Raw genomic sequence first — 240,474 nt, 5'->3', positions numbered from 1 at the left:
GAACAATTACTTCCCTTGACCTACTGAAAACACACCTACCAATGCACCCCAGTATGCCATTAGCCTTCTTGGCAACAAGGGCACGCTGCTGGCTCATATTCAGTTTATTGTCCACTGTAACCCTCAGGTCCTTTTCTGCAGAGTACCTGCCCAGCCAGTCAGCCCCCATCCTGTACTGGTGCATGAAATTGTTCTGTCCTAAGTACAGGACTTTGCACTTGTCCTTGTTGAACACCATGAGATTTCTCTTGGCCCAATCCTCCAATTTGTCTAGGTCACTCCGAATCCTAGCCCTACCCTCCAGCATATCTACTACTCCCCACAGTTTGGTGTCATCTGCAGACTTGCTGAGGGTGCACTCTATGCCATCTTCCAGACCGTTGATGAAGACAAGGAACAAAACCATCCCCAGGACTGACTCCTGGGGCACTCCACTTGATACTGGCTGCCAACTAGACATCAAGCTACTGACTACTACTCTCTGAGCCCGATGCTCCAGGCAGTTTTCTATCCACCTTACAGTCCATTCATCCAGCCCATACTTCCTTAGCTTGCCTGCAAGAATGTTGTGGGAGTCCATATCAAAAGCCTTGCTAAAATCAAGGTACACCACATCCACAGAGCCAGTCATCTCATCATAGAAGACAATCAGGTCAGTCAGGTATGACTTGCCCCTGGTGAATCCATGCTGACTGTTCCATCCTGCAACAGGATCTTTGTCTAATAAGCTACTGTCCACTGCCTAGACAGAACCGGCTTTGATGTTCAACAGAATTTTGCAAGATCAGGATGAAAACCTAGGCCATTCATAGACTAAAAACATTTCCTATTCTATTTTCACAGGAGATTGTCTAGTGAAAGAGGGTGCTTGTACATGTGACAGTTATCATAATGTATGCATGATGAAAATGTCATGTGTGTGGCTTAATGGTGTCACACATTGCACATGCACTAGTTTTGGGGGTTTTAAATGAGTTTACATCAGGGGTGTCCAACCTTTTTGAATGTGGGGCTGGATCACAAACTTTTTATCATCCAGTGGGCCGGTGAGCCATATTCAAAGACCTCACCTGAAGCAGTATCACATCAGGAAGTGATGTCACATGACCTTTGACACCAATAAAGTTGCAGGAAGTGACAATGAAATGGGCCTGGAAATGTGGTTTAAAATCCAAAATAAAAACATTATAAAAGCAACAATGAAATAATACCAAACACTTGACTAAAATAAACAGTCGCATAATGAAAGAAGCATAATGCAAGTCAACAGATCAAAAGTGGAAAAGATATTAGCCAGAGTGGAAACTAATCAAAGGTGGAGGGCTGTGTCTCAGCAGGAGGCACCCGCACAGCGCTTTGCAGCCTCCGCTGCACACTGCCTTGCAAGGGGCAGGCGGGAGGGGAGGGAGGAGGGAGCAGGGGCTCCTCAGTGCATCTGAGAGGCTGCAAGAGAGACTTGCGGCTCAGCTGGGCATGGCCGCAGCTGCAGCCAGGCACAGAGCGGAGCAGGGTGGGGCGAGCTGCTGCCATGCGCGGGAGCCCCACTCTGGGCTCCTCCTTGTCCTCCTGGCCACAGCCTCCCCGGGATGTGCTGGAAAGGCGCCCTCCGCTCCGCCGCTGCCCACCTTGCTGCCCTGGTGGCTGCGTGTGCCTGCGCGGCCTCCCGTCCCCAGCAGCACGACAAGCGGCCCCCTCGGGACTCGGGGCCTCGCATGCGGGCGACCGGGCCCGGAGAGCCGCAGCGCCCGGGGGGAGACTGGCTGGGGGAGCAGGTGCCGCCTTGCTGTGGGGCAAGACAGGGCAGGGCAGCGGGGCTGGCGAGGAGGCAGGCGTGGGCCAGCAGCGCCAGCAGCCACCGCTTGGCTTCCCGCGCGGGGCCGCTTTGGCAGCACAGGGCACGGGCACGTGTCGAGTCGGGGGGGCAGGAGCACGGGCACTCCCGGACGCGCATCCTCCCCGCCAGTGAATGGCGTGTCCCGGGCCCGCGAGCGGAGCCGCTCCTCCGCCACTCGGCAGCAAAGTTCTCAGTCCTGCGCCTTCCCTGAGCCCGCAGCACTGGCTGCGGCCGCCCGGGCAGACACCAGCTCCTCGGGGCGGGTGGGGCCGCTCAGCAGCCGCAGCCAGCACCACCCCCAGCTGGGGTGGGGTTCGGCCCCACGAGGGACCTGGCCAGGCCAAGCTGCGCTGACGCTGTGCGTGTGGGAACCTTGTCCCTTTCCAAGCCCTTCAGCAGCCATTATGAAGCTGCTGAGGGGCTGGGGGAGGTTTCCCGTCGCAGTACCGCGGGCCACAGAAAATGCTTTGACAGGCCGCATGGCAGCCCGCGGGCTGTATGTTGGACAAGACTGGTCTAGAAGGTGAGGTCAAGAGGGCTATTTAAGAGAGAGGAGGTCCAGGAAGGAGGGGAGACATATTGGGACTTTTACACAGCAACTTGAACCTCTGCAACTCTCTCTCTCTTATGGGATGTGGAAGTGAGTAACTTACCAGAAACTTGACTAGAAAGGTAGCTTACATTAATTTAGAAGCATATTAAATGGCTATCAGGCCGGGTCTGTTTGCTCAGTTATTCTTTTCATATTTCTCTCACTTATACACCTCCCCAAGCCTACCCTCTCTACCTGTTAAAGCAATCCACTACCACTTTGTGGTACTTGCTGGGAAGGGAATGGGCACGCCTTTTTGCTCCCTTTGCTCAGCTGACTAAGGGAGGCTACTTTCTTTGCTTCAGGTTAAAGGAAGCACCCCAAGATGTTGCAGTGGGTCAAGCACCCTCAAGGTCTACAAGGCCTGTGCACCCCAGGGGGCACAGGGCCCAATCAATGACCAGACCCCCGGTGCTGGTGGTTACCCCAGGCTTGTGGGTATGCTCCAGGAAGGGGGTTGGCCAGTCATAGGCGCCCCAGGGGAGACACTCGGAGCTTGGTTTTTGGTCAGGTGCAGTGAGGTGGGTGGCTCAGTGTAGGAGTGTCCCCTACTGGCCTGCCACACATCTTCCCTGCTAAAAGATTGTTGGCTTCTTCTTGATCTTCTCATAAAAAAGCAGCACTTCTGATACATCTACACCTGATATTTTCTGGCATGTCCCAAAATGTTTGTTTCTAGTAGAAGGGGAAAAAACAAGGATGTGAGAGGTTTCTTATTACAAGGGTAGCTTTTGAAGTATCTTAACACTCCCTGGATGTGCAAGGAATACACATTTAAGAAGCTTTACTTTAATTCCAGTTACTGTAGTTATATTCTATCACCCATTAAATTCTTATTCCCATGCCAGTGGACTGACATCCTGTACTTGCGACCCCAGGGGCAGGCAATTATTTCAGGTGGAGGGTCACTTAATGAGTTTTGGTGAGCTGTCGAGGGCCACATGGGTAGCCCTGCCCCTTGACAGTTGCTCTGCACCCTGGTTGCCATCTTGGGCAACCCCTGACCTTTGCCACCCAAAGTCCCTCCCCTTGCCTCCCCAGAAATACTACTTTTAAGAGCTGGAGTTGCCATCTTAGAACCAGAAAAAAAATCATACACTAAATGCCAAACATCTACTATAACATATCTTAATTTTATTATGAAAAATATTTTTGTCATGATTTGTGTTTGTGTACAGAGGATCAGACCCCTCTGGTTATTTGCTCTCTGACTTTAGAACCCATTGCCAGTTTTTCTGATCAAGAGAAATCTCATCCTCTTCTCCTTTTGTAATTATGACTCTGAAAAAAAGCCTCACACTGCTTGCTGCCATGCAGAACACAAAATGAGGACAATCTGCCCCCAAAAGGTTCCAAACTAAACACTAGAAACAAAGAAGACAGGATTGGGCAGGAAACCCAGAGGACAAGTATTGATAATTATTGTTAACAATAAGGCTAGTGACTTGCTTCTCAAAGGGTACCAGCCAAGGACAAATCTGTTTTCAGCAAGTGGAAGGGCCAGTGACTCATTTTGCTGAGCAAGCAGCAAGTCAGTGTCTCTTGAAGTCCCCTAGAGTTACTGGTTCATCACTGTCTTTACTGTCGCACCTTCTCTTAGTATGCCATTCACTTCTTGCTCACTTAAAGTAAGGGGAAGCTGGGATACATTTGGTAGCCATGTTGGTCTGAGACAAAAAGAAATGCAAAACTCTAGAACAGGTGGTTCAGAAATTATACCTTTTATTAGACCAGCTAATAAATCACATTAAACTTCATTTTTGTACAGAGGAAGCTGAAAGTGGAAGTCCATGACAGTGTCTTAGTGAGTTGCTCTTTCATGTTTAGTTAAGGCAGAATTCCTTCCCTGGTGGTGTCAGATGGCAGAAAGGCAGGGAGGTATAGAAGACTTTCAGCATTGCCCAAAGACATCATCTCTCTTTAGGATTCAGTGGGTTTCAGTTTTTTTTCTAACCACCTTCAGCTTTTTTTGCCAGTCTCAGCTATACCCAGTCTCAGCTATACCTTTTTTTGCCAGTCTCAGCTATCCCTATGTGGGGCGCTTGACCCACATGGGGAGCATCAGGATTCTTGAAAGGGCCACGATTCAAAAAAGAAGATAATATGTGAGCAGGGGACGGTTTTGTCCCACAGAGCAATTTAGCAGCATTCAACTTAGAAAGCATTGCATGTTCCTTTAAACAGGAAAACCCCCCATTCAAAACAAATACAAAAATAACCTACCTGATATATTGTAAGCATGATGTATGCAGGATTGTCAGTTAACTTAATGGAGTGTGGAGTTAATCGAAACCTTCTCAACCTAGATCATATGTATCGTGATCACTTGCGAGGATATCGAAGTGGTGATCCCGACTCTCTCTTGCCACGTCTTGATGTTGGAAGAAGATTTCTATCGGGAGGAGTTAAATTTAAACACCACTCGACTTTGGGATCTAGGGTCAATTTCTCCTGTGGCCCCAATATCCCACGCAACCCAGTGTGGAATCAGAAAAAATATATGCCTTAAACTTTGATTATTTTAGTTATAAGATGACATAACCGCTTTGTGGAGAATTGCTGGCTCTGTACAGTAGAACAGATAAGGGCAAGTGTTTGTTCTTTGTAACTCCTCTGCAACTGCTTCGCTCACCGCGGCCTTGAAGGTACCAAAAAGTATGTACAAAGTAGATTTCCAGGTGCAAGAAGGAGGTTTGTGAACTAACCTCGCCTCCCCCATTAGTTCCCATCCTGATTACAACAAAGAAATAATGAAGTAATATTATAGCCGCTTTTCATGCTAATTTCACTATATGATCACGTGAGTTGTAAGCGACTGTTAAAAAGTATATAAGCCTCCTGATTTTGCTCTTGGGGGGGGGGGGGGGGGGGACCCCTTCCAAGTGCTTGGAAAATCCATGTCACTTTGGAACTCCCCCTACAGCTGTAGTTTCTTTTGAATAAAAGCTGCTGACCTGACCCAAAAGTATGCTGCATGTGTTTCCACGACAATTCCTGGTGCCGTGACTCGGATCCAGAACACAGGCTGAGGAAGGAGGACCGCAGGCTGCCCCCCCCGAATCCCGAGGCGCCAAACTTGAGAGGTAAGAGACCTAATTCAAAATCTCTATTGGGGTTTTGGAGGAGGACTGCCTATAGGCTCCCAACTTGGCCGTGGTAACTGGATCTGAACCTTGTTAAAACAGGTCAGTCTGAACCTTACTGCCGGCTAAAATTTTCTGTCTGGTAAAGGATCCCATTTTGTGTCTGGTAACGTATGTTTTATTTAGGGAGAAACTGTTTGAGGCATCTTCATCCAACAGCACATCGGGCTTGTAGTTAATTAACTAAGGCGGTGTGGGGTAGGAGGTCTGGCTGACTGAATAAATGTGCATGTGTGTGTATTTAGAAATATGAGCCACTGACCAGGACTGAGACTACGGTTGGGTTCAGCCGCCCCAATTCTGCCTGACAGGGCAGTTTTGAAAGCAAGGGGGCCCAACTGGAACCTCGTGACCCAGTGGACAGGGTGTCTGAGTGATTTTGTCTTTTCCAAACCACTTGTCCCAGTAGCTTCTGCTGAGAGCAGGAGTGAAAGGATCCCTCTAGTGTTTCCCTCCCCATTTCCATTTTATGAGCCAGTGTCGGGTCAGAAGCCTTTTCTCTGGGCAGTGAAAAACTGCGGGGCAAGGCACTGAGCGGCCCAGACATCCTAAATAAGCCTCTCCTACGTCTCCCTGTGTGACTGAAAATGGGAACAAGTCAGTCTAAACAAGTTCCTGTCCCCTCTAAGGGGACTCGGGCGTACTTTATGTACACACACTATTCTCCCGAGACTTGCAAATACCTGGATAAATGGAACTGGTATACTAGGGATGATCCTGTGAAGCATTTTCCACAGGAAGGAACATTTGATCAGGATAAAATAGTGCACTTGAGAGGGGCGTTAGAGTCCTGCGGATCCAAAACACCACAAAATCAGTGGGACGCGTTCTTTTATTGGTATGATGAAATGTCCAAAAGGCGGACAGAATCTCAAACTAGGAGCCTAAAAGACTCTCAAGAAAAATTAAAACAGCAGTTAAAAGCTGTTCGGGAGAAATTGGCTGCTCCCCCAAATTACACGCCGGCCACCGCTCCGATGTATCCAGCATTGCCCGGGGCGCCCCCATCACCGGAGCCAGCAGAGGATATCCTTGACCTTTGTTCGAACCCTGCTCTCCTGGGACTCCCACATCAGCAACAACCGGTTCAACATCAGGCTGCAGCCCAGGCTAGTGACCCATTAGCTGAAGCTCCTTCAGTAAATCCATCCACGGAGCTTAATAGTCCGGACTCATCCACCATATCTGCCACTCAATCATCACCAGTGTGGCAATTTACTCCTGGGTCACAACCCACCACAGGTGTATTTAGAAGAATGGGAATAGGCATGGAAAGATCTCCCATCAATCTGAGATCCCGAACTGCACAAGTTTACCCCCTAAGACAAATGCCAGGCATTGGCACCGATGGACAAAATATAGTAACTGTGCATGCACCCTGGACTCCAGGTGATCTCTACAATTTAACTCAAAAGTTCCCAAAAATCAGGGAAGACCCAGAAAAATTTCAGGAAGAATTGCAGACTGTTATAAATTGTTATAATCCAACATGGGCTGACATTAATCAGCTCATGCGATCGATTTTGCCCAAGGAAACTATGCTACGTCTGTACGCTGCCTGTACTTGGCCAGATCAAAACCCAGGGATTGGCCAAGACTTTATTAACAAGAGAAATGCTTTGGTTCAGACAGTTCTCACAATTTGCCCAAAAAAGGCACACTGGACCAAAATAAATACCTGTAAACAAAACAAAAATAAACACCCCAGTGACTATTTAGAACGCCTCAAACAGGCATTTGAACTATACTCAGGAATGGATAACCCAGTCGGAAATGCTAAACAAGCAATAGTGGCAGCATTCGTCCAGGGACTTAACCCTAAAATTGCTGAGAAAATTCAAACAGTAATTATTGGCTGGGAAACTAAAGATTTGACCGAAGTCCTTGCTGCGGCTAACCATTTTCATAACAAATTGAAACGGTCTAAAGACAATGCCGAGTTTAAGTTAATGGCCTTACAGATTTCTCAGTTGCAGGGTCCAGGTAGAGGAAGGGGACGAGGACGGGGAAGGGGAGGCCCGGGTAGATTCAGGGGAAGAGATAGATCCTTGAGCCCACAAAACCTAGGCTATGGGAACCAATGTCATTATTGCAAGCAAGAAGGACATTGGAAATCAGAATGCCCCAACCGCCCCGGCCAAGGACCCAGACCCCAGCCCCCACCTCCACTTCCTGTCAATTTTCCCAGTGTTGAATAGGACAGCCTGAGGGACAGTGACATCATTGCTCCTTTGCTTGCTACTGACCAATCTGGTCCATTTGTTGAATGCCTTATTTCTGGTAAACCTGTCTCCTGTCTTGTCGACACAGGAGCGTCCCGCTCCACGCTAAAGGCTGCTGAGTTTCCTTTTCTACCTTATTCTCCTGAAACTGTAAATGCTGTCGGTATAGGCGGACAACCTATCCCACATCCCGTCTCTGAACCTGTCTCCATCTCTATTGGCTCTTTGTCTGAAAATCATGCCTTTCTTCTTAGCCCTTGTGCACCTGTCAACCTTCTCGGTAAGGATTTGTTGTGTAAACTGGGATGCGTGATTTATTGTAGCCCAGATGGTGTTTACCTTGAGGTACCGGAACATAGGGAAACCGAGTTTGTGGCTTTGCTAACCCAGGAGTACTCTGATCCTGACACTTCCTACTTGCAAGAGGAACTGTTGGCACGAGTACCTCCACGGCTGTGGTCCACCCATGCGAATGAAGTGGGGCACATGCTGAGTGCTGAACCAGTGCATATCATCCTGAACCCTGCCAAGCCACTTCCTCGTGTCCCACAGTACCCCATCTCAAAGGAAGCTGAGGAAGGGATCAAGCCTGTCGTTTCCTCACTCCTTGAGCAAGGGATTATTGTCCCAATACGCTCCCCTTTCAACACACCTATCCTACCTGTCAAAAAACCTGATAAAGATACGTATCGCTTTGTGCAAGATCTTCGAGCTGTAAATGCCGCTGTTTTACCCGCTTTCCCCGTGGTCCCTAACCCTGCCACTGTTCTTTCCTGTATCCCTTCAGATGCTACATATTTCACAGTAGTGGATCTTTGTTCTGCTTTTTTCTCTATCCCCGTTCATAAGGATAGCCAGTATCTGTTTGCATTTACTTATCAGGGATTTCAATATACCTGGACAAGACTCCCTCAGGGATATACAGAGTCCCCAACCCTGTTTTCCCAGATCCTAAAAAAAGATTTGGATCCTATCATGTTCAAAGGGGGGTCCACCCTTGTTCAGTACGTTGATGATCTATTGTTAGCCTCACCCACTTCGGAGGCCTGTAAGCAAGATACTTTGACATTCCTCACAGCTTTAGCTCAGAAAGGCCACAAGGCCTCAAAATCTAAATTGCAGCTCTGCAAGTCTAAGGTACATTATTTAGGGCATGATATCTCAGCAGGAGAACGACACCTTTCCCCTAGTAGAGTTGAAGCTATCCTCAACATTCCCAAACCTATGACTAGAAAACAGATGAGGGGATTCTTAGGTGCAACGGGTTATTGTAGACAGTGGATCCTGGGTTATGCTGCTTTCGCAAAACCCTTGCAAGCATTCACTCATGATACCACCCTGGAACCCCTCCCTTGGACTCCTGAAGCCGAACAAGCATTTGTGGCCCTTAAGCCAGCCCTCACTCTTGCTCCCGCTCTTGGACTTCCTAATTATAAGAAACCCTTTACCTTGTTTTGTCATGAACGGGAAGGAATCGCTTTAGGAATACTCACTCAGCTGCATGGTGAAAAGCATCACCCAATTGCATATTACAGCTCTGCCCTTGATCCCGTAGCTGCGGGACTTCCTCCTTGTCTCCGTTCAGTTGCAGCTGCTGCCTTGTTGGTTGAAAAGGCAGATTCTCTAGTTTTGGGACACACTTTAACAGTTGCAGTTCCACATGCTGTGATGGCCCTTCTCCTCAAGGACAAAACTCAGCACATTTCCAATTCCCGTCTTACTAAATAGGAGAAACTTCTACTGTCAGCTGCAAATGTAACCTTAAATCGCTGTTCAATTCTGAATCCTGCGTCACTTCTGCCAATTGCCTCTGATGGTGAGCCTCATGATTGCCTGTCTATCACAACTCAATTGTTAACCCCTCGAACTGACCTCAAGGACATTCCTATCCCGAACTCTGACCTCGTTTTGTTTGTTGATGGTTCCTGTCTTAAAAATGATGCAGGCAAATTAGTTGTGGGATATGCAGTATGCACTCAGTATGCTGTTTTGGAAGCCTATTCTTTACCCCAAGCTTGTTCTGCACAAGTTGCTGAACTCATTGCTTTAACACGTGCTTACATTCTTGCAAAAAATCAAACCACAACCATTTATACTGACTCTAAGTATGCTTTTGGTGTTGTTCATGATCTTGGACAAATCTGGAAACAAAGAGGGTTCCTCACTTCATCAGGGACCCAAATCAGTCATGGTTGTTATGTAAAAGCGCTCTTAAAAGCTGTTCAATTGCCTCTTGCTATTGCTATTGTTAAATGTAAAGCTCATGAGAAACCCTTTGATGATGTCACACAAGGAAATGATCTGGCAGACCGTTCTGCCAGAAACGCGGCCCTTTCTGGCCCACAGGCTCCTAACTCTGTTTTTGCTTGTTTTTCAGCAGACCAGTCTCCTTTGGCTAGCCTTTCAAGTCTGGCCCTTCTTCAAAATCAGGCCCCAAAAAAGAAAATAAATGACTGGCTGCGTGCAGGATGTTCACTGCACCCCGACTCTCTCTGGCGCTCCCCGGACGGCCGCCTGGTGGCGCCTAGAGAGCTTTTACCACATCTTGCTCGTTTAACCCACTCTGTGGCCCATACGAGCAAAGGAGGAATGATTGCTACAGCACAAAGAAATTGGTTTGCCCCAAATTTTCCTTCCATGGCACAACAGTACTGTAGCTCCTGTCCCATCTGCTTAGCTCACAACATTGGGCAACGGATAAAAACGACACCCGCAGCCCATCCCCCTCCATGGGGACCGTTTGTAAATCTGCAAATTGATTTTGTGCAGCTACCTAAGTGCTGTTCTTATGAGTACATTCTTGTTATTACTGATGTGTTCTCTGGATGGGTGGAAGCCTACCCATGCGTACATGCTGATTCCATCACTGTAGCAAAGAAATTGCTCAAAGAATTCATCCCTAGATTTGGATTGCCCCTCACAATAGATAGTGACCGCGGCACCCATTTCACAGGACAGATAGTAAAAAACATCTGCCAAGCACTCAACATACAGCAACACCTACACTGTAGTTATCATCCACAATCAAGTGGTGCTGTAGAACGTAAAAACTCTGATTTAAAAACGCGCATTTCGAAGATTTGTGCTGAAACAGGTCTCAAATGGCCTGATGCACTGCCCATTGCTCTTATGCACATTAGAAACACTGTTAACAGAAAACATGGCCTAACCCCTTATGAAATACTCATGGCACGACCCATGAGGATGCCAGCTACACCACCTGTTGCCCCTCACCAAACAGACCTACAATTAACTGATGAAACTGTACTAAATTATTGCAAGGCATTAATGAAGTATGCCAGGTCTGTTCATTCACAGGTCCAAGAAGCCTTACCTCAACCACCGGATGTTCCCTGTCACAACCTCGAACCAGGGGATTGGATCTACGTAAAGGTCTATCAACGGAAAAACGCACTTCAACCCAGATGGAAAGGACCTTTCCAGGTACTTCTGACCACTAATTCTGCTGTTCGTTGCCAAGGTCACCAAACGTGGACTCACGCCTCGCACTGCAAGAAGGTATCACCTCCATTGGACCCCGAAGCAGCTGTATTCCAACCAAGGTTGGGATCTTTCCCTGAGGCCAAGGACAAAGACCCTCAGAACCTCACTCAGGCAAGTGAGGAGCATCAGGGTGCGAGTGCTAGTAACCTCTCCCCTGAACCCAACACCTCAGCCCAGCCGGATTCATCAGTTGAAGAACGAAGATATCATCTTCGGCCTCGAAGAAAGTGAATGCTCCCATTCGGAAGATCACCACCTCGATCAAGACCAAGAGCCGACATTATCAGTCCTTTAGGTAACTTGAGCCCAGAGGACGAAGAAAGACTTTGGCTGCCATCCTGGGTTTGGCTAGTAGTGTTCTTTTTCTTACTGGTGCTGGTTATGTTTGTTGTTAAGATTCTTTGTCCCTCCTGTATCTAAAAATGGCACTGATATCCTTATATATCACACTTGGGTATCTCAGTATCACCCAAGCGGGGTGGGAGAAAAATTTGTATTTGCACATCTCCTGTACGGTGGCTCAAGCTGGAAATAAAAGTGACTGCTGGATATGCTCTCACAGCCCAGCGCACCTACACAAAGGAATCCCAATGATCGGAGTACCAATATCCCTCCAGCAATGGGGAACAATAAACGGCGGCTTCGTTAGACACTACTCGTTAGCTGCCCATCGGTCCGCTCCTAAAGAATGGAGGGCCACCCCTACTAACTGGATAATCTCCCCAAGAGTAGAGGTGCCTTTCTGTTACAGATTCAACAACACCGGAGCTTATAATAAAGCCACACCTGTAGGACACTACCCTCATTGCCTTACTACTCTAGATTATAGCCCTAGTAGCACCAGTGGAATCCTGTTGGGTAACATACCCTCTCTCAATTGTACAGGATTCATGGTCTACAACTTTTCTAAGGAACCTCATGTTGCTCTCATTGCAAACAGATCGGAATTTTACATTGACTCCAATTTTACTTGTAATATATCTCGGTCCAGCAGGATAGCAGCTAAACGTGGTCCGTCCTATACGATGCATATCAATCGAAAGTGCCGGATATGGCACAACACCTGTCGAGATTTGAGTACCCTTTCTGCCCCAGGCCTTTACTGGCTCTGCAGAAACAGGGCTCATAAAATCTCGCCCTGGAATTGGGTGGGGGCATGCACTCTTGGACGTGTTATCCCTGGTTTTGAAATGCATAGTGCGATATATCTGGAACAAGTAAAAAATTTCAACCATCACATGGAAAGGGCGGTTAACCCCTTAGCTACCAGAAACACAGGATTCCATCGATTTGTGAGAACCTTCATACCGTGGCTTGGAGTAAGAGAATTGGAACTAGCCATAATTAACATTTCAGCCACAATGGAAGCTATGGGAAATGCCACTGCAGATGCAATTCAGGCTCTGCAAGAAGAGATCTCCCAGATCTCACAAGTAACTATACAACACCGCATAGCCCTAGATTACCTATTGGTATCCCAGGGAGGAGTATGTGCCTTAGTAAACTCCACCTGTTGTGTCTATGTCAATCAGGACATGCGAATCGAAACTGACATTCGCAAAATCCGAAATCAGTTAAGGGTCTTACATCAAGTGGCCTCAGAAAATACTGACTGGGGTCTAGAAGAAATGTGGTCTTGGCTAACCTCCTGGCTCCCAGATTTCAGGGCCCTTGGCAAGAAAATCCTGTATGGAATATTGTTTGTCTTGATAGTTCTGATAATGTTTTATGTATTAGTGCAACTGATCCTCTGCTGCGTGAAAGCCAGCAGGAGAAGCTTTAGCAAGGCAAGAAAACCCACAGCAGAGTCTAGAATAATAGTGTTACAAAAGTGTGAGCAGATTGAAAGAAAACATGAAAGGCTGCATGATGAAATAGAGGGGCTCATGAGAATGAAAGTTTAAGGCTAAAGTGAGACTAAATAGTCTCAAAGGGGGGGGGCTGTGGAATCAGAAAAAATATATGCCTTAAACTTTGATTATTTTAGTTATAAGATGACATAACCACTTTGTGGAGAATTGCTGGCTCTGTACAGTAGAACAGATAAGGGCAAGTGTTTGTTCTTTGTAACTCCTCTGCAACTGCTTCGCTCACCGCGGCCTTGAAGGTAGCAAAAAGTATGTACAAAGTAGATTTCCAGGTGCAAGAAGGAGGTTTGTGAACTAACCTCACCTCCCACATTAGTTCCCATCCTGATTACAACAAAGAAATAATGAAGTAATATTATAGCCGCTTTTCATGCTAATTTCACTATATGATCACGTGAGTTGTAAGCGACTGTTAAAAAGTATATAAGCCTCCTGATTTTGCTCTTGGGGGGGGGGACCCCTTCCAAGTGCTTGGAAAATCCATGTCACTTTGGAACTCCCCCTACAGCTGTAGTTTCTTTTGAATAAAAGCTTCTGCTGACCTGACCCAAAAGTATGCTGCGTGTGTTTCCACGACACCAGCTTAGTGCATCTCAGAAAATTTGGTCAGCTATCATTGAACTGAGAATCACAATGAAATTTCTTTTCAATAATTCACTTTTATTTATTAACTTTCTTTTTTTGTGTTTTTGATTCTCTCTTGTCTAGTCAACGCTCGTATTGATGATCATCACAGAGGACTGCCAGCCAGCCTGGTCTGGCTCAGACAAGTCTAGCATCCAGTCTCTTTAGTGCTAATTCATTCTTTCTTATAACTGAAGGAGTAAAATAATTCAATCCAAATGAAGCAAAAAAGAACCTTTCCAGGCTACAGCCTCTTTTTATTCTTCTTGAGACATACAGGTTCAATAAAGGGTGTATTGTCTCTTTAAACAGGCACAATAAGTTGATTATTCTTACAGACAACTATGCCAATTTGCTTGGACACTGACTTGTCGCATCCTCAAACAACAGAAACAAAAGGACAAAACTTTTACTTGGATCTGTAGGTGCTCTGCTGCCCCTCCCGGCTACCCCTTCTCCCCTGGTGTGTAGTTTCTTCGTTAGCACCATGTGCCCGACAGTGCTTTCCCCAGCCAGTGTCTCCCAGCTTACTGTAGATCCTCAGATCTCTTTAGCCAGTTGACTGCTGACTCACAGCCGCTATCACCTTCCAGCCCCATTCTCTTGGGCTCTGAGATGCACGGCTCCCCTCCCTCCTTCTTCCAGGTCCTCTCTGTTCTCCTCCTCCTTCCGGGGCTGCTTTACCTGTACAGAGCAACCCCTCCAGAACCATAGCTCCCGGGGAACTCTTCTTTCCTTTGCTGGCTCCTGCAGGCACTCTGTACGTATCACCATGTTCTCATCTTCTCTATGATGTATATGTACACACCTATGATATTCATCACAAATTTATTTTTAGAAACATTTTAAGGCTCAGAGTTCAGTTGCTCAAATTGAAATGAAATTCAAGAGAAGCTAAGCATTAGGAACCCTCGAGTACCTAAACTACACAAGCACCTCTTATGTAACTATAAATGTATTATATACATGTGCATATTCTCACCACTGCAATGGACTGTGCAAGGAAAAAGTAATTTCTCCAGTAACAAATTACACTGAGTCAGGCCTTGCCTCTGTAGTTCTTTCAGTCAGTTTTTGTTAGTTCAGCATGTCCTTACCAACATCCTCTCTGCACATCAGGTGCATTATTGGAGGAGGAGATTCCAGATGGAATCCCAAAAAATGAACAAAGTCAAATAAGAGGCAGTAAAAATAAAAGACAAGATACAAAGAGACACCCTCAAATAGGAGCTATGACAGAAAAGTAGTGCAAGAAATACATGAAGAATATTTCTTTTTTTAAAGCCCAAGATTTATGATAAGCCAAATTTTTCATAATTCTCCAAGGCAGTCAGGAATTTCTCCCGCAGGATCTCTTCACTACTGTAATTTGGAAGGCCCAAAATGTGGGAGCAGGTATTGGCCATAGGATAGTATTCATCTGCGTCTTCTTTTTGAAGTTTTTCAATATTCAATATCAGGTACTCCATCCCTTCAGCAGGAATTCGATTGGTTCCTGTCAGAAAAACTGCAGAGGGGAAGAGAGGAAAACAGTCAGCAGGATACAGACAGAAAGCTTACTGAGATCACATCACAGGAAGGACTCAGACTAAGTTTAGAGGCACTGATTTATGCTGCTTGTTTGTTCTTGGGTATACCAGCTGGAATACTTTGAATCCTGCTACCTGCTGGCTGTGGGCTTAATCCTACAGCCCAGGGTGGTGTGGACACGTGTAAAATTGAACCATTCCAAGAATGCCACTGATTGGGTATCACTTCCCAACTGTTGTGATTCAGAGGTGTCCGTATGTACACTGCCAAGGGTTCCAAGTAGGACAATCACCTTTCAGGCATTGCAGTGCTGCTGAATCCTCATGGCAGGATGGGAATGAGGCATTGCCTCACAGTGGCAAGTGCCCAGAATTTTCCCATGATTGCTGGATGAGGGAAAACTGAGTCACTTCGCAGTGGGCACTTATTACCACAGAATGGCTCTCAATTCCATACTCAGCCAGTGTGCATTGGCCCATTAATTGTTAAATGTTCCTTGCCCAGAAATAGGGGCACTCCACCCACCTGAGCAATGAGCATTACTAGAGCAGCCAGTTGCTATGTGAGAGTTGGGGTAGGGGCTAGGGGGACTGAGAAATATTGCAGTATGGGATGCCTGGAGGACTGACCAGACACTAGTCAGTCATTTATACACATGCCCTGGGAGTGGGGGCATGGAGGGGGGCGAGGCACTTTAATTACAGCGGATCTTAGAGCCGCTCTAATTGAAGTGACTAGAGCAGTGGTTCCCAACGCAGTGCCCACAGGCACCAAGGCACCTCCTCTCCCCTCCCCCGAGGTTTATTCAGGTGCCTGCATACATTCTCAGGATCAGTAAAAATCAATATTAAAAAAAAAAAAATGCTGTCACTGCTGATTGAACTCAGGCTGTACACAATGGCCCCCAAAATGAGACTGAGCCTGACTGATGCAGTGATGGAGTGGTGCTTACTACTCCCTCCCCCAAGTGTAACACGTAGGGGGTGCACGCAGGTGCACATGCACTCCAAGCGTGGTGGTGTACCCCCTATAAAAAGCACCGCTGAATCTGTGCTGGCAGCATCTGCAGGAACTCCCCAATTGCTGTCACCACACTCCCGCTGCCATGCTCCCACTGCCGCTGTGCCCCCGGCAGCTGCCGGGGGCACAAGTCATTCATGCACTCCCCAAACGAAACTATGCGAATGCACATATCCAGGATTCTAAATTCTAAACTTTAATATTCATATTGGCGCCCCCTACTTTTTCTTTTAAATTTGAATGTGCTCTTGGGCACAAACATTGGGAACTCCTGGCCTAAAGTGTCTCGTGTATCAATGTACCCATTGTGAAAAGTGGCAGGGGCGCTTTAACTAAAGCATGTTAAACAAGCTTTAGTAAAAGCATCCCTGCCACCATTTTATATGCAGGGATGCTAATACATGTGTTACTGGAGTCTGCTGGGGTGCAATAATTACCACGCTCCAGCAGACTCAATTAATCTGCTCTGATGTGCTGTACTTACAGTGTGTAGGAGCAGCCTCACTTCATGTGTATAAGAAGCCCTGGTGTCTGCATATAAAACTGAGCTGGTCCACAGAAAAGTGGATCAAAATAATACCTGATTATCCAGGTATACATTTCAAATGTTCCAAGAGCTTTAAAGTCCTTTAAACTGTTATAGACTGGCTTGTATATCTGGACACTTGCTGTTTAAACTGCATTTCACATGGTGCAAATCTTGCATGGCGTAAGCTGAGTTGCCTTGTTCCAATCAGAGGACCCTGGCCAAGCTGCCGTCTCCTTCCTCCTCCCCGTAGTGACCAACGTTAAAACTTAAATAGCACTAGAGATAGAAATGAATTTAGGGAAACTCATTTTATGCCTATTTTGGAACACGCCCAATGCCATCTGCCATCCCCACCCAGCACTATGGAGACAGGTACTTCGAAACACCTTGCAGAGAGAATTCAGTTACTAGAGCTGATGTAAAAATCATAACTTCAGTCCGGTGAGAAGTTCTGATATTCTGGCATTTGTTTGTGGCACAAACAGGCAACATTTCTCCAGAATGGAAGACCTCATTAACGTCTGAAGTAGGGCTTATCGAAACACTTTGTTGCAACATTTTTTATCAGAATTCAAAGGTTTCCTTTGAATTTGGTTAATATGCATCTCTTTAAACCACTGCAAGTCTAATGAGAGTTGTAGTTCAAATTCCTGGCAACCCCACCCATACAACTGAATAGAATTGAGCACACTATCTCCCATGATGCACCTCTGCTGTTCTGCCAGAGAGAACACACGGTGCATCCTGGGATATGCAGTCCTTCCAGGGATCCTTGCTCATGGAGAACAATGTGGGCAGCAGGCACTTGAACTACAACTCCTATGATACACCTTGGCAGCTGAGGCAAACAGAGGTTGGTATTACGCTGCCCTGAAACAAAACAATTCAATTAATTTTGGAGGAAAAATAAACCCTCAAAGTAGTTCAGTTTCTGCCATGTGTCCAAAATCAAAATATTCTCATATTTTCTTAATAGCTAAAAATGTTGGCAAAACTGATACTGTTCCCATGAGAAATTGAATTTGGTATTGAAAAACTAAAACACCCTAGTTTAAAATATTAGAACAGCTCTATTAATTAGCCACCTAAGTAAGCCAAAGTCAGAGCTGGGAAGAAGACATGTGTCTGGATTGCCAGACCTCTTCTTTGACCACACTCCCAAATGATTTCCAGCAGAAACACCAGGTTACTTCTTAATGTGGAACTAGTTCCACCAGCTGGGAGTCCAGCTTCATAGCAGACTGAAGTTATTGGGCTTGCACTAATAAAGGATAACGTGGACAGTTCTGTTTATTCAGATGAACTAAATACTCTTAAAAGGCAATTGCTGTGAAGCTAATCAAATGCCTTCTACCTCACCTTCATTCTGATTCATGATCCATTACATGCACAGGCTCTAGATTGGTCCGAGACCAAATAAAGCGAGGCTGCATAATATAACCATAACAGTAAGTCAGAAGCCCTGGGGCAACCTCCAAGACAGAGGCCTGGAAGAACAGAACTAAGTTTGCCCCATGGTCCTTTGTGCCTGCTGATACAAGGCAGGGGTGGCTCTGGCATGGAAATGGAGATAGTACAGGCAAAGAAAACGTGAAGGCAGACTTATTTTCCAAATGAAAGAAATCAAAACATGTTTTTTTAAGTACAGAGCTAACTACTCAGAGCACTGCTTAAAATGTCTCTTTTCTTACCAAGAAAATTCTTCTTCGTTTCTTCTGGGAGTTCATGAAAGACAGCCCAAAAATTTTTGATGGTTTGATCGGTCTTTTCATAATTTATATAGTTTGCATTCTGTACAAGAGAATAAAAATAGACTGGCCAGTTAATCCTCCAAGATCTCTTAATTTTTATAAAACAACAATTTACACAGCAAATACATGAATTAATCCTGTGGCTACAGGTTGAGATCTGCTTAGTTTCTTTAAGGTGGAATATGCTTGTTTGTTTTTATGGACTGTGTAATAAACCTGAGCTTCTTATTCAATTCCTGTTTCTCTTTATTCAGACCTTCCCCTGCTGACTTTAAGGAAAATCTTACCTAAGTGAAGAGTAAATGAAATTAAAAAGCTCAGTTCTGATCTCAACAATACAGCTATAAATTCAGAACAACACCCCTTAGCCCAATTCCTATCTATGTGGCATGGAGTACAACCTGGGTTCAAAGGACTACCAAAGTCAAAAGACAGTGTTATACATATCTATTAATTCTTCCAGAAATGGTGCAGCTCTGAAAATGATTGTCCTTGTAAGGTCTAATGACCCTGGTCAAGGGGGTGCTAGGTGCTGTGCATATTTAGTAAGCAAAGGCCCTCCCTCTTGTACTTTCTAGTCTAATTGGGAGTGCCAAAAAATGTGGTATGGACTATATTCTGCAGCATGGCATGCACTTCCTCATCATTTTGTTTCTTTGGCTATAGAGACTGTTAAAATAAGAAAGCACCAAAATCTGACAGGACTTCAAGGAATACCATCAGCCAATTTAGGCGCCAAATGACTTATAGTCACCTTAATCAAAAATGGTTTCAAACTAGTGACCCAAAGTGAAAATCTCTATCTGCCCTCAAGTCAGCTATTTTCTCATTCATGAACCATAAACTCAAAAAAGGAACAAGGCACAGGAAATGTATGTCCAGCCAATTGAGCAGCTACATGTCTGCCTGGCTGAGTTACCTTTTCCAGCAGCTGCCAGTCATATTTGGTATGTCCACAGAAAACGGCCTGGAGTTCAGTGGAAAGAAAGATTCTCCACCCGTTGGCTGGGCAGCCTCTTAAAAATCCATCCATGAAATCCTTAAATGGCTTCTTCACAGATTCATTGAATGTATAATTCACATAGGCATCAACATATTCTTTTCTGCAAAGGTACAGATGCAGTGCAATTGCTTTCTAGCTTTCAGTGAAGCAGTGCGAGAGGTGATTTGAGAGGGAAAATGTATACTATTTAACTCTTCAATCCTGCAAATCCTATGCATGTAACTAGTTATCATGTTGCGTAGGGACAGACATTAAAAAAGCCCAAGCCTGAATTGATTCAATCTTTGCAGGTTAGTCTAATCTTGCTGGGCTAAACCAGTTTGTAACAGTACAGATTTCCCCTCTGGACTGAAGAAATGCAGGCACATGCCTACAGTGGCTAAGGCTGTACAGTGGCATGGCTACAGTGGCAAAGCCTTCCACAGTGCTGAGATAAGGGGGATGTGGCGAGGCCCTGGCAGGATGCTCTGATTAGGGAGGGGTTCCCTGCCCCCAGCTGTTGATAACAGAGCATTGAGTTACACAGCAGGGAGTTACACAGAGAGTTGTTAGCATTTGTCAGCCCATCAAACAAAACAACAGTTCATTAAAGCAACCCTCATTAGTTCAAGCTCTTCTAAAACAACTTTTTCAAAGGAAGAAATGGAGGGACATTACCAGCTACCTGTTAATTTGCTCCAAAAAGCCCTAAGCCAACCCTGTCCCGTCTGCCTTTGTCGTCATCTCCCACAGCATGGACTGTAGCCAGCATGGTGTATGCTAGCTAATGCTGAGAGGTGTCTGTGTAAGGCACAGGGGAGGTTGGAATTCCTGCTTGAGCAGGGAGTAGTGGGGAGGAGAGGGGGGAGCAAGAGGAAGCCAGGCAGACACTGCTGTACCTGCAGTCTCTGCCAGAGTTGCAGCCAGGGAGCAGAAGGGAGGGGCTGGCCCTCCTGGGCTGGAGCAGACAGAAGAGCCCCGCCCAGAGTTGCAAAGGATCTGGGATGCTGGAGGATTCTGATTTAACTTAAAATAGGAAGGGGTCTGGGACAGACATTACATAAACCAGTTTCAGCCAAATCAGTTAAGTCTGATATTACATTCAACCAGGTTTATCTCAAACCGCTTTCAGCCATTTTCAAACTGGTTTATGTGCACTGAAAATCTGTTCTGTTACAGGTTTAAATCAGTTTCTGATCACTTAACCCGGTTTATTTGTAATGTCTGTCCCTAGCCACTGAGTTCAGCAAGATTACTTGTATGTAAGGATGAATGAGAATGACACCTGCAAATGTCCATCAGTTCAACTCCTTACATGAATGCTGTCGCAGGGCACCTCGGTGCCCCTACTCCTAGAGTGGAGAAACTGCCAGGGAGCAAGTGAGCGCGCCCTGGCTTGACATAACGAGCCCAGCTGAGGCTTGCTCAGGTAATGAGCGCAGCTGCGGGTTGCCAGAGCAACTAAGGGGAGCCAGCTGCCTGCAGGGGGCAGGGCCTGGCCCTTATAAAGCCCAGGGCCGAAGCCAGGCTGGCAGTTCTCTGCCAGCAGCCGGAGAGGCAGGAGCTCCCCTGGCCGAAATATGGGAAGGAGCCTAAGTCGCGAGTACAGCTCATGATAGCCCTGGAGGCTTGAGCTATGATGATGAGTTATGGCCATGCGGCTTGCATTTGTGTTACAGCCTAGGGGCTTGTGGTTTTGCGTTGTGTTATTACACCCGGAGGCTTGGGTGAGGCTGTAGGGGTTGGAGGAGGCCTCAATTACTCGCACGCCAGTGCGTGAGCAACTGGCGGCGAGGAGCGCGGCCAGTAGGTCGCGGGCGCAACCCGTAGGTTGCAGACGGGGACCTAGACCCCGGATTGCGTGTGGGGGAACATAGCCCCTGTATAGCGCCAGGGAAGGCGCAGCTCGCACGCCACTGCGCGTGCGGCAGGCAGCCAGGAGCGCGGCCAGTGGGTCGCGGGCGCAACCCGTAGGTTGCGGACGGGGACCGAGACCCCAGATTGCGTGTGGGGGAACATAGTCCCCCGGCCCCAGGAAAGGGGCGGTATTACTGAGTAGCCCAGTGTGGGCACGGCGAGCCCCAGAGAAGGGGGGAGCGCCATACTGAGCAGCCCTAGAGAGCGGGGCCATACTGAGTAGCCTAGTGTGGGCGCGGCGAGCCCCAGAGAAGGGGAACGCCATTGTGTATTATTGAGCAGCCCAGTGCGGGCGTGGCGAGCCCCAGAGAGGGGGAACGCCATTGTGCTTTGTTGAGTAGGCGAGCCCCAGAGAGGGGGAACGCCATTGTGCTTTGTTGAGTAGCCCAGTGTGGGCGCACGGGCATAGCAAGCCTGGGCGCAGGCTAGTGCGGCAATCCCCCTCAGACCAAGGCAGGGCGCTGCGGTTGCCCCTGAGAAGACAGGGAGTAGCAGCGCGGTGAGCCAGAGTCAGGGAGGGTATCCGTGCGGTTGGCCTATAGGGCCGGGGCCCGCTAGAGAGTCCCGGAGCGGAACCACACCGGCAGGGGAGGCCCAGAGTGGGCCAGACGAGAGTCCCAGCAAGAGGCTGGGCATGAGAGAGGGAGCCCAGGGTGGGCCACAGTAGAGAGACAGACCGGACAACATCCTTTACATCTGTGAGGCTTGGGGCGTGGTATTAGGGGCTGGTAGGAGCCACGCATAGCCCATAAGGCTGGGGCGCTTAGGTAGCGCCATTGTACGGGGAGACCCACGAGGGGTCCAGAAGCTGACAGGCCCGAGGAAACACAAGGCAGCCTCCCTATTACATATTCCATCAAGACGTGGCGGGCGAGAATGGAGGGTGCCCTCGGGCCGGAGTAGCACAGTGAGAGGGCCTCAAGGAGATCACGGCCCTCCGCAAGGACTCTGCCGTGACAAATGCATTTAGGAATGATTTCTCATTCCAGCTAATGCCATTAACAACTACAACAGCAACATATATACAACAACATGTATACAATCCCAGGGCCCCAAAGTAAGACATGATAGGTGTCCTGTATCTGGTACAGCATGTGCACATGACTCTCTGGTCCAGGTTCTACTCTAATGTATTTACATTGGTGTCAACCTATGGTAACTGCTTCTGAAATCAACAACATTATTCTGGATAGACACAGCTGTAAAGCAGCGCGGTTCGGTTTCTTTCCACTGATGATGGGAATAGTCTAATTATACGATAGTCCTAGACAGTCAACACACTTTACAAATTATGCACAAAATTTGTAAATAGTGCATTCACAAATTCACAGGTCTCAGACCAGAGGGCTTTGTTAGATCATCTGCATAACACAGGTTGTAAGATTTCACTTGGTTGCCTCTGTATCGTTGCTATCCTTTGCGCACTGTAAAGGTAACAAAGCTTGAACTCTCTCTCTGGTAATGCATATCCCATTTTGCATAATACCCTCACAACACTAAGCTCATGAAAAACAATTTTCTGTGTACCATATACACAGAAATCAGTACAAGTGAGTAAATGTGCACTATATATGGTAGAGCATTCTAACAAGGAAAGAGAAATGTGCAGAAGAGCTACAAGATCTTACCTGTTATGCTTAGTGATGGGAATGTTTGCACCATTTTCTTTAAGTTCAACAGTAACTATAGATTTTCCTTCTTTCTTCATTACCTAGACAAACAAAGCAAATCCTGAATGGTGTGTCACACATACCATTCTTTTCCTGATGCAGGGCTTGAAATTGTAATCACCAATGAACACATACTGAAAGGACCCATTACTTTTGTGGCTAGTTGATGCTTTCATTGGAACTACCTGAGCGAAGGTGGGGCCAGAAGGGAAAATTTGAGCCTTGTTCCACACTTGTATAGAAGGCTACTTCTTGTTGACCCTGTAAATGAGGTCAGAGTGTTTTGTAGCCACGATGGTTCAGGAAACGTGAGAAGCGGGGTAGTTTTTGGAATCTTTTATTGGACGCTGGTCTTCTGACTCATTATAATTTAACAGGTCTCTTCTAACCTCTCTTGTACTCCACATGTAGTAATGATTCTTTCCCTTCTAAATGGCTTTGCTTTCATAGTTTCATAGTAGCTAGGGTCAGGAGGGACCTGAACAGATCATCTAGCCTGACCCCCTGCCACGGGCAGGAATGAATGCTGGGTTCACAGGACCCCAGACAGGTGATCGTCCAACCCTCTCTTGAATATGCCCAAGGTAGGGGCGAGGACCACCTCCCTGGGAAGTTGGTTCCAGATTTTGCCCACCCTAACTGTAAAATATTGCCTTCTGATCTCCAACCTAAACCTATTCTCCATCAGCTTATGACCATTGTTCCTCGTCACCCCAGGTGGTGCTGGGGAGAAAAGAGCTCTGCCTATTTGCTGTTGATCCCCCCTGATGAGCTTCTAGGCAGCCACCAGGTCCCCCCTCAGCCTCCTCTTGCTGAGGCTGAACAGGTTCAGGTCCTTCAGTCTCTCCTCATAGGGCCTGTCCTGCTGCCCTCCCATCAAGCTTTACGTAAGTTGATTCTCTCTCCTTTTGCTTTGAAGTGACTTCTAACAATCTCTCTCTGCTCCTGTTTGCAGCTCTCCTCCATTCCTCTGGGTACCTGTTTTCTTTTGCATGTGTGGAAACAGACATGCCGTTGTTTTGTCTGGTGTTTAACTTAGATTTAATCTGCATGCAGAGCTAAACACCAGCCATTGTTTTATCTCATATTTAGCTCAGACTGTATGCTTTTTTTTGCAGACCTAAGGAAGGGCACTTTGTACCCAAAAGCCTGCCTAACATCTCTCCCAAATGTACAGTTTGATAAAAGATATCACCACAAAACCCCTTGCTTCTCACATTTCCTGAATCATCATAGCTACAACACCACTCCAACCCCACTACAGCATGAAGGGTTTTGAAATTCGTTGCCTGCCATGGGCTGACCTAACGAAGAGTACTTGGTGCCCAACAGCTTGCCTAACTTCTCTCCCAACTATACAGTTGTTCCAATAAAAGAGATCACAAAAGCAACCCTGTGTTTCCTTGCTGTAAATGGTCATTCGCTCTGAGGAGTCAAAGGTGGATAGGTCTCATGTTAACTGCCTTACTCCCATGTGTGGCTTAAGCATTTCTCTTGGGCCACCTACATTTAACCTTTCTAAGACTCACGTGAGTAAATCTACTTCTTTGTCTAAGTGTTTATAGAGTTGGACCTGTAAATAGGAAGACAATGTCTTACTGTGAAATCCAACATCATTTCCTCCAGAATGTCATCATATTCTTCATCCAGCACTTTCTGAAGATTGCTAGCAGACAAGGAACAAGAAACAGACACAATAAAGGTTAGTTCCTGTAGCAGAATGTTTTGGGGAAAGTGTTTTCCTAATCTGGCTGATTAGATGTGTATAAACATATTGCAGTCTTGTTCATATAGTCCCCTTTGTGCCATATGATCTGCGATTGCCCTGCAAGCTTATTCTGCAGTGAGATCCACATAGCAGGCTCCCTGCATGATTACTGACTTCAGTGGCATTTCATGTAGGTACATTTTCACTCAACTCATTGGAGGATAAGTGTTGAGTCGCATGAGATTTTTACTCCAGAATAGTCTCAATTTACTGCCGAGGAAAAGTGGAGTGGACACATGACATACAGCATTTACTTCAGAGGCAATGCATTTTTCTAGTGTAAAGTTAACTTTGAGGAAGTCAAAAGTCACCTGCAAAGGAGTGACTTTGGTGTACATGTTGTGTGTCTGCTACACAAAGCAATTTCTCTTGGAGTTGCTGTTTGCTTAAGGCAAATTGACTTCCCTGCCATTCAGTGGTCAGGTGTTATAATTGCACGTACTTCAGGCAGCTTCAGAGACTGCATTGCAAGTCTGCTCCTTACTACAAAGTAAATGTACTGTGGGGTAAAATCTAGGGGAAATTACTTCAGTGTAAACTTTTAATGTGTCTGCATCCTCCAGACCTTGCGCCCCAACTCTGGGTGCATTGTGTATGTGAATGACTTTAAACAACTGAATAATCCCATGGATGTTACTCATGCGTGAACAGGTGCAAAACCAAGGCCTTCAACTGCTGAATTTATAATGTTTAAGGACAGTGCCTTATGGACCAGTGGGATACTCTTATAAACAAAATAAGCTGCCAAATAAGCTTAAAGGGATCACAGTTGCAGTCATCCATCACAGTCAGAACTAGAAACATATCTTCCGTGAACATCACAATGAGACATTGGTTCAGCATGGGCCTGAGATAAGGAAGGCTATTTACCAAGTTGCTACCAGCACTACTTCATATAACACCAGTCTGAAATCTCCTAGGCAAGGACTAGCCCAACAAAAGCCTTGTTCCTTAGATCTGACATGATCAAAGCATAAGGGAGTGCTGCATTGCTGATCATGCAAGGTGGCCACAGTGAAAACACAGCGGAAGCAGATAACCCATACAGCAGAAAACTATTAGGAGAGGGGAGACATTGTTTCAGGCAGGTCTAACTGATAGTCAAAACTATTCTTTACCTATCCACTTGCAGTGGTGGCAGTCAACATCCCCCTACTCTGCAAATGACTGTTTTGGGGGAAATCCTGACTCCATTTAAGCCAATGGGAGTTTTGCCACTGCCCTCAGTAAAGGCAAGGTTTTCCCCTCAGTCTCCAACCACTAGAGAATTACCCATCTGTCAAGGAGTCACAAGGGGTCACTCTCACCCTTACTGTCCTACCCCAGGGCACAGGAGGCAGTTCCATCAATGGAGCTGGAGGGACCCAACTCCTGTCCAAGTCTCCATCTCTCAGCACATGGGCTCCCAGGCTTGTGCTTGGATGACCTCAATTCAGCAGTGGATGGCTACACCATATCTACAACAGTATATTTACCAGACTCCAGAGCCACATCCCTCAGGCAGGCTGCACTGCTTCAGGTGGCTACATGTGCTGAGTATTTCAGGCTAACTAATTAGTGCTGCTAAGCGATGTTGCAAGATAACCTGCTCTCCCCTAACTAACCTGCCTGTGGCACTGAACAGATGCAGCTACAGTATTTCCAGTCTAGGGAACAAGCTGTTCAGAGCAGCACAGCATGCTTGAGGAGCACTTTGGAGCACAAGAAGTCACTGCTTAGACTGAACCTGGTGGAGTACTGATACCTGCAGAAATTAAATTTGTAATGTTTTACGCCCACATGCAAATGTGTACACAAAAGGACAAATCTGCATTGTGGCTTGCTGTGCAAATTCCTGCTCAATGGATAAACAGGATTCTGATTATGGTTCCAAAACTGTTGGCTCAACTTTTATTTTATAGCCAAAAGCTATGGATATATACATTTTTGTCATACCTCCCTTCTGTGGGGGACAGCTCTCTTAAATCTTCCAGAGTCGGTGGGGTATCCAGCATCTTCTTGTACAGAGCCAATGGGAAAGGAAAGGGAACTTTGTGAAAGTTAAACAGTGCCATTCCAGAGAGGATCCCAATCAGGTAAAAGATGTCTTGGTGTCCTGGTACCTAGATTTTGAAACAAAACAAAAGAAAATGAAGATTTGAAGGACTTTAATATAGTGGGGAGGAGCTTTGGTTTAGAACAGGAGATTGGGTGTGTGGAAACTAGAGTGAAACTCAGTGGTCTGCTACTAAGTCCTTACGCAGCCATCAAGATTCCCTTCTCTTTGGCCAAGCAGGGCATGAGCTGCATAGGCAAAGACTATAAGATCCTATTTAAAACAGGAGCTAGGAATTATTTTTCCTAGGAGTCTGCATGCTGTTGAGACCCTTGCTGGATACTGAGCTTGCCCGGTGCTAACTAGACAATGACTCCAAGGCAAATTGCAGCATTCCTCACTGAAGGGGAAATAAATATTAACAAATGTGATGTGGGCTCAAAGTTATTAGAGGAAAGGCCAGCTATAGGGAATTTTTTTTTGTAAAGTGGTAACAAAGTAGGATCATCTGAACCCATACCTGGCTGGGGAACCAAATCAGACTGGAGTGTTCAAAACGTCTGAATATCTGTGCTTTTGGTTCACATAGCTCCTTGGTAATGATCCGGAAGAACTCTCGAGACAAACCGCCGCCATCTATTCCTGGTTCACCGTGAAACTTCACCTGAATAACCCCAGAAACAGCTACTATAATTTCCACATTTAAACAATAACCTGTTCCGGTTTACACAGTAAATTCTCAGCACTAGACTGTTACCTTGGGCCCAGTTCCTGTGATGAGAACACATTATGGACTAACATAATGAGATTCAGCATGAAGTCGGGGCCTCTTCAGTGTGTCTACCCTAAACCATCATGGAATGGAGTAGATGGAAAAAAGAAAGAGGTACAAATTGCATCACAGTGTTGTCCAGCTGTCATAACTCTCCTACAAGGTTCATAGCATTTGGTGTTTTTCTTAAAGTCCCAGATTCTGGAGTCTCATGAATCTCAGCCTTCATTGCACAAAAAGAAGTAGCTTGCTTTGTGACTTGGAAAGGTCAGTTTGAAAATGTAAACCCTAAAGTCTCCAAAGCCAGGAGGCATATACAAAGACTCTAAAGGTATTATTGTACAAACTTTTCTTCAAGCCAATTTCATGATCAGTCCAAGATGGAACAAAACTCACACTACCTTGAATGGAGCCAGGATGTCACCCCTCTAGCCTGGTGTTTTACACCCACGTGCAAATGACTACCCCAGGGGCAAATCTGCTTTGTGGCTTGCTGTGAAAATTCCTGCTGTATGGATAAGCATAAAACTGTATTTCCAAAGTTGTTGGTCTAGCATCTTTCTGGAGGAGAAGAATGGGTTGGAGACACTGGCCATTCCAGAATGCTAAAGACACATCACCGTAAGTGTCTACAAAGTTAACCTTAAACCTTAATTTATAAATGGTGTGATGCTATCTATTGGAAACCTACAGGTGTTAGCACATTTTAATTTGATGCACTAAATAGTCATCATTTTAAATTGTTCTTTTATATATTATACTGTGCCTTGACCATGTAAGTTGTATTTTTTTACTCTTCTGAACAAAATGTTGTACTCCCAGAATGTGACTTGCTGAATACAGCTAGACTTCCTTCTTGTTGTTATGGGGATAAGAAAAAATTACTTGTTCTTTTGGTAGTGTCAGAGTGATATTTTAGCCATGATGGTACAGACATGATAAAATTGTAAACATCTATATGCTGGCAGAACACTAAGAACCAAGGACTAAACGTAGATATCAGTTTTACGGCCCATTATATCATTAGAGATGAATTAGCAAATCTTACAGAAGACTGATATGGCAGTCACATAAGCCAAAACGTCTAAAAGGATCCAAGGAGATTTCCTCACAGACATCTTTAATACATTCAGGTAGCTTCTCTCCCTACGCTATGCACACCTTTCTGCATTCAGTCCATTGCTCTTGAAGTTACCAATGGTCTTGGATTTTCTGGGATGATCCCAAGTTTCAGGAATACGGTCTGGCATCCCCAGTGATTCCCTGAAGTAGGACTTTCATTTGCAATTTGAAAAACTGGTTCTGGATTAAGACCAGGCAGCACCCTAATCAAAAATAGCATTTACAAACAATTGCACAGACCTCCAAAACACACTCATTGCTGACAGTTTCACAGATGCTAATGGCCAACTGTGTTGTATGGAGGTAGGAGGTGGGGATCCCCTGCTCCTCTCTCCATGCATATAGGCACAGTGCGTCAGGCCCTGGTTATGGGGTAGGGGACAAGGCAGACCTTTTCTAGATCCTGCCTGCAAGAAGACACACTGCCCCCCACACATGCATGCATAAGGCCATGAGCACATGAGCCCATATGCACATGCACATGTGTCCATATACATGCATCTATATGCACACACATGCACAGTTGCATGTCGCATGTGCACACGTGTCTGAACACACGCATGCCCCATGCACAAACATACATCCATATGTATGTGCACATATGCTCACATACATACACACGTGCACACATACACGTGTCCATGTGCACACACGCACACACACGTGCGCGCGCACACACATGTGCATGTGCTCCCCTCCTTGTGTTCACAGCCCTGACCCGTTCATTTTTCATGCAAGTACAAAGAATCCACCAATGAGCTGACCAACGAAGACCTGGGCATCGCATACCCCCACGGTGGATGGTATGTAACGTGATACTACAGGCAGTGAGGAAGATCACAGCCTCCCCATCCAATGAGCGAGGAGTCAAAGCAGAGCTAGATAGCACTTTCCCAGAAAGCAAACCCAGAGACCAGAAGGCTCACACAAGAGGAGTAATCATGTCCCTGTGCTGACAGTGTTTGTCCTTGGCTGGCCTGTTTAATTCAGCCACCATGGATGAAAACTTCCCACAGGGCTGCACCAGCACCAGCAGCTTATGTTTCTACAGTCTGCTGCTTCCTGTTACAATCCCTGTGTACATGTTCTTCCGCCTGTGGACCTGGATGGGCATTAAACTTTTTAGACACAACTAAGGCAGGCAGACAGCCTGAGGGCACTGCCCAGTGGTCTCATTGATCACAGGGCCTCTCTGCAGTAGTTGTGTAGCTTATTTTAGCTGTACACTAATATAATGTTCCATGTAACTGGAATAGTCTCTTCCTCCCTCGCTCTCTCTCATTTGCATGGACCCTGAGGGACCAGATATCCATCCTCAACTCCCTCTGTGCAAAAATGAAGTTTATTTCCTACCTATAGAGACTTTTTACCATCTTTAATTTTCCCTGAGCCAGAAAAAGACATTTTATTTTAGATTCCTTAGTTGGTCTAATAAAAGGTATCATCTCTGAACCAAGAGTTCTATATTTTTGCATCACCCTCCTCCTGGCACTTCACACTCATCTTCTATAGAGGACTTTGTGTATGACTGTTTAATTTCTGTCAGGAAAGATAATTAAGTGCATTTGCCCTTGTCTCTCCAAATCCAGAGGTGCATAGTAATAGTTTAAAAGCATATTACAGTGGGTGTTCATTTTTGCCTTGAATTACTTTATGCACTGAGATATAGTTTAACCAGGTTGTTATAATAAACAGTAATGTGGGCTGCTCTTTAAAGATGGCAGTGTCCATCTTTAGGTGCCTCGCTAGTTTGAGCAGATTTATTCATGGACTGCTTCTGTCACTGTGCTACGAAAATGCAGTTTAATAAATCAAAACAATGTGCAACAGCAAACCTGTCTGTGAGCTTTAGAATTATTAGGATCAGTGCAGCCATGTTTTGAGGGTAGTCATTCATGCACATCCAACACAGCACACCTTTTATTTTAGAGAGAAAAAAAACAAGGTGGGTCATCCATGTCACTCCAGTATGATTGCCCCCTACATTAGCAGGCCTGGCACAACTATTCAGGCAAGAAGTGCCATGAAATAGTAGTTTGGCAGCTGCTCTAATTTATTCCAGCTGGCAGGGGCCTATAACAGCTGACAATAAGGCAACAGGCTCAACCATGCCCTCCAACACCCCTTGCTAGCTTTACACTGATTGAGGAGATGCAGTACTGAGAACAAGTCAGGATTGGGCATCTGACCCACTGATGCGCCCACTGCTTTAGGCAAAAACACAATCCAGATAACTCTAATCTGAGCAGACTTTCCTATCTTTTGATACGCTGCTCAGTGAAGCAACAAAACCATAGGCAGAGTATTGTGGACACTTACTGTTGTAGGGCAGCCGGATCAATACCTTAAGACAGGGGAAAATGGGTGACTGCCGAAAGGAAGTAAATAGGGCAACAAGAGTTCAGGTATTAACCAGTTCTTGGTGAGATGAGTTTGAGACCAGAGACAAGAGCCAGAGTACTCCACCAAGCAGCGCTTCTATAACATGAGTCAAGTGTGTAGCTCCTGATCTGGCAGCAAAGTGTATGTGCACCCCTGAGACAGGGCAGAGCCCCATTACCATTCTTCAGCCATATCTCACTTCAAAAGTAGTGCCTTACTCCTCAATCATCTCCTTGTTCTTCTAGGATACTTGTTTTTTTATCAAGACAGGTGGGACTTAAAACATGTTATTTAGCTACTTAGCTACATACTGTCATGCTCATGCCGTGATGCCAATACACCTCATTTTTGTTGTGCAGGGACCATCTACAAGAAGTAAGACAGCAGTTCAGTCCTTGTAAAAGTCAGCCATTGGCCTATATCCAATTGTGAAGAAGACTTTTTGGCAAAGATTAGTGTTTTGTTCATCACCTGTCATTTCACCTCTAGGCAACCACTGCAGAACCATGAAAGAAGCAACACTTGGTTATCCATTAGCAAATTAGCTAACCAGTCCTATCTTTCAAAGTGATTTCATAATAAAAATAAGTCATTCTGTCTTTTGCTGGCTGCTTTTTGTTATTTGCCCTAAGCCTACATGGAACGTGCTTTTAAGTAGCAGGCACAGTACTTTCTCTCTCCTTTAGAAGTGAAAGGTGTGCATGAAGAATGGTCATTCCTTAAGGATACGATCCTTGAAGCACAAAGCAAGTCCAGTCCCACGTGGAGAAAAGGTAGCAGGTGGTCTGGGGAGCCCTTTTGGCTAAACAGGGAAATCATGGTCCTCTTAAGAAAGAAGAAAGAGGTTTATAAACAATGGAAGCTCCAAGGAGGACTATACAACAATGGCCCACACTTGTAGGGAACAGATTAGAAAGGCAAAAGCAGTAACTGAATTTAAATTAGCAACAGGAATCAAGGACAACAAGAAGTCCTTCTTCAGTTACATAGGGAACAGAAGGAAAACAAATGGGAGTGTGAAGCCATTGCTCAGCAACTCAGAACAGCTGGTTACCAGCACTCAGGAGAAAACTGAACTCCTAAATGATTACTTTGCCTTGGCCTTTCACGGCCAGGTGGAAAATCATGCCAGGGAGAGTACAGAATGAGCAGGGTAGGAATGACCGCCTTCCTGCTATCACCATAGAATTGCTGTGTGAGCAATTAAAAAAATTATGCATATATAAATCAGCAGGACTGGATGAACTTCATCCAAGAGTACTGAAAGAGCTGGCTGAAGTCATCGTGGAACCCCTGGCAAAACTCTGCCAAATCGTGGTGCTCTGGAGAGGTCCCTGAGGGCTGGAAGAGGACCAATGTTGTGTCTATCCACAAGAAGGGGAGGAGGAAGGACCCAGGTAACTATAGGCCAATTAGCCTAACTTCTATCCCAGGGAAAATCCCGGAAAAATTCATCAAGGAGTCTATCTGTGATAAGCTTGCAGAAGGTAGGAGTCTGAATGACAGCCAGCATGGCTTTGTCATGCGCAGGTCTTGCCTTACCAACCTCATCTTCTTTTATGACCAGGTAACTTGCCACCTGGACAAGTTGACATTCTATACCTTGACTTCCAAAAAGCCTTTAATCTGGTATCCCACAGTGTCCTTGCAAGAAAATTGGAGGATTGTGGGCTTAACTCTGAGACAGTCAGGTGGGTAAGAAACTGGGTGCAGGGTAGGACCCAGAGAGTCCTAATGGATGGATCTGTGTCATCCTGGCAAGAAGTAGCCAGAGGTGTCTTGCAGAGGTCAGTGTTTGGTCCAGTACTTTTCAACATCTTTATCAATGATTTGGATGTGGGGTGAAGAGCTCACTGGCCAAGTTCGCGGATCACACTGTGTTATGGGGGAGCGTGGTCATGCTCGAAGATAGGCTACAGATAAAGGTGGACCTAGACAGGCTAGCAAGTCAGGCGGATCGGAACCAAATGAAGTTCAACACTGAGAAATGTAAAGTGCTCCACCTGGGAATGAACAACCCCCTGCACACCTACAGGCTTGGTGGCACCAAACTGACCAGCACCGTGAATGAAAGGGTCCTGGGGGTAATAACAGACCACAATATGAATATGAGCTGGCAGTGTGACGATGTAGCCAGTAGGGCAAATAACATTCTGGCATGCATCAATCGATCCAACTCCATCTTGAGCAAAATTAAGGAAGTGATTCTTCTGCTCTACTCGGCACTGGTAAAAGCACAGCTGGAATACTGTGTCCAGTTCTGGGCACTGCACTTCAACAATGTTGTGGAAAAGCTTGAGAGAGTCCAGAGAAGGGCCACCTGTGTGATCAGTCTTAAAAGGCAAACCATATGAGGAAAGGCTGAGGGATCTGGGACTATTCGATCTGAAAAATAGAAGGCTGAGAGGGGACTTAGTAGCAGCTTACCACTACATTAGGGGAGTACATCAAGGGCTTGGTGAACAATTGTTCACCAGGGCACCCTTAGGGAAAACCAGGAGTAATGGCCACAAACTCCTAGAACACCGTTTCAGGCTCAACATTAGGAAAAACTTCTTCACTGTCAGGGTGTCCAGACTGTGGAATAAGCTCCCTCCAGAGGTGGTGCAATTGCCTACTCTGGAAATCTTCAAGAGGAGACTGGATGATCACCTTGCTAGGGTCCTTGACCCCAGTTATCTTTCCTGCTTGGTGCAAGGGGCTGGACCCAATGATCTTCCAAGGCCACTTCCAGCCTTACAATCTATGAATCTATTAGTCTAGTTTTTGACTGGATTTTAAATGCTGCTGAATTCTGAAAAAAGATTTCATTGTTGGTTGTTAATTATATTGAGGGGCTGAAGCAATCCAGGACAGTACACTCAGAGCTAACCAGATAATAAACCTTAATTTCTTACTTTTAAAGGTTCCCCGTACATTGTAGGCACTCTGATCCTTAGAGTCTGCAAGGTATCATTCACCAGATGTTCTCTTCTAACGTGCAAAACAAATGGATGAGTGGGTCTTGACAAGTGTACCTAAGGGGGAAAAACCCCAAAAGCTGTGTTTTATAAACTTTATTTTTAATAATCTTTTAATATCTTTATTTTTAATAATAAAAAACATGACTTCAGCAGTACCTACCCACTGACAGGCCACCCTGTAAGCCTTAATCTTATCTTTCATGTCAAAGATGCATGGGTACTTTGTCAGCTTCTGTAAAATCATCTGAAATGACAAGATGGATTAGGAGTTTTTAATATGACAAATGTTGACATTAGAAGATACCAGTATCAAGGTAGCTTCCCAAAAGGAACCTTCACAAATGAGGTTTCTTTTTCAATGCTCTCAAATTGTAGTGGTAGTCATTATTATAAAGTACATTAAAATAACCAATTACAGTGGACAGTGAGCATAGGTTGTAAATACGATCACATTAACGTGTTTTTATGGATTTCACCCAGACTAGAAAACATGCAGGATACAACCCAAGTCTTTGAAAAGGGAACCACTTCATAGGTAAGTTCTAAAGCAAATTTGCAAGCACGTCTGGTCTGGAAAGATCTGAATGGTGCCAGATATTCAACAAGGACAAGTGCAAAGTCCTGCGCTTAGGACAAAGCAATCCCATGCACCAATATAGGCTGACTGGCTGGGCAGTCGGTTCTGTAGAAAAGGATCTGGGGGTTACAGTGGACAATAAGATGAATATATGAGCCAGCAGTGTGCCCTTGTAGCAGGCTAGCTGGGCTTAATTAGTAGGAGCATTGCCATCAGATTGAGGGAAGTGATTATTTTTCTGTATTCTGCACTGGTGAGGCCACACCTGGAGTTCTGTGTCCAGTTTTGGGCCCCCACTACAGAAAGGATGTGGACATATTGGAGAGAGCCAGCAGAGGGCAACAAAAATGGTAAGGGGGCTGGGGCACATGACTTCTGAGGAAAGACTGATGGAATTGGGCTTATTTAGTCTAGAGAAGAAAAGACTGAGGGGGGAATTTAATAGCAGCCTTCAACTACCTGAAAGGAGGTTCGAAAGAGGATGGAGCTAGACTGTTCTCAGTGGTGACAGATGACAGAACAAGGAGCAACAGTCTCAAGTTGCAGCAAGGGAAGTTTAGGTTAGATATTAGGAAGAATTTTCTCACTAGGAGGGTAGTAAAACTCTGGAACAGGTTACCCAGAGAGATGGTGGAAGTTCCATCCTTGGAGGTTTTTAAGACCTGGATAGACAAAGCCTTGGCTGGGATAATATTGCTGGACATGGTCCTGCTTTGAGCAGGGGGTTGGACTAGATCAGTGTTTCTCAACCTGTGGGCCCAAAAGCGGGTCACAAGAAAGGGCCATGAAAAAATTTTAAAAATGGATCAACAGACTCTAAAAATGGATTCTCCTTTAAAAGGAGAAAAATGTGGGAACCTGTGGCTTTTCCCTTACAGGCTGGCAGAGTTCTAGACTGCAAGGGGCTGCTTGGGCCCTCCCTGTCCCACACACTGGAGGGCTGGGGCCTGGTGGCAACAGGTCAGGAGTGAGGGGCACTGGGTGAGGACTGGCTATCTATGTTTACAAATGGGTCAACATTACAAAAAGATTGAGAATCACTGGACTAGATGACCTCCTGAGGTCCCTTCCAACTAGGGGTGCACTGATAAAGATTTTCTTGGCCAATACTGATAGCTGATTATTCACCAGGCATATCGGCTGATATCCACTTGATAACTGATTTACAGGAATGCAGCCAGGCAGTGTGGTGAGCAGCTACATGCAGGTAAGTCTGTGGAGGGGAAGGGACATGAGGGGTGCAGACTGAGGCCCCCACGGTGAGGGAGGGAGTGGGGCAGCGGCAGGGATGCTGCCCATTCAGGGCAGTGAATGGGACCCAGAACCAGGGTGGGGAGTGGGACAGGTCTGCGGGCAGCTCATCCAGGGGATCAGCGTACCAGTGCTTAAAAATGGCAGTGGGGTGCTTGAATTAAAGCTTGCCAAATGAACTTTAGTTCAAGTGCTGCTGCCAGCATTTTTAAATGCAGGGACACTTTTAACCAGAGAAGAGCCGACCACAGTGAGAGCAGATGCGGGCTGCTCGCAGCAGGCTCGGGGTGTCTGCCCTGCTGTCTTTGTGCTGGGAGTCTTGTCCTGTCCAAGCATTCTGTCTGCTCGGCAGTAGGAGGCACAACTTGCCACCCCCACTGCTGCTGTGTGAGTAGGGGATGCACGGCTAGTGCAGGGCTCCCAGGGCAAGAGGCAGCAGAGCAGATAGCCCCAAGCCAGTGGGTAGCCTACATCTACTCTGTGCACAAATCTGGGGGGGGACACATGCTCCCCCATGCCTCCCCTGCGGGGCACATGCAGCAGTGCCCCCACTCCCAAGCCCTCTGTGCCCCCTGGATGAGTTGCCCATGGCTCCGTCCCATTTCCAGCCCCAGCTTGCATTTACTGCCATGGCTGGGCAGTGCCCCCAGCCCCTGCCCCACTCCCTCCCTCACCATGGGGCCTTGATCTGCACCCCCCACGCCTCTTCCCTCCCCCATGCTCCTTCCTCTCCACAGAGGTGCCTACAGGGTGCTGCTCTCCATGCTGCATTCCTGGCCACGTGCATGCATGCAGGTGTGTGCAGGCACACGGCGTCCAGGGGCCCTGGCCAGAAGGCATATTATATTTAATGTTGAACATTATCAGCTAAACCAGCCAAACAAAACTGATAATGTTAATTTTCCTTTTATTGATGCTGATCTGATGTGCAACCGATGTACCAGTGCACCTCTACTTCCAACTCTAATTTTCTATGATTCTTTTACAGTGTTTATGCCTATCTGATTATTTCTGAGGTAAGGTACTGGAGAAAGATCCAATCAAGTGTGCTTCCCAAATTGTTTAGAAATAAACAAGGGCCAGTCTGCTGCAACAAGTTACAACATCTTGATCTCTGTGGTTAACCGGTCAAAATCATCTTAAGACTTAATCATCCAAAACAAGGCAGGGATATAAATTACACACCATTATCCTTGTAAAGATAGTGGAGGTCAGACAGCAGTCTATAGAAAGGTCTAGAAACAGACAGTGTTCATATGGATTCCTAATTCCAAATTCTGCCAATTAGGGCATTTGCTACCACTGTGGGTGTATGTTGCTGCTGACTGCAGTTTAATGCCCTGTGACAAAGGGAACTTGTAGACAAAACAGGGGGCCTAAATTGAAGTGGAGGGGTTTAAAAAATACCGCTTCAATTTATGGCTGATTAAACCCCCCTTTCATCCACACACCTTACCTGCCTCTCATCAGGGAGGGGAGGGCAAGCTGCCGGTGGGCGGAGTGGTCCCTGGGCTGAGGGAGGGCAGGATGGGGACTGGTGCTTCCCTCCACAGAAGCGGTACCCCTCGCCCACAGGCATCTGGCTCAGGCAGTCCTGGGGGCACTGCAGCTGTGGAGGGAAGCACCAGGTCCCCGCGCAACTCAGGAAGGCAGGCAGGCAGGCTCCAGGAGGCGGAAAAAAAAAAAAGATCAGGCTCGCTGCTTTTCTTGGGGGAAGCCTGCTTTCCCAGGTCGCTGCCAGGCTGCTTGCAGGGCTTCCTGTAGAGCCATGGAGCCCAGTGCTTCACTCTGTGCCTGTAGGGGCAGCCAACTAAAACTCCTCAAAGGAGTTTTAGTTTGCTGCGCCCCAAGTCATTTAAGGCTGATTATGCTGCCGAATTTCCTACAGTGGCTGGAATTAATGCACAATATGCCACCAAGGTGTGCAAACACCAACACCATTAAAGTGGTGCAAAAGCATTTAGCCCGCTTTAAAGTGTCGTGTGCACACGCCTCTCGTTTTGTCTACCCACGGCCTAAGAACCTGTCTCTGCTCCTAGTAAGTTAATAATGAAAAGGCACCCAGATGTGTCGGTAGGAAGAGGACCATTCTCTGCATGAGCTATCATTTAACTGCTATAACACAGGTAAGAAAGGAAAATATTAAAGGGATGTTGAACACACACCATGTTACAGCTGAATTTTACTATTCGATTTTGTACAACATGCTGCAATATTCCTCCTGCTTCTGCTAACCTGTTAGACAAGCTAGCTCCTACCCAATGTCCCTTGTAGGAATTGGAAGGGGCAGTAACTGTTTCTTGGGGACACCATTGTAGCAGAAAGCCCCCTTTTCCTCTTGCCTGCATTTGCTCTCCCCTCTTTGGATATGTTTCTCTTCTTCTACCTTTTCTGCCTTCCTCTTTCTTTCACTATAAGATAAGGAATTGTGTTTTAAAGTTTGTATGTGTGCATTTTGCATCTCCCCTTGTATTTTGGTATTTTTATCTATTTGTGTGCCATGGCATTACTCTTGTAGCTTATATTTTATACTCCTCACCTTCCAACTAAATGTGTTTAGTTTCAGAAGTAAGTTATAAATTGTAACAATGTTAACAAGGGCAGGAATCAAACTGCTGCTTCTCTGTATCAGGTGGGCCCCTGAAAGAGCGAGTGAATCAGTGATTGAATGTGTAACACAGTAGTAGGTGGCAATTAACACCTAGGGAAACCGCAGACCAACCAACGGAAGAAATCAATAGGAGACAATGTAGCAACCGAGAATTCTCTAAACTTCACTGTACAAGGGCTAGAAGCCCTGGTCTGAGTTAATCAATGCCGGGGACCAACTTTTGGGCTGAATATCTCTAGATTGACCACTCCCAGAGTCCTATTCAAAATTCATCAACGGACTCCTAAACCTGCACGTACATGCGGACGACCCCTGGGGCTGACAGATGCCATCCAGTAGCCACTGAGGGGGAAGTACCACGAGGATCAACGACCCCTGGATTGGGCAAACCTGAAAACTGGGGAGTCACCAAAGTCTGCCACGGACAGATAAAAAGCAGTGAAAAGTGACCCTCAGCGGCACCCTCTTGATCTCCAACTTGACCAGCACCTGACCTATCCAGTCAGAAGGACCAGCCGGCGACCCCCTTTTGGAGGATAACACCACACTGGAAGAAGCTTCAACTGGCCATCGATGGCAGACTCCAGCGCCTGTGGGATAGGTATACCCGACTCTTGTAACTCGGCTACTCTGTGTGTGTGTGTGTGTGTGTGTGGGGGGGGGGGGGGGGGGGACCAGCCCCAAGGTTTATGATCTGACTTCATTACAGTGTTTCAATCCGCCTAATTAACCAGAACTTTAAGGATCCCAAGTTGGACATTTGTAGCCAACACCATGAAGATGCTGGAGGAACCAGTCAGTCTCAAACCCTGGTGAAAACTAAATTGATTTAAGGAGTATTTAGACCAGGACATGTGGCTAGGCCAGCTAAATTATAATCAAGCTAAGCAGATGTTTGGGTCTGAGTGCTGGCAGGTTCAGCATGCCAGCCACACATTCTGCACTACTCTACTCTGCATTTGTTATGGCTCTGCACAGTACTGTCTCTGGCAGCTGTCTTTTCAGATGATTGAGCGCTCTTGTAAAGTCCAGGAGCATGAGTATCATAGTTTTGCTGGACTTCAATAAAAATCAGACTCCTATTTTCACTTGGATATAAACATATTATTTACCATTTCCGTAGACTTTGAAGCAACTAGTCTCCCAAACTCTTCTTCATTCTAATAAAATAGAAATGGATTTTTAATGGTGCTTTTCCTTTTCCAGCTACCCCTTAGCTCTGCAGCAACAGAATGACTTACCTACTACTAACAGAATGAACATGTGAACCAAGGGTATATCATCACACATATGCAGCAGAATGGTTTTTATTATTATTTGTGCATTTAGAAAATATCCCAAAATAGATATTTTGTATTTTAAAAATAATAATCAAATTCAAGGTGTCACAATATAACAAGCAATTAAGCAAGCAAAAAAGAACCTCACACTAGTTTATAAGATGAACAAGCAAAAACTACAACCAAGAGTTATTTAGTGTCTGCTTTGACTCATTTCGATAATGCAGTTTATTACATTTATGACTGGGATTATGTGAGATGGTTGTCTGTACTAATAGTGAATTGCATTTAATAATGCAAGAGGTCCTTTCCACGGCTATTTCTTCTTGAGTCATAATTCCTAATCCAGTGTTTCTAACCAGAGGCGTAACTAGCTGGGTTTGCACCTTAGGCAAACTCCTGCTGGGGAGCAGGGGGGGAGCAAGGGCAGGGGGCATGTGCCACAAGCAAGAGGATGCCAAGCAGGAGGGAGGGACAGGAATTTTACCTGCTCCAGGGGCTCAAAGTCCCTGGTTCTGTGGTGGTATGGTCTGTCTGCCCTGGTTGTTGCTGCTACAGCAGCAGCATGGGATCCCTGCACCTGGCTGTTGCACAGTGCAGGGCTGCTGCTGTTGCCATGGCACGGACTCCCCAGGGGGCTGCCATTCTTAGTGGGAGACCCCCCCCCCCCCCCCCCCACTAAGTTGCTGCTTGGGGCTGGCTGCCTCACTTGCCCACCCCAAGTTACACTACTGTTTGTAAGTGTACAGGTGACCCTGTTGAGCTGCTAGACTTCAGCCATGCATTTGTCCCCCTCACTATGTTTACCTCTCAAAAAACCAATACAATGGAAAGGACTACATATGGTGATTCTTAAGAAAGATTTTATACTTACTAAGAATGCATCAATACACCAATCTTGCTGCCAAATCTCTTTCATTTCGGGTACATAGAAGTTGTTTTCTTGTACTTTGAACCCGGCTTTGCAATTCACCTGCATTAACAGGAATAGCCAGGAGACTATGAGCAAGGATATGTACAAGAGAACCACACAAGCAATGTACAACAGCACTTTTTACAAAGCAACAGAGCTCCAGCATGAGAAGTTTAAGAGTACTATAAATATAAAACCAGACAGCTGAGAATCATAGAAACCTGTATATATTAAACCTAAGAATTCTATGAGGTCAATTCTCAGGGACACTAGATGCCTTTATAGCACTCTGGCAGTCAGCACTGTACCTAGACTCCTGGCAGCACCAGGCAAACTTTTAGTATTGGGCCCCGCTTCCCCAGAGATAATTATAATAGTTGGACAATGGAAAAAAAATGACCATTTTCAGGCCCCTTTTCTGTCTGGGCCCTGTGTGGCTGCCCAGTTCACCCATGCCTGTGTCTGGCCCTGCTGGCAGTGAAGATATGCTTCCATCCACATTAAGTCCATTCTTGCTGCCAAAATGAAAACCAGGCCTAATATATCATGGCATGTCTTGAACTGAGGTAATGAACTTGCTATGTAGATAACCTAAGGGAGAAAAATTCTATCTACACTGGACAATGGGCAAAACAAGGCCTTTTGCTTGAGGGAGCAAATACAAGGAGAGGGCACACATTTATGTTATCAAATACCAAACAGAATATGCCTGAATTAACTATGATAATGGCTGGAATGGGAAACCATTCCATCCTGACTTTGCCTTCCCACTGCCAAGGGATGGAAGAAACTGTGAACAAGTCAGTAAAAAGAGAGATGGAGGAAGAATTAATGGATCTTTTTAAAGCAAATCTAGGCCTTGCCATGGAGGGATTACACAGCAGCACTTATGCTGTGCAGCTGGAGATTTAGAGTGCAGTAATAACCCATGTCCTCCAGCTTCCCCTCTCCCCGAAATCCAATGTCAGACCAACGGAGAGAAAAATTCAGTGGGAATGGGCTGAATGTAATGCTCCCAGTACCAATATGTGCTGGGGCACAAGATGGAGTGAAAGACCACATCCACATGCTCTGCCACAGTCAGTGGCTACTTGGTATGCCCCCTTCTTCTCTTGATCCAACAGAAGCTGCTCCTCACAGGGGCTTTAAAAAGCTTAGTATCTTCTTAGAGGAAATCACTCAGGCACAGGTCAGACATTAGGCTTGAGACATGTAAAGATGGTCAGGGAAGCCCATGGTAATACAATTCCTCTAGCGCTATGCTGCCAAGGGGTTGAAGAGACTCAAGTTGACAGACAAGGGCCTGTGTTCCTGAGTGGATGAATGAGAAGGAAGATGAATATATGCCCACCATTGGCATGGATCTTGTGAGGGAGCATCTTGAGAGGCTGGACCCCCATAAATCAGCTGGTCCAGATTGGTTGCACCTAAGAGTGCTAAAGGAACTGGCAGACATCATAGCACAGGCACTGGTGAGGATATTCGAGAACTCGTGGTGCTCAGGTGAAGTACCTGAAGATTGGAAGAGGGCCAATGTGGTGCTCATCTTCAAGAAAGGGAGGAAAGAAGATCTGGGAAACTACAGGCCAATCAGTTTGACCTCAATCCCTGGGAAGATTTTGGAAAAAATTATCAAAGAAACCATTCTTGACAGGCTTATAGAAGACAGCATTCTGAAGCATAGTCAGCACTGGTCAAGCAAGACCTACCAGCAACAAACCCATCTCATTTCCTTTTATGACCAGGTGATGTATCACCTGTACAAAAGGGAAGAGGTTGATGTCATATATTTGGACTTTAAAAAAGCCTTTGACCTGGTGTCCCATGATGTCCTCATGGGAAAAAAAAAATAAAATCAGGCAACTGCGGCCTCGACTACTCCACAGTCCGATGGCTGGGGAACTGGCTCCGAGGTTGGACCCAGAGGGTAGTAGTTGATGAAACCGAATCAACATGGCACTATTGACTAGGAGGCCTGTGCGAAGCGGCTAGTATTCGCTTCGGATTAGGATTTGGCCAATTCGCTTCGGATTAGGATTTGGCCAATTCAGGGGTCAGTGATTCGAATCACTGTCTCAAATCGATTTGGCTGAATCTGATTCAGAGATTCGGCTGATTCGGCAGTGGCCAAATCTCCGAATTGGATAGGCCCCATTCCCCATCTGCTCTCCCACCCCAATCAATGGCTGCCCTGCCTGGCCCCATCTCCCAGCTCTTTAAAAAAAAAAAAAAAAAAAAAGATCCTACTAACCAGCTGCTGCCAGGCGGGGTGGGGGGGGTTAGCTATGAGCCCACCTGCTCTCCCAGCTCCCCCACCCCGCCATAGCTGCCCTGTCTGCCCCAGCTCCTGGCTCTTTAAAAAAAATTAAAAAGCCCCAAACTCATGGGCTCCTGCCAGGCAGGGGGGCAATCTCCACTGCCCTGTGCTACAGGGAGGATGGGCTCTGCAATGAGCCCCCAGAAGCCCTGATGGCCACTGCAGCAGCAGGTGAGTGGGGGCTTTTTTTTAAAGAACCAAGAATTGGGGCCAGGTCCATGGTCCTCTGCCCCCTCCTCCAGCCCCCTACTTACCAGCACAGAGTCTGGGTCCAGCTCCCTGGGGAAGTGAGCGGGGACTGCCCAAATGGATTCAGACCTTTTAATTGGTCCCTTGATTTGATTTGGATTCGGAGTTTCGGCTGCTGAATCGGGTCGAATCTCCTCTGAATCGAATCAGCACCCAAAGCTTCACACAGCCCTAGTGACTAGTGGTGTCCCCCAAGGCTCCATTCTTGGACCTTGTAACAGGTCGTCCTCCCCAGTGCCGTCTTCCCTGTTAATCTGCGCCTTATGTGGGGTGCCGTTTGAGTCTTCTTTGGAGCTCTTATGTCCCGCCCTCTACTCGCCTGCCATGTCTTGATGGAAATTATTGTTGATGTTCTTGCAAGTGGGAGACTGCCTATTGTATTTTGTATGTTGGGATCTTTCGCCTACACGGTCCTGACCCCTGTATTTCTCTAGCTAGGCCTCCCCGTCCAAAGCCCACCAAACAGAGTTTGACTCTGAGGCTCTAGCCTTTTCCAGTTTTGGGCCTTGTTACAGTTGGGCCCCCTGGTCCTCAGGCTCTCCGTGGCCCTGTCCCACACTGCGCCTCACTGGCGCTCAGGCTCTCCACGGCCCTGTCTTGCACTGCGCCTCAATGGCGCTCGGGCTCTCCACGGCCCTGTCTCGCTCTGCGCCTCACTGGCACCTGGGCCGTTCACAGCCCTGCAAAGTGCTGCACCCTTTCTGGTGCCGGGGTTGGTGTACCCCAAAATGCTGCGCCCCCTCTGGCACCGGGGTCCCCACACTGCCATGGGTCCCCTATGAGGCCTCCTCCATCCCTTAATAGCCTCACCCCAGCCACCGGTGTTAGTCAATAATCAAAAAGGAAAAAATAATAACTGCCACCAGTCAATATGATCAAGCAAAGCAGCAGGGTCAAGTTACATTCGCAGGGTTTGTGCTTCAGCTCCCTACCGTCGGCTACAGTCCTTGTTGTGGTGCGGCTGCCATCTCTCCCCAGCTTTGTAGTTCCTACCTTTAGACCACTCACCCAGCTTCTCTGTGGAGCTCTCGGAGGCACTCCTTCCCCTTCCGCTGCTGTCCCCCTTACTGCCACTCTGCCCCTGGATTTTATAGTCCTGCCTCTTCTGGTCAGCTGACTAGCTGGCCAGGTTCAGCATTTAACCCTTTTCCTTACTAGCACTCCATGCCCAGAAAGTTCTGGCCTTAAAGGGGCAGACCTGCTTTTTGGTGACAGGGTTAGGGTTCCCTGTTACAGACCTGTACTCTTTAATGTCTTCATAAAGGATCTGGACATTGTTGTAAAAAGCAGATTGGCCAAATTCGCTGATAACACCAAATTTTGGGGAAGAGTCTCCGCACTTGAGGATAGGCTGGTGATCCAGGCCGACCTGGGTAGGCTTGCAAGGTGGGTGGATGAAAACCTGATGGCATTCAATATGGAGAAATGCAAGGTGCTCCACATCAGAAATAAAAACCCGCATCACACTTACAGGCTCAGCAGTGCTACGCTTGCTCGCACCCATGACCAAAAGAAACTTGGGGGTCATGACTGACCACAAGATGAACGAGCTACCAGTGCACTACTGCAGCTGGCAAAGCAAACAAAACTCTGGCTTGCATCTACCGATGCATCTTGAGCAAGACCCAGGATGTCATCCTCCCACTGTACTCAGCCTTGGTGAGGCCACAGCTGGAGTACTACGTCCAATTCTGGGCTCCACAATTTAGGAAGGACGTGAAAGAGAAGCTTGAAAGAGTCTAGAGGAGAGCCACGTGCATGATCAGAGGGCAAGAAAGCAGGCCTTATGAAGAGAGGCTGCAAGCTATGGGACTCTTCAGCCTGGAGGACTGCAGGCTCAGGGGTGACCTGGTGGCAGCCTATAAGTACATAAGGGGTGTGCATCAGGATTTGAGGAAACACCTGTTCACCAGAGCACCCAAGGGGATGACAAGGTCCAACAATCACAAACTCCCGCAAAACAGTTTTAGGCTGGACATAAGGAAAAACTTCTTTATTGTCCGAGCCCCCAAGGCCTGTAACAGACTCTCCCCAGAGGTGGTGCAAGCACCTACTCTGGACACATTCAAGAAACATTTGGACATTTATCTAGTTGGAATCCTTTGACCCTAGCTGACTTCATGTCCCTTGAGCAGGGGGCTGGATCCGATGATCTTATGAGGTCCCTTACAGCCTTATTGTCTATGACATCTCTGAAATTCAGACAGCTTATATGTTCCAGAAATATCTCCTAACTTGTCAGAGCTAAAATATTTTCCTACCTGGTAAAGAATCTGTAGGACTCTTGAGGTCATCTCCACCCGTGGCTCATAGGTCAATTCTTTAAATGTTTTGGCTTGAATTGTTAAGTGAGAGAGATTGATTCTACAAAGCCTTTGATATAGGTTCACAAGATCCTTGAAAAAAGGTGTTTCTAGATTTGACCATAAGGATTCTGCAAGAAAAACAGATGTTGAGTTTCTACACCAGTCAGCATGCTAGTACCTCTCCCTTGTTGATGAAGCAGTATTCTATCTGGTTGTCAAATGAAGTGTTTGACTTTAAAAGTATTAAGACTAATGACATCACAGACTTCATAGTAATGCCTTTATCTGTAAGCTGCTCCAGACAGATTATCCCTAGCAAATTCTTTTTTGGATATAGATATCAGAGATGAGATCTTGGCCCCAGTGAAGTGGCTCAATCATTCCTTCACCTCCCAATCCTGAAACCATGGGCGACTGGTGCCTCCTGGCTATGGGGTGGGGGGCACCAGTGGCTGATCGCCAACCACCCTCCCACCCCTACCCATGTCCTCCTTGCACATCGCTTATGTCTGAAACACTCAAGAATTCAAGTGACCCAGTTGCATTCCTTTGAAACCCTACCTAGAACCTGCAGGTCTTTGTGCTGGAGTCTCAGGATGGCTTCTGCTAATAAGCCAAGGAGCTGATTAGATTGGTCATCCTGTCCCCTTAAGAGGACCGGCATAATCAGGTAGACCCTGAGGGCCTCAGGTGAGAGGGAAGAGGAAGGCAGTGATTTCAGCAGTTTTTCAGTTTCTTTTATCACCTGGGAAGAATGAATGAGAGGTTAAAAAGCAGGAGAGCTTTGCTACAATAACCTTTTACTTGCAACACACACACACACACACACACACACACACACACACACACCTTCCTTCATAAGCTGGTCTGGAGATCTGGGTCCAGTCCCTGACTCTGTCACAGAGTTTCTATGTGACCTTGGGAACATCAGTTATGGTCATGCCTCACTACATGTCTGAACAACAACTAGAATTATGGGAGCCAAACTCAGATGGGTTCTCCAGGTACTGCTATAATGAAAATACTAAGTAAAAGAATCTTCCAGTTCTCCTTTCTTCAGAAGTCAACGGCTCTGTAGTGTTCATTCTCTATATGCTTGTCTCATCTGAGGATCTGATAAGAGGAGGAACAACTCTTGGTCCAAATTCTGTCCTGATTTATACTCTGTAATTTGGCAGGAGTCACGAAAGCTGCTCAGCATGTTAAATCTGGGCAATTCTCAACAGTGAGTATTTAGCCTAGGTGAAACTGGAATTCCTGTGCCTGGGTTGGCCCTTCTGCAACAGGATATTTGTCTAATAAGCCACTGTTTCCTGCCTAGACATAACTGGCTTTGATGTTCAACAGAATTTTGCAAGATCAGGATGAAAAACTAGGCCATTCATAGTTCTTAGACTTGAAAGTTCTTTCAGTTCTCACCTAAAAGACCAATGCAGCTTCATACATGTGCTGTGGGGGAATAGAAATTATGTCAAGCAAAGGGGTGTGAAATTCTCAGCACTCAGAGATGGAAAGGACTGAAGTGTGACAGGGATGAAGGGATTACATATGAGAATACTTTTTTAAAAAAGAATTAAAATCATTTCCTGAATTATTTCTTATTCTGTTCTCACAGGACTTTGTCTGGTGAAAAAGATCCAAACTAGTACCCATTTTTGCAGACCTGCATTTCAATTTTTCAGGTCATTCCACTAGATTGATCAGTTTACTTTAGTCAGGGTGCATCTACATGAGACAGTTACTGCAGAGTTGACTAATTAGTAGGCCTGTGAGAGTCAGCAGCGATCTGCTGAAAAGTGGTTTGTATATCCAAATAAGCACCTAACCTCATCACCAGAATTGAAGTCAACTTCCTACAGCTCAAAACACAAAACCTGCCAACTATCTCCAGTACCCCCACAAACTGCACCAGAATCTATCAAAGACAACAAAACCCAACTACCTGTGTGGGCACATTCCTCACCAAAAAAACCACTCTGCCTCCAGTCTCTCAGGCCTGATCCTGAGAGGGAACAAATTACAATGCAAACCACTTTTCAGAGCTGGGCCTATGAACTGCACTTTGTCAGCCTCCTAGGTAGTAGGTACAGAAACTCATGGACTCAATATACACAGTGGAGTTCTGGCACCCTGCGACCAGCCAGACATCTGACACCCCAGGCACCTCTGTACTTTTACCTGTGCTGCTACATTCCCCTTTCCCCCCTGCTCCCACCCCAGCCTGTCCCTCCCCTCCTGACGCCTCCATTTCCATTTTCACTGACCGGCTTTCTTGTCTACATTGCGGGCCAGGCCAGCCTCTGGCTTCTTTACTATTCCTTCCATCCAGGACCAACACTAGGTACTTCCTCAGCCTGACAAAGGGGTTTTCAACCCTAAAGCTAACATCCTGGGCAGCTAAGCTGAGCTCACCGGGAGCCTCACAACTGCACTGCAACCAGCAAGTGTCAGGCCTGTCAAAGAGGTGACAGGTCTGGGCATTCCCCATCCAGGACTTTGTGCGTGCATGCGTGCATTATAGTTTTATAGTTTGTAGGGTCAGAAGGGACCTTGACAGATCATCAAGTCCGACCCCCTGCCATGGCAAGAAAGAGCACTGGGGTCAAACGACCCCAGCGAGGTGTTCATCCATCCTCCTCTTAAAGACCCCCCAGGGTAGGAGCCAGCATCGCTTCTCTTGGAAGTTGGTTCCAGATCCTAGCTGCTCTGACAGTGAAGTAGTGCCTCCTGATGTCTAGTCTAAATCTACCCTCAGCCAGCTTGTGACCGTTATTTCTAGTCACTCCTGGTAGTGCTGGGGGGGACAGGGACTCTGGTTCTGCTACTGGTTCTTCCTCCCCAAGTGCAGCACCTTGCACTTGTCAGTGTTGAAACCCATCCTGTTCTCATCTGCTCACCCCTGTAACTTGTCTAGGTCCAATTGCAGCCTATTCCTCCCTTCTAGTGTACCCACTTCCCCCCACATCTTAGTGTCATCAGCAAATTTGAACAGGGTGCTTTTTACCCCCTCATCCAAGTCACTGATGAAGATGTTGAACAGTGCGGGTCCAAGGACCAAGCCCTGGGGAACCCACTGCCCACATCCCTCCAGGTCGAAAATGACCCGTCCACAACCACTCTCTGGGTGCAGCCCTCCAGCCAGTTAGCGACCCATCTGACTGTGTAGGTGTCGACACCACAGTCCCCTAATTTTTTAATGAGAATGGGGTGAGGGACAGTGTCAAAGGCCTTTCTGAAGTCCAGAAAGACTACATCCACTGCTACCCCTGCGTCTAAGGAGCTGGAGGTTATGGTGCCTCCTACCTGCCTTTCACCAGGGGATCACTGGTCCTGAAGTTTACGGGGCTGCCGCGCTGCCAGCAGTCCCACCAGGCCTCCCTACCCTGGCAGGGTGTAGTTTTAGTGGTCGTGCCCAGGACCTGGGGCCTCCTCCTTCCCCATAGCCCCAATCCCACACCTCCAAATTCATCCTGGCAGGGGAATAAGCTCAGCAGGGACATGTTCTTCCCGTGCTGGCTGGTGATGCAGTTAGTGCCCCCTCCAGCTGAGTGTGGGGCATTATTTGGCTTTTAAAAAATTCAAAAAAGGAAATTGGTACAGACGGAGTGAGAAGGGTGGTGCTCAGGTCGTCTGCAGGTGGAGCTTGGGGAGCCCTAGCAGCGGGAGATTCACCTTTAGGAACACCAGCTGCTCCACCAATGTAGGATCCAGGCAGGTGTGGTGGGGTGTCACAACATCCCCAGCAATGCTGAACACCCTCTCGCTTGGAACACTGGTTGGTGGACAGGACAGGTGTTGCCAGGCAACCGTGGCCAGATCCTGCCACATCTGGCTGTGGTTTGCCCAGTAGGCCAAGGGGTCACAGTCCAGTGGCTCCACATCCTCAGCGAGATAAGTAGCCACAGAAGCCTCGGCACTACCTGCCCAAGGCTGGGGTCTGATGTGTTTGGACCCCAGCATTGAAGCCATGCCCATGGCCCACATTGGCAGTGGCTGGCATGGAGGAGACTGGCTGGTGCTGGTTGTGCTGGCACAGGAAAGTGAATCCTCCTCTTCCACAACCCCTTGCCTCTGCACTTCAGCCTCCCTGACTTTGTTCACCAGCACCTGCGTCCAGTTATCAAGGGTTTTGGGACTGCCAGTACACATGCTCCCCTTCACCCTCGGGTCACACATGCCCGCCATCATGTGGATAGTACTGGACCACAAGGGATCCACCCGTCTTCTGATGCCCTCCTTCAGCCACCTTACCAGTGCCTGCACGTCCTGCCCCAGCCAGGAACATTGATCCCCTGGAACTTCTCCATTTGGTTCCCCAGTTCCCTCACTAGGGCGATCATCTGGCTAAGGATGGCATTGACAGTGCTAAGGGTCTCAGTGGCCTTGAGGAAGGCCTTGAGGACCAGCAAGATTTGGGAGATGATACCCCACTCAGCTCTGTTCAGGGGGGTGCTGATCCCAATCCCCACAAGCAAGGCTATCCATACCTTTGGAGCATCATGTATGTGGAGTTTCACCGAGTCTCCACATCCTGTATGATTCTGTGCTGCGGGATGCTCAGCTCTGCCTGTTTCTCCCGCAGCATCTTGACCCCCTTGATGCTGCGGTGGAAGTAGCCCACCACCTTCCTGCATTTTGAAATCAGTTGGCTTGTAGCAGTACTGGTGGCAGCACCGTCACCGGCAGCCCTGTCCCCCTCCAAGGCATCCCTCACTATTAGGTGCAGCCTGTGTGCCACACAGCGGATGCCAACAAAGTTGGCAACATGGACTGCCTTCACCATATTGGCCCCATTGTCGGTGACCATGAACCCACGGGTGAGCTCAGCTTGCCCAACGAGCCACCCCTGCACCATGTGGTTCATGGCCCCCATGATCTCCCTTACCATGTGGGACTCATCCAGCACCTCGGCTTGCAGTAGAGCCCACCGACGGCCTAACTGAGAGCACCAGTGCCCTGTGAGGGAGAGGTAGGCATGATCTCCACCTCAGCTGCTCCAGATGTCGGAGGTGAAGTCCAAGGCTACCTGCGGCCCTGCCTTGCACAGCTCCTCTCTCAAGTACTCCCTGCATGCCCGATACAGGGAGGGCACCACCACCCTGCTAAAGGTGGTGCGTGCGAGCACTTTGTAAAATGGGGCCAGAAGTGCTACGAACTGCCTGAACCCTGGCTGCTCAACTAAGAAGTTCTCACTGTCACCTTGCACTTCACCTACAGATGTCAGTCCCCTCCACCCCAATCCCCTCACTTCCTCCCACTCTCCCTCCCTCCCTCCCCCCTCCCTCTTCTAATTGTCAAGCAAGCCATCCAAAGCAGGTCCAAAGCAGATCGGAAGTGCTTTGGATAACTCTACTGAGCCCGCACTTCGATCCGGGTGTGCCGCTTCGGGCGTGCCACTTCGGGCGTGCCACTTCGATCCGGGCATGCCAAGATGTATACTGCACAGCCCTGCTACTTAGCTGTGCAGTAAACATCTCGGCATCTACATGTGTGTCCCTATTAGGCTGGAGTAAACTAATTTACTTAGCAGCAGGACGGTACTTGTAAATACAAGTACCATCCTGCTGCAGAGTAAAAAACTCCACAGCAAAACACATGTAGATGCTGCCTGGCTGGTTTGGGCACAAGGGTGCTTTAGTTTAGAGGCTGCCTGCTGGCTAGCCCCACACTGAAGCTCCCTCATGCCCCAGCCAGGCCCTCTGCAGCACATTGAACCAAGGGGGAAGCCCCTTATGGCCCCCTACCAGTCAGGGCTGCTGTGCCTGGGCTCCACATGCTGTGTCTGAACAAATTGTGGAGCTTATTGTTCCCGAGTTAATTTCTCCCAGGCGCATTTTCAGATTGCATGCCCAGGAGCAATTACTTTGGAGCAATAAGCACCACAGTTTATTCAGATGCTATAATTGCAATTGTAGACATGCCCTCAGTTTCATATTTCAATTCCTGTGCCCTTGAGGGCCAAGTTTGAATTAGAAAAAGTATTTAAAGAAGAAAATATCCTATCAATTGAAGTCAGGAGTTGGTAACTTATGGCTTGCAGACCTGATCCAGCCTGCAGAGTCAATGAATCCAGCCCACAGAGCTGGGAGGCTTCAGTGGCATTCTAGTGACAGGGGACTTTGTCCATGCCATGCTGTGCTTCATCTGACCAGCAAAGAGCTGTCTGGTGCTGCACACCATCTGGGTGGCAGGGAGAAGTGGTGGTGGCAGTGATACAGGCTGGATCCTAGCGCCAGCCCACCTTAGACTCAAGCTGAAACATTTCAGCTCACCACAGGAAAGCATCACCAACCACTGCCTAGGACTAGGTTGTTATATGGCTTTCTTCACCATAATATATTGACAGCCCCCAGTTCAACAGCAAACAAAACACTCTCCTTTTCCACTAGTAGCCTGAATATTTCTCCTTCTCTTCCTGTTAAGGTCTATAAAACACTTAAAAGGGAAATTTAAACATGTAACTTTAAAAAAAAAAATCCACGTAGACCCACCTCTTGCCAATATCCCTTTAGGGAAAAAAGTGCTGGGAACTCTAACTTCTCAGTATCAGTGTAATCTGAAATTCTATGTTATATCTTACCTGCTGAAAAACTCTTGGCTTCTTCTTGATCTTCTCATAAAAAAGCAGCACTTCTGATACATCTACACCTGATATTTTATGGGACGTTCCAAAATGTTTGTCTCTAGTAGAAAGGGAAAAAACAAGGATGTGAGAGGTTTCTTATTACAAGGCTAGCTTTGATGCATCTTAACACTCCCTGAATATGCAAGGAATATACCTTTGAGAAGCATTACTTTAATACCAGTTACTGTAGTTATATTCTATAACCCATGAAATTGTTACTCCCACACTTGACTGACATCCTATACTTGCTACCCTAAACTCTTGTTCAGTGTGGCATGCATCATTAATCAGTTGTTTCCCATGTTACCTCCCAAAACAATGATGGGTAAAGTAACATTTTGTTGAATGATTTTGGATCTTTTTGGATGTTAAATACCGTGTAAGCTTATTATCAGTGTCAGTATCCAAATTAACCAGTTTATTTTCCTTTTTGGATAAAATGTTTTTCTGATACCTATGGGCATGTTCAGATGAGCATGAACATGCAATTTGCAGCAGTGCAGGCCTGTTTCCAGTGCCGCAAATCACATGCACCACACATACAGGCACTCACTGCAGTTCTAATTAGCAGCATGGAGGGTTTTTATGACACCGAGATCGCCCCAGCAGAAAAAGGTGGATAGGCACATGTGACAGCAGCATACACTTCCTGAAACTAGAGCCTGGCTGGTTGGAGCCACACTCCAGCTGCTGGCAAGGCTACATGTGCCTGGATCACTGCTGCTGGAGCCCCAGGAGGACCCCAAGACACCAGATAAGGCTGCTTGGACCAGCCCAGGTGTTAACCCCAGCCTTCCTTATGTCACCCAGGGCAACGTATCCTGTCCCAGAGCGTGGGTGCATGGGCATTCCCTGGGGATAAGTAGCAGCAGCACAACTATGTACCACTGCTATCTGTCCCCGGGGAAATGTGCCTGCATGCTCGTCTGGACACACCCTACATGGTGAATCTCAGCTCGGATCCTCTGCTCTCTCCATATAGTTAAAACATTGTTTACATCAATGAGAGTCAGATACACACAAAGAGATCAGAACATTGGAGGAAGAGAGGAAAATGCTTGAGATCCTAAAGGCAAGATCCTAACTCCCTATGAAATACCAAAGTAAAAGGTTAGATTTTCGGAAGTGCTGAGCACATGTAATTTCTACTGATTTCAAGAAAAGCTGGCTTTTCAGCATCTTGAAAAAAATCAGGCTGATTATCTGAATACAGGCTTGTTATGTGGCTGAGGGGTCTGGGTGTTAGGCTGCTCACTGAAACAGTGCCCCTTGCTGGCTTCATATTTGTGGTTCTTATGGGGGACTTCAATCATAGGTGCTGACTTTGGTCTTTGCTGGTGGGTGCTTTAACCCTACCTATGGCCCTACTCACATCCACTACCTCACCATGAATCCTGGTGCACTGGTCTAATTCTGCCTTCTTGTGCAGCCATATAATGTGCTTCTGCCACCTACTGGTACCAGCTTGTAAAATCTTGATTTCAGGGCAAAGTTCTTAACATAACAGAGATCTAACATGTACCATATAAAACCAAAATAGCCATGGCTCATGGATGCTAAACACCCACTAATTTTTTTGGTGGTTGCTTGAGCCCTGGAACACCCATGGAGTCATTGCCATGGGTGGGTTTAATCATCCTCACATCTACTGATAGAGCAATACAGCAGTGCACAGGAAATCCAGGAAGCCTTTGGAGAGCATCGGAAACAACTTCCTGGGGCAAGTGTTAGAGAGACCAACTGGGGGATATGTTCTTCTTGAGCTGCTGCTCACAAACAGGGAAGAATTTGTGGGGGATGTAGAAATGGATGGCAATCTGGGCAGCAGTGATCATGAGATTATTTATTTCAGGATCCTGACAAAAAGGAACAAGAGCAGCGGAGTACGGACCTTGAGGGAGAAGAGTATAGACCCTGAGGGAGACCCTCAGGGAATTGATGGGCAGGATCCCCTAGGGTGCCAGTCTGAGGGGGAAAGGAGTCCAGGAGAGCTGGTTGTGTTTTAAAGAAACCGTACTGAGGGTGCAGGAACAAACCATTATGACAGGCAAGAAGAATAGCAAATATGGCAGGCAACCAACTTGGTTCAGCAGAGAATTCTTCAGTGAGTTTAAACACAAAAAGGAAGCTTACAAGAAGTGGAAGCTTGGATCGATGAATAGGGAAGAATATAAGATATTATTGCTCAGGAATGCAGGGACAACATCAGGAAGCCTTGCAATATAGTTAATTTCTGGCCAATTTATACACAGCTGATTTATTATTTTGTCTCCAAATTATTGCACTCTACCTTTTTTCCAAGAAGCTTCCATTGACACAAGCCACAGATGAAAAGATCAATCTAATATTCCTGTTGATTTAAAAGAAAAAAAAATGATCATTCCAACAAGAACAGTAGTGACAAGTTTTTGGTTTGACTCCATAAAGAAGATGCATACTAACTTAACTGTTGTAAAGAACATATAAAGACCACAACAGCTCATAATGCTTCTGAGGCTATAGATTCCTATTGGAAATCTATTGGTTTATCTTGTGAATCATGTTTATACACCTAACAGTGCATGGCACTCCATGGAATCCTTGAAAGAATCTTAAGGCAACCCAGGGTGCCATGGTACCTTGGTTAATTATCACTAGATTAAGCCAATGAGCATCTTGGTTGAATCTTCCTCTGGAATTTGCTGTCTTGACTCCCAGTTAAGTTGTTGGTGATTTATATATATGCGGTAAGAAAAGAGTAAAACTGGGCAGCACGAGCACTCTCTGTACTTGTGAATGGGACAAATGCTAGAGTCCTTACTTATCAATGAGAGCTTTACCTGAGCAAAGCAATAAATAAGAAGAGATGGACAGAGCCTCCAAACAGCAAGCAAGCAATTGCTTAATTCTGCATCTGCCATATGCTTTGCACTGTTTCCTCTAAGATTTTTTTGAACAGAGAGAACTGTACGGGGGGAAAAAGTATTTTAAAAGTTCAGAGTTTACAGTATTAATGAAAAACAACACTAGGGTTCTGACTTACTTCTTTACATGTTCCCACTGCTGAGCTTCTGAACAAGAAATCCATTTGTCCAACTTTTCATTGTTCACCACAGCAATTCCATTCAGATTAATATATGGATCCTGTGTAAAATAGGGAAGAAATTTATAAGAGGATTAAGGTCCAATGGAGAAGACCTTTACATAAAGCCAGTCCTGCTTTTGGCAGGCTAACTACAAGCAAACAAATGGCATTCCCACTGAACAACCAGTAGGTGATACTACACATACAGAGAAATGATGGCATGACAAAAAGAGAGAGATAAAGATTTTGCTTGTCAAGCATAATTTGGTCTGTGTAGAGATGGAGAGAGGTGGGGAGAATTTTTTACTTTGGAAGAAAATTCTACTACGAGGCTGACTGAAAAGACCAGGCCCCTATTATATGGGAACAATGAGAAAGTAGAAGCCTGGGTCACAAACTATTTAGAAACATACCAAATACTTCATCTACCTTTTCCTTCAAGAACAGCACAATGCTTTGGTTTCCTCCTGCAATAATTTTAATCCCATTGCCTGAAGTACCATTCTCTGTGAAAAGATAAAAGAGAGAAGATAAGTAGAGGATCCATTCATTATCTTTTGAAAGTTCAGTGCAAGAACATGACATATAAAAAAAAAACAACGCTCAAAAGTTAGGAGCCAATCCTGAAAGTGCTCCTACAAGACAATTAGTTATGATGGTAAAGTAAATGGTAAATATATCTGTGATGGAATCCACAAGCAGCAATGGGATATTGTATACTCAGCCTCTGCAAGAGTGCAGTGTGCAAAACTAACAGCCCTGTGCAAGTTCCCAGTTAGACTTTTATAATGTTATGGGCAAATTTGTTAGTTTATATTTAATATTAGAGTTGTGTTCCTGCACTTTTATTGTGCTATAGGCCTTGTGTTTCTCACTTAGCATATATTTACTTGTTACTTACACTTTGACTCCATTGTTAGCAAAATCTAATATATTTTTTCTGACTTAACTGGATGTGGTATTTTATTTCTAAGGCAACTTAAAAATGTTTAGATCTTTCCTTGTCAACACTTCCTATTTAAATAAAACATGCAAGATGTCTGGTCATTTCTCAGATGTCTGGAAGAGCTACAGACTTTAGAGAATGAACAATGACAGTGAAAACTGTTGCAGTGATCTCAAGAACTATCTAGGTTTTAGCAGATTCTGCTGTTCAAGAACTTAAAATTGAGTTTAGTACCTGAACTTGCTTGGTTTCAACTTCTCTAACATTACTAAATGCCACCAGTGGCTCATAGGTAAAGTGAACAGGGTAGGTTTAAATGCAAGTTTTAAAATATAATATATACTAATTTTAAATTTACTTAATTAAAAAAACCCCCACTTGCAGCACATCTAGCTGAATGGCAGTAGAAATAACAATGTGAGTAGTTCTTGAGTGAACTTTAAGGTGTGGTGCTCCTTTTAGAATTGCATTAGGCTAAAGCAAGGGTATGTGAGAGAATTCAATGGAGTCAATGGAACAAAAGCAAAAAAACAACTTGCAGTAGATTGTCCAAAGATGAATAATGGTGGATAAACTAAGTACAGAGATGTCAGATTTCTCAACACCTCTCAGAGGTCAGCCTGGGAGGTGAAGAAGACATTGAGCTAAGCAACTGCAGGAATGTTTTCCCATGTCATCAGGGAAAATGCACACCAACCAGAGAAAAAGAAGACTAGTTTTTCCTTTGGAAGAAAGAGTGACTACTCTGAGTTTGCCCAAAGTGAGGAAATTGGTAGTCAGGCACTTGGACTTGGTCTGGGATTAAATATCCCACATAAACTCTCTTCCATTGTATTCTTCCTTGAATACAAGGTTCAACCATTTCAAAAGCTATTGACACTGTAGATGAAGCTCTTTCTCTGGAATCTCTTCTCTCAACCACTCATTTCTGTCTCATTATTAAATAAAATGTACTTTTTAACAAAAACAAACCACCCGAATCCCCAAACCCCCAAGCCTCCCTGCCTGGGCTCCATAACCAAGAAATGCAACTTGCAAAGATCTAGTACGTAAATTACCCTGGTTGTGTTTTCTACCATTCTCCTCATTCAAAGGGAGTTTGAGGGGAAGTGGTATTAACTGAGATGACTTGTCCCCGTTTCCCAGCTGCCCTTCTTCTCTGGAACCAAATCCATAGATTTTTCCCAAGGAGGAGACATACACGAGGGTGTGCCATCTGTTCAAAGAAAGAAACTAAATCAAATATGAAAGTGAAGTTGAGCTAGTTAGGATAACACTGGGTGCACCTACACCAGACGTTTATTGTGCAGTAGACTAATTAGCTGTGCAGTAAACGTTACATGTCTACATGTGCACCCCTGTTAGGCTGGAGTAGATACAAGCACTATCCTTCCATGCAGTAATTTACTGTGCAACAATGCACTTGTAGATCCTGATCTAGGAATAAATTGTTCCATTCAGCTCAGCCTGCAGGGAGCCACACTCCTGCCAGTTGCAGTAGCCTTGTGGCACAGGCAACTCCTCTGCCATCCAACAGAACCACCCAGAACATGGGCTTGACCCCCTGTGCCCCCTGCCAGCCCGGGGCTGACCTAGGGTTGCCAACTGTGTTTGAATCTATTCCAGGAGGCTTCTGAAAACCTACATGCTCACAACACACAGTGCAAGCAATATTTTACAGTTAGGGTGGCCAAAATCTGGAACCAACTTCCCAGGGAAGTGGTCCTCGCCCCTGCCTTGGGCAAATTCAAGAGGAGGTTGGATGATCACCTGTCTGGGGTCTTGTGAACCCAGCATTCATTCCTGCCTGTGGCAGGGGGTCAGGCTAGATGATCTGTTCAAATCCCTCCTGACCCTAGCTACTATTAAACTATGAAACTATGAGCATGCCCACATGCTTCCATATATCAGTTACAGATTACGGTGTGTAGACTTTATGTCAGGAAAGCAAACCCACATTACTATTACATTTTAAAAACCCACTGGATTACCATATAAATTGGATTCAACATTTAATATTTATTTTAATAAATGCCCTATCATTTATCTCCTGGTTGACTCTCAGCGGTCTCCCAGAGATTTATATTTAAGTCCTGGAGACTCCAGGGCAATCCTAGAGGGTTGGTAGCCCTAGGCTGACCCCAGAGCCCCCTGCTAGCCTGGGGCAGACCTGGAGCCCCTGCCAGACTCGGGCTGGCACCTGGGCAGCTGCAGCCAGAGCCTGGAGCTCCCCCTGGCTGCTGCAAGGAGGCAGAGCAGGGCAGGAGCAGCCCTGACCTAAACTGCTTTTCCCCAACATAATTTGCTCCTGACCTGGATGCACATGTAGACACTGTGCCTGGGAGTAGTTTACTACAGAGCAATTTGCTCTGCAGTTTATTCATGTGCATTATTAGTACATGTAGACATGCCCGCTGACAGCTACATTTCGAGGGATTCACCTGTCTGATTCCCCATTAAAGATATAAGGAATCAGGTTACAGCAGGTCTGTAATCAAATCCAGAAGGTACTGCCTAAAATGAACATGAGGAAATAAAGAACAACATGTGCCTCTTCAGTTTAAGAGAATACAGTCCATTGCTTCTCCATTGTTTTTTATTGCTTGCAATCTACTCTGCTTCTAATTTTGAAAATAAAGTGTTCTGCCTTGGCTTTATTTTCTCATCTGTTTCCATCTGATAAGCAAAAATAGGGGTTATGAATGTAGTCCATGTGTGGAAAACGAATGAAATTTTTAGCAGCCGCTATCCACTAGAGTCAAGACATCTGAACAATGTGTCTCAGAGATTTCTTTTTCCAACATCCTTCCATGTTTCCCATAAGCATCTCGTTGCTGTTTTCAGCCTTAGAGGAAGTGGTGGTTTCTTACCTTCCACATGCAATCTGAGACACTTGTGCTCCAAAAAGTTCAGCCACAAGTCGAGGGGTCAGCTCATTCCTGGTGGAGTTGTGACCAAGCTGTCCATGCCCTCCTGCTCCAAAGGTGCACACCAATCCATCCTTGGAGAGGCACAAACAAACATCAGAGGCATGTAGGCCCAAAAGAGAAGCACATGCTAAGAAAGGCATCAAAACAGTAATTGACAGAGAGAGGCCAGATCCTGAAAATGCATATGCGATTTTTTAACATCACTCATGTAAATAGTCCCACATTGATCCATGTAACACATAACATGCTATAACTTTACGTGATGAGTATAGGTGAAACACCACAAATGCAAAGCCTGATCCTGTATTTCTTGTACATGCGATTAACTTTAGCCCAGAGAGTATTCTTACTGCTTCAAGGATTTTATCCCTGTGAGTAAACATAGTAAACAAGTTGCTATTCTGATTCATTGAAGCCATTCATAAGCCATCAAAGAGTAAAAGATATTACGGCAGCACTGGGTGCATCTACGTAAGATGTTTACTGCACAGTTAACTAATTAGCTGCATATTAAACATCTTGGCATCTACATGTGTGCCACTATTAGGCTGGAGCAAACTAATTTACTCCACAGAAGGATAGTATTTGTAAATACTTTTACTATTTACAAGTACTATCCTGCTGTGATGTAAAAACTCTGCAGCAGCATGTGTAGATATTGCCCAGCTGTCTGAGGCACGAGGGTGCTCAGTGTGGAGCTGCTTGCTGGTTTTACGCAGCACATTGCGCCTGGTGGAGTAGCCCCAGACTGGTAGGCTGACCCCTGGACCCCTGCCAGCTGGAGCTGCTCTGCCCAGGCTCCATGCTTTACCTGGATAAACAGTGGAACTTATTGCTCCAGAGTTTATTGCTTCTGGGTGCACATTCAAATAGTGCACCCAGGAGCAATTCACTTGGGAGCAATAAGCTCCACAGTTTATTTAGGTGCCATAATGGCACATGTAGACTCACCCACTGGACAATGTGGTATGGTGATGTAGTGCCGGCGATCACGAACCATGATGCTTCATCTACATCTCTGTAGTGACGTGCTTTCCCATTAAAGCATGTTGCTACGGCAATGTAGCAGTGGAAAAAAATCCAAGCTGCCAGCATGGTGCAGTACGGGCTGTTACTGTGCCATCATTTAGGCCTTCCAAAAGGAAGCCCTAAATGATGGTGCAGTAATAATGGCACCATACAGCCATGTGTAGACTCACTCAGTGAGTACTTAATTACACGTTATTAACTTTGCCCCAGACCCTGCATACCTGGATTTAAAGTTCCATCTTCTGTCATCCACCACTGAATGAGAACAAAACCCTGCACACAGTGTGCAAGATTTTGAGTAACTGTAATCTTGCAAAATTCACTTAGCAACTCTTACAGGCCATCTTCAAAACCCCCATGAAAGAAAGGAGTGCCATCCCATGGCACAAATACTAAAGTCTAGCAGCTAATATCTTATTTCTTTGAAAACAAGATCCACTTTTTAAAATGATGTCTTCTAAAAATGGTCTGAATCTGCTGTTAAAAAAAAAGTTAAAAGCTTGTATATCACCATAAAAATTGTATTTGTATATATGCCTCTTTATTTGATGCTTGCCTTCTTTCTTATATTGTGAGTCACAATATTTGCACATGCACAATTTGTACAATTTACTGTTCTTGAAGGAATATGGTATGTCATTTTTCCTGGGCTGAGTGGAACTGAATGAATTCAAATTCAGACAAACCTTTGAGAGAATAGCAGAGTGCTCACCCCCACATGAGACAAACACAGTCTTCTTATGTTCTAGGGCTGTAATATACTCAGGGAAAGCCACGTCTAGAAAGAAAACAAACAGGCAATATAGATTGACAGGGTTGCTATGAGGAAGTATAGCTATGTCTTATGCAAGTAAAGCTTTAGAAAAGGACTTTCAACCATCTTGGCTATTGCTCTTTTTTAATAGCATTTTTCTTGAAATATAGCTTGTTGTTCACAAGGTGTACACCCTGACTTAGAAGATGAAGTGCTCCGTCCTACCCTTTGAGCTGTTTTGCCCATATATTCGTGGTAGAACTGAGACTAAAACATGGGCCAATACTCTCACATTTGGGCACCAAAGCAGGCTCCAAAAATCTATACTTAGGATGTGTATACACAAGACATTAATTGCACAATAGCCGAATAATATCGTGCAGTAGTGCATCACAGCACAAACAGTGCTAATACACTACTGCACAGTATTATTAGACTACTGTGCAGTAGCATAACTAAAAAAGCATTCACTAGCACTACTGTACAATAACTCTGGTAACTGAGCATTTATTTAGTACTTGATTATACAAGTACTAAATAAATGTGCAGTAACCACTGTGCAGTATCATCTCATGCAGATGTGCCCTCAGACACCTACATTTTTGGCCTAATTTTCAAAGGTGCTAAGCACCTGCAGTTTCCATTGACTTTGGTGGGGTTTTGTGGGTATTGAGTACCTCTGGAAAAAAAAATCAGGTCACATATATTGTATTGTTCTGATTAGAAAGCTATTTATTTTTCCTGCCAAAAGAAGCATTAACCCCCACACTCCATATCAGACTTATACACAGGATTAACCTATAATCGAACCCCATACAGTCCTGACTTGCATACTTGCAATATACTTGTGCATGCCATAAAAATACTGTCAAAAACTTTTAAAGCAGTTTTTATTCTAGTATTTTTAGTGCACTTAACTCCTTAGGCCCTCTCATTGGTTAATTGATTCTCTCATGGGATTTTGTAAGGGCAATAGCAGTTCAAGGTCTTTATCTGTAGTTATCAATTTATATTTAGGGAAAAATCATTTTTTCTTAAAATTGAAACAGAAAACACACAGTTGGCTTATAATCTGAATAACATGATACTCAATTAACCCAGCTTTCTGTGTTCGCATTGGAATGGGGTGGTTGGTCTTTAGTTTCCCTTTCACTTTATATTTACAGATAGCTAGCCTAGGACTTAGTTTTCCTGGCTGACCCTTCAAAGTGATATCCATTATTCTGTGCCATTATCATTATTGTCTTGTCTGGACTATACAGCCGGGGTACTGAAAGGTGGCATGTTATGGAACAGAAAATTAAAGGAGGATGAGTAGCATAACATGGACTTCCTCAAGCTATAGGCCTGACGGCTTCGTGAGCTCACATGACCAACTGCCGAATGATTCATTTTCCCTTCCAAAGCTGAACATCAAACTCTTCCTTGCATCTTCAGGAACTGACCTAGACTAACTAGTACATGAACAAAAGTCAGTGGGGGTTGCAGTTTCCAGGTATAATTGCTCTGCTAGTGTTTCATATTCCTAGCTAGGTTGGCAAAATCTTACTTAAAAGCTGTTGTGAATCTTTCCTTACCTTTTGTGTGCCCCAGTCCCAGCTGTCCAAAACTGTTCTTTCCCCATGAGTAGACAGCCCCTGACAGGGATAGGACAAGACAGTGAGCTCCTCCTGCAGCAATCTGAGCTACAGGGATGCCCTGGAGGTCCTTCACCAGCTGTGGCATCTTGGTGAATGTGATCTGGCTTCCGACTCCGAGCTGGCCATGGGAATTCTTTCCCCAGGTAAAGAGCTCACCTCCTTCACACAAAAAAACATGAGTACACCTCAGTTTCAAAGATAAAGTTTTCCATCTATTGAAACACCAAGTGCGTGAGCATGAATCCAGAGCCCACATAAGACATGACAATGGGATAACCTAGCTCCCAGACCCACCAGGTGCCAACAGTGAGTTTAGCTTTGGCACCTGATGGGTCCAGCCTCTCCTTTCTTCATGACCTGTCAACAATCAAATGATATCACCATGTAGGGACAAGATATCAGGTTGCAAAGAAGCACCAGCAATAAATTCAGGACTAGCTGGATTTTGATTCTGAAAATCAAAAACTATACCCTACATGTTGTGATGAATAGAAATTTCCCTGATCCTCAATGCTTTGTAACAGTTCAACCAGAGATGAAAGCAATCATCATAGAAATTGATCACCCCCATTTTACACATATGGAAAGAGAAAGTAATTTACTCAATGGCACAAGCTAGATACAGTCAAAAAGCCCAAGGCTGAATCGATTCAATCTTTGGTTCAGTCTACGCAGCTTAGACTAACCTACAAGCACCAAGTGAACAGATACTGGAAATGCAGCCACATGCCTGTAGGGGGCCAAGCCAGAAGCCAGGGGACACTAAAACACACCTCCATCCTGGCTGAAGCAGACAGCTTGGGTCCAGGCTAGCCCACCCCCGCTGCAATATGTGGTTTGAGGAGGAGGTGCAAAGCATGCTGGGATGCTGGGGGACTGTGTGGCAACTTGAATCTGAAGGGGATCTGGGACAGAAGTTCAATAAACTGGTTTAACCTAAATCAGTTAAGTCTGATACTACATCCATCCAGGTTTAACTTAAACAAGTCTTGGTTATTTGGAAAGTGGTTTATGTGCACTGAACTTCTGTTGTGTTACAGATTTGAACCGGTTTCCAATCACTTATAGTGATTTATGTGTAATTTCTGTCCCTAGCCATAGAGTGGCAGGGTTGGGAATAAAACCAGGAACTCCTAACTTCTAGCCTGATGCTCAATCTATAAAACAAGCTGTCTTTTGCTGTCTCTTAAAGATCCAAATCCTGTAATCTTTGCTCAAGCAAAAGCTTCTGACATTGCTTTGTTAGAAACAGAGTGGGTAAAATTCAGAATAAGAGGCATAGGCGACTGGTAGGGGATGCACGGGGGTGCACATGCTCTTCCTGAAGGGGCCGGTGCCCCCTGACGGCCAACACTGATGCTGTTGGTAGGGCTCTGCCATCGGCGGCTTCTGTGGGTGCCTCCCCAGATTCAGGAGGCACCAGTCACTCATGACAAGAGGCCTCTCATACTTTCAGGGGCAGGAATAAATGACAGGAAGAAATCTAGTGAGAGGTGGTAAAACAATAACCTCATCTCATCGGAAAACATTGTCTCATGTCATTCATAGGAAACCAGCATGTGCAGTTAGAGAACAGCACAACCTGAGATACATGGATTAATACATTCATGTAAAAATGGGTGAAGTGTAGCAGTCTTAGACCCTTATACAGCCCCGTTACAACTGTACCATATTCACTTATTTATTTATTGATGCAACACCTCCAGAAGGTACAATATCTGCATTTCACAAATGAGGAACCTGCTGACAAAAGCTTAGCAACTTAAAAGGTATTTGGTCATCTATTACCCACTGATTTTTATGATAATCAGATGGGCAAATACCTTTAAATATCTGGTCCTGAACTTAGGTCTCCCAAATTCTACTCTAATAATCTAATCACTACACCATCTTCTCTATCCAAAACCTGTAAACAGTTTCTCATTTAGTGATCACCATGCCATGATTTTGTCCTTACCTAATGGTGATACTTAAAGGACTTGCTTTTGAGGATAGGGCTGCAATAATGTGACTTATTTTAGAGAATGCACTAAGGAAGGAGCTTACCTTTAGACAGTGCCATAGAATGATGGTCTCCACATGCAATCTGAACAATAGGCTTGTTTCCTAAATCTTCCAAAAGTCTGAGAGGGAAAAAAAAATACAGAGAGTACTATGAATCCAATATAAAGGACCCTGGTCTTAATTCCACAGGAGCCAGCCCAAGGATCCAACTTGTAACCTTTTCTATGTTTTTCAGCTCATCTAGCCAGAGCTACCGGGAAAATATGGCCTAATTCTAACATTTCCCACTCTTCTTTTGCATATTGTTGTAGTCCAACTGAGCTGACTCCAATTTGCACCAGTGTATATAAAAGGAGGCCCAGATCTTTAACTATATAAACTTTAGCTTGGGCACAGTTACAGACACCAACACCATACAATGGTATTGTAGTTATAGACCTCCTGTAGCTCAGTCAAGAACACAGTTCAACTAGAGGAGATGCTTTATATGGCCTCAGTTGCTGGCCCCTCAGTTGTCCCACTGAAAGAAATCTGACTATTCACAGACTAGGACTCCCATATTCTCTACTACTCAGTATGTGAGAATACAGTGCTTTGATAATACATGTGATTCAGTGCTTGAATGGTCCTCAAAATGCCCCATTTCTTTCTGGATTAAAAAGAAATGTTGTAGGCTCCAAAGGGGATTCTGCCCTATTCCCTCCTTTGTGACAGAAACACCTCTCAGGCTACCGTACTTTTCCTGCCAGTTTTACGAAAAATAAGCCATCCTTGCTTGTAACCAGAGCTGTCCCCAGTGCACTAACATACAGGAATTAACACTGGCTGGGCATTAATGATGTTGATCGGGGTGCTCAATCTCTAATCTACAGACAAGATGTGGTCCTGGGTGCTGTGTCATCCATCCCGTGGGATTCCCCATGGCTTCAGAAGTTTGGTGGCAGGGGAGTAATAGTGCTGCTCCCCTGCTGCCAAATCGGTGAGCCCACAGGAAGCCCTGGGCCCTGTGCACTGGATCTGGCGCCCAATCCCAGTGTGCAGAGCCAGGTGGGGGCAGTGCTGTCCCAGGAGCCAATCCCAATGTGGGGGCCTTGGGGGGAGGGAGGTGCTGGGCTCCAGGGCCCAATCCTGGCATGTGGGGGGCGAGAGGGGGAAGTGTTGGGTCCCTAAGACCCATTCCCAGTTTGCAGGGGGGCAGGGGACAGTGTCAGGCCCCAGAGCATATTATGGCCTGTAGAGGGGCCCTGTGAGCACCACTGTTACAGACAAAGCTTCTCCTAAAATACTGTTTTCAAAGTCCCTTAGGCAGAAGGGGAACACACCTGAAAATAATCCAGTGCTTCATTCTCTGCCACTATGTGTCCTTGTCTCTACAACTGCTCCGCTCTCACACCCTACCCCAAGAGGCAACTGTGAGGGGCTCCTCCCCTCATAGATTCATAGATGTTAGGGTCAGAAGGGACCTCAATAGATCATCGAGTCCGACCCCCTGCATAGGCAGGAAAGAGTGCTGGGTTCAGATGACCCCAGCTAGATGCATATCCAACCTCCTCTTGAAGACCCCCAGGGTATGGGAGAGCACCACCTCCCTTGGGAGCCCGTTCCAGACCTTGGCCACTGTAACTGTGAAGAAGTTCTTCCTAATGTCCAGTCTAAATCTGCTCTCTGCTAGCTTGTGGCCATTATTTCTTGTAACCCCCGGGGGCACCTTGGTGAATAAAACCTCACCAATTCCCTTCTGTGCCCCCGTGATGAACTTATAGGCAGCCACAAGGTCGCCTCTCAACCTTCTCTTGCGGAGGCTGAAAAGGTCCAGGTTCTTTAGTCTCTCCTCGTAGGGCTTGGCCTACAAGCCCTTAACCATACGAGTGGCCCTTCTCTGGACCCTCTCCAGGTTATCTGCATCCCTCTTGAAGTGCGGTGCCCAGAATTGCACGCAGTACTCCAACTGTGGTTTGACCAGTGCCCGATAGAGGGGAAGTATCACCTCCTTGGATCTATTTGTCGTGCATCTGCTGATGCATGATAAAGTGCCATTAGCTTTTCTGATGGCTTCGTCACACTGCCGACTCATGTTCCACTAGGACTCCAAGATCCCTTTCCACTTCCGTGCCACCCAGCAGGTCATTTCCTAGGCAGTAGGTGTGCTGGACATTTTTCCTCCCTAGGTGCAGCACTTTTCATTTCTCCTTGTTGAACTGCATTCTGTTGTTTTCTGCCCACTTGTCTAACCTATCCAGGTCTGCTTGCAGCTGTTCCCTGCCTTCCGGCTTGTCCACTTCTCCCCACAGTTTTGTGTCATCCGCAAACTTGGACAGAGTACATTTCACTCCCTCGTCCAAGTCACTGATGAAGACATTAAAGAGTATCGGTCCAAGGACCGAGCCCTGTGGGACCCCACTGCCCACACCCTTCCAGGTCAAAACTGACCCATCCACCACAACTCTCTGGGTGCGACCCTCTAGCCACTTCGCCACCCACCGGACTGTGTAGTCATCCAGTCCTCCTCAGAACCTTCTTCCTCAAACTCTTCCTTCATCTCATCACTACCACCAGGCTTAGGAAAACACCCGGGCACCCAGCTCTACCTCTCCGCCCACATCTGCTCCCCTGGCATCCCCCCAGGGCTACAAAGGTAATAAAGAAGAACTCTCATCTGCCAGTCCTCCTCTGTCTGAGCCAGGTTACCCACTTTTATCCTCCTCCCTCCTGCCTGGGCATTTGTTGCAGACATACAGGGGCAGAGATAGCCTGACCTAGGAAGCCTTAATAACCCCATCATACTGTTCTTCTGATCTCTGTTTTGCCCACCAAATGACTGTCAATTATAGGTGCTGACTCCCCACTTGGACTTTGATGCTCAGTTCTCAGCCACTAACCCTTATTTTGGGCTCCTTCATCTACCATGCTGGCAACCCAGATAACTGCACAGTCTCTCACTTCCACTTCTCAATGCTATTGTTTTATCACCCTTACTTTCTGTGCCATAAACTAGCTCTAAACCAGCTCCTTCTCTTGGATCACTTTGATTCTGGTCTTCATCAAACCCTGGTCTCACCATCTGACCATCATCCCCACCCTTACCCTCACTCCAATCCAGCGAGACATTCCCTACCAGTGGCAACACGTAGGGGGTGCACAGGGGTGCATGTGCACCCACTGACCACCCATGTTCACCTCTTAGGTGATTGGCAGGGGGGGCAGGCAGTGCCCACCTTGCAAGTGCCAGCCAATCGCTGCAGCCATTCCCAGAAGCAGCTGCAGCAACTGGCTGCAGTGATCAGCCGTCGCGGGATTGGCCACGAGGGTCCCCACAGGCAGCGAGATAGGCTGCGGGGGGAACTCCCCCAGGTCAGTGGGAGGACGTGCCCCCCCTGACTAAGGTGGCACCAGTCACCCATGTTCCCTACCTTATTTCAGACTTCGTTGTGGTTGAAACACTGTGCTCAGAAAGTTTGCCTTCCGAGGAGAGAATGAGCATATGGGTAGCTTCAGTGTCCACGCAATCCACCCGCGTATTCTTTCTTAAATTAACGTATCCTGAAGAGAAAATTGAGATAGAAACTATCACCATTTTAAGACAGTGGACAAGGCTCTAAGCCTTTCTGGATAGGGTGGCATATAAATCTAAATAATATTAATACCTGGCAAAATCATGAAATATTAATGCTCTCAGAAGGAAAATCTGTCTCAGTATAAACTTGAACAGTAAGTCACTAAACAGATATATATGGCTGTGCCACAGAAAGGTAGGTACAGAATACAGACAGCTGTGAAGCACCAGAAGTGGTACCCACCTTAGGTTTCACTAATAGCCCAGCCTTCCTTGTCTAACGTTGAGTCGGGGTGGTGGTCCAGTGCAACCACACACTTTGCAGACAGATTTTTCCAAGCTCTTAACACAGCTCCAGCCAACCTACAATATCAATATCACCTTTGCTTCCAGCCCCCCACACCCCCCGCAAGGAATGTAGTGGAATATAGCACAAAGTAATTATATTTTATAGACTGATTTTGAAAGGCACTGAGCACCTGGCTCTTTCTGCAAGTGCTGTTTTGTCTGTGAAAGTCAGACCACCAGATTAATGCACATGAAAGAGACCTTGCAGATGTTCACATTTCCATCCCACCAATTCTGCTGGCTCTCACTTGTGTGCACATCCACTTACACAAGGGGAAACATATTAATCAACGTCACAATTGCACACAGTCAGGCTGGCTCTCCAGTTCTGATACACAACGAGCTTTCTTGTTGGTGTTCCCAGGTCTGCAGGAAATGTTTCAAGCCATAATGTCATTGCAACTAGGGGTACACCAATATATTAGCTGGCTATTGGATTGGCACCAATGAAAGGAGAAATGATGTTATTGGCTATTGGCTTTTTTTTGGTCGTTGTAGCCGATAATTACAGCCGCATGCCTGAAGCACCCTGGTGAGCATAGTCTGGTCCTTGCACCCCACCAGTGGCCCAAGCCTACAGTAGACTACAGGTCCCTGTGGGCAGGGGGAGCGGGGCGGCGGCACCAGAAGCAGACTCAGGGCTCTGTGCTCAGTGACATAGGGACCATTACCAGGTCCTGCTGCTGCTACTGCCATTGCAATGTTGCGTGCGCAGCAGGGCTCTGGATGCTGGGGCTGCTGTAGAGATGTTGGGTTGTGCATGGGTGGGGTAAGGTGCTGCATGAGGGACTTTCTGCTCTGCCAGGCACTGAACGCCTTTGCAAAAGTGACTTCTCCCTGGTGGCCCTGGGAGTTTGGCTGTGCAGGTCCTGCTGGCGCTGAGGCAGCAGCATGCTTCAGGGCTCCAAATGGTTCCATTGCCACTGTCCACACAGTGGTCTGCCCCACCTGCTCGGGATGACAGCATGGGTTGTGCAGGGAGTGGGGCAGAGGGTAGGAGCTGTGGACAGGTGAGCAAAATGCATGGGAATAAGGCAGTCACCGCCTTCCTCATCAAGAGCCAAAACAGGCAGGAGGCATGTGCGTGTTATAAATACAAAACAAACAAAAAAGGTTTATTGATATCAGTAGTTTAAAATGCCTTGCACTAATACTAAATATCAGTTATCAGAGCAGAATTGGCTGATATGGTTAGTTAATTATCTGCTATCAGTATCGGCCAAGAAAATCTTTATTGTTACACCCCTAATTGCAACAACAAAAGAAATAGCCATAATGTCTAGTCAGCTTAGGTTTTATAACCTCTTTAACAGTAACACAGTGTGAGCTCACAGAGCAACCAACAGTTTCCCCTTAAATATAATTTCTCTACCATGCAACGTGGTACACACCTTTTGCACCAGGCCTACTGCATTTCCACAGCTGAAATATCCTCTGACGAATCATTTGAACTTCATAATTAGACTAGGACTCCTGCATTTAGGTGTCAGTCCTAGGCAATCCACTCAAAGGAGGTAGGACACACCAGGAGAGAGGAAGTAGATCACAAATGGTAAATGACTATATGGGAATGCTAGTAACATTTATGGACAACAGCGTTTACCTACATTGTAGACTCAGCTCAGTAGATGTACACATGCATTGTATATAAGAGAATCTCAGATACCTTCAAGAGCTCACTGTATCTTTAAACTGTCCTCCTATATATATCTTTCATTTGCCCTCTAATGTAATAATTTCTGCTCCTTCTGTTATAGTCCACTCATAACATTTGCCCATAAAAAGAAAGCCAGTGATCAGGCCACTTCCCCAAGGCCCTCAGTGGCTGAGAACTGAACAAGAGGCAAGGATTTGTAATGAAAATAAAGTGCTGAGGATTGCAGGGAAAAGGTTAATTTCCCCAGACTCTGGTGTTGTATCAGAAGGAGGAGTCTGGAGTTTGGATGTGGGTCTCCCCTGAGCCAATCAGCCTGTGTTTTCCCTGGGTCAGATTCTGCTTTCTCTAGAATGGAAACTGAAACTGGAGTGTTTCAACAGAGAAAGAAAACTGTTCTGGTGACAGGTGACAGCGATGTCAGAGAACTGGAGCTGAAACAGCAGGAGAAAAGTCACCCAAAGACTTCTGTGAAGATCAGCGTGAGTCCCCTTGACCCTGAGATCAATTTAATTTAAAAAGGAAGAACAACCCAATGTAAAAAAAGATTTAAGAATAAAATTGTGCCGGGGGGTAGCTATTTAACTCTCACAGGGATAGATCTGGGCATCTAACAACCAATAGAAGGAAACTTTCATGGCTAGTTCAGATCAGCATGATTTGATGACATCAGTGGAACAATTTCATTTCACCCTCCCTCAAGATCTGCCCCTGAGCTTTCTAAACACATACTCACTAGGTTTCCTGGGATGACCCTGGTGTTCATCTCCTTGGTCAAAGATGATAACGCTCCCATTTTTCTCTACTACTGCAAAAGAGTCCTGTTTGCAGTGTATCTGCCGGATTTCTTGCGCACACTTTTTGAAGAGACTGGGATGGCACCGTTGTGTTGGGAAAAAAAACAATGAAGGCAAAGATGATGAAGATGGTGCAGCTGATGGGGGTAGTGGTGGTGGCGGCAGTGGTGGCAGAGGCAACAACAAACCCCTTTTCCTCTTGCTGTGATGCCTGGGGGTCTGGCAGTCCCTTGGCATTTTCTTAGGCATCCTGGTATTCTTGTCTTCACTGTGACCTAACCTGAGCCAGGCAGGGATCTGGGACAGAAGGTCTGCTTTAACCTATGCAGATGGCAAATCCTGCAGAGTCCAGTAGGGTCAGGCCTGGATACAATCCTCCGGTCTCCCAGTTTGTGTTTGAGCAAGGAACTGGGATCAGACAAGCTTCAAGAATGTGCAGGAAAGTTAGCAGCAGCTGTGAGCTTTGACAAGCTCTCCCAGTGCCACTGAAGCTCTGAGCTGATGCAGATTCTCCTCCTCCAGCTGGCAACAAGTGTAAATACTGCTTAGCTGGAGGGGGAGGCTCCTCCTTGCTCTGGAGGAGGAAGCAGGCTGGAGACGTGTCCTTGCAGGAAACTGAAACTGGGCTTTCCCCAGGAGGGAGAAGGGAAAGCAAAACTTGTGCATGACAGACAGCATGAGGTGGTTAACCATGTTAGTCTGAAGTCAGGCAAAAGGCATAACACGGGAACGTCAAGGATAACAGAGGCAGCGATCAGCCCAGTCTAAGGCACTGCAGAGCCTCACTGCTGCTCTGGGGCTGGGCTTCTTCACCAGCTCTCTGGCTGAGCTGATACAGCCAGATCTGGCCTGTAACAACTGGTTGAGGCAGGTGGTGTCAGCAAAGCCTTGCTGATCTCCCTGTCTGAATTGGATGAGACAGCTGTATTGCTTTTCTTCAGTATTGTTTTTTCTCCTGGGTCTGTTCAGTAAACGCAACCATAAGGAAAGTGTTGTTTCCAAGCATTTGGTGCAGTTTCTGGGTTTTCATTCCCCTATCCCTCAGAAACAGCAGCCCTCCAGATCAGGACACGAATATAATTTACAAGATAAACAAAAGATATTTCCAATAAGAATTCACAATATTAAAACATTCTAACCTGTTGTGGGCTTTCTATTGTGAGTTCATTACAACAAAACATTTTTTCTGTAGTCAAAAAACAAGGGAAAATTAAGAGCTGGCATTTTCTGAGAGGTGCTAACAAGGGTTGCCTTGGGTGCTAAAAGTTTAAGAACCACTAAACTAAACTGTCTTGTCAGGAAGTGAGAGTTTATTGGATCAACTGTATAGCTGGGAGAGAAGTCTGGTCTGGCAAGCTTCTGGACACAAAGGACCTTTCTTCAGTTCTGGGAAAGAAGCAGAAACAGACTAAGCTAAAATGAAAAAAAACCTCACAAAAACAATGGTTTGTGTTTAACTGTATATAAAGGCTGTCATGAAAACCAGATAGTTTAGTGCAATTGTTCTTAAACTTTTAACTCCCAAGGCACCCCTTGTTAGACTTCAGGTGCCCCTCAGAATAAAAACTAGTCAGCTCATTCATTCCATTTTTCCACTAGCAGAGCATGCACATGACCAAGTAAGTGGTTTTACTTCTTCATGAAGAAGAGTGTAGAATGAAGCAATAATTAGAGCCACATGAACACAAAATCAGGATACAATTTTATTTGGCCTGTAAATCAGAGTAAATAAAAGAAAATCATAGTTTTGTGCAACAAAATGCCAAGTACAGATAGCGGCGTAATGCTTTTATCTTCTAAACAGATCACACTGATTTCTTGAGTAAGTTTTACTTAGTATAATATTGGCTTGAAAGTTATATTTTGCTGTGTATCTAAGTACAGAAGAAACATTTTAATGAGACATTATTACAGAAGTTTCTTATCAAATATATTTAACATCCTTGTCCATTTCCTTGTTGAACCACAATCTTCCAGAGAATTATTCAGAAACAGCAACATTCTTGCATCGTATATGCTATTGCATATATTAACACTTTCAAGTTTCTCACAACAAAATAGGGTCCAAGAAGTTTCTTTCATTAAGAGAAAGGCAAAAAATCTTGTTTCAATAACTAGCAGTATAGTCATGGAGTTAGTAAAAGTTGACAAACTAAAGTTAAATTATAAATAGGAACTGGCCAGCTTTATGTTTTGGGTGCAGCAAACAGGTTGTTCTATTTATATATTTTGAGAGGTTAGAGAATAGGTCTAAGGATGCTACTAAATGCTATTTTGTATTTTCTTTGACTTTTTCTTTTAATAGTGGGCAGTGGCTACTTATATTTGATTGTAGCATAAAAAAAATTCTCTTTTTCTTCTTGCACATTTCAAAACTATATTTTATGAAGTATCTTACACAACATGTGTTCCCTAAGGCTAGGGACAGATATTCAAAAAGCGTGAGCCTGAATTGATTCAACCTTTGCAGGTTAGTTTAACATGGCTAGGCTAAACCAGTTTGTAATGTCATAGACATTCTCTCTGGACTGAGGAAATTCAGGCACATGCCAGTGGCTCTGGCTAGAAGCCAGGGGGTGCTAGATCAGCCCTCCCTTCCCTTGAACAATGCTGAGCTGAGGCGGGGTATGGACAAGCCTGGGCAGGACCTCTGAGTCAAGAGGGCTGTCTGCACCATCCCAGGCTTTTCACTGCTGGCTGCTCAAGGTGTGGGAGTGTTGAGGCAAGGATGGAGTGGGGGGGAGGGAAGGGGAGAGGAGCGAGTGTGCAGTGCACGCATCTGTTGATGATACGGAGCTTTTCAATCTCTGTCCCTGCTTCTTTATACTGTCTGCAGCAAACTGATAGGCAAGCAAGCGAGCAGGGGGCTGATAACAGTGTTTATCACGCCATCAGCAAAACAATAGCCTCTCTGACCTGTCAATTAGCTCCAAAAAGCCCTAAGAGGACACTGTTCTGTTGGCTTTCCCAGTGAAATTGGAGACACACACACAGACACCTCTCAATATTAGTTAGCATACCACATGCCTAGGGTCCATGCTGTGGGAGATGGGAGGAAGGGAGGGGGGGTTTCTTGCTTGAGCTGTGATTAGCAAGGGGGGTTGGGGCAGGGGGAAGCCAGGCAGACCCTGCTGTACCTGCAGTCTCTGCCAGAGCTCTGGCCAGGGAGCAGGGGGTGGGGCCAGTTCTGCTCTCTGGAGCAGAAAGCACAGCCCAGACAGCATGCCGGGATGCTGGGAATCTCTGGTTTAACTTAAACCAGGAAGGGGTCTGGGACAAACATAAAACAGTTTGACCCAAATCAGTTAAGTCTGATACTACTTTCAACCAGGTTTATCTTAAACCAGTGTCAGCCATTTTTAAACTGGTTTATGTGCACTGAATATATGTTCTGTTACAGGTTTAAACCAATTTTTTATCATTTAAACCATTTTATATGTAATGTCTGTCTGTAGCCTGAATGATCAGAATATTTTGAATGTGAGATTATGTGCTGTCACAGTAACTGAACACAGTTTGTTGGTTTGGTGCAATAATTAGATAGCAGATAGAATATCACTCTGTAAAATAGCAACTCTAGATTGACATTAGAGTGTGTCTCATCCTTTCTGAAATCAAACCTATTTTAGGTGGTGCTCTAAATCTGTTCTGGTTTTTAGAGAATCAATCCAACCATTACATTTACATACAGTAATTAACCTGTGTCTTTCTAGAAGTGTGACCCTAACTAATTCTGACACTACTGACCAAAGGGAACTGCCACCAAAGCCTTAAAAAACCCTCCAAAATTCAAGGTAACCTACTGGACTAAGTTCAACAGGAGGCTTGATACATATGGAATCCAAGGTCGTGAGACTAGAGAACAGTCTGTTTCTTAGTGATGGTTGTGGTGTAAGTTTGTGATTCACTATTTTCCAAATCCCCGGTTGTTACTGAGAGCGGTAAGAAGCTTCTCCTTGAGAATTTCTTTGTCTGAATATGGTGGAAGGAATAGGATTTGAAAGCAAGTTTGTGCTTGAGGAAAGTGATCTTCTGACAGAGCCCCATTGAAATAGAACTTTATCCTTATACAGTTCATTCCCAGTATAGGGATCCGGTCACTTCCTGTAAGAAACACTGCACAGCAGAACAGGATTAGATTTTTCTGGAAGGGGATGGTATTAAATTGTACTTTCAAATTACGTTTGAAAATATAAATTTTAAGAATTAGTATTATATAGTACACATGATATTTATTATCATTGACAAAAAGACAGCATGTTTCATAGGAACCTACTGCTCATAATGCTTTTTTGAATGATATTCTAATTATCTATGGTGCATTGCACCAAATGCCTGGCTAGTAAGGCACACAGACAATGCCCTTATGAAATGCTTGCAACCCAAGGCCTCAGTCCTACAAACACTTACACCAGTGGTTGTCAACTTTTCAGAATAAGAGTACCCTTCCATAACTTTTCTGAAACATGCCAGTATCCCCACTGTTGTGCTCAACTTATCTCAGTGGCTCTCCTACCTGCTTTCAGCTTTTCAGGGAAGCCTAATGCAGGAGGTGCACCCATATGTGCCAGCCCTTCAGTCAGGCTGTGCACAAGATGCACAGGGCAGTTTTACCTGGCAGCAGTGTTAACTGGTTGAGAACCACCATTGTGCTCAACTTGCCTCAGTGGTTCTCAACTGGTTGCTACTGCTGCTAGGTAAAACTGCCCTGTGCATCTCATGCACAACCTGACTGAAGGCCTGTGGCACATGGTTGCATTCGTCCTGCATTAGGGTTCACTGATAACCATAAAATCAGGCAGGAGAGGCAGCTTGTGCTATAGCCCTTCCCAATCTGACTCTGTACAGCGTCTCTCAGAAACAGAAGTGTACGAGACAGGTGGAACTGTTCGTGCATTGCCAGAAGGAGCATGGAGGAAAACACATGAACGACGTGTGCCTCCGGAGGCTGGGGGGGGCACGGCGACCATCTGAAGGCTGCGGCAGCAGCAGTAGTGGGAGCAGCAATTGGCAACTGTCCACAGGCACCACTGGCAGGGTCAGTGGCGAGGCGGGGAAGCAGTGAGTGGCAACCGCCCACAGGTGCCGCTGGCATTGTCGGCAGCGCTTCTCTCAGGGGGTGCACCAGCAATCTCAGGGGGTGCACATGCACCTTCATGCACCCCCTACGCGTTGCCAAAGGGGGAACAGCCTGAAAAGGGCTACAGAATAAACTGGCTCTCCTACCTACTTTAGTTATAAGGGAGCCCTAATGCAGGACTGCAAGTGCACAGGGCAGCTTTACTTGTCTGTTGCTGCAGCAGTGACAGCATCTGCATTACAGCATCTAAAGGTCTTGTGGCATGCTGGGGTACCATGGACCCCAGTTGAGAACCACAGGCTTACACATATGCGTTGTCTCACTGATAGAAGGATACCAGAAGGACTATTCATGTGCATAAAGGGCTTGAGGCAAAGGGTACTGAAAGTAATGGCAGTATTTCATTCAGATATCATTTTTTACTCTACAGTAATTTTGTTTTGTAGATCCCTAAATCTGTGCCAATGAAGAATGACTCATGATAGCTTATCATATTTTAAAAGATTTTCCACTGGCTGCATTTTAAGGAGAAACAAAATTATCTGTTCATGGAAATGATACCCACAAAGAAAGCCCTTCTTCTCTTCTAGAAGTAGGTCATGGAAAACCTCCCAAAACATTTTGATGGTGGGATGTGATGGAGTGTATATTCCATGATACTCTGCATTCTTCAAAGTTGATCAAATTATGAGAGAGAGAAAAAAAAAAAAAAAAGAGAGAGAGAGTACTTTATTCTAAAGAAATGAAACTGGGTAGATAAAGGTTTCCCTCGCTTTATGCTGTACATGCATTCCTGGAAAACAGCGCATAACTCAAATTCACATACAGGGAACCCACTTTACAATGCAACAAATAAGGATACATTCCAAGACATTGACTATACTGACGCCCAAGCCCATTTCTACCACATTTACAAGACAATTTTGGTACTCACCAACAGCAGACAGTACACACAAGCACAGGGCACTATCATAAAGGGGAAGGCAACTACAGACATGAACAAGGAGCACAGATCCACACAGACTATATTTTGGTGCACACATCACTCCCACAATGCACTGCACAAAGCAGCTGACTGTGGGCTTCCACCACACTGACTGCATAAGAGTGAATTTACCTCTCATATAACGAATCATTGGTATAAAAAGGGTTATCGCATAAGAGCGAATTTGCACATACAGAACCCGCATAAAGTGAAGGAAACCTGGAAATCAACTTAATATAGAAGAATATTCTCCCACTTCCCCCCTCAAACCTCTTCAAACTTGTTCCAGTCGTAATTTGTGTTTCCAATGGTCACCTCCATCAGTTCTTCAGGATGAAAGAATCTAACTATATCTTTGTCCAGGACTTTGTAAAATCCTCTCTTGAACTCCTCATACACCACTTCCACTGACTTGTTGAAGATGTAATCAATGTACTTATTGATAAAGTCCCTCCTTTACAGACATGAAGAGAGATTTTGGTTAGTTTATACATGTCAGTAGTTTCCTTGAACACATAGGACAGCAAATATATCCATCTTGCTCACAGAAAGATACTAGAAACAAAATAAAACAAAAGTAGTTTTAAAAAGGTATTTTTCTCCCTCTGAGAACTAGAGAGAATTATATTCCTCTAAGAAAAAAGGTGAAAAAGAAGATTGTCACTTAATGGTAAAATTCACAGAGTCACAAAACTCTTATAAAAAAAGTGCTTCTCCTGGTCCTCTGTATTTCTGGCCAGGAAGCCTGATCCTAATCAAACTGATTGTTTACTAGCATGAGTAGTCTCATTGAAGCCCCAGTCCAACTCCTCATGGCAGGAATGTAGCAAACCCCCCAGGTTTTCTTTTATTTTTTTAAACTTAAAAAAACATTCCCTCCCCTTACCCAACCATTTCTGACTTTCTCCCTGTCCTCTCTATCCCTTATAAGTAGTCATAGGTAAGCTAAGTTCTATTATTGTAATAAATCCCTCTCTATATTGTAAATAGTGTTCTGTTATGTTTGCATTGACTTTTACTGTTTTATATTGTATTACATTGTATTCCTATAATTTTTTCATTGATTTTTATTGTTTCATATTCATATTGTATGATTTAGGTCTGTGTCTGTAAAGTTAACCAAGGTAATGTCAAGTAATGTCAAATTTCCATTTTGTAATGCCAAGCCTCCATCTTGTGTCCCCTGTCCAGGCATACCTTATTGTACAGTATGTTGCAACTGTGACTCATACCTACCTCTCCTATGTAAATTGGTTCCTGAATGAATGAGGGCGCTTGAGACATAATGGTAGCAGGCCTCTACTGAATGACCAGTAATGACAGAACCATCAACTGAATGACCGGACCATTGCCTTGCATTGACTCACCCAGGAGCCACAGACCTCACCCAGGAACAGAGACAAAACTGAGCATTTGAAAGATAAAGAACCTACAGGAACCCAACATTTGGAAGACAAAGACCCTACAGAAACCAGCAACCCTCCCATTGTATCCCACCAGTGAAGACACCTGGATCTGCACGTATTCATCAGAGCAGGACTGGCCCTTGCCTGGGCAGGTTCTTCCCATAGGAGACTCAGGACGCCCTCTCCATCTGGACTAGCACTACACCACATCACCTATCCACCCAGAGGCCCTGCCGGCAACCCCTTTCTGGACAACACCTTGTTGGAGAAGACCCTGACTGGCCATTGAGGATCAACTCACAGCCTAGGATAGGTAGCTATCACCTACCTTCTTTCTCCAAGCAAAGGACCTGAATTCTGTGTGTGTGTGTGTGTGTGTGTGTGTGTGTGTGTGTGTGTGTACTAATAATTTTGTGCTCTGTGTAGTGCATTGCCTGTTTAATAAAAACTGATATTTTTGGAACCCCAGTTGGGTTTGTCTTTCTGCAGTCCTGGCCCCACTCTAATCTCTGATCCCTGTCCCTCTGACCCTTGTCCAATTTCTCTCTCTTCCTGGCTTCTACACCACCACCCCTTACCCTCCAGCTCCGCTGCTTTTCCTCACTGCGGCCCCACCTTTTTCCCTCACCTCTGCCGGGGCCCCAATTAACTCCAAGTAACCCCAGGGCCCCAAGTGACCCCAAGTAACCCCGGGGCACCATGACCCTGAGTAACCCCAAGCCCATTACCCCAAACGCCCCTAGTGTTAACACACAGCCACGGAAGTGCATGTTTGTGTATGTGCATGTGTGTATGAACCCATGGAGTGTTTGTGTAGTTTTGTGTGCATGTATATAATTTTGAATCAAGCCCTCCTGTCTAACAGCGCAATATTGAGATCCCAAGTGTTGATCTGGCATGTGTCAAGTCAACAGGAAGAGCTACATTACATATTCCCAAGAATTTGTAACAAAAGGGAAAAAATTCTATTCAGAATTATTGCTTCACTAGGAGGGAGAAGGAAATAGAGGATCAACAAGTGTCCTAAGATTTCTGAACCCTAGAAGGAGGAACCCAATATTTTGCAATTTCACAAACATGCTGGAAAAAATGTTAGCACATCTCTCAGACACGTGCACAAATATGAGGTACTTCCAACAGGCTTGTCTGGGTGGTAGGTCAAGGGTTCATACACTTTTGCTCTGAGTTCTTCAGTGGATGAAAAGGAGACAGGGACTGAAGCTGAACATAAGTACAAAGGAGACACACAACCACACCAGGACTTAAATATACAGAAGACAGTGTTATGGGCAGAGTTGGCAGATTTCTATGCAAGTTTATAAATCTGTGGTTTATACTGCATCTGCCCACCCACATTTTTCACTGTCAACTAAGTTATCTCAGGGTTTACCTATTTCCAATTCTCACATATGTACTAGGAACTAGACTGTCTAAAAGAGAATCCTAACATGAAAAGCAGCAGTATCGCTCTCACTCTGAGGCAGGGATGGGCATAATATGGCCCATGGGCCAAATCTGGAGCACCAAGGGATTTTGTCTGGCCTAGGTAGACAGTCCTACCATCCCTGGGTGTGCAGCAGGCCTGGGATAGCATGGCAGCTGGACTCACTTCCCAGCAGCAGCAGATCCTTCCAGCTGCCACCACCACCAGATCTGGCCCCACTGCCTGGGCACCCTGGCCAATCCACCCCACACCCACCACTGGGGGCACCTGACAGAACAAGCAGGTGGGTAGGTGGATGGGACGGGGCCACAGCCAGGTGGGGAGATTTGTCTGGGAGCCGGGATCACAAGGCAGTGACAGTGCGAGGGTGGGGCCCAGGGCAGAGCCACAATCCACTGCCCGCATGTTCCTGTGATGGGCGTCAGTTCTGTGGGCAGGGGCATGCAGGAAGCAAATCCCAATCCCAGCCCTGGCCCTGTCCACTGGTTCTAATCTCAGATGCCGCTCCCTGCCCACCCACAGCCCCACCCCAACCACCTAGCCAAGTGCAGAGCAGAACCACTAAGGGAGTTTTGGCGAGCTGGTGCTAGGGGAGGGGTGTTGACTGGCCTGCAAAAGTTCACCAAAACTCCCTAAGTGTCCCTTGGCTGCTTTGAGGCCTGGTTGTAAAAGACTCACTAGCTAGAATTTTTTAAAAGATCAGTATCACGGTACTTGTTTTTACTGGTCACAGCAATGGAACTGCCATTTGGAATCAGGTCTATGTCCTTGTTGTCCCATGATATCTGAAACCATAAAAATAGTTTTATGAAAAAGTATTCAAGGCAAGAAGCACAGTAATCTTCTTCCTGATAAGCGGTTCCCTATTAAATCATTCAATGCCATTATGTGGTACATGTTTACAGAAACCTTCAAAACTACATGACAGCAGCAAGAGAAAGATAGGTGCAAATGTGACAATGATTTCCATAGCTGCTGGAAATTACTGTTGTAAGAATGTACACAAAGACCAAATGTACAAGAACGTACTCTTCTGTATATTTGCAGAAATGCTCTTGTTTTCTTTAATGCCTAGAAACACACAATTTATGTCCTTGAGTTTTTGCTTGTGCCATCTTTATTTTTAGCCCCAATTTTGTGCGTGTGTGTGTGTGTACGTGTATGTGTGTCTCTCACGCACGCACCCCCCCTACCTAGAGTTTTCTCTCATTGACCAAAAAGATATAACAGGCAACATTTAGCACCTCTGAAGTCCGTGGAATTGCAACTGCTTATAATAGGTTCAGACTTGGACAACTAAGTGGAAAAGACTCATTCATACAGTTATAGGCCAAGGTAATTACAATGAAATCCAACAGCTGTCTGCTCCTAGAGGTTTCACATTTTTAAAAAGGGTTTTCATTTTGAAAGAGCAGAAAGCAGGAAAAACTATTAGTGTGTATTAGGGCCTTGTTACACAGTAATTTTAGGTGACTTCTGGAGCTCTTAAACTCTTCACTGGCTGCACGTTAACCCTCTTAAGTGATTTAAAGCACTCGGTATTCAGCTTAAAGTAATGCCACTCCCAGGCAGAATTATCTCTAGTCCACCTAATTTTGCTCCTGTTCCGTTAAGGTGTGGCCACTCTCCACAGCTATTCCACCCAAGTTGAAGTCCTCCAACATCCTAGGATGCAATGATCCCTCCAAAATCAGGGAAGTGATGCTGGGGGGTAGTGGGGCTGGGCATGGTGCTTTTGTGCCACTGCTCCCACTGGGCAGAGCCAGTGCTGCAGCCCCGGAGTGCCCAGAGGCCTCAACGCCTTCTGGACTGGCTTGTGGTTCTGAATGCCTGGGGTGGACTTGGTCCACAGTACCTGTGGAGGACAGCAGGCTGGTACTGGCCTCTTCCACTGAGCCATGGTTGAACCTGCTCCTAGTTCTGTGCTCTGCTGCAGCATATCCCCCACCCAGTGCCTGTGCCTTCAGGACCTGCAGACATGCCCAGGTGGGGCCAGGCAACTGGAGCAAGGTGGAACTTGGTGGCTGCAGTGCAACAGCCCAAGGCCAGTTTCCTCTGACCCTGTGCTTCACCAGGCTGTGCAGGGTGCAGTCACTGACTTCCCCTGGCTGGCTCACCTAGCAGCAGCTGTGATTAGTAAATCTGAAGCCCCTAAACCCACATAGCAGCTGGGTGGCTCCAGGAACAGAGCCTGGGGCCTCGCGCTGCCCTTCCAGGCTTGGGCTGCACAGAGCAGCTGCGGAGGCTGTGCTGCTCACAACCGTGTCCCAAGCCTGGCAGGGGCAAGAAGTTCCATCTCTGTACCCCAGAAAATATGCAAATAAGTATGCAAATAAGCCCTCTTCTTGTTTACTTTATATTGCTCACCATAACCACCATTGAGAGTGAGAACTGGGTCTCTCTCACACCACCGCGGCAGCAGCACCAGGAGAAGAGAGGAAGGGACCCCTTCCCCTGCTGAAGTCCAGCTTCTGTGGGAGGAAGGGGCCCAATCCCCTTCTTGCCCAGGGCCCCCAAAATTCTTAATTCGACTGTAGGTACAGGGAAGGGACTTCCTACCCTTGCCAGGCTTGGGAAGCTGCTGTGAATGATGAAGTCTCCTTGCCTGCTCTGTGCAGCCCCAGCCCAGATGGTTGGTACTGAGCCCCACACTCCATGCTCAGAGCCACCCGGGACTGCTATGGGGGGGTTAAGGGGCTTCAAGCACCTGCCAACCTCAGCTGCTATCAGGCAAGCCAGGAGGAGAGAGCTAGCAGCTGGACCCTGTACAGTCTGACAGAGCATGGGGTCAGTGCGAAGTGGTCTCAGGCTGCTGCGCTGCAGCTATCAATCTCTGCCCTGCTCCATCCACCTGGCTCCACTAGTGCATGTGCCCAGTATGGCTGTGTGAAACGGCACTGTTCCGTTCCAACTTCAGTTTTAAGGTCTGGACAGAACAGTGTTCTGTATCGAATTTCATTTTGAGTCAAAATAACCTTGCTGTTTCGCTTCGTGGAAACAGCGAGGCTGTTTTGATGCCATTTCAACGTTTCGCCTGACCGCAATCAGGCTGAGGAAACTCAGCCTAGCTGGGCTGACTTCCTTTGCCGAGCCCGATCCTAGTGCTGGAGATGGCAAGTCAGCCCAGTTAGGCTGACTCCCCATCCCCTGACCGATCTAGCGCCGGGGATGGGAAGTCAGCCCAGCTGGGCTGACTCCCGTCCCCGACCCGATCTAGTGCTGGGAATAGGAAGTCACTCAGCTGGGCTGACTTCCCATCCCCAGTGCTATAGTTGAAATGTTTCAACTAGCCTCGTTTTGTTTCGAGGCTGTTTTGAAGCTTTTTGGTTCGTTTTGATTCTGCTGTTTCGACCTTGAAATCAGTGGAAACCGTGTCAAAATGAAACGGGCAGCAAAATTTTGCACAGCCCTAGTATCCAGGTCCTGGGGGCCTCTTTTTCTCTGGAGTTCACCCCCTTATGCTACCACCGGCTGGGCTTCTGGCTGGCTGTGCACCACTTGAGCTCTGAGGTTCCTGATCCTTTTTAGAGCTCAGGTGGCACCCAACTGGCCATCATGCCAGGAAGGGGCAGCGCAAGTGGGCAGGCCATGAAGAAAAAAAGTATCAGGCCCCTTGGAACTGAAGCCGTGAGCTGGTTCTGCCCCTAGCTCCTAGTCCAGTCCCTACTGACCAAGCCGCCAATGGCGAGTCACAGCTGTGAAGGTGAAGAACAGTCACATATTTTTTTTTAACTTAAGGTGTGACTGCTCCACTAAGCTGAACAATACTAAACTGATTAACATTTGTTTGGCTTACAGCATAAGGTATAACAAGGCCCTTAGTGTTGCAGGAGTTCCCACAGCCTCTAGTCATGGCCCAGGACCCTTTAATGAGAGGCTATGTACAAAGAGAAAAGGTCTCCCAAAAGAGCTTGACAAAAACCAGTGACCTTCAGTTCTTACTGGCTCTGGAGCCACCCGAGCCATGAGCGTTAATCAGAGCGCCAAAATACGATACCCTTATGTGATCTGTGAATTTGGACACTCCTGTTTCAAATTAAAAAACTATAAATCAATTGCCAGGCATTACTAATGCACAGTTTTATCAAACACCTGCATTACATTGCAAAAATACACAATTACTCTAAAAAAAGACATACCCAATGCACAGGGCAAAAAACTCCTTCTGACAATATTTCAAAAAGCCACTAGGGATAAATTGAAAAGCTACAGTCTAAGTATCACTGTTAGTATTTCCACAGCATACAATTTGGGTATTAACCAAGTTGGATAGCATGTTGGGGAAATACGTGAATAAGCAATTAAAGCAATTTAATAAAAAACTCCTCCAAAAACTAGTCCAGTAATAGAAAAAGGACCCAGCCCCAGTATGAGAGTTGGCAATATTGCAGTCCATTGTAGGAAGTAAAGAACATTTCTAAAAGTAATGATAACTGTAACTACTTTTGTATATAGTAAATTAAATGGACATACATCATGATAGTTTCTAGCAGTACTCATGCAAAACTTTAGCTGAAGATTTTCTTCAATATCATCATGTTCATCATCTAGAACTGCCTGCATACTCCTAAAACAAACAAAATATGCTTACCAATTGTTAGATGACAGATCACACAACTAATTATCCTGCATCTGGAGAAGTGACATTTCAAACATTTATTACTGATTGTAACTATGAACTGCCATCATTCAAATATGACACTTAAAAATTATGTACTGCATAAAGCTTGCTACTTTTACCTGAACTTAAACAGCCTTTGAAAGTAAGAGTACTTCTAAGTGCAGAAACCAAACTTTGTAAAGTGCACGTTCAAAGGTAGACTTCATACCTGGTCAGGGAGAAGGGCCACCAAAACTTTTGGCTCAAAGCCCAATAGAAAACCTACACTTGTTTTCTTGCTCTATTCCATTTATTGCATTTTCTCAGCCTTATGTCCTGAGTTCTGTTTTTCCTACCAGTCTGTTTTCTCCATAACTTCAGCTCAAGCTAAGAATTTTTGTTTTGTTAATATGTATCCAGCAAAAACCTTTATCTCAAGTATGTTTGTCCCTCCCCAGAACATCTAGTATTTATTTCTTAGCAGTCAAAAGGAATTCCACATTATAAAATACACATGCTTGTATACATGTTGCTATTATTCACATCAATTATTAGTAACAGTAATTTGTCCATTCTTCATGTCTTAACAATGAACCTTGATAGTCTCTAGGTTTTAATGACGATATAAGCAATTCAGCCGTTGCACTATTAGTTACACTGATAGACTCCCAATAGTGAAATGCATGTAATATATTTCAGGATTGCTTTTTGCTGTATTCTCCTCTTCCTCTCCAAATAGACAGCACAGTGTACAAGATAGAATTTACAGCAGGATGTACTACTCCAGACATATAACTGAAGGTACTATATCTCCCTGAACAGTGGGTTGATACATATTCATAAATGCACCTCCTCCAGTTACAAGCCATGTTCTCAACCAACAAGCCCAAAATTACTCTCACAGAGATACTGGAACACAGATCAGATCACTGACTGAAGTGTGAATTCTACTATATGCCCTGCTGCAACCTTTAGTTTGACTATTTCACAGACAATTGAGATGACAGCCCCCTGCACATAAAACTCCACTTGATCCAAGCAGCAATCTACTCTACTGTAAGAGAAATAGGGGGTCCTGGAAAAATATTTCCAGTGTGGGCCTCAGGTAGGCAGACTGCATGACAAAAATCAAGCACTAAAAAAGCATAAAAACATCAGCTGCACCAGTGCTTCCAGCTATTTATGTTCTGGTATGGTCCCATTTCCAATTTAACCGATGCATCATTTAATCCACCCAACCCCTCTTCAGGAAAATAATGCCCACAGAGAATAGGGTCACAGAGAACTTAACTAACTTCCCCATTTAGCAGCAGAGCTGAAAAATGAATCCTATCTCAAGGTCCACTTCACTGCACACCATCCTGCCTCAATTCTATATAACATATAATGAATATGAACAAGCTTTCATGCCTACTGATACATGTGGGAAATGCACACAACCCCTTAGACAGGAACCAAAACCAAGAGCCAAAATAACTTACTTCCCTACAACAGGACTCAGCTCCTTCAAATCTTCCAAGGAAGGCTTCATATCCAAAAGTTTCTTAAAAACAGCGAGTGGAAAAGGGATATAGGCAATGACTCCATTGAAGAGAGCTAGCCCACACAGGATTCCAAAGAGATAATACTTTTTCTTCTCTATTGAAGGCTGAAAAAAAAAAATCCCCAAACTTTGCACCTTTAAAACATCTATTCCAACTTATTAAAAGATCATTGTGGAAAAGAAAACAGGCAAACCGGATCTGAGAAACTCTGAAAACAAACATAACAAGGAGGAAACCTTTTAGTTCATTTCTGAGCATCAAAAACGTTAGTGGTCAGGTTAAAGCGAGCTGAAAAAGGTCAAAGGTAAACTATATAACACTCTTTAACACGTTTTTCTAAAATGATCCTTCCAGTAAAAGAGAAATATCCACACCATACCAAATACAAGAGGTGAAACTGTTCAAAAGAAACTTTGTCAAGATAGAGTGGTGCTCTCCAAGGCCCCTGCCACATGTTACATATATTACAATAAATTTAAATTGGCCACACACGAAAATTAAGACCCACCAAAAGTGTCAATTAATTGTCATGCAATTAACTAGTAAATCACGCAATAAATTTAGCCTGGCCATGTGCAAAGTAATTATCATCGTATAAAAATCTCTACCCAGATATAAAAAAAATACATAATTTATTTTCCCTAAACTATTACTTGACAGGTATTCTCTTATTTTGTCCCCTCCTTTTGATCTGCTTTCAGAGGTGAACAATCCCAGTCAATTTCAATCTCCTTTCATGCAAGTTTTGCACACCTCTGCTCGTCATTGTTCTCCTTTGAATCCCCTCAAATCCCACACACAAAGAAACATCCAGCTGGTGCAGACTCACTCCTTTGGAAATTTCCACTGCTTTCCAACAGGCTTCCTAACAGCCTCTGTGCAAAAGACAAGGAAGTCTGGAATCAAAGTTCACATGCCCTTGGCCTCTTGGGCCAAAACAGTTTGAGCTGATGCTGACTTACATTGGTAGGAAACCACATGGGGGACGTGGTCTCGCAGTACATGAACAGTCCATACTCTGGATGAACCATTTCCTCAAACAAGGTAAGGAAGAATTCTAATGTCACTCCTCCTGCATCAAGGCCAATCTCTCCTTTAAAGGCCACCTGTAATGATACAGACAGACCCATGTTTCCCTTGGCTACTGTTTTGAAGACATTCATGGATGAGGATGCCCAATGAACTGGAAAAATAACACTCGCATCCTCTCATCTCTCCACATGATGACAAACTGCCTGCTTAGCTCATAGGTTTGTAACAGTCAGACCTTTTGAAGACCAGAGAACAGGAACAACTGGGAAACAACTGGGAATAGGGATGATTTGGGAGGTCTTCATCATCCCTGATCTTTCAAACTACCACTTATACCTTTCAACTTCTAAAGTGATACTGGTGACAAATTGCTACAGTCTAGCGTATTATGCCTGCTAAGAGGCTGACAGCCCAACTTCCATATTGCTCCCTGTACTCTCAAGAACTACCTTTCATATTCACTTTGTGTCTGCAGTCCCATCATCTTGTGTATGCAATCCCAAGCAAGAGCCAGGCCACAACAGAGCAGCCTAAATTCCAATGAAGGATCACAAGGTCTGGTTCCACAGTAACCCAGGGCTAGGCAATGTTAGCACATGGAGTAAATGTTCCCTATATCAGTGATGCACACATGAAGTCACTAAACTTGTGGCATTAGTCTTTGTTTATGAGGGTCATAGAGTTAAAGTCTTGAAAGCCTCATGGAGATTTTAAAAGCAGTCTATCCAATTTATAATATAGAACCACATTAATGTGTTGTGATCTATGCCAGCCCCACTAGGCAGGTGTTGTCAGATGTGTTATAGCTAGAACCGCCCAGAAAATATTTTGTCCTTTTAAAAACAGATTTTGAAAATATTTGATTTCATAGATTTCATAGACATTAGGGCTGGAAGGGACCTCGGAAGATCATTGAGTCCAGCCCCCTTCCCAAAGGGCAGGAAGTCAGCTGGGGTCATAGGATCCCAGCAAGATAAGCATCCAGTTTGCTCTTGAAGGTCTTCAATGTAGGCGCTTGAACCACCTCCCGGTGGCAGGCTGTTCCAGACCTAGGGGGCTCGGACAGTAAAGAAATTCTTCCTTATGTCCAGCCTGACACGGTCTTGTAGTAGTTTATGACCATTCGACCTAGTCGTCATCCCTTGGGGCGCTCTGGTGAACAAATGTTCCCCCAGATACTGGTGGTCACCCCTGATAAACTTATAGGTGGCCATCAGATCACCCCTGAGCCTGCACTTTTCCAGGCTAAAGAGCCCCAGGGCTCTCAGCCTGTCATCGTAGGGTCTGCTTCCCTGACCTCTGATCACGCGCGTGGCTCTTCTCTGGACTCTCTCAAGCTTCTCCACATCCTTTTTGAATTGTGAAGCCCAAAACTGGACGCAGTTCTCCAGCTGCGGCCTCACTAAGGCCGAGTACAAGGGGAGAATGATGTCCCGGGATTTGCTTGAGAAGCATCTATGGATGCAAGCCAGCGTTTTGGTCGCTTTACTAGCCGCCGCATCGTATTGCAGGCTCATGTTCATCTTGTGGTCAATGATGACCCCCAAGTCTTTTTCTTGCATAGTGCTAGCTAACATAGCACAGCCAAGCCTATAAGGATGCTGCGGGTTTTTCTTCCCAAGGTGGAGAAGCTTGCATTTATCGGCGTTGAACATCATCAGATTCTCGTCCGCCCACTTGCTGAGCCTGTCCAGGTCAGCCTGGATCACCCGCCTGTCTTCTGGTGTGGATGCTTTGCCCCAAAGCTTGGTGTCATCGGTGAACTTGGTCAGTCCACTTCTGACTCCAGTGTCCACATCATTCATGAAGATGTTGAACAGTATGGGTCCAAGGACAGAGCCTTGGGGGACCCCACTGGTCACAGGACACCACGATGAGTGACTTCCATCAATTACTACCCTCTGGGTCCGACCCCGGAGCCAATTTTCCAGCCAGTGGATCGTGGAGGACCCAAGGCGACAATTGGCCAGTTTCTCCAAGAGGCGATCATGGGAAACCAGATCGAAGGCTTTTTTGAAGTCAAGATATATGACATCAATCTCTTCTTCCTTGTCCAGGTGATAGGTCACCTGGTCGTAGAAGGAAATGAGATTGGTCAAGCAACACCTACCTGCAACAAACCCGTGCTGGCTATCCCTTAAGATGTTGGCGTCAGCCAGTCCATTAAGGATGGCCTCCTTAATAAACTTTTCTAAGATCTTCCCCGGGATAGAAGTCAGGCTAATGGGCCTATAGTTAGCCGGATCCACTTTCCTCCCTTTCTTGAAGATAGGCACCACATTGGCCTTCTTCCAGTCTTCGGGCACTACACCAGAGTGCCAAGAGTTTTCAAAGATCCGTGCTAGAGGCTGGGCTATGATGCTCGCCAGCTCCTTGAGTACCCTGGGGTGAAGATTGTCAGGGCTGGCTGACTTGAAGGTATCCAGCTTCTCAAGATGTTCCTTCACGAAGTCAGCATCAATGGAGGGCAGGGGATCACCCTCACCCGAACTTCCCTGTCCCGTAGCGGGCATGGGCGTCCCATGGGACTGATGAAAGACCAACGCAAAGTACCTATTTAATAGGTTGGCTTTTTCCTGGGCGTCAGTTGTCAGTTGCCCCATCTGGTTCAGCAGGGGTCCAATGTTGCCCCTGCTCTTCCTCCGGCTCCCCACATATCTGAAAAAGGACTTTTTATTGTCCTTGATGCTCAAAGCTAGATGGAGTTCAGTTGCAGCCTTGGCTTTCCTGGTCTGCTCCCTACAGGACCGGACCAGTGCAGAGTAATCCTCCTTGGAGGTGACTGCCATCCTCCATCCTTTGTAGGCCTTTCTTTTTAGCCTCAGGAGGTCTGCCAGGTCCCTGGAGATCCAGGGGGGCTGCTGTGCCCTCTTGCTGCCTTTCCTCCGAGATGGAATAGACTTAGTTTGTGCTTTGAGGATCGCTCCCTTGAGGAGCAACCACTCTTCTTGAACTCCCCTCTCCCCGTAGTCATGGTCCCTTAGGGCCTCACTGACAAGCCTCCTGAGCTTGTCAAAGTTGGCTTTCCTGAAGTCAAGGACTTCCATGTTGCTGACTGACATGCCAGCTTTAGTCATTTGATTTGACCAGAAATCAAAGAGTTTCCAGTTTTTGGCAAACAACTTTTGGATTATTCTACAATGCTTTAAAATATTTCTGCAGAAAACAAATTTTTCATAAATAATTCCCAGAAATTGAAAACCCCATTTTCTATGGAGAAACAATTTCAGGGGATAGTTTTTCCATGAGCTGTAATTCTAACAAGCTTCTAAGCTCACCAACAACTTCCCTTGCTGCAATTGACTGAAAAGAACCCTCTGAAGTATGACTAAATACCATACCATTAACTCCTTTTTCAGAGTGCTATCCTCTACCAGACACAGTTTGCGTAAAGTATCTTCAACCAAGTTGTTGCGATTAACCTCAAGAGGAAATATAGGAAGGTCGGGAAGGTCACTATTTCTCAGCAGCTGATTCTGTATGATTATGTTTTGGGCTATTACCTTTGCTCCCTAAAAGAAAAATAGTACATTAAGAAATACAGCAATGTTTTCAGTACCTTGTTGTGAAAAAAAATACTGCCTTGCCAATAAAGTCAAACCTCCTCCTCTTCTCTATGGACTGTGGTATTTTTCCCCTCTACTTTGCATTTTTTATGTCAAGTGTACCTTCTTTGGAGAAAGTGGTATTCATATCAGACTGTGTAATTACAACTTCTTGAATAAAAAGAATCACATAACTATGTGAATGAGTTATATTACAAGAAGAGTCAATGTCCAGGGAAATCTGACAGAAGTGATTAAGGCAGTGGTTCTCAACCTCAATTTCAGAACAGTAGGGCTAAAAACAGGTCAGATTTCTTCTGGGACAAAGCCTTTTATCCTCGGAGACCTACAAGTACATTGTCCCACTTTAAGTGCCTGTGAAGTATCCAAAATAACACTCCCCTCCCCCATCCTGGACAACATAGAATAATAGAAAATTAGGGTTAGAAGGGACCTCAGGAGGTCATCTAGTCCAACCCTCTGCTCAAAGTAGGACCATCCCAACTAGATCATCACAGCCAAGCTTGCTTTGTCTAGCTGGGTCTTAAAAACATGTAAGGAGGAGAGGGAGGGTGTTAACTTGAGTTAATTGCCATTCAAGCTGTGTATGTAAATGACTATCCCATACTGGTTTTGATGCAAGTCACAGCCTGGGACAATCAGACCCGGGATAAACCCAACGTCGATTTTTACCCTAAAGGTGTAGTATACTTAACCCAAATCATTTCCATTTAGGAAAAGGAGTGAGATGCAGGAGAAATCTGTTAAAATTCAAAAATTCTACCACCTTCACATCCACAAACTAAAAATGCTACTGTGTGTTTCAGAGCATTGTAAGACCAGGTCATACCTGTTGGAGGAGTACCGAATCAGTGCGGAACACTTGAATCTTGGAAACCAAATTAAAGACAAAAGGAAAGCGGCAGAGTGTGACAAGCGTGTTGTCATCACCAGCAGAATCCTACCAACAAGAAAATGGGATGCAAGGTTAGTTCCACTTTTCATTTTCTTGATGTACTGATTCTCCTGCCCAAGCTCTAGTTATAGCTGTAAACATATAGAGCTTCCTTCCCTTTCTTACCCAGATGATGCCTGAAAGAAGAGAATTATCATCCCTTCTCCAAACTTTTTGGAGTAGTGGCTCCGCATCATGGGCACAGGGCCTCTGTTCCCTTGTCCCTGTCACTGAATAGGGGTGTTACCTTGAGGAAGTTACTTCACCACCCTATACCTGTTTCCCTTCCCACGCATGGCCTATTTTGTTTAGATTGTAAGCCTTCTGGAGGAGCACAAACCATCTTTATTTATGGGTCTGTACAGTGACAAGGGCCTCATACTAATTGGAGACTCAATAAAAAGTGCTTCAATAACACCAGTAAATTAATAATTACACACAGGGAATAACCACTTAAGTAAGCATCTGCCTTCTTCAGGAAACCATAGTCTCATACTTACAGCTGTAGCTTGCCATCTGCGCCACCTGGCTACATCCTCCTGAAGATTAACTGTGCTGGAGATTTCATGGATGTAAAAATTACTTAACTGCAGGGTGGACTTAGCTTTCTTGTTTGCCTTCAATGGGAATAAAATTTGAGTTAGGATGCATGTGTTGGCTTAGAATCAGACCATTCTCTTTGCACATATTAACACACTTACCCGGTGCAGCTTTTTCAGCACTTCCAGAAGAGGTTTGGCATTTTGACAGGAGGGGAAGGTATAATACAATTTTAATTGAGAAACTACTGCCTTTTTAAACAGCTGTACCACATTGTCCAAACATGATGCTGACAAGGACAACCAACATTTTTCTGAAACATAAAGAAAAATATTTATGTAAATGAAACTTCTCTGCCAGAAAAACCAAAATAAAAACACCCTAAGAGGGACCCATAATGCTCATCTACCTTTCAGCTAGGATTTTCATGAAATATACTGATAATGTTTGTAATGGTTTGAGGGAAAGAATGCAACCATTACTTGCAGTTAGACATTACACACCACCCATTTACATGCTCCATCACCAAGACACAAAAAACTGTAGTAAATTGTGACACACTGACCAAAAACATGAACATATGACCAATAATCCTGGTCAGACATCAAGAGTGCCCACTGTTTGTTCAGGATGAGGATGGAAGTATGTGATGTATGAGTGACTGAAGAGATATTACTGAACTAGAGATGATGAGCCAGTGATTTCGTTCACCTGCGATTGTTCACTCTGCAGATGGGTGTAGTGATTTATCTGCTTGTTTCCTTATTATTATTATTGCCACTATTACAGCACAAAGGAGAGCTAGTCATGGGCCTGCACCCTCACTGTTCTAGATGCTGTACAAATACAGAGCAAAAAGACACCCTAACCAAAAAGCTTACTTTTGACTTGCATTCCCATAGTGGCTTATTCTGAATTTAGCCAAAGGGAACAGTCGTTATCTGTGGAAAATCTTGTCCAGGTAATGTATTGAGAGAAAGAAAGGAAGGACATGTTAACAGCCTCAAATAAATTAGAAGGACCACTGCAGTGAAGGACAGCATCTCTACTCTGGATATGCTACCACTTGAAATAGATGTAATGCAGCACTGGGAATATACCCATAAACACTCTTCAAAGTGTGAGCTCATTGGCACTTATGGCTAGAGCCTCATTTAGGTGGCTATGTCACATCCATTTTGGGGTGCATCTTGCACAAAGAGTACGTCATGCTTCACTGCAATGTTCTCTAGTGAAGTCCTTTCATGGGTAGATATGCCTAAAAAACCCCAAAGGGTTTATGATCAAAGATATGTGGCAGACAACTGATAGCTTCAAAAAGTTGAGGGAGGATAAAAGACAGTGGTATAATATTGGGCAGCAGTTGCCTCAGCACACCAGCATGTATGCCACTTTAATGCTAAAAAAATGTGTTGAGGGGAATAAAATACACACAATGTCCCAATTCTGTGGCCTCAAAGCTTTTATCGGCATGAATTTGGGATGACAGCAAGATGTACAAATGATGAAGCAGAGAGAGAGAGAAACTCCCAGTGTGTAAGTTTGCACAAATAATTGAGCCATAGTCCTAAGTAATTTTTCAACATGTGCTCTAGTTATCTTAAGCAGTGTCTTCTCTTGCTCAAAGTGACGCAAACCAAACTTACCCAGAAGGTCTGAAGAACGGTCACTCATGCTAAGAATGGCTTTTGCCAAGGGCAGAACCAGAGACTCTAAGTTTTCTGCTGCATGCATTATGGGGCATTCTGGCAGGAGAAGGAAAATAGATATAGCCTCTTGGTGAACCGAGTGCAGTGGAAGACTGGGAATCAGACGTTCCCTCAGACAGCAACTTATCTGCATGAAATTAAAAAAAAGAGAGAGAGAGAGAGAAAGCAACTAGACTATGATCTGCAGTGGAATATAAAGACACAACCTTTTAATTTGGCATATTACTAGTCTTGGAGTTTTACAGAAAGGTCTGATATGCAGAGTTCAGATGTGGTTAAAACTGAACAGAAAGACATTAATAATGGAATATAAAGGGAAAAAGCAGGGCGTGTATTTGTTACAGCCGTTATGCACAAGTTCTTTTAAGGATCCTTTGTTACAGCTGTTATGCCCAAGATCCATTAAAATTGAACCCTACAAGTATTACTTTGTAATATGCTTATTTACACTTTTTATTACACTACTTGACCAATCTATCCAAAGTATCTGGAATGTGTTTGGGCAGCTACTCTGTTTTTTGTTTATCTCCCAATTCCAAAACCACAAAATTAGCTATTATAAATACTTTTGAAATTACATCAGACTCTGGGATTGGAGTGCTTGTTAATTGCCTCATTTTCATATTAAAAAAGTTATTCATACACGGGACATAAACTTTCAGAGCTTAATGAACCAGTCACAATGAAACCAGTAGCCTATCAGGAATATAGGACAAATACAGTGCATCACGATACAGGAAAGAGAGCTGGGTCTTGATCTCCCTTGACTGATAGCTCTACAGATTCTTTATATTTCCTTCAAAAGACGTGTCTGTACATGGGTGTGCTCATGCACACACACAACCACTTGAAATACTCACTCATATCATGAAGCAAAATTAAGAAGTGGGGCCATATTAAAATGTAGTTATAGGCTGACTGTACTTTGTATACAAATTTGCCAACTATTTTATCGTATTAGCAATCCAGTCCATTTTGGTTAGTTCATCAAACACATCCCTTGCATTCTGTAGATCAACATCAAAAGGACTGGCTCCCTGAGCAGATCTAGCATGATTATGGGGAAAAAAAAACCATGCATCATTCTATGCAATAAGCATGGATGGAGCTTCTGTTTTGGTTTTAACGTGAATATGCCCTTTTGCATCCACAACACAGACCAGGGCAGTACAAACTCTCCCACAATGCTCCACTTGTATGCCTTAATCAAGGACTACCTAAAGAAACAAGGCAGTTGAGTTTCTAAATGCATTCAACACTTAGCTTCTTTGCTGAGACTGGTTAAAGAGGGTCAGTTTTAACTGTGACTCGGACCAGTGTCCAATGGGAAATGAACTACAGCTCATGCCATGAGTCTTCAGATGGCAGCTTTCAGTTACTGTTTATTACACAGACTGGATATGAGCTAGTGATTCCTTAGGCTCAATGATCCAATAACAACTCCAACAAAAATTAGAGAGTACACCTGCTTTTATCAACAAACTTCAAATTGTTGCAGGTCTGTGAAAACAATTAGAAGATGTCAAAAGATTTATGTTTGTCTCGGAGCCCCAGGTTTGCTATGTTACATGAAAGAGCAGGAGAAGAGAGTTGCAGTGCTGTCATAGGCTCCTAGCTGATGTAAGAAGTGCAAAATGACAGCTGATATAAGATTTGTAATCTTATAATGGTGTTTAAAAATTAAGGCATTAGTAAACTCAAGTGAATTCTGTGAACTAAAACCTGCACTGCCTAGAGAGCACAAGTGGGAAGGGGCATGAGGAGCATTTTATGATAGACACCTAGCACTCCCATACAGTAGGCAGCCAGTCAGTCACGATTCTCACCTGGCACAACAATACTGAGAAGGTCATGAGATGCCCAGTAATCTGACTAGTCACTGGCACATGGTCTGCCTGCTTGGGTCCCCTGCTACCTAGTATGTATGCTATTGTATGTGGCATGGGGTGGAGAGGGTGCAATTTGCTGCATGTTGTTTTTCTTAAAGGAGCATAAATCATCACACCACCCTGTAGATCTTCCTCATCTTAGCCTATGACAGCACTACAACTCTAGGAGCTCAAAAATGCTGCACATTCATCTTCCCCACAACCCTACTATGTACAACTTCCACAACTGCAAAGGAGGGCAAGGTTTTGCCTTAAGAATTCAATTGATCTATAACTCTAACTTCTTGTTTAGTTTTGCCTAAGTGTTTTTCATATCCTTGTATTGCACCTAAAAATATTACTTACCTTGGTTTTAAAAAACTTGCACTTAAACAGGCAGAAGAAGAAAATATTTCTTCTATTTCCCTACAAAAAAGGAATAATAATAAAGCAAGTAGGACTGAAACACTTATTTTGTGTAATCTGCCATTACACCCAGACATTTTCAAATTTCATTCTCAAGTAACTACAGATTTTAGGGAGCGTCTACACATTGCCATGCTTTAGTGCTTCCCTTTGGATGTACTAAAGCACAGAACAATACAGACTGTTACTGCACTGTGTGGGTGGTGCATGCTTATATTTTCCAGCTATGTCACCACAACGGCACGCTATATTCAGGGAGTGCACCACTATGGCAATGTAGCTTGTGATCACATAGAGACCCACGTGATCGCTACGTCACTGTAGGGTGACGTGTATATGTGCCTTTAAAGTAGTTAGCCTACTACTTAAGCTCTGTCATTTAAGCATATTTGTTTCTGTCTCCTTTGAATGATGAATTTTCTACTGTCAAAAGATGCTTCAAATTGGGCCTCATCATAAAACAGAAGATACTATTTTCTTCATGGTTTTTACTATCTTTATCTCCCTCTCAGGTCATGATCTAAAGCCCAGTACAGCAACTAGGCTTTGCATCCCATCCTTACAGACCAACCTGACACATTCTAAAATTATTGGGAGTTTTTCCAATTATTATAAATGGGAACTCCCATTCTCATTTAGCAGCAAAGAGGTCTAAGCTAAAAAAAGAGATTAAAGAAGGGAGTTTGGGAACAGTGAACATGGCTGTAACTTGAATGTAGTCAAATAGAGTTCATATGTGACTGGCTAAATTGTTGAACAACCCTGTGTTGGGTTTCATAAGGACCTAATAAAGGCAATAGGATCAGATCCTATTTTTATTTAAACATTTTGTGTTTTGTACACAGATTCTAAAGATTTCAAAATAGGAGTGATATAGGAAAATGACAATTAACAACCTTTTGGCTTCTTGCCATTCATTACTGGTAGGTGTCACTCCCAGCCATTTTTCAATCTGAGTCCGATCAATCTTGCTAATCTTTGGCAACTCATCCACAGAAGAGATTCCACTTGCATGCTCAGGGGACTTAAAATGAAAACAAAAGCAAAAACTCACTAATAAAATCCAATGCAGAGATGAAACAAACTTACAGAGGTTGGATTCCCAAAACTTAATTTTTCCTTCTTGAGGTCCCATTTTCTTAGTTGACGGTATCCCTTTCTGTGTACCCAGTTACTGGTAAAAGGAAAAGCTTGGACAGTTTGGAGAATTCTGCACTGACAGTCTAGCTTCTTTATGCCAACACAATCTTTGAGACAGCAACAAATGATAAACTCAGATGTCATAGCTGGAAGTGGTTGGAGGATCTTTTAAAGACAGCTAATGGCATGTTGTGCCAGAGCTGGCAGAAGTAAGAGCTTAGCCATGCTCCCACTGAAGCCAATGAGAGTTTTGTTATCGAGTTTCATGTGAGCAAGGTCAGATGTAGTAATCTATAGAGTGCTAAAGAGGGGAAAGAGGGATTTTAAGGAGGGAACCCTGGAGTATTAAAATTGTTAAGGTTTAGTAGGTAAGGAGTTGAAAACTTTTATCTATCAGATAAATAGATTTAATCTTTTATTATAGGTTTATCTATCACAAATGTATCTGTGATACATTTATCAATCAGCTATCATGGGCCTCCCTATCTACTTGGTATTTATGGATACTGATTCTCTGACTACGAAAGCGAGCTGCCTGAGGAATCCCTGAATTGACAGCCTGAGGACCATCTTTGCTTATTTGTCTCTTCTGGACTGGTCCTGCCAACACAGACAAACCTGTTGGGTTCTCACTGTCCTTACACTACTTCCATCCACACATGAACTTTATTCTTCTCAGAGAAGGGCTCATGGTTCTGAACCATCAGTCTGTACCACATGGCTCAAAGCCATGAATTGTCATTGTTTCTATAGGTAGCTAGTGCTTCCAAAAACTTTGAAGATGGACCAAATATTAGCTCATACTGAAGCTTTTCAAGCTCAACCTCCATATAATATTATGGTAATAATTAAGCCCTGTGTTCTATCTACTGTTCTTAGTGTATTCCGGGGATATAAACTTATTACTGTACACATTTCCTTTTAAAACAATCCTGATTCATGTACTCAAGACCAATTATGGAGTAGACTGTTCTTTTCTATAAAAAAAAATACTGTGCCAATGTCTCATGCCAGGTTAACATAGTTTAACTGAAATCAAGAAACTGATACTTATCTACAGCATCTAAGGATTGAGCCCATATGTTTGATTTGGGGAAAAAGGCTAAGTACAGATTTTTAGGGAGGAGGTAGCAACCCCTTTATTAAAGCTGAACACTTCCCAAAGTCAAGGTTCTTATGGCTTTAAAATAAATGCCTTTATAGTTTGCAGCCAAGAACACTTTAACGTTTTGTAAAGGAATAGCGCTGGAGCCTTCTGTTCAGGTTTGGAGAAGTCATAAGTAGCGAAAAACGATGTTTTGTACATCTGTGCTTTGCTTGCATCATCTGGTTCCTGGTAAAACCATTTCTGCTGTTAACCTCTTATTTAGAAAGAAGGAAGTTTTGCTTTAAAATGAGTCAAAACCAAAGGCATTAACATGGTACTGAACAGTTGCTGGCAATACTGCCTTCTATGACTGAAAAAATGAGCTAGATGAAATAAAATCTCCAAGAGAAGATAGTTTTACCTGGGACTGAACAGTGCTGATGAAACTGACATATGCGCCAGCAAAAATCATTTTCACTCCAATGCCAGGCAGATCTGCGAAGACATGAATCTGATCAACCCCAGCTGATCCTGGGTTCCTCCTGAAGTTTATATTGCTGCTCTGTTCTCTTGTGTACTGATCCAACAAAGCCCAGCCCAAGTCTTTCTACTGATTTTACTAGACTTTTTATCTGGCTGCAAGGGCCAAGACTTGCAGAATCCTCACGCTTCCATTAAAGCCAAAGGAAATTGAGAGATTAGGAAGAAGCAAGTATATGACAAGACTCAGTAATACAGGGGTTCTCAATCCTTGGGCCACAGCCCGGTGCCAGGCCGCAACAGGCCAGCTGCTGGTCCGCAGCACAGTTGGCTGCCAGACTGGAAGTGGCCGTGGATGCGGCCCCCCAGAGCTGGGCAGAGAGGCCGTAGCTCCTTCTGTAGGATCTGTGGCAGTGCAGGGTTTGGCCCACCCCCCCCAGCCTGAGGGGGTGGGAGTACCCTTACCTGTCTTCCAGCCAGCAATTCTGGCCATGGTCAACTGTGATTGCTGGGCCACGGTCTGCCAGGCCAAGGCCACTTCCAGGCTGCCGTTTGCTTGGCCACAGCATAAAAACTTTGGGAACCCCTGCAGTAACGTAATTAGGGATAGGTGACCAGGGCACTAGCCCAAGGCACCTGCTTAGACACGGAATAAGAACAGTAGCAACTGCCTCCTGTCCAGATGCCTCTACTGCCCAAGGCACAATCTGATTGATACACCTCTGACCAGACTAGACTCTAGAGCAGTGGTTCCCAAAGATTGCGCACCGCCAATTTACATACAACCTTAAATACCACCAGCAATTTTTAGTCATATAAAATACAGGTTTTCCTCGCTTTATGCGGGTTCTGTATGTGCAAATTGACTCTTATGCAATAACCCTTTTTATAGCAAAAATTTGTTACATGCAAGGTAAATTCACTCTTATGCAACTGGTGTGGTGGAAGCCTGCAGTCAGCTGCTTTGTGCGGTGCATTGTGGAAGTGACATGCACCAAAATAGTCTTCTCTGTGGATCTGTGCTCCTCACTCATTGTCTGAGACACATGTTTCTGCAGTTGCCATCCCGATTATAATAGTGCCCTGTGCTTGTGTGTACTGTCTGCTGTTGGTAAGTACCAAAACTGTCTTGTAAAAGTGGTATAAATGGGTCTGGGAGTCAGTAAAGTTGAGGTCTTGGAACATATGCCTATGTTACATATGCCATTGTAAAATGGGTTCCCTTTATGCAAATTCGAGTTATGCGCTGTTTTCCAGGAACACATGTATAGCATAAAGCGATGGAAACCTGTAATTATACTAAATCTGTTAATGCATACCACTGACAGGTTGTCTGCATACCACTGGTAGTACCCATACCACAGGTTAGAAACTGCTGCTCTAGGGGATGCTTCAGATATATACAGGCCAGAGGCACCATGACACCTAACCCCAGATATACCTTCATGCGAGTTCCTGTTACCTGGAATTACTGCATTACAATTATGGAATAATCAGGGGAAGATTTTTCTCATTATGGAATCAGCTGAAGTTTCTTTCTGGTCTGTGCTAGTGTTTGATTTAAGTTCTACAGCAGGGGTGGGAAATTATTTGGGCCTGGGGGCCACATACAGAGTTTTGATGAGCAGTCACAGGCTGTATTTTGCCCACTCCTGCTCTACAGTATTAGGATTTTGTATTTCTAGCTATAGGTATTTGGATACTCTCAAGGAAGTTTGTATTATCCAGGTAAATGTCATATCCTTTTCTGAAACCAACTATATGGCTAACTTCAATTATGTTTTGTAGCAGTCAGCTCCAAAAGTTAGTTATACACAGCATAAAAAATATAATCCAATTTATGATTAATACCATTAGCAGAAACCAGGCTGCTGATGTCCACATTCTGCACCTGCTCTCCTTGGCTATTGGCTGTTTCATTTTCAGCAGGTCTTTGAGGTCCACATCCAAAAGACATAAGCTGGCCAGAAGCTGAGACATAGACCAGGGTGTGGTAGCTGCCAAACAGAAGTGCGGACATGTCACAGCCTGGTTACAGAAACCGCTGCGTTCTCTCTACATCAATGTTGGAAACACGATTACAAATACAAATCCACTGCAACATCTAGTGGTTAAAGTCAGTTACTGGGAGTCAAATGTTGTGGTCTGTATTCTGCACAACTGCCAACTTCCTGCATGCCCTTTGGAAAGTCAGCCTCACTGCACTGCCATGTGCCTGTTTGCCAAAGGAAACCACGAGCAGGTAGGAAGACTCAGCCTCAAAAACCAGTGACCTGATGGCTGAGAGGCATAGCAGGGCAGTATTTATGTCCGCTTGTGGCAGTGGTCTTCCTTGGCCTTGCACACCCATCTCTTGATTCCTGATTCAAGACTTAAGGCCCTGACACTTGGCTCTGTACTAGTTCTGTTGCTGGTTGCTCCCCAGCCTTTCCTCCAATTCTTGTGCAGCTTCCTCCCCAGTCCTCTAACTCCAGTGTGGACCTGGCAGCAACCCTGTTCTAACCATGGCTATGGAATGCCTACACCAGGGGTGTCCAACCTTTTTCAACATGGGGCCGGATCACGAACTTTTTATCACCCAGTGGGCCAGCGAGCCATATTCAAAGATGTCACAGGAAGTGGTATCATATCAGGAAGTGATGTCACGTGACCTTTGACACCAATCAAGTTGCAGGGGTTAACATGGTGCTGGTTGACAGGGCATGCATACCCAGGTCGACATGGTGCTGCAGGAACCGCTTGGCTACAACCGGGTTGACCTGGTCCTGGAGAAGCTGCAGGGCCAGGCTGGGGTTAACCTGGGGCCCACCCAGCCTGCTGGTGCCATGCCCGGGTTGACATGCTGCTGCAGGACCTGCCTGGGTAGAACTGGGTCGGCACCAGCCAGGAAAAGCAGCATGCAGCTGAAGCCAGCTTCCCACGTGCTGCTGGGGACAGGTGGAGGCTGGCCAAGTCTGCACTTGGCAGCAGAAGCAGCAGCAGAGCCATGTGCCACTCAGGACTGACTGGTACAGGCTCGTCCTGTCCCGAGCGGCACACAGGTCCACCACTGCTTCTGCTGGCCAGTGCAGACCCGGCCGGGCTCCTCCCGTCCCCAGCAGCACATGAGAAGCGGCCCCCTTGGGGCCTCACACGTGGGCGGCCGGGCCCAGGGAGCTGCAGCGCCAAGGGGGAGACAGCGCTGCCTTGCTGTGGGGCAGGGCAAGGCATTGGGGCTGGCTTGAAGCGGACAGGTGGAGGCAGGCATGAGTCGGGAGTGCCAGCGGCCACTGCTTGGCCTTCTGCCCAGGGCTGCTCCCCCAGGCCCTGTGGGGATAACCAGCTCCCCTCCCCTCGCTGCCAGCTGGGGCCCACGGGCTGGCCCTGACTGCTTCGCTGCTGCCGCCACGGCCGCTCCGCACTCCACCACACCACGACTCTGCGCTCCATGCTGCCACCATGACTCTGTGGTGGCCGTGCCGCCGCCGCCACTGCTGCGGCTCCGCACTCCGCGGCGCCGCCGCCACCGCCCTGCGGTCCACGGCGCCACTGCCACCACTCTGTGCGCCACACTCTGCATTGCCACCACCATGGCTCTGTGCTCCGTGGCAGCAGCTCTACACTACCCCAATGGCTCCGTGGTGGCAGCTTCGCGCTCCGCGCTGCCACCATGGCTCCGCGGCAGCAGCTTTGTGCTCCGCGGTGCCACCACTGAGGCTCCATGCTCTGCAGTGGAGACGCTGCCGCCACCGCAGGCCAGATAAAATGGCTTGGTGGCTGCATAGAGGCCCGCGGGCTGTATGTTGGACAAGCCTGGCCTATACCTTGGTCATTACAAATACTACTGCATCCTGATCAGATCTCATTTGCTTTACTTACTTGACTTCCCCTCGGCTTGCAAGACAAGTTTGGACCCATTAATGAAGTGCTCTGTACATCATAAGTGGACTGCATTACTTCTATGTCATACTATAGCACACTTCTGGGCTGAGCACTTTCTAGGAACTGCTGTCTGGAGATCATCCAGAAAAACAAACAAACAAACAAACAAACAAAAACAAAAAACACACAACCCAGAAAGCAGAATTCATGATTACCTAGTCTGCACGTACAAATGGCTGTACCTATGTCCTAAGGGCCAGCTTAGCTGGAGTGTTTTTCTGTGTCCATACTCTCACACAACTGGAAAGCACTTTTTGCATTTCCTGACCCTGTGGGTTTCACTGTGCAACCTTGGCTTTGATGTATTTTATTTCAATACAGTAGCTTCTGGTTAAGAATGTTCAATGTCTATCTTCCTTCAAAAAACAATACTCCCCTTCTCTAGCAAAAAAATACGACTGGTTTGACAAGATACAAGCTACAATACTCACCTGCCACATGCTAAATGGGAAACGGGACCATCTATCCCTTCAACCTTTTGTGGACCAGTTTTCACTGCAGAAAAATGATGGCCCAGCTGTCCAGCACTGTTATCTCCAAATGTAAATACACTGCCATCCTGTGCAAAACAAAAGCAGAGTCAGCTTGTCACACTTACAGTGGCTTTATAAAAAAAAAAAACAGCCCCTCAAATGATATTGAAAAAACCTAAACACTCTTGGAACAAGTAAAAATACATGAGAAAAATGAAGGTAAGATCACATAAAGTGTTAGATGCCCAGATATTGGACAAACACCAGAGACCATCAGCATGGCTTAAGCCTGGGATCTCTCAACTAGAAGCACCTCTCTCTGCTGCTTGAGTAAAAATAGCTGCTGGCAGGGTTTTGGAGCCCTGGGATGGATCAACCCAGTCCCAGGGCCCAGGCAGGTGATCCCAACCCCACCCACTGCTGCTTCTCCCTGCTACCCAGCTGCAGTGGTCTGCATGCCAGACCTTCCTGCCACTTGGCTGTGGCATGGCCAACACCCCCCCCCCCCCCCTTCCCAGCATGGTTTGCAGAAAACCCCCAGGCTTCACAGGCTGGATCCAGATCCACCCCATGGGATGTATGATGCCACCCCCTAGCTAGTGGGCTAACCCTTTTAACTGATAGCAACAATACACTGAAGATGATCCTCTGAGCAAAAAGGGAGTCAGTCCCAATGTGCACCAAGGGGGGTAGGAGTGCTGAGAAGCCCCCATGGCTTGGCAAAGGCATCTAGGGAAGCCTGAGGCCAAAAAAGAGGCATACAAACAGTGGAAGCAAGCGGCTATCACCAAGGAGAATTACACCTCCATTGCTCGGGACTGCAGGGAGGCTGTTAGGAAGGCCAAGGCAGAGATGGAGCTAGGGCTAGTGACCAGAATTAAGGATAATAAGAAGTCCTTTTTCAAATACATAGGAAAGAAAGAAGGCACCAGGTAATGCAGGGCCCCTACAGAATAGGCGTGGCAATCTGGTGATCGTGGCAAATGAAAAAGTTGACTTCTTTAACAAATTCTTTGCCTCCATATTCCTGAACAGGGACCGGGACATCTCCCCCACTAGAATTGCGGAGGCACCCAGGGAAGGCACCGCCATGCCTAGGGCCAGGGACAACCTAGTTAGGCAACTTTTGGAGGGGCTGGACGTGTTTCAATCAGTAGTTCGAGATGCTCTTTACCCAAGGGTGCTGAGGGAATTGGCGGGGGTCATAGTGGGGCCCCTGGCATGGCTCTATGAGTGCTCGTGGGGCACTGGCCAGGTACCAGAGGATTGGAAGAGGGACAATGTGGTCCCCATCTACAAGAGGAGAAAGGAGGACCCCAGCAATTATAGGCCAGTCAGTCTTACCGTGGTCCTTGGGAAGACTTTTGAGAAAATGATCAAGGAGCACATCTACAAGCGCCCAGCAGGGGAGGTAATGCTCAGGGGCAACCAACATGGGTTAATTGAGAGCAGGTCCTGCCTGACTAATGTGGCTTCTTTTTATGATCAGGTCACAAAGTCCCTGGATGAGGGTGTTGGGGTGGATGTCATCTTCCTGGACTTTAAGAAGGCCTTTGACACGATTTCCCACCACATTCTCTTAAAAAAAGACAAAAAAACCCCAAAAACTAGGTGACTGTGACATTGATACCTACACAGTCAGATGGGTGGCAAATTGGCTAGATGGTCACACCCAGAGGGTGGTGGTGGATGGGTCGTTTTTGACCTGGAGGGATGTGGGCAGTGGAGTCCCCCAGGGCTCAGTCCTGGGGCCTGTACTGTTCAATATCTTTTTCAGTGATCTGGATGTGGGTGTGGAATGCACGCTGTCCAAATTTGCTGACAACACCAAGTTGCAGGGCGAGGTGGGCACGCTGGAGGGGAGGGACAGAATCCAGCTAGATCTGGACAAATTACAGAGGTGGGTGGATGAGAATAGGATGGAATTCAACGCAGACAGGTGCAAGGTGCTGCATCTAGGGAGAAGGAACCAGCAACACACCTAAAGGCTGGGGAACACCTTTCTTGTCAACACAGTGGCAGAAAGGGAGCTTGGAGTTATTGTTGACTCCAGGATGAACATGAGCTGCCAATGAGAGAACGCAGTCAGTAAGGCTAACTGCACCTTGTCATGCATCTACAGATGCATCACAAGCAGGTCCAGGGAGGTGATCCTTCCTCTCCATGCGGCACTGGTCAGACCACAGTTGGAGTACTGTGTCCAGTTGTGGGTGCCACACTTCAAGAGGGATGTGGCTAGCATTGATAGGGTCCAGAGGAGGACCACTCGCATGGTCAAGGGGCAGCAGGGCAGGCCCTATGAAGAGAGGCTAAAAGGCCTGAAACTATTCAGCCTCCACAAGAGAACGCTGAGAGGGGATCTGGTGGCCATTTACAAACTCACCAGGGGGACCAGTGGGAATTGGGGGAGGCTCTGTTCCCCTGGGCACCACCCAGGACTACTAGGAATAATGGCCACAAATTTTGAGAGAGAAGGTTCAGGCTGGACATCAGGAGACATTACTTTACAGTTAGGGGTGCCAGGCTCTGGTATGGGCTCCCAAGTGAGGTGGTACTCTCTTCTACCTTGGGGGTCTTCAAGAGGAGGCTTGACAGATACTTAACTGGGGTGATATGACCCTAGCACCCATTCCTGACCAGGGCAAGGGGTCAGACCAGATGCTCTGTTTAGGTCCCTTCCAACCCTAAGCACCATGATACTATGATACTGATAAACCATTAAATTGGAAGGAACCACTGACAGGGGAACAAGCTTTCTTAATGCAGGTTGTAAGCACATTGATCTGTGGAGAAGCAGCATGCTGAACAGATTTATGGCAATGCCAGAGAACATCTCTGACTTGGAAGAAGTGCAGGGGTGTGGACATTCCTTCACATGCTTTCCATTTATGTCTGATTATTCATCAGATAACAGCTGTTTTTAAATCACAAGCTAGCATTTCTTTTAGAATCAGAAGAGAAGGTTAGTTATTCCGTTTCTAATCTCATCGGTGAACTACATCTTCTTTTCTAAACTTCCAGATGCTCTTTTTCTCTTAGTGGGGAAAAAACCCCTTACTATAAATGTCTTTTAATATAAAGGAATGATTATGCATTAAAGGATAAACAATTGAACAGTAGCTCAAACTACAGCATTTGCCGAAGCTCATGTTAGGAAACTCAGCTTCAGGAATTAACTACAAGAAACAAAGATCTTTAGGTTTATACAACCCCCAACCCAAATCCTGCTTCCTGCCTTGCTCACATAAGTAGTCCCATTGGATATTTGAGATCTTTCCACAGAGTTGAACAGGAGCTCTTAAAGGGAGCAGGCACCCCAACCCACTTGCAGAGACCCTGCAAGTGGGTTGGGGTGCCTGCTCCCCTTAGGAGCCCCTCAGCCAGTTCAAACTATAGTCCATAACAAACAATTATCCTTGTGCAAAACACCAAAAAAAATAAGTAAAGAAAAACCTTTGGCTTTTCTCTAGGAGGCAGGAGAGGGCCCTTGAGCTCTGGCCCTTCCTGGAAGTGAGCTCTTCCAGGTGCAGCCAGGAGGCAGACTGAGAACTGCTCCCTCCCCAGCTCAAGTCCCCAGCTCTCTCCCCACTTGGGCTTTTAACTGCCAGCTAATCACTCACAGTTTGGTTCCTACCCTGGGGCTGGTTGCCCAATTTAAAGGGCCAGACAATTCTGCTACAGTCTCCTAAGCTTAACCTGCCCCTTGTTCTGTCATGAAACATGTTAAAGTTTACTAATGTCAGTTACTGCAGCAATTATTTCCAGACAACTGTATTTCTCTCCACTAAATATATCAACCAAACACCTGTAAACCCAGCTGGACAACTGTACAAACTAAACAAATGCATTTCCTTTTGTAACAGTGGTGGCCTAGCTTTCCACTATCAGCACACAGGAGGATTAGGAAGATACCTGGGTGAGGACTGCAGTGTGTTCATCTCCACAGCCTATATAGATCACACCAATGCTCTTTAGGGCAGCTACTGACCAAGGCTTGAAGACTTGCTCTGTTGGAGAAACAAGATTACTGCAACATGTTAAATGCCTTTTCCTTTTTCAAAGCACCAGCAACCAGCTATCTACTTACTCTGACAGTGCATTCCAGGATCCTGTCCTCTGAAATTTAATTTCATCTAATACATTAAAAATATTTAAAACTGCAGAGTAGATGGGGGATGCTTAAGGCAAAAGTTTAAGATCAGCAGTGCTTTAGTTTCCTCCTATAAATACCCATATATAGCACCAACTACTGTAAGGGGTACTGTACCTTGTCAGAAGTGGAAACATAAGAGGTCTCTGTCATTGCTTTGTAACAGAGGAGAAAGTTTGGGCTGATAGGGGGAAAAAAAATTCACAGGCTGAACATAAAACTTGAAAGAAGGCTCTGGTAATTGAAAACTGCAGAAATAGTCACCTGGACTGAAAACCAACACACCTCCACATTCTATCAAGTTCACTCACTCACACGTAATTCCATAGTTTATAAGCAGAATACTATCATGTTACTCTGCTGTTTTTTATATTTCCACCTTTGAACATAATTTAGTCATCCTTTCTAGTTATGAAAAGATGTTAGTGTCTCCACAACTGGTTGACGTGTGGGCCTATCAGAGGAGCCATAGAAGTGTTTTGGTGAAAGTTGGATGAATTTATTTATTTCATCTTATCTTTTCTTACATTATTTTTGGTAGCGTTACAGTGATGTTGTAGCCATGATGGCCCAGGAATTATGCAAAAGGCAAAGATTTTTTGGGGTGATACCTTTTACTGGACAATCTGCATAGTTGGGATAGTCAGACAAGCTTTTGAATCCAAAGCATTCTACAAAGATCACCTTAAGAAGAATGCTTTGGATTCGAAAGCTTGTCTAACTTTATCCCAACTACATGGTTAGTCCAATAAAAGATACTGCCCAAAAAGATCCTTCCCTCTCTCCTGTTATTTTTCTCATATTGCTATTAACATTACTTGATAAGTCATTTCTGCAGGAAGTCTTATGCTATAGGTTATTTGTAAGGAATTCCCTGTGAAAGCTCAAAATTACAGATTCCAGCTGGTTTGGTCGGACACATGGATGTTACAGTACTTCCCTGTTCTGTTGGGGGGGGGGCATAACTTTCAAATTGGGTTTTCAGCCTGGATCCGAATAGGAAATATGCTTCCAGCAAATGTAGTAGAATAATTGCTTCAAGTTTGCTGAGGTTTTTTTGCCAGTAAAAAAGTTACTTGCTAAGAAAAGCTTGGAAACCCTTTCCTTCTGGATACAAATTAAGAGTTGCATGTTCTTTCCTTCACCAAACACAAAATAAATCATCGTTCATTATAGTGAGCAGTCTAGGTCTATTCCAGCCTCTTATCACAGGGAAGTATATACAGCAAGTGGAAATCCAAGTTAAGATGGCATTTCCTTGAGAAAAGAAAGGATTGCATTACCTTTGGTGTTGGCCTGGCTTAATCCCAGCTGCCGTGCACTGTTTCTTCCCCATCCATACACAACTCCTGAGAGAGACAGGGCAAAGCTGTGTGCCCCACCAGCAGCCACTTGTGCCAAAGGGATCCCATTGAGAGACACAACTTGCTGTGGGATGGCTTGAGAAGGGAATTCTTTCCCTAGGCCCAGCTGGCCATGGCCGTTCTGCCCCCAGGAAAAGACTCTGCCATCTTTATGTAAAATAAATAAATAAATAAATAAATAAATAAATAAATGGAGGGGAAAAGGAGACAGACAGAGACAGACACCCCTTCAGGTAAGAGTTGCACAGACTAGTTCAGTAGGTCTTAACTGGGTTGTCATGAGAGCCTGCCAATGGTGCCCCTGCTGCTGCCACTGTGGAGTGAAGGTGTTTCACATGCCTCTGTTTTCAGAAGGCACATCAAAGCCAACCTGAGAAGCAGCCACAACAGAAAGGCACACATGCCTGCATTACATTATACAGGCAGGCATGCTATTTTCTGATGCAGCACATCCTGAGGATGGACGTCTGTAGGGCAGTTCTGCCTGGTGGCAGTGACATTAATCTCCAGGCTGCCACTGCCATAAGAGCCAAACCAGGAAGAGCTGCAGCGGCGGTGCTAGGAAGGGGCTATGAGGGGGGGGAGGGGGCTGCAGCCACCCCAAATTTCACCATAGCCCCCACTCCCAGTGCCGCTGCTGCCCACCCAGTACAGTCCCAGCACTTTCCAGTGCATGGGTGGAGGTGGAGCACTGAGCCAGAGCTGCTTTCTGGGTGGGTGGCACCGTGCTGTGAGGAGGGCCTGTGAGGGCTATGGCAAAATTCGGGGTGGCTGCAGCCCCCCCCATAGCCTTTCTCCCAGCACTGCCACTGCCCACCCCTAGCCCAGCCCCGACTGAGAAGAGCCTGGCACAGCCAGCTCCTGCCTGCAGCTTCAGTCTGCCTGCCCCTCCCTGTGCAGACATAGGGGCACACGTTCCCCCCCCCCCCCGGCTCTGTTCTGCCTGGCTGGGCAGTCCCCAAAATCTCTATCCATGCACCCCTACTGACAACCACTGAATTAGTGCAATAAGAGCTTTGAAAAAGTAGGATTTTAGATGAACTAAATGAACTACAAGAGTAAAGTTGTATCACTCAGTCAGGACCCACAAGAGTAAACCACACCCACATTAACTTCCAAATAGTTCCTGAGCTGCTCAGGAGCGCCCCCGGTGGCACCTGCCCACTGGCACCCAACCCAGGCGATCCTGGGGGTCGCCACAACCATGGAGGGAAGTACCCCCTGAAGCCACAGAGGGAAGCACCAGGTTCCTGCACAGCTCAGGCAGGCTCCAGGAAGAGGAAAAAAGATCAGGCTCGCTGCTTTCTAATTTTTTTCTTCTGTGGAGCCTGCCTGCACAGGCTACTGCTGGGTCCCACAGCCCCTTGGAGGTGTTTTATCTTGCTACGTACCAAACTCATTTAAAGCAGAATACGCCACTGAGTGTGCAAACAGCAACACCACTAAAGCAGAATACAGTGCCAAATGTGAAAACAGCAAAACTATAAAGAGGTGCAAAAGAGCATTTAAGCCCCAATTCAGCTGTGCAGGGGAAGGAGTGTGGCCCTGCTTTGACCCACTCCCCAGGGTTGGGATTTTGACAGCAGGGAGGGGTGGCAGTATTAACTGCCACTGTTCCCATGCCACCAAGTTTCACAACCCTTCAGAAGCCGTGGGCCAGATTCCAAGGCTCCACAGGCTGCATTCGGCCCACAAGCTGGAGGTAGAGCACCCCTGTTCTAAGTAACTTAAAAATAAAATGTTTATTACCTTGTGTTAGTGCAAGTGAGTGATAGTGTCCACAGGTGACCTGTAATACTCTGTGATTTGATAAACCATCTATTTTCCTGTAACAAATCACAGGATGACCAGATTAACCTGGCTTCTAGATAAAACATAAATGAGTTTTTCCTATTAAAAAAATAAGAAGGCCAAGATGCTTTAGAAAACCTATAAAACTTAAATCTGCAATACCTCTGAGCCTACTCATTAGCCATTCAGAGTTTTCTGCATGTAGTTGTTTCTCTATTAGATGGTGACATGAATACAAGCATAATATTTTTACTTTCTTTTTAATGTAATTTGTCCTGTTGTTCAGCTGTCTGATATTCATGTTGAAATTAGCAGGCACCAACTCATGATATCCCACAAGCATTCACAATGGATTGCTTACTTAACCACAGCGATTTAAGCAGTCTTTTTGACAAGCATTTGATAAACTCTGTAAGCACTACAGCTGGAGGGTATAGCAGCAGCTAAAGTTAAACACTGACAACATGCTGCCCTGCTAAAAGTGCCCCTTCAGTTGCCTGTAGCTCTGCCAAGCTTTCTCCCTTAGGGCTTAAGCTTTCTAGGTCTGGCTTCTGCCCAATTGTGAATGTATTTAGGAATACTTAAGTGAATATGATTCTGATATTTAATCTACTGCAAAAAAGTGGGGAAAATAAATATGCTGCATTTTTTAATCAAGAGCTTTTTTTTTTTTTTTTTTAATCTTTTGAAGAGATCTGGTGTTTTACCAGTTTGGGATGAAATTTTCAAATTTAGTCTGAGGACTGGCCATGGGTCTGACTCTTTTGTGATCTGATAAAAATCTATCATGGACGCTTTTACATGTGTTCCAGGGGTGTTGGGGGGAGGGGAGGTGCTTTAATTAGAGCGGCTCAGAGGGCCACTCTAATTAAAGTATCCCCCCCACCCCCCTTCCCACAGACACTCCTGGAGCACGTGTATAAATACCCTAGGTCCCCTCAAGTTTTACAGTATGCGTTTTGGGCCAAATTCAGCAGGAACAGAAATAGTAATGTAAATCACACATCAAGTAGGTGAGAGTCTGAAAAAAGGAGTTACCTTGCTTTGCTGCGTACATCCACTGCTCCGATATTTGCAGAGGCTGAAAACTTTAACCTTCAAGGATTGCTAATTTGGGTATGCAAAATAAGACTGGTACCTTCAGCTTTAACTTGTGCTTTGACTTTTGGGGGATGATTCAGTCACAAATCCTGCTCTGGCGCAATTCCCATTGACTCGATAAACATTTACTATATTTACTTGAATCTAAGGTAACAATGAATTTAACACTAGATTAGATTCTTACATGGAAAATTTAAAATTGTTATGATTTTCCATGTATATAATTTAATTATTGGAGAATTGTCTTTAATTCATCCTCTGCCCTCAACTGCTACAGGGGGGCAGGTGGTATGGGGAAGTCAACTAGTTTGCCCCTGCCCCCATAACACCTCTGTCCCCTGCCTTCTTTCCCTGCAGCCTCAGGCCCCTCCTTCCTCTTCTGCTCCCCCTCCTGCCCCCGCCCTCAGCCTCTGCTTCTTCTTCCCCTCTCTCTCAGCCTCTGCTGCTTTGCCCGCAATCTGCCAACCCCCACAGCAGCCATGTAGGTTGTGTGCCACTGCTATGGGCAGGGCTGGGGCCACGCTCCATGCCCCAGGCTACAGTGTGCCTAGAGCCAGCTTGCACAGAGCAAGGGTAAGGCAGGGAGGGAGAGAGGCAGGTGGGGGAGCAAAAGTTGCATGGATGGTGGGGAGGAGATAGGAGAAAGAGGCTGCAGGGGAGAGATAACAGGGTGCAGAGATAGTGGGGTTTGGGGCATGGGGGCTACAACCCTGGGTAGAGGCTACAGCCCAAGCCACAGCAGTCACCTGCCCTGCCACTGCCCTCATACTTGTTTCTAAGATAAGGGGATTCCCCCCCTCCCATGTTAAATGAAGGGAGGAAATCTCATCTTACAATTGAGTAAATACAGTAAATGGGATCATATTGTACGGCTGCTATTGACAGCAGCTCCCCGCCCAAACTCAATGGCTCATAAGGTCCCTTCCAGTTCTGCACTCCTACATTTCTAAGACACTTACTCATATGATATCCACTTGTATCAGGCCCAGCATTGTCCTATACTCACTCACAAGTTGATAAAATGACTGTCACGGCGGGGTCTTACAGGAGGGCCGTGATCTCCTTGAAGCCACGCTCTCCGTGCCAAGTCGGCCCAAGGGCACCCTCAGATTCTCGCCCGCCACGTCTTTGCTGTTAGATAAAGTTGGGAGGCTGCCTCATGTCTCCTTGGGCACAGTTAGCTGGGACCTCTGTCCCCGTGTTTTCCCGGACCCACCGGGGGTCTCCTTGTATGATGGGTGCTTCCCAGGCACCCTAGCTTTATGGGCTACGCATGGCTCCAACCAACCCCTAATACCACGCCCCAAGCCTTGCAAATGGGATAGACGTTGGTGTGTCTCTCTGACCATATTACTGCCTGTCTCTCAGGCCTTCTCTGTTGTGCTGACCCTTCCTAGGCTCTCCGAGCCCACTCGGGGCCTCCCTGTAACATCACCCCTCTCTGGGGCCTGCTACGCCCGCACTGGGGCTTCTCGATAATGCCCCCTTTCCAGGGCTCTCCCTGCGCCCACACTCAGGCTTCTCAGCGTTGCTCCCTTCCTGGGGCCATTTCACGCCCACTCTGGGGACTTCTCAGCTACACCCCGACTCTCAGGCCCAACACGCTGCTACCCCCCCCCCCCCACCAGGGTTCACTACACCACTACTGCCTCTCGCCAGGGTTCACCGCAACACTACCGCCTCTCGCCAGGGTTCACTGCAACACTAAGCCCTTCTTCAGAGGCTCACCGCACCCACACTGGGCTGCTCAGCAGTTCCCTTTCTCTAGAGCTTGCTGTGCCCACGCTGGGCTTCCTAATAATACTGCACCCTCACTGGCACTAGGGCCCCACACCCCTGTGGGTCCCTATGACGCCTCCTCCAACCCCTAATAGCCTCGCCCAAACCACTGGTGTAATAAACAACAACAACAAAACCACAAGCCCCTAGGCTACAACATAACTATATGCCACCTGGCTAAACCACAGTGATCAAACCTCTTCAAGCTGTCCTCCTTCACTCAGTTAGAGCAATTCCTACAATGCTCACATCCTAGCTCCTGCCTCGCTAACCACTAGCAGGGAACTACTAGCCTGGCCTCAGCCCTGGGCTTTATGAGGGCCAAGCCCTGCCCCTTCCAGCCAGCTGACTCTCATTAGTTGCCAGGGCAACCCACAGCTGTGCTTGTTATGTCCTGCCAGGGCTCTCTCTCCCTGGCAGTTTCCATGCTCTAGGAGCGGGGCAGTGAGGTGACTCGCGACAATGACTTACAAGTAAGTTCTGTAAGTGCATTTTTAAAAAGTGTAATATGTGAAATCCTCAAGCAATTGTTTCCTCTAGGCATCTTACATTAAATGAATTGTACTCAGCAGAAAAATCTCTTCCAACAAAGCTACAAGCAATACAGGTTCTATCATGTTGCTCTAATTGGTAGTTTATGATAATTTTCTCTTTGCAAAGAATTTCTTTCCCCTAAGATCCAAAATGTGTTGCTAGTGCCGGTGAAAGAGGTGCACACAAACTTCTCAAGTGTGGAAACTTGTGTGGAGTGCCTCATTTCATGCACACCTTTTTTAAAGACAACTATCAATTACAATAATCTGCAAACTTACCTCCAGAACTCTATCCTAACCTCTCAGTTTTGCCTGTTTAACTCTGACCAATGTTATCCTCTGTCAGATTTTACAGTGGTTTGAGCAATGACCACAAAAGAAAGGACCATGATGTGGGTCATAAGTGTTATGCTTAAATGGTTACTTACTTTGGGATAAAACTTTGTTCCTCAAATTCTCCAGTGCCCAGCTGTCCTTCAGACCCAGCTCCCCAGGAAAAAACCTTTCCTTCATTGCTAACAGCTAGTGAGTGTTCTTTCCCGCAGCTCACACGAGTAATAATCTGTGCTTCCAATGCTTGGACTTGTTCTTTCAGTGGAGACAAAAATACAAGTTACAAAAAGAAAAGTCATGTTAAAAAAACATACCTTTTTACAGCAAAAGATTAGTTATGTGCCAATGCTCAATTCATAATGCGGTGGAGATTCCTAACACAATAAGAAGATACTGATGGGCTTCTACATGGAGTTCTTTTTCACATCTGGAAAGACCACAGTTAATACAGGACCATGCCTGTATGGGTTAATATGTGGCAAAAAAAAAGGTCCTCAGGTTTCTGAGAGATAACATAATGCACCTAGAAGAAAAATATTATGGCAATGTTGGAAGAACTTTACAAGACTTTGATACTACAGAAATATTTAGTGTGATCAGACTAAAATCTTAATTCACCTTTCCCAAGTTTTCTGTTCTTTTTCTGTTTTTGTTCATTAGAAATTGTATAGTGTTTTTATTTAAAAAGCTAACTTTTCGTCTTTGATACCAGAGACAGTTCATCATAGGTTCATAATACTCCAAACCATGGCATCCAAGATTTGGTTCCCCAGCAATCCACCAGATGAGCTAGCACAAAAGCCTGGAAGCCATGATTCTGTAGGAATTCTGCATACGGTTCATCAAAGGTTCATGGAACTGGATATGTTGCTATGAAACATTTCAGGTCCTGACAAAACCAGGTCTAATCACTCAATTCTCAGTTCTACTTACAAACTAAGATACACATAGAGAGAAGGCCAGGTACCCTGGATTACATGAATAAAAAAACTTGGAGGTCTGGGGTCTTAAGGTAAGACTGATCTGCCCCAAGTCCCAGCAGATTTGAAGAGCTGATCTGAAGTTTAGTTTCATACTGCTCTGATACTGGGGTGACTACATGTCAATCTGGTTCCCCCTGCACCAAGTCATCTCAATATGAAACCTTAATTACAAACTGACACTTTACCTACAAACTTGACCACTCAGGCCAATGCCAACTCACTGATGCTCCATTGGATGCTTCCTGGGTTTGTGTTGAAGGAATTTCAACTCATAATCATCTTCAGTTCTTTGAAGAAACCTCACTTCCTATGGTATCATGGAAACAGTGGACGTATGAACACGGGCAGAGAGCTATTTATAACCCACAGTAAACCACAAAACTTTCAGTTTACACAAACTGAAGAGTTTATAATAGGCATTTCAAAACCATATAAAAAGGTTATTATGGATCCCTGTGGCATGTTTTTAACCCTCCTGTAAATCAGAGAAATTGAGAGCATCTGTGTAAAGGTGAATAGTTTGGTATTACCAATGCAACAGTCCTCAAAAAGGAGGGATCCATGCAGGGATTTACAGTGTATAATCCAGTTACACTTCAACAGAAGTGTGCAAGACGGGAGGCAATCTGTACAAAAGAGATTATCGGCAGCCTTTTTTCTCATTACAGTGCCAAATATGGCTACTATCTCAGCCGCATAAAAATTTTCAGGAGATTTTTTTATTAAAACTGTAACTCCTCATGCACATATCTTCCTCAATATCACTAATATGTTTTAGCAGAGAATATATGTGTATACTTTATACTAAAAATCCAAACTGATGTTTTTTGATGAACTTTCTTTGCTTAATGTTTGCTGTTGTATGTGTCCACTTTTCTAACGAAGGGCATATACATTTAGACTTCACGTGGTTTCACTAGAATGATTCTGACACCCTGTGGTTTGGATGTTTTTTATGCATAATCATACAGAAAAGTCTATGGGGCCAAATAACTACCAATTCCCTCTGCTTTAATCTTTAGGGACACAGCCTCTGGTCAACAGCATATCACTCTCTACTGAAAGTATGAGTCATCTTGTCTGCACTATGTGAAACTTGACAACATTCCAGCAATAAGACGGTGTGTGTGTGTGTGCCTGTGTGTGTGTGTGTGTATGCGCACCCACATATATGTATATGCATTAGGGCTGTGCAAAGCTTCAGTTGCTGATTCGATTCAGAGGAGATTTGGCCAGATTTGGCAGCCAAATCAATTTAAAGCCTCTGAATCAATTCAGAAACATTAGGAGAGATTTGGAGATTCGGGCAGTCCCTGCTCGCCGCCGCAGGAAGCTAGACCTGTACTCTGTGCTGGTAAGTGGTGGGAGGAATAGGGGCTGGAGGAGAAGGGAAGGGACCACGGGGGGACCCCCCGCCAGGCTCCATCCCCTGCTTGCTCTCCCAGCCCCCCCACACTGCCCCCCAACCCCCACCCACTCTCTCAGCCCTGTCAACGGCTGCCCTGCTCAGACCCAGCGTCCCGGTGCTTTAAAAAAAAAAAAAGCCCTGCACTCACCAGCTGCTGCAGCAGCCATCAGGGCCTCTGGGGGCTCATGGCAGACCCCCCCATGCAGCGCAGCACAGTGGGGGGGCAGCAGGGATCGTTCCCCCCCCGCCCCCCCCGGCCTGGCAGGAGCCGGTGAGTGCAGGGCTTTTTTTTTTTTTTAAGTACAGGCATGCTGGGGCTGGGTGGGGCATCCATTGACAAGGCTAGGACAGCAGGCAGGGGATGGGGCCTGTTTGATTTGGAGATTCGGCCAATTCGGTGGCAGCTAAATCTCCAAATCAGACTCGGCTGAATCAATTTGGGACAGTGATTCGAATCATCGAATCAAATCACTGTCCCCCAAATCGGGTGAATCCAAAACCAAAGCAAATACTAGCCACTTTGCACAGGCCTAATATGCATGACAGTGTTAAACACTCTTGTCATCTTATATTATTTCAAGTTGGTGACATTTGCAATATCCTTCACGTATCCTTTAGATGTCATTTAAAAAAATACCTGTTTTAAGCAAACTGCAGGAGTAATTAGATAAACAATGTCAAAATCATCCTATAAAAAACCATGTGGAGCATAAACATATATGCCCTTACTCAGAAAAGTGCATGCATACAACAGCATTAAGCAAAGAAAGCTCATATATATATACATATATACACATACACACACATACAGATATAATAGAGAGAGAAAGAGCTTTCTTTGCTTAAAGCTCATATATCTATGTAAATATAAATACATATGAAAGCAAAGAAAACAAATCAAAGAAAGCAAAGATAGACAGAAATATCTATGGATTGATATATGAGGTTCCTTTGCTTAATGCTTACTGTTGTGTCTGTGCTTTTTAACTAAGACTGTGTGTGTGTGTGTGTGTGTGTGTGTGTGTGTGTGTGTGTCTATATATATATATATATATAGACACACAGAGAGTATATATAGTATAGGGGTGTAAGTTATCACCATGTCGGTCTAAGGACATAGACAGACAAGGTTCTTTCAATTTACATCTTCACTGACTGCCTATCTTGCATGAATACCAGCCTAGTCTCTGGTTGCTTTGCTGGCTTCTTTACTATTCATTCCACCCAGGAAGAGCACACACCAACTACAGAGACTTCCTCAGCCTGATGAAGGGTTTTTAAACCTGAAAGCTTGCTAAATTTTTTTCCTCAACTTTTAAGTTGGTCTAGTAAAAGATATCAGATTCACCCAAAGAACCTTGTCTGCATATATAGCATAGTATATACAGTGTGTGTGTGTGTGTGTGTGTGTATTATTCTACTATTATAAAAGCCTGTGTCTGTCTGTCCGTAACGCTCTATTCACGCTCTGATTGACTGACGGAAACAGCTGGAGTGCCTCAAGTGTGGGGGAGTGCCGCCATGATTCCAAAGCTGAGCCGAGGACCAGACAAAGGGTGGGGGGGCTAAGGCAAGGCTCCCCCACCCCGCTCCCTACAAGGGGGTGGGAGAGCAGGGGCCAGCACTGCAGAACAGCAGCAGAACAGCGGCAGCGTGGGGCGTTAGGTGGTGGCACTGCATCTCAGGCCCCTCCCCGCCTGTCATTCTTGACGGGCAATTGGCTAGTGTGTACACACACACACACACACACACACACACACACACAGAGTACGTGTTGGAATACATTCAGGGAAGAAAAAGGATGAGATAATATGATGAGGCAGATTAAATACAGAGCCCCATTCAGAGTTCTCATGAGACTACGGTTAGGGGTGGATCCATCCTTTCCCAGGTTGGACAACACCTCTGTGCCTGTGCTGGGGAGAAGAGGAGTGATCAACAGACACAGGCAAGGAAGACAACAGCGGGCGCAGAGTTTTGAGTCTCAGCAGATGACTGAGACTGGCAACAGAAAAAGAAAATGAAACTGAAAGTAGCAGGGCTGTGGAAAGAAGCCAGCTGCTGAAAACCCTGGAGCCTGGGAAGCTGAAACCTGCAGTCCAGGCAGTAATCGAAACTCATCAGTACAGCACCAGCAGCAGTAGATTCCTCTGTCCCTTCCCTTCCTGGGCAGATGCAAAAAGAGGGAGGAAACAAACCAAAACAGTGGGGAAAAAAACACAGAACAGAAAAAAAAAATCTCAAACTGAGCCTTCCTCATTTGCAGCTGCTGAATGTGGGTCCGTATGTCTGCTTTTAGTGACTGCCCCTGTGCTTTTTACAGAGCCCCAGAGTGGTGACACATCCCCCCCAAAATAATAAAATCAGTCTAGCAGCTGGCTGGTGGGTAAGCCTGGCACTGAGCCCTAGCACAAAGGAGTTTTATTTAAGAAGAAAAAAAAAAGGGCCACCTGTGACCCCCCCCTGGGCACTGGGTCTGGGAAAGCCTGTGCTGTTCTATGTGCCTGGCACTTCCTTTGCCTGTACAGCTACGCCCGGATACCCAGAGCCTGGCAAAACAATCCCAGCTCTTCCCACCCTGGGCAGCACCACCCCACTGGCACATCAGCAGCACTAGTGGGGACCACAGCTTCTAGGAAGATTCCCATCTCCTGTATATCCAGTTCCTGGAACATCTGGCATATACTGAAATGATATGTCCTTCTGCCCCCCATGGGTTTGTTTTTTTCCTAACTCAAACTAGGTGAACAGTTTCAGTTGACCAGACTTTTTATGTGTCATTTTAGTAGAGAACAGAAGAGAGCCAACTCTCCACTTTAGAAGAGGCTGTTGGTTGTAGCCCTGTTGATCTAAGGCAGCAGTTCTCAATCTGAGGTACACGTACCACCAGTGGCATGAAGACAACCTGTCAGTGGTACATGTTAAGAGATTGATTATAATGACCATATGACAAAAATTTGCTGGTGATATTTAAGGCTGAACTGAACAATTTGCTGGTGATACTTCAGGTGGTATCATTTTAAGTTGGTGGTGCGCAATCTGCCAGAGCTTGGGAACCGCTGGTCTCAGGACACAGACAGGCCGGGTTCCTTGGGTAGACGTGACCTCGTTTGTTAGACCAACTAAATAGTTGGGGGGAAAGTTCTTTGCACAAACACAACCCAAACAGACAAAAATAAAAGCAATCTCCCAATGCCTGGAGAAGCCCAAAAGCTGGCAGAGGACTTTTTCCCAACCATTTAGTTGGTTTGGTTAATAAAAGATGTCACCTACTTTAGAAGAGAATGAAATCATCGTCACGAGGGATGTCTGGGGCTAGCTCCGCACAGAGCTGCTGCTCCCAGGCCGGGGGGAAGAGCCCAGCGGGGTGCTGGGCGCCGTGCACCCGCACCCAAGGGCGGCAGATGCTGTAGGAGCCCGCGAGGCCCCTCCCGCTGTGCCCGCTCACCTGGCGCGTAGCTGCGGGCCGGGGGCGGCCGCCTGCCCAGCTGCCCGCGGGCGTTGTCCCCGCAGGCCCACACGGTGCCCCCCGGGCGCAGCAGCAGCGTGTGCCGCTCCCCGCACGCCGCCTCCAGCAACGCCGGCCCCGGGCGGCAGGACACGGCCACCGCCGCTGGCCCCAGCCCCAGCCCCAGCTGCCCGCACGAGCCCGCGCCCCAGCAGCGCGACATGTCGCCGCCGCCCGCCCGCGGAGCTCGGCCTGCCCCTGCCCGCGGTGCGGACGGCAGAAATGGGCTGGCTCTAGCCTGGCACCAGGGACGCCTCCACAAGGGCGGGGATCCCTTTCTCCTTTGCTCTGAGCTGGGTTGATTGAGGCTGGAGGAGGGACTGAAGGCTGGGGGGAGGCTCCATTGCAGCCTTCAATTCCCTGCATGCCAGAAGAGCAGATGGCAGAAGTTGGTATGTGATGATCGCCAGAGGAGAGATGAGAGAACTACCTGAAGGGCGCTGCAAAGAGGATGGAGCCGGGCTGTCCTCAGTGGTGGCAGATGACAGAACAAGGAGCACGCTCTGAAGTTTGCAGCAAGGGAAGTGTAGTTTAGAGATGAGGAAAAACTTCAGTATTGCCAACTCTCGTGATTTTTGGCATTGCTCTTAAAGTCTGCACTTTGGGAATGTGGAAAACTTAGATAGATAGATAGCCAGCTCTTTCTTCTATCTATCCATCTAGATAAATGAAAGAGCTAAGTTTTGCACATTCCTGAAGCAGACTTTAAGAACAATACCAAAAATCATGAGAGTTGGCAACACTGAAACTTTCTCCCTGGAAGGGAGAACTGGGGTTACCCAGAGAGTGGCGGAAAAGGTTGAGCAACACTGCCATGATGCGCTCTCATCTGCAGCCCAGTATGAAATGAATGTAAATCTCCCTCAGCTGTGCCTGTCTACACTGCCTGTTGCATACTTCCATCTCAGATGAGTCTTTCCACAGGCTGGGCGTACCTGCAAGTAAGGAATGTCTACTCTACCAGTGGGTAAAGCAGATTAAAAAAGGAGTTGGAGTGTGACATTACATACAACCAGCAGAATTGGCAGATTGACACAATGCATATTTTTGTGTGATGGCATAGGGCAGGGGGAAGAGCATGGATAGAAGGGAAATGGAGGGGTCTAAAAATAGTCTACATGAAGATTCAGATGCAGACAAATGTGTGTGGGTGCACGTGTGTGTGTGTGTGTGTGTGCGTGTGTATGCACCTTGCGCAAACTAAATATGGAGCTATATAGTGGAAAGCATCAATAGGCACTGACAGAGCCAGTCTGTTTCCTGTGGAGTCTGGCTGTGAGTTAGGATTCAGAAGTGTCTGCCATTTCCCCTGATGAGAGGGAGAGCTGGAAACAGCAGGGACTTTCCTTCTTTGGCCTGTGGAGGGGAGAGAGCAGTGGAAAGGGGAATACATCTGTCTAAAAAGGAAGAGGCAGACAGGGCCTCCCCATATGAACAGGGCCTGGTGCTGCTCCACCAGACGTATAAATAATCCAGGACAAACTGACTAACCAAAGCCCTAAGTCTGCAAACACACTATTAACTCCAGCTTCAGTGAGACAACTCGCATGTACTTTTATAGCATTAGCGGGATCAAGGTCTTACTAACTATACAGGGCAAACTGTGACACTGACTATAGCTTCACAGGCTACTGAATGCATAAATTGAGAAAAATGCAGTAAATACATCTTTTTCAAAATCTCTTTCAGTTACCAGCATTTTTATGTATTTTGCAACAGCATTAGAAAAATAGTCTTAATATCTTAACTGCAGTATGATATTAAAGTTGGTGGTCTCTTAAAAGAAAGGAGAACAGAAGGTTCACAAAATAGGAAAGAAAGCAAAGGTACCAGGATGGGAAGGGAGAGCAAAATCCTGGTTTCCTTGCACTAGAGCAGTGATTCTCTTAAGGCTTGAGGCACCCCTTGATAGACTATAGACATCCCTTGATAAATTCAGGGCACTGCTGGGAAAATACTAGCTCTTAGTTTTCACTCCTTTTGGAGTGAAAACTCCAAAACTTTTCCTTTTAAAGAAAAATTATAGAGCAAGAAAAATTACAAGTCAGAACATTTTTAACACTATGATGATTCTGACTTGAAATCTCTGGGCTTGTTTTATGAATCGTGTGTGTGCAACTAACAGTGCTAAAAGTGTGGCATCCCACAACATCCTTGAAAGGATCTCAAGGCACCTCTGGGTGCCCCAGCACCCTGACTGAAAATCACTGCTATAGTGGTTCTAGCATAACAGATCCAGGTTTGTCCAATAGGCAAAATTACAGAAATATCTTTCCATCAACATGGTAAAAGGACTGGTCCTAGTATTTCTGAGAGTGGGAGAAGATGGACCAAGTGCCAGTCCATCAGCAGACTTTACCTTATCTTCTTAGGGCTTTATTTTGCTACTCATCACTGCGGACCTGAACACCATCCAGATAAAAATCAACAGTAGTCACAAATTCCCTCCTGGTACTTTCTCCACTTCTCCCTTTTGGGGGTTAAAATTCTTCTAGGGATAGATGCTAGGGTTTGGGAGAGATCCAGTAGATTTTGGTGGAGGACTGCAAATAGAAGGAATGTATGTTATGGTGGGACAGCTTTCACAAAGAGGAAGGTTTTGCAATGTTTCCTGAAGACATTCATGCTGGATTGATTTGATCACTGCAAGACTGTTCCATAGCTGGATCCCTTGAGCAAAAGTGTTGTCCTCAGCTCTCACATCCTCTACCTTAGCTTTTGTGATATGTCCCAGAGGAGTGGAGCTTCACCGGAGTTCAGAGATCAAAATAAAGTCTTTGATTTAGGTGGAACTTGATCCATTACCTCCTTTAAGAACTAGGGTCAGAGTTCCACAAACTCAGAAGCTGACCTTCTGAAGCTGAATTGTGGCCTCCCATAATTCGGGCCACTTGTCCAGGGATCAAGAAACCGAGGGTCTACCCCTCCCCCTCAATGCAACCATAGGTAGTCTCTAACCACCACACCACGGGTCATACATTGACCAAGCTTTCTTTAACCCTCCTATTGAAACTCCTCACCTTCTGTACCTTGCATTCAATATTATTGGACAATCAGCATAGAAAAAAATATCCTGTCTGATTGGGAACCAGGGCCTATGCTTGGACCAAAGCCCCTTCTCTTTTAGGGCAGCTACCATCTCACAGAGGCACACACCCTTTGGCCTGCATTCTTCCTCCTAACCCTACATATCTCCCTGTTTTGTCTGGACAGTGGGTCAGCTTCAAGGGGAGAGCTGAAGAAGGGTGTGGGCAATGCCTGGCTTGCGGGCTGGAGACTATTTCATTGGGAAGCATGAAATGAAAACCCCCTTTAGGTGAGGCAGACCAAAATTTACACCTCCTGCTCCTTGGACAAGTGTCTGAACTATAAGACTATTGAGCTACAAGTCACTTCTTTCTCTTCCTACTCCTCATGTTCAATAGACCAGCATGAACAATTCTGACTTGTGAACTGTTCATAGTTGCCTGCAAACTGCAGTTTGGGGCTATACCCATGCCATTTAGATATGCCAAGTGGAATAGAATTTAGCTCTAAGTTTCTAGCCATCATAGTTCTGGAGAAAGCCTTACAGGTATGTCTGATTTGCAACTGAAGTTGTGATGCGTACCTGAATTTTCAGAGAGCCTGAAGTAATAGCTCTGAAGTGTGATCTACTCCATTAATTTCAGCATCTGCTAACTCAGATGCCCGTGGGGATGTTGCAATATTGCTAACTTTATCACAGCTCAAAGCATATAAGAAAGCAAGGGACATGTCATACTATGAGTACCTGTGCATTCACTTTCCACCAAGAAGGGCACAAGAGAATGGTTTGAAAGATAAGCCTTTAAGCTAGGCAAATTTCTATAAGCCCACAGCAGGTAAATGAGTTAGAAGCAGAACATACTTTTTTATTTTCCTGAAAGAGAACTTTTACTGTATAACAGGGAAAGCTTTCCTAGATATAAATTTTCCAAATAGTTTTGAAAAAGTTTAAAGAAATCAGTAATCATATCAGTAACACCACAGTGCCTCAGATACAACTGTGACACATTGCTTTACCAATAGACTTCAGCAGATTTGTATGTGGAGTTGTAGTTTTACATCATTTCATTGGGTGGCAGTACATATCCAAATATATCCCTTGATTGTCTATTAACATAATATTGCATCAGTTTTGGCAATACTGAAGCAGTGAATCATGCAATTAGTACAATTTATGGTTGATATATGTTAGATCTTCCTTTCCTGCTTGGTGCAGGGGGCTGGACCCGATGATCTTCCAAGGCCCCTTCTGGCCTTACAATGTATGGCTCTATGAATCTTCCCTGAACTTTCCTGCAGCGGAAATGAGCTTCATTTTGAGAAGGGATGTGATAATTCCTTCAGCTAGAATAACATTATACATAAAACTTTTCAGGTCCTGTATGTAGATTCCAAAAAGATAACCACAAGTGCTGAAGTGTATTAATTCACTTATGTAATGAAGAATTTTTAATTCATGGTCACATAATGGATAAAACGTTAATTGTTTTATATGCAGTCCCACAACATCATTGAATGTAATTTTAATCCGTTGTTTTAAAATTATAATTAAATTATCTGTTTGTTTTTTAACAATTTTTGTGGTAGCAAGTGAGGGATCTGACATAAGCCCCCCTTGTTCAAGCATACTGAGGTGCATCTCAGCCTTATAACTCAGTCTCATTTTATTTTAGGTTAGGGCTATCCCACTGGCAGCCTGTGAGGGGTTAAACTGAGGCCCCCAGACTCCTTCCTGGGTGCTGCTCCCCACTCTGCTATGCCTGCTGTTTCCCCTCCCTTCTCTGGCTTGTGCTTCCTGTCCCTGCCCATGGGGTCAGTGTGGCATGTCCAGGAAACCCGGGGCTCTGGGATTCAGCTGGGTCCATGAAGCAGGGGAGCCTGTGCAGTAGCAGGAGCTCCAGGTGGCATGCAGAGGGTTAGAATCAGGGTGGCCATCTGGCAGTGGGGTTGCAAGCAAGACCATGTTGCAGGGCCGGGGAGCCCATGCAGCAGGGGTGAATGTGGCTCAGGGGAGACAATGAGGTGGTGGTGGGGCATGGGGAAGCCCACGTGATGGGGGAGAATGGCAGGAGGAACATGGGGGAGAAGCATGGCAGCTGGTGGTAGGGGCTGCAGAGCAGGGGAACCTATGCATTGTGCAGCCTAGGGGAGCTGTGGCCAGTGGAGATCCACCCCTATGACATGTGGCCCACAGCCACTGAAAAGTTGGACAGCTTTGTTTGAGGCCTTTATTGCATTCATTCCTTAGCATCTGAATATGTGCTTTCTGTTGAAACCCACACTTCCACTTTTGCTTGCCTTTTTGGCTCAGGTGTTTTCTCTTTTTGGGCAAACTGATATTCAAATTCCAGCTATTTTTGGCAATTGAACAGAGTTCTGAAAAAGACCCATAAACCCCAAATCCTTTGTAGTCACATAAATAGCCAAACTGGAATTACCATGGTTTAAAACTATCCTGTTCCCCCTTCCCACCCGAGTTAAGGGTGGCATATCCGAGTCAGCTGTCACCACGACTTAACCTTATGAGGGAACTGCTTTATATAATTTGCAGTAAACCTGTGGAAGGCATGAGTAGGGCAAAAAATCTTGAGTCATGGAATTTTATTCTGTATATAAGGGGTCTGGGACATGGATAAATACTCTAGTCGTAGATTTTAAGGCCAGAAGGGAATGTGTTCATCTAGCTCAGTTTTTCCCAGTTTTGCCACGCTGGTAGGGTCGTGATATATAATTGGCCAGGTTGCAAAGCACTGGAAATTTTATCATAACCAACATAAAAGAAAATCTTGCTCTCTCACTCCCTGCAGACCTTAATCTTTAGGCTCCAGTATTTTTTGTGAAACTCTTGAAACATCCAACACACCAATAATGTATATAGGCTTGCCTGTGTTAACATTGATACATTAGACAGAAAACTAACATGGCTAATTACAGCTCTCTGATCTGCCAAACCCGCCACGGACCCCTCTAGCCCTCACTCTCTGCCGCTGCCAGACTGCCCCCAATCTCGCAAACCACTCCTGGGGCTAGGTATACCAGCATTCACCAGTCCCAGGAACCTGATTAAAGTATATTGGGGTGGGGGAAGGGACAAGCAGACTTCGAGGGCTGGTGGCTCCATGGGTGGGTTTGGGGGAATGCGGGGGGGGGGGCTCCTTCTCCCCTGGGACCAGGGGCTATTTTAGCCCCCTGGCCCCTCCCTCCCAAATTTTTAGCCCTCAACAACCTCTGCCTCCAGCAAAACAACCTGATCTCAATCCTACCCACCCCTTCCCAAACACACTTCCCCAGTTCCTCATACCAGCAAATGCCAGTAAAACCAACACCAGGGGCAATTTGCAATATGGGAGTTTGGCAGCCTCAGGGGGGTGGGCTGGTCCTCGGGGGCTGGGGGGGGTGGTGATTGTCTGTCTAGGGGTGATGCAAAGGGTAGGGGCACTAAAATAGCCTGGTGCTGGGGGAAGGGGCTAGGAAAAGTGCAGCCCTGAAGCTGGGGCTTCTCACTATGTTAGACTACTGCTAAGCTAGGGTTAAATTAGTTCAGGTTGGCCATTTTTAGACCTATCTAACCATCTTGAACTTCTGTACCATTCACAATTAGATCAACCTAACTAGATAGAATCTAAGTGTAAGTTCCATACCTGGGCAAACTAAGTTTGATTGGGTGGTCATTTTTAAAGCGCTCCAACCTCCCCAGACATCTATACCTAGCCCAAGTGACGAACTTGAGAACTACAGATCTAGCCTGACCATGAATTGCCAATACCCTCATGAAACATGAGATTCAAATACAATACAACACAATACAATATAATATATAAAGATCTCATGGCATCCTGGCTGAGATCCACTGGGTTAGATATGGATTTCTTGCAGAGGGTTGTGAAGAAATGTTTACTTCTGTAGGAGTTGTACCAAATTGGCTAGACATGGCCTCAGAAGGGGAATGAAGGAGGGCTTGGCTTCCCTTTAAAGAGTTAGGGATAAATAGGCTATTGTAAGAAGCAGGGTCTCTAACATGCTATTTGTTACTTTCAGGGAATTGTGGGCTGTTGCCCACCAAGAAGAACTATAAGCCTCCCTTAGGATGGGACAGGGTCCTGAACCGGAAGGGCCACATTTTTTTGTTCTAGTGCAGTCAGTCACTCTTGTTCTCCCATAGACAATTGAAAGTGCTGACATAAGCAGAGACTGGTGCTTTTTTTAGTTCTATAGATTTAGCACCCCCGCTGGCTTTTATAAATATTATAATCATTAGTGAGCATTAAGTGCAGAGAGGAGCTTAAAGCAGTGCTGGTGGCATGGCTGATAATTAGCTAAGGTGCGATAAAGCAGAGGGAAGGGGAAGTGCTGCTGTTCTGAACTGTTTATATTTTGTAACTGCTGTATTTGGGGTTTTAAATGTGGACCCTAGTACCCAGAACTAGGCTGGTGTGGTATTTATATTCAGGCTAGATCAGTGGTTCCCACACACACATAACTCTAAATATAAAATACTAAATGAATTGACTAAAATAAATAGCAGAGGGATACGCTTAATAAATCTCCACATACAAATACAGCACCTGTACTTATATCATGGATTATTGCAGTTAGGTTAATGGCATGGTAATTATTCTGTTTTGGAAACTAAGTGCCCCAATTCTTGGTTTAATTATTAAGCATGGGTATGTTTAATCCAGGGATCTTATCTACTTACTTTTATGTTGTAATTACACTTAGTCATGTGGCTAACCAGGTTACGGGCTTAATTATACTCCTATTCAAGTTAGTTGAAGGCTCCTGTTAAATTTTATGGGAACAGGGTCAAACACTATGTAAATTAATGCATATTACAGATATAAAAAGATATAAAAAGTTATAAAAGCCACAGAATTACACTCTAATTTAAGTGATATTACAATGACAGTTCATACATAGTAAGCAATTATACTTCTCTCATCTGTTTCCTGTTCTCTCCTTTAGTGTGCAGATACACCGGAATGAGGCTAATACGATTTCAGTCACTTTACTTATGTCCACATATGGAGACAGACTCCTTATCCTTTACTCACGTCCAGTTTATAAACAGCTCCATTTTGCCTTCAGAGATACCTGCGCTGACCAGTTTGGCTTCCATGTAAAAAGCCTGCAAAATTCCCCTCAAGAAACGTTACATCAACAGATAGGCCTCAGGATTAGCACTTTGAGATGACTCCTGGGAAGCTATCCTATTTAGCAGCTCTGCAGCAGATTATTTAGGGTCTTTGTAGAAGGCCTGCAAGTATATTACTCATGCCTTAGAAGAAGCCCTCCTTCCCTCCTCAATGGAAGGCTCAAGTGGGACTTAACTAATAAACTACTTGTTGGTGTTCCACAAGGGGATGGATTTCATCCTTTTTTCTTCAAGCCAAGAGTCTGCAGGTCCCCGCAAACCCCGGCACCTATCTCCTTGAAACGTAGCAGGCATTGTGGCCTCAGTAAGAGCTACTGGCCCTGAAGTTTTCACCCCCCTGTGGTGGACCACACAGCCGTGACATGAGTTTGACTTTCAAGAATTTGGGGTACAGTTCCCCCCAAACCCCTGCACCTATATTTCATAGATTTCATAGACATTAGGGCTGCAAGGGACCTCAGAAGATCATGGAGTCCAGCCCCCTGCCCAAAGGGCAGGAAGTCAGCTGGGGTCATAGGATCCCAGCAAGATAAGCATCCAGTTTGCTCCTGAAGGTCTTCAATGTAGGCGCTTGAACCACCTCCGGTGGCAGGCTGTTCCAGACCTTGGGGGCTCGGACAGTAAAGAAATTCTTCCTTATGTCCAGCCTGAAATGGTCTTGTAGTAGTTTATGACCATTCAACCTAGTCGTCATCCCTTGGGGCGCTCTGGTGAACAAACGTTCCCCCAGATACTGGTGGTCACCCCTGATAAACTTGTAGGTGGCCATCAGATCACCCCTGAGCCTGCGCTTTTCCAGGCTAAAGAGCCCCAGGGCTCTCAGCCTGTCATCGTAGGGTCTGCTTCCCTGACCTCTGATCATGCGCGTGGCTCTTCTCTGGACTCTCTCAAGCTTCTCCACATCCTTTTTGAATTGTGGAGCCCAAAGCTGGACGCAGTACTCCCAGCTGCGGCCTCACTAAGGCCGAGTACAAGGGGAGAATGACGTCCCGGGATTTGCTTCTGCAGCATCTATGGATGCAAGCCAGCGTTTTGGTCGCTTTACTAGCCGCAGCATCGCATTGCAGGCTCATGTTCATCTTGTGGTCAATGATGACCCCCAAGTCTCTTTCTTGCATAGTGCTAGCCAACATAGCACAGCCGAGCCTATAAGGATGCTGCGGGTTTTTTTTCCCAAGGTGGAGAACCTTGCATTTATCGGCGTTGAACACCATCAGATTCTCGTCCGCCCACTTGCTGAGCCTGTCCAGGTCAGCCTGGATCACCCGCCTGTCTTCTGGTGTGGATGCTTTGCCCCAAAGCTTGGTGTCATCGGCGAACTTGGCCAGTCCGCTTCTGACTCCAGTGTCCACATCATTCATGAAGATGTTGAACAGTATGGGTCCAAGGACAGAGCCTTGGGGGACCCCACTGGTCACAGGACACCACGATGAGTGACTTCCATCAATTACTACCCTCTGGGTCCGACCCCAGAGCCAATTTTCCAGCCAGTGGATCGTGGAGGACCCAAGGCGACAATTGGCCAGTTTCTCCAAGAGGCGATCATGGGAAACCAGATCGAAGGCTTTTTTGAAGTCAAGATATATGACATAAATCTCTTCTTCCTTGTCCAGGTGATAGGTCACCTGGTTGTAGAAGGAAATGAGATTGGTCAAGCAACACCTACCTGCAACAAACCCGTGCTGGCTATCCCTTAAGATGTTGGCATCAGCCAGTCCATTAAGGATGGCCTCTTTAATAAATTTTTCTAAGATCTTCCCCGGGATAGAAGTCAGGCTAATGGGCCTATAGTTAGCTGGATCCACTTTCCTCCCTTTCTTGAAGATAGGCACCATATTGGCCTTCTTCCAGTCTTCGGGCACTATACCAGAGCGCCAAGAGTTTTCGAAGATCCGTGCTAGAGGCTGGGCTATGATGCTCGCCAGCTCCTTGAGTACCCTGGGGTGAAGATTGTCAGGGCTGGCTGACTTGAAGGTATCCAGCTTCTCAAGATGTTCCTTCACGAAGTCAGCATCAATGGAGGGCAGGGGATCACCCTCACCCGGACTTCCCTGTCCCATAGCGGGCATGGGCGTCCCATGGGACTCATGAAAGACCAACGCAAAGTACCTATTTAATAGGTTGGCTTTTTCCTGGGCATCAGTTGTCAGTTGCCCCATCTGGTTCAGCAGGGGTCCAACATTGCCCCTGCTTTTCCTCCGGCTCCCCACATATCTGAAAAAGGACTTTTTATTGTCCTTGATGCTCAAAGCTAGTTGGAATTCAGTTGCAGCCTTGGCTTTCCTGGTCTGCTCCCTACAGCACCGGACCAGTGCAGAATAATCCTCCTTGGAGGTGACTCCCTTCCTCCATCCTTTGTAGGCCTTTCTTTTTAGCCTCAGGAGGTCTGCTAGGTCCCTGGAGAGCCAGGGGGGTTGCTGTGCCCTCTTGCTGCCTTTCCTCCGAGATGGAATAGACTTAGTTTGTGCTTTGAGGATCGCTCCCTTGAGGAGCAACCACTCTTCTTGAAGTCCCCTCTTCCCGTGGTCATGGTCCCTTAGGGCCTCACTGACAAGCCTCCTGAGCTTGTCAAAGTTGGCTTTCCTGAAGTCAAGGACTTCCGTGTTGCTGACTGACTTGCCAGCTTTTCGGCGGATGGTGAAGGTGATCAGCTCGTGGTCACTGTCACCCAGCTTCCCATCGATCACTAGGTTGCCGACTAGGTCATCCCCAGTAGCCAGTACCAGGTCGAGCAGCGCTTTGCCTCTCGTTGGCCCATAGACTTCTTGAGTCAGGTAGAGGTCATCCATGAATGAGAGGAAGCTTTGTGACCGCTCAGATTTTGCTGAGCGATCCTCCCACGAGATGTCCGGGTAATTGAAGTCACCCATGACAACCATGGTCCTGGACCATGCAGCCTCAGCCAGTTCCCAGGCAAACTCCTGGTCAAGCTCAGGACTTTGGGTGGGAGGTCTTTAGTAGACTCCCACCATTGTGTCCTCTGTACCGTGTTCCCCACTGATTTTAACCCACAGGGTCTCCAGCCATCCACCCTGGTCGCCAATATCGGCTTGCAGGGACATGTAGCTTTCCTTAACATAGAGAGCTACACCCCCGCCCCTTTTCTCTACACGATCCCTCCTGTACAGGGTATAGCCATCTATACTCATGGTCCAGTCATGGGTGGAGTCCCACCAGGTCTCCGTTATCCCTATGACATCATAATTATCTGCGTTGAGCAGGAGGATGAGTTCCTCCTGCTTATTCCCCAAGCTCCAGGCATTTGTGTACAGGTAAGCAAGTGCCCCCTGGGGGGCTCCTTCCTTGCCCACAGATTTTACTAGGGCTGGGGCAGGGGTGGGCTCCCTTAAGTGCCTTGACCTGCTGGCTTTGCAAGGATTGCTCAGTGGGCCAGCAGTGGCGATAGTGCCCCCGTCCCCCAGCGGGCTTAGTTTAAAGCCCGGTGGAGCAGCCAGTCTGGCTGAGAAGAGCCTCCTCCCTAGGGGAGAGAGGTGGAGGCCATCTCTTCCCAGCAGCTCGCTGCCTCTCTCGCCAAAGAGCGGGCTGTGGTCATGAAAGCCAAAGCCTTCCCGACGACACCAGCGCCGCAGTCTTTGGTTGACCACGTGGATCCTCCTCTCCCTCCTCTTGAAACTTGACAGGTTTCATGCTCTCAGCAGAGGCTACCATCCCTGCAAGTTTCATCCAAATCAGACAAGAAACAACAAAGTTATAGATATTTCATTGATTCCCCATTATACCCTATGGCCAGATCTCTGAGGTGGCTTCAAAGCTTTGGAGCCGCTTCGGCTGGATCGAGGCGGAAACCCAGTCCGGGGCTCCAGATCAGATCATGGCCATCCGAAGCGGCTGGATCGAATTGCTGCCGACTCGCACAGGCCTAGTTTGCATCATGCTTACCAACTGCTTGGGATGCAGGGCTGTGTTTACATTGGCAGCCATCCAAGGCGAATAATAAGGTTTAGGCAGTATTATGAAAGCCACTAGAAGGGAAAAATAACTATCCTTTGCAAATAATCAAGATATTATGTTAATATGAGCTATGCATGGGAAAGGAAGGGACCTATTGACATCAAAATGGTTAACGGGGGTGCGGGGAGGTCTGTTAACAATAGATGATCTTGTTTTCAAAGAGCTAATTCTGTTAAATAAAGCTGCTGGGGATCAAATACATACTTTCCTTACAGTGGGCAAATCTCTTTTCAAGTGGAAGGAAGAGCTGTTGGCTGTTTCTATTCAACTCTGTGACTGTGGAGAAAAAAATCCTGATTTCCTTGGCAAGTGTTCAAGCCGTGAGTTGTAATCCAAGTTACCCAATCTTTACTTTGATTTTTGGTGCAAGCTCGGGTTTATACTAATTCAATAAACCGACACCATCCAATACACAATCTCTCTTTCTTTCCAAACCTCTTGAAACCAAAGTATAATTTGCTTGTGTCAGTACAAGCAACCCTGAAAAAGGACCTTTAGACTGTTGACATTGAGAATCCACAGTTGATGTAATATAAGACTGACAGAGCACTGAGACCCACTTAGTATGTGGTCATACCTTGGTTTTGCTCTGGCAAGCTGTATTCTGTATTCAAATATCTATTAGAGTAAATAACATCCCATTCTCCTTTCCAGACAACATGCCTCTGCTTCCTAACTAGAAGTCAGTGAGGAGAGCATGCTGTTTACTTGAATTTGTTAGTTAATACTGATACTGGTGCTGCTTTTCACAACTGTTCCTAAAATTGCTGATGAATTCTGCAGTTTTGCAAGCAATATCTTACTTCAGAAATGGCTGCATTTTGATGACAATTGGGCAAACTCTCTCTCTACATGCTTATTTGCAAGGCTTGTAAAAGACAGTATATTTACTACTTATCATTATATGTATTTCAATAGTACTCAGAGACCTCCTCAGGATTAATGCTCCAGCATAGCAAAAGCTGAGAAAAACATACAGAAAGGCATGGTTGAAGTGCTGTAGCCCTTACAAAAGGCTAAGAAAGTATTCAGAAGGAAGAGTGCAACATAAAAGCAGTGTGTTCAGAGCCAAGTCAGTAGGCTAGTGCACGTTCAGAGCCAAGACAGTATAGTATCCCTTTTTGATTTGTTTTATTAATAATATATAATATATTGTACGTATAGATATATGTATGATCCCAGTCATTTTCCCAGTAGCATAAGTTCAATGCCAAGCCACAAAGCACAGTGGAAAGGACCTGAGCAGTGAAGTTATTCCTAGTAATGAAGCTCAGTGAGCTGTTTAGTTCCTACTGGGTTGCACCCTCTCCTACTTTACCTGAGACAAAGGCAATAATTCAGCATTGACTCATTAATTTTAAAGTCAGAAAATAATATTAGTATGTTCCCCAGGTTTAACACAGGACATAGTATTTTGTCCTTTTATCCATGTTAATGAGCCTATTAACTTGTTCTTGATTAAGCATCCAGACTGGATTTGAAGAGAGCAAGGGAATCTGGCAAACCTTCTAGAACAACTTCATAAGGGACATTGTCAGGGTCACGTAGTTCAATGACCCTTCCTCTGCACACACCAGACAGCTTCCATCCACAGCCAGTTCCAGAAACATTTTACAGCATCATCAGTCCTCTGTTTTTTCTTATTGTAGCCCAGGTACACCGAATGGTATGCCCTGCTCCCACTCACAAAGGGGTGGTGAGAGGTAAGGGTGCTGTGGGAGGGGTCACCACCACTGACTCCTGGTTCCCTCCTACCTCTATAGAGTTAGACTCAAGACAGGCTCTTAACTATTTACAGTATTTATTAACATATAATTTAGTTACATATATTTACACAGAGGACATTAACCAAAAACCAATGTCAAACCCTAAATAACACTCTGGGAGAATAACTCCCAACACACAACCCCTCAGGGAAAACAATATATATCCACAAGGAACTCACAGCTTCCTCACCCCACAGTGGGGAACCCATACTCAATTAAAGGGTCATGCAAAATATAACAGCACAAATGTGATTTTACCCCTACAGAGGAACAGTTTCCTCTTTCTTTAATGTGGAATGATAGGCATCAAATGGGCCCCTAACCAGTAAGGGGATCTAACATTAAAAAAAACCCCAAACCCCCAACAGGGTGTTTTTCAGAAATTACTCTGTCCTATGATAGCACTATTTACCCATCACAAATAAACAGTTTCAGCAGCATCACACAATACAATGTCACCATACAACATTTAAATATAAAGCACAATCATAAATAATTGTAATAACTATTCCTTAGTATAGTCCATGACCCATGGCAAGGGATAGTCCTCCTTCCAATAGGGGTCCCTTGGTGGGGGGGTTGATAAAGCACCAAGGGCCCCTCTCCTTAGGGCCTTGACTGGGCTAGGGGGCTGCTCACCCAGCCCCTTCTCTGGGCCTGCCTGCCCCAAATGTCTTTCCCCTGTGGGACCCAAGGGCCCAATGACTCACGCTCCCTCAGGTGGTGGTCAAGGTGCAGCTCGCTGGGGTCTCCCCCATGCCGCCGTTGGAGACTCAACCCAAGCTCCAGAAGGTAAGCCTGCTTCATTATGTTAGTTCTGGGTTCCTCTGATTTCCATGGGCTTTAAAATGCATCTTCTTTAATATTTTGGGATTTTTGTGGATAGGTAGACACATCGATAAACCACTCAGGTGTTTTCCCTGAGAACTTTTGAGTTCTCCCAAGTTAAACCTTGGCCTGGGTGGCAAAGGCTAAGATTCAAGACAGAGCTGGGGGAGAGCTTAGCAACAGGTCTCGCAGTGATACTAAAGGTCAGTTCCATGCAATTTTTATAAGAGTGAGGTGGGTGGTTTCATAGAGGAGGAAGAAACCTAACCACACTTGAAGAAATTAGATTTATTCAACTGAAGAATAAGGCCCAGTGCTTTTTCCCTCTTTGTCAGAGGTACTGCAAGGATTTCATAGTTCAGTGGACTGAAAAACATGGACTCTAGCTCAATCATCTCCGTATGGATGCAAATTAGTTAGAAATGGCTGAATAAATCAACCAGGCACCTGTGGAAGTGCCGAGATGTGGAAGAAACAGAGGTTAGAGGGCTTGGGTACTGAGGTGAACACCTGACCCCACTGACAGTGGGAGTTTTGCCATTGGTTTTTATCCAGCCAGGGCTTTATCTGAGGTATTTAATCAGAAACTATGTCAGGAATGGATTTTTCTGCATACACAGCACATCCTGGTCATATGTGGTTGTTGAAATATAGGAAATATGTAGGTTCTGTGAAAGAAAACTTGGCCTGGGTAAGTCTTGTAATAAGCACCTTAAGCTTCCACAATAAGAACTGGAACAGAATCCTGTTGATCCCTGGATAGCATCTCTTGTGAGTCTCTGTACAGCAAAAAGTCAAGATAATGGTTAGAAGCAAGATAAATGCTTTCCAACTTTGTTGGCAAAAGAAATTCAGTGAGGTTGTATATTAGTATCCAAAGCTTCCAGAGGAAAATCTGGGACTTGAACAATCAGTGCAATAGATAAAATAGTCACCCTTTCAACAACATCTGAAGTCATGATGCATTGAACCTGAGATAAGCATTTCTTGGGACTCTGATTGACACAAACACCTGTATGTCTCCTTGATGGGGAAGAAGCTTGTCTGAAACAGCAGCTCAAGGTCTGCTAGGGAATAACTAGAAACATTTTTTTCAAGGTCAAAGGTCAAGTAAAATCAGTGCCAAAGGCCACATAAGCCTGAAGCCAGAAGAAATTCCAGAGAGGCAAACAGTCCAATACAACTAATTCTGCAAGAGCTTGTAAAAGAGAAATTAAAGAGGAAAAAGAGTCTCAAAGTAAAGCCTCATAGGCTAAGCACAGACGGTCAAAAAGCCCGAGGTTGATTTGGTTCAGTCTTTGCATGTTAGTCTAATCTGCAGAGATTAAACCGAGAAACAACTGGGCAGACATTAATTTTTGATTCAGAAAATGCAGCCACAGGCCAGAAGCCAGGGGCCGCTAAAGAACAGCTCTCTGGTACATAACCAACATGAGCTGTGCGTTCACTTCCTCTTCCTGCTCTGCCTGAGGTATCTGGGATTTGCAGTCCAGAATCACATCAGCAAGACTCTGCATGGTTGCTCATTGCTTCTTCTTCTTGCTTCCAGGTGCCTCTGGGATTATAGACCACAGTTGCAATCAGCAGTAAGTTTTTAGCAGGGCAGGGCAGCTCTGTACTGGGGGAAAGGGAAGTTTAACCCCCCTCTCTGGCCCCAGACCTCAGTTGGGGTTTGCCTGGGGTTTGCCTGGTGGGGGACAGTCCCTACCTCCCCCACCCTACACACACACCTTCTCTGCTGGAGCAGACAGCACAGCCCAGCCTAGTCCAGTCCAGGGCTGGAAAGCATGCTGGGATGCTGGGGGACTATGATTTAACTTGAATCAGGAAGGAGTCTGGGATTTGAACCAGTCTGGCCCAAATCAGTTAAGTCTGATACTACAGTCAACCAGGTTTACCTGAAACCAGTTTCAGCCATTTTGAAACTGGTTTATGTGCACTGAACTTCTGTTCTGTTACAGGTTTAAGCCAGTTGCTGATGACTTAAGACAGTTTATGTATAACTTCTGTCCCTAGCCATAAAGGAGGGAAACTGCACACGAATTTTTACTCCTCATGTAATCTGTTGTAACAATTTCATCCAGTACCTTGAACGAATCACAGTTCATCTGTCTGGTTGCTTACATGGGCAGTTTAATTGCTTCCTTAAGGAGAGGCTGGAGTTGGACCTGGAATGTGGAGAGTGGCTGTGTTTAGACCATGAATTATTGATTTCACTAGGTCATGACTCTGTTATTGATTGACATCAGGCGCACCATGATCCGATGCTTAGTCTGTTTGCTTGGGCTCAGTACTTTGTGCTGCTTCCAGAGGCAGTGTAGCTGCATCCATGCAGAGCTGCAGGTGGACTAAGCAGCACTGCTGAGTAGGGCCATTAAGCCAGGCATGCTACTCAAATGCTAGATGCTAATTAGCTTGCACCTATTGCTGTGTGGATGGGGCTACACTGTTTCCAAGTTCAGGAGCTGGCCTGTGCAGAGCAAGGTGGTGTGTGCAAGGGTGTTTGCAGCCTAGCCATTGTGTATCTGCATGTCTGTGGTGCTTATGCGACTTCAATTGCAGTAGTATTTGGGCACCTCATAAGCTTTAGTCTACTTAGCCTCATGCACCTCTGTGATATAGGGTACTGTTATGATCCCCCTTTTTAAGATAGGGAACTGAGGCACAGAATGATTAAATGAGGTCACGTAGGAAGCTCATGATGGAACAAGGAACTGAACCTGGCTGTCCCAGAGCCTAAGCTAGCAGCCCAAGTAGCAGACTAATGTCACACCTCATGGCAATCAACAGTCACAACCTGGTGAAATCATAAGCATGGGTGGTGTAAAATTTGCCCATCAAACAGCTTATGCCCCGCTGAAATATTAGAAATCTGCTGCAGGGTGCATGTGGTCCATAGGCTTTGTTCTTGCTTTCTGTACTGGGGTGAAATTCCCCAGTATTTTCAGTAGGAATAGCCCATAGCATGTAGGAAAATTGTAATGCAAGCTGCACATCTGCTAAGTCACAGGTTGTATTACAAAGCATGTTTTTTATCCCACGGTCCCCAGTCACTTTTTGCACACCCTATAAATTGAATTATTTACACCCTATCTAATGTAACACCAAACATCTTTTAGATTTTCATCAGGAAACAAATGTATGAGAGAGCATAAAATATGTCAAGGAAGAACAGTTGCTTCTGAACTAATCCAGGTACTGGAATACACATTAAAGTTAGTAAGGGGTCCATTTATAAAAAACATTCCCTTCACTCAGAGCCAAAAAAGACCAGCTGCAATGCACGGCCTTGGTAATGGAGAGAGCTAAGCATAGGAAAGGAAAGCTAGAAATGCAGTGATTCAGAAGAAGATCCACTTGCAGCTTGTTGATTTGCTGTACTTCACGCAGAATCTGGAGTATGCACAGCACTTTGTAGGCTCAGGCTGATGCTGCCTTCTGTTATCTCTCTGTCATACCACTTCACAGCCTCTGCTTACCTTTTCCCTTTTCTTACAGCCTTGTACATGTGGATAATTCCTTGCTTGTGTTTTCATAGATTCAGAGATTCATAGATGTTAGGGTTGGAAGGGACCTCAATAGATCATCGAGTCCGACCCCCTGCATAGGCAGGAAAGAGTGCTGGGTTTAGATGACCCCAGCTAGATACATATCCAACCTCCTCTTGAAGACCCCCAGGGTAGGGAAGAGCACCACCTCCCTTGGGAGCCCGTTCCAGACCTTGGCCACTCTAACTGTGAAGAAGTTCTTCCTAATGTCCAGTCTAAATCTGCTGTCTGCTAGCTTGTGGCCATTATTTCTTGTAACCCCCGGGGGCGCCTTGGTGAATAAAACCTCACCAATTCCCTTCTGTGCCCCCGTGATGAACTTATAGGCAGCCACAAGGTCGCCTCTCAACCTTCTCTTGCGGAGGCTGAAAAGGTCCAGGTTCTTTAGTCTCTCCTCGTAGGGCTTGGCCTACAAGCCCTTAACCATACGAGTGGCCCTTCTCTGGACCCTCTCCAGGTTATCCGCATCCCTCTTGAAGTGCAGCGCCCAGAATTGCACACAGTACTCCAACTGTGATCTGACCGGAGACCAATAGAGGGGAAGTATCACCTCTTTGGATCTATTCGTCATGCATCTGCTGATGCATGATAAAGTGCCATTAGCTTTTCTGATGGCTTCGTCACACTGCCAACTCATGTTCATCTTGGAGTCCACAAGGACTCCAAGATCCCTTTCCACTTCCGTGCCACCCAGCAAGTCATTTCCTAGGCAGTAGGTATGCTGGACATTTTTCCTCCCTAGGTGCAGCACTTTGCATTTCTCCTTGTTGAATTGCATTCTGTTGTTTTCTGCCCACTTGTCCAACCTATCCAGGTCTCCTTGCAGCTGTTCCCTGCCCTCCGGCATGTCTACTTCTCCCCACAGTTTTGTGTCATCCGCAAACTTGGACAAAGTACACTTCACTCCCTTGTCCAAGTCGCTGATGAAGACATTAAAGAGTATCGGTCCAAGGAACGAGCTCTGCGGAACCCCACTGCCCACACCCTTCCAGGTCGAAACCGACCCATCCACCACAACTCTCTGGGTGCGACCCTCTAGCCAATTCGCCACCCACCGGACTGTGTAGTCATCCAAGTCACAGCCTCTTAACTTGTTCACCAGTATGGGGTGGGATACCATATCGAAGGCCTTCCTGAAGTCTAAGTATACGACATCCACCCCTACTCCTGTGTCCAGGCATTTCGTAACCTGGTCACAAAAAGAAACTAGGTTAGTCAGGCATGATCTGCCTGCTACGAACCCGTGCTGGTTTCCCCTCAGCATAATTTGTCCTGCCGGGCTCTTGCAAATATGAGCCTTGATAATTTTTTCAAAGACTTTGCCAAGGATGGAGATGAGACTGACCGGCCTATAGTTGCCTGGGTCCTCCTTCCTCCCCTTCTTGAAAATGGGGACCACACTGGCCCTTTTCCAGTCCTCCAGGACTTGGCCTGTGCGCCACGAGCACTCAAATATTCCCGCCAGTGGCTGTGCAATGACGTTGGCCAGTGCCTTCAGTACCCTTGGATGGAGCTCATCCGGGCCTGCCGACTTAAAGGCATCCAGTTCCTCCAAGTTTTATTAATAGCTTCAGAGATGCTCAACAGCTGAATACGTTGGAGACAAAGTAATATACCTGAGGATGCCTTTTAATTTGGGAGTAATTAAGAGTGCAGACAAGAAAACCCCCAACAAACTCAGAGATTTCCATGTCACCAAAGACTGCAAACTCATACAATTTGGTCTTGTCAGGTGGTTAGAGTTATCTTGTCATTATGGACTACCCAAATTAGCAACTGTTTGCAAGATCAGGTTCTAACAGTTCATAGTCATGTGGATCCACTAGAGGTCTAAAGGACCCAGACCTGTATTCTAGTTAAGGTTTCATTGACTGTTCCCTTTTCCTTTAAAAAAAACCCCAAAGGAAACAAACAAAAAAACCCCCAAAGTTGTCATTCTCACCAACCCACTCCAGGGTCCTACAATATTGCTAGAGCTTTGTATAAACCTGGCTTCCCTTTCAGCAAGTCAGAGTTGAGGAAGACAATGAAAGTTTTCTCTTTCAAGTCATGGGGGGAGACAGGACAGACTAACTGTAGTCATGCATAAGCCCATGCAGCATGAACTATAGACAACAAAACAGCACTATAACTTGAATCAAGCATATGGTATCCAAAGCATAACCAAACTGCAGGGTAAGTGTGGATGTCAGGCTTGTCCATTTTCAGGGAACCTAAGTCAAAACTGCAGAAATATGACCAAACAGCAAGCCAAGGACCTGTACCCTAAATACTGTACTCTAAAGAAGGAGTCCAGGGGAGTGGGCTGTACTTTAAGGAGGCCCTTTTAAGGTGCAGGAGCAAGCTATATCAATGTGATGGATAAATAGAAGTGGAACAGGAGAAAAACCTAGCTAGACAGCAGTCTCTTCAATGAGTTGAAAGTCAAAAAGGAATCCTATAAAAAATGGAAATTTGGTCATAGTATCAGGAAGGAGTACAAAAGTAATGCACAGGCATGCAGGGAGAAAATTAGGAAGGCCAATGCACCATTTGAGATGCAGCTGGCAAGGGACATAAAAAGCAATAAAAAGGGATTCTACCAGTATGTTAAAAGTAAGAGGAAGACCAGAGAAATCATATGTACCTTATGGAATGAGAAAGGCAATCTCATTACAGATGATGCAGATAAGGCTGAAGTATTTAATGCCTTTTCTTTTCCTTTGGTGTTCACAAATACTCTGGTGTCACCAGAGTTCACCCAATCTCCATGAGTTCTCAGAGAGGATAGCCAATTACTCCAAAATTACCTCAGCCAATTCCTTCAGTACCATAGGGTGGTATCCCATCCAACCTTCCTGACTTAAAAGCATCTATAACTTCTCTAAGAACTCCCTAATCTCTTCTGCCATTACTCTAGGCTGTTTGTCTGCTTCCCTATCTTTGCTGCCAAATGCATTTGTTTTCCAAACAAGGTTCCTTGGGTGAATTTGATATCTTTTATTAGACCAACCCAAATAGTCCATCCTTCCATCCAGGAAGAGCACACACCAACTGCTGAAACTTCCTTAGCCTGACGAAGGGTTTTGTAACCCAAAAGCTTGCTTAATAACTATTCTCCAACTATTTGGGTTGGTCTAATAAAAGATATCAAATTCACCCAAGGAACCTTGTTTGGAAAACAAATGCATTTGGCAGCAAAGATAGGGAAGCAGACAAACAGCCTAGAGTAATGGCAGAAGAGATTAGGGAGTTCTTAGAGAAGTTATAGATGCTTTTAAGTCAGGAAGGTTGGATGGGATACCACCCTATGGTACTGAAGGAATTGGCTGAGGTAATTTTGGAGTAATTGGCTATCCTCTCTGAGAACTCATGGAGATTGGGTGAACTCTGGTGACTGGAAAAGGCCAAATATAGTGCCCATCTTCAAGAATTATTACAATTGCATCCTAAAACATTAATAACAAAGGTGACCAAATGTATTAATAGTTATTTTGTTATAATAGATGTATTTTTGCTAACATGTTCAAATGATTATAGACACAATGATTATAGGCAGCCTTGAGGATGGAAAGAGTGAAACAGAAGAGCTACTGTTAAGAATTACCTCCCATTTGGTTTTGCCAAGGGCACTTGGTGCACAAATGGTACTTGCCGGAGGTTTTCCTCAGTTGACCATAGGGATCGATGTGGGAAATAAGGAAGGGACATTGGGGACAAAACATCATTGAAATTAAAAATGTTAGCCTTGCATCAGCCACTGATTGTATCTGCTCACACCTGATCTCCAGGCCAAGGGACAGGCCAGCATATTTCTCAATAGACTCCAAAGAGCTAGCAAGTCACAAAACACTCAGGCTCCCAAATGTGGAGCCTCTGTTGAGGCTTCTGAGAAAAGAGATAATTTTCAAGTAAATTCTACGGGGTGGTACACCAAGCTATAAGAAGAGTATAATTTTTCTACTAAATTATAAGAAATTCAATTAATCATTTTCCTTTTATTCTAAAGATTAACTACATTCTTTCAAAACAACACAAACTGAAAAAGGAATTGCAGCAATTCCAGTTTGTGTTACTAGTCAGCTGAGCAAATGCAAAGCAAACTGGACATACTTTAAAATAATAGGCTAATCTTTAGAGTAGATGCTCATTAGTACATTTTAAATTGCTGTGCTTGTTCTACAGTGCAGTATTTCTTCACAATTTCAGTAAGTATTTTCAAATTGTAAATCAGTTAACAAAACACAGTAAAAAAAAAAAAAAAAAAAAGAACGTTTCTATCAGTTTCTTCTGTTTCCTGCCAGTCAGGCTGATTAGCTGGTTTATTTAGCTTTATGCCAAAGATAACATCAACAAAATGAGTTTCTTCTGAATAAAGAGTGATAAGGTGGCCTTGTGAAGTATAACTAAACCGATACAGATATTTACAGTAATTGTTTTTATGCTGCCAAATACTATTATTATCAATGATAAAACTGTGGCACAAAGTAAATAACTGACTTCTCATGATAGTCAGTGGCAGAGCTAGAACCTGGTTCCAGATTCTCTGATTCTTGTCTCCTGTGCTAATAAAAAAATTAGAAATGATGCTGGCTGTATTTCTCACGTGAACCCTCAGTCTGAACCTATGTTAAGCACTGTACAGATACAATGTCAAAGCAAATATCCCAGAGAAAATCCACTCTGAAGCCACTTACCTAAGGTGACATCTTGCCTACCTGCTTAAATCAAACATGCATGTGTTTGCACATGCCTCATCAGGATAGTTTTCTGTAGTTGGGGTAAACAGAACAGACATACTCAAAATGGGGTTTCTCAGGCTTAACTATAACAGAAATGAGGGTAATAAAGAAAGAAAGGGCCAGGAGCCCAAGAAACAGAACTAAGATCTGATACCAGGGTACTTGGTTCAGAACTGGTGAATGGTCCATGGTAGAATTGAGGAGGAGGTATGCTGAAGTCAAGACTGGGTGAAACCTTTGGGCAAGGATTTTGCAGGATGTTCCATGTGTACAAAACAAGTCAGCACAGAAGAATGGAAAGACACAAAAGGAGACTCAATGACTAAAAGTTTTTTCAGGAGGCTATATTTAAGGTGTGTCTTTGTATACCAACGTAACTCAACTGTTCTCCCTCTAACCTGTCTTATTTTTCAAATAGAAATAAAAAGAAAATGGATTTGCACTCCTGTATTCACTCTTTATAAAAGTGTTTGTGAAGTATGCTTGAATGGTTTTCCCCTCTGAATGTTCTGAGTTCAGATACCTTTTTCATAATGATTTTTAAAATAACAGAGTTATGGATGACAGCCAGAGACTAAGTAGGCTGATTTTCTGCCAGAAATCCCCATGGATTAAGCAGTTCAGGATTCTTCTTGGCCAAGTAAGGGTTTGATGAACCACCCCATCCATATCAGAATAGGTTTTTACAGTGTGCAGATTTTTGGGGGTTATGATTTATATTCAGAACTTAAACCCCTACAGACGTGAGATGAAGACAATTTATGCTTGTGCGTCTTGCCTTTGGAACATTTGACTAAATAACATTGTTTTTTGGGAGTAGTGAGGAATATCTTCTGCCTTTGAAAGTGCTGGAGAGTAGTATGCGATTACCTACGCTGGAATGTGGCAAAGAGTATCAGGTGCCACAGAAAACAGCAAGCCTGTTTTCTGAAAGAGAATTGAATATGCACTTTTTAAATTAAAACCTAGACCTTAACATTTACTTCTTAGGAAGACTTTTGCTACTACACTTATTGTTTTCCTTTTATTAACTTGGCCAACATCAATCAATGCTAATAAATGGAAGAATCTCTTAAAAGTAGGACTCTGTGGGGCTCTGCACAGTCAAATATGACAGTGCAAAAACCAAGCTTAATGAAACTGAGGCAGCGTGCGGCAGAGGGTAGAAATCACACATAACAGACTGACATGATATAAGTAGCACCCTCCCAGAGAGGGTGTCAACTAGTTCAGCATTGCCACTGCAGTTTATATCTTCTAAATTCTCCCTTCCCTGTATGCATAGATACAAAATCTGTCTTTCTTGGGTGCACCACAAGCTTTCAGCACCTGTTACTGACACTACATTGGACTTCATTAAATTCCTTTCAGCTGTCTGTCATGTTTGCTAGTTGTAGTCATCTAAGAAGGGTTATAACTTATAACATATGTAAACTAAGGATCCTCTCCTGGGGCTGTCTCATTTCAGCAAAGAACTCATAAAACACTTTGGCAGCTGAGCTCTCTAGTAAAATGGCAATATTTCTTTTGCAGTTCACCATATGAACCAGACTGAAAGCTCATGAGAGCAAGGACTGTCTCCATGTGTTTCTGCAGAGTACTGGGTGCACAGAGGCTGTTCCAAAAAGGCTTTGGAGGGCCCAAGGGATTTGGGTAGTGCAGCAGTGCCCCTTTTCCTGTATCAGAAAAACCCTTCTGTTAATACCCAGCTAAAAAGGAGTTGTGTAAGTAGGATCTCCAGGGACCCAGATCATGGATCTTTTTCATAGATTCATAGATTGTAAGGCTGGAAGGGACCTTGGAAGATTATTGCTCCAGCCCCCTGCACCAAACAGGAAATATAACTGGGGATCAGTTGACCCCAGCAAGGTGACTGTCTAGTCTCCTCTTGAAGATTTCCAGGGTAGGTGATTGCACCACCTCTGGAGGGAACTTATTCCACAGTCTGGACACCCTGACTGTGAAGAAGTTTTTCCTGATTTTGAGTCCAAAACATGGGCCACTGGTGCCTATTGAGTCGGGGGGGCGGGGGGGCATATGCCCCCCCCCCCCCACACCAGTCAGCGACAGGAGGGGAGGGTCCCCTGCCAGCTATCATAATGATGGGGGAGGGGGGGGGGGCCACGGCCGATACCACTCACCAAAAAGCAGTGCCACTTCTGGAAGTCCCTCAGCCACTTCTGGAAGTGGCACAGTCGCTTTTGCTGGAGGCCGTGCTCCCCAGCTGGCATGTGCAGGAGGGTCATTGGCACTCCTGCCTGCTCCCCTGCCTGTCGCCTAAACAGGGAGTGCAGCCTGAAAGGGGGTGCACTGGCACTCTCAGGGGGTGCATCACTGGCCTGAATCAATCTTCTAGGAGTTTGTGGCCATTACTCCTGGTTTTCCCCAAGGGTGCCCTGGTGAACAGTTGCTCACCAAGCCCTCAATGTTGAACTCCGTCAGATTACAATCCGCCCAACTTGCTAGCCTGTCTAGGTCCACTTGTATCTGTAACCTATCTTCAAGTGTGACCACACTCCCCATAACTTGGTGCTGTCCACAAACTTGGCCAGTGAGCTCTTCACCCCCACACCCAAATCATTAATAGCTGTTGGAAGGGAAGAAGTCAGACCGGGAGGATGAGTAGAGTGGAAAGAGGAAGACATAGTGCTTTGGATCAGTTCTAATGATAAGATATATCTGCAGTGTCCTTGCCTACAGGAGGATTTGATCCTGCACCTGCTGACATCAATGACAGCCATTGGTTTAAAAAATAGGGTTTGGCCCCATTGCCTGCCCCTGGCCTGAGGCATGAAATTACAGTAGATGTGCCTAAAAAGGAATGGAGTATTTGTAATCCCTGTTAAGTAAATGGGTTCAGGGTACCTTGTAGCTTTCTGTAGGTAAGACTGGTATGAGGCATAGGGGTTCTATAATCTGATACAGTGAGTTCCCAGAAGATGTTTGCAAATTAATAAATCCCATGATACCATCCAAAGCCAAGTCCACATGAGCAGGGGCGTGCCCACAAATACTAGCAGCACAAATTTGTAGGGTGATTTTCCCTATACATCCCTGCCCATGTGCTTTGCAGCAGGACACATTGTCCCGCTGCTTCATGTGCTACGAGGGGGCGGGACCCTGGCTGGGGCATAGGGTGTCTGAGCAGGAACTAGCCATCCCCTGTACTGAGGCACCCTACGCCCCAGCCAGCCAGGGAGCATCATGTGGAGATTGGGGGAGCAGCCAGCCCAGGGCTGCCTGCTCCCCCATCTTTGCACACTGCAGAGCCCCCATGCTGAGGCACCTGCCCCCCAGCCAGCTGTTCCCTGTCTGGCTGGAGCACAGTGTGCCTCCAGACAGGGGAACAGGCAGCTTTGGGCTGGCTGCTCCCCTGTCTCCACGTGCCTCATCACAGAGGCTCAGCAGTGAATTCCCCACACTGAGGCATGTAGAGACAGGAGAGCAGCCAGCCAGTGGTGATGTGTAGGGGGTGCATGGGGGTGCACGTGCACCCCCGTCAACCAGTGCTCCTGGGCAGGGGGGCAGACGAGAGCTCTGGTACCCGCCCTGAGAGCGCCGACCAGGGAGTGCACCAGGAGAAGTGGTCCCCCCACGGCTGATCCTGCCAACCCAGAAGTGCCAGCAGCATGCCCGGAAGTGCCAGTGGCGCACTGCTGCCAGTTGCGGGTCGGCAGGATCAGCCGGAGCAGGGGGACCCTTCCATCAGTTGGCAGGATTGGCCGCCGGGGAACCCCTCCGGTCGCTGACTGTCCAGTCATGGGGGGAGGGGGGCAAGTGCCCCCCTGACTCAAGAGGCACCAGTCACCCATGCAGCCATCCCAGGGCTGCCTGCTCCCCTATCTTGAGGCACCATGCACCCCAGCCAGCCACAGAGTAGCCAGCTGGGGTGCAGGGTATTTTAGCATGGGGGCTCCACAGCACATAGAGATGGGAAAGCAGGCAGCCCTGGGCTGCCTACTTCCTGTCTCTGCATTTGTTCCATTGCTCACCACATTGGCGTGGGTTGTGCTGCTTTTTTCCAGGATTTTTTTTTTTTTTTTTGCTACCAGGAAATCCCAGTAGCAAATTTTGCCCTGGCCCTGAAAATTAGTAGTGCCACGCAGTGCCACAAACCACATATGCCTGCACATCTGGACCCAGCCCAAGTGTCTGTCTTGACTTTAACCCTGAATCCAGCTTCAAAGCATACTTCGCTTTTACAAGGAATGAATACAACAGAGCAAATCCATTTTCTTTTTAATTTCCATTTGAAAAATAAGCCAGGTTAGAGAATGAACAATTGAGTTACATGGGTATACAAAGACACACCTTAAATATAGCCCCTGAAAAAAAACTACTAGTCATGGGTCTTCTTTTGTGTCTTTCCAGTCTTCTTCCATGATGACTTGTACACATGGAACATCCTTCAAAATCCTTGCCTGCAGCTATCACCCAGTCTTGACCTTAACATCCCTCCTCATCACTCAGTTCTACCATGGACCATTCACCAGTTTTGAACTGAATACCCTGGTATCAGATCTTAGTTCTGTTTCTTGGGTTCTTGACCCTTTCTTTCTTAATCACCCTCATTTATGTTATAGCTAAGCCTGAGACTTGCCTCAAAGGCCCTTACTAACCTGAATGACCTTTAAACCATTTCAGCACACCCACTGACTTTAAAGGGATTATTTGAACAAGGAAAGTTTGCTGGCTTTGACTCTTAAATGGTAGAGGTAGGCTCTTATTGGGGCCTTCAATATTCCCCTCTTCAGGGAGACTTTGGATGTGTTTGTTTGTGTGATATGAACTTTCAGCTGTTTCCAAATAATAACCAGTAAAACTAATTAGAATTTTAAAAAAACCTTGTTGTATAAGATCAAGTGAAATGCAATGCAATGGTATTACTTTTAAAGCTCCCACTGCAGGTGTCCTAGTAGCAGCAGCAGCACAGACTATCCATCATGATTTTTAAAAACTTCTTCCCTAATGGTTTAATAGTGCCTGTGCCCTGTTTCCAATGCTGCTCCCATTCTGCCGCTCTATAGAGTACCCACACCACTGGTGGTGCAACTAGTGGAAATTTTAAGAATATGCAAATCTAGGTAAAGCCTACTGGAGCTAAAGCAATAAATGCCATTAATGTGTATTAGCTAATTCTGCACAGAAGGTAAGACAAGGCAGCACCTATGATGCTTCAGAGACATGAGTTTTTCATAGGCAAATAGGTTGTTGCCTATGAAAGCTCAGGCCTCTCTGAACTAGTTAGTCTCTAAAAGCATTTTTACACACATTTCAGGGGTGGGGGGTGGCATTTGAACTAGAATAGCTTTGAGAGCTGCTCTAATTCAAGTGCTGCCGCATCTCATGTATCAGTGTCCCGACACTTAAGAATGGTGCTGGGGGCACTTGAACTAAAGCTTGCTTAACAAGCTTCAGTTCAATCACCCCCCACCATCATTTTTAAACTTTAGAACGCTAATACACAAGACTCAGGAGGCTGCTCAAGCATGCTAATTGCCACGCTCCAGCAGACTCGACTTGATTAATTGAGCCTGCTCCAATGCATTATAATTCCAGCATGTTGGAGCAGCCTCTACGCTCATGTACAGGCACCCTAATGTGCCATCCCTACTGCCCTGCCTTCTGCCTACTTAAGACTAATACAGCCAACCACATCTGTGCTAATTTCATACATTACAGTTATTCTATGTTTTCCCTTTACACTTCAGTGCAATATTGTGAAAATTGAGTCCTTCAGCAGAGCTAAGTAGTGCCATTTTTATGGGTGACTGGTGCCTCCTGAATCTGGGAGGGCACCTAATCCCTGAGGGGGGGGGTCCCCTGATTGCTGAGCAACTGATGTCAGTGGCAGGGATGGCCATCAGGAGTGGGGGGGGGGGGCATGTGCCCCCCCCCCATGCCCCCTCTGTGTGTCACCTATGGCCATTTTTTATTATTTTCCGTTGAAGTGAAATCTGAACAGCCCTTTCATTTCACAAGCTGATCAAAATGTCATGATGCAACCAGTTGTCTCTGATTAGAAAGGAAAAGGAAATGGAGATTTAGGATCAAGTTCCATGCTGATGTAAGTGGGTGCTTTCCACTGAGTTCAGCAGAGTTGTGCTCCTATAGATCAGAGGTGAATTTGGCCCTTAAACTAAAAGGGTGCTTTGGAAAATGAAATTCATTTTCCTGAAAGAGGTGAAATGTTTCACCTCCAGTTGAACAGAAACATGTTTCTAAATGGAAAGCAATAATTTAGCCATAAAAAGATAATGATTTTAAAAAGCATTTTAATGGCTTATGCCTGGCCATTAGCAAATGCTTCCAACCAGCCACTGAATAATCATCACCTCTATTTCTGTAGCACCTGAGGGCGAGTGGTAAGCAGTGACCACCTGTAGAAGCCAGCGGTGGCAGCCAATCTCAGGGGGAGCACGGGCCCCCCACGGCCCCCCCCCACGAGCCGCCTATGAAGCTCAACATGGATTAGAAGCCCATTGTGTTTCCCATTCCCTTTCCTGGTCAGCATCTATATGTGCACTGCTGTGCAGTAGCTACTGTGCAGTTAATCTAATACCTGTGGCTGCTTGCAGATGTAAAAAAAAAAGTTAAAAACGCACTTTACCGGAAGAAGCAGTGCGGTAGATCAACCTGGCTCTGAGTGTCTGTGTAGATCAGACGTTTCAGCTGGGCTTTTTGGTGCTTTTATCGAATAGCTGATTCAATCAGTGATTCAATAAAAGGACCAAAAAAGCCCGACTAAAGCACCCGATCCATACAGACATCGGGCAAGCCAGGTCCAACTAACGTGCCTCTTCTAGACGTGCTGTGGGCTTGGCACGTGAGCCTGTAGAGTTTAAAGTGCTGGTGTTTTTTTTTGTTTTTTTTTTAATGTCTGAAAGCAGCCTCTCTTTCTCAGTACTAGCAAACCATGCATTATGCTAATTTACTGTGCAGTAAGTCCTGCTCACATGTAGATGGTGATGTTTTACTGCGCATTAGTCTAAGGTGCAATAAAGTACTACGTCCACAGAGGACAAAAAGGATGGCCCCAAAGATTTTACATGTTGATGTCTCCTTCTTGCCCTCTACCCTGAAGAATGGGAATAATGAAAAAAAAAATTGACACTCCTCATTTCCTTTCCCCACATGTCCCCACTAAGCATACACCTGGGCAAACATGCAGGTAGAATTTTGCAAAGCTATATAAAAAGCTATTAATTATTACAAAAACTCTTCAGATTTTCCTACTATGCTTTGTTTTCACAAGTTTTTATAATGCTCAAATCTTGCAGGAATTCAGACTTGTGCCCCTGGAGTGAAACTTGTGTGTGTTTGGTCTTAACTCAGTATTGATTTCTCTTCCTTCATAAGTCATTATTTGTGTTAGAGTAGCACCCAACCAATTAGGGATCAATTGTGCTTGGTGCTATAGAAAATTATACTAATAAATCTGCGTTAACTGCTGCTTTGGCCAAAACCATGCCCTGGTAGAGTGCATGTTCAGCCATCTCATGGGACACTGGTGGTCCCTCACCACCTGCCCCATGCTGCTATAAACAGCATGGCTGTGGCCTGGGTCCCAGGATGTCCATCAATTACCGTATAAAGGGCATAGACTTGCAGGCACTGCCGGACTGATGATTGTGATTGGTCACAGTGACACACTGCCTGCAAAGCCTTGACCTATATGTGGCACTGCTGTGCTGACCAGTTGTGCCCTTGCTCCCGCATCCAGCCTGACAGTACCTCATAGGTGTGGGTGTTGGAGCACCTGCCCCACCTGAACTGGTGCTGCACCTCTGCCTCACCCTACAGCGTCATGAGATCACTAGTCTCTTCCTTGAACCAGTTGGGGCCCCAGGTGACAAGCACAGGCTTGGGCACAGGCCTGGGCAAGAAGGATGCCATCGGGGATACTGTGCCAGCTTTCTGGGACTCTGTGTGGCTGTCCCTGTGCTGCTGGGCCTGGACAGCTGCCTGCAGCACCCAGCATAGGCACATGGCATGGGACTGGCAGCTGCATAGTAGAAGCAATGCCTCACAGCATCTCCAGACTCTGGGAGGGTTGCTGGGGGTGGGCTGCAGGCAAATGGAGCCGGCACTGCCAGCTACAAGCTGCCTGCAGCTAGGCCTGGGAGCTGACATGCCTGGAAGGAGGCTGCAGCAGCCTGCAGCAGCCTGCGGGCCTGGACAGTGTGTGCTTGGCAGCTGCACAGCAGTGCAGTGCCAAGCAGTGGCACTGGGGTGCAGGCAGGCTGCTGAGGCTAGCCTGGAGCCTGGCTGGGGGAACACAGGGGCCTGGAGTGGCCTCAGGCTCCCTGCTGGTGTGCCCCAGGGGCTGCCATAGAAGCAGCCCAGCCCTGGGGCAGGAAAGGCTCCCAGCCCAGAGCTGTGGGACTAGTCTTAGGCCAGCCCCGCAATTGGCAGGGCTGACCTGGGAGTAAGCTTGCTCCTGGGTAACGTCTACATGTGTGTAACTGCACAGTAACTAATCACACGTAAATTTGCTACTTGCATTTTCAGGTAACAAATTAACACATAATTAGGGGGTTTTACTGTGCAGTAAGCACATACACATGTAGGCATGTGCGTTTACTGTGTACTAACTAGCTTACTGAGCAGTTAAGCATCTTGTGTAGACGCACCCAGGATTTAAGTTAATAGACTGCCATGCCACCCAGGAGGTATGCACTAGGGGTGTGTGAAACTTTGGTCACCAATTCAATTCAGATAATATTTAGTTTGATTTGGCAGCCTAATCATCAAATCCGAATCAAATCCCCATAAAAAGTTCTGAATCGATTTGAAGCATCCACATTGATTCGGAAAAAGATTCAACAATTCAGAAAAGGCGGTCTTGTGGGGAAACAGAAACTAAGAAGAGGGACAGGGGCAGGAGAAGGGAAAAGACTGCTCTGATATTGACATCTGTAGTTTGCCAGTGACTGTGATCTTTCCCTGAGCTCCCTTCCAATAACAGTGCTCTGGGGGAGGGATGTAGAAACAGCATATAAGGCTCTGTGTGAAGCTTTTCTGTCCCTTTTGTGAACTGTCTGTCTGGAAGCAACAGCGTGTAAAAGCTGCAGCGGCTGGCTTTCTAGTCAGCCTCTTCACTCTTTTGCTAGTCTCTTTATCTAGTCTCTCTATCTAGTAAACAGATAGAAGATATAGTAAGCAGATAGAAGATACAGTAAACAGATAGAAGAAGATATAGTAAATACATAGAAGACATAGTAAACACACATCTATTAAACAGATAGAAGAAATATTGCATATAGAAAATATATTACACACACATATATTAAACACATACAAGATATTACAGCTGATAAGAACAGGTTCTACACTTGATCTTAGCCTATAAAAGGCCGAGACACACACACACATTTTCCAGCACAGCAAACTTTATGAAGCATGCTGGAAAGGCAGGTGCCAGGTCTTCTGGCAGGGGAGGGAGAGGGGTTAGAGGGGGTAGGGGGATACCTGTTCCTGCACCATCTCCACTAACACCCAAAATAGCCTCCAGCACCAGCATGGCAGTCTCCTCCACCCCAATTTTAGCTCCCAGCATGACCCTCCCAGTGCCAGTAGAGGAGCTGGATCTGGAACCAGAGCTCAGTGCCATAGCCAGGGAAATTCTGGGGAAGGAGGGACAATCTGAGTCTGTGCTCCACACTCTCAAAGTTCCCCTAGAGCCAGGTCTCCTTCATTGGAAGGCACTTTGGAGGAGGTTATGGGGGCAGGCAGCTCAGCTTCCTCTGTTGTTGTGCTTATGTCTGCTGAGGAGGGGGATAAGGCAGAATCCCCACCCTCAGCCCAGAAGCAAGGGGGTAGTGTAGTGTGGGATCATTTTTGAGTTGGCAGATGATCCCAAGTATGCTACTACTTGCCAGCACTGCTGAAGGCAGATCAACTGGGGCAAGGAGGTGAAACACTTCACCACCACAGCGATGCTGCTGTGTTTGAGGAGGCAGCACCCCCTTGCCCTTCCTCCTCCTCAGCCTGGCACCAGTGCAAGCATGTCCAAAGGGAAGTCCCCCTTTTGCTTCAAAGCCCTGGTCCCCACAAAGCAGAGGCAGGTCACCCTGGAGCAGTGAGGGAAAGCCACAGACAAAGTGGGGCGCATTGCAAGGGCGAGTGAGGTCATCCAGAACACTGGGGAGATGTTTGCTCTGGATGGCCAGCCCTTCTCCTTTGTTGAGTGTCCAGGGTTCAGGTGGCTCATGGCACTCGTGGCCTATCTTACTAAGTTCCCACATGCAGCACCTTAAGCAGGACGGTGGCACCCCCCCTGTATGAGACATGTAGGGAGTACTCAAGGGAGGAACTGTGCAAGGCAGGTTTGCAGTTGGCCTTGCACTTCACCTCAGACATCTGGAGCAGCAAGTGTGGAGTTCATGCCTACCTCTCCCTCAGAGGGCACTGATGCAACCAGTCAGGTCATCAGTGGGCTCTCCTTCAAGTCAAGGTGATGGATGAGTCCCACACAGCAACAGAGATCATGGGGGCCATGAACCACTTGGTGCAAGGGTGGCTCATTGGGCAGGGTGAGCTCACCCGCGGGTTCATGGTCACCGGCAATGGAGGCAATATGGTCAAGATGGCCCGTGATGCCAGCTTTGTTGGCATCCGCTGTGTGGCACACAAGGTCCACCTCATTGTTAGGGATGCCTTGGAGAGGGACAGGGTTGCCGGTGACAGCACCAGCACCACCAGCAAGCTCATTTCAAAATGCAGAAAGGTGGCAGGCTACTTCTACCAGAGCATCAAGGAGGGGAAGATGCAGTGGGACAAACAAGCAGAGCTGAACATCCTGCAGCACAAAATCATGCAAGATGTGGAGACTCAGTGGAACTCCACATACCTGATGCTCGAAAGGCTGGCTCGGGGAGATTGGGATGAGGTGTTTTGTAAATTCCCTTTGAGGATCAGGACTGAGAGATTGGAGAGAGAGTGGTTTTCCTATGAGAAATGCCCCCACTGGTAATTGGGTGTTCTTGTCTTTAATAGATGTCTGGTGTGCATTTATTCTGGTGTTGTTTGGTCTCTCCTACGTATTTTCCATCAGGGTATTTGGTGCACTGGATGAGATACATAATGCTTCTGGAGGTGCAGCTGTAAGATCCAGGAATGGTGATGGTTCTGTTGTGGGGTGTAGGAATTGTGGGGGTACTGGAGATCTGTTGGTGGGTTTTCCATTCTTGTCAGGGCATAATTTGGATCCATTTGGTGTGTTTTGGGCTGTAGGAAGTTTGCTTCTGGTGATGAGATTAGCAAAGTTTGGTGCTTGTTTGAATTTACAAAACATGTTTTGTAGACAAGCCTACAAACTGCACTTCATAAATCTACTGGATTAAAAACTCATGGACTCAGTATAGATATTTGATTTATAACACACTGTAACCTGTCTGACATCTGACTCCCCAGGTACCTCTCCACTTTTACTTGACTGCTACATCCCCTCTTGCCTCCCCACAGCCTGTCCCTCATCCCCTGATACCTCAGTTTACCTTTTCACTGACTGGCTTTCTTGCCTGCATTGCATGCCAGCCTCTGGCTTCTTTACTATTCCTTCCATCCAGGAAGAGCACACACATCAACTACAGATGCTTCCTCAGCCTAATGAAAGGTTTTTAAACCCGAAAGCTTGCCAAGATATATTTCTCCAACTATTCAGTTGGTCTAATAAAAGATATCTCATCTACTCAAGGTTCTTTGGGTGAATCTGATATCTTTTATTAGACAAACTTATATAGTTGGAAAACAATTGTTAAGCAAGCTTTCGTGTTCAAAAATCCTTTGTCAGGCTAAGGAAGTTTCTGCAGTTGGTGTGTGCAATGGGTGAGAGACAGGCTGGTGGGGGGGGGGGGGCAGGCAGGGGGGAGAGAGAGACAAGGGGGATGAAAGTGGAGAGATACCTGGGGAGTCAGGTGTCAGGCAGGTTATAATGTGTCATAAATCCAATGTCTATATTTAGTCCATGATCTCTAGTATCCAGGAGGTTGATGAAATGGAGCTCATAGGCTCGTCTCTGGGAAGTGTTTTGCAAGTTTCCTTTGAGGATCAGGACTGAGAGATTGGAGAAAGAATGGTTTTCTTGTAAGAAATGTGCCCCCACCGGTAATTGGGTATTTCTGTCTTTGATAGATTTCCGGTGTGCATTCATTCTGATGCGTAGTTGTTGTTTGGTCTCTCCTATGTATTTTCCATCAGGGCATTTGGTGCATTGGATGAGATATATTACATTTCTGGAGGTGCAGCTGTAAGGGCCAGGAATGCTGACGGCTCTGTTGTGGGGTGTAGTAACTGTGGGGGTGGTGGAGATGTGTTGGCAAGTTTTGCATTTCTTGTCATGGCATGGTCTGGATCCATTTGGTGTGTTCTGGGCTTGAGGAAATTTGCTTCTGGTGATGAGGTTAGCGAGGTTCGGTGGTTGTTTGAAGGCTAAGATGGGTGGCTCTGGGAAGATCTTTTTAAGAATAGGGTCTCTTTTTAGTATGGGTTGCAATTGTTTGAGGATTTTTCATACAGGTTCAAGGGAGGGGTGATATGTCATAACCAGCGGTGTGTGATACGTGGGGGGTTTTCTTCTGTACTGCAGTAGTTCTTCACGTGGTATCTGGGTGGCTCTTTCAAATGTGCGATCTGTCTCTCTGGAGGAGTGTCTTTGTTTGGTGAAAGCCTTTTTAAGATTGGTGAGGTGGCAATCCCAGGTGTTCTCCTCAGTGCAAATTCAGAGGTATCTGAGGGCTTGGCTGTATATCACAGCTTTTTTGGCGTGTTTAGGGTGTTTGCTAGTTCTGTGCAGATATGTTGGTCTGAGGGTTTTTTGTATAACGTGGTCTGTATTTTATCATTTTGGATACTGATCATCGTGTCTAAAAAGGAGATGTTGGTGCTGGAGTATTCTAGAGAAAGTTGGATGGAGGGATGGTGATTGTTGAATTTTCAATGGAACTCAGTCAGAGATTGTAGGTTTTCAGTCCAAATGATGAAGATATCATCGATATATCTTAAGTATAACAAGGGTTTGATGGTGCAGTTCTTGAGGAAGTCTTCATCTACTCAAAGAACCTTGCCTGCCTGGTTCTTAGACCAACACAGCTACAACCAGAAACCCAGTTAACACACATACGTGACACGAGTTGTGTTTTCAACAGTTTGAGAAGCCTTTCACAGTAGGCCCTGCATCTATCTCCTTGAAACTTGGCAGGCTTCATGCCCTCAGAAGGGGCTGCCATCCCTGCTGCTTTCACCCTGCTCTGCCCTAACACACACGTGTGACATGAGTTTTGCTTTCAACTGTTTGAGGGACGTTTTCACAGAACCCCCTGTACCTATCTCCTTGAAACTTGTCAGACTTTATGGTCTCAGAAGGGGCTACCATCCTTGTTGTTTTCATCCAATTTTGCAAAAAAAACAACAAGGTTATAGGTATTTTAGTGATTCCTCATTATAGTCTATGGCTGAATCACCAAATCAGCGCCAAAACTTCCGAATCCTATTCAGCTGAATTGATTCAGGACAGTGATCCAAATCACCAAATCAAATCACTGTCCCCCGAATTGCCCAAATCGGAATCTGAATCCAAATCGAATACTGGACGCTTCGCACAGGCCTAGCATGCACTGACTACGTGGGTTACTTGTATTCTATTCCCTTTTGGAGAAAACCTATATAAATTCCTTAACCCATTGCATTCTATGCCCCCATAAGAAAAGGACCGCAGAATCTCTCTCAAAGTGAGAGGTGAAAACCTGAGTAGAAAGATGCCAGCCCTTGAGCCCAGCTGATAGCTGATGCAGATTTTTCTTAATGTTGCAAGTAAGAGTTCATTAAGGCCACACATCAGAAATGCAAGGAACTGGGTAGAGAATTCCATCTTTTGTGAACTGTGCTAGTCTTCCATGGGTGTTCCATCTTACCCTAACTAAGCAACCTGCAGCTGCTTTGGAAGTCATATTTTATGGCCTATGTTCCCACACTATCTGAACAACTTGCAAGTTGTAAAGTGATTACCCTCAGAACACCCCTGGGAAACAGAAGTGCTATTATCCCCATTTAACAGATGAGAAGCAGGCACCAGGATATTAAGGGATTCTCTAACTAGACTAAGGACCCTCAGGAAAGTAAGATGAATTATCTAAAGGTGTGAACTTACATGTAAATTAAAAATCATTAAACATCTGTGCGGAACCTCTGATTCAGAAATACACTGTCTGTTATTTATCATAATGTAACCTTCCAACAGGCTGTCTAAACTGTAGTGAGCTTAGGTCACTTTACTTTTGAAGGGGTCTGTAAGTTTTAAATTCATACAATTTGTTAATTCACCTTTACTGTCTGAGTGTTTCTATGTACACAATTCCCAGATGACTTGCTCAAAATCACTGAGGAATTGAACTAAGGCCTCTTCCAAGTTCCAGACTCAGACTCTTCCCACAGGATCCTGCTTTGGTTCAACTCACAGATGACACTACAGCTGCCTATCCCCATCATGGCAATCCAAAAAGCATGAAAACAGCAAACACATGTCTTAAAAAGGCTAAGTCTACTTCCACTGAGTAAAATACAATGATCTAGAACGAGGCAGTCATACAGCAAAGCTTACTGTAAAAAATTCCACATCTCCAGATTATTTGTTACAAGGGCTCAGTATTACTATCAGCCACATGACTGACTGTCAGCACAAGCTCCAAGCTGTTTCATATTATCCAGTAGTATAATGAGTGAGAGAGAGAGAAACAATTACCCAATACAATGTTCTAAAACTTCAGCAATTAGAGAATTAGGTCTAATCTCACAGACTGCATGCTGGAAAAATTCCCAAGTAACTCAATAGAAAATGTTGTCAGCCTATAGGCTGTGGGAGTAGGTTCTTAGAACCTGATATAAATCTCACTGAAGTCAATAGAAAGGCTCCCTTTAACTTTCCTAGGCTTTGAAACAGGCTCATACAGCTGGCAAAAGATCATTACAGATGGACACAGAGGATGATGTTCATATTTCTGTGCTTTGCCACATCTCATCTCTGTACATTCCCTCAGGCTAAAGGCACTAATCCTTGACAAAGAGAAGCAAGAATTTTGGTATATGTATTGTTTAATCCTGAACAATTTTATAATCTGCCTTTCTGATGAGTAAGAATATAAAACTCAGATACTGGCCCTTCAGATCTGTTCATGAAACTAGAGGCACTAATGTGGACTTGGTTAAATTGCAGCACTGGGTATTATGTTCTGCGCACATTAATTTTTGTGGTTTATATTGAAATACGTCACTTGTTATCCTGAGGAATTATGAAGTATGGCTTTGTGCTGTGGGCAAGCACTTCATTTCACACATAAGCAGATTGGTTTATGGGTGATAAAATGAAAAAATCTCTTTACCTGTTTCTTCTATGGGCCTGATCCAGTGACCGCTGAAATCAACAGAAACAATCCTTGGCCTTTTGATTCAGGCCATATGTAAGTTAGTAAAAGACAACATGACTGTTTGGGCTTAAAGGTGCTCTGTGAGTATATAGAGCCACTGTTCTGTTGTGATCATCAGCTGCCAAACAGCTTTGCACTGAAGGTGTAGAGCATACCCTGTTACATGCTGCTTGTCTTAGCTTCTCCTAAGCTGCTTTCAGGATCTGGTCCTTCACTTCCTTGGCAAGAGATATACATAAGCACAAAACGTTTCTGCGCACAATAGAATTACATTAGAAAATACAGTCACTAATCTGAAAACACAGGATCAGAAAGGACACCCATAACATTCATCTCTGTCCCGTTCTTTTGCCTTAAAACCACCAAATGCGACATGTTCTGTGTAGCTTGAAAGACTTGGGTCCTCTTCTTTGGTGCTGCTTATGCATTTGCTAATTTATGCTATAAAATTTCATTTTGCAAACCACGTAGCATTAATGCTGCCTACGTGTGTAATATATGTGTGTAATATACACACAATATATGTACACATACACTTACACATATTCTTGTGTAATTGCTGTATTTCTCCATTGTTTAATTATGTTAGTAAAAACAAATAGATATATAACCCTGAACTTCTAGTGCTCTGTCTCTTCTGAAATGCTTCTGTGATTAGGCAATATGCCATTTCTGATACTGCAGACAGTAACTGCATTATTAATAATAATAATAATAATAATAATAATTGAGGAAGGCAAGGAAGAGGCTGAGTAAACCCCTAATTTATCTTAAAAGAAGACCAGCTTTCAGTCCAGGAACAAAGAGAACCAAAGTTAAAGATGGGACTGCAGAGTCAAGTGACTTTTCTTTGCTGTTGCTGACAAATCTTCAAGAAACCTATTGCTATTTCATAAAACCAATTTAAAAAAACCCACTTGTCTTGGGCATTGGCCAGTCTTAGCAGTTATTTAAAAGTATAGCTAAACAGAAAGCAAATTCTGCCATCCCATTTACAATGCAAGTAAGTCTTCCAATAAAAGAGCAAAAACAAGATGACTGTCTTTGCTTCCCAAAGATTCTCTTCAAGAAATGTATTCCTACAAGGGCCCATAAAAAGATGGATGCAACCTAGTCCTAAACATAGCAGGGCTCTTGTGGAACAATACAGCAGTGAATTCTAAAGGGAAGGGAACTAGTGAAACACCTTGCTACACATCCTCTCTCTTTTATACTGGGAGAAGTTTTTATAATAGGGAAGGTGCATGTAAGTACCTCCTTTTATTTCAACTGTGGTAGAAAAGCATGCAGAGAGACATGAGACCATGAACACTCTTTCAATGAGACAGTTACCAAATCATTAAGGACTTTCTTAGTCAAAACCACATCATCAGTTCCACACACTCACCCAGAACCACCAGGGGCAAGGCCAGCACCAATCCTTGCAGAGAACATACCAAACTCCTGAATTAGTAGAGCATGTTGCAATGGTCTAATGCTGAGGCAACAAAGGCATGAAGCAAAGTAAGATATTCCACGTGGCAGAGAAAAAGCTGACATCTCCCACCCAGACAAAGTGAAAAAATATGCCTAGTAATCTCATCTAAAAACAGGAGGATTAAATTAGACACCTAAAGAGAGCAAAAAACAGTTGAATGCCCTCATCCAACCATAAAGTTGGTCCAATCAAAAATATCACTCCTCCAAAGCATCGAGTCAAAGGGAGAGACACATTCCTCACATCTTTTAGTTGTTTTCCCCAAAAGCACACCAGCACCTCTGTTATATCTGAACTGAGCCTCAGGTGGCTTGCTCTCATCCATGTCTCTCAGGCACTAGGAAAGGAAAGGTGCTCTGTTCCAATGCCTGGTTCAAAAGAGAGACAAAGTTAGATGTTAGGTACATGTAAAAGACATCACTACCTGTGCTTTCTTACTAATTCTTCTATGCCAGCTGAACAAGGAGAGAGCATGTGGGGAAAAAACATGAACAGAAAAAATGGATTCGGTAGAGATGAAAAATATAACATTAAGAAATTATTGCAAATTATGCTTGATTAAAACTGTATATGATACATCTTGGAAAAAGAATTGCAAGTCATGGTCATGTTCTTCCCCAGGGTGTATGAATGAGAAAAAAAAAAGTAATTGTCTTTGCAGTCATTGGATGAGAGGCTAACCAATAGCAATCCAGGTCAGCTCCTACGCCCACAGTGAGTCTGTCTTCTATTTCAGAACAAGGAGGCATGTGCTTGCCAGTTTGGAAGGCAATCAAGCAGGCACTGATCTTTCATTCCATTGCCAAGTGCATTACAAGAAAAAACATACTTAATTATTCTTATTTTTGGTCCTTTATCTTCCAGCTCTGGATCTGATTTGCAGAAAGCAATTAAGGCATGATCTGTAGAAGGATGGAAATATTTCAAAGATGTGTGTGATCTTAGCTGGTATTCCAGAGGTCTTTCAAAACACTGCTTAGAATCAACCTGTGCTCTCTAATCAAACTAATGAAGAACAGCTGTAAGGATCTTTTTTTTTTTAAGAGTCCAGTTTAAAGCATTCCCCACACAGAATAATTTACTGTCACTGATTTTAAAACTGCCTAAAGGTTTCTGTGGTAATAAAATACAGCTTTTAAAAACTAATTTGCCATGATAGTTTAAGGATGCTTGTGATTGCTGTCAGCACATGTAAGACCAGATTCTGTGCTGATGCTGAATTCCATCTTTGTAAATCTGGGCTAATTTCCTTGAAATCAGTTATGTTGCCACAGATTTACAGAGGTGTCACTGAGGTCAGAATCCACTATGCAGTATGCCAAGTACAACTTATTAATCACTCTGACATTTTGATGCTTTAGTGGTACCACTAACTCACAATGTTTTACAACTTGATTTTTTTTGCTATAATGACCAAGGTTCAAGGACAAGTTCATTGTGGACAACAGAAATGCTCTTTAAGAGAATGATGATGGCAAATGTCTAGAACCATTCTGCCCTGGGCTTTTAAAAATATATTAGAAGGATGGATTTTTCCCTATATTGGGCATGAATGTCATCATAGCAAAAAATCTACAAGGTGTGTTCGAATTTTTAGTTCTAGAAAGACAGAAAGAACTAGATTTGGGGCTCCTGAGGCAGCTCTTGGAGACCATAAAAGCTAAGGAGGCGGTAGTCATGGGGGACCTACCCAGACATCTGCTGGGAGACACAGACAGCAAAGTCCCACTGTTCACGCAGGTTCCTATCCTGTGTACAGGACCTCCACCTGACACAGGAGGTACATGGTCCCACTAGGGGGAATGCCTTACTGGATCTGGTATTGGCAACGGGGATGATATGGTAGGGGACCTACAGATCTGTGGCCATCTGGGGGACAGCGATCACCTAATAATAGAATTCTTCATAAGACTTCGAGTGGGTAAGGTAACTAGGAGGGTGAAAGTGCTAGACTTTAGGAAAGCTGATTTCAATGAACTCAGGCGATTAGTCAAGGACACACTGCAGAGTAGGAGTTTTGAAGTGATGGGAGCCCAAGGAGGGTGGCTGTGCCTTAAGGAAATGATCCTCCGGGCACAAAGGGAGACGATACCGATGCGAGGAAAAAGAGGGAAAGGGGCCAGGAGGCTTCCTTGGCTGACCAGAGAAATCCAGGGCAGCCTATGGCCAAAAGGAGGGCACATAAAAAGTGGAAACAGGGAGAGATCACCAAGAGGAGTACACCTCCTCTGCTCGCGCTTGTAGGGAGGCAGTTAGACGGGCCAAAGCTACCATGGAGCTGAGGATGGCATCCCAAGTAAAGGATAACAAGAAATTGTTTTTTAGCTATATAGGGAGTAAAAGGAAGGCCCAGGGAGGAATAGGACCCCTACTAAATGGGCATAAGCAATTGGTGATGGACAGGGGGGACAAGGCTGAACTCCTCAACGAGTTCTTTGCCTCAGTGTTCCTAAGCGAGGGGCAAGACAAGGCTCTCACTGGGATTGTAGAGAGGCAGCAGCAAGATGCCAGACTACCATGCGTAGACCCTGAGATGGTGCAGAGTCACTTGGAGAAACTGGATGCCTTTAAGTCGGCAGGCCCGGATGAGCTCCATCCGAGGGTACTGAAGGCACTGGCTGACGTCATTGCACAGCCACTGGCGGGAATATTTGAACGCTCGTGGCGCATGGGCCAAGTCCCGGAGGACTGGAAAAGGGCCAGTGTGGTCCCCATTTTCAAGAAGGGGAGGAAGGAGGACCCAGGCAGCTATAGGCCAGTCAGTCTCACCTCCATCCTTGGCAAAGTCTTTGAAAAAATTATCAAGGCTCACATTTGCGAGAGCCCAGCAGGACAAATTATGCTGAGGGGAAACCAGCACGGGTTCGTAGCAGGCAGATCGTGCCTGACCAATCTAGTCTCTTTTTATGACCAGGTTACGAAACGCCTGGACACCGGAGGAGGGGTGGATGTCATACACTTATACTTCAGGAAGGCCTTCGATATGGTATCCCACCCCATACTGGTGAACAAGTTAAGAGGCTGTGACTTGGATGACTACACAGTCCGGTGGGTGGCGAATTGGCTAGAGGGTCACACCCAGAGAGTCGTGGTGGATGGGTCGGTTTCGACCTGGAAGGGTGTGGGCAGTGGGGTCCCACAGGGCTCGGTCCTTGGACCGATACTCTTTAATAGCTTCATCAGCGACTTGGACGAGGAAGTGAAGTGTACTCTGTCCAAGTTTGCGGATGACACAAAACTGTGGGGAGAAGTGGAAAAGCCGGAGGGCAGGGAACAGCTGCAGGCAGACCTAGATAGGTTGGACAAGTGGGCAGAAAACAACAGAATGCAATTCAACAAGGAGAAATGCAAAGTGCTGCACCTAGGGAGGAAAAATGTCCAGCATACCTACTGCCTAGGAAATGACCTGCTGGGTGGCACGGAAGTGGAAAGGGATCTTGGAGTCCTAGTGGAGTCCAAGATGAACATGAGTCGGCAGTGTGATGAAGCCATCAGAAAAGCTAATGGCACTTTATCGTGCATCAGCAGATGTATGATGAATAGATCCAAAGAGGTGATACTTCCCCTCTATCGGGCGCTGGTCAGACCGCAGTTGGAGTACTGTGTGCAATTCTGGGCACCGCACTTCAAGAGGGATGTGGATAACCTGGAGAGGGTCCAGAGAAGGGCCACTCGTATGGTTAAGGGCTTGCAGGCCAAGCCCTACGAGGAAAGACTAGAGAACCTGGACCTTTTCAGCCTCCGCAAGAGAAGGTTGAGAGGCGACCTTGTGGCTGCCTATAAGTTCATCACAGGGGCACAGAAGGGAATTGGTGAGGTTTTATTCACCAAAGCGCCCCTGGGGGTTACAAGAAATAATGGCCACAAGCTAGCAGAGAGCAGATTTAAACTGGACATTAGGAAGAACTTCTTCACAGTTAGAGTGGCCAAGGTCTGGAACAGCCTCCCAAGGGAGGTGGTGCTCTCCCCTACCCTGGGGGTCTTCAAGAAGAGGTTGGATATGCATCTAGCTGGGGTCATCTAGACCCAGCACTCTTTCCTGCCTATGCAGGGGGTCGGACTCGATGATCTATTGAGGTCCCTTCTGACCCTAACATCTATGAATCTATGAACACCCCCTAATTTTTTGAAGTTTGAGAGTCTGTGCACGAAACTCTTATGCTGTCCAGGGGCATGTGCACCCCCTGAGCGTGGCAGTGCAACCCCTACAAAAAGGTGTTGACAGCGCCTGCAGGCAGTCCCCACTCACCAACCTCCTCCCTTGCTGCCGCCAGTGCCGGCAGTGCCTGCAGGAGCTCCCCACTTACCACCACCACGCTCCCGCCACCATGCTCCCACCGTCGCTGTGCCCCCCCAGCTGCCGGGGGCACTCATCATCCTAAACTTATGACTTGCCCGTGATGCGGAATGGCTGCCAAAGGTGCAAGACACCCGTGTAGTTGGGTTAACTTTGTTTAATGCTCTTAACACTGTTAAAAAATACACAGTTGTTGCTACTTGTGTGATGGTGAGATCTAGAGTGTGACCATCTTGGCGCACACAGGCATGCACAGATCTCAGAATTAAAAAATGGGGGTGTGGGAGATTACACCCATGTGCATTCCCTCCCCCACTTTCCCTTTCTCCCCTACAGGAAGACCTTGCCAGGGCAGCAGCTGCCAGGGATTTTTTGGAGTCCCCAAAGCAAGTCCCCAAAGCACCTCTCTTGACACCCCCTTCCACTCTGGCAATGCAAGCACCTCCTCTTTCCTCCCATTCCCCTCTCACACTTTCCTGCAGAAATTTCCTTTGGGTGCAATAAGGGGGAACCTGCCCACTGCTGCCACTGTCCTTGACTGACTTGGAGGCAAGGGAGCTCTAGGGCTGCTCCTACCCTGCCCTAGCCAGGGACTATGGTAAGCAGCAGTACCAAGCGTTGCCAGGGACAGCAGTAGTCATGGCAGACAGATCTGCTCTTTCAGCGCTTGCTCCCAGACCATGGGGGATGGTCAGGGAGCAGGAGTGCCTGGAAGCCTGCCACTGCTGCTGTCCCCAGCTGACCCAGAGGCCAGGGAAGCTCCAGGACCACTCCAGCCTGGGGCTGCAGGGACCAGCTGCATGGGGTGCCAGGGCTGCAGCAGTGGTAGGGGGTGGGTCCCTGCTCCCTTCCGCCTCTGCTGTGTTTCCCTCACTAGCCCGTGGTCTCCGGCTGCTCGGAGCAGCTGCATGGAGCGCTGGGAAGGGCTAGGGATTGTGGCATCAGTGGGTAGTCCCCCCTTCCAGGTGCTCTTGCTCCCTGCCTGTCCCTTGGGTATCCCCATGGCCAGAGAGTAGGTGTAGGAAGGGGCAGATGGGGGAGGAACTCATTGTTGCTGCCACCCCTGGCTCTGTCTAGCCCTCCAGGCAGCTAGAGCCCCTGGACCAGTAGGGGAAATGCACTGCAGGAGGAAGGAGCATGGATCTGGCCCCTGCCACTGCCACAGACCTGGCACCCTGTGCAGCTGCTCCCTGAAACCCCATGCTGGAGCAGGGCAGAAGCACTCCTGGGGCTTCCCCACTGCTGGGTCAGCTGGGGACAGAAGGGGCAGCAGGTTTCTAAGCACGCCTCCTCCCTGCCCACCAAACAGGTGTCCTAGTCCAGTCCAGGGCTCAAAATTGCAAGGGGTCCAGGCAACTGGAACCACTGGGAAATGGAGCCACAGGGACTTAACTTTTACTGCAGAAGCAGGGTGGTGCAACCGCACCACTGCACACCCCTCCCCCGGATCTGCCCCTGCACACAGGCCATTGAATCACTTTTACTCATAGTTGACCAATGCTGGATTTGAAGCACTGATAAAGAGATGTTGGTCCCTATCCACTATTAGCAATCCTAGAGGGAGCAACGAAGGTACCATGGCAAGCAGCCCACCATTGACCAAGGAATAGAAGAGACAGTCTAACCATAGTCTTCTTTTTCACCTCTAATTTCCATGGCTGCAGGGCATACCTTTTATGGTTAAAAGAAAACTGTTCAGAACACTTTTTTCTGAGCCTTTAGCCTGATGGAGGACCTAAGGCATACTTGGAAATTAATATAGAGATTCTCCCCCTCTTTAAGAATAAGTGCAGGCCCAATTCTTAAGTTATAGTTTGGTGCAGATAGTCCTGACCTGACATACCAGTGTGGAAATGCACCCTAGACAATCTGCTTTACTTCCCAGTTAAAGAAGATGACACTATTATGCTTCTGGACTTCAAAGATACAGGAAAGGGAAATGTGAACAAGGAAGAGGATAAACAGAGAGAAGTTTGCAGAAGAATATGACTAGTGTATGCCCAGGAAGAAAGGGAAGAAATGTAAGGAAAGAGGACGGGGAACACTCCGGTGAAAGAAACAGAAGAGGAACCAGAACATAGGTAATACAGTAAGGAAAAGAGAGAACAATATTAATTAAGAGCAGCAGCATCTAGACAAGCTACTTCATGTGCTGTGAACAAGGTCTGAATCTGGTGAGCACTCCTAAAAACAAGCACAATGTAGCGCAGGGGTTGACAACCTATAGCCTATGGGCCAGACTCAACCCATGAAGCTATAGAATCCAGTCTGTGGTTGTGGGGCTTCAGCAGCATTCGGTGGCACAGAACTTCAGCTGTGGACACTTTTCTTGTGCAACTGTGGGGAGAAATGCCAGTTGCAGGTGGGTCCCACTACCTGCCCATCTGACCTGAGTTGTTTTTTTCAGTCAGAAAAGGTTGTCTACTGGTGGTCTAGTGGATCAGGCAGTAGCAGCAAGGGAATCAGGAGAGTGGAGCTCTGCAAACAGCCTATCTGGGCATGTCTATGCTGCATCTGTGCCAGTTTAGGGAAGCACAGCATACCTGCTCCATACATGCTAACCTTAGAAAGTAACAGAACAAACACACAGTGGTCACCAACAAGCCCTCTATCTGGGGTGTGCTTCTCAGCTTGTGCCCAGTGCTGCTGTCAGGCAAGTAGACTTTGCATTTGTTTTGGGTGTTAGCTCACAGAGAGGAGGCAGGCTCCACTTCACAGCAGTACTCCTTAGCATGGTCTGCAGCCATTACAGATGTGCCATGTAACCATAATGTACTGTTCCTCCTTATGGCTATATAGGCTGCTGTGTTCTTCAGCACAGGCTTAACTTTAGGCATGGAGTAATAATAATAATAATAATTGAGGAAGGAGAGGAAGAGGCTGAGTAAACCCCTAATTTATCTTAAGAGAAGCCCAGCTTTCAGTCTAGGAACACAGAGAACCAAAGTTAAAGATGGGACTGCAGAGTCAAGTGACTTTTCTTTGCTGTTGCTGACAAATCTTCAAGAAACCTATTGCTATTTCATAAAACCAATTAAAAAAAACAAACACTTGCCTTGGGCACTGGCCAGTCTTAAAAGTTATTTAAAAGTATAGCCAAACAGAAAGCAAACTCTGCCATCTCATATACAATGTAAGTAAGTCTTCCAATAAAAGAGCAAAAACAAGATGACTGTCTTTGCTTCCCAAAGATTCTCTTCAAGAAATGTATTCCCACAAGGGCCCATAAAAAGATGAATGCAACCTAGCCCTAAACATAGCAGGGCTCTTGTGGAACAATACAGCAGTGAATTCTAAAGAGAAAGGAAATCATTGTGTGTTGGTTATTAGGACTACTTACATGCATCAAGTTAAGCATGTTCTAAAAATGCTCTGTTGGGTCAGGGGTTTAATCAGAATACTGTTCAGGCCAGGAATTGCCTCTCCATATTTGTCTATATTATACTTATTACACAATGGTGTGCTGATGTCTGTGGGGATAGCTGGTGCTACTGCAGTACAAATAACAACCCCCTTTAGAAACATTAGTCTCTTGTCACTGCTGGAGCACTGAACCACTCAGATACATTTCTGAAATGACTCCATCCCTCCAGGAAAATTTCCACCTCTGTTCAGAACTCCACAAAAAAACTCCACAGAGGGTTTATTTTCTTTGTTGTGCTGAAGCAAGGATCAGATGAAAAGCTTGAGCCACAGGCACAGGCAGAAACAGAGAGTGGTATTCCAAAAGACTCGCCAGGGGGCAATTGAATTCTGAGTGCCAAGTAGGACATCATATTTCAAGGAAACCACATAACATTCTTACAGGTCTTGGATGCTATAATGGATATCTAACTCATTTCACAGCAGACCCCTACTGCAGGGATCTTTTAGAAGGTTCTTTGGCTGCTTTTCTGTAGCCTGCAGACCAGAAGCTAATGCATAAAAGCAATTAATTATGCAAAAGCATAATTAACGTGTCAGTTCTGTAACCGACACTGGGGCTATTTAGCTACACTCTGGTACATATAGAACAGAGACAAATGGCTGTCAAACTTGATCAGATCAAAGTGAAGTTGGCTTTGCAGAAGATGATGCATGCCAGAGGCTGCTTTAAAAGACTACCTAATAATGAACTTGCTGATTTACCAAGGATTTTTCCAGTGAATAGTGTTTTTGGTGCCCAATTGCAAAGGTACTAAATGGATCTGTTTGGGGGGGAAATTGTTTAGCCATCTGAGTAAGGTATTCATCATTGGTGGAGGCAGCAATCCCTTGATATAAAAATGACAGTCTTCCAGTAGGGAAGTCAGTGAGTCCAGATAAGGTATTAAAAGTTGGACACACAAAATCAGCAGCCACTTTTGAAATAGGTAGACGTGAGTGTGCTAGAGGGTGTGCGGGCCGGGAGTGATCCGCGGCCCTTTTGCGCACGCGGGCTGTGGCCAGCAGCCCGGGCACGCGGGGTCAGAGAAAACCGGGGGGCAAGCTAGAATTAGTTACGGACGCGTAATGGTTGATTCAAGATTGTTTACTTACACCAAAGGTGGTCGTGGTGTAGGCTGGACAGTTTTCCAGGCACAGCTCCGCTTAAATCCTTGTTTGAGGATTACGACAAGCTCGATCTCCTACGGAGTTGTCGAAACTCCGTGGGTCCATCTCTTTTTGCACGCAGGGAGGGATACGTTTAGGAATCTATCGGTGACGGGGAGAGGCCAGAGGCTGATCAGGCCCCTGTTGCCTTTTAAGAAATGTGTTGGGTCCGTAAGGATCCGCAGCGCCTAGAGATCTTCACGCAAGGTGAAGGTTTCTCTCTCTCTCTCTCGAACTCTGACTTGGGCGGAAACCACCCAAGCTCTTTATACGGCTAGCAAGCCAATCGCTAGCCACCACGTATGCATAATTTAATGTGAGCCAATAATGTGGCTCGAATTTCAATACAAATGGCGGGAACTCTTTGCACCGAGCATTTCTTAGATGCAAAAAGAAATGCACCCTGAAAAGAAAGCTACAAGTTGGCGGGAATTCTCCGTTGCACCGGGGTTCTGTTCTGCAGCAGAAAACTCCACCGTGCAAAGAAGCTGCAATTTAGCGGGAAAATAATTTAGCAGTGCCGAAGCACACACAAAACACAAAATCACAACTTTGGGTTGTGACAGAGGGATGAGACTTGGTACTACCAGCACAGAGTACAGGGGAGAAATGGTAAGGATGCCACATTACAAAGTATTAATATTTTAAGAATCTCAGAAAAAAAAAAGTCTTGTGTTTTGAACACCGTGAATATTAAAAAATATGCTGGATCAGTTCCTTTATCCCAGTTTCAATTGGGATGGTTTCTTATGGCCATCACATCAGGTCAATGGGAGTCTAGGCTCACTACTTGTACAATTACATTTGCTTTGGCGAGTTACTCCCATTATTAATTTTGCCTTGGTGAATTACTCCTGATATTACCGATTCATTTAAATGGGCATATTAACTATTTTAATAAGCAAATTGCATCCAGTTCTCAGCTGGTATAAATGGATAACTCTTTTGAAGGCAATGGAATAGCACCTATTCACACTAATACAAAATAGGATGTATTAACTTAATATTTCAATTCATTTCAGAATTTTATCTCATTAAGATTTTCCTCATGGGACAACCAATCCAGACAGGCACAGCTTCAGGCACAGTGTAATGAAACAACTGCTTGGTATCACATTCTAGGAAGCATTGGAGATGATCCCCACTTTCATTATGACAATGAATCTGTGAATCTGCGAATGAAGTCTTCTGCCAGCCCATCCTATAAATTTGTTATCATTTTCCAGGGATATAATCTAATTATTGGAGGTTTGCCTTGAATTAGTCCCCTTCTTACTGCTATAGCACAGAAAATATATCTGGGAGGGAGGCAGATTCCCAAATCTGGGAGCGGGGCAGAGCCCTCTGCTCTCCCCCAACTTCTTCTCCCTTCCCCCTCTCACTGTTAGACTCTGCTCTCCCTGAGCAGGGAAGTCAACTCTGCTGGGGCCCAATGAACTATATGGTAAATCATGAGTCTTTTCAGCTTTGGATTAGTATTGTGCATGGCTTACATTTAGGGATAAAGGTTGTAGTTGTGTTGGCCTAAAAGTACAAGCTTGGCTTTTATTTGTAAATATACATTTTTGATGCAATTCTCACTCTTTGGCATGTTTGGTTCATGACTAATCCCTTACCTGTATGCAGGTTAGCTTTGAAAAAGGAACCAGGAAGGGGTGGGAGATGGGGCAGCTCCCTAGGGAAGGGAGGAGCCGGTCCTGGCAATGCCAGCTCCTTTCCTTGATGTCTCTTCTCTCCCCATCTCCATAGCCAGGCTAGGAGGTGCCAAGCCAGCTCCCTGAGCCAGAGCACAGCACAGCCGGGAGAATGGGTGTAGGGAGCGGCCCAGGTGCTCTGGACCTGGGCGGGCAGCCAGGAAGTGGGAGAGGAGCTGGCACAGGCCCTGGCCCGACCCCTCCACGCCCATTGGCAGTTGCAGGAGAGCAGGGCAGGGCAGTGGCCAGCAGCAGAGGGCCCGAGGGAGGCTTGCTCGCTTGGCTGAGCCCCATTGGTCCGTGGCGGGGGGAAGAGGGCAGTGCTTGCTGGGTGCCCATTGGGTGAGGCAGCCAGCAGGCTGTTGAGGAATCAGGTTGCCCTTTTTCTTAAGCAGCGGTATGCCCCAACAGCAGCAGGAAAAGTGTTCTGTTGGGTGGCTACTGGGGACCCCCAGCTCCTCCTCCTTCGGCCCCAGCCTCCATTGGTGTAGTAGTGGGTCGGGACAGGTAAGCAGCGCCCGCTCCTGTGCGTACTCTGGGGGCTGGGTGGGTGGGGTGGGGCCGCACCGGTGCTGCTCCCCCGCGGACCAAGGGGTTTAAGAACATGGTGGTTGCCCCTGCCCCCGATCATTGGGCTTCAGTGGGGAGCCTAGGGCTTGGAGGTGCCTCCTGGCTTCTCTTCCCTGTGGCAGCAGTGGGGTGGGCCCACCTGGTGCTGGGGGTAGGCAGGTAGCCTGCCCCTGTAGGGCCCTGCATGGGCACTAGGGGGAGTGCCTTCCACCTCTCTCAAAGTCCAGGGATGGTCAGGGCCAGATCCCTGCCCTACAAATGGGAATCTGCTGCCCAGTCCTAAGGTACGCATGGACCCTTCCCCCCTGCTTCTTGCAGGGCATGCTGTTTGACTCCATCCTCAGCTCATCAGTTAGGACACCTGTGGCACTGGTCCTGGTCCTGCTATTTATGAGCCCTGCACTCCCCCCACCCCACATGTTAGTGCTGGATGCACTGGTGTCTGGCTGCTTCCAGAGAGTAAAGGGATGGGTTTTGGTGAAGACAGACTACTCAATTGGTTCAGGCACAGAGTAAATTCTGCAGGCACGGACCATTGGGTGCAACTGCTTTTTTGTTGAGTTGCAAGATTAGGTACCTGGCAGAGAGCAATTCCTGTGATGGAAAGAGCCGAAGATCAGGGAGGAGTGAAAATGGCTCTGCCTGTTTCTTCTGCATAGACTTTTCTTCCCTTCTCCACCACAAATAGCTTCTTAGAGGCTGATAAAAAAATTAAGGAATTGACATCTCCCTAGTTTTCCTTTTTTTTGAGACTTGGGTTTAAGAGGGGGTTAAAAGGGAAGGGAAATCTGCATTCCTCTCCTTGGCTACCTTCCTGGTAGTTAAATGGGCTGCATTGTTTAACAACAGCCTGTTTTATCGCTGAAATTCTCAGAACCTTAACTGTAATTTTTTTCCTGCCCTCTTATATAAGCACCATTCTTGTGAGGGGTGTGGCATTGCCTCACTGCTGACTCGTGCAGCACTGAAACCCCACATCCAGAGCAGCTCAGTTTTAGTCCAGAAATTCATTTCTAAGTAGTGTAGAAGGCTATGCATTTCCATTGCAGTATTTTAATATACAAATATAAAAAAGATGCTTTATGTAGCATATGGGCTACAGGGAGCAACATCAGATTCAGGAACACGAGCAGCTGAGAAGACACGTTTGGGGTTTAGTTACAGTGTCATAAAAGCAGGCTTGAAATTCTGGAGAACCGCCTGCCTGGCGCTGCAGCAAGCAACTTCTAAAAATACCAGCTTGTCCTGTTTACCTATTTATATACCAAGCAACAAAGCAGCTATTGGACTCCTCGTCTCAGCAGCGGCAACCTTCTGCCAATAATCGTTTATGCTCTGCATTACTAGAACTTAAGGTTTTGTTTCCCCTAGCAATACAGTTGAGTACACACTTTCACAAACCTAAGTTCTCCTTTCTCTCTACTTTTCCTTTTTATTCTTTCTTACTATTTTAATTTCCTCGGTTTTCATCTCTATGGCCTGTCTAACCTTTATTGTGGGCAGACAAGCTGACTTGGCCTGCTTGGTCTTCATTTTCTCTTCTACCCCTTACTACTTTCTTTCTCCTTCTCCACCGTCTTGCTTCAGTGCTCCTTCCCCTTTGATCTCTGTTTTCTCCTGCCTTCCCCTTCCTACCTGGGGAAGATGATCCTGCACTGTTCCATGGAAGGGGACAAAGAGGGCAGAAAGATCCACATGCGGGGGAGGAAGTTGGTAGAGTTTCTGTAAGGGAGGGTCTGCCATTCCCCAAAAGGATACTGCTATAAAGCAGTGTCTGTCCTGTCTTCTTTTCTTCCCCTTTGCTTGTGTGGAAGCTCTTTTAGGGAAACTTCTCACTGGATCTCCCTACAAAGGTATGATGTGGTGTCACACCAGGGTAGTGTTGGGCCTTACCAGCCATCTCTGCTGAAGCAAACACGGTCCCTTCTATAGTGTTTACTGGGGCTGTGCGAAACGGCACTGTTCCATTTCGACTTCAGTTTCGAGGTTTGGACGGAAGTGTTTTGTTTCGAATTTCATTTCGAGTTGAAACAGCTGTTTTGTTTCACTTCATTGAAACAGTGAGGCTGTTTTGATGCTGTTTCCACGTTTCACCTGACCATCGGGCTGGGGAAACAAATTCAGCCCAGCTGGGCTGACTTCCCATCCCCATCCCGATCGTAGGGCTGGGGAGGGGAACTGAGCATTCGGGCTCAGTTCCTTTCCCCAGCCTGATCGCAGCAGTTGGGAGGGGAACTGAGCCTGGGCTCAGTTCCCTTCCCCTGTGCTGTGATTGGCTTCCGGCAGCCTGGTGGCAGGAGACGGGGAGAGTCAGGGCCGCACTCCCAGCTGCTGCTGGGAACACAGCCCTGGTTCTCCCCTGTCTCCCACCACCTTGCTGCTGGCTGCTTCGAAACTCGAAATGTTTCAAAACTTTCGAAACATTTAGACTAGCCTCATTTTGAGGCTGTTTCAAAGCCCTTTGTTTTGATTTGATTTCGCTGTTTCGAGTTGAAACAGCCAGCGAAATTTCGCACAGCAGTCTTAGTGTTTACTCTATGCCACTGTGTTCCAGGGATGGGGTACTCACTCAGACCTCCGTGCCGTTGAGGTTCTGTCCTCCAGTCACCATTTGGTAGAGACTGGTGGGGTGCTAAACAGCTTTTTTAATAAGAGCAGGATTCAGCAACTCTCATGCTCACAGCTTGCAGGGAGAACTACAACAACCCACCAACAAACCACACCCACAGGGCATCAGGGAAGAGACTGGATCATCCCACTGCTGGCCACTTAAAGGTACATTCCATATAACACACCTTCTACTGGAACAAAGGAGAAGACAAGAAATTAGAAGGGTTAATACCACATTGTTTCACTGTGGGTAGATGGATGTTGGGCTCCTCTGGGTGTGAACAGGTGAGGGCCCAGAGGAGGTCAGAGTCACCTTCCCAGGGAACCTGTTTTTCTACACCAGCTCTGGACTGATGCCTACCTCTCCTGACCAGCACAGAGGTAAGTAGCACTCTTCATTCAGATTACAATGTGCTTTACATGACGTGATTTAAGAAACAGGGACACCAGCGAAGAAAGGGCTTGTCTACACCAGTGGTTCTCAAACTTTTTTGTACAAGGAGCTGTCTGTAAACACTGATGACCAGTCCCACCCCGCTGCCCCCCCTTCCTGCCCCCAGCCCCTCCAGTGTGTGGTGCAGGGGTGGGTGTGTAGGGCATGGGGGCCCCAAGCAGCCCCTCACAGACTGGAACTCTTCCAGCCTGAGGGAAAATCCATGGTTTCCCACATTTTTCTCCTTTAAAGGATAAAGGAGAATCCATTTCTAAAGTTTGTTCATAACCCTTTCATAGATTTTTGTGACTCACTTTTGGCTTGCAAACCACAGGTTGAGAAACGCTGGTCTATATGACCTAATGCAGCATGGTGTAAACCTACCCTGAGCTGTCTGTCTATACATGAAGTAGCTGGGGTACTGCAAACAGCACAGAGCTCTGCCGTGTTTTTAGAACACCTTGGTTATCTCTGCACTGTGCACTGTGCTGTGCAGTGTAGACATTCCCTGAGTGACTTGCCTGTGATCACCTAGCATGTTAGGGCAAAGCTGGGACTGGGGCCTAGGTTTCTCTGTCCTGGTCCAACACTGCACAGTGGTGGCAGGGGGTGCTGCCACCAGAAACCCCGCCTTCCCTTTCTCCTTCCCACTCCCCTCCCTCCCTCCCTCCCTGCCGGGGGCATCTCAGCGGCTCCTTCACTCCCTCACCCCCTCTGTCCGTAATGCTCCAGGCCCTCACAGCTAATCAGCATGCATCCTCTTGGCGGCATGTGCACAATTGCCCCGGAGCGTTATGGATAGATAGACAGACTAAGGCTTTTATTATACTAGAATTTCTTCAGTAACCGTTAGAGTTATGAGCCTCAGTTTACCCATAACACTGGTACATGGGAAAGAATGGGTTAAAGTGAAGCTGGAGTTGCCGGCCTGTCCTACTAAAGACAGATCCTTTCCTCTATAGCAGGGGTAGGCAATTCTTTTTGGCTGGAACGCCAAAAAACCTACAATGTCTACCTTGGAAGGTGCCGGAGTGCTGGCATGCCAGAAAAACAAAAGTGTGGGGGGGACTACATAGCAGAACACACTGCATATTACTATATTTAATAATCATAAATATTGCCTTTGTTGTTGTGTATTCCTTTTTTGTTGAGCATGTTGCAATGAGAGAGAGAGAAAAAAGAGACAAATAAGAGAAAGAGGAGAGAGAGAAAGAAAAAGGAGAGCAGAGAGAGAACTAGACACGCACACAGAGAACCATTGTGCACAAACACAGAGAACGAGAACACACCCAGAACAGACACATGCACACACACATCTGGAACCAGACATGTACGTGCACACAGACATGCAGAACCAGACAGAGGCAGACAAATACACAGAACCAGATGTGCGGGCACACGGAGCTGGGCTCCTGGGCCACTGGACAAAGTCCAACCCAACAATGCCCTGGTCCCCCCAGAGCCCCTGTGCTTCCCTAGGGAGCCAGCCCCTGGGCTGCAGTGGAGCTGGCCAAGGCCCTGGCCCAGAACCTGCCCATCAGTCCAACCAACCACCCCACACGGCTAAGCCTGAAAAAGGTGCGGTGCTCCTGGCAAGGGGCAGTGCCAGCCTCATCCCGGTGGGGAACTGGGCCAGGGCTGGGCTCGGAGCGGATGGGAGTCAGGTGGGCTCAGTTGCAAGCCCTGCTGGGCTCTCTGGTTGACAGCAGCTACCAGAGCCTGGGCTGGCTACATCCAGGAGGCTGCAAACAGCTACTCCGGGCTCCGGCATCAGCTCCATACCAGCAGATGCATGCATGCCTCGGAGTAGACGGTGGGGATAGGGCCTGAGGCAGCACAACTCTCCCGCTGTCTGCTCTGAGATGCATGTGCAGTCACTGCCAGCATGGAGCTGATGGCAGGGCTATGGAACCCAGCGCAGCTGTTTGAAGCCTGCCTGCTGCCTGCTGCAGCTGCCCAGAGCTGAGGCTGGCTACAAGCAGCTGCACTGTGCTCTGGAGCCTAATCATCAGCTCTGTGCTGGCAGCGGGGAAGAGGCCGGGGTTGCACTGCCTCAGGCCACTCCCCCACCATCCACTCTGAGACGCGTGTGCACCCACCGGGTGTGGAGCTAATGCTGGAGCCCAGAGCAGATGTTTGCAGCCTCCTGGCTGCACCTGGCCTAAGCTCTAGAGCCCAGGCTGTTAATGGCATGCCGTGCTTGGCACACATGCTGGGGGTTGCTGACCCCTGATCTATAGAGACCGAATAGCTTTGTTGGCCCATCAACAAAGGCAGGGGTTGTAGGTAAGGAGGTGTACAGGGAAGGGAGAAAAGTCAGCATGATGGTAGGTGAGCACCTGGAAAAGGGTGTTAGCTCTTCATTAGGAGATGGAAAAAGGAAGAAATTAGCTCCTGGCTAATTTGGAGAAGACCAGCTGGGCAACTTTGTGGGGCATAGGGTTTGGAGGTGCCTCCTGGCTTCTCTTCCCAGCGGCTTAGGACTGGAAAGAAAACAGCAGAGCAATTTCTGAGGTGGGCTGGACTGGGAACACAGGAATTACTTAGCCCTTTGAAGGAAGCAGGGAACTTCTGACTCAGTGAGCATTGCTCCAGTAAATGCATTTATTAAAGTAGAGCTGTTGGCTTTGCTACTTAGAACTTAGGGTTGCACTGGGTCTCCCCAGGAGGAAAGGTCCAGCCAAACTGGATACTCATTCCTTGAGTCAGGGACATGGGGAAAAAAACAGGGAGGCTGAGGGACTGAAAGGTCAGGGTCTCAAAGCGGCAAGGAGCCAGAGCTCTCCCCACCCCCACTCCCCTTTTTCCTCTAGATAGAAGCTAACACCTGGGCTGGATTCAGTGGGACACTCCCAAAAACCAGACAAGGCTATGGTGGGCCCAAGCAAACACTTCCCCGAGGAGTCGGTAGACTTCATAGTGACCCCTGGCTCTGTTAATTTTACCTGTGGACTTCCACAAGGAGGGGCTCTGTGTGTCTACCCTATCCTAGAGTATTGCCCACCCACATGTTCTCTCTACCAGTTCAGGGAGCCTTCCACGGGATGAGGAAGGGAAAGGAGAATAAGGGCTGCGCTGGCAGCTGCATCGTGGCCTTCCTGCATGGAGAGGAGGAGGAGCTGATTCACAACTAGTAGTCTAACAGGGAAGGAACATTTCACAGGTGAGCTTCTGATCCTGCAAATCCTTAACTCTGGATTTGTGAACTGTTCCAGAAACAAGAAATTCCCCTAGCTTTAAGTCAAGCATGTACATATGTGTTTGCAAAAGCAGAACTTTATTATTGTTATGTTTGATTTAGTGTGACCAACAGCTCTGCTAAAAACCTAGATTAGGTTCTAACATAGCTGCAGATTCTTTGTAGGTGTGAAAGAAACAGGGCACCTATACTGAAATTAGCCAGTGATTGATTGATTTGTAAACATCAAAAGTCAGCTGTTAAAGCCTTTTAAAATTGTGCCTGCTTAATAGGCAGAAAGGGGGTAGGGGTATGTATACATATCCGTGTATACACACGCACAATTTTAGACCAAGCGTGTTTCCTACTTCTAATTACTTGAAAAACAGACATTCCCTTGTCATATGCATTTTAGTCTTGATCACTTTTTTGGAAAAAGTGATCAAGACTAAAGTGCATATGATAAGGAAATAAAACTTTTGGCAAACAGGAAGAACAAAGTCACTTAGCTTGCTTTTCCAGTTTTATATACTTTCAGAATTGCAAGTGTGAAGTTAGATACACAGTCCTTTGGGTGCCATACACATGTGCACATACTGTCCTTTCTGTTTTTCAGCTAGTGGTCTGGAAAGTCTCACTCTCTCAAGAGTAAAGTTGTCATGTGAAAGGACCTTGGTACAAATTGAGCTCTAACTGAATTTTCAGTTGTGCTGTTTATATGGCTGCATATGGTAAGTGCTTTCCTCCAATTCAGTGTGTGCACTTCTCAAAAGGAGGGGCTACCATGTCCAGCAATTTGAGTTTGGGCTTTAAATCAGTGGTTTTCAACTTTTGCAGATTCAAGGCATCCCTCAGAAAATACCAACTCTTAATTTTCACTCGTTCTGAGTACTCTGCCCCGGAAAAAATTCTGCACTCGAGAATGTGCCCTGCTGTGCTCTATGTTTCTGACATTGAATTCCTATTTGAAATCTTTGCATTTAGGTTGTGACTCGTTTGCACACCTGACAGTATTAAGATTGTATCACCCTTGAAAGGATCTTGAGGTTCCTGGTTGAGAATCACAATTCATCTAAATAGATGAAGAATTCTTTCCTCATCTTTTTCATTATGTGCTTTTCCAAAGTGCATGACGTATTCCCAAACAATCCTGCTTTATGTTTTATGACACATTTTGTGGGGTGTCCTCTTTCTGAACATGTGTCTCTGATAAATAGCTATGATTCAACTATGTGTTATGGCAGAATATTTTTCCTGTGTTCTATTCTGGACTTGTACAAACACTGAAAATCCACCTGCTTTTCAGTTTTTGCCTAAGTTGTGGAGTTTGGCTCCTGAGAAATGAATTTGGTGGAAAATGAAAATTAAACATGACTTGTCCTGGGGTTTTTAAGCAACTCTCTGAATTAGGTGTAGGAAACCTGAATACAGCTAATGTTTAGTGTTCCTTTCCTACTGAATCCCTATCTTAGAATTGAAGCTAAAGTTGGTTTTGAAAACTGGCACATGCTCAGTTTCATTGTGTTGTATAACATGAAGGGAAGTTTACATACTTAAGTGGTGATTCAAAGATGCCCAACTGAAAGCAAGTCAAGCTACATGACCTAGAACAGGGGCAGGCAATGTTTTTGGCCAGGGTGCCAAAAAACCTGCAATACCTACCTTGTAAGGTGCTGGAGTGCCAGCATGCCAGAAAAACAAAACAGGGGGGAGGGTACGTGGCAGGACACACTGCATATGAATATAGTTAATCATCATAGACATTGCTTTTTTCAGTAAATACCAGGTTTTCTAAAATTTCTAAACCTGAGGTCAATAAACGCAACTTCATGTACTGCCTCAGTTCTTGTGTAGTCTTTTCATAAGTATGTTGTGAGGAAAGCGAGACAAAAAAGAGAAAAAGGGGAGAGAAAAAAGATAACAGAGCAAAATGAACTGATTAATGTGCAGAGAGCCAAAGCTGAATATGAATGAGTTTAACAGAGCAAAACCAAAGTGAATAGCAAAAACGAAGACTGAAATAATGGAACAAGGCAAAATAAACGGATTAACATGCGATCTTGAACGGTGCAGCAACGAGCAGCTACAGGCCCCCGAGCCACGTGCTTCCCTCGTACAAGCACGGGGCAGAGGGCGCCTGCACCCCTTCCTCTCTTGCATCCTGCCGCGGCGGCACCCTCGCCGCCTCCGCATCGTCCTGCCCACGCAGCTCCGAGCGGGCGGGCGGACCGCACTGGGGTCCCGGTCCCGGTGCCCGCGCACGCTCTTCCGGGCCGGGCTCGGGGCGTGCCGCGCTCTGCTGCTGGGGGAGGGGAGACTCCTGGCCCCGCCCCGGAAGAGGCTGCGCCGCGCGCTGTTGCGGGCTCGGCTGCGCGGGCGGCGGCGGGGCCGGGCTGGTGGAGCTGGGCAGAGGTCAGCGCCCGGAGTCTGTAGGTCAGTGCCGGCGTCCGCGCCTCGGGGGTCGGGGCTGCGCTTCCAGCCTGCGCGGCCCGAACGGGACTGGGGGGGGGTTGCCGGCCCTGAGCTAGAATAATACTGAAGGGATGGGGCGAGAGAGAGAAGAATGCATCCCGGCAGCACGGTGCAGTCTGACTCTGAAGTGTCTGTGTTGTTTAAAATCTGAAGCTGTCAGTGACAATGACCATCTTCATCAGCTTTACCGTATGTCCCTATTAATCTGTGCTACAGCTTCATTTATTTGCTACAAATCACCCATCAGCACGTTTGAAAGTCATGGTTCTTGCTGTTATTTATACAGATAAGAAGAATAAGCTGATGTTTTGCCTCACTAGGACTTGTGCTGAAGGGCAGCTAGAAAGGTTACTTCCCTTGCCATTTGCAGCCGAAAGCAAGTCGACTTCAGGAGAGCGCTTTGCACAACGGTTTGTACCAAATGACTGACTGCTTATAACGTTTCTATGGATCATAGGTTTTTGCAAGCACCAAGCTTTTGTCCAGCAGCCTTTAAAATAAGTTTGTGCTTCTCCCTGAACTGAATTTTTCAAACCACAGATAACCCCCCCCAAACAAACGGAACGTACAAAGCTGTAACAGGAGACATTACTAGAACACTGTAGCAACCAGCCAAAATGACAGTCTCTCCCATGTAAATCCATTGCTTTTGTTTAAAAGATTAAATTTTGTCAGAACCAGGCATCACACCCCTTATGTATCAGAAACTAGATCAAATGGAGAATTCCTGGAACTCCTTCTCCTTAAGATGGTGTCATTCTAGTCTAATATATTTTACTTCCTCAGAGAGAGTGCTAGTTTTTTCTAAACTGCCTGAAGAAGTGCGTTTATAATATGGTCACCTTACTTGTTTATTACAGAAGTTTTACTGAACAATAATGTTGTTAGTAGTAAAATTCATTTTATTACAACCACTAAGTCTGGTTACTAGCAAGGAGAAATGCATCATGCAGTTCTTTTTTCAGTCTATCTGCAGGATTAGATATTTGATCCCAAGTTGAGGCTGGTCTAACATAAGATTATTTCTTAGTGAATCATGCAGATGGTTCTTTATGGTTGCCTCTAGGTAATTCAGTGCACGATGGTTGACCTCAGAGTAGGGAAATGTTTCCTGGATGACGTCACTTAAATTCCCTTTTCTATATTTTTTGTTCCATGCCCAGTTTTCGTATTGTTTTTGAAGACATTCCAGCCACCCAGTGTCAATCTTTTATTCACGACAAAGATCTGCGGAACTGAGTTATGTCAACAGTTGCTTTGATTACTGTGGTGAGAAATGGAGGTTGTCAAGTGAGGAGAGTGCTGCTGATGCCCCGCCTTTTGCAAGACAGCAAGTACGTGACTGCTGTGCGCCACAGTTCTACGACGCAACGCAGGACTTCCCGCTTTGACCCTGATGGCAGTGGGCGGCCCACCACGTGGGACTCCTTTGGTATCTGGGACAACCGGATTGATGAGCCCATCCTTCTCCCACCAAGCATAAAATATGGGAAGCCCATTCCCAAGGTCAGCCTGGCCAATGTGGGCTGTGCCACTCAGATTGGCAAGCGGAAGGTGAACGAGGACCGCTTCAATTATGCTGAGCTGACTGACAGCGTCCTGTATTTTGCGGTGTATGATGGGCATGGCGGGGCAGCTGCAGCTGATTTCTGTGATAAGTACATGAAGAAGTATATTGAGTACGTATGTAGGGTTCTGAGGTTTGGCTTTACTATTGGTTGTATTAGTTGCACCTAGTCTATAGAGCTGGAAAGGACCTCCTTAATTACAAAGTCTAGATAGGGGTTGCCCATGATAACCCTATCCTGTAGGATTATAGGAATCCTAGGAGGGCTCCCATTGTGTTAGGGACTGTACAAATACATAGTAAAGCACAATTCCTGCCGTGGAAAGCTTCCAGGTAAAAACAGACAAAAGAAAGGAACATTTGCAAGAGGTAAGGAAGATAAATAATATGATCATCCCTGCTTCTAGAGACTAGGACCTAAGCCCATGCTTGGCAATGAGAACTGCAAGTTGTCACACAAGGGTAGTTTTGATTATTGACATGGGAATCCTGCTGGATCTTCTCTGTAAAGAGCCTTGCTGCTGCTTGCACATCTTGCTTTTGAGAGCTGGGAAGGATGCTGTGGTACCAGAGTAGTTGCAGAGGTTAGACATGGCCAGGAAAAGCAGTTCCTTTATGCTTGAAAAAGAAAGGTCCTTTAGACACTCTTAGTACAGGAAACCCTCACTATTTGCAGGTTTGACATTTGCAGTTTCAGATATTCACAAATGCTGAATCTGCATTTTAAATACACTTTATGCATTTACAAGAGCTCCTCAGGAGCTCCATGCTTACCGCTGCCGGGCTGCTGCTGCTGCTGCCGGAGCTGTGCCCCCCCCCCAGCTGCCGGGGGCTCTGTGTTCATGAACGCAGTGCCTTATTCATGGATTTCACCATTTGCGGGTGATATGAGAACGTGTCGCCTGTATTATTGGGGTAGATGGCATCCTTTTCTCTCCCTTCTTCTTCTTTACCTGGGGGAGCCTCTCTCCCTGTGCAGAGATCCAGCATGAGACTAAAGAAGATCTCATGCCAATTCCCTGTAGAAGAGGGAATCTCACAGAGCAGACCCTATCCAAAACCGTTGAATTAACGGGGGCATTTTAGGTGCTCGCCACCATCCAGGATTGGGGCTCCAAAGAGCACATAAGTTGCACACATGATCTGTAAAGACCAGGTCAGTGGTTAGGCCACTGGAGCCAAGGGTATAGCCCAAACCACAGGCTGAGTCAGGGTTCAGGAGTTGAAGACTGAATTACTAAAGTCGTGTAGAGCTCCCAAAGGCCAGAGTCCAGGGACAGAGCCAAGCAGGGTGAGAAGCTAAGAAACTAGAAAGCACAGGTTCCAGGGGACTTGCCACCTTCATGTACAACTGTTGTCTGGCCTGCAGTCTGCTTCTACAGGCAGATTTAAATGGAGAGGCTGATCCCCCCCAACAGCTACTCAGGAGGTCCTAACAGTGGCTAGCTGGATCATGAACTGTGGTAGTGCTGCTAGTTGCAGCCCTGGGCAGATGCAGCCAACTAGGCAATAAGCCCAAGTGCAGTTACCTGTTGGGGCACCTGACAGAGTGCTCAGAATTAAGGGCACTTGATACTGTACATGTTCCAGAAGAGGCTCATCATGTAGTCTAGGTGGCTTAAATTAAGGCTGTCCATGTTCTGAGTAGTGCAGAGTGTTCTGACAGGTAAGAATTGCCATGGCTGGGTGTTAACTTCCATTCAGGTTGAAGGGCAATAGTTCGTTAATGGTTTTATACCAATCTGTCACAATAATATAATGCGAGTCAGCATCTGAGAAGACAATTCTGTGAAAGATAGTGATTTAGACAATGCTGTGCTTGAGGAAAGAGTTGAAATTCCCTTTATTTTGTTTCCAGAGAATTTCTTCCTCAGGAGGAGAACTTGGAGATTGTGTTGACCAAAGCTTTTCTAGAAATAGACAAAGCATTTGCAAGACACGCTCACTTATCTGTCGATGGTAGGTAAAGCAACTGTTTTTCTTTGCCGGCGTGTGGAAATGGCTTTCTATGTAACTGCTAAATTGTTTTTGTTTTAAGACTTTTTGAAATGTGCTTGATGCTAGGAAGCAATGTTATGTAATCAAAGTTTTTCTTGGAGTATTTCATGCAAACAAGACAAGCAACTTCAATCATGCTTGAACACATTACTAGGAAATGGTTTGAAAAAATCCTAAATCTTGGGAATGGATACAAAGCTGAATTCTTGCAAAATATTCACTGATGTTACCTTAGAGGGCTACCTAATACAACCAATAGAACATTTACCAAATTTAATATACCTCCAGAGAGTTGAAATTCAACAAGGATAAAAACTATCTTAATACTAGATGAGAGAGAATGCTAGTACTTACTGTGGCTTTTAGAAAAAAATAACATCCAAGCTTCCCTTCTTGGCATTGCTGTGGCAGTTGAGTAAAAAAAATGATGCTTAGATTAGTAAGATAAGGAATTAAATGTAGCTTTGTCTGCCAGTGAGAGAGTCAAAGTGAAAACACATGGTCTGTCCCAGATTTTTAGTTGTGGTAAAATTGGCTGTAAGCCTGTTTTGCACTTCCACCATCCTGGGCTGGCTGTGTCAGGTTATTCCAGTATATGCTTATGCTGATTGCTGACGGCCTGCAAGGTTGTTTTTAAGTAGCTGGGGCTTGCAATAACACAGGGAAACTGGTCATAAACTGTGGATGTGGTAGGAGCCATAGAGCTGGTCCTCCCCCACCATAGTGCTCTGTAAGAGTGTGTTGCTAATCAGACTGCCAGACCAGGTTGCACTCCTGGTGTGTAATACCTCCAGCACAACTGTGGACTGGGCCAGTGGTTTGAAAAGCTTTGCAAGTAAAGATAAACAGAGCATTTAGTGGGAGATGATATGCTTCTAAACACACAGTAAAAATAGGCAATCTGATTTGAATGGAAGGGGTTTCTTATGTTAAGTAAAAATGCCAAAACATGCATTTTGCTTTAGACTCCAAATATTTCCCTCTAGAGTGTTAATAACCCACAGTAGCACTGAGGTTTTTTTTTAACCTGGCTTTTAAAACAAGCTAAGCTGCATAGAATTGGATCTGACATTTTAGCAACTTCTTTTTGGTTTTAACAAATTCATGTTGAGGACTGAGATGAAGACCCCAGTCTCCCATTTGAATCTTCCATTTATTGTGCTGGACTGAAACACAGCAGCACTTGGAAGTCTATCTTATATTCATCTAATTAGTCCTATATGACTTGAATGGGTCACCCTGAAAGCTCCAGTTCAGGAAAATATTTCAGTCCTATTAAGAAGGTGTATAAGTGCTTTTCTGAATTGAAGCTGAAAAGCACGTTTCATTTATAACCACATACATCTTTATGGTATTTGCAAGACTCTTCCTAAAAAGGAGCTGACTGTCCCATTTAAATGGAATTTCTTTGTGTTTCGGAGCATCTCTGTGAAGAGAGGCACATCATAACAAGGAAAATATTGTTGCTTAAAACACTGTTTTGATACATTGAAAGTGGCTGTTGATTTACAGCCACAAAGGATTCTAACATCTCAAATCTATTTTATTGGGCGATGCATGGTTAAGTCACTCTTCCCCTTTTTGAATAGTTCCCTAAAACTGGTTAGAAATCTGAGAGGTGCCAGTAAAATTTTCAGAACAGCTAAACAAGTTACGGGATGTTGGATAAAGTGTTCTCACTAGTCCAGCTCAAGGAGATATGAAAATTAAACTGACAATTCAGTTTTCATGAGTAACACCACACTTAGCGCCCTGTAAAAAAATATTATGAGGAAAGAGCATCAAGAGATGCTTCATTCTGTAAGGTACAGAGTGCTTCTCTAGAGAGGTAGAGTGTCCTCTTGTAGGAATTAGTAAGTGCTGAAAGTGTTTGGCACACTTTTGTATATTGACTAGTCTCTGAAATCATGCCATAAAGGCATGAAATGGGACATACAGACACAAACAAGTAGTGGTTTATCAGCATAATTCATTTAGCATGTATAGTGTTGAAATTTGAAATTTTTGAGACTTCTTTCTTTTAAGAAGTTGAATAAAATTGAACTGCTTTTTTGCATGTATCCTTATCAGAAGCCTACTTCTGTACTGTTACAATTTGTTAGCAGAGCTGTTTGTAATTTTTGGCTATTCTAGATGTGATTGAGTCAGAAGTGAAAGTTTTATTGAAACCAGTGGTCCTGGAACACTGAATGTTTCTGATAACGTAAGGAGACCCAGGTGGTGTCTTCCTAATTAAATTCTGCCTCATCCTGGGAATTGGAAAGCAATACTCCAATTAATTGGTCAATGACCATCTCTGCTGATTCTTTGAGGTCTTGGTTTATACATAACTACAGTGGATATTAAGGATTACTTGGGTCTTAATGCTAATACCTGCAAACAAGGCAATGCGATTAAGTTTCTGCATAAATGTAAGCAGAAACAAGACCTCACTGAGTGAGCTAAAGCTGTAGATAATTTGGGGAAGACAGTTTGGGAATGTTGCTATGTAAGTGGCCATTAACAGAGCTTAAAATGTGGGTTTTGTTGTAGGAACTGTGGCCTTTATTTGAAAGCTAAACACTTTTTTGTTTGTTTTTACAACCCCTCCCTCAAAATAAAATTACCCTTTACATAGCTCAAATATTTTAAAAACACATGAACTAGTGGTTATTTCAAGCTCCAAATATAAAATTTCATAGATTCATAGATGTAGGGTCGGAAGGGACCTTGCAGATCTTCTAGTCCGACCCCCCTGCCGTGGGCAGGAGAGAAAACTGGGCTCAAATGACCTCAGCCAGGTAAATATCGAGTCTCCTCTTAAAGACCCCCAGGGTAGGAGCCATCACCACTTCCCTTGGAAGTTGGTTCCAGATCCTAGCTGCCCTGACTGTGAAGTAGTGCCTTCTAATGTCTAGTCTAAACCTACTCTAGCAACTTACAGCCGTTATTCCTTGTTACTCCGGGGGGCACTCGGGGAAACAAGGTCTCTCCCAAACCCCGCTGGTCTCCCTTAGTAAGTTTATAGATGGCCACCAGGTCCCCCCTCAGCCTTCTCTTGTGAAGGCTGAATAGGTTAAGGTGCCGTAGCCTCTCCTCATAGGGTCTGCCCTGCTGTCCCCGGATCATGCTAGTGGCCTTCCTTTGGACCCTCTCAATGCTGTCCACATCCCTCCTGAAGTGTGGTGCCCAGAACTGGACGCAGTACTCCAGCTGCGGCCTGACCAGTGTCGCGTAGAGGGGGAGGATCACCACCTTGGCCCTGTTTGTGATGCATCTGTGGAAGCAGGACAAGGTACGGTTAGCCCTGCTGACCGTGTTCTCTCATTGTCGGCCCATGTTCATCTTGGAGTCAATAATTGCCCTATCAGACTTAAGGGCGGCAGTGTCTCTTGCATTAGACCTGGCATAACTGGTGTTATAGGTTCTTTGGAAACCTAGGAATTGCCAGAATGGATCAAATGTAAAGGCCCTTTAGTCCCATATCCTGTTATAAGGAGGCATACAGCACCCCAGCGTTCACAAGAAAGTGTAGAGCTCCATGGAAAACAGATATAGGATATTCTATCTTCTACATGTTCCATAACTTTGTTTAGAGATTAGCTTAATGCCTTAATGTGAGGTTTACCATCTCTGAAAAAATATGAATGTACAAAATGTTATAGCCCTGGACATACATTGCTGTCCACTTAGGCCAGGGACAGACCTTCAAAAAGCCTGAGCCTAAATTGATTCAATCTTTGCAGGTTAGTCTAACCTGCCTAGGTTGAATGAATTTGTAATTACACAGACATATAGGCACATTGCCTGCAGTTGCTCAGGCCAGGAGTTGGGGGGGGCATTAGAGCATGCCCCCAGATGCAGGGAAACTGTGCTGTGGAAGGGTGTGGCCAGCCCGGGCAGTAGCCTTGGCTTAATTCCCCCCTCCTTGTCCCATCGGCAGGGACCTGAGCTGGGTTTGCCGGGCGCTCCCCACTTGCTGCTGCAGTGGTGGAATCAGGCGCGGTTAGACATCGGCCAGCATGACCCCTGAGGCAGAGGGGGATTATTCCCCTCTCTATCCCCCCTGCCCCGGGGGGACCACAGTAGGGTCTGCCCACCCTGACCACCGCTGCCCACTCCCTGCTTGAGGCAAGCGGTGGTCAGGGTGGGCAGACCCTACTAAGCCCTCTTCTGCCCCCTCTGCTGAACGCCAGAGGGAGGGGGAATAATCCCTCTCCCTGTCCCCTGCCTAAGGGGCCCTGCCAGCCGATGTCGGGCTGCACCCCTGCCAGGCTGTTGCAGCAGCGAGGGGGCATGGCTCTTGATGGGGGCAGCAGCTCCTGTCACAGCGTCGGGGAGCACAAGCCCCTTCCCAGCAGGGGCCACACTAGAGGGGACAGAGCTGTGGCGGACTGTGCATGACAGCACTGGAGCTTGGAGGAGGCCAGAGCCCCACCAGTCTGCGGCAGTTTTCCCTGCCCCACAGCGTGCCTATCCCCTCCCCCCCGCCGGAAAGGGGCTCACACTCCCTGACATCATGGCAGGGGCTGCTGCCCCTGTCAAGAGCCCTGCCCCATCGCCACTGCACCATCCTGGCGGGGACGCAGCCAGACGCCGGGTGGCAGGGCCCCTTAAGCGGTGGGCATCGAGGGAGGTTATTCCCCCTCCCTGTCCCCTGGCATCCAGTGGAGGGGGCAGGAGGTGGCTTATTCTGCTGCTTGCCCCAGGGAGCAAGTGGTGGCAGTAATTGTGGTGGGCAGACCTGGCTGCAGTCCCCTGGGGGCAGTGGGGGTAGAGGCGGGGAATAATGCCCCTCCCTGCCACCTCTGCCTTGGGCCATGCCAGCCAGTGTCTAGCTGTGCCCATCCCTGCCACTGCAGCAGCGAGGGGGGAGCACCCGGCAGACCCAGGGAGGAAGAAATTAAACCCCTCTCTGACCAATTCAGCCAAGGCTACTGCCTGGGCTGGCCACACTTCCACTGCTGGAGCAGCCAGCATGGAGAAGTGCAGGTCCATACTAGTAGGACAGGGGAGGGAAGGGGGGAATAAACTTTTTCCCTGCTCCCTTCCAGGGCCAGTGTCTGGCTAGACCCTTGCACCCTTGCCTGTCCCTGCTCTGGCTGGGGAGCAGAGGTGTGGGGCCAGCCCTGCTCGGCTGGAGCAGAGAGCATGGTGGGATGCTGGGGGACTCTGGTTTAACTTAAATCAGCAAGGGGTCTGGGACAGACATTGCATAAACGGATTTGAGCTCAATCAGTTAAGTCTGATACTACATTCAACCAGGTTTATCTCAAACCAGTTTGGGCCATTTTGAAACTGGTTTATGTGCACTGAACATCTGTTTTGTTACAGGTTTAAACTGGTTTCTGATCACTTAAACTGGTTTATGTATAATGGCTATCCCTAGCCTTCATGTCCAGTCCTTTCCTGAATCTTGTTAAGTTTTTGGCCTTTTTAAAGTTTCAGTTCTGAGCAAGAGGTTTATTAGAAATTTTCATAATAGATTCCTTATCCTAGTAATTTGGATCATGAGCCATATTCCCTACAACCATGCTCATCTTCAAAGCTCTGCTAAATTGTGGTCTGTTTCATAAGTGTGTGTGTGTGTGTGTGTAAATAAAAGTTCAAGCTATATTTTTCCATGGCTGAATAAATATGTAAATATTTTGAACAACTGAAGCAGCACCAGTTACCTTCCTAATGATGGCTTTTTTATTTTGGCCTTCATGATAAACTTGAAACAAAAGAAAGGTAACAGAAAAACACTTGATTACCCAAGGGCATTTGTTAACGAAGTCAGACAACCTCACCCTCAATCTTGCACGTGGAAGCCACATATGTATTGAATAGCAATGGATTCAGGCCTGTGTGTCACGTTAAGCACACACTTAACATGCTGAGGTAAATCAAAGCATAACTCTGGAGAAGTGTCTGCACAATGGGCAGCCACCACTGAATTAAGACAACAGTTATATTAAATGACCCACTGCTACTGCAAAACATACCCTTGGTGGACAGCTATGGTGCACTTAAATGTTTTGCTGTTTTGGGGCCAGAAGGCTCATGCCATTTGGAGGAGATGACCATTGGACGGGGGGTGACACATCATTAGCAGTTGATATATGCTTCCTGGGATTAACATAATGCAACAGGCACAGAAAAGAGAAGCTTGAGCTTTCAAGCTGTATCTGTGAGCCATCCTCCTAGTTTACCTTGCAGGAAACTGTGCTATTTAAAAAAGAAAGAAAAAAAAGAGCCCCACACTGCTTTGCTGTCAGCCATAGAAGCATGTGATGTTTTAGAGATGGATGCAGGATCTTGCAGCTCTGCCTGTCCTACTGCTCTGCCCTAGTCTGTCTAGTCTGGTGGCAGGGAAGGTCTTCCTGCCTGAGGAACCTAGAATGAGCATGCAAGGGAAAACCCTTCATTATAGGTCATGACTTACTCTGATAATAGTGCATATTAAACAGAAAACACTTATGACCTGCTTTAGCTGAGAATCGCCATCTTTGGTGCTGCTACTGCTTCAGGCCTTTAAAGGCCTGATCCAAAATCCACTGAAGCCAGCAGGGATCTTTTTTGGAAACTTCAGTGCTCATTGTATCAGACTTTAATCACATTGGCCATTTGCTTCTGGAATAGCCACCTCATTAAATGTTGGTTGGCCGGTGGGGGTGTGTGTGTGTGCGCGTGCGCGCGCGTTGTATAGGCACTCCTGGAATCTTAATGCCGAACAAATAGTTAAGCTAATTTTTAAAGAATGTCTAAAATACTGAATCAGTCTTTTTTTTTTTTATGTTGCCATTCTAAAACATGACATATTTTTCCTTTTTAATATGTTAACCTGCAACACTGAGGAAAAGAGAGAGCTGCAGAAATGTGTGCCTTTTCATAAAGCCAATATAAAACATTTGCTTTTTTGTAAAATCCCATTAAGAAGATACCCAATACAAATATTCTCCTCTGTGTATTTATGCATGTCTATTTATCTGTGGGTCACAATGAGCCATGGAATCTCTATCCAGTGGCTTTAAAATTGCCTGTGTTTAGTTGGCAGTTACTCTGAGCCTTTTTGTTTTAGAAACAAGCTCTCTAAATTGATCCATATACTGTAGTTAAAAGTTATGTCAGATTCTCTGGCTTACCCATATAAGATGGCTGGGCATTTGCCAATGATTTCTCTTTGGTCAAGAAAACTTGCTACAGGGTTGAAGCTGTAACAGAGATGTAGTGAAGTTGTAGGGTTGGGGGGGAAATACCTGAGCAAAACAAATTGGAAACATATGAGACCACAGATGTGTATAGATTTAACGTGACTGAGCCAGGTTAAATTGGACATGATTCATTATCACAGGACTTTTCTATTCTAGCATGCCCCAAGTGAAAAAGCAGAACAGGCAAAACCAAAGTGAAAACTTCCCTGTGTTTTGCAGCTCTTACTGTGTCACCCCCAGTGTTGTAAGTTGGTTTTGTTTGAACAAAATCCCTGGGTGAATTTCCTATTTGCCTCTGTGTACGTGTTATTTATGGCAGACACTGTACCGGGTCAGCAGCTCTAGAACTGGAGGCCCTGGACACTGTATGCTGGGCTTCAGTGGAAAGAGAGATCTGCTTAATTTTGTCCCAGGTGAAGGAGTCCGGCGGTTCCTAGCCTGGACTACTGGAAGGTTCCCACATCCTCTTTGTCACATTAGTTGAGATGACTTGCAGTAAAAATTGTCCAGTGAGTGTTAAGAACCTATTGAATGATCTTAGTTTTATAGTGATATTGTTAGGAAAAAAAATGAAAATGTTTTTATTTTTAAATGTTAAAGCCAAATATGTGCAGATGCAATAGCATCTTATCTTGCTAATTAAATCTGAAGCAAGAATAATAAAGCAGTAGAAATTTAATGAATTCATCATTTCTAAATTTTGGAACTGTGCCCGTCACTGAAATAATATGAAGCATCTTTTGTACAGGAAGGGCCACATTACTCCTCCTTCCCAACTGATTACTGCCTTGCTTCATGAGTGGTTCATTAGATCCAAATTGACCCCAGGGAGGGGAGTATAAACCACACATTTTTCTAAATGATGATGTTCAGCTTTTTTTCTGGCTGCCAACATTTGTAAAGGGAGCCTATTGCTATAGTAGCTACTTCAACCCATACAGCTTGTATAACTGGCTTCTCAGGGCCATCCATGGAATTGGTGATGGCAGCTGCTTTGACTTAAAATATTTGGGTCATGTGTTATTGCACTTTAAAAATTCAAGTCTGACTTCACCTTTAAAAAGTTGTAGAGGAATTTGGAAATTATTCATCCCGCTTTAGTCTGTGGCTTCTGCTCTGTAACTTGTTCACAGACTGATATTTGGCAATACAGTTCCAGAAGCAAGGAATGAACTGAGAGGCTTATGACAGCTCCTCATTCATTTTAATTCCTTAGTTAAACATGCATATCTTGAATTACAAGTAGCTTTATTTAGGCTTTTTCATTTCACTTGGTTTAACTGTCTAGTTAAAACAGGTATTTTACTGGCTGTGCTAAGATTTCTAATTGTGGTGCTACATTTTAGTAGCTTTGTAGCATGTTTTAATGCAAGGCTGAACCACACTAATCTGTACTTAGTCTGGAACAAAACAGAAGCTGGAAATGCTTTGCTAAAAAGCCAAATGCTACACGTGAATTACTGGTTGGGTGTGAGGAAGGAAAAATTGGGGTTTTGCATCATTTGTGCCTCAAGCACAACATTTACCAGAGGCCCAATGTAAATGAAGCTGGAGTTGATTGAGAATTGAGTGACTAACACTTCTGAAGCCTATAAGTAGGGAATTACTGAATTCGCAATTGCGTAATTTAAGTGGAAAATGTGAATCCAGGCAGGATCTGTGAAAAATGGCAGGCTCTGTGGTTTTGGCAGGCTTGCAGCGAAAAAAACCAAAACACCCCCCACCCCCCAAAATAAACCTGGCAAGGGTTGGAAGCCCTGCAGCCGGGGGCAGGGGGTGTGCAGGCAGGTCTGCTCGCAGCAGGAGGTGCGAAGGCTGCAGGCAGCTATGGCCTGCAGCCTCCATGCCCTCCTGCTGAGAGCAGCCCTGTCCTCATCCCCCCTCCACTTGCCCCCTACCATGCTCCAAGACTACATGGCTTCTTGCCTTTTTCTTTGCTTGCTGGTAAGTTGGGGGTGGGGGGGGAAATCTTTTTGAGTTTTTTTAGTGAGCCTGCCAAAATCACAGAGCCTGCCACTTGGGGATGGCCTGAAAACACAGCTTAATTACCCTGATTAAGCCTGGGGAAGTCATTTAATCCATGTTTAAAACACATGGATTAATAGCTTCCTTGGGCTTAATTACTCTGATTAAGCTGTGGTTTCAGGCTATATGGCAATCAGAGGCATCGGGTGACCCTGCTGCACTCAGCCTGCAGAAATGGTGGCCGGCCCCCGGATCCATCCGTGAAATCAGCTGGCTGTCTCATTGGAGTTCGGTAGACCCCTACCTTTAAGTCACTAAAGGCTTATTCAGCCAAAAGATGTCATCACAGTAATAATGCCTGTTTTAAATAGAAAAGGTTTAGTTTAGAAGGGTTTTTTTTTTCTTTTGTGGTTTTCTTTATTTTAAATCATAAACTTCCATTATTTTCATTTCACAACAAGGCTCAATGCATCTTTAAAGCTTTGTCTGGCTCCTCCCAAGCTCTTCACAAGCCTGGTTTTCAGGGGTGCTAAACAGCCACCAGCTTAGCGGGTGTTGTTGTTAAGACCTCCAAGTGCTCAGCACCTCTGAGAAGCAGACTGTAGCAATTGATTCTGGTGCCTGTTGTACATCTGCAGCTCCCATTTGGCAACCAGAACTGTAATAATCAGATCCAGAGTGATTTGGTGGATCAACTATTAACAAAACAGCAGGGCCAGATACTAGCCACTAACATGATCCCTTTGTTCAGGTCTTATGCCCCAACTGGGTAAATGGGGCTGTCCCAGCACGATGAAACCCCTGAGTGGCAAAAAGCTGGCATTGTTAGCTCCTTGCAGGTCCCCTCCCATTTCTCTGACTCACTGGAGAAGTCCTCAGGTTGTGCTGGAAGAGAAAACAGGCACAGTCAAGATTCGGGTCCATATTTTTATAAGAGGAGGTGGTAGTTGCAGAAAACCCATTTATTTACTTCTAATTTGGAAAGAGGAATATACTTGGGGATTCTGGCTTTCAGCTTGAACCAAAACCAACTGCAGAAATGTTTCCTGATTTTAAAGACTAACTACTGGAAAAAAAACCCAGAATACAGCAAGGTCCCTAGGGAGGCTCTCAACCAAATTAACATCTGTTCTACACTCCAGGCTCTCTTCCTACACAGGCTTTCCTCTGCCATTGCTTGTAGCATGCTAAGCAGCTCTCACTGTGGTAGTTGCAGGCACTGTGGGAACAGAGTGTGTTAGCAGTAAAAATCTGTTCCTTTCACTTTGGGTAGTTACACCATTGGTACTTAGACAGCCTCTGCTTGAACTGGTGTCAGAGCAATTCATTCAGATCTTCAAAAAAGGACTTTCCTTGGTACATAAAAGCACAGAGGTGGACTGAAACTAGAATCCAGACTCCCTAAGTACAGTTGTATTTAATCCTTTTTGGTTCCAAAAACAAAAAAGGGACTGTGTTGCCCGATGGTGAAGGGGAGGGGGAAGAGGACAGTGGAAGGCCTGCCTACTACTCTACTGCACATGAGATCAGTAACTTACATCTGCATTCAGTGCTACCAGCAATGCAGGTGACAGACTGATTAGTAGCATTTCCTGCTGCATTGTACTAGTATGGATTACCACACAGGGCATGAGGCAAAGCTGAATCAGGACTAAAATATCTGACACTTACACATATCTGGCATCTGAAGGTGCTGGAGCAGGGGAGTAGAGGGATGTAAAGGATTTCTTTTTTTGGAGCAGGCACCAAAACTATTTAATAGCATTGTTGAAACACCCCCTTGACCTACAGGAGGAGGGGCCCTTTATACTTGCAGTGGGGTTTATCCTTACTGATGTCCCTGTGTGCTGCAGCTAGGGGGCAATATCCCAATACTTTAAACCAAGCACAGATAATCTCTTTGCTTCATAGCTAAGGAGGAGCCATTCTTTCCTGACACTTACTTGCATGGAGCCATGTTGTTACCAAAAATGCCTTTTCCCCTGCCCCACTACATGCATGTTTCTGTTTGCTGTACAATATTTCCATAGCTTTAGTTTAAACTTAAATCAGGTGACTCACCAATATATTAGATCACATGTATTTTTGACAGTTAAGACTTTTGTTCTGTTATAAACACATCGGCAAAACTTCCAGACCTCTTTAATTCCCTTTTTCTTTATGTGATGTTTATAGCAACCTTGCTGAATGCTGGGACCACTGCAACAGTGGCCCTACTGCGAGATGGTATTGAACTGGTTGTGGCCAGTGTTGGAGACAGTCGGGCACTCTTGTGTCGAAAGGGAAAGGCTGTGAAGCTCACCATTGACCATACTCCAGAAAGGAAGGATGAGAAGGAAAGGTATATCTTAGTTGTGCTAATAACTTTGTGGGGTAGCCCAGGTCAAACTCTGTTTACACTGTCCTGCAGCTCTGGTAGAGTCAATGGAACGAGCATGAATGGCGTGTGCCACCAGCGGCTGGTGGGGCACGACTGTGCTGGTGGTGGTGAGCAGGGAGCTCTCGCAGACGCCGCTGGCACTGTCAGCAGGGGCTGGGTAGGGGGGTGGCGGTAACCACCCACAAGCGCCGGTGGCAGCCAGCGGTGATCATGGTCCGCCCACAGACGCCATGCTGGCAGTGGGGTGGTGAATGGCAACTGCCCACAGGTGCTGCCGAAAGTGTACCCCCTACGCGTCACCTCTGGGAATGAGGTCAGTTCACAGGGTCTGGGTTATAGCACTACACAGCTTGAAAAGCCTGCCTGAACACAAATCCCTATGATGCTCTCGAGGTGGGAATGTACTCCCCTGTCTAGAGACACAAGCAGTTGGGGAGAAAATGCATACCTGAAGGCCATGATGGTTTGAACCTGGTTCACACTGACCTCCCTCTCTCTTGTGTTTTGTACAGGATAAAGAAATGTGGTGGCTTCATAGCCTGGAATAGTTTGGGACAACCCCACGTGAACGGGAGGCTTGCAATGACACGTAGTATAGGGGACCTGGATCTGAAGAGCAGTGGAGTGATAGCACAGCCAGAAACTAAGAGGATTCAGGTAAAAGCTGTGGTTAACAGAGAAATTAACAATATCGTTAATGGGAAACCTGAGTGTTAGAACCCAACTCCATGCAGCGCCCAACATCTAGGGAGACAACAGTCCAATTGCCCATGGATCCTGTTACTCATTAGCCAGAGCAAGCAGGGAGCAAACACCAGCATACATTGCTTGCAACAGCTTTATTCAGAATGGAGACAGCTTTGGACTAGCTTCCAAAAAACCAACAACCAGGGAGCCGCACGGAACAACATTTTTTTTCCCCTACATTTATACACTTTGGTTTATGCTCATTACCATTTATTCCACCCTGTCCCTCCTTCTGTTCCACCCATTTCTTCTCCCATCACAAGCTCTGCCTGTTTACTGTTTGCTTCATTAGCATGGAATTACCTAGGCAGTTTACTCATTTACATGCCTCTGTGTTATGAGTGCATGTCTAAGACCTTGACTTCTCTTCTTCAGTCAATGGGTGGACTTTGATTAAAACCTGGAGGCTGCTTCACCAATCACCATTCGCCTTTTCACATATGTTCATCTCAGTTGCATGTTATCTTCTACATTCCAATCTGTTTTTCTGTCTCGGATTGCACCACCTTCCACATTCCTAAAACGTCACCTCATTCACAGCACGCAGGCTCGCTGCTGTTTCCTCAGAAAATGGTTGACACAGTTAAGATGGTTACTTAATATAAGCAACTGGTTGGCTTAGCTATCATTCTGCCTTGTGGTCAGCAGCTCTGCTAGGCCACAGGTCATGCCTTTATTCAGCTGTAAATCCAGTGCTCCCCAAGATCCAAATATTGTCACCCTAACACTGAGCAGTAGGATCATGTGATGAACACAGCATGTTGTGCAGCAGTGAAACACACTTGGAATCCAGAAGTCAAGTTTATATCTCAATGAGAGTGTAAATTGGGAGTAATTCCCTGGAAGTCATTCCAGACTGACTAGTGTGTCACTAGTGTAACAGTGTAGTCTGGCACCAATAATAAATGCTGACATGGAGGAGTGTTTATCTTAAATAGCATGGCTTAAGTGAGGAGCAAAATAAAACTTGACAAGCATTGCTTAAATATAATGAGGTTTTATTTTGGGAAAAGGGGAATGGGATGGGGTATAGTGTTCAATAGATTCTCTGCAATTCAAGCTGAAACTAGTTACATATTGAAGAAAAGGTATCTGAACAGGGGGAATTAATATGCTAATTTACACCGCTCAGTCCTTAGTTTAAATCACATAGGAAAGCAGCAAATGTATGCATGTACATGTAAGCATGAGTGTAAGAGAGTGCATTTTATTAGGGCTTCATGATGGTTCAACATATGAAGAAAACTTGTTAAATTCTCAAAAATAAACAGTTTCCCTGCCCTGCCATTTTTCCATTGCCACCTAATTAATCTTCCCACAAGATGGTGAGAGCGCCAGGACATGAGGAAGGGCACATTTGAGGTAGATCTACTTAGGAGTTGGGAGGGCAGGAGCTAGAAAACACTTCTCTATTAGGTAGTAGATCCAAGAAAGTGAACAGAGGTGATCATAAAGATCCTATCAGGTTTTAAAACCTACAATAACTTGAGGATTTTTTTGTTTACTGGGTAATATTAATGTGCTTGGCTTTTTGGTCTGTTTATGTAGCTTGGGTCAAGAGTTACTACTGTGAACTGGAGCACCTTCAAATTTATTTACCTTATGTTTTGATTATGACCATATTGAATCATTAGTGTGTTGGTACATTAACCATAGTTCTATAGTTTGGATTCTTCTAGGTGATGGCCATGCAGAAGTGGAAGAGGATACAACACAAGATCTATTGTAATAAGATAAAATGTAGCAGTGTTCTACCTTGCAGAGATTGATTTTTATGATGTATGTTGTGTCCCCAATTCTAGTTGCATCATGCAGGTGATAGCTTTCTGGTCCTTACTACAGATGGCATTAACTTCACAGTGAACAGTCAAGAGATATGTGACTTAATTAACCAGTGCCATGATCCTGCTGAAGCAGCCCTTGTTGTTACTGAGCAGGTAACGTAACATACCTTTGGCCACACCAGTGCCTTGTTGATGAGGCAGAGTCATAATGCCATTTAGCAATGTGGAATTACTGAACATGCTTAGACAGATCAGGTAATTGGTGCAAATTGAAGTGGGATTAAGTGTTCAAGAGCCTTGCCTTGTTCTGTGGTTTTGTTTGTACTCTTAAATACAGAATGAAAAGGGCCATGGTTCAGCTGAGCATTGGGTTTTTACACATCTGGGTGGAGCTCTTGGCAGAACTCACTCAGTGAATTTGCTCTGCCTCAGACTAGAGCCAAAGGTTCAGGACACAAGGCAACTTTGGCTTTCCTTTACAAAAGTCCTTTTTGACGTGGCAGAGGAATAGAGCTTTGGAAGAGTCAAGTGCTGAAAATGGTTCATTTCTAACTTCAGGCAATACAGTACGGGACTGAAGATAACAGCACCTCTGTCATCGTGCCGTTTGGAGCCTGGGGGAAGTACAAAAACGCTGAGGTCAACTTCTCCTTCAGCCGTAGCTTTGCCTCGAGTGGGAGGTGGGCATGAGAACCCACTGAAGTTATTCTTTTCCATGTAGTGGCCCGTATGCAGCAAGATACAGGAGAACACATCCATGTCTAGGTTGTGTCTTGTCCACCTCTCTTTCCCAGAATTGTACACAATATGAGACTTATGACTTACTGCTTCCAGGTTAGGAAACAAGCTCTTGTCATTTACATTTTACCACTTTTTATTTATTTTGGCCAGACTTCAGGCAGCTGTTTGTGTTTCTGCTCCTAGGAGATGTGTAGCTTGTGTCTCCCTGTTCACAAATGACTAGATGCTAGGCTTTCACATGTTAAATGCTTCCTGCCCAATGTGTGTTTGTACTGACTGCTGTATTTAGTGTCCCTGGTTATTTAGCAGCTGTAAAGGACTGGCATGATATATTCTGAGCCATGTGCTCTTCGCTTTGCGCGACAGATGAGCAGATGCACAACAATTATGAGAAGATGAAAGTCTTCCATTGGTATAGAGGCACCAAAAGTTCCTCTGTGCTTCAGGAGAAGCATGTGAAAAATAGTGGCATAGCTGTGAGAAAAGAGTCAGGAAGCAGCTCTTCTGTGCCAATATGTCCCAAACAGTAGAATAAGCTTTTCCCCAAAGTCCACATAAGTTAATTCTGGTCTGTAGAAAACTACCCCTTGACTTCCGTGCACTGTGACCTTTTGAGTCTAAATGCATGTGCAGGCCAGGAGCCAGTGATGACATGGCAACTTAGGTGTAATGTGGGACAGACCTAATGTCTGTGCCATCCCTACCATCCTCTCTTTGGCCAGTGGGTGATTTGAAGACCGTATTACACCCCTGTAGCAGTGGCATTGAAAGGAATAGGTGGCAGATCTGCAGGAGAGCAAAAACTGAACGTTTTTTCAAACCCAGAGACAACATAAGCTTGGATTCCTTTTTCCTAAAGGAAGTAATTTCAGTCTATTTCATTTTCTAATAGAGAGCAGGGTGGGGAGATTTTTCACTTTTCTGAAAGAAAATAAAGGTATGAGGGCTTTTCAGCTCTCTGGGACAGGATCTAGTCAGTTAATCCTTTCTTCTGTGCCAGCTAACTGGTCACTAGATGCTTTTAGATGCATAAAGTAGACTTTCCCCTTTTCAGTTTTTTGGAATCTTTGGATTTGCTCAGGGCCTTGTCACATGTTCACTTGCAACAGTTGGAAATCATTAGTAACCTGTTAAAGTTAGTACCTGTTAAGAGCGAACCTTCACTGAAAGGGAACAACTTGACAATGCCTTGAGAGCACTTAACACATGCTAAAAACTGCTTTCATTTTAACTGTACTTAGTAAGTATTAAGTTGAACATGTGACATCACACTCAGATTCCCAAAATGAAGTGTAACTGGGGGGAGGGGGACATGTAGGGGTATGTCTTTAAGCAAAGAGTGCCCCTTTTTCTTATCCCTGTTTTTAAGGTGGAAGAAGAAACTATAGGAGTCTGCAGTAGATTAGGCACAAAGGGCCAAATCTGCAGCTGGCTCAAACTTTCAAAATTCCCATTGACTTCAGTGAAACTGCAGTCATGTACACCAACTGAAGATCTGGCCTAAAGTGCCCTGTTCTGGTCTCAATCAGCTTCACTGATATGCACCCCTCCCCCTTCCCACCACTGTAAAAACAGTGTAATTAAAGGCAGGCAGGGAAAAACTGGCATCTTCTCAATAGTTTTGCTATGATATTTTTCATGCTATTAAACTGTTTCTGGCAAGAAAGGTTTTAAAATTGAACGGTCACCTTATACTAAGGGAGAGCATTGCTGAGTTGCCCGGTGAGACACTTACTACAATGTGAACTGTGGGTCTCTGTCACTTTTAATTTTTCCTATGCCAGATGTATGAAGGCCTATGACCATGCTCTGGGCAGGCATACTTAGTATTGCTCTGAAAGCATCTACAGCTTTGCATAGGGAGAATGCCCTGGTCTTGTCTCATTACTCAATGTATTATATGGTGTACATCATATGTATATTGGTTTTACAAGTGTGTGAAACAATACTTGTAAATATATATTGTATCCAATGCTATTTCCTATGTCACTGTCACAGGTCTAGTAAAATTATAAGCCCTCTGTTTCATATATTCAGAAGGTTTGCAGTTAATCTTAATCCAAAGGAAAATGTTTGGTTTTCCAAAGTTGTGAGCCCAGTTTTGCTTCCCTGAAGCAGAAGAGACATTTTCAGTGGCTATCAGTGGAGTAGGAGCAGGGGCTCGTTTGGAACAAGCGTCTCTCTGGGTTAACTATATTTGTAGTACTGTTGGGAGAAATCTCCTTATTTTGAGCCCTGAGGGTGACATCCTGACACTACTGAAGTCAATGGAAATGTTGCCATTGATTTCAGCAAGGTCAGAATTTCATCCCTGGTCTTTATTAGCACTTCTAGAAAATGGATACACTAAAATGCATAGTCTGAGAGTGAGGCTTTAGAAATGGCATGTGTGTATGAGAGAGAGACTACTAACTGTAGAGCCCTACTAAAGATGTTTATTGTATGTTATGGATACATAATATGCATATAGAGAGCATCTTTATGTGTATGCCACTATCCTAAACGCACAGCATATATTGATTACTGCCTTGTGAATGTGCTGATGTGGTGAGGAAGGGACTAAATGCTACAGTGGGCAGTTCTGTTAGCCTCGTTCCCCAAAGCAAATATGGCTTTGGTGAGAATCTACTTAATCTCTAGTGAATATCTGACCACATGCCAAAACCCTCCTTGTACTGGGCAGTGGTTTTGGCATCAAGTGATAGACTCTCACTAGCAGAAGTCTAGCGCAAAATTTGTGGACAAAGCGCATTGACACTTCGTCCTTCATTTTTATCCTCTGGCCCATTAGCCATAGATCTGGTCTGAAGATATCACAAAGACTTAGGAATTTAGTGGTGCACACCCATTTATTTTTATATGTTAAATCTTTTTTGTAAGTGTTTAAAGTTTGAATAGTATTAGACATTTTCCAGACTGAGCCCATCCTATTAAATCACTGGTGGGTAGTGAGAAATTCTGCACTTCAAGTGCTGGAATAAAAAAGCATGGTAACTCAAAGAGTATCTTGGGGATGGGTTTAAGTTTGCCCTCTGGAATGCAAGTTTGTGGTCTAATTGTGTTCCCTACATTTTACTACATCTCTTTCCCATGTCCTATCACTGAATATTGTAGAGAATTAGATATTTTTGCATTTCTGTTGGTTGGTGCTCCTCTGAGACCAATAATTTGTGGGTTTTTTCTTATGTTAGAAAGGAGATAGGAAAGAAGGGAAATGATGAAACTGCAGAACAGTACGAGTTGAAGATAAAGGGCTCCCATTGACCATTTCTTACAGAGCAACAAAGGAACATTTAATGCCATAGAAGGGCAGCAAATTTAAAACTAATAGAAGGAAATATTTGTTAAAACAAATACACAGTTTGTCTGTGGAACTCCTTAGATGTATTTGAAGACAAAGGCTTAATAGGATTTCAAAAGGGTTAGGCACATTATAGATAGAAATTTCACAGTTGTATTAGCTGGGAGTGTATTTATACAATATATACAGATCTACATATGCATAATAAGGAATATCAGCACTCAAGACTTTGAAGCACAAGTCAATTACTGACTGACAGGTGTTAGGAAGAAACTTTTTCTGTGGACAGGTAATTGCATAACTGCCCACCATGGAGTTTTTGCCACCGTCTTCTGAAGCATAGAGTTACTGTTGGTACAAAATACTGGACTGAAATGTCCTATGGGTCTGAATTGGTATGGGAATTACTACGTCCTCATTTAAGAACAGAGTTCTGGAGATACCATGCTGCATTGTAGCCTTCCTTCATGCACCTAATGTAAGCAGTTTACTGAAGTCAGACCGCAGCTTACAAAGCACTTGATTAAAAGTGCATGGCATTTTTTTTGTGGTCACTCATCTTATTATGCTTCTTCCTCAGGTATTCATAGCTATTGCCCCTCTTTTGCACCACACTCACGCTTTTCCCCTATCATACATTGGCCTGATGGAATTAAAGCATTTATGCCAAGGCTTCCTTTTCTCAAATGGGTCAAACCAGACTGGTGCTACTAGGGTGTTGGCTTTGCATTTTGTCATTTGGAACTAGCTGCCAAATCAGCAGAATAATTTTATTCTTGTGCCTTTCCAGTTTTGGGGCTGTTCAGAATCCAAACACTCCAACCCAGTAAACGCATTGTAATTGTGGAAAATGTTTGTTTTTTAAGTATCTTGCTGGGGGCGTGGAAAATGAAGCCGTTACATTACAGCCATGTTGGAGGGGTGAACACAGTGTCTTCCAACTACATGTAGGGATCAGTTTAGCAGCTCCCTTCCAGCTTTCAGCTACCTAAGCAGCTTACATGGAACATCAAGGTTTTCAAGTCAGAATCCACATCTTTGACTTTGAAGCAGCTTTGTTTAAGGGAGGGGGAAAAAAAGAAGCACATTCTAACAAGTTTATCAGCTTCTGAACAGAAAAGCCTGTTTTAAGCCCTGAGGGACCAGAAAAACTCAATTGCCTGTTTGAGGGGATCTTTTAAAACTTAGGATCGAATTTGATCTGAAAACTGTGAAGATTAAAGAGGTCTGTTATGGTGGCAGTTGTTTACTTATAGCACAGTATTTATTATATGTACTGGAATTTATTCTGAACTTCTTATAAGTAAAATCTGCTTTATTTTCCCCTTAGTATGTATCTGTTTATACCAATGGGTAGGACACTATCCTTGAATTACAAACCAAACTATTTTCAAAGTGACCTGCCTGCCCAAAAACTCTTTAGTTCTTTACTGCTTTTTCACAGCTAGATTCTGTTACCCTTTTTCCATGGTAAATAGTTCTTCCTTCGCAGGAAGTCCCACTGAAAGCCATAGGTCTGCACATTGGAGTGAGGTGTTCCTCAGTGTGAATAAGAGTATCCTAAGATGGATGGCCCTTAAGATTCAGAAAGGCTGCTTCAGGGTCTTTAAAATTACTTGCCAGTTGATTTATTGATACTAGAAAAATAAGGGGGGAACAATTTGCCTCACTTCCCTCCTATTGCTAGAAGACCTGAGAAGTGAAGATACACAAAACTGTAACATAAGCTATGGCTCCCTTTCTCCCGTAGCTGAGGTACAAGAGGCTGAGTTCTGGATAGGGACCTGCATGGATTCCCTATCAATTGCAGTCTCTGAATATAGAGGGGAAGTGTCTTTCTAAAACATATGCTATAACTCCAACAAATTGTGGGCTTAACATGAACTTTATCAGGGAAGGTTCTGGGGCCTGCACTATGCAAGAGGCCAAGATGGATTATCACAACAGCCCCTTCTGGCCTGAAAAAAATCTATGGATGTGTGAACAGACATGCATGATATGACTGACAACAGCAGAGCAAAACAAATAATTATAAAAAAAAAAAGAAACTACTGCTTATTACATTTTTGGAGTAAATGAACAATGGGAAGAAAGCCTGGTCCTACTGAAGAACTCCCACATATTTCATTGGGAGTCAGGATAATCTTTGTGTTCCTAGATGGAAGTGCTATATTTAAAGGCTTTTGAACATTTCCAGTTAATAGAGAACCAGCAAAAAATCGATAGCAACAAAATGGAATCACCAAAATAATTTCCTTTTTATAAACTCACTTTGGCACTCTTAGAGTGATAGGTCATTTGTCCAACTAGGTGAATGTACTGTAATATAGACAACTTTTCGTGTTCCTTGGGTCTGAAGCTACTGTACCTCAAAACTGAGGTAGCTCAAGCTGTCCTCTTTTATCCAGTGTATTCAGTGCTTACAGTTTTGCATGTCATAAGTTTATACATAACAGAAGTGCAATTGTGTATATTTGCTACATGGTTTGCCTTAGGACCTATGGTTTAATGTTTCATATTTGGTGCAATCAATGTCCACAATTCATTTACTACTTGATTTGAAATGAGTGTACTGGGGTTTTTTTTTTTTAATGTTTGTCTTTATTGAAGTACCTATACAATGTGAGCAGGCTAAAGACTGTACTGGAATGCTTAAAAGATCTTTAATAAAGTTTTAGCATCAATAGCTGTCTGGGTTTGTTTGTTTTTCCCCCTTCTAATATCTCACATGAACCAGTGGAATTATTCACAGCTTAACCAGCTTCATGACCCTAATGTCAGTCACCCAGCAGTTTTCAGTGCATGGGTTTTTCCATGTGTAGACTAATTCTGCAATGGATAGTGCAGAGATGGGTTTGTACCCACCCACCACTGCACACAAGTCATTGAGTGCAGCAGCCTGCTAACTTGCTCTTCATTGCTTAATTGGGGCCATATGTTGGTTCTTGGATGGTTTATATGAATTTCTCAATCTGTTACTCATTTTAGTATTGTCTTATTTTACATTCTGATGTCTTGCAAAAGCAGTAAATGGGGAAGGGAGAGGTAAAGGAAAACTAAAAATTCCCTCTTTTTCCTGCAAGACTTTCTGCATTGAAAAGAAACTGACTTCATCTGGAGATCTGAAGCAGCCTGGAGTACTTAAGTGTTTGGTTTCAAACACTTTTTTAGATTCAAAGCTTTCTAGCAACAAAATATATTACAGTTCAGGACTGTAATTCCCATGCAGAGTTCAATATCTGCTGCCTTCATAATTTTTGTTTAATTTTGACTTGCGGAGACTCATCTGCCTGGACTGAAGCCTCTTTTCTCCAACCCCCAAGGAGGAAAAGCCTTAACTTCTGTAGAGCTCTGACAGTTTATTCCAATTGTACAAATTCCCCTCCATGTCAAGCGTAACCTCAGCTTAATTTTACCACTTGTTTATTACTAGCTTAACTTTAAAAAGCTGAACTGCTCAGGAGCTGCATGGTCCTTAACTGTTATGTGCTGAGGGGGCTAAATAGTATAATCTCCAATCATTTTGGTGCATTCTTCAGACCAGGCTAGCTTTTTCTTCACTGGCCTCCACTTGCACTTTCACAGTAGTTAGGAAATGGCTGCTAAGTTATTCTGTAATCAGAGCATTTGTCCTTTAATGAATATCACTCTGATCCACTGGTTTCTTTATGCCCCCAGGAAGAAAAGAGAGTGGCTGTGTTCCAACACCAATGAGTTATTTCCCTAGTTGGTTCAATTGCTTGCATGAGTCTTGGTAAAAGTTCATTAGAAGGATTTTGGGATAGAAGCCAAGGTAAAAAAATTCCTGGCTCTAATATTGCATTCAAGAAGTTGTGTCCCTTATAAGGGATTGTATCCTTTTCCAAACAGCCTGTGTAACAGGGCTACCCTGCACCACAGTGGAAAGAGACCCTCATCTTGCGTGTAGGGCAGTATGCCAAAGGTTCTGCTGGGCAGGTGGTGCATGGGACTGGCTAAAAATAAAGTTCCTCACTGCAACTGAGCAGAAGCACACATACATAGAGGTGCAAATATGGACATGTATTGCCATGCCATAACATGGTTACAAATTTAGAATCAACACATATGTGAGAACACCTGCCACTCTCCTGATCTTATTTCCTGGTGATGGGCTGAGGAAAGGGTTCAGTCTCAGCTTTCTGAACCTTTCTGTAGCTTCCCCTAAAAAAACAGTTACTCTTGGGAGTGTTAGCATGGTGCCTCCTTTGGGGAAACACATTTAAGAGGAATTATCTCTACCCCCTTGCATTAAAATGTTGTTCCTGAGAGGGTGGATCATGTGCAATTCATGTGCCAGAATTTTCTGCACCAAAAGTTCAGACTCTTTAAAGCGCTCCTTGGTGCACATCTACGTATGCACCCTGGTCAGGAGCAAACCGAGCCTGACAGCAGCCCAGTCCAAGGCTGCTCCTGCCAGGCTCTTCCCCCCTGCAGCAGCCCAGGGGAGCTCCAGGCTCCCCAGGTCCCAGCCCCAGGCTGGTAGGGGGCATAGGGGATAAGCCCTGAGTTCTAGAGCAGGGGCGGGCAAAATGCAGCCCGGGGGCCAGATGTGTCCTGCCTGGCCATTCTATCTGGCCTGTGGGGCCCCTAAAAAAAATTAGAAAATTAGTATTTATCTACCCCTGGCTGCCTATCATGTGGCCCTCGATGGCTTGCCAAAACTCAGTAAGCGGGCCTCCGCCCAAAATAATTGCCCACCCCTGCTCTAGAGGGTCAGGGGAAGCTGTCCCAGACAGGTCCTGATCTGAATATGGAGATCATGTGCCTGGCAGGCAGCTGCCTGGCAGCTTGGACAGCTCTGTCAGCCATGTGGAGATTGGGACAAGTCCCGATTTGGCCAAGTCGGGAGAACTCTCCCTGCCCTCTGTAGCCCCCTGCTCCCTAGGCTGACTGGGATCAGTTTGCTCCTGGTTGGTGTCTACACGTGCAGTATGGCACATTAGTTAATGAGCTATTTTTCTACTAAGTATCTACAATTAGTAGATACCTGTAAATACAATTTTCTAGTAATTGTATCTACAGGTACTAAGAAACAGCACATTAGACAAATATACTGTGCAGTAATTGCTGTGCACGTATGGATGGGGACACTTTACTGTCCATTAGAGTAGTTTACTGTGCAGTAAAGCATCTCATGTAGGTGCACACAGAAAAAAATGACAGACTGGAAAATGTTTCCTAAAGTCCCCCTGTTGCACACTGAGGTCCTAGGGCCTCTGACTAGCCCTGTTTTTGCCCCTTACCTTCTTTTTTTCTTAGACGTGGCAGTAGCCAATAGCTTGGCATTTAGGTTTCCTAGCTGTGGCAAGCCAATAACTTTCTTAGACATGTCAAAAACAACAGCTTGTTTTTTTCCTCAGATCAAAAGCCTCATAAATCTCAATGCTACAGGCCTCACCAGGAGCACTGTTTTGGCAGGCTGCATTCATCCCTAAGTGCTCCCACCCAAACCAGTGGCAGTTTTAACATTCAGGGATACCTGAACTGATCCTGGTTCTTCCTTGTGCAGTATATTTGTGGGTTAGAATTCTCCCAGACTTAAACTCCATGCAACCTCACTAATTCCATGGAGTACATATGGGCCAAGTGAGCAGTAATCCTGTTCCTACACTCCAAATGATTTGCAAAGCCATTAGTTCTTGGAGAACAGCCACCCTGTCCTCATTATCTGAGCTCCCTCACATCCTCCATTTTACTTAGATTGGGCATATCTACACATGCATTTACTCTGGGCTAAGTTTACTTTGGAGTAAACGACTCTGAAGTAAGCACTTTCAGACCAGTGTCTACACATACGAGGATTAGGAAGAAGATTTGCTGCTCTTTGCACCTAGTTTCCTGCAGTCCTGCAATGGACCTATGCTGCCACTAGGGGGAGCTTGGAGGGAGCACAGGGCCAGGAGACAGCTTTTGGGGCAGGTGTAATGTTCTGCTGCTGGGATGAGGACAATGTTCCCTGCCCAGCTATGTGATTACAGAGCTGGGCGTGGGGAACCGACTGGGGAGCTTGTTTCCCACCCAGCTCTGTGATTGTGGAGCTGAGTGGGGAACAAGTTTCCCAGCCTGTTTCCCCCCCTTCCCAGCTCCGTGCTTTTAAAGGTGGACAGGGAACAGGCTCCCCTGCACCTGGCAGCAGGGAGCTCCCAGCGCCAGCTCCGCAACCATGGGGCCAATGTTGGGAGATCCTTATCTTGCAGCCAGAGCTCCGTGGTCATGGGGTTTGCTCTGGGAGACCCTTATCTCCCAGCCTGAGCTCCACAGTCATGGAGCCAGCACTGGAAATAAGGGTCTTCTAAACCAAGCCCTGCGACCACCCTCCAGCTGGGAGATAAGGATTTTAATCTCAGAGCAGGGGCCTTGGAGCTCCCTGCTCCTGGGGTAAGGGGGCATAGTCCCTGCCTGGGCTCATGTGGTGGAGCCCACCCCAGCAGCAGGCAGCTTCTGGGGGCAGGGAGTTATCTCCCATCCCCTGGTGGACGGCTGACCAAGAACAGATTTTGCTCTCCGTCAGGCATCTATACAAGCGCTACTGCACTGTTACTAATCTTGAGTAAATTAGCGACTTGCATTTGCAGGTAGCAAATTTAATCAGTATTAGGGAGATTTACTGTGTAGTAAGCATATGCACGTGGAGATGCACATGCTTACTTTGAAGTAAACTATGCTGATGCTAAGTTAAGTATCTCATGTAGATGCACCCAGTGGGTTGTTATGTTACCATGGTTTAGCACTCATTTACTGTGGTTGGGGAGTGAAGACAAACAATTACAACAGATCAGCTGATGCACAGTAAAACTCTGTCTCCTTTCAATATACTATAATTTTGTCGGTCTGCCCGTCTGTCCATACCCTCATTATTTTCATCTGTTAAAGAGTACTTTGTCTCATCCTTTGTTGTATTGCCAATTTAGATTCTAAACTCCTCAGGGCAGGTGCCATCTCTCACTATGAATTTTATGTAGTGCCTAGCACAATGATTTTGGTGAGGGTCTATAGACACTACTGTAATAATAAATGTAAGTAAATTGCTATCACCAGAACACTGAGTTGAGATGTGACATTAAAAATCCCAAGGGTTCAATAATTTGTCTGTTCCTGCATAACAGGATTGGTTTTGATACCATACATTGTTAGCACCAAACATGAATTGGCAGTTTACAGCAACATCAGCTAAGACATATTCATCCTTCAGAACTTCTGTTCTTTACATATCAATTATTATTAATACTATTTTTAACAGAAACACATTATGCAGAGCATTTTAATCCTATATCTACAAACTCCACTCCTCTGAGTTCTCAAATCCAGACTTCAACCACTTATTTCAAAGATGTAGATTCTGATGCAACCACTAAGGTATAGCTTTATCATCCCAGTATAGCACAAGACAGTGCATCTCACTGTGGTACCCCCTACTGCTGTACTGGGACGGTGTAAACCTGCTCAGGAAAATATGGACGTTATAGTCAGATCCAATATGAAGCTAAATGGGATTCAGCTTTATATAGTTCACAAAAGATCTAAAGTGATTTTGGTTCCTGTGCCTGAATGATGTTAAGAACATATGTTTTGTTATAAATACATGGCCAGAGCCCTGGGTATATACATGGAACGTGAAACCTGTGTGGTACAACCACATTTTCAGAAGCACTCAGTGCCCAGTGCAGGTCATCATGCTGTACTCTGGCTACTTACTGGTGTGTCTAAGTGGAAGCTAAGCCCCTTCTCAAAACTGGCTATCAAAACTGGGGAAGGCTGAAGGAAAGTACTGCTGACAAAAATCAGGCTATAGGACAGCCACAAGTTAAAAACTCATCTAGTTGCAGTGAGGCTGAAAAGTCATTTAATAAAGTCATTGTTATGTTCCAGGTCTCAGGATGCATGGGCACCAGAGTAACAGAAGCCAATGCCTGATCTGTGGCAGGGAATCTAAATATAATTATCTTAATGTCAACACCATAACCTTAGATTTATGTGGGTGAGGCTGCTCCTTTCCAATCAAAAGCCTTGCTGGAAGCCCTGCCTTCATCTGTCCCTACTTTGCCTCCCATAAGCTATTTGTGATAAACAGCTTACTCATCTCTGGAGTTTGTATATAATTTAGCATGGCCCCAAGGAAGGCAGTGTTTTTATTTTGTGATTTAGCTGACTATGGATCTATTTGCTAATCTACAGGTAAGCTATTTGGCTTTTGACTCCCAAGTGAGTTCTGAAAAAACAGAGTGACTTCATACCAGAGTGCAGTGAGGTTTTGTCAACAGATACTGAGCTGAACGTTCAGAATGGCCACAGGCATCCTCAGGTGAGTGCAGGAGAGATGTATGCACAGGAATCGATTTGGGCCTGCACTGTGGTCCTGTTGGGATAGATGGGTCAAGAAGCCAGTATCTTCCTACTGAGGAGCCTTGCTGGCCCCTTGTACATTAGTCTTTCGCTATTAAAGCAGACTTAACAGTTCTGGGGAACAAAGTGGTTGGAGTACATAGACCCACCTCTTCTGTAATGCCAAACAATTCTGTCATACAGTATAAATTAGAGCAGCTCCTGACTTCTAGTTCCCAGATAACTCCAGAATTCAGGCTGTAGTCACTCTTTTTGCCCATTGTGCCCAATTGGTAGCAGCTGAGTTCAGTTTCTCTGCTCACAAATGTTTAGCTCCACTCAGGTCTCAGGTTAAAGATTAGAGCAATTGTTTTTTCAAAGGTGATGGCCAGGTGTCCAAACAGTGTAGAACACTTGGGAGGATAACTGTGTGCAAATAAGCAGGGCAGTGGGTACACATAGGAGATCAGAGACAATGACAGGCAAGAATCTGGTAGTACTGATTATCCGTTGAAGGTGTTTAGTTGGGGCCCCATTACTTTCTGAGCACTTCAGTGTCTTATAGTTCTAATTCTAGTACACCCCTTTTACAGATGAGCATGAATGCCGTTTCTTTAGCACCCTCTAGGCGCAGACAAAAGTGCAGCTCCCAGGCCTAACTCATGATGCTTCACAGAAAGTGTCATGAGTTAGAACGATCCTCCTGACCCAACAATTTGGAGCCAATCCAGGGAGGCCTCTGCAGCCTTTTCTCCTAGGTCTGCCCCCCTCCCCCAACTCCTGTGCTGTCTCAGGATGGAAGGGGAAGGAGGCAGGGGAGGGAGGTCCATTCTGGGGTTTCCCCAGGCATGCTGGAGGAGGGTGGGTGGATTTGAGTCTCCACAAAACTCCACCCCACCAAGCACTGGGGCCCAGGCTGAGCTGCAGCAGCCTAGTGCTGGAGCAGACAGAAATTAAGGCACTCTGCTTTGGGGCACCTTCATTTAGACCCTCATACAGTGAGAGTTAATGTGTCACATAACTGGAACACTCTGCAGCTGTGCTCTTCTGTTAGGGCACAGCTTTAGAGAGCTTTCAAGAGGCGATCATGCAACAAATGTAATTTCTGTCTGCACCTTCAGTATGCTCTCTTTTATACCTCAAAGAGCTGACATTCTGGAAGACAGGCAGGCAAAACAGGAATTGCTGGACAATCTGAAGAAGTTGCAAAGATTCTGAATTCCTTGCTATTTATTCCTTACTATTCCTTGCTATTCCCTATTTATTCCTTGCTATTCCTATTCCTTGCTATTTATTAAATCAACTCCTATTTGTCCTTACTATTTATTCCTTGCTATTTATTTATCAACTCCTTTCCTGATGGGCATCACAAGGGAAAATGTTGTTTTAGAAAGATTTGGCAGGCCCAATCCCTCTCCCATTTTAACCAGTGAAAAGCTACCTAGTGATTTTGGTGGGACTTCTATGAGGCCCAGAGGTCCCCATTTAGTAAGGTATTTAAACCCCAGCTTCACTTTGAAATAAAGTGAGGATTACATTCACGAGCTGACATTTTACTCAGCATAATTCTATTGTTTTGAGACAGAGAGATGCCCACTATTATTACTAACCCACACAAAACTTTACATGAATAATCCAGCTGACATGACTGTGATGGCCCACATGCTTAAACTATGAACCTGCTTGAGTATGGTGTTGAATCAAGTCCTTAACGAGCAGAGTCTGCAGATTTTACTGGATGGGTGATATATATGTTTACCAGAAACAATAACAGTTAGTGGAGATCTCAAACAATATTTTCTTTCTTTTTCCAAATCACAAGAATACTTACAGTAAACAAAATGCTGCTATTTAATGAAAATATGGTCACTGTGATTACTTTCATAGAGCCATGTGTAACATTTTACACACAAAGAAACACACAAAAGGAGATAAACTCAAGACCCATAACTTTGAAGAACTGTAGCTGTTTCCTGTTTGCTCAAGTATATTTTGTTACAGTGTAATTATGAGTTGAGAATTAAGGATGATATAGGGAATATGAATATGACTACCATCTTCACCTTACGAAAGAATGGAAAAACAGAACAAGGGTGTCATTATTTCTTTTCATTCACCCACATTTTCATCCAAAGTTAATAATAACATTTAAAGATAAGAGACTGTCAAGTACTTTGTTTTATATAAGAGCCAGTCAGCTGGGGCACTTGGATACCTACTGCTTTGGAGTATCAGCTTTCCATATATAATATATCCTGGCACAACCAGGCCCTTGCATTATCCCCAGTACCTTAAGGGTACTCAATTAACTGGCAGCCAAGGATAAACTAGCTCCATCCATTTTTTCCTTAGCTTTGCCTTCAGTGTTCCAGGCAGAGGGGTAACTGAACAAGGTAAATCTGCTTGGCAATGGATCTGAAGATGCCAAGGCTGGTTTGTGGCACTATGGAGGCACAAAGATATCAAAGTCCTTCAGCTCCGGTTGTGGGTATTCAGCACCTCCAACGATCAGGAAACTTTATTAGAGAGTGAGAAGGAGAAAGAGTTTGTCTAGCCTGAAAAAATAAAAACCTGCTTTCTACAGACAAAGGAAAGCAATCATGTTTCAGAAGCATGATTGAAGCATGATGGAAGAGCACAGGAATAAAATGAACACCACTAGAGCAGTGTCCATCAGCATGAAAGATAAACAGCCCCATCTGGTGGTAATCCTGGGACACTGAATTTTTGCTTCAGTCTCAGATGAAAACATGAAAGTAACAGGTGAAATAGGATAGCTCTAGTGTCTTGCCTGTGATGCTAATGGCAAACCTCGGTGTGCATAGATTTGCTTGTCATGCTATGTTATATTTTCCAGTTGTAAAGGGTTACAGTAGTTGTAGGATGCCCTGACATGATAAATGGTAGAACAACCAAGTAACATAGTTTGAAAAACGAGAGAACAAGATTATAAACAAGCAGAGAAAAAGAAAATGGCAATTAAACAAAAAAGACCCTCCCTCTAAAAAAACACAGACATGTGAGAGCCCCCAGAATGAAGCAGAACATTTTTTTTCCATGATTAGGAGAGATGGGAAGCTCAGAGAACTCTACCATTTTTTGCTCTTAAAAAGGCAAAGATGTTAATTTGCATGAAACATTTTACTGTAGACAGTAGCCATTTTTCTGTACATAGTGTGATGAACTGACTGTGCTGGTTTTAAAATATAGGACCACTACCCATTGGTAACAAGACCAAATTATGTATGATGCAGAAAAGGCTGAAAGTCAATTGTGACCCTGTCCCTAACAAAATTAATTTTAATGAGGAGGTAGGTGGTAGAATAGGGAAAGGACAGATTAAAGGCTATTTAGATAAAACAGATGCATTCAAATTGGTAGGACATGATGAAATTAATTCAAATATACTTAGTAACTGACTGAAATAATCATTGAATTACTGGCAGCAATGGAAAAGAGGGAGGACTGCAGAAAAGCAAGCAGAATATTTTAAGAAAGAGAAAAATTAGGACCCAAAAGATTATAGACCAGTCAATCTAAGCTCTGGAAACAACAAAATATTAATTTGTGTGTACCTAGAAAACAGTAAGGTGATAAAAAAACAGCCAGCATGATATTGTGAAAACAGAGTGTGTCAAACTAACCTAATTTCTTTCTTATACAAGAAATCCAGTGATTCATAGTAACTGGTTATTAGATAAAAGGGAAATAGTAAATGTGATGTATTTTGACTTCATTAAAGCTTTTGACACTATACTACATGACATCCTTCTAAACAAGCTGATGAATTATGATCTAGATACAATTACTATGGCTAAGTACAGACAAAAAACCCAGAGCTGAATTGATTCAGTCTTTGCAAGTTAGTTTAAGATGCATAGATTAAATTGAAACAGAAGTGAACAGATATTTACCTTTGATTCAGGTAATGCAGCCACATGCCTACAGTGGCTCAGGTCAGAAGCCAGGAGGCACTCTCTGGCACGTAGCCAGCATAGGCTGTGTGTTTGCTTCCTCTTCCTGCTGCCCCCAACCTCTCTGGGATTTGCAGTTCACAATCACAGCAGCAGGATCCTACAGGGTTGCTCATCACTTCTTCCTGCTTCCAGGTGCCTCTGGGATTTGTAGTCCACAGCCACAGCAGCAGAAAATTTGAGTGAGGGAAGGGGTGTTTAACCTCCCTTCCTGTCCTCAAATTCCATCCAGGGTTTTCCTGGCTTGGGGGCAGTCCCTCACTCCTCCCCCTGCAGACTTGGCTGCATCCCCAGCCAGGCTTGCGCCCCACGCCCTTGTCAGCCAGCCCTCACTGCTCCAGCTGGGCAGCAGAGAGGTGGGGCTCTCCAGAGCAGACAGCACAGTTCAGCCCAGGGCTGGAAAGCATGCTGGGATGTGGGGGGACTGTGATTTAACTTGAACTGGGAAGGGATTTGAGACAGAAGTTTCATAAACCAATTTGACTCAAATCAGTTAAGCTTGACACTACATTCAACCAGGTTTATTTTAAATCAGTTTCATCCTTTTTTTTAACTGGTTTATGTGCACTGAACTTCTGTTCTGTTACAGGTTTAAACCAGTTTCCAATCACTTAAAACGTTTTATGTGTACCTTCTGTCCCAAGCCTGTAAGATGAAGGCATAGCTGGTTGAAAATTGCTTGCAGTGAGTAGTCATTAATGGTTCAATGTCAAATGAGGAGAACATTTCAAATAAGGTGTCTCAGGGTCTGTCCTGACCTAAGTAATATCTAAGATTTCATTAACATTGTGGATGACTGAGTAGACAGTACACTTCAAAAGTGTATGATTGATATCAAGCTGCAAATGGTTACCGGCACTTGGGAGGACAGGTTCAGAATTCAGAACAATCTTCACAAATTGAGGATATGGTTAGAAATCAACAAGTAAAAGACAAGCAGAAACTGTTACACATAAAATAAATCAAGTATGTAAATCTAAAAGGAGAAATAACTGGTTAGAGAGCAGTATGGCAGAAATGGATCTGGTGTTATGGTGGATCACAAACTGAATATGAGTCACCAATGTGAGGTAACAAAGGCAGCACAGCACATCTCATTTTAGGATGTATTAAAAGAAGTATCATACAAGGCACAGGAGGTAATTATTCCACTTGGTGCTGATAAAGCTTCAGCTGAACTATTGTGACTAATTTGGGCACCACTTCTCTGGAGAGTTGTCCAAATCAGAGCAAAAGGAGTGATAAGGAGTTCAGAGACACAGCTAGTACAGCGTGCGAAATAGGCTGTATTCAATTCAGATTCGGATTTGGCCTGAATTGGGGACAGCGATTCAATTTGTTGATTCAGATCACTGTCCTGATTCAATTCAGCTGAATCCGAAGATTCCATGCTGATTCAGAGGATCAGTAATTTGGCCATAGACACAGCTTTAAATGTTTTTTCTACATACTTTGAGGTACCAGGCACAGCTCGTGAACACTGCGATGGTGGGGCGGATAAAGCGTCCCACAGGTGCATAGCCCCCTCCCCCCATGCTTGGTGGCAAACCTGGAAGTGGACCCCGGGTGCCCCCCCAGATGCAGGAGGCACCAGTCACTGAGCCAGGGAGGCATGGGGAGGCCCCCCTGTGTGCTCCCCGGTAGACCCGGAAGTGGGCCAGAAGTGCTGTTGGTCCACTTCCGGGTCTGTTGCTGAGTGTGTTGGGGATGCCCGCCTACCCCCCACACTCCTGTGGGATGCTCCATCTGCCCCACCATCTCAGCATTCATGAACTGGCCGGTACCTTTAGGTATATAGAAAAAACATTTAAAGCCGTGTCTATGTCCAAATTGTTGAATCTTTCCAAATCTCTCCGAATCGATTTGGAGGGTTCCAATTTGCTTTGGAGAGATTAAAGGGTTTCCTGTTTCGATTTGGTTTTGGAGATTCGGCCACCAAATTGAGCCAAATCTCTGCCAAATTGAGTCAGCGACTGAAGCTTCTCACAGCCCTAATGGCCAGGGCATTTTTCTACCCGTCTGTGATTTTAAGTTATTTCATAGAATCATAGAAGTAGGGTCGGAAGGGACTTTGTAGATCTTCAAGTCCAACCCCCTGCCTGGGCAGGAGAGAAACTGGGCTCAAGGGACCCCAGCCATGTAGGCATCGAGCCGCTTCTTAAAGATCTCCATAGTAGGAGCCAGCACCACTTCCCTTGGAAGTTGGTTCCAGATCCTAGCCGCTCTAACTGTGAAGTAGTTCCTACAGATGTCTAATCTGACCCTACTCTCCAACAACTTGTGGCTGTTATTTCTTGTTATCCCGGGGGGCGCTGGGGGAAACAAGGTCTCCCCCAAACCCTTCTGGTCCCCCCTAGTGAGTTTATAGACTGTCACAAGGTTCCCCCTCAGCCTTCTCTTGTGAAGGCTGAACAGGTTCAGGTCCCATAGCCTCTCATGGTAGGGTCTGCCCTGCTGTCCCAGGATCATGCGGGTGGCCCTCCTCTGGACCCTCTCAATGTTGTCCACATCCCTCTTGAAGTGGGGCGCCCAGAACTGGACACAGTACTCCAGCTGTGGCCTGACCAGTGTCATGTAGAGGAGGAGGATCACCTCCTTGGCCCTACTCGAGATGCACCTGTGGGTGCACGATAGGGTCCGGTTAGTCCTGCCGACCGTGACCTCGCATTGTCGGCCCATATTCATCTTGGAGTCAATGATGACTCCAAGATCCCTTTCTGCCTCCGTGCTCTCAAGAAGGGAGTTTCCCATCTTATAAGTGTGTTGCCGGTTACTACTGCCCAAGTGCAGCACCCTGCACTTGTCCGTATTGAAAAGCATCCTGTTTTTGTCAGCCCACTCTTGCAACCTATCCAGGTCTTTCTGCAGTCTTTCCCTCCCTACTAGCATGCCCACATCACCCCAGATTTTGGTATCATCTGCAAATTTGAACAGATTGCTTTTCACCCCATCGTCCAAATCAATGATAAAGAAATTGAACAGTGCGGACCCAAGGACCAAGCCCTGGGGGACCCCGCTGCCCACTTCCCCCCAGGTCAAATATGACCCGTCCACCACCACCCTCTGAGTACGACCCTTCAGCCAATTAGCAATCCATCTGACCGTGTAGGCATCGATACCACAGTCGCCTAGTTTTTTAACGAGGATGGGGTGAGAGACAGTGTCAAAGGCCTTGCTGAAGTCCAGAAAGACTACATCCACGGCCACACCTGCATCCAGTGCTTTTGTGACCTGATCGTAAAAGGCAATCAGGTTGGTCTGACATGATCTGCCCCTAATGAAACCATGCTGGTTGTCCCTCAGCATCACCCCTGATGCCGGCCCATCACAGATGTGCTCCTTGATGATCTTCTCAAAGAGTTTCCCCAGGATTGAGGTAAGACTGATGGGCCTATAGTTGCCCGGGTCCTCCCTCCTTCCTTTCTTAGAGATGGGGACCACATTGGCTATCTTCCAATCATCTGGCACCTGGCCCGAGCACCACGAGCACTCGTAAAGCCGTGCCAAGGGCCCTGCAATAACCCCTGCTAGCTCCCTCAACACCCTGGGGTGGAGAGCATCTGGACCTGCTGACTTGAACACATCCAGCCCCTCCAGAAGCACTCTAACCCGGTCCTCCTCAACCTGAGGTCTTGGGGCATTCCCCTCGAGTCCATCTTGAGTCACGGTGGGGGAGTCCCGGTCCCTGCCCAAGAAAACGGAGGTGAAGAATTTGTTAAAGATGTCTGCCTTCTCTTCTGGCACGACCACCAGATTGCCCAGCGTATCTTGCAGGGGCCCCACATTTCCCGGTGCCTTCTTCATCCTCCCTATATATTTGAAAAAGGACTTTTTATTATCCTTGATCTTGGACGCTAGTCCTAGCTATATGTCCGCCTTAGCTTTCCTAACAGCCCCCCTACAGGCCCGAGCAGTGGAGGTATACTCTTCTTTGGAGATAGCCCCCCCCTTCCACCGGGTGTACGCCGCCTTTTTGGCAACCAGGCATTCCCGGACTTCCTTGGTGAGCCAGGGAGGCTTTTGGGCACTCTTGCCCCCCTTGCTTCTTGTTGGGATTGTCACCTCTTGGGCCCTGAGTATCGTCTCCTTAAGGAACAACCACTCTTCTTGGGCACTGAGTTCCCCTGCCCTCGAGAACCCCAGCGCCTCTCCCACCAATCTCCTCAACTCATTGAAGTTGGCCCTCTTGAAGTCTAGGGCTACTGCCTTGCTGTAGGCCCTTGACACCCTGCGCTGGATGATGAATTCCAGCAAGCGATGATCGCTATCACCCAGGTGGTCCAGGACCTGGAGCCCCCTTACCAGATCATCGCCTGTGGCCAGGACCAGGTCCAACAGGGCATTTCCTCTGGTAGGACTGTGCACCTCCTGGGTTAAGTGGAGGTCCTGTATCTCGGCCAAGAACCTCCTAGGATGGTCCGACCTGGCTGACTGCTCCTCCCAGCAGATGTCTGGGTAATTTAGATCACCCATGACAACTACATCCCTTGCCTTAAGTGCCTCTGCAAGCTGGCCCGAAAATTCCCGGTCCAGCTCCTCCCCTTGGTTGGGGGGTCTGTAGTAGACCCCCCACCGTTAAATCCCTCTCCCCACAACCCCCTTGTATCTTGACCCAGAGCACCTCAGCTTGCCCCTCCTCTGACCCCATTTTGCTGGCAGAAGATGTGTATTGCTCTTTGACATAGAGTGCCACCCCCCTCACCTTTCCTTCCTTCTCTATCCCGCCTGTAGAGCCTATAGCCCCTAATACTAACTGCCCAGTCATGGGATGAATCCCACCACGTTTCTTTAAGCCCCATTATGTTTGGGTTTGAACTGGCTATTCTGAGGGCGAGTTCCTCCTGTTTGTTCCCCATACTCCGAGCATTGGTATACAGGCATTTAAGGCCTTGCATAGCTGTACTTGCCCCCCCGCCCTGATTAGGAAGACTATCCGAACCCCTGTTTCTGACCTGGGCACTCCTTGCATGTGTCACCTGCCTTGCTTAGGTGGCATCTCCTCGTCTTCCTGCGGCCCCCTCCCCCTCCCCTCTTTGATTTCTTTCTTAGTTATGTGTCAAGATTTCCATCACTTAGGCCCCTCCATTTCCTTCCAAGTCTTTTTGGTATCAAAATGAGACTTTGAGGTGCCTTCTAACTAAAGAGTGCTCTAGAGGCCTTGTTACATATTAATTTTAGGCAGCTCAGGGAGCTCTTAACCCCTGGATTCTCCACACATTACAATATGTAAACTAGTTTTAAGCACTCTTTAAGCATCTTAAAGTTGCACCACTCCAGGGCAGGCTTATCTCTGATCTGTGTTACACAGCTCGTGTTCCACAAATGTGTGGTCATGTCCCAGAGATAAACTGAGTGAGTTTCAGTCCTCTGGCATCCCGGGATGCATTTTCCCTACCCCTACCCTCCTGTTCTGTGTGGACAAACTTTCCACCCTGTGAACTCTTCTGCCCAAGGGCTGGTACTGGCACCAAGCCAACTCCCCCTCCAATCTCTGGCAGTGATCTAGACAGGCAGCTTGCAGGGGCACAGACCAGTCCAGGTGGTAGGGTTGAGGGGCAGCAAGGTAGGGGGCCAGATTGGGATCCCCATGACCTGGGGCTTCTCTCCCAGGGCAGAAGCAGTGTCTCTATGAGCAGGGGCTACCCTTTCCCAATCCCAATTTATTAAAACATGAGACATTCTTTAAATGTACTTACTCTTTATTTCTTTTTAAGTTCTTTTTTGTTTTATTTTTTATTTTATCCTTTAGTGTCTTCAGTGTCTGACTTCCTTCATTTCACCCCCCAGCCACCATTCCTGCCCATTGCCTCTTCTCCTATTTCACTACCAGGAGTCATAGCAGAATGTTGCAACCTCTGTCAGGTAATACCTGTGAATTCTGCTTACACTTAAAACCACAATTTTGACCTTACAATTTGATCAACTGTAATCAATCATAACGCCTTGTGACTGAAGTAGACACGAGCCCTCTCTAGACCCAGTGTTGACAGTACTGTCCACAAATTTCAAAGGGTTTTCAACTGCAAAAAAAGAACTGATTGCAAATCTATGTAAGAAAGTCCAGCGTGATGTATTGTGCCTACAAGAGATGCACCAAGGGTCTCATAATAACCACCTTTCAATACCTGGAATGACTATGGCAATTTAGACAGCAAAAGCAATTTGGAAGTGCAGTATTTGTTAAAACTGGAACAGTCATAAACTCTATAGCAAAGATTGAAGAAAACAACATTGATATCCTGACTGTTGAACTCAATGGAATTACAATCACTTCAGTTAACAAACCACCCAACATGAATTTTGCCTTTACAGATACACCAGGGTTCACTCAGAACAAAACATGGGTGATCATTGGTGACTTTAACAACCACAGCATGCAATGGGGTTACAGTGAGACCAATAACGATGGTGAAGGAGTAGAAGCTTGGTTGGATGCATACCAGCTGAGCCTGATCCATAACCCAAAGCTACCTAAATCAGGGGCGGGCAATTATTTTGGTTGGAGGGCCACTTAATGAGGTTTGGTTAGCCGTTGAGGGCTTCATGGGTAGTCCTGCCCTTTGACGGTTGCCCCGCCACCTGGTTGCCATTTTGGGGCTGAAAGTCCCACCCTTAACCCCTGACCTTTGACACTAGATGTCCTTCCCCTTGCCCCCTGGAAATACTCCTTTTGGGAGTGGGGGGTTGCCATCTTAGAACCAGAAAAAAACCAAATCATACACTAAAATACATTATAGTAGGTGTCTGACTTTTAATTTTATTACAAAAAATATCTTTGTCGTGATTTGTGTTTGTGTACTATATATAGAGGTGATTGCATAATAAGTTAAAAATAAATTCTTAGTCTTTTATATTGTCTATGGGGTGTGGTTGGGGGTGTGTGGTGGTGTGTGTGTGTGTGGTGGGGGGTGTGGTGGGGTATGCGTGTGTGTGTATGGTGGGGGGTATGCATGCGTGTGTGTGTGTGTGGTGGGGATGTGTCCATGTGTTGTGGAGGCATAGGCAACACATAGTGGGGCACAGGAGGGCACATGCCCCCGAGATTGGCCTCCACCGAAGCACCAACAGCTTCTGTGAGGGAAGCCCCAGGCACAGGAGCCAGCTGCCTTCCCCACCCCAGCTGGCTCCCGTGCCTGGGGCTTCCCTCCTGTGCTGCGTGACAGGGGTGTCTATGATACAGATGGCCCGGTGGGGGCTGTGCTCCTCACTGTGATGCACAGCACTGGCCAGAGCCAGGCACCAGTGCTGAGCACCAGCACCTGTTGCTGCTGCCCGTACTGCTTGCCAGGGCTGCGCACCATGGGGGGAGTGTGGGATTAACTTAAAGTATTTAATTATCCCTATTTTTATATGTTTAAGAATCAAACCAGTGTTTCTAAGGCCATAGGGGGAAAAATAATGTTTACCACTTTTACCCTTACCCCTTCCTCCCTCACACCCCCACCCTGCTCAGCTGAGCTCCGCACTGCTGCTGCCCATCTGGGCATGGGCTCCATGCTGCTGCCAGCCCTATGCTTTGTGCTCTGGCCCAGCTGCAGCCCCACCCTCACCCCACTTCCCTATGTGCTGCTCAGAGGGAGCAGGACACTGGGGAAGCCTGCAGCAGCAGCTCTACCTGGTGCTAGCGCGGCCAGGTCCTTCTGCCCATGAGGGTGGGAGCAAGGCATAATAGGGTATGTTGGGGGTGGATGTAGGTCCTTGCTCCCACCCTTGCAGGCAGAAGGGCTGGGTTGAGTACAATTCGTTGTGGGGCACCATGAGCCAGATAAAAGTGCCTGGCAGGTCGCATCTGGCCCGTATATTTTGCCTGCTGCAACGAAGTGTACCAGGGACAAGAAGAATCAGACCTGCAGAGCCAGCAGGGAGCGGTGAAATAGTGGTGAGAAATAGCGCCAAGTAAGAAGACAAATGCTGAGAAAACCCCAATGCTGGCATGGTCACACTTCGTAAGTGCATGCCACCGCTGTTTGATGGGAAGGAACCCCACACCCAGATTAAAAGCAGTCTGGTCTGTGGAGATGGACAGACCATAAGTGAGGTCCAGAAGCCCCGGGAGGGGCAAATGGTGGAGAGCAGCCTGTTGGCAGCAAGCCCACTGAGACGACTTGGAGGAGCCGAGTGACTTACCAGCAGGACTGTCCTGGCCATCGGGAATAGATGACTGGGACCTGAGCAGAGAAGATAGAGACGTTAGTCGAGAAGAGTTGTGAGTACAGTGGGGTAAGAATAGCTCACAGTGGACCATTCTGACCGTGGATCCTAAGATCAGAAGGGTCTCACAGGACAACGACTGTGTGGTTCAACACCGGGCTGAAGACTGTAAGAGTGGATTAAGATGTGGAGTAATCTTTGAGTTGTGTATGGTTTTGTTTTATGCATTATCTACCTCAGAAGGCAGTACAAGAAAGGGTCCTTGTACCCTTGACCATCTATTCAGGACCTCAGAGGTTGGCGTAAGACAGCCTGTAGAAGACGGTGCCAGGGCTAGATTAAGGACAACATGCATGAGGATTAAGAGCTTCCTCCCAATTTATATTTAAGAACAAGTACTGGCAGGCCAGAGTGGTTGGCCTTACTCCAGTTCCGGTTATACCAGGCTAAGAGCAAGCTGTCTGGCCGTAGGGGAACTGAGACTGAAAGAGATAAAGTGGAAAAGTTCAGGTGTGCCTCATGAGATAGACACAGGCATTTCCACATTGGTGCATTGGCTGGGAATTAAAAAAATACCCAACCCTGGAGGTAGATCAGGAAATGGATGTGAATATGATAGGGCAGATGGATGTATTAGGACAAACGCTACAGGCTGTTATAAAAGTGTTGGAAGTACAACAACAACAGGCAGTCCAACAACAGGAATGGATTCGACATAATTGGTCCACTTTCAAAATGCATAAAATGTCAAAAGACGACGATCCGGAAGCTTATATCGAATCCTTTGAAAAAGCAGCCCTGCAGGCAGGTTTAGATAAAGTACTATGGGCAAGCCAGTTAGGGTCGTTACTAATTGGCAAAGCACAAGCAGCTTATAGAGCACTTCTGAGGGAAGATGCATATGATTACAATAAAGTTAAGGCAGCCATACTTTATAGATTGGAAATAATGCCTGACCACTACAGAGGGTTGTTTAGGGCAAAGAAAGGCTGAGAGGAACAGAAACCCAGGGTGCTGGTACAACTTAAGGGATCTCCTTGATAAGTGGGTACCACCAACCGTTTATAACAGGGAAGCTTTAGCAGACCAGATTTTATTGGAGCAATTTATAAAAGATTTAGAAGGAGAGACTCAAGTGTGGGTTGAGAGAGATCTCTCCAGGACTTCAGAGGAAGCGTTAAGAATAGCAGCAGCTTTCACAGCTTCTGAAATTGAAGTGGTGAAGGAACGTCCACATTGAAACACAGGGTATATTGGGCTTCGCAATGAACGCCCAAATAGAAGTACAGGGAATAATGGGCCCCATGAGGAGGAGCGATGCAGGGGCATGGTGAAGAATTCAGGAAAAGGGATGTTGTGCTATAGGTGCGGGCATATAGGGCATATATTGAGAGAATGCTCTCAGAATGTGAATGAGAAGTGGAGATTGGGGAGAGTGAACTGCAAGTTCAAAGAAAAAGTGAGAGAGAGAGAGCAGTAATGTAGAAGCGATGGATTGTAGCTTTGGCTGTAGGGGAGAGAGAATGGTCTGGGATAAACCAGTGGTTACAGCCTGGGTAGCTGGGAAAGCTCTGCAAGCAACACCGGACACAGATTGCTTGCAAACGCTAGAGTGATTTGATACCATAAACATGCAATTAAATGGTGTCAGCCAGTGTACATGTGGTATATACATGGGAGGACTGACCAATACGAGAGGGGATTGGTAGAAATGAGGGTTGCCAGTAGAGCAGGATGGATGAAGGTGGAACTGATGCCTGAACTATATGGGGAAATGAAAATTGGTTGTGACTGGCCACCCTTATATGATGTACTCAATGAAGTAAAGAGGCAGAGCTAGCAAGAAAAGGCTGGCTCAAAGTGGAGGGGTGGTTGGCTGAGGGGGACATGGGTTCTTCCTCAGAGGATGAACCTCTTGTGACTCTCGTAGGTAAGACTATGGGGCTCCAATTCAAAGTAGCCCAAGATGAAGAGGATGAATTTGCAGAGATTTGTGAGCAGGAGGTGTCGAGGGTGGAATACCAGGTGCTATGCCCCGAAATACAAGTAAGTGACCCACGTTACGAGATTTGTGGGGGGTTACTATACCATGTGAAAAAAGAGAAAGTCGGGGACGAAGAAGTATGGCAATTATTAGTGCCTCATTCCTTCAAAAAGCTGGTATGGAAACTGGCTCACACATCGCTGATGGGGGGTCATTTTGGCCAAGACAATACAGTAATGAGGGTGAGCCAGTGTTTTTTTTGGCCAGGGATACACGCTGAAATTGCCCATAGATGTGAGGCATGTAAAGAATGCTAGTTAGTGACGGAAAGGCACCTGTCATGAGTACCACAACAAGTAATGTCTATTATTGAAATGCCATTTGACTGAATTGGTTTAGATATTGTGGGACCATTGGTGAAAAGTAGCTCAGGGTATAAATATATTCTAGTAATAACTGACTATGTTACAAGGTACCCAGAGGCAATACCTCTGAGGATCACAACTGCTACGAAAATAGCAGAGGAACTTTTGAAGTGTGTCTCAAGAATGGGTGTGCTACATGAAATTATAACCAACCAAGGCACCAATTTTATGTCAGGTGTAATGAAGGCTATGTGCCTTATATTGGACATAAAGAAATTACGCACATCCATCTATCAACCCCAGACAAATGGCCTTGTAGAACAGTTAAATGGAATTATAAAGTGGAGGTTACACTGTTGTGCTCAAAAGGAGCCTCAGAAATGGGGTTTATTATTAACACCTCTGCTATTTGCACTAAGCGATACACCACAGGCATTAACACGATTCTCACCTTTTGAGTTGGTGTTCAGTAACAGGCCCAGAGAGCTATTACAGGTAGTTTGAGAAAATTGGGAGAGCACAGGATACAAGGGCATGGAAGCACAGCAGCATAAACAAGCAATTATAGAGAGATTGAATAAGGCCAGGCAAATAGCAAGGGAAAACTTGGAAGCAACACAGCAGTCCAAAAAAATAATTATGACCAGAAGGCAGCAGAAAGGAGTTTCAAAGTAGGTGATAAGGTATTGGTTCTGCTCCCTATGTCCTCTAACAAGCTGTTAACAAAATGGCAGGGACCTTCTGAAGTAACTTGAAGGGCAAGCTCTGTGGACTACAAGGTGTGCAAACCTGGGCATGTAAGGGAAAAACAGATATATCTTATTCATTTGTTAAAAGCTTGGAGGGAACCTGAGGGCTGGATGCTAACCCCAGAGGGGATGTGAGAGGAGCTGGGGCCAGAAATTACTGAGAAGGAAGAAGGGAAAAAACCGGAAGAGTTGATACAGTGGGGTTGCAGTCTGATGTCTAGGCAGAAGGAAGAACTAGCCGTAGTAATATATAATTTTAGACATATGTTTAACAACAGGCCAGGGAAAACCTAAGGGATAGTGCACCAAATACACACGCCAGAGGGGACTATTGTAAGGCAACATCGGTGGCCCGTATCTCACCACCTACAGCTGGAGATATTTAAGGAGATAAGTAAAATGAAAGAGCAAGGAATCATAGTCCCTTCAAGAAGTCCATGGCACAGTCCTATGGTCATTGTGCCAACATTGGATGGGTTCCTGATAATTTGTATTGATTTTAGACAAGTAAATGCCATGGCTCTTTTCAATGTCTTCCTGATGCCCCATGCACGATATATTTCAACGATAGATTTGCAAAAGGGTATTGGCAAATAACAATAGCCAAGAAAGATCAGAAGAAGATAGCTTTTGGGACGCCTTGGGGGCTTTTCAAGTTTACGCAAATGCCTTTCGGGTTGCATGGTGCAGCAGCCACCTTTCAGCATCTCATGGATCACCTGTTAACCTCACATATGGCATACGCAGCAGCCTATATAGATGACATTGCCATTTATTCACAATCCTGGGATCAGCATTTACGCCATCTAAGAGCAGTATTAGATGAGTTAAGAAATGTGGGGATGACAGCTAACCATCGTAAGTGGACCCTAGGCATGAATGAAACCAATTACCTACCCTTCCAGGCAGGCAAGGGGTGATCTGCCCATTAGCTAGTAAGATTGAAGTGATAGAATAATATAGGCCACTGCAGACAAAAAGGCAAATGCAATCATTATTAGGCTTAGCTAATTATTATAGGAGGTTCATACCTCATTTTTTGGAGATAGCGGCCCCGCTGATAGATACCACATGTGGCCAAGTTAAAGGTACAATATGCTGAACAAGGGAGATGATCTCGGCATTTGAAAAGGTCAAAAGAGCTTTATGTAATAAAGTGTTGGTGATACAACACCAGATTTCTCTGAACTGTTCATTCTGCAGCTGCTGAAAACAGGGATATAATCCAGACCTCGTACTTACCAGCAACACTGTCACTATGCTAAGCAATAAAATGGTATTAGATCCTATCCCACATTCCCAATATCATCCAACTGGCATTCAGACCAAAGCTCCAGTAACACCTATAACAGTGCCATTTTGCTGATGTTTCAACCTTAAAAAGGCAAACTGGAAAGGCTTTTCAGAACACCTTGATGCCAGAGTCAAAACCATCAAACTATTGCCTGAGAACTGTGACCAATTCATAAAAGCTGTACAGAAATCTGCAAGGAAGAACATCGTGTAGAGTTATCACAGGAGTTATATCCCAGGCCTCACTCCACAAGCCACTGGCCTATAAACAGATTACAGGTGATTGTATAGACTAGACCCTTTTTTCACAACACTATCGCTACAGGTGGAGAGCTCATGTCATCCATACAGAAGAACAAAGGAAATCCTGGCAGATCCTGAGTAGACTGATATGCCACATAATAGTAAAAAAGACATGGGCAACAGTGCATAAACTAAGCAATTACCTACAAAAGGTAGATCAACATCATAATGACACTGTTAATCAAATTGCCCACTAGATGCTTCTCAATTGAAAAAGCCCAAAAGCCAAAAACAAACAAACCCCCCCCCCCCCCCCTTGAACTGGAAAGGTACATGCACCCTACAGACCTGGGTTTTACAAGTCCCTTCTCAATGAGAGAGTTCAATGCTGGTAATGCACTGAAGACTGGGGAAGTAGGCAGCCTTGATGACATACTTATTGAACAAATCAGGCAATTCAGATCATGTACTTGAGAATGACTCCTCTTCTTAAACAGCTCATACATAGTTAGTCAAAAAATCTCAAAGGTATGGCGACATGCCCAGGTAGTGGCACTTCTAAAGCCAGGGAAAGAACCGTCTGTCTCAAAGAGCTTCAGACCTATCTCTCTGCTATGACACACACGCATACTGTATAAACAACTGATACTGAACTGGCTTGCCCCATATGTGGATGAACACCTAATCCCCAAACAAGGCAGATTTCAACCTGGAAAATCAACACTAAGCCAGACGCTCAATCAAACTCAACATACTGAAGCCGGTTTCAAAAGAGGTCAAATCACTGGAGCTGTGTTCATCAACCTAACAGCCACCTACAATACAATTAACCATCAACAACTCCTCCACAAAGCCCTGGGAATGACAAAAGATCTATACCTTACAGAGCTGATAACCTCCTCAGAAACAGTTTTTTTTGTCAAACTGGATAAGAAGAAAAGCAGATGGATATGATAGAGCAATGGCCTCCCCCAAGGAAGAGTGCTTGCACCATTGTTATAGAACATCTCTATAAATGATCAAGCAACTGATCTGGAAACAGAAGCAGATGACCTCTGCATAACAGTCCAAAACACTGGCTTTGATCATGTTGAAAAATCCCTAAGTGAGGCACTAACTGGCTTAACCTCATACTACATTGAAAATCAGTTACACACCTACCCAGCAAAAACACAAGCATGTCCCTTCCATCTTGTGAAGGGAGAAATGTGGGGTAAAGAGAAAGCCCTGGAGACCAAAAACATTTGATACTCATCCCAGGTGCAAGGAGGAGCCCAGCTAGAGCTGGGAGCATCCTACTGCATTTCCGCAGCGTGTGCTCCCTGCAGATTGGTGGGGAGAATAGGAAGCCAGGTATTTCAGGCACTGGAAAGGCTCAGCCAGGAAAAGACCACAGTGTCCTGGAAAAGGGGATGCAAAAATATTCTCTGGTCATTGGCATCCTGTGGCAAGCCACAGGTGAAAAAAGCTGGTCACCTGGCCAGGGTGGTCAGATGACCACCAATGAAAGCAGACTGCAGCAACTTGGAGCCAATCTGGTCCCACCTCATGAAGATTCAAGCAGGACAGACCAAGGCTGAAGCTGATGACAAGGGGCTGCTGCACAGGCTTGGCGCTAGCAGCACACTTTGGTCTTGAGCAGAGGACAGGACTTTCCCACCAACTAAGCGGAGAGATTGCCCTTCAGAGAAAGAAAGCTTGTACACTGTCTGCTGGCCTGCTGGGCATGGCTTTGATTTTTTCTTTTTTCTTTTTTGCTGTTGTTTCTTCTTCCTCCAAAAAGGGGCAAGAGGGAAGGGACCCTCCTCACAAAGTCCTGCTTGCTCTCCCACAAAGGAGCTGAGTTGGGGAGAACTGAGGTCTGTACAGGGTTGTTGTCCCTGTAGAAGAGCTAGGTCATTCAGCTCCAGATTCGCCACAGGGGGAGATAGTGGTGTCAGCTGGTAGCCGCAAATTGATTTAAGTTGATTGAAATGTGGACCCTTGCTGAATTAATTTTAGTTGATTGAGATGTGGAACCTCGATGAATTGATTGAAATTGATTGAATTTTGTACACTTAGTGAATTGGGTTTGAAATTCATTGACTTATGAACCCTTAATGAGTTAATTGGGAGTGACTGAGTAAAAATTGCAATTTCAATAAGTGAGGAGTTTATCTAAATTTTATTTTATTGAAGCTGCTGGCCGACAGTGAATTCCTGGTGGAGGGATATTTTCCACCTGAACTTTAGCCAGGTAGACAAGCCCAGAACTTAACGTCTACATACTCCTTTATAGACACTGAGACCATGTCCCAGCCCTGGAGGAAACCACAAACCTTCAACCAGGTGCAATGGCAGGGGCAGATGCCTTCCAACCAACTTTAAATTTAACGGAACAGATTTTACAACAGCAACAACAACAGATGGCTTTGTCAGCTAGCACTAGACAAGAAAATAGTACAAGAGGAACAGGTCCAGCACAACTTGACTGAGTTCAAGATGCCAAAATGACGTGGAATGATGGCCCTGACTCATTCCTGGAAACATTCGAACAGGCTGCAGTCTCATCAGGGTTGGATAAAATGAAATGGGCCAGTTGGCTAGGGGTCGAGCTCAAGCAGCTACCAGTTGATGTCAAGGACCGATGTTCAAGACTATGACAAAGTACTTGGGAACCAGCAGCGGAAAGGAGAGGATCCAGACGCACGTGTGTCCCGCACGCATGTGTGCCCCCTTACTAACTCACTGACTGGAGGCAGAAGCAGCAGCAGCAGCAGCAGCACCAGCAGAGGAATCAGCAGCGGGGGCAGCAACAGCTGATTCCCCCAAAGGTAAGTGGGGTGGAGGGACCCGGCACAGCTGAACCAGATACGGAGGGGAAGCCCCCCGGGTCCCTTATAGCTGAGTCGGTAGGGAGTCGCACTCCCGAGCCACGCAGCGTGAACAGAGCGCGCAAACAGGGTGGGCTAGAGAGGGGACTCTCCCCCAAAGCCAGGGAGCACCCCCGGGGCTAACCCTCAGGGAGCAGGCTTCGGCGGCACCAGATCCCCCCAGTGGGGGAGTGTAGGGGGTGGAACTGCCAGCAGGCACTTCCGGGTAGACTGGGGCACCTGATTGGCTGTTGGGGCAGGGGCGGGAAATTCAAAGCCGTGGTGTGACGTAGTTCCCAGTACTCGGGAACCAGCAGCAGGAAACATTCGAACAGGCTGGAGTCTCATCAGGGTTGGATAAAATGAAATGGGCCAGTTGGCTAGGGGTCGAGCTCAAGCAGCTACCAGTTGATGTCAAGGACCCATGTTCAAGACTACGACAAAGTACTTGGGAACCAGCAGCAGGAAGGAGAGGATCCAGACACATGTGTGTCCTGCACGCACGTGTGCCCCCTTACTAACTCACTGAACAGGGGCGGAAGCAGCAGCAGCAGGGGAATCAGCAGCGGGGGCAGCAACAGCTGATCCCCCAAAGGTAAGTGGGGCAGAGGGACCCGGCACAGCTGAGCCAGATCCGGAGGGGAATCCCCCTCATAGTCTGCCTCGTAGCAGGCAGATCGTGCCTGACTAACTAATCTCTTTTTATGACCAGGTTACAAAACTCCTGGACGCAGGAGTAGGGGTGGATGTCATATACTTAGACTTCAGGAAGGCCTTCGATATGGTATCCCACCCCATACTGGTGAACAAGTTAAGAGGCTGTGACTTGGACGACTACACAGTCCGGTGGGTGGCAAATTGGCTAGAGGGTCGCACCCAGAGAGTCATAGTGGATGGGTCGGTTTCGACCTGGAAGGGTGTGGGCAGTGGGGTCCCACAGGGCTCGGTCCTTGGACCGATACTCTTCAATGTCTTCATCAGCGACTTGGACGAGGGAGTGAAGTGTACTCTGTCCAAGTTTGCGGATGACACAAAACTGTGGGGAGAAGTGGACACGCCGGAGGGCAGGGAACAGCTACAAGCAGACCTGGACAGGTTGGACAAATGGGCAGAAAACAACAGAATGCAATTCAACAAGGAGAAATGCAAAGTGCTGCACCTAGGGAGGAAAAATGTCCAGCATACCTACTGCCTAGGAAATGACCTGCTTGGTGGCACAGAAGCGGAAAGGGATCTTGGAGTCCTAGCAGACTCCAAGATGAACATGAGTTGGCAGTGTGACGAAGCCATCAGAAAAGCTAATGGCACTTTATCGTGCATCAGCAGATGCATGACGAATAGATCCAAGGAGGTGATACTTCCCCTCTGTCAGGCGCTGGTCAGACCGCAGTTGGAGTACTGTGTGCAATTGTGGGCATCGCACTTCAAGAGAGATGTGGATAACCTGGAGAGGGTCCAGAGAAGGGCCACTCGTATGGTTAAGGGCTTGCAGGCCAAGCCCTACGAGGAAAGACTAGAGAACCTGGACCTTTATAGCCTCCGCAAGAGAACGTTGAGAAGCGACCTTGTGGCTGCCTATAAGTTCATCATGGGGGCACAGAAGGGAATTGGTGAGGTTTTATTCACCAAGGCGCACCCGGGGGTTACAAGAAAAAATGGCCACAAGCTAGCAGAGAGCAGATTTAGACTGGACATTAGGAAGAACTTCTTCACAGTTAGAGTGGCCAAGGTCTGGAATGGGCTCCCAAGGGAGGTGGTGCTCTCCCCTACCCTGGGGGTCTTCAAGAGGAGTTTGGATATGCATCTAGCTGGGGTCATCTAGACCCAGCACTCTTTCCTGCCTATGCAGGGGGTCGGACTTGATAATCTATTGAGGTCCCTTCCGACCCTAACATCTATGAATCTATGAAAGTGAAGAATTAAATCTTATATAGGTTGGTGTAACAGTGAGAAACCCCCACAGGCTTTGGAAATGTCAGGGGCAAACCCTGGCATTCCCAAAGAAGAAAGGAGAGCCACCCATGCCCCGGGAAACTCACCTCCTGAATGGGCTGGGGTGGAGTGGCTGCTTCCTGCTCGGGGTGGCGGCCAGCTGATTGTGGCAGCTGGAGCCGCTGCCACAGGGAATTTAGAAACCCCGCCAGAAGCTGGCAGGGGGAGGGAAGCCAGGTGGGAGCGTGCCAGCCAGGTGGAGGCTCCAGGTGCTGGCTGTGGCAGCACTAGAGGCACTGCCCTGTGGCAGAGGAGCAGGAGCAGTGTCTGGCACCGGGCTGGGGATGGGCAGTTCCCAGCCCCTCAACATGAAAGCATTCAAGCGGTGTCCCTCTCGGGGAAGACATCAGATACCTGTAACTCAGGCCCCTGAGGCCAGGGACTGAAGCTCCGGGCTTATCAACATCCCAGCAGTGGGCCAGATTATCAAAGCCAACACCGGACCCCACAGTCAAGGGGCCGACATCTCATCGGGATGAAGATCTGAATACCTGAGCGGTTGATGGATGGGGTGTAGGGGAGGCAGAGCCCTGAGAAACACCGCAGCGCACCTGTGAGTACTCTGTCTTTGGGTCTGTAGGGGAGGAGAACACCACTGAACCCTCTCCTTCTTTACATATGCCAACAAGTCATGGCAGGTGAGTTGGGGACCCCTGACCTTGGGGGTGGAGTTATACTCCCAGCACCTACTCGAGGCATGACAGTTGGATAGTACCCCTGAAAGATACCAACAACTGTTTAGAATGAAAAAGAGGAAGGAAGACAAGTAGTCACCAAGGACCCTACTGTAGAATCTTGCCGACGTCATGGAAAAAGGTTGAAACCTGCAACCACACCAAAGGAAGACATACGTTACAGCATTCTGCTTGAACAATTCATTTGTGATTTAGAGGAAAACAAAAAATAATGGGTTAAGTGCCATCATCCAAAGACCTCAGCCAACGCCTTATGCCCCCTGAAGATTTTGACAGTGCCCAAGGAAACCCACCAGAAGATAAGGCCTTTAAAATAAAGGGAGCTGCTAATCTCAGGGAATCAGACACGCGGACTGAGCATGAAAACAAAAAACTGAGGAAGTCTCCACCACAGGGGGTAATATGCTTCCACTGCAGGAGAATGGGACACATAGCCAGGGACTGTTTCGCCAGCCCCCATCCATATTCTTTGTCCACTGAACCTATGGCTGAACAGAAGGGGGGCAAGCCCACCACCCAGGATTGCTTGCAGATTGAGATGATGGACTGTAGCCTAGGAAAGACAATAGTCAAAGCCACCAAGGAAAAATATACAGTATGGCCAAAGTGGCAGGAAGCCCAGTGAGAGTCATTGTGGATACTGGATGTGCTCACACCCTAGTGTGGGCAGACCTAGTTTCCCAAAAAAGGGTCCACAGCCATTACAGTGGTAAAAATGATATGTATGCACAGGTGAGCCTACAGGCCTAAACAGTGTGTACACGCATGCTAGCATTGCTCCACCTGACATCGGAAGAGCAGTGGCCAGCAGGATAGAATGATTGAGACAAACTGAAAATGTGACACACCCTTCGTATGCATACTATCCTGCAGCACACACGACTGAAGTCATGCAGGAGCTTCTTTATCAGCTTCCAACCTCTCGATGCCACACCCAAGGAGACAAAACTAGGAGGGACTATGGAACGAGACGCTGAAAAAAAATACATGACAGTGAAAGAATGGACATTCCAGTGGCTGTGTTCTTGCCACCAAGGGTTGATGAACCATGGCAAGGCTGGTGATGTCTCAATACTGCAGCCTACATATTGGCAAGGCTGGTGATGTCTCAATACTGGCTGCCTACATACTGGAGTTGGGCGTTCCAAGAAACTAATGAAGATGTAGGGCTATGCCACTGTTTCAGCAACCTGTGACTATGGGACAAAGCTGCAGACTGTGCAGCACTTGCTGCAATGCCCGTTGCTTGAATGCACAAGTACAATGAAAAATCTTGCAAAGCGCAATAAACAAGCACAAACATGTGTAACAAGATGGTCAAATAATGATGCCAAATGAGATTTCACTACCAAGTTCCCGTGATTACTCTCTTCCTTCCAGCCTCATGTTCTCACCCCTACCAATCCATCTCTCTGACCCACCCCCACCTAGAGGAGGCATAGCCTGTCTTGGCTTGCCAGCCTTCTAGTGGCAAGTCACAGCTGTGCAGGCCAGGGACAGTCAGAAGGTTTTTAGCCTGAATGTATGTGCTTGCAAATTGAGCTAATACTAATACCAGTCAACGTTTGAGAAGCTTAAAGTATAAATGTACAACAAAGCCCTAGCTTAATTTAGGTATTTAATGTGAACCTACTATCTATTGAAGTCAGGTACATTCATCCTTCTGGAGTGTCACATATTATTTTTCTGTCTAGTGGCAAGTCAGTCTTGTGACCTAAACAGATTAACTGCATTCCTTTAACATCTCTATTAAAATGTAGGAACAGTAAAGAACATAGTTTTAAACTACAACATCTGTGCTGAAAACAAATTTTGAATTCAGGACTTCCTATTTCCCCTGAAGTGTGGTAGGGTTGGAGTGGTGCTGTAGCTGTGATGGTCCAGGAAATAAGAGAAGCAAAGGATTTTTTTTGTGATATCTTTTCCTGGACCAACTTTGTAGTTTGGAGAGACGTTAGAGAAGCTTTCTGGCACAAAGTACCCTTCTTCAGGTCTGGTAACTGAAGAAAAGGCGCTTTTGTGCCCCAAAGCTTGTCTAACATCTCTCCCAACTATGCATTTGGTCCAATAAGAGAGATCATAAAAACCTTGCTTCTCACATGTCTCTTGCAAAAAGTGTTTGATGAAATGCCCCCAGTCAATCAAATGCATTACCTTTATACCTGCTTCAACCACAAGAGGGCATATCATTTAGTTAACAGAGAATCTTTTGTCCTAAACTGGAATGGGTCAGCAATGAAAATGTGAGATAACAGATGCTGTCCCATCCCCATAGCATCCCTACAAGGTCATTATTCATTTATCAGTAACTACCCAGCTTGCTCTGAGTTTCAATGAATGGTGCTCTCTGCTCACCAAAATGTGGCATAAAAAACTTCTTTCCAAAAACATATCCCCAGCCCTCTCCTGAGGTACTTTCTTTAGACGTCTTGTTATTTGTAATTATCAGACCTGCCTTCAAAGGTCTGTAACTTGACTGAATCCTGTCAGAGTGGTTTTGCTTTTTGGGGTTGAGTTGTTATAGTCATACTGCTTTAGAAATGGAAGTGTAATTTCATGACCCTGTTTCACCTTAACCTCCACTTGTACTGAGCAATGGCAGGAGATAGGGAGGGTGACTGTTTGAGGGATGATGTAAATGCACATCTGGTACATGACTTCCTGATGAAGCATCTGATTATGGGCTCACTTGGTGCCTTCCATTTCCCCTGAAATCAGTGGGAGTTGAGGGAACTCGGCACTACTTCTTTTGGTCCACTTGTAGGTATCCAGTGTGATTTTGCCTTCCTAAGGGTCATATGTTCACTCACAGGAAAGCTTTTTGTGGACTTTTAAAATGACCTCATATGTCAAAGCCACGGAACACTGCATAAGAAAAACAATGGTATTCACCTGATCCCTATCAGCTCTCTATAGCACAGTAGGGTCCATTCCCTGCACCCCAAGGTCTGGACAGATGAACATTTGGAGCAGTTTCAAAAGAGGAGGTGAGAGGGGCTCTCACTCTGAATCTCACACCAGTTATTATTTTCTAACAGCTGCATGTGGACAAGGCAAGAATAATCATACAAAACCCTGCTTCATCCAGGGTTAATTTTGGATCCGTTTTGCTACGTTTGTATGGCCCCCTGTGTATGCATGCCTAACTGTTAGAAAAGAACAGCTACTGGGCATGCTAGATTAGTAGCTCCCTTTTGGAAAAATTCCTCTGTTGAGATGGCTCCAAATGTACATTTGCCCATACCCTAGTTATATAACTCAGGACCCTGGTCATAATGTGGTGTTTCATCACAGTGAGAGCTGGGACAGCTTGGGAACTTATAAGCAGAACAAAATAAGCCCACTAATGTAACAATGTGCAATACTGACTAAACCTAGCTAGTTCATTCGGGGCATATGGAAAAAAGTTGCAAGCGCTAAGCTTATTTTTGCTCATCACCAGGATACAGTAACTCCTAGTACAGCAGAAATTAATTTATGCAGGATTTGGATCTGAGGCTAAAATAGACCCCATCTGATCACAGTCTCTATTGACTTCAGTGGAGTTATTCCTGACTTACAACATGGAAGTGGGATCAGAATCGGGCCCAAGACTTCTCTCCAAAGTTCACCATCACAGATGCTTAGTCCTGCTTCACACTAGTTCTCTCTGTGAGGTCCAATTTCCCTTTCTACCAAATTATTTTTTTTGATAACCCTTGCCTCCTGCCAATGCACAGCACGTAAGTAAAAACAAAATGGGATGCTTTTTCTTTTTAAATGTAAATTCAGTAATAGTATGCATCACTGTTGGTGTTCACAATGTTGATGCTGACCTGGAAAAGTTAAATGTAGATTCCTATGTCATGTGTGCATGGATTCTTTCCAAAGTTATAGATATCTGAGACAATGACCTTTCATAAGAGTTAATATTAACAGCACAGGCCGGCTGATGAAAACCTGTTGTGAAATGCTGTCTAGGGGCTGATAAAGGAGCTATCCTGTATGCACCTGGCACGTGTAAGACTTCAGTCAAAGGTCTATGTAATGTGAACAGGAATGGACCAAAGATCAGTTACTTGACTATGTAGTGCCTCAGAAGGAAAGGAGCTAGGTAGTACAGCTGACATCCAGTCATAAAATGCTAGTCAGAAAGGTAAACAAGGTTCTTTGGGTAAATGTGATGTCTTTTATTAGACTTTAGTTGGTCTAATAAAAGAGATCACATTTACCCACAGAACTTTGTCTGCTTATGTCCTTAGATCAACACAGTTACAACCAGAAACCCAGTCAGAAAGGTCCAACTCTTTATGTAACTGGTTACTTAACATGTATTGTCTGTTTTTATTATATGATTATAGGTTTTCTGAGTACATTTTTATGGCTTTATGAATATATGTCATCCACATTTAGCTGAGGAAACAGCAAAAAAGATCTTGCTTTCCAGGAATATAGTCACACAGCATATTTTGCCTCCAGAGCTTTATCAATGGTGATGATACACAAGATGGGAAGAGGCCACTTGACCATCAGGTCCCAGGCTGTGTTTGCAAGGTGGTCATTTTGAAAAAGCATCCTTTTTTCTGTAAGCTGAACAGATGCCTTAGAACAGCGGTTCCCAAACTGTGGTATGCATACCCCTGGGCTACTCAAGATATCTGCGTGGGGTACACAGGAGAAATTGTGTAATGGTATATTTCATTTTATTGTAATAACAATTGGCATTCAAGGAGTTAAAATATAAAATGTGTGCTGGTAGAGGTACATGGGTAGCTGGTAAATCTGGAAGCAGGTACACAATAAGAAAAAGTTTGGGATCCTCTGCTTTAGGACATTACTTAGGGATTGCCATTTTTGCAGTAGCTATTCTGAGCTGAACAGCACTCATCCTATCACATGCAAGTGAAAGGATGTTTCACAGAAAAGGGTATCTGAGATCTGTGATCCTTCTTTGTACCAGATTGAGTTAACTGAAGTTCTCTTTGTAGTGACAGGATGTGCTGAAAAAGAACATAGATTCTTTTCCAGCTGTCTAGGTTTATGTGAGTTTTAATAAAATATATGAATATGTTTCTCCTAGAACCCAAATATTGTTTGGTGTGAGAGAAAACCCTGGTTAAAAAAAAACTGCTGAAAGTCCTGTGAATGCAAGTCAAACACTACTCACTCATGGGTTCAGACCTTAATATAAACCAGAATATTGTTTTCTGCTTCAGGTGACCCCACTTTAACTACTGCCATTTCTAAGGGTAGAGACAAATGTGCACTGACAGGAGGGTTCCTCTGAGCCTAATGGGCCAGTGAACTTGTGTGGTTTAAGCACACTATTTTCTTGGTCAACAGCACACAGGAGAGTGATGTGGCCAGAACTACATCCAGCTACCTTTGACCCCCCAGATTGAGTGCCTGGGCACCCACTTACAGCCATGTCACTGGGGACAGCCTTTGACATGAGTTCAGAGCAGAAGCTGTAGCAAGATTGCTTAACCACTCTCCCACCACACGCAGTCAAACAAAGTATAAATAGTGATGGGAGGAACAACCCGGACAGAGTCTTGCTTGGGGCTGATGTTCTTTAATTTTAGTGCATGCCCCTGTGAGAGGAGACAAGAGAAACTGTAGTTTCCCACCTCTGTCTTTTTTCCCCTCATCCTCACAGAGAGGGAACTGCTCATACATAGGTTATCCCTTCTACAGCTCTTGTTCACTGAAGATTGCTCCTCCTCTTAGTTTAAGATTTGCAGCAATGCAGGTCATTAGTTATGGCCCAACACAGGCATTTGGTGGGCTTCCTGGACAGGGATGAAGGCATGTTTCCAGAGTGATGAATAGGTGGAAAGGAGCTTTCTCACACATGTCTGGCCAGCTGAGTTCCTGTTCAATTGATAAATTAATTTTGCTTAATGCTACTTAATGTTAATCATTTTGATTTGATTAATTAAGATTAGAACAGTGTAGGAAAGCAGTGCATGTCGGAAAATGTACTCATGGGTCTGAGATGTTTATTTACCTGGAAAAGTCAGGTACATATGTCACCAAATTCTCCTGTACAGCTAATGCAATATGTTTACTTACTATTCTAATCACTCTATTCTAATCAAGAAGTTTACTTACTATTGAAAATGCCTCTTAAGGAAATGTATGTTAAAATCTTATTAGACACTGAAATAGTTGAATCAGGGTTTTCTTGTTTTACAATGCAATACATTCTTTTAGGTGGGGAAAAGAATTCCCTGGTTTATATTTTGTGTCATACTTCCAACTACAGTGACTTTGAGCAATAAATAAATAAATGGTTTATTCATCTGGTCAAAGACCTTAATAATAAAATTCAGATAAATAACTTCATAATAGTGAGTCTCCTTGCACGCACTGAAAATATAGGTGCGTAAACCAGCTAATCTGATTGCAAGAAACAGACACACACACGCATGCACAACCACGCACTTTAGAGGAAACAAGATATCCTCCACCTATCTTCTTCGCAGTCCCAATCTAATCACTTATAAGGTTTCTTTACTCTTCTTTGAAGCAGCATAGTAAATTTACATGCTAGTTTTAAGGAGTGTACTTCCTGAATCATATATCCACCACGGTAAAGAGGAAAAGGTGGTTTAATATGAAAAAAAAGAATCAGTCAGGAACTCACAGTTAGGTTTGCAGCTGTCCTTAAGCAAAACTGCTTACCAGAGACCAGACCTCCAGCTCAATTAGGTTTAAGTCCCCTGTTATCTTTCTTCTGCAGCACAGAGGGGACTTCAGAGGCAGTTAGGTGTTCCCATGGGTGACTGGTGCCTCCTGAGTCAGGGGGAGCACTTTCCCCCCACAGCGGTCAGTCAGCAATGGGGGGAGGGGGTGGGGGGGGGTGTCCACCCACAGCCAATTGCGTCAACTGCGGGAGGGGGTCACCCTGCGGCCTATTGTGCAGCACTTCCGGTCAGCTGTGGGGGGACCGTGGAGATTGCTTCTTCTAGCACCCACACTCCCCTGCCACTGGGTGTTCCTCTGCTACAGACATAATTGACAGGGGACTTGGTAGCGGCTTACCGCTACATCAGGGGATTACATCAAGGGCTCGGTGAACAACTGTTCACAAGGGCACCCTTGGGGAAAACCAAAAGTAATGGCCACAAACTCCTGGAAGACTGTTTCAGGCTTAAAGCTAGGAGGAACTTCTTCACAGTCAGGGTGCCCAGACTGTGGAATAAACTGTCTTCAGAGGCGGTGCAATCACCTACCCTGGAAATCTTCAAGAGGAGACTGGATGGTCACCTTGTTGGGGTCACCTGACCCCAGTTGTCTTTCCTGCCTAGTGCGGGGGGGGGCTGGACCCAATGATCTTGCAAGGTCCCTTTCAGCCTTGCAATCTATGAATCTATAAGTTACAATCTATGAATCTAATGCAGGGGGCATTCTTGTGTGTGGCATTTTGAAAAGATGAGGCCAGAGCACATTCTCCATTGATTCTCTTCAGTATAGTGGCTTTTAGAGTTAGCTGTAGTTAGAACAACCCTGTGACAGCTCTAGCTTGTGCTCCCTTACCAAATTCAAAGGATGGATAGATGACATAACACAGAATCCCAGGACCCCTGAAGATACAGTCCAGATGTGGACAGGAGTGCAGAGCTTTGGAAAAGTTTTCCTATTTTGATCCATTTTGACCCAATTAAAACCTATTTTACCAGATGGCAAACTTGGCAAGAGCAGCCATTAACCGCTGTAGCTGTGCTTGAAAGTGTTTTAATTGCAAATGGAGACCAGTTCAAATCACATCTGGCATTATTTCAGAATTGTGTCAGAGCAATTCCCAAGCCAGTTTTAAACATGGTTACTGAAAGGCTGCTGAACAATGTGAACATGCCTTGATTTTGGTCTGCAGTTACAGTTAAACTATGTTCAGCATTGACACCTCTGCACCCATGGAGCTCTTGTTTTTATCAGTACCAGGTAATTTATGAAGAGGATACAAAAGTTGAAGCAGGGACAAATCAAGAGTAGAAATGATGACTAATTTTTTGATACAACTTAAAAGAGGGGGAAAAAAAGATATGCAGCAGGCTGCCTTTCCTTATAAGCTTGCTGAAGTCTGCTAGAGGCAAGATTGGGTGAGAATTATGACACTTCATACAAACAGAAATTTTTGCCCTTTGCTACAGTAAATAGTTTGGAAAAAAAAACACTCAGTCCAATTGG

The 240,474-nt window shown here is 45.6% G+C and overlaps 4 protein-coding genes and 1 pseudogene across 19 annotated transcripts; 2 read left to right on the top strand and 3 right to left on the bottom strand.

Moving 5' to 3' along the window:
* The first annotated feature begins 1,589 nt into the window (after window positions 1-1,589).
* On the top strand, window positions 1,590-13,864 carry LOC132248623 (endogenous retroviral envelope protein HEMO-like). Of its 5 annotated transcripts, none has more exons than XM_059722313.1 (3): window positions 1,590-1,772; window positions 5,373-5,509; window positions 11,110-13,864. In XM_059722313.1, the coding sequence occupies exon 3, from the start codon at window positions 11,718-11,720 to the stop codon at window positions 13,197-13,199; it is 1,482 nt and encodes a 493-aa protein (XP_059578296.1). In that variant the 5' UTR covers window positions 1,590-1,772; window positions 5,373-5,509; window positions 11,110-11,717; the 3' UTR covers window positions 13,200-13,864. The 5 variants fall into 5 exon arrangements, with proteins under 5 accessions (XP_059578296.1, XP_059578297.1, XP_059578292.1 ...); XM_059722314.1 differs by lacking the exon at window positions 1,590-1,772 and adding an exon at window positions 1,804-2,357 and having other exon boundaries at window positions 11,273-13,864; XM_059722309.1 differs by lacking the exon at window positions 1,590-1,772 and adding an exon at window positions 1,804-2,357.
* On the bottom strand, window positions 13,803-71,998 carry LOC102563819 (E3 ISG15--protein ligase HERC5-like). 2 transcript variants are annotated; one of them, XM_059722300.1, is made up of 24 exons: window positions 71,016-71,998; window positions 68,135-68,264; window positions 64,767-64,843; window positions 62,658-62,879; window positions 61,013-61,104; window positions 59,238-59,368; window positions 57,426-57,583; window positions 55,851-55,927; window positions 55,380-55,480; window positions 54,648-54,707; window positions 52,313-52,415; window positions 46,294-46,477; window positions 45,688-45,860; window positions 40,822-40,920; window positions 39,780-39,827; window positions 34,389-34,472; window positions 34,163-34,282; window positions 27,510-27,653; window positions 26,890-27,056; window positions 24,786-24,852; window positions 23,145-23,227; window positions 19,537-19,720; window positions 18,558-18,657; window positions 13,803-15,294 (listed from the first exon to the last, which is right to left on the bottom strand). In XM_059722300.1, exons 1-24 carry the CDS (start codon window positions 71,323-71,325, stop codon window positions 15,080-15,082), a joined length of 3,129 nt encoding a protein of 1,042 aa, XP_059578283.1. In that variant the 5' UTR covers window positions 71,326-71,998; the 3' UTR covers window positions 13,803-15,079. The 2 variants fall into 2 exon arrangements, with proteins under 2 accessions (XP_059578283.1, XP_059578285.1); XM_059722302.1 differs by lacking the exon at window positions 39,780-39,827.
* A 768-nt stretch (window positions 71,999-72,766) lies between these two features.
* Window positions 72,767-120,513, bottom strand: LOC102563590 (probable E3 ubiquitin-protein ligase HERC6). 7 transcript variants are annotated; one of them, XM_059722303.1, is made up of 23 exons: window positions 120,202-120,508; window positions 114,458-114,617; window positions 110,575-110,651; window positions 108,745-108,972; window positions 107,224-107,318; window positions 103,270-103,397; window positions 100,769-100,914; window positions 98,859-98,932; window positions 97,107-97,234; window positions 96,151-96,210; window positions 94,871-94,963; window positions 93,854-94,044; window positions 92,369-92,520; window positions 92,168-92,284; window positions 91,563-91,673; window positions 90,509-90,679; window positions 87,098-87,241; window positions 86,073-86,239; window positions 84,465-84,558; window positions 80,706-80,776; window positions 77,412-77,595; window positions 76,722-76,824; window positions 72,767-75,192 (listed from the first exon to the last, which is right to left on the bottom strand). In XM_059722303.1, the coding sequence occupies exons 1-23, from the start codon at window positions 120,422-120,424 to the stop codon at window positions 74,984-74,986; spliced, it is 3,126 nt and encodes a 1,041-aa protein (XP_059578286.1). In that variant the 5' UTR covers window positions 120,425-120,508; the 3' UTR covers window positions 72,767-74,983. The 7 variants fall into 7 exon arrangements, with proteins under 7 accessions (XP_059578286.1, XP_059578287.1, XP_059578289.1 ...); XM_059722304.1 differs by having other exon boundaries at window positions 84,492-84,558; XM_059722306.1 differs by lacking the exon at window positions 90,509-90,679.
* A 32,016-nt stretch (window positions 120,514-152,529) lies between these two features.
* Window positions 152,530-152,643, bottom strand: LOC132248983 (U2 spliceosomal RNA; annotated as a pseudogene).
* Window positions 152,644-179,850: 27,207 nt separating this feature from the next.
* Window positions 179,851-204,345, top strand: PPM1K (protein phosphatase, Mg2+/Mn2+ dependent 1K). Of its 5 annotated transcripts, none has more exons than XM_014600438.3 (8): window positions 179,854-179,964; window positions 180,324-180,413; window positions 181,167-181,682; window positions 183,429-183,529; window positions 194,884-195,049; window positions 195,601-195,745; window positions 197,638-197,772; window positions 198,178-204,345. In XM_014600438.3, the coding sequence occupies exons 3-8, from the start codon at window positions 181,246-181,248 to the stop codon at window positions 198,307-198,309; spliced, it is 1,116 nt and encodes a 371-aa protein (XP_014455924.1). In that variant the 5' UTR covers window positions 179,854-179,964; window positions 180,324-180,413; window positions 181,167-181,245; the 3' UTR covers window positions 198,310-204,345. The 5 variants fall into 5 exon arrangements, with proteins under 5 accessions (XP_019343669.1, XP_014455933.1, XP_014455924.1 ...); XM_014600423.3 differs by having other exon boundaries at window positions 180,290-180,413; XM_019488123.2 differs by lacking the exon at window positions 179,854-179,964 and adding an exon at window positions 180,007-180,192 and having other exon boundaries at window positions 180,290-180,413.
* Window positions 204,346-240,474: the final 36,129 nt, after the last annotated feature.

Source organism: Alligator mississippiensis, chromosome 2 (assembly GCF_030867095.1).
Source record: "Alligator mississippiensis isolate rAllMis1 chromosome 2, rAllMis1, whole genome shotgun sequence".
NCBI lineage: Eukaryota > Metazoa > Chordata > Crocodylia > Alligatoridae > Alligator > Alligator mississippiensis.
This window is presented reverse-complemented; position numbering and strand designations above follow the sequence as displayed.

What these genes read in the sequence shown, in the direction of transcription:
- LOC132248623 (XM_059722313.1), top strand. Translation starts at nt 11,718, where the DNA reads ATGGCACTGATATCCTTATATATCACACTTGGGTATCTCAGTATCACC.
- LOC102563819 (XM_059722300.1), bottom strand. Translation starts at nt 71,325, where the DNA reads ATGCCTAAGAAAATGCCAAGGGACTGCCAGACCCCCAGGCATCACAGC. An exon ending in GGAAGCTTCTTGGAAAAAAG is followed by an intron (nt 52,416 to 54,647) that starts GTAGAGTGCAAT and finishes CCTTTCTACTAG; the next exon opens with AGACAAACATTTTGGAACGT. An exon ending in ACTGGCAGCTGCTGGAAAAG is followed by an intron (nt 18,658 to 19,536) that starts GTAACTCAGCCA and finishes TCTCTTGTACAG; the next exon opens with AATGCAAACTATATAAATTA.
- LOC102563590 (XM_059722303.1), bottom strand. Translation starts at nt 120,424, where the DNA reads ATGTCGCGCTGCTGGGGCGCGGGCTCGTGCGGGCAGCTGGGGCTGGGG. An exon ending in TCCCATTTAGCATGTGGCAG is followed by an intron (nt 100,915 to 103,269) that starts GTGAGTATTGTA and finishes TCTGTTTGGCAG; the next exon opens with CTACCACACCCTGGTCTATG. An exon ending in TCAGCACTGTTCAGTCCCAG is followed by an intron (nt 97,235 to 98,858) that starts GTAAAACTATCT and finishes TTTCATTTTAAG; the next exon opens with TCCCCTGAGCATGCAAGTGG.
- PPM1K (XM_014600447.3), top strand. Translation starts at nt 181,246, where the DNA reads ATGTCAACAGTTGCTTTGATTACTGTGGTGAGAAATGGAGGTTGTCAA. An exon ending in TACATGAAGAAGTATATTGA is followed by an intron (nt 181,683 to 183,428) that starts GTACGTATGTAG and finishes TTTTGTTTCCAG; the next exon opens with AGAATTTCTTCCTCAGGAGG. An exon ending in CGCTCACTTATCTGTCGATG is followed by an intron (nt 183,530 to 194,883) that starts GTAGGTAAAGCA and finishes TGATGTTTATAG; the next exon opens with CAACCTTGCTGAATGCTGGG.